At 40.6% G+C, this 215889-nt stretch overlaps 11 protein-coding genes across 23 annotated transcripts; 5 read left to right on the top strand and 6 right to left on the bottom strand.

Moving 5' to 3' along the window:
* Positions 1-3369: 3369 nt before the first annotated feature.
* On the bottom strand, positions 3370-8542 carry LDAF1 (lipid droplet assembly factor 1). 3 transcript variants are annotated; one of them, XM_005522940.3, is made up of 5 exons: positions 8354-8542; positions 6963-7097; positions 5903-6071; positions 5371-5509; positions 3370-4217 (listed from the first exon to the last, which is right to left on the bottom strand). In XM_005522940.3, exons 2-5 carry the CDS (start codon positions 7032-7034, stop codon positions 4127-4129), a joined length of 471 nt encoding a protein of 156 aa, XP_005522997.2. In that variant the 5' UTR covers positions 7035-7097; positions 8354-8542; the 3' UTR covers positions 3370-4126. The 3 variants fall into 3 exon arrangements, with proteins under 3 accessions (XP_005522997.2, XP_005522996.2, XP_014107972.2); XM_005522939.2 differs by lacking the exon at positions 8354-8542 and adding an exon at positions 8081-8175; XM_014252497.2 differs by lacking the exon at positions 8354-8542 and adding an exon at positions 7887-8011.
* A 4352-nt stretch (positions 8543-12894) lies between these two features.
* DNAH3 (dynein axonemal heavy chain 3) lies at positions 12895-61945 on the top strand. Its single transcript, XM_005522938.3, has 60 exons — positions 12895-12996; positions 13789-13993; positions 14361-14394; positions 14863-15043; positions 15561-15750; positions 16228-16423; positions 17365-17490; positions 18186-18381; positions 19637-19816; positions 20200-20336; positions 20492-20597; positions 21124-21302; positions 21584-21768; positions 23067-23190; positions 23790-23946; positions 25683-25827; positions 26102-26313; positions 26573-26664; positions 27089-27203; positions 27703-27819; positions 27993-28172; positions 29264-29400; positions 30062-30263; positions 30848-30940; positions 31247-31357; positions 32036-32150; positions 32540-32738; positions 33733-33841; positions 34173-34286; positions 35400-35576; positions 36614-36705; positions 37117-37336; positions 38160-38294; positions 38638-38749; positions 39306-39547; positions 40137-40237; positions 40316-40421; positions 41458-41587; positions 41791-42027; positions 42413-42516; positions 43500-43794; positions 44244-44423; positions 45445-45568; positions 45660-45816; positions 46262-46405; positions 46930-47596; positions 47707-47872; positions 48201-48417; positions 49366-49548; positions 50471-50669; positions 51615-53756; positions 54700-54925; positions 55287-55531; positions 56859-56975; positions 57755-57909; positions 58563-58730; positions 59079-59221; positions 59788-59992; positions 61255-61392; positions 61577-61945. The coding sequence occupies exons 1-60, from the start codon at positions 12895-12897 to the stop codon at positions 61928-61930; spliced, it is 12120 nt and encodes a 4039-aa protein (XP_005522995.2). The 3' UTR covers positions 61931-61945.
* A 5803-nt stretch (positions 61946-67748) lies between these two features.
* LYRM1 (LYR motif containing 1) lies at positions 67749-78933 on the bottom strand. Of its 4 annotated transcripts, none has more exons than XR_015774077.1 (5): positions 78817-78933; positions 71789-71947; positions 70706-70798; positions 68843-69111; positions 67749-68701 (listed from the first exon to the last, which is right to left on the bottom strand). XR_015774077.1 is itself a non-coding variant. In XM_088063935.1 (5 exons), the coding sequence occupies exons 3-5, from the start codon at positions 71945-71947 to the stop codon at positions 68995-68997; spliced, it is 369 nt and encodes a 122-aa protein (XP_087920061.1). In that variant the 5' UTR covers positions 77226-77348; positions 78817-78918; the 3' UTR covers positions 67749-68994. The 4 variants fall into 4 exon arrangements, 3 of the variants coding, with proteins under 3 accessions (XP_087920061.1, XP_005522994.1, XP_087920062.1); XM_088063935.1 differs by adding an exon at positions 77226-77348 and having other exon boundaries at positions 67749-69111; positions 78817-78918; XM_005522937.2 differs by having other exon boundaries at positions 67749-69111.
* On the top strand, positions 78907-104612 carry DCUN1D3 (defective in cullin neddylation 1 domain containing 3). 2 transcript variants are annotated; one of them, XM_005522936.3, is made up of 4 exons: positions 78907-79051; positions 89537-89612; positions 94310-94841; positions 96748-104612. In XM_005522936.3, the coding sequence occupies exons 3-4, from the start codon at positions 94411-94413 to the stop codon at positions 97229-97231; spliced, it is 915 nt and encodes a 304-aa protein (XP_005522993.1). In that variant the 5' UTR covers positions 78907-79051; positions 89537-89612; positions 94310-94410; the 3' UTR covers positions 97232-104612. The 2 variants fall into 2 exon arrangements, with proteins under 2 accessions (XP_005522993.1, XP_087920060.1); XM_088063934.1 differs by lacking the exon at positions 78907-79051 and adding an exon at positions 82428-82511.
* A 1498-nt stretch (positions 104613-106110) lies between these two features.
* On the bottom strand, positions 106111-120423 carry REXO5 (RNA exonuclease 5). Of its 2 annotated transcripts, none has more exons than XM_005522935.3 (19): positions 120233-120423; positions 118447-118568; positions 117436-117562; positions 116480-116564; positions 115881-116030; positions 115646-115734; positions 114727-114842; positions 113817-113955; positions 113179-113273; positions 111744-111846; positions 111022-111158; positions 110599-110707; positions 110149-110259; positions 109889-110026; positions 109357-109449; positions 108678-108897; positions 107970-108163; positions 107293-107402; positions 106111-106343 (listed from the first exon to the last, which is right to left on the bottom strand). In XM_005522935.3, exons 1-19 carry the CDS (start codon positions 120347-120349, stop codon positions 106274-106276), a joined length of 2325 nt encoding a protein of 774 aa, XP_005522992.2. In that variant the 5' UTR covers positions 120350-120423; the 3' UTR covers positions 106111-106273. The 2 variants fall into 2 exon arrangements, with proteins under 2 accessions (XP_005522992.2, XP_087920476.1); XM_088064350.1 differs by having other exon boundaries at positions 118447-118584; positions 120233-120388.
* Positions 120348-125878, top strand: ERI2 (ERI1 exoribonuclease family member 2). The gene is made up of 7 exons (XM_014252406.2): positions 120348-120813; positions 121155-121282; positions 121434-121587; positions 122103-122203; positions 122962-123043; positions 123731-123819; positions 124030-125878. The coding sequence occupies exons 1-7, from the start codon at positions 120348-120350 to the stop codon at positions 125362-125364; spliced, it is 2355 nt and encodes a 784-aa protein (XP_014107881.2). The 3' UTR covers positions 125365-125878.
* A 941-nt stretch (positions 125879-126819) lies between these two features.
* On the top strand, positions 126820-130486 carry THUMPD1 (THUMP domain 1 NAT10 acetyltransferase adaptor). Its single transcript, XM_005522932.2, has 4 exons — positions 126820-127035; positions 127415-127595; positions 127937-128185; positions 128783-130486. Exons 1-4 carry the CDS (start codon positions 126820-126822, stop codon positions 129109-129111), a joined length of 975 nt encoding a protein of 324 aa, XP_005522989.2. The 3' UTR covers positions 129112-130486.
* Positions 130487-132403: 1917 nt separating this feature from the next.
* LOC102106930 (acyl-coenzyme A synthetase ACSM4, mitochondrial-like) lies at positions 132404-145280 on the bottom strand. Of its 3 annotated transcripts, XR_015774079.1 has the most exons (15): positions 145122-145279; positions 144327-144592; positions 143658-143868; positions 143053-143260; positions 142794-142937; positions 142377-142533; positions 141675-141754; positions 140864-140987; positions 140266-140346; positions 140049-140150; positions 139569-139696; positions 138816-138915; positions 137852-137971; positions 136828-137028; positions 132404-132525 (listed from the first exon to the last, which is right to left on the bottom strand). XR_015774079.1 is itself a non-coding variant. In XM_005522933.3 (14 exons), exons 2-14 carry the CDS (start codon positions 144525-144527, stop codon positions 136942-136944), a joined length of 1743 nt encoding a protein of 580 aa, XP_005522990.1. In that variant the 5' UTR covers positions 144528-144549; positions 145122-145280; the 3' UTR covers positions 135415-136941. The 3 variants fall into 3 exon arrangements, 2 of the variants coding, with proteins under 2 accessions (XP_005522990.1, XP_087920075.1); XM_005522933.3 differs by lacking the exon at positions 132404-132525 and having other exon boundaries at positions 135415-137028; positions 144327-144549; positions 145122-145280; XM_088063949.1 differs by lacking the exon at positions 132404-132525 and having other exon boundaries at positions 135415-137028.
* A 279-nt stretch (positions 145281-145559) lies between these two features.
* LOC102103002 (acyl-coenzyme A synthetase ACSM3, mitochondrial-like) lies at positions 145560-156979 on the bottom strand. The gene is made up of 15 exons (XM_088064387.1): positions 156848-156979; positions 156309-156507; positions 153235-153499; positions 152245-152455; positions 151593-151800; positions 151035-151178; positions 150477-150633; positions 149929-150008; positions 149137-149260; positions 148335-148415; positions 148098-148199; positions 147095-147222; positions 146899-146998; positions 146163-146282; positions 145560-145746 (listed from the first exon to the last, which is right to left on the bottom strand). Exons 3-15 carry the CDS (start codon positions 153433-153435, stop codon positions 145645-145647), a joined length of 1758 nt encoding a protein of 585 aa, XP_087920513.1. The 5' UTR covers positions 153436-153499; positions 156309-156507; positions 156848-156979; the 3' UTR covers positions 145560-145644.
* LOC102106553 (acyl-coenzyme A synthetase ACSM4, mitochondrial-like) lies at positions 156717-178204 on the bottom strand. Of its 4 annotated transcripts, XM_014252662.2 has the most exons (16): positions 172274-172718; positions 169110-169263; positions 168770-168837; positions 165868-166132; positions 164896-165106; positions 164241-164448; positions 163277-163420; positions 162579-162735; positions 161940-162019; positions 160885-161008; positions 160505-160585; positions 160266-160367; positions 158738-158865; positions 158542-158641; positions 157787-157906; positions 156717-157134 (listed from the first exon to the last, which is right to left on the bottom strand). In XM_014252662.2, the coding sequence occupies exons 4-16, from the start codon at positions 166066-166068 to the stop codon at positions 157048-157050; spliced, it is 1743 nt and encodes a 580-aa protein (XP_014108137.2). In that variant the 5' UTR covers positions 166069-166132; positions 168770-168837; positions 169110-169263; positions 172274-172718; the 3' UTR covers positions 156717-157047. The 4 variants fall into 4 exon arrangements, with proteins under 4 accessions (XP_014108137.2, XP_014108138.2, XP_005522988.2 ...); XM_014252663.2 differs by lacking the exons at positions 169110-169263; positions 172274-172718 and adding an exon at positions 178175-178204; XM_005522931.3 differs by lacking the exon at positions 169110-169263.
* Positions 169101-192630, top strand: PDILT (protein disulfide isomerase like, testis expressed). Its single transcript, XM_005523172.3, has 12 exons — positions 169101-169132; positions 169261-169482; positions 177153-177359; positions 180228-180361; positions 182142-182279; positions 182995-183105; positions 184071-184196; positions 185129-185326; positions 186620-186740; positions 188102-188283; positions 190710-190799; positions 192485-192630. The coding sequence occupies exons 2-12, from the start codon at positions 169284-169286 to the stop codon at positions 192551-192553; spliced, it is 1575 nt and encodes a 524-aa protein (XP_005523229.1). The 5' UTR covers positions 169101-169132; positions 169261-169283; the 3' UTR covers positions 192554-192630.
* The last annotated feature ends 23259 nt before the right edge of the window (positions 192631-215889 follow it).

The raw sequence follows: 215889 nt of genomic DNA, 5'->3' as shown, positions 1-215889 counted from the left end.
GCAGTATGAGTAGCTCTTTCAGCTGCTCTTGTAAACATGAGCCCTACACCCTACCTGGAAATTGAAACTTGGTTTTATTGAAATTGTTTAGCAAAACAATATTTGTGTTAAAACTTGACAGTAAAAAAGTCCTTATGATAAGCAGATCATTACAAAAGGCCTCTGAAGGAGATACACAGTGATGCCTCCCTTTTCTGTGTATAGCAGGCTAGAAGGACACTAGAAAAACCAAAGTGGAATAGACTTCCTGGTGCCAGAGCTGATCTTCTGATGGCTGGAAGTTCCACTGGGTACTTAGAGGGGCCAGCAGGAGTTTGTAACTTGGGGTCTCAAACTGGAGGAGGAAGAAAAGGTGTGAGTACAGCTAAAGCTGTCTTGTCTGCAATACTGACAGCACTGTCTGTAGGTGTAACACTGCTCACCTGGGTTGAGGCAGTTTTTCATGCAGTTCTTATTCTGTACACCTTGCATAGTGAAGGAAATGAGACATATAAAATATAACTGCCTGTGACACAGTGAAAGTGCTTTGTTGTAGTGTAGGAGTGTAATAGCATTAGGTTAAATATTGTCTGGCAACCCTGTGTGAGCAGGGAGAGTGATCATCACAAGTCCAGCTCTGTGGTCTCTGCAGGGTTTTGGATCAAGTCAGTGGCCAGACCCTGATGTTTGTCAAACATGCTGTGTGTAAACAGTACAGGCTCTGGGCTTGTCTGCCACAGCCCCTACTTCACTTAGGCATTATTAATGAACTATTATTAATGCAATTTCAGGCTGCATTTTCTAAGTATTAATATGTATTTCATGCAAGGAGAGCATGGAGCAGAGACCATGACTAACATGATCATTAGGCCTTATACTATTACTTAATCAAAATTACAACAATATAAACACAGTGAAACTGAGTCTCACACAGGAGCCACTTAATTACAAGTCAGTTACTGTCATTGGCCTGAGGGACCTTATGATTGGAAGGATTACTTAAGCTATTGTCCAGCAAACAACCTGCTGTACTTAAGTCTTGTTGACTTAGCACTTGGCTGGAATATGAAGTATTTCTGAAAAAGCCAGGTAAGTGGTCCTTGATGAAGAGGGTTTATGTACTTGACAGTGTGCTGTACTTAACTGTATGGGCTGTTTAGCTCTTCTGACCCAAATAAAGCTAATCTTAATATTCCTTCTCTCCATCCTTTTTGTTCTGAAGTGTGGGGAAAAGATCTTTGTGCATGTTCAGGTACAGAAGTTCCTCGTTTCTCATTGATGGAGTTTTAACCTTTGCTCTAGGATGGCTGGAGTTTGCTAAACAATGTTTAAGCGACATGTAAACATGCTAGTTAACATCCCCATAAGCTAAAACATTTCTCATGTATCTTGCATACATGGATCTGCAGACTTGTGCTAGTTGAAGGTATTTGAAATAACTTGGATACTTTCAGTATGGGAAGCAGTGAGAGCTTTACTTTTGCTCTTTGACTTCTATCTTTTGTACTATTTTTACTGCCTGAGGAGGTGAGACAAAGAGCTTGCACATCCATCTAGGTCAAAGAAAAGGTTGTTCTCGCCTAGTTTCTGCCCTGGCTGATGATGTCTGTCTAGGGAAAGACTTCAGATGTGGCATGTCAGGAAATCTGTCCCTGGTTTTTGGGAGGGTTAACTATATATATAAAAAACTATATATATAACTACACAATGCAGGGGCGATTTGAATGAAGACTCATGTAATTAATTTAAATCAAAGAAAACAGGATTGTGTTTCTTATTTTGTACATCATTTACTCTAGAGCCCAGCCACATCTATTCCTTTCCTCTTTCTCTATGTGTGCTGCTGCCTCTCTGTCCCCATGTTAAAGTGTGTTATCTGGGAAGTTTAAGATCATTTTACAAGTAAAAAAGATTCCTTTCCTGCATTCAGGCAGAGATCCCTCTCTTCTGACAGAAGGTGAGGTGGGGATAATGGTGCTGCAAGAAAAGGCAGAGGAATTAGTCAGGGAACCTGCTGCAGGTGGAGGCAGCATTGGTCCTGCAGCTTGAGCTTAAGCAGCTGCTTCAGGAACTATACTACAGCTGGTTGCTCCAAATCTCCTTAAACATGGGATGTTTGGGGTCCCCTAGGATGTAGGGCCATGAGTGTGGCTGTCTATTAAGGTATGTCTATGCCGAAAGGGGCAGTGAACCAGATCTGTGAGAGCTGAGTAGGCTGAGGAGCTGGTTGGGAATGGTGCCATGGAGTGGGCATCTCCTGCCAGTTTCTTGTGGGGTTGGTGCTGTTCTGCAGAAAGCTGAGAGAGCAGCTGAGAAAAAGGGGACTTGGCAGCATCTCCCCAGCCTGTCTTGTAGAGGACTTTTTAGCTCTACTGCAGTCTTTAATAATTCAAAGACAAAAACAACCTCTGCCCTCCTTTTAAGGGATGCCTTACTGTCTCCAGTAGAACACCTACTCTATGCTGACCTAGTTTTTTTTCAGCATCTCTGAACTGAAACCCTTCCTCTAGTGATGGCACTGCACAAAAAGCAGCTTCTGGTGAAAGGACATAGTGAGAAGCCTTGCAATGACAGGCTGATAACCATGCAAAGGTCAGGGCAGCAGGAAAGAAACTTCCAAGTTTACTTGCAGGTAACTGAGAATTCACAGTTTTAGCTCCTGCTAAGTGCTGATGACAGAATGGATTATATAATGAAAAATTGATTTTAAAATGCAGAAGGAAATGGTTCATGTTGGGTCAGACTCTGAGTGGGACTGGATTAACTTATTTTAGTGTCTGCTGATTTTGTTAAGCAATGCCTCTTCAGCAGATGAAGGCATAAGGGAAACTGAGGGAAAAGATTCAGCCATGTGCTCATGGATGAGCTGTGCTATAAAGATATTAAGAGTTGTAACTTTAGGCAGGTCTAAGGGCTTTATTGCCCTCTCTTTGGAGGTGCCTCCTGGAAAGCTCTTGCAGGCACCTTGCCTGAGGGTAGGCTGGTTATGTGGCTTTGTAATGTTTGCTGAATTAATGTACCATTAAAATGAAGGTCTCCTAAATCTTCTGGAGATTATTTTACAGCTGAAGTGTGGGGCCAGCTTAGCCTAAGGGCTGAAACTATTACCACCACTACTGTGTGAAGCACATTACAGCTCAGGTAGGCTCTGTGTCCATGTTTTAGGTAAGCAGCAGGTTCGTTCATTTAAAGCTAAATAAAACTAATTTAGATATCTGCATTTCCTTTACAGGCATTGGAAAGGGAGTAATCTGCAGTCTGTGGCTCAGCAGTGTTGGCCATATAAAATACTTTATTCTAGGAGAAAAACTCAGCTCTAAATGTAGCCTTCCTAAAATGAGATGTGAAAAAAATATTTTTACTGCAGAATAGAACAGACTAAGAAGACAATCTAGTTAAACAAACAGCACTTTATTAAACTAATATACTTAGATACTTTCTTAATGCTTAAAAATATAATAGCATTTGCAAAAATAAGAAGTTTAACACACACAAAGTTACAACTGAGAAGTAAACCGGGAAATTTAAATACCTAAACAAGACCTAAGCCTAGCCCTGATATGATGAGGCAATGACAAGAAGGAAAATATCACTTTGGAATAACACAATATCTAAAGGGAGATAAAAGCTTAGATCATGCCATATGACAAACCCACTTTCCCCTGTATAATGAACATAATGCATTGGTGTGGTGTACTCATACTATTCTAACAAAGGTTGTTAAGGCTTACAAATATTTTTCCACATTCAAAACATGTTTCTACTGTTCTGAACTTTGATACTTCTGTATGAAAATGACCACTGCTGTGTACTGGAGAGAATACATTCAGAACTCCAATATCTGAGAAGTCAAATAGCTCCCTCCCCCTTCAGTCTACCTACTTGCTATTGATTTAACACAGTACAAACTATTATTACATCCCCTTACCAGAGTCTGTGGAACATTCCATCATGCACATACACTTAATACTGCACTGCTGCTTCTCAGTTACTCTAAAGATGCCTTTTATAGTGCCAGTGTAAGATGTATATTGATTTTTCTCAGTTTCCAGGAGTACACAGTGGTTGAATGCTTGATGAGTAGACAATTACACAGCAAAGGCTGGACTTGTACAGCTAAGTGCCTATGAAGTGGGGAGAAACCTACTTATTCACTCTTTCCAGTATTGGCAGAAAGATCCAAGACAGGCTGCTTCTGTGGTAAACTTCCATTAACATCTTGCTTCCTTATCTGACCCCTGTGTATATGAGAAAAGAATGGTTTTATTGTCTGTTCTTCCCTAAGACTGTCTTAACTTTTTGCTCAGAAAAGCTGAGCAAAGTGAGATGTCCCGGACAGGTTTACATCTGCTGCTGGTCTACCTAAGCTTCTCTCAAGAGATAGGGGAACATAAAAATAGATGTTTTTATCTGTTTTAACATCAAAGCTGTAGCTCAACAGGGCTGGTGGCTAGGTTGGATTGTGCATTTGGATATGCTATGGAAAATGGAAGTCTTCTGGAACTGGTGGGTGGTGTTGTGGACCTGGCAGCATGCCCTGGAGCTGGGCTTTGCACCATGCTTTTGTCACTCCGTTGCCATCCCAGGCAGCTTTGTGTGTCCTCAAGAGCTGTGCAAACACAGCTGTGCTGAAGGAGCAAACTGAGGGAGCCTAGAAGAGAGCAGCTGTGATTTTTCTTGATCTTCCCTATGCCTCAGTGCTTACTGTGGTTCTTTCCCTGGCAGGTATTTCAGGGGGCCACAGGTGGCACTCCAGCACAGCCTGCTGCTGCCTCCTGCTCTCAGCTGCCTGGTTGAGGCAATACTGACTGAAATAGGCTTCCAGCCCAGAGTCCTGAGAGGCACAACTGCCAACTTGCATGGTGCAGCATCCTACAAAACTTGTTATTTCTATTTTGACCACACTGTCCTTTTTAAGTAGTCCTCTGACTATCCCAAATCTACAACCAATTTTGCTCCCCTACTGTACCAATGCAGGTAAGTAGACACAGCTGGGTCATTATGCAGGAAAAACTGCAAAGGGTTAATCTTCTACACAAATTCTACTTGGCAGTGGATTTTAATGACATTTAAAGTGACACATTGGAGTGAGACTATTTTACTGCCTGCTATCTTGTTAGCACGTTCACATTTAAAGACCATTTGTATTTCCTCTGTCCCAAATAGGATAAAGGGCATGACTTAACACTCATTAGAATACATACTGATGACCAGACATGTGTATTCTGTTTTAAGCCATGAGGGTAGCCCGAGATTCAAAGCATTCAAGAAATATTGTTAAATTAAGTAACAGTAGCTTCTTTAGGGAAAAAAAAAAAAATGGAATAATGAATGCAATAGCACAGTTGCAGAGCTTGAAATCCAAGCATGGCTCAAGACATCCATACTCACCTTGATGCACACCAATAGTTGACCAGAGTTGAAAGTGCAACATAAGAAACACTCAGCACTCCAGAAACTCCCACGGACAGGGCTCCCAGGCCACACAGCACACACAGAAGGGCTATGCCACCTATGGCTATGACAACACCTAATAAAACATCACTTTGTTATTTAAACAAGTCTATGTGCAAATACAAGAGCTGACATTCTACCATAAACCCAATTTCAAACAATTTGGGAAAACCACCTTCCTCCCTCATCTGGCTAGCATCTGTAAAAGCTTTGCATGCTCAAGATAACTGGTTTAGGCATATCCTGCTGTCTGAGATTAGAAAGGAAAATAGGATTTCCCCTGTATAGACTGCACTTAATTAGATTACTATTCTTGTATTAAGAGTTTTACTACTGCTAAGACCTGAGCACTACACACAGAAATCTTCAATTGGTAGGACACAGACTTTCAGAAGGAAGAATTAAAAAGGAAAAAGATAACATGCCTTAAAAGGGAATAGGTAAGTATACCCATGAATTCATACAGTACCTTCCATGACTATCACACCAATACAGGCCATTACAGCTGTTGTAACAATAAAAACCAGGAAAAATCCAACAGGAACAGCTGACACTGCAATAAACATCAGGAGTGATAAGGCAACAAAAGGATGGTCATCTAAATATTGGCCAACACGAGAATTCATAAAGGCAACGACCTGCAGATGAAAGAAAAATATTTTACATTTTTTAAATCTCTTGTCACAGATACCTTTCACAGATCACTGCTACTGTAGTGAACTACAGGTCTGATAGATCTTTCATTAGTCTGCAGCTGGAATAGGGAGCACCTCTTGCCTTGCTGTTTAAAAAGCATGGGGACTTGTTGCAACTTTAGATAATTTCAGAGCAAACATAATTCTACCAACAACAGACATGTTTTTCTTGGACTTCCCAGTTCTATTCTTGCACAAATTATAAAAACAACAAACCTACAAAAAAAGCAACCAACCTTGAAAGCAAGTAAAAAAACAAATCAGTCTAGCCTGCAGCTTTCACTGGGGTCTCAGCAACCATTATTTTGAACTAGACACCTCTATTGGTTAATTTAAAAAACCTGCAACATTTTAAAATGCTCAACTTTTCTTTTATCCATGGCTTAGTAATATCTGGAACCCGCTAATTTATTTGACCTAAGTACAGTGCAGGCATGTATATATCAAAATGTTCTTAAGAATTTAATAATATTACTAGTTGAAATATTTTTAAAGAGGAAGTCATAGCTATACACTAGAATTTTATTGCAGTACTTTCCCTTCTCTTAAGGGAAATATATTGTAGTTTTACAATACATTACATTTTTACAATACAACCATTTCACTAAAATGTCACTCTATCTCAAAGGGTTATGCCATTAAAACACAAAAATGCAGAACAGACTTTGTTTGAACTCTTTCTTGACTGAAGGTGTGGGAGGACAGGCCTTCCCATAGGCCTCACAGTGTTCACTTAAAAAATAAGAAGTGCATTTAAATAAATCAGGGTGTGATATCCTGATAGTTACAAAAGGATTAGCTTTATAGATATATAGAATTACAATTCAGACCCACATTTGCGTTGCTGTGGATGGTCTGCATGATGGAGTGCCAATGCTTCTGTAGTTCCTGCATTTCTTTAGACATGTTATCAATCCTCAGCCACAACGTCTTCTGAACAGCCAGTTCTCACTCAGCCATCCAATTTCCCTTAAAATCAAGGTACAATTAGTAACAGGCTCATACAGATGCTTTTTGAAAACAAAATATTTCTTTTGTATAAAGAGAGAATGCAGGTTTCAGATAAACTGCTACACAGTCTAAAACATTACTTTCACAGAAGCACATCTAATGTAGAGGGCTTGTCTCTGCAAGCTCTTCTGAAATTCCCAGAGCCAAGTAGCAAGATACAGGCAACTCTCACCTTCTTCCATTATAACATTAGTCCAGTGCTTACCCATCAGGGTATTCACTTACCAGTAAAAACATCACTTCTAACCACCTGCATGGACAATTTGTTGCTATGGGTGCTGGGAACCGATAATACACTGATGAGACTTATTTCTGCGTGTCCTTTTGCTCAGCATCGAGAGCATACCCCACACAGCTTCAAAACTCGGCATACTAAGGCAAAATGCTTCCAGATGCTCTGAACATATTTAACTGTGGCAGTATCACGGAAACCTCAGCTCAGCAGTCTCCCAGAAAATTTCCAGCTGTTGTTGCAAGGGGACCCTTAAAAGGGGCAGGTTAGAGGATACATTTTCCTGTTTGCAGCCGCCAGGAGCCAGGGCGCCTATGTCCCTGCTGTGCCCCCTGCCCACACTGTGCGGGCCCTGCTGGGCCCTCGGCATGGTCACACACAGCGGGTGAGCCCTCGCTGCCGGCAGCGCTGGGCAGGGGCCGCCCGCGGGGCGCGCCCGAGCCCGGGCGTTACCTCTGCCACCGCCCGCGGCCTGCACCCGGCACCCAGAACCGCGGCCAGGGCACAGAAATCACCTCCTAATCCCCGCTGCAGCCACTCCCACGAATCAGCGCCGCGGGCGGACAGCCAGTCCCCAGCGTGTGTCCCCCGGAGGTAAGGGGGGGACACGGCCCCGCTCCGCTGGGCTGCCGGGCCGCGGCCCTCCCGCCGAGCCGAGCGGTGCCGGGGCCCCGGCTGGCGGAGCCGGCCCCGGGAATGTCCCGCTCACCTGCGGCTGCCGCCCGCCGGGCCGCGGCCCCGCTCGGCCGCTCGCCCCCGGCTGCCGGGCCTGCCGGGGCTGGGGGAGCGCCGCCGCCCTCCCGCCGCCGCCTCCTCCCCGTGGGGGCCGGGCAGGGCCCGCCTGTGGCGGCGCAGCGCTGCCGTGGGCGTGCAGCGCCCGGGCCGGGCTTCAGAGGCCGCCGGGGCTTGGCGGCCGTGGCTGATGCTCCTCGGGTGTCCTTTCGCGTCCCCCTCGCTGTCCTGCCCTTCACCCCGGCCCTACCTCAGCCGCTCGGTCCGGGCACCCTCATGAGTGTCCTAGAGGTTTGTGTTGTTTGAGGACATGCAGCCTGGAGCTTTTTGGAATGGAGGACGGGAAATGAGGGTATCTGCGCTCCGTGCCGCTGTGGAGGCGTGCAGAGGCTCGTTCGGCACCGCTGCGGTGCCAGCAGTCGCTCCGTGGGTGTCTGTAATGCCACCGTCCCCAGGCTGGCTGGGAGTGTTCAGTCACGCCGAGAGGAGCGGTGGAACAGCCGCTGTGGAACACCTCACCTGGCTCAACCACCTTCCCCCGGCCGGGTTTTTGTTTCCACACGTTCCCACCTTGTCCTGCTGCCTCCAGGTGTTTTGATGCCCACGTGGCAAACCTGTTCGGGGAGACGTGCCCTGTGCGGAGTGATTGCTTTAAGAGTTTAGCTGGGTTTTCGGCAAAAGCAATGCTCCTACAGTGTCTCAGCATGTGCCTGGGACTGTTCTCAGCAGCGATGCTCGGTGAGGTGTGTCGCACCATGGTTTGGCCTGGCTGCTCTCCAGAGACATCACGATGGTGTAAACATGCAAGCGTGAGGCTTCAGTAAATTCCCAGCTTCTGCTACACGGAATTTTTCATGCTGGAAATTGCAATAAAAAATGAATTAAATATTAATCTTTCTCGTGACTGCTTTAATTGGTGCCACCTATGAGAATATTACAAAACTGAATGTTAATGGTTTCGTGATTATTTTTTAAAAGGTAACAAAATAAATATTTAATTTGGAAATGCAAAAAGAGGTTTTATGAAGTATGCGGGGTTAGGCTTATCAGACTGTTGGAGCTCTGTGTCCTTGAGGTGCTGATTTCAATGATCTCTGCAGATATCAGGATTTGTGTAGACAGACAGAGTAAGATTTGCATATTAACACATATTTGGACTGTGGGTTCTAAAAGTGTAGCATGAGATACCTGCAAGAAGAGGATGGTCAGGGCAAGTGTATTTTTCTTGAACTCTTAATGTGTTAATTTCATATTATATAAGTGCATAGTGGATTGATATTCCTGGTACACTAGAGTATAGCATAATAAATTTGTTAGTTTGTGAACTTTTAAAAAAAAGTGAGCATAGGGAAAACTAACTGGCAAAATTGGAGTCTGACATAACTCAGTGATAATGGCACTATAAATAAAGTTTAATGGAGCTGAGTTTAAAGTATACTGGAGATTTTAAATTTCTGGCTGTTTTCAAGCATGCCATTGCTGCAGTTTTGAAGATAGTCTTATACTTCTTAGTAAATTATTTTCTTGTTATGCATAATTATCTCTTCTGCTAAAAATTCATATATAATCTTCCTCTATACAAAACAACTGGTTTTAATGTTTTTCAAGCAGCAGAGATAAGTTATTCAACTTTGAAGGGCATGCATATATAAGCATCCGAGTTGATGTGCACAGAGGAACAGTAGTTACTCTTAACTACTGCTTAATTGAGCTTGTCTTCATGCCAGTGTCAGCTCCAATTAGCAGGAAAATACTCATGTTGCAAACCAGCACTGAAATATTTGGAGGGTTATGGCACACATTAGCCAAGCACCAGCAGTGCTGGTTCTGTACCCTGCACTGCTGGCCTGTGTTTAAAGAACAATGGCCAACAACAGTGTTCCACTTGTAGGTGATGTAAGAGCAAGACCTAAGGAAAACTGCTGTTAACTGAGGGATATCAGCCATTCCCACAGCTCACAGAAAACTGGATGAAAAATGGCAAAGGTGATGGGAAAGGGTTTAAAATTGAACTCGTGCTGGCAAAACATGTACAAGGCCCTCTTGAGGGTAGCTATTAAGAGACTATGCTAGATTTCTTGTGGGATGGTTGTAATTCCCATTTGTGGAGGAATGTGATGGAAGATTCAGAATGTAGTGATGACTGAGTGGGAGGCAAATGCATACAGACTTAGATGAACTGAGACTATCCCACCTGCTGCGTTCAGATCTCCAGGGAGTTTGACTCTGAATGGTGGAAAAGTGTTAGAGGTGTTTGGATTCAAGATTTTGAATCTTGAATTTATTTATTTTTTCAATTATTCTTAAGAAAATTTGGGTTTATAGAGCCTTTACTGCTCTGGGAGCTCTGTGCAGTGCTTTCACGCAAAAGTTAGAATATCTCAGGTATTTCAGGACTACATTTTTCATAACTTTCAGAGGTAAAAGGAGCCTGTACAGTTCCTTATTGGTTCCACAACTGAATCTCCCTGACCACAGCTTGGCACAGCACTGAAAGGGGCTGTTGCCTCTCTGCTGGGGGAGGAGAGGGAGGAGGGAATTCTGTCTCCAAGCACCAGCTATGCTGTAACTGGGGCAACCAAGCTGAGGACGAAAGGCAGAGTGTCAGAGAAGTTCACCAAGCTGTGACAGGCAGAGGGACTGGTAACAAGGCACCTGCAGGTAGTACCTGCCCTTACCCTGCTTACCTGTTCATCCTGTGGACATGTGAGGCAAGCAGGGTGTCTTTCTCTTTCCCTTTTGACATGGGCTTACTCTTTTTGGAAATTGTTGTGTGGTTCTGCTGTAAACCACAGCTGGAGGGGCCCAGAGTCCCTGGGACATAAATCAGAAGAAAAGAGGCAGTGGGGAGGAAATGGGTGTTGGAGAAATTGGAAAGGGCAGGGTTTGAGAAAGTCTTGCTTGAAGGATATCTGGGGGGAGTTAGAAACATTAAGGTGAAAACTGAGCTTGAGAGGAATGGTGAAAAAAAGAGCATGGAGGTTTGGAGGAAGAGAGAGCTTACTGTTGTAAACAAGGAATGTGAGAGCTGATTTTTCTTCTTCCTGTCAGCTGAGATAGAAGCTGATTGACACCTTGTGTAGTACCTGAAACGAATCTCTCATTCTTTTTCAGTGCGTGTAACAACAAGGATGTTCACACTGAGGGGGAAGACCAAAAAATTCTAAGCAAACAAAAAAGCCCAAGCAAAATAAAGCCAACACAGAGCCCGAGTTTCCTGAGGGTAAGTTCCTTCTGTGAAAGTGACTGTGAAAGATCGATAACTGTCAAAACTTCAGATGAAATTGGCCTTTACTGGTGGTTAGTGATTTCATATTGGAAGAACACTTATTAAAGGACACATGTTCTTGTTAAATATTCTTTGGACTTAATCCTTTATAATGTACCTTTTATTAAAGATTTCTTTGCTCAAATATTAGGTGTTTGAAAGGTTAGTTGGCATATAAGTCAAGAGTTGTTTTAGGATGAATGATGGCTTTTTTAATGACTCTTGTACCTTTAAGAATGAATGAATGGATGTCCTAATAAACTGTATCATTTATTAATTTTTAAAGTACCCTAAGGCCCAATCCTTTAGTCATTAATCAAGAGGAATTAATGCTCTCTTTAATGAGTTATGTCTGGCAGTGAAAAAGTCTTTATTTCTGTGTGTGGGCAGGCATGCTGGGGAACACAAAAGAGGTAAATCAAATCAGCCCTTTCTCAAATTTTATTTTATTTTTAAATGGGCTCTACTTTGATAAGTGAGGAGGGCACAATTTTGTCTGCTAGAAAACTGGGTTCCAGCAGCCTTGATTTTCAGTGATACATCAGAAAGCAAAACCCATGTGCTAAAAGTGTGTTAAATTATGTAAAAAAAAGAGTATATCTTATTCAAACATAATTGTACTGGGTAATAACTTCCTCTTTCACAGTGATTTAAATCACTGGTGTTCAGATACAGCACACTTCCACCTCCTTTTCCTCATAGTGTCACTATATATTCAGGAAATTGTTCCTTGTGAATGTCCTAAACAAGTTTGATTTAGGAAACTCAGAACAGACTATGGGTAAGGTTTCGGCCTTTACTAAGGAAGGCTGCTGTTCAAAAGCATTTTAAAACACTGTGAGGCTTAGTAATTCTGAAAAAATATCTCAAGAGAGCTTTGTATGGAGTCCTGGAAGGCCATCTCAAAGTATTGTCACCTTGAGGAGGTGAAACATAATCCTAAAACATATCAGATATCTTGACATTTGTAGTACAACACTTTGCAGTGTACTTGTGAATAATTTGTTCTTCCAGCAGCATCCTGGTAATAGCTTCTTCTATAATTGGCTCCTTCTAGACATGAAAAAAATCTAGAGAATTTTTTTTCCCTCCCCAGTAATACAGGTTAAGTTCACACAACTTGGACTGTTTCACTGTCAATTTTGCAATATGGTAGGATGTAATATTGTAATATCCAGAGTTTATACCATTACAAACTCCATGTGGAATTTTTAGTATAACTTAAAATATTTAACTAATTTTAAGTAGTCTTTGGGAAAATAAAAATAATTATTTTTTTAACCGGCATTTACTGATGTTTAGAAGTTTTATAAAATGACTGCAAAAAACATGTTTTGCTGAAGAATCCACTACAAAGAATTGCTCTTTCCTTAAAATTTGGAAAGTTTCAATATGTAATTTTTGATTAAAACTGAAGGACTCTGTTCCTTCTTCATGAATCTTTTTTGAAACAGAGTCTTTCATAAATATCTTTGAAGTTGCTTTTCATTTCTGTCTAGTCATAAAACAATTCCATGTGCAGTATGAGTCGTCCAAAACAGTCACCGGAACGTAAATTCCTACGTACACCTGCACGTGCACCTCCTGCTGCTCCTGCTTCAGATGCACCTTCAGACTTGTATGAGGTATGTGCTGTCTCCCTGCTGTCAGGGTGTGCACACATTCCATGTGCTGGCAAATTCCCATCCTTTGCAATGGGGTTTAGTGGGGTGGTACTAGATCAAAGGTTGAACTTGATGGCCTTGGAGGTCTTTTCCAGCCTTAATGATCCAATGAATCCAAGAATAATCATGATTGTGTCTTATGTACTTGTATCTCTGAGGGTGTTTTTGAGACATGCATCTCATGTGCCTGTGAGCTACCTCAGTAAAGTTTAGACATCAGGACTGATGAAAAGTCCATCAATAGATACCAAGTCACCTGAGAAAACATGAAATGAACAGACAGAAGAAATCTATTGCAAATGCTTACTGATGTGAGAGAAAGACAAGAGCTGAATTGGTTAACCTGTACTATTCTTCAACTATTACAAAGACTGAGTGTTAAAAGTAGACAGGTCATTAATGAAGGCCCGAGGAAAAGGAATTTTCTAAATCTAAGCAAATATAAGGAGAAGAAAAGAAGTAAGACAGAGATGTGGAGGAGTAGAAAGAACTAGATAATGTACTGTCTTATTTATAAAAAGAATTCCTTGATTATGCAAAAAAAAAGCCTGAGTACAACTGAAGTGTTCTGTAAAATTATCCTTATGCATGTGGAGAGCATAGTGATCTAAAAATAGATCAGTGATCAAATGTATGTCTGAGCTATGTATTTGCTTTTCATACTAATGGATGTTTAATCCCGTTCTATCTCTAAGAAAACTTTTTAAATTACTGTGCTCTGTAAAACTTTTTCTTTTGTTTTTCCAATTGCAGCTTCTCCTTCAGAAAACCCGTTATCCTCCTTTGATGCAGGAATCATCATGGACTTTGGCAGCTCCATTCAAAGAACAGCATCACTACCGAAACCCCAGTGACTCCATAGCTAATAACTACACTCTTACTGCACGGGATTTAAAATTGAAAAATATTAAAAAATTGAAGTCCTTTTCAATGATAGAGATATCACAGTCTTCACTGTGTATCCATATTTGAATATGTATATAAGTTTGCTTGTTCTATGCACTGTTATCTTTAATTATTTATCTGCTAAAGCATCATCCCTGGAAAACATCATGTATCCCTAAAAAACAGAGGCTTATCACTTCAGAGTCAGTATAGACAAATTTGCCAATGCTTGCATAACTTCAATAAATGAAAGGCCAGTTTCAGATTTACTAGTTAGGTTCATCCCCCCAAATAATCACATGCAGTGCTTCTCTGTGTCATTGTATTTTTTTCTTATTTCATTTCATGATTAATTATCTTAGCTCTGTTTTTCACCAATATGAAATAATATCTTATTTGAAAAACATATGTATGTGATTTTTCTTAACTGATGTTTAAAGCTGCAAGGAAAAAGCGGCGGTGGAGTTCTGACAGGTAATGTACTGCAATGTTATATTATTACAGTAAGTCTGGTTTGAGTTGTGATTTAATATTTTTTTTTTTTACTGAATGCTGTGTTAAGCATCCAAGCATGAAATGCTAAGACCTTACAAATATGTGCATCCAGACTGGCTTTTGTGTCACAAGATTTTAGTAAGATAATCACATGAAAATACATGGAGATCTTGGGCAACTTAAATAACTGTCCTAGTAGGTCTGACTCTGATAGAACTGCTCATAAAATACTGTCTGAGTGACCCCAGGCAGTTGTAAGGTTTGCATGATTGCATCCTTTATGTTAAAAGTAGAATATTGTATTTTGCAATTTTAATGAGAGTTTCCATAGATCATACTTGTCCTCAGTGTAGCACAAGTGGTTTATATAATCCTTGTCATCTGTCCTCAAACATTACTGCTTCTTGATTTGCTAAACTTGTATTCTTTTTTTTTTTTTTACAAAAGTAATTTGTTAAAGAGTTTGAATCGCATTTCACTGAGTGTACCTGCTCATACACCAGAACTGCATGTCATAAATTATACAGACAATCAGCCACTGACCCCAGAAGAACAATTTGCTCTCATGGATTTACATGAGAAGGAGATAAGTAAGCGAGAAAAGCCACCTTCAAGTGATGATCTACAGGTATTTATATAATTTCTTTTTAAGGTGAAAGTAGCAGCATTAATCATCTGCAAGATATCTGGAAACTGTTTACTAAAAGGTAGCTGAGAAAAGCAGGCAGTACATGAGGATTAGGAGATGTAAATACTCAATATAGCAAACTGCTGTCAAATAATTGTCAGCTCCTTTTTCATTTGTTTGTAGCTACTCTGATTTTTGTTGTAAAGGATTTGCAAGTTAAGTATCTTCCCAAATTCTTAATGTCTCATGTTGTTCTCTAATACTTTTTTGATCTGTAATTTAATATGCTGAACTGAGTTCTAGTGGTCTATGTGCTTGCATCAACATGGGTGGAAGTCTTGTAAAGATGTCAGTGCTTCAGAAGGAACATAGATAGATACCCAAAATCCATTATATTCAAACACCTTTAAATTACAGAAAAGGCTCATGTGATAGAAAAGCTACAAATACTTAGTAGTAATTAATCATCTGTCACAAAATTCATACAATAAGTGTAATTTTTTTAAACATTTTTTAGCGGTACTATCACTACATATATAATGGAGTGCGAGAAGACATGCTGACACCTCAGGATAAAGAAGTGGTGAATAAAATTTTAAAACATATTCCAACTGACATTCTTCCTAGCCTAGAGCTGGAGAAATTCCTGGCACGTTTAAGAGAGGAGATTAAGACAGACTATTGTGTCGGCCTCATGAAATCCATTGGTAAGACTCAAAATCTCTGAGCAGTTCCAACTATGTAGACATTTACTGCAGTTTGGAAGCAAATACCCTATTCTTAGCATCTGTGGAGAATTCCTTTGGGGTCAGTTGAGCTACAGTAGATCTCTGAGAGAAAATAACCTGTGATCATGCTATATAGCATTGAAATATTTCAACAAATATCTATGAAACGTTACATCCCATCAGGTGGAGAGATGGAATGAAAAATTGTTTCTTCTGCCTCCCATTTTTAGAGTCAGGACCAATTTTCTCTCTTTTTTTTCCCCTTAAATAATTTTAGAATCAAATTTGTAATTTTGTTATTGTGTTGTATTTTAAGCTAAAAACATACAACTAACTATATGACTATATTAGTTTTAAATGTGCAGAATTCTACTGCTTCCTGAATTATGAAGTGGTTTTGAATGTAGGTTTTGTCTATCCATGCAGTCTAACCATGATATATATAATTTATTGTAGTTGATTATGTCTTGTTGGATCCAGCTGAGAGGAAGAGACTGTCTATTGGAAGCACCCCACGCCCCTTTCCCCGGAGAGTTGTCTGTGCACCAGTCCCATGGCACAGCTCTTATAAAGAAACAAAAAATTGGAATGAAAACAATCTGTTCATAGTGAATTCACTGATGCCCACTTTGCAAGAGCTCTGGCTTTCTCAGTAAGATGGCTTGGTCATAGGATCTTAATAAAATTTAGCATGCTTTTATTTAATGATTTGGTTAGAGAGTGCATCTTCTGACTTCTCTACGTATGCTACAGAGATCCTGGGTGAGCTACTAGAAAGTGGCAAAACATGTCTGTTTTCTAAATAATTATTTTTTCTGAGCCTCTAAGAATTTCAGCATAAAATGATTGTTTCCTGCAATCGCTGAATGAACATGTGTTACATGCTGTGAAAAGATCATCCCCTTTGTTAAAAAGTGCTATGCCTAAATTAAGATTCAGTGCTCCAGTAAATGGTGATTTGGAATTCTCATCCTGGTTGCTGAAATGAACAAAATTAACACTTAAAACTGAATAACTTTCAAATGTTTGTAGTTGAAATTTGCCCTGGGGACATTTGAAAATGGAGACGTGTAATCTTAGGAGGTTAAATATGGTAATTAGTAATTCTGAGAGCTGCTTTTGCATTTAAGAAGCGTTTGCAGAAATTTAAGTTAAGTTGTATGTGATATATGCTATGCTGCTGAAATTTTTTTTTTTCCCCCCACAGAGTAGTCAGGTTAGCTACTTATTAATATGGAATAGAAGCAGTAGGTGTCATTCTATATGTTCTTTAATGACTGGATACACTAATGAATCTAGGAAAAAGACAAGGCAATTTTAGCAAAGAATTAAGAGTTTTAAATACAGCAAGTACAACTAAAAGTTGTGAAACCCTTTATCTTTGTAGACAGAAAAACCCAATCAGAAATGCACTTGCTGAACAGCTTAACGATGGAGTAATATTTATAAATGAAATTATATTTTTAGTGTTTAGAATATATATATATATTTAAGTGTTTAGAATACACTTGAGCCCTTCCTGACTATATTTCATGGATGTTTTTTTTTAAGCTGTATTCCATAAAGGATCTCCTCTGTCTTTCCCTTCCCTAGGTTCAGCCATCTCCGGTTTGTTCGCACCGCAGAGGTGCTTGGTGGGGATCTGCCACTGCTGCCTGCAGAGTTCGAGGACATCATTCAAAGGCACTGTTTGGAAGCTCGAGATATCCTTCAGAACAAGTCAGTGCCAGCTGTGGTAGCTGTAGATAAATAGAGTATCTCAGGGTCTGACTTACAAAGACCTGTTTTTAGATCTTAGACTGAGATGACACCAGTCCCAGCCACAAGGCTGCCAAAAAAAGAGGTGAATAGCCCTCAGAGGAATAAACATCAGGATACTGTCAGAGCCTAAGGAAGTGCAAGAGTGCTTGTACAAGAATAAATGGTAATAAACTATGAATAAATGGAGGCTGGAATTCTGAAGGTTTCTAACCATGAGAGGAGTGGAGTCTATATCTGTAAAAATGCTGATGGAATTTTTTATTTTATTACGGAAATCAGTCAATTTAGGAAAGAATATGTGAGGCACATGATAGAAACTGTTTGCAATCTGCTGCCTGAGATTCTTCCAAACTTGTCTCTCATTTACTGCTAATAATTGAATATTGTTCCATAATCAATAAAACAATACAATTTACTATTGCTTTGTCTACTACTATTAATTTAAACTAATCATAGTGGTCCATTTTAACAAGCATTCTTAGCTTTAAAACAAAGGTTTCCTCTAAGTCCTGGAAGATATATGTATCAATTCTCTTATAGCCCTTTGGATTTTACTCTTTCTTGGGTTATTTCTGAGTTGACACTTCATTGCAAGGAGCAAAGTAAGACTAACAAGCCTTTAAAAACTTTGTCTCCATATTATTTCATTGTAGATGGATCCCAGCTTGTGCATCTGTTTTCATTGATCAGAGAAATATGTGGCTTCATTTTGCTCCTGAAAGGGACACTGATTCCTCTGAGAAAGTTGAAAGCTATTTTAGTTCCGTGGCAGCTCTAATGTCATTACAATTACGTGAGATGGTTATTAACTCCTTAGAAGATCTTCTTGCATTTTTTATGATCCACAAGGTATGTGCTGTCAGGTATATGTACAGTTTTTTGTCTTACATGGAGATAATTCATATAGCCATAAAACTGAATGCTCTTTGAAGGCTAAAATGTCCCAAATGACTCTTGCCTCCATAAAAAATGGCTGTATCCTTCAAAGATTTATGTATACTCAGTGGATTTTTTTGCGTGGTCAAGAACCTCTGACTTGAATGATCACTTGGCAGGTCTGGGGTGACAAGTAACAGTTTATAGCAGATTTCAGCTAAGTCTTGAGTGAGTGTGCATTTATTGTAGTTTAGTTTAGTTTATTTTTAGTTTAATTTTTCTTGGTCTTAACCAGTTACTGTATTTCTCTGAAAGCAGAGAAATAATCTCCTTTGAAGACAAAAGTGTGCACAGTCACGTGTAATCTTTTGTAGATGTGGTTTATGTATGTGGTGTCCCTGTCTATACCCAATGAGTGCCCTGTATTATTTCAAGTAATGCACAGAATTATAACAATAACCATTTAACCACTGTTTTAGATACCATAAAGTTGCTTCTTTGATGAAATGAGTTTTTTAAATCTAGGATCCCAGGACCTACCATCATAAGACAAAATGAATAAATGTGGTGGGTTAAATAATGCATTGCAGAGGATCAATTGAATCAATCATTTGATACAATTTATTATCAGACCTCCTACTAAGCCTTGCCACTAAGCTTTGCATCTGGATGATGATTTTATGGCTGATGGTTGGGTTTTAATTTTTTTTTTTTTTCAGTATTGTCTTGTAGATTGGTTGGGTGGGCTTTCTTATTTGTTTGATTCGTTGCTTGTTTTGTTCTTTTTTTACTTATTATAACACTTACATTACAAATCTAGCCATGGATTAGGACTCCATTATTGTAAAGGCAATTTGGGGGTAGTGCAGTTCGTACTGACCACACAATTAAAGGCAATTAAAACTAGATTCTGGAATTTATTTCTGATAGATATTATAGATTACTTTTAGAAATTTTGTTTCTATGATAATTAGTGCTTTATTTCTGTTACTTAAGAGAAAAAGCAATTAGGCTTAAACCCAGTTTCTTAATTCTAGCTTTTATAGATTCATTAAGTAGTCAGCACCATAAGATCTTGTTTGAAACATCAGGTTCTGTATAAATATCAGGGAAGATGATTGCATTGGTGTTGTGTAGTAAGGATATTTGGGGAGTTTGAGCAGTTTAAAAATTCTTATTCCTATAGCTCACTTCCTTGTTCTGTATTTTTTTCCTTCTTTCCTGTAAGAATGGAAATGATTTTAAAGAACCGTATCGAGGAATTCAGTTCTTCCTATCTCAGATACTCATAGTCAAACTCCGTGTGAAAGAGCCTGATATTGTCTTTGAGCCACCTTTGGGAGCATGTTGGGATTTAATCAGTCATTGCTTCCGGAAGATCCTGCAGAGTGCCGAGGAACTCCCAAAGGTACTGGATAAGTTATAGCCACATACTAAATACAATATTAATGAAAGCTCTCTATAAGGTAAAAAGTTACGAATGAGGCTCAAGACTGACAAATAGAAGATAAAGATGAGGATTGTGAACCATGAGCTGTGCAAAATTTTTGATTATAGAAGATATTTTTCAGATTCAAGTTATATTGAAGCACTTGCTTGATTTTCATATAGTTTTCACAAGCAAACTATGTGAGTAACCAAGTGTTAATTATGGATCAGAGCCTTTATGCATTGCAATGTTTTTACCAAATAATAATTTTTTTAAAACATGGTAGGTGAATGGGTAATAGAATACCTTTTTTTTTTCCCACTATTCTGTGTTGTTACAGTATTTGTAATGGTTTCCTTTAGGTAGAGAAACTCCTATTTCCGGAATTACGAAGAGGTGATCTCACTCTTAAAACAGTCAAACCACATGAGTCATTGTTTTTAGAGTATATAAACAAACTTGAAAAGATCTTTGAAAGCAACATACTTGGTCCAAAGAAGTAAGTTTTGGCTGGTAACTCCATTGCCCTTCCAAACCCTCCGTTTCATAACACTCCATTTGACTTAATAGACAGTTTGAGTGTATTTGTTTCTTTCTGTAGAGAAAATTTGCATGAGAAACTTATGTTTGTTTTTGTGATCTTCTGTGTTTAAGGTATTTAAATGTGTATGTGAAATACAGCAATCTTTTGAACAACAATTCACGGCAAGATGTGGCAAAATTTTTGGATAAAGGTCCTTCTTTAGATGCTTTAACTGAGGTAATGTGTTCCTGACAGCTGCTGAAACATCACACATGACTTCCTAATTTATGCCTAAAAGCAAATCACTTCTTTTTACCTTTGGGAATACTAGGGAATACTCAATTTACATATCCCCTTACTGTAGGGCTGCTGTGCAAATGTAGGAGGAGGTTTCTTTATGACCTTCTTCTGTGAGTTGTTCTTACTTAGCAGAAGGGCTGCCTAGAGTATTTGGTCAATCTGCAGCTTGCTTGTCTTTTGACTATCTTGTCCTCAGTCAGACCTGTCTACTCTTCTCTTTGCATCTTGGGTCAGCATATGGCTAAATGCTTCCTTAGCTTGGAGTCTTCCCTACTATGGCAAATTGCTGTGCAAAGCTTTCAGCCCTGGAATCTGTGGATAAGAGCAGGTCTCAGGAATGAATTTTCTTTCTTCTGTTTGGAATAAATGATCAAGTTTGTTGGATGGAAACTATTAGTTCTGTCAGATTTTTCAGCTATAGACTTTTAGGAAAAATAACAGATGTATTATATGCTGTTTTTAGAAGATTGACAGCTTCACAGACTTGAAAAGAGAGATTGCTTCTATGGATGTCACCATTCCTCTGGCCATGTTCTGTCTCGATGCTTTACAACTGCATGAGGAACTCTGCAGTCGGACCCAAAATCTCAAAGACACATTGATGGAATTTGAAGTGATGGAAAACAGACGGTTAAATCAAAGGTACCTGTTGTTTGCATGGATGATTCTTGCTGACTGCTTGGATTGATGCTGTATATATGTGGATGAGATACCTTTATTCATCTGCTGGGTATTTTAGTGCTGACCAGACAAATGCAAGATGGGCAGCCAGGCTGAACAGGGAGCTTTGGCTAGAACCCACAGAGAAAAAAAAAATCCATTTATGAAGAAATTTAATGTTTTTGTTTCAAGGACAAAATCATTTTACCAGATCTCTCTTTATTTACAATCCCAGTGACATGTCTATTATCTTTTTGTTGAAGAATTTGTGAGGAGTTTAACTTTATTGCAAAGAGAATGAGTGAGGTGCCTCAGAACACTGAAGAGTTAGTGGAATATGATGCATTCTTGAAGAAATCCAGTGAAGTTACTGTTGTAAAACTGCAAAAGGACCTTGTCAAAGCAGCCAGTAGACTACAAATCCTCATGGACTATGCTGATCTCTCTGGTATGTCTAACTACAGAATATAAAATTTCCATATGAGAATATTTATATATAGATAGTGGACTCTGCATGCCTAAATGTTGCATCTTCTAGGGTGCTAATGGAAAGTTCCAAAAGAGCCAGAAAGGAAATAAAAATAATTCAATACAAAATGTACCAGTGCAGCAAGGAATGGCAGAGGAATGGCACACAGCATAGACAGGGCTTTTTAACATGTTTTAGGTGTTATCAGGTCAATGTTATGTAATCTGACCAAAGGATGTTATACCTCTATGTTATTAAATACAAATTCTTCACATAAAAGCCATCCAAAAAACTACATGCCAAAGGCTCTATGACAGAATGTAGAAAGTGTGAGAATTTGCATCTCTGTAGCTGAGGATTAGATCAGAACAGGCCTTTAGTTGTTCTGCTGCCATGGTTTGCTGTCCTCAGTTAATATAAAGGCTGTTCTCTAATACTGAAGATGCATCTATAGAAGTTACTTTTAGTTTCCATTTTTATTGAAAGCAAAAATGTAATTCACAAATGCAGTCTGTTATTTGCTGCACCTAAAAAGGAAGGGCAGTTAAAGAAAACCTATTTTAGTATGAGGATGATACTGTTTGCTTAAGCAGAATGCACTCTTGGATCAGACAGTGATAGAAATAACAAGGATATGTCATGTTTATTAGACTTCATTTACGATAAAAATTAGTATGCCTATGGAAGCCAGGACAATTTTCTGTTACTTTTTGGACTTGAGTGTTTGCAATTGCAGTATTTCATAATTACATTTTCTCTATAGCTGAGTTTATAAGCATGTATCCTACATTAGTTGTAATGACCTAAGTGCACTGAACAAACAGACAAATATGGAGATGTATCCTCATCTTGTAGTTGTGATGCTCTAGTTTTTGTGAAATTCAGCACTTACATATTGAGGACTAGAAATGTTTTAAACATTTATCCATCTTTTTTTAGGTATGATGCTCATTTAGTCAGGAGTGGTCTCTCTGTGTGTAGTTGAACTGATATTCTGGAATAACTGTTCTTACTAACTGTCTCTGCGTAGCTAACATCTTATTTAGAGAATTTCACATTCTTAACTTGATTTTACAGTTTTGCTGTTAATCAGACTTCTTTTAGGGAAGAGTTTGTTTTGCAGTAAAGATAATCCAGCCACCAGTTTCATTGCTTATTCCTAAACAAAGTTCAACTATTTAGCTTGTCAGTAGCAATTGCATTATATAATAACCATTCTATTAAATCATTGACTAAAAGGTATTTTCTTAAAGGTGACTATATTTTTTTAATTTTAGATGATGACATAAACCTGAACAGCACAGTTTTCCATTGGCCTGATGAGATTAAGAAAATATTTAATAGCAGTAAAGATGTGTTGACTAACATGAGGATTCAGGTGGAGAGGGCATTGATGGAAAGGTATGGTGTCAAATAATTTTTTTTCACTGGGTATTTTTAAAGAAAAGAAACATCTCAGTATGTGTAGAAGGGAGATAATATCGAAGAAGGAAAACTTAGAAGGAACCTGAGAAAATAAGGAATAAATCTAGCTTGTAGCATTATGGAGATTTAAAAAAATACTATTGATGAGGATGGATTTGAGTATTGGTATACTTAAATAGATCTGAAAGGAGCAATGGAGGATTGGTCCACAATATTAATAATTTTATTTTGTTATATTATTTAGTACAGCAGTACACATAGTTTTGTTGCATTGTTTTCACTCTTCCTTTATTTTCTCCAAGTAGTAGAGGTAGCAAATGTAAGTAAACTAAATCAATTGTGAGGTTTGTAAATGAGCCTTGGATTCTAATCCTGTGAACTGCATAGTATTGATATGAGTATTGATATAATACTATTGATATAGTATTGATTAGCGAGCTTTCACTGGCATCTGTGTTTACACTAATCCTGAGATCAGATTTCATGTGACAGTGCCTGTTGTAATTAATAAAATAATTGAAACCTGAAAAGGAATTAAACACAACATCATATTACCTTAGCTATCTTTACCTCAGGTGTTCTAAGTTTAAGGAAACTCTTGAAGGTTATCATAAAGAAGTAGAAAGCTACAAAAAGCGGGGGGATATCGTGACCGCAGAAGAATTGAAGAAGAATGTTGAAAATTTTCAAGTGTTGAATAAGAATATAGATAATGCACTAATAGAATTTGAGGTTAGTATATATTAATTGAATATGGAATGGGTTGCAATGTGCTGGATGAGAAAAAGTTTGGTTCCTGCTCCGATTTTTTTTTCAGGGTTCTGGCCATATATTGTTAAGATGGCTTTAAAATTTTCAAATTCACAAAGATGTGGCAAATATCTTCTTGTGCCTGTGTGTTGATTTGTCACAACTACTGAGTTGAAGAGCAAATTTTGTGAAGAAAAAAAAATTCAGGGAGTTTTTAAAACTGAAATACTGATGTTTCCAAGGAGTCAGTAGTATCAAGATGCTATCCACAGAAAACAATTCTTCTGGCAGAGTTGGCAGAGGCAGAATATTAGGGAGCTGGCATTTTCCCTGAATCATGGTTTGTGCACTGGAGCTGTGTTTTCAGTCCCTCTGCTTGTTCTCTAATTAAACCCAAATGTTTTTCAACTGTTTGTATAATTTACATTTAATGCTGATTGGCATTAAATATACATTTTAACACATAACATGAATTTCAAATGCTAAGAAACAAACTGAAGTCCAAGATTTCTAGATTCTATTCAGGGCTCCCAATCCAATTTACTGTATCATCCTAAATTGAACAGTTTGTCTTAACTGTGGCTCTGCTGGGTAATAAGATCTCACAGGCATTGTGAGACTTAATTAATCTTCTAAATCATGGTGAGACGATGAGATTTCTCCATATATGGAGACATAAGGGTCAAGATTTTAATTAAGTCCCACTCAAAAGAAAATATGGAACCAATTAACTGAGTTTAGAATTTAGATGAATTGGTAGCCCTACACATCAACACTATCAATCTGATTTAAAGGCATCTAGTATATTTAATTAGTGTAAGTTAACAGCACTGATATGCTGCTATAGGTAGATCAGAACAACTGATTAAGTCCAAGTTTCTTAATACATGATCACAATGAGAGGTGTATCCACACAATTTAAAAGGCATGACAATTAGCTCAGTGAATACATGAATTTAAATATTACCTTGGAATATGGATCTTTATATTTTTTCTGCTGGCAGCTCATATTGAATGATTACAACTTTTATGAAAGGCCAGCTGGCATTATAAACCACAGACTCAGGACTCAATCTGAATTCAGTGTCTGCATTTCAGACAGCATTTCTCTACGCTTCACCTCCCTACCTGTAAAATGAAGAAGACAATACTTTTTAAAAATCTAAACCTTTACACATTGATTTTCAGTGTAAAATCTTTTTGACAGAGACAATGTCTTACCATGAATAAACACAGCAATTAACACCTGTTTTGATGGGTGCTCCCAGATAATTCTCTAAAAGAAAAAAACAACAAACTGATCACAAATTATAAAAAATCCTACAAGCCTCTCTAACTGAGGAGCTTACATTCAGATTTCACAGTTTGTGAGGCTTTTTTTTTCACTGAATTCCATGGTACATTATCTTATTCTAAAATGGATTTGTATTTTTAAATTTATTTGAGTAATAAAAAATACCCACAAATGCTGGGTTCATCATTGAACTTGATCTTGGAATGGTTTATATTGGAAAACACCTCTATGATTCCATGAAAGAACCAGGGGAATTTTCAAGAACAGCATTACATTATGCACCTAAAATCCACAAGCCTATATCAAAAGATCTGTCTGGCTTTAAGATATGTAAAATAATTGTGTTGAATATTGTCTGTTTAAAAGTTTAAACAACAACAGGAATTTTTGGTGGGAATAATATAATTTTCTTTTTCCCTAAAAGGGCATTAATTATGAAGAAGATTTGCTTGGGCAGGAGAAGACTCAATTTCCTCTCTTGCAATCTATAATTGCAACCAAAGAACCCTTTGAGCAGCTTTGGGTAACAGCATATACTTTCCATACCAAATCTGAGGAATGGATGAATGGTGAGGCTTTGATGTTCATTTGATGAAACATGTTATTTGCAGTTAGTTAAGGAGAAGCTGAGAGGGTTGATTAGTTGTGAGAAAATAATTTTAAGGAATAAGTGCTGTTAAGCAGGGTGAAATAAAATTACTGACTTGGATTTTGCGTTAAGATAATTTTTTGTAACACAATTGATTTCCAGTTAGAGGACAGTGATTAAAAATATTTAACCACCCTTGGAATCTCCTTGTGCTGATGTGCCTGCTGTGGTTTTTTTTATGCTGTTGTATTCAGGACCTCTTCAGCAGTTGAATTCTGATGAAATTAATGAAGAGGTTGGAAATATGTGGAGGACCATGTACAAGCTCAGTAAGAGCTTCCCAGATGTGCCGGTGCCCAGGCGCATGGCAGAATCCATGAAATTCAAGCTTGATAAATTTAAACAGCATCTTCCCGTCCTGTCAATTGCCTGCAATCGTGGAATGAAGGAGAGACACTGGGAGCAGGTACTTTAAACTTTGCTTTAACTGTGCAAATATTCTGCCACAGAAACTGACAGTCCAAGATCTTTTTTATCCTGTGACATGATAGATCCAGTTTTGAAATGAATGCTTCAGGCAGTGGCATTTTTAAATTAATAATTAATGGCAGAAGAGCAAATTAGGGTGTTGCACTAATACTTTATTAGAGTTTGTTGTTTGCTATTTGAAAGTATTTTACAAAAATGCATCTTGATAATAGATTTATTTCTTACTTTATTTTCAGATTAGTAAAATTGTAGGATGTGAGATCAAACCGGATGAAAGCACTAACCTTAAATACATATTGGACTGTGGACTCTCCAAATTTATTGAACAGTAAGAAATTTGATCTAGTCTCATTTTTTGGAGATCATATTTCATAGCTCAGATACCAAATTTTAGTTCTTTTGGGGTTTTGTGTGCTGTTAGAACATGCTGTAAAATCAGCTATATTTATCAAGGTGTGAACTCTGAGTTGTTCCTGTAGCACAGAGGTATAAAAATCCACTTATATTCCTAAATCACTTAATTTGCTCATTCAGAATTTTCTGTTTGTATTTGTCTTCCAATTAATATCAATATCTCTAACTTGGTGAGGCTGAAAGTGGAAAAATATTCATTGAAGAAAGAGTCTGTGATATTATTAACAAATTATTGTGCAAGGTAGTCTGATATGCAACTCTACCTACAACTGCTTTTTCTTTTTTCTCTTCAGTTATGTTACAAAATCATTTCAAAGATATATTTCATTTCAATTTAGAATAGAACCTGTTGGAGCAGCTGCAAGTAAGGAGTATTCCTTAGAGAAATCAATAGAGAAAATGAAATTGGAGTGGGTCAATGTGCACTTTGGTTTGGCGAAATACAGGGATACTGTAAGTAAACACCAAATCAATATATATATCTGAAAATAATTACTTTGGTTCTGAATACCAATTGAGAAATATTAGAGGGATATTGCTGCTGATTCATTGTGGTGCAATTGAAAGTTGTATCTTAGCCCACAGCTGGGCAAATGTCTCCATTATTATAACTCTTTTTACGTGGACTTTAGTATCTGGACAGCTTGTGATCTCACATACTCATCCTAACAAATCTGTAAACCTGAGGACTTCCCCATGATTGTATGGAAAGCTGGGCAGTAGCGAAATTTTAACTTGCCCAGAAGGAACAAAAATCACAGTGCAAAAGATTGAGTCAGAAGGCACCAGCTCCCCATCACAAAACAATCAGTCTCTGGACCTGAAATGGAAGTTTACAGAGGAGATTCCGTTTGGTATCTTCACATCATAGAGAAGGGGGATACAGGAAACTGAATGAGTGGTGAAATAAAGTGACTGCCATTTGACTTACCGAAGTGTCATGTGTTTATAGGACACCAGCATCCTGTCAGCAGTGGATGACATCCAGCTATTGCTGGATGATCACATTGTAAAGACTCAGACAGTGTGTGGCTCTCCCTTCATCAAACCAATAGAAGCTGAATGTGTGGTAAGGAAAAGCCAGATCATGGCATGTCACATAATATGCTTTCCCCAAGTGCTTCAAGGTGTTTTGACATGATAAGATACTAGAGAATGGTTAACTAAGAACACATATTCATATTTTTTTATTTTTTTGCTTAACTGCTTATTTTGGTTAACTGCTAAATGTTTTTATTGCAGGCTTGGAGAGATAAGTTGTGTTTAATGCAAGATATTATAGATAGCTGGTTAAAATGTCAGGCAACATGGTTGTATTTGGAACCAATTTTTAGTTCAGAAGATATTATAGCTCAAATGCCTGAAGAGGGCAGAAAGTTTAAGATTGTGGATTCATACTGGAAAAACATTATGACAGAAGTGGTAAGTACTAACATTTCATAAATTGTGCATTTTTATGCACATCTGGTAACATGAATATTAATATCATGCACATACACTGTTCTGCAGTTGGGTATTTGTATCTATGAAGTGGAAAATCCTTTACTAAAGTCCAATAAATCCTAGTCTTGCAGTGAATTTGTAGATTGCATCATTATTGTATTGAGATTTCTGTCAAGGCTGGGTGTTGAAAAGTGAATTATAGCTTAAGGAACATGAATTCTAAATGTTCTAGCTTTCTTATAGCTAAATGGTCAGAATTAGGTAGAAAGATGAATGATTTGTGCTTTCAGGATCTGCTTACGACTTCACTGACAAGGTACAAAGCCTTGTCTGGATACAGTGAGAGTTAGACTTCGAGGGTGTACACACTTTTGGAGCAACTGAGTGGATTTTTTATTCATGTGATTGTTCTCTAATATGTGTGGGCATAGCTATTCAAAAATCTAGTGAATATGGACTGTCAATGGTAGTGTGTCACATTAAGATAATGGGGATAGGAAGTGCAATTTGGTAACCTGTTCAATTCCCTGTAAGTAGGAAGTTGAGTAAGAGGCCAGACAGTGGTGGTGTGAACTGAGATGTTTGTCAAAAATGCTGTGAGTGTGTGGTTGTGTGATGAAGATGTTGAAATAATCAATGTAACTAAATAGGAGTTGAGACCTGTCCCACTGTCTGTGAATGATGAGGCCTGTACTGAAATAGAACCCTCTGAAGAGGAGTATTATTAGAAAGAAATAACAGGGAATAATTGTCATGTGCTGTGTTTCTGATAGAACTTATTTGTGAGTGGAAAACAATGTAGCATAGTCAAGAAATGGGAGCAAGTGCCAAAGATCTTACTTGTTGATATTTCCTTCATTAATGTCTATAAAGTTCAAGTTGGTAAAATTGACAGTCTGAAGAGCAAAGCTATCAAATAATGCAAACATATTTAATACCATAAAAGCACACTACAGAAAAGAATTACAGCTTTTTAGTCTCCTGCGATATATGTGATTGATGCTAACAACTTTAATGTAAAACTTACTGCAATTTTTAGCAGTTTCTGCTATGTGTTTGTTTTTACAAAGGTGAAAGACACAAAGGTACTTGTAGCAACTGAACAACCCAAGATGTTAGACAGACTTCAGGAAGCAAATACTCTCTTAGAGGACATTCAAAAGGGGCTGAATACTTACTTGGAGTCAAAAAGATTATTTTTCCCAAGGTAAATTAATTAAACAGGCCTAAGTTAGAAACAAGAAGCCATAAGCTCTTGCAGACCATTTCTACTGAACTTAAAAATCTCATTTTATAAACATATGTGGGACATAGTCACATGCAGCAAAAAATGAAAAGCTGTTCTCATCTCCAGACATATCTTGTTTTCCTCAGTTGTGAAATGCCAGAACAGGTGGAGATGGGGAGGCACAATCTGTCTGTCACAATGTAAACTTTGACTGGGAAAGGCATTATTACTTGCAGGGTATTTTTGAAGGAGCTTTCTACTTTCCCAGGGCTGATATGCAATTATGTCCCTGCCCCACCCTCTTCAGAGGTGTGTGGTCTGTGGAAGTTTTACATGATCATGAGGAGCAGGATTCAGGGTTTTCACAGAGTATTTAATGGCTGGCTGGAGCCGTCTGGTCTTTCCTGCCTGAATCTGAGAACCCTTGTTCTTCCTTTGTATAAAAAGGTGGTCACATTGAAATTCTGAAAAAAGAGATGCAATGGGTTTTATAATGTTAAAAATTGCTTAAGGAAAGGGATTTGAGATGATAATTTCCTCTCTGATACACTAGTATCTTAAGAAAAAATAAAACCAATTGTATGAGGAGATTTTTAATGGCAATTTTCATGATTGGAAAATAATTGTATTTTTCTGGCAGATTCTTTTTCCTGTCTAATGACGAGCTGCTTGAAATACTGTCTGAAACAAAGGATCCACTTCGAGTACAACCACATTTAAAGAAGTGTTTTGAAGGAATTGCTAAACTGGAGTTCACGGAAGATCTGGAGATCATAGGCATGATCAGTTCAGAGAAAGAAATAGTTCCTTTCATAGATAAAATCTATCCAATGAAAGCAAATGTAATTTTTTAATATTTTACTATATTAAATTAGATTAATATATAACACATTGCATAAAGTGCATGCTTTTGAAGGAATTAGGTTTAAACCATTTAGGATCACATCATGAAAGGAGTTTAGAGAAGTGAGAGTGCAGACTGATATTCTAGAATAAAAAGGATTTCCTATAAAAGGAGTAAGACATACTGATTTTGCAGTAAATTCCTCTGAAAGGTGGGGCATGTTGTGAGTTAGATATTCTTTTCCCTTAATTCTACAGAAACAAAGCATGCCCTGAGTTAAAATGAGCAGGCTTAGCTGACCATGCAATCTGTGTTTTTTGTTTATACTTATATGAAACATATCCAGCTGTTTCTTTAGTTGGGTTGTCCTTAGAGTGAGTTTAATATACCTGCCTTCAGACAGCGTAGAATACAGTATTACCAGTCAGATTTTGGGTAATTTCTACTGTTATTCCTTTTATATACAACACCTAGATCCAAAGAAAGCATATTTAAGTCTAACACATTTCAAATAATTTGTCATTGAAGAAGAATACAATCAAGAAATGTGCACTGACTCTTAACTGTTTTCCTTTCTTGAAGGGCATGGTAGAAAAATGGCTTCTACAAGTAGAAGAAATGATGTTGGCCAGTGTAAAACAAGTTCTTCAAGGTGGCATAAAAGGATATAGCCAGGTAGTTATTCCTGAACTATGGTATAAGTTAGATTTCACAAACAAATATACATTAATATGTTGCTCAAATTCTTAACAAGGAAAACACAGTTTGAAGCTAAGTGGAATCCAGCTTTTCTTGTTCAATAGTACTAATCTAAAGTTTTAATTCTGAAGTTTCATGAAGAAAAAGTATCAAAGCTTTAGATGGTGATTCTCATTTATTTGCAGCATGAGACAAAAGACAGTTGAGGAAAGTAATTGTTATCAGCACCATAATCTAATGTGTTTATATGACTTGTGTTTGAAATTGATCTTTTGGTTTAAGGTTCCTCGAAAAGAATGGGTACTTCAATGGCCTGGACAGGCAGTTATTTGTGTTTCATCCATTTACTGGACAGAAGAAGTATCTGAGGCTATAAGGAAAAAAGCTTTACAAGTAAGATTTTCTTCTAACTTTCTATTTCTAGGCACTGACCTCTGATTAATTAATAAAAAGCTTCTTCACAAAGAAGATCCTCAATCAACAACATATTGCAATTTACTCATGCAGTGCTTTAGTTTGTTTTTCCTTTTGCATTGGGTCTCAGCAGAGGTTTGTTTCCATTTACTTTGGTGTGTATCAGGAGAAATCCTACTGAAGGAAATTTTATTACTTCATTTATGAGTGATACTGGTGTAAAGTACCAAACTAAAAGTGGCAGACCATTGCTAAACACTATGTATTTTTTTATTTCTAATTCCTGTCTCTACATGGAAAGCCTCAGAGAAAAGTGCAGGCATAAATCTCTCTGTACAGTGCAGTAATCACAGAATCAATGAGGTTGGAAAAGACCTCTGAGTCCAACCCAAGACCCAACACCACCTTGTCAACCAGACCCTGGCACTGAGTGCCATATCCAGTCTCCTTAAACACCTCCAGGGACAGTGACTCCACCACCTCCCTGGGAAGCCCCTTCCTATGTTTAATCACTCTTTCTATGCAGAAATTCTTCCTAATATTCAATGTAAACTTCCCTGGTGCAGCTTAAGACCATGTGCCCTTGTACTGTCACTTATTACCTGGGAACTGCTGGCTACAGCATCACACTAATGCTTGTGTTTGTTTCTGTGACAGGATTTCTTGGAGAAGAGCAACCTACAGATCAAGGACATAGTTGAGTTAGTGAGAGGAAAGCTGTCCAGTGGAGCCCGGCTGACCCTCGGAGCACTCATTGTCATCGATGTGCACGGTACTGTGCAGCTCCTGCTGTCCCTGTGCCATCTGGGGCAGTGCTGCTGTCATTAGCTGCGTGGACTATTGGAGAGAGGCACCTAAAATGTTTTCTCTAACTTGAATCAACCTTTACAGAGTTATTGCTCAGTTCTTTGGGCAAATGAGGATTGCTCAGTTCTGCACAAGGGTCTCCCATCTATTTAGAACAGAAACTGTAATCTAGTTACAATTCAGCTGATTCCCTATGCAAAACAATTGCAAACTCCTCTCTAACATGAAAACCAGCCTCTAAACATTGAATTGCTTTTACATAGCTCTAAGTAAATTTTACTTTAAAGTGGTATTAAGTAAACTACCACAGTAGAAGAGTAGATTTTTTTAAACAATCTGTGTCTTACTCTGCAGCTCGTGATGTGGTCTCAAAATTGGTTGAAGACAAAGTCACAGATCTGAATGACTTCCAGTGGATTTCTCAGCTGAGATACTACTGGACAGAGAATGATGTGATAGTGAGAATGATCACAACAGAAATGAAATATGGTTATGAGTATCTGGGCAATTCGCAACGTCTGGTTATAACCCCACTGACAGATCGATGTTATAGGTAAAGACATATTGTCTGTGAATAATGTTTTCTTTTTTTGGATTGATCTGTACTTACTTTCATTTGTTCTAGTTAATAATAGGAGGAACCTCAGCAGCTAACATTTTCCTGTAGATTTTTTGCAAATATGGTAAAAATATTTACAATATATATAGGCTTCTACACCAGGAGGGTAATTGCTTCTACTTTATCCAAGAAGGTGCTTCTGAAAGGAGGTGGCAGCAAATGGTATTGGTACTGCAAAGAATTCTACAGTAGCACTGGTCAATTAATTTATCTTAAGTATGACATACAGTTTGGGTATGCCTGCCTGTAAGATAAATGAGGTAATTATAGAGCCCTAGACAGATACAGTTAGCTTCCTGTTCCTCTTGCTTGCAAGAGGTTGTAATAGAAATACTTCAGTCCTCAAGGTTGAAATATTCAAAGGCATTTGGTATTTCAATTCTGGCGAGCCCTCAAGACAGGAGTGAAAGCCTTTCAATGAGGATTTTGTAAAATAATCAGATCACTCCAGTGTTAACAGGGATCTCATTTTAGTAAGATGTGCACTTGAAAAGCAATGTGATCCCCAGGTTTTTGTAACAACCTTTATGCTTTCTCATCAATTTCTAAAGATTGGCTGAATTTATAAAGCCAGCTTCAAGCTCTTGCCATTTCAAGTGCCACTTGAGGGAAATGTGTGCTTTTGCAGACTCTACCATCTTGCTCATGGCACTGTTCATTTTCTTGTGTGATTGAGGGTATACAAGGTGGATGCATGTAATAAAAGCCTTGATATTCCTTTTAGACCAAGTGACCAAATGTGACCTTCCACAGTTAGGAATCACTTATGAGACAATACTGGGTTTTTAGGGCAAGCTGCAAAATCAGTAGATTGTAGTAGTAAATTGTTTTCAGGAGAGCCTGTATAGGAAAATGCTTATCAATCCATTCAGAAACAATCTGACGTTAAAGATTGCTATTTCTAATGCCTGTGTTCTTGATAATGTAGGACATTAATGGGTGCCTTGAAATTAAATCTTGGTGGTGCTCCAGAAGGGCCTGCTGGAACTGGCAAAACAGAAACAACTAAAGATCTAGCAAAAGCAATAGCTAAACAGGTACCAACCCCCCCCCCCCTTTTTTTTTTTACTTTTCACTGTTTATGTTTGGATATGTAGATATTTCTTAAAATGCAATTCTTAAGCAAGTGCTGCTTGTTTTGTAGCTATTCATTTACAGTTGCTCAAAGGTCTTTCCCAGCCTAATGATTCTGTTCTTTATTCAAGGGAATAGTTGACAACAAGCTCACATTTAAGACTGTGTCTATATGGCACCCTGGTTTTCTAATCCAAAACTAGCAACAGTAATCTCTTCCCATTTTAGATGCTAAGAATTTTATAGTGGACTTTATGGTAATACTGAGACATGTTCTCTGTGTTTTTGTTGTAGTGTGTTGTCTTTAATTGCTCCGATGGCCTCGATTACAAGGCGATGGGCAAGTTCTTTAAGGGGCTGGCACAAGCTGGGGCGTGGGCCTGCTTTGACGAGTTCAATAGAATTGAGGTAATGTTTTAACTCAGACAAATAAAATGAGAAAGCTTTAATTTAAGACACAAGAAGTTTTAGATTTAGACATGACAGCATTATTGCCAATTTTCTGCTTTTACTAGTGGTGAAACCTCTTTGTTTTGACAGTGACACAGACATAGGCACTCAGCTGCCTTCTCTAGAAGTACGTGCCTTCCTGTGCTGTGTTGAGGACGTGTTGTGTTCTGGGTCAATTTAGCTGCAAAAAAAATGTTCCTTTACAGTTTTTTTTCTTGTGTCACTCATTTGTTGGGAAAGAAATGTTCTTGTATTCTCCTTGAGAAATCAATCTACAGCTGTGGAGTTGCATGTGTCTATGTTCAGCACAGGACAGACAAATGCCAGTGGAAGGATTTGTGTAATGACTAGAGCTGAGTGTCACTAACTGAGTGACCTGATTATCAAGCTGTGTAAACAGACACATCTAATTCTCCCCTTGATCTTACTCTGGTCTTTTTGGTTTTGTTTAATTTGGTCACTAATGACTTTGGATAAGTTTCATTGTTACTTTGATAAAATTTTATTTCAGTACATACTAGTAAATGTGGAAATTTAATGAAATTCTATTTTGTATGTATTAGTATCTTTAACTCCTTATTTTTTCCATTTTTCTGCTGTAGCTTGTTTTCTTGTGAATACAAACATTAGCATTTCTTTTCCAATATTCTGTTTATACTTTAAAACAATCAATAGGTAAACAATACCTATTGTTTACCCTCAATTTTGGCCATTGAGTGAATCAGTTTTTCTGGAGAGCCTAAACTCTTTCTGTGTCTGAGTTGAAGGGAAAGTGCTTTTAGAGGCCTCCAGAGGGAGTTCCTGTCCAACTAACTTAGATGTCTACGTTCAGACACACGGTATTTCCCTGAGGAGGCTTTTAGAAGCCTCTGTTGATCAGTCTCTGTTGGCTGAGTAAAGAACACTGGCACTGACTTTCAGGGGATCTTTTCAATAGGCAGCTAATGCAAAGGCTCAGGGTGATTTTTCCCTAGAGGAACACAAATACAGCCATCAAAACATGTAAACAAAACCATTTTATATTGGTTCTCCAAGTGTCTTATGTTTTCCAATCTGTTCTGTCTGTATTAGGTTGAGGTATTATCTGTAGTTGCCCAGCAAATACTCAGCATCCAGCAAGCTATAATTCGCAAACTCAAAACATTCATCTTTGAAGGGACGGAGATCTCTCTTAATCCCACATGTGCTGTATTTATTACTATGAATCCTGGCTATGCTGGAAGGGCAGAGTTGCCTGATAATCTGAAGGTAAGTCTGAAATCCTGCTTTCTTGGAAAAATTAACCTGAATTTGCAGGTTCTAGTCTATAGTAATAAAAAAGTCATCAGTGAAATAATAAACTGATATGTAATGGTTGCTTAAGGGAGAAAAACGCAATCACTCTGAACATTCCCTCTCTTGCTTCTTCTGCTGACCATGACCCCATATGCTCTGGAATATCCCTGGGTCAGCTGTCCTGGCTGTGTCCCCTCCCAGCTCCTTGTGTACCTATTCTCCTGGCTGGTGTGTGGGGTGAGGAGCAGAAAAGTCCTTGACTCTGTGTGAACCCTGCTCAGCAATAACTAAAACATCCCTGAATTATCAACACTTCCAGCACAAATCCAAAACACAGCTCAGGCCAGCTCCTGTGAAACAATTTAAGTCTACCCCAGCCAAAACCAGCACAACTGATAATCTATTCAAGTGTATCCTGCTGTGCTTTTCGTGAAGCTTTAGTAAATAGTTAAGGTTGTACAAAATGCACAGAAGAAAGGTCTCAGTCTAATCATATTGATAGCAGTTTACAGCATTAACTGTGCTCTGTCTAATTGAAAATTCTCTGGGTTTACAATGGCTTGGTGATCCAAATCCCAATTTAAGTTTATTATAACTTTGAGACACTTCTGTAACTTCAGTAGAAGTTACAGAAGACTGATAAGGTCCTGGTTCTTTTTCTAACATTGCCACAATTCTTTGCATGATCTTTTACAAGGCATTAGCCACACCATGTGCTAGTTTGTCTGTTATGAAAATCAGATGAATGTCACTTCCCCTTTTCTCTATTCATAGTTCTTTAGAATTGACTCTTTCTAAGCATTTGTTACTGCAGTGCTTAGCACAGACCTCTTGAACCTCTTGATTAAATGAAAATAGAATAGAATTCTAAAGAAGTCTCATAGATTTCAGATGATTCATGAATTCTTTGCGTTCGTGAATTTATGGAGAGGTGCTACTCTTACAAAATAGGTACAATTTACTACAATATTCCCTAGTCAAATGCTGGCATCTTACTTTTTTCCTTACAGGCACTGTTCAGAACAGTTGCCATGATGGTCCCAGATTATGCCTTGATTGGGGAAATTTCACTTTATTCAATGGGATTTCTGGACTCTAAGAGGTAAGACATGCTGAATTTTTTACCTTTGTCGAGTGTGATATACCTCATTCCTCTATAAGGCATATATGTGTGTGTGAGGTATATATGGACAGCTGTCTGTGTTTTGTTTCTCTAGAAAGTACTTTTTCCTGCTTTCTTATCAATCCTCACTTACCACCCCATGTTGCCAGATGTGCACTTCTACACAGAATCATTTAGAAAATGTACCAAAATATCAAACAGAATTCCTAGATGATGCACACATTCTCTAGTACGGCATAATCTACAGTCTTGCTTCCCAGGTGTCTTGGGCCATCTTGTCAGCTGCTGTGTCTTAGAATCACTGCAGATACTTTGTATATACAGGAAAGTAAATTATTTTCCTTGCATGCTGAGATATTTTCACTATACATAATATTTTACTATCCACAGTCTTGCCCAGAAAATTGTTGCCACTTACCGTTTGTGCTCAGAGCAGTTGTCATCTCAGCACCACTATGATTACGGAATGCGTGCGGTGAAATCTGTCCTGACAGCAGCAGGGAACCTAAAACTGAAGTACCCAACTGAAAATGAAAGCGTGTTGTTGCTTCGGGCTTTGCTGGATGTTAATTTGGCCAAGTTCTTGTCCCAGGATGTGCCACTGTTTCAGGTAAGGTATCAGACCAGTGTGTTTGAGGTTTTCTGACGATGAGATCCATTGTAAGAACTCAGAGAAACAGGTCATTATCTTAATTTAGAACAGTTTGATCTAGATGATGCCACAGTGTACAGTTATTTCAGTCCATGGATCTGGAGGAACTCTTTGGCTCCGTTAGGATTATTTTGAAAAGCAAACTTTCAGTGGTGCTTTGAAGTTATTCTACAAAACGTTTTAGACGGTATCTTGTGAAAAATCATCTTGTGCTGTTTCATTAGTGGAAATCATTCTTTGAAGTTTGTATTCTGGCTTTGTGCTCCAAAAGAGATGTGGATAATTAAGTTAAGGTCAATTAGAAATTTGAGTTCAGAATAAAAATGGCAAAGTTTTTTGTTTTTCTGTTTGCATGCTGCTTTAATAGAAAATAAAGACCATGTTAAGCTACAAAGCAATCAATATTGAAGACTAAAAGCTAGGATACAAGCACAGCCAGAGTCACTGTTCTGAAATTTTGGAACACATACCCTTCTATTTAATCACTGAAATTCTTTCAACTCCTTTCACATCATTTTGTGTAATCCTGATGGGGGCAAATTTGCAAAGGTTAAGCTTCTTTTTAAAATAGCAGTGTGTTTATGAGAACTGCAGGCACAGATTTCTATTTCATGTATATAGAATACTTCCATGGCTATGGTTTGCCTAAAAGTTAGTTTTGTCCAGCTGAGGACATTTGGTTTTAAGCTCCTGTTATCTGTGTGAATATTGTTTTACTTGGGAATTTTCTCTTCTTGTAGCCTCTGTTTAAATAGTGTTCTATTCTGTCTTTCCTTAACAGGGTATCATATCTGACCTGTTTCCTGGAGTGGTTCTTCCTACACCAGACTATGACCTATTTATCAAGGCACTAACTGAAAATATTGAAAAATTGAATCTTCAACCAGTGCCATGGTTCATTGGAAAAATTATTCAGGTTTATTTTCACATACTTCTGGGGAAGAAAAGCACAAGAGCAGAAACACTCTTCATTTACTGTCTGTGTCATGATGAATAGCTAGTAGTGTCCTTACCAATTAATGGACTATTAAAAATGTCATGATTTTAATGAGTAAAAATCATGGAATAAAAGCCTGCTTTGGTCATAGTGATTTTGTAATTCAGACAGTCTGTGAAGGAGCTAATGTGTGTAGCCAGCAGAGAGCAGAGATTTGGTTGTGTCACATCTGAATGCAGGAGAGTGACTGCTATTTTCATTCACATAACATGTAACACTTGCTTTTGTGCCATGTTAAGGAGTGGCTCTCCTTCACTGGCAGGTGTACGAGATGATGCTGGTGCGCCATGGTTTCATGATTGTGGGAGATCCTATGAGTGGGAAGACCAGTTCATACAAAGTGCTGGCTGGAGCCCTGGCTGATTTGTGTGCAGGTAACATTGTTCAGCCACAAGCTTCTCATTAAATGAAATCAATTCTATGACTGTTATTTTTCCTTTGCTGAGATATGCCCAGGTTGTTAATTGTCTTTATATTCTTCTTTCTTGACTGTAGAATTTCTATTAATTGAGTTGTTTTTGTCTGGTATGTTTGTCTGATAGTATTTTTGTCTACATCTACTGGAACAGGAAGCCATGCTAATAGCTATGTTTATGCTTTTCTGAATTTTGTTAGGCATTTTATTTGTGTATAATACTCTTGAAACAATTAGCTCTGATAGGATATTGTAAGTAGCTTCCATAAATACATGAAATCTATGCTGCTCTGCTTTTTCTTTTTTTCATTGTTTTTTTACAGCAGACTTCTTCCTTGCCTTGTACAAGTAAGGGAATTTCTTATTTATTGCTACCTAGATGCCAAATATTTGGGGTTTTTTTGCTTTGAGCTAGAGTAGCTCAAGATCAGGATCCTCAGGCATCATCTTGTTCAGCTGTTGAATAAAACTAACCTATAAAATTCTCAAACTCATGTATTTGCCTTTTTACTCAGCGAATGCCATGGATGAATTTGCTGTTGAATACAAAGTTATTAATCCCAAAGCCATTACTATGGGGCAGTTGTATGGCAGTTTTGATCCTGTAAGTCATGAGTGGTCTGATGGAATTCTTGCGAAGGCCTTCAGGGAACAAGCATCTTCTACCACAGACGATCGCAAGTGGATTATTTTTGATGGCCCTGTGGATGCAGTTTGGATAGAGAACATGAACACTGTGCTGGATGATAATAAAAAGGTAGCCTAATATTTGCCTGTAGCCTTGTCCTTGAATAAACATACTTAATTTTAGTTGTAGCAATATTGTTACTACATTAGTCAAAGGAGGTGTGAAATTCAGGAAAGGCTGATGTGCCTAAAAGCACTGTTTTATTTCCCCAGTTGTATGAGTGGGTTTAGATGGTATTAGATAATATTAACCCATTACTTCTCCCTAGAAGCCTTGTGTTGCTCCTTCTTTTTTGAAATGATGTTGAACATTGAGACTTTTTTATTGACCCTTTTAGGAAGATGAAATGCATGGACTCAGTTCTGTGACTGAAAACTGAACTTGCTTAAAATATTGAGAATAAATAAATTTTAAAAAAGCTGAAGGTCATAACTCCTTTTTCTTGCAGAGTTATTTAAATTTCTGTGTCTCTGCAAGCTTTACAGTAAGACAGGGAAAAGTTGAGACAAGGTCATAAAGTATCATGTATTGGAAGGATACAAATGAATTAGGAGTGACACTTAGTGAAATGTTCAGTGATTTTATGACAGACATTGCTTTGACTGTATGATCAGCACTGACATGACTAGACCATGTTTATGTGATGCTCTTCTTCCAGTTATGCTTAATGAGTGGTGAAATAATTCAGATGAGCTCAAAAATGAGTTTAATCTTTGAGCCGGCGGACTTAGAGCAGGCATCTCCAGCAACTGTCAGCAGGTAATGTGAGAGCATTCAAGCTTGAACTGCCCCACCTTGCACATGTATTCCTCTACCATAGGTGTTTGATCTTCCCAGGTGTGGTATGATCTATATGGACCCACAACAATTAGGCTGGAAGCCACTGAAGGATTCCTACATAAAAACTCTGCCTCCAAACCTGCAGGAAGAACACGTAGAGCTGGTACGAGACTTCATTTTTGCACATGTCTAATTTAAGATTAATTTAAGTTAATCTAAGGTTAACTACAAGGTGACATTCACAGTTTGCCCACTTGAAGGCAGGCATGCAGAATCAAAACTTTTTTATTATTACCATTACAGTTTAGTCTTCAAAGTCTTTTTCACCTCATTGCTTGTGTGTGCTGTGTATTGTACTGTTTTCTGTAGATGCAAATAAAAATAGGTGTTGATGAGAATCAGCTTTTAATGAAAATTTAAAATCCCTATTATTGGGCATTAAAATCTAGTAACATAATTGGAATGATATTAAGATTGGAGCTGTAGAAAACTTACACGATTTGAGAAGACTCCCTTTGAGTTTTTGCAGGAAATTAGAATCAAATTCCAAAGAAGTACCAAGACTAGAAGAGCTCTTTCTTTATAGTTTTCTTAGTTCATCAGAGTAAAGCAATTATTCCTTAACCAACAGATAGCCTGACCTTTTAATGCATCTCCTTGAGTACTAGTCCCTGGGAAGAGGGTAGGTCATGTTTCGGTCCTGTTGTCCAGTTTGAGATGCCACCAGCCATGGTGAGTATTTACCCACATGCTGTGGCACTCCTGCAGGTACCAGTCAGCCCCAGCATGCTGGAATTCCTGCTGGGGCGCAGTATCTGGGCTGGGCCCTCTGTAGGGACCCTCTTTTTAAGTGAGGATGAAACCCTTACCTTTGTTTCTGTTGGAATAATTTTGTTGTTGCCTAAGCAAGATAGGAGTCTTTCTAGGCTGAGCTTCTCTGCTCTGCTGTCTGGATTAGTAACTGGGTAACAGAATTCCCACTGAAAACTTCTCTGTGCTAAAAGCAACTTGTTTTCACCATCAGAGAGTGATGGTGTGACTGTAAACATTTCAGTACTGCCTCACGGGCCCTTTCCTGATCCCTCTGCCAAGCTGGACAGTTTCTGATGCCTTACGTTTGACTGAGGGTAAATTGAGGAACAGTGGGGAATGTGGAGAGTCCTGCATTGTCACATAGCTGTTTCCTTTTCTCCTGGTAGGTCAATAACTTATTTATGTGGCTAGTTGAGCCCTGTTTGGATTTTATTGACCATCATTGCAAAGTCATTGTAAAAACATCCTCTATTCACCTGAGTTACAGCTTGATGAAACTCTATTCTTCTCTCCTTGGTAAGTACCCTAAGCTGCCTGGTTTTTATTTCAGTTTTTCTTTTTTTTTCCTGCCATGTCCCAGGACAAAATGTAGGTTATAAGATGCAAGGAAAAACCAAAGGAATTCCTTAATGTTGAGAATACTTTTGCAAAAACACATTTTGAATTGGGATTTATGGTTGTTACTGGCATTTAACTAAAATTCAAAATATGTGTTTTAGACGAAATAAAGGAATCCAATGAAGAGGACAGTGAAACCATGTCTCCTCATCAAATCACCTCATGGCTGCAGGCCCTTTTCCTTTTTGCTTTGGTGTGGACAATTGGAGGGATCATCGATGCAGACAGCAGAAGAAAATTTGATTCATTTTATCGCAACTTGCTCAATGGAATGAATGAGGAAAACCCACGCCCTAAAAATGTGAAGCTTAACAAAAACAATATCTTCCCAGAAAAAGGTGCTTCTTCATAACTGTGCCTGCTTGGCTCTTTATAAAGCAGTAAGAAAGCTTGGCACTTAGTGTGCCTGGCAGATGTTGAGTCTGCAGCAGAGCCACCATCTGCCAAGCCTTGGGCTGCACAGTTGGGTGCCCTTTCCTGGCTCTTTTAACCAGGAGTAGCATATGCCTCCTGTTGTACTCAAACACTGTGGCTGAATCTGACCTAAAATAATATGGTGATGATAATGGCAGTGGGGGGTGTGCCTGGGGGGTGGGGGTGTATTTTGTGTACTAGAAAGCTTCCATTATTTCACAGTTTTGGAAATCTCACACTGAAATTGCTGAAGTTTATTTTTATCATTTAATCAGTGGGTTTTCCTGTGTTGTGTTTTTCAATTAACAGGGAGTGTTTATGACTTCTATTTTAACAAGCATGGCCATGGGCAGTGGAACACGTGGACAGACTACATCACAAAGGAAGAGCAAGTTATCGCCCCAGGGGCTAAGGTGCACACTGGTATCTTTATTATGGAAAATAATTATTTGACTAAATAATTAGGAGGTATAAATAACTATATTAGGCTGTTTGATGACTGCTTTGCAACATTTCATTAGTCCCTGTGAGCTCACTTTCATGCTTTTGTCTCAATTCTAGTACCACTAGCTCTCAAGTTCAGCACTGCAGGTGCACATGGAGCCCTGAGGTTGCCTGGTGGTTAAAATTTGGGTTCTGCTTTGTTCTCTAACAGCATTTGATATTGGGAAAACCATGGTGGGAAAAAGCCGAAGCCTGAATTTCCGTACCTTCATTTCTGCTTTCAGGGGTTGATCACTTGATATTGGAGTATGAATTAGAGAAAGCAAGCAAAAAGACTTACTTTGGGATGTGGGGAGCAGTACTGAGAGTGCTGGATCCCTTCCATTGCCAAATAACAGCACTCAGATTTTGATGGCAGCTGTGAACTGAATGGAAGAGAAGCGCAAGAGATCTGCAGACGAAATTTCAATATAACTTAAAGTTTTTCAACTTTTTATTCCACTGTAGTTGCAATTGTCTTGTCTATTAAGTACATGAGAGATGTAAGATTACATTTCATTCTGCTGCTGAAAATATCTCGATATCAAATCCACAGCTGCTAACTAAAGTAAAAAATGAGGAAGAGAAAAAAATTTCCTTACCAGTGTTCCTTTCTCTTTGCCCAGTAACAGAGCTTGGCCATACTGATCTCTGTAGTCCTCCAGACTTTATATAATGTCTGTGAACCATAATACAGGTAATACTGGTTGTGCTATTGACTGTTTAAGCCCTGAACAAGAAGTGGAGCCATAGTATTTACTAGAACCTTGTTATAGCTTAGGTTTTCAGACAATAGAAATCTTTTTAAATGCATTTGTGCTACAGGATTCCTGTAGTTGCTTGCAAATATTCATGTTGATTAAGGTATTAGATGTTTGATTTTCATGCTTTATTTTACTTTCCTGTGTAACAGGTATCTGAGCTGATCATTCCAACAATGGAAACTGCCAGACAAATGTTTTTTCTTAAAACGTATGTGGAGCATAATGTCCCTTTGCTTTTTGTGGGTCCCACTGGCACTGGAAAAACAGCTATAACAAACAACTTTCTACTAAAACTTCCAAAGGAAAAATACATCCCAAGTTTCATCAACTTCTCTGCAAGAACCTCTGCTAACCAGACCCAGGATATTATTATGTCTAAGCTGGACAGAAGAAGAAAAGGATTATTTGGACCTCCAGCAGGGAAAGAAGCTATAATTTTTGTGGGTAAGACATATTTTTTTAATTTTTTAAAAATAATTTCTGTTCTGGCTTTAGGCAAAGAGACTAGTAAATTTGGATTGCCTCAGAGCTTTTTTCAGGCATTCAGAGAATTCTAGAATCTCCTGAGTTGGAAGGAACCCACAGGGATCACCAAAGGATTAGCATTGCTCTTGTAGAGAGATCTAAGTGGTGGTTGTCTTCAAAATAGTTCTTAGAGTTGCAATGGGACATGGCATGAAATAAAACAAAATCACCAGCCACACTAAGTTAATCCATCACCCCTAATTATGCCTGTGAGGTGTAATGGTATTTGATTTTGGTTAGTTCAATGGGAAGCAGGAATAACAACACATAGTCTTTTTCTACCTCTAGTTCAGTTATTTTTCCTTCTTAGAAGAAAACTGAATTCCTAAACACTGAGGATTTTTATTCAATGTTTGTGTTCTCCACAGATGACCTAAATATGCCTGAAAAGGAAGTGTATGGAGCTCAGCCAGCTATTGAGCTTCTCAGGCAATGGATTGATCATGGGCACTGGTATGACAGGAAAGATGCATCCCACATCAGTATCATAGATGTCCTGCTTGTCACAGCTATGGGTCCCCCTGGGGGAGGCAGGAATGACATTACAGGTAGGAAATACATTACTGTGGCAGGTGGTTATCTAGCTGACTGAAGTTAAGGGGTGGGTTCAGGTTTGCTGATGGCAAATTCTACATTTATCTGTGACTGGTGTATCTACAGGTGCATTCACTGAGTGGGTCATTCCAAGTACAGGTCTGTTATGTTCAAGTTCAGATCTATACCTTTACCAGAGGCAGTTTAATCAATATCAGAAAATGTGTTTAGTGTTGATTAAATTGTGTCAAAATTTATTCTAAAATTAGCAATGGAGTATATTTCAGTTTTCTGTTCTTGGAAAAGGGAGGGAATACATCTGCTTGCCATGTCTCTGGCAAGTCTTTTCTGAAGTTGTATCTCCTGCTGCTAAGGTAGGCTGCCTGCATTTATTTACAAGAATGTTACCTGCAAGTCCATGATTCCTGTCACAGCACCATAAAGGAGGCTGTATTTTCTAATGAAAAAATTATGTAACTAAAAGCCCTAATGTAGCTGCAGCTACATTATTATAGACTATATACAGCTGCATTGTTATAAGGCACTTCATGCTGCTTTGCTTCTTATAAACACTGTGATACAGAAATGACTGTATGTGTTCTGAAGAGGCTTTATGAAAATAACCCTTCTGATATAGCTAAATTTCTAAAATATACTCATGTATAGACTGATTCTTTTTTCAGTGAAAGCAAATAATAAGATACTTGACTTTGTAAAGTTTTTACTGTGTCATATAATCAAGAAGGCTGAGGTGAGCTGAAATTTTAAATTGGGTAATAGTGGCCTTTTAATGGAGATTCATGTTTTACATATTCAAAACAGTTGTTTTAAGTTAAATACTGATAGAAAATGTAAAACAGTTTATATTTCTTTTGCTTCACTGCTTGGGAAAAAATTTGCCAGAAACAAAATAATGAAGCTGGTGCCAGCTTCAAATGTTCTTTTAGTGACAGGCAAATGTAGAAGATGCTAGCTGAAAGGTGGAAAAATATTTGAAGATTCAAATCTCTCTGCATCATTCCCTGTGTCTTATAGGACGCTTCATACGGCACTTGAATATTGTCTCTATCTGTTCTTTCAATGATGACATTTTAAGCAAGATTTTTACTGCAGTTACTGACTGGCACTTTGGCAAAGGCTTTGATGCTTCATTTTTGAGGTAATGGGATCTATTTCCTGTAGCACCTTTGTTGTCTTTTCCCTGTGATTTATCTGCAGAAGTTAAAATTGTGTTTCATTTCCTTCTTAAGGCTGGGTAAGATGATGGTCCAAGCGACATCGGTGCTTTATAAATTGGCAGTGGATAATTTTCTTCCAACTCCTTCAAAATCCCACTATGTCTTTAATCTGCGGGATTTTTCCAGGGTTATTAAAGGAGTTCTGCTCTGTCCACACACTCATTTGCAAGTAAGTTGTAGTTTAATTATGTTGATGTAGGAGAGAGCAGTGAAAAAATTAAATTATTTTTATAATACATGAACTGTGATTTCAATAGATTTACAGGGTTTAAGATCAGAATAGTCCCTGAATTCCTTGTTATGTGTTTTCTGTCTGTCTCTGAGGGAGAGAGCTGTCATTTTGTTAATACAATTTGATTTGATATAGTAGAGAAAAATGCTTTGACACGAGAGTCCCAGTTTGTGCTGGCAGGAAGGACAAGATGGTAACTAGGTGAGGAATCCAGTTAAGTTAGCAGATGCTGGGCCATGTGCTGAATGGCTTGGGATCGAAAGATTCCCACTGAGTTTAGTACAAGGTATAGCAGGGTCCAGATGGACATTTCTAACCTTTTCTTTTTGAATAAATTGTGCCTGAGCTATATTTACCTATTTTTTTGTATTTACATTTTCAGGATGGAGATAAACTGATCAGACTTTGGGTTCATGAGGTTTACAGAGTTTTCTATGATCGCTTGGTTGATGAGGATGACAAGAATGTTTTCTTTCAGATGGTACAAGAGACAACATTAAATAGCTTCAAACAGAACTTTAATAAGGTATTTTTGGGTAATGTGCTGGGACCAAGGTGATGCATTTTCAGAAATACTTAAACATCGAGATTAAGTCATTATTGGAGACATTTTGCAATATTTTGACCAGTGAATTTAAAAAATATGGATAATCTTCTGTTCAGCATTGAGTATTCATATCAGAATGATTCAGAACTTCTGAGGGATTCTGTATTGATACAAAGGACCAACTGGAATGGAATAAATGTCTTGCACAGCATTTATCTGTACTTTTACCCAAGATAATTATTTGGATGATCCAATGAGTGTAGTGGGTACCTTTCTGAGAAGCCTTTTTAGAACTAGTCCTATATTTGACAGCAGTATCTCTCTGTGAGGTGTGCATATGTAGAAACCTGCAGTATTATTTTCCAGACCAAGGCTGAAACCAGAACAGTGAAAAACAGTGCTTTCTGCAGTACTAATGCTATGTAGATAAGGATTATTACGATGTTAAGGAAAATAATCCTCTAATAGCTAGAATTATCTGTTGATTCTTGTCTTTTTCCTAGGTACTGAGTCATCTTTCACCTACTGGAATAGTCACTGATGATAGTATTCGTGGCCTGTTCTTTGGAGACTATTTAAAGCCAAGCAGTTCTGTCAAAATTTATGATGAAATCACAGACTTAAAGCAGCTGACAAGTGTGATGGAATTCTATCTTGAGGAATACAACAATATCAGCAAGGCCCCCATGTCCCTGGTCATGTTCCAGTTTGCTATTGAGCACATCTCAAGGATATGCAGGGTACTGAAACAGGATAATGGACACCTGCTGTTGGTGGGCGTTGGTGGGAGCGGCCGGCAAAGCGCGACCAAGCTTGCCACCTTCATGAATTCCTTTGAGCTCTTCCAGATAGAAATTACCAAGTCCTATGGCATCAGTGAATGGAAAGATGATATTAAACAAGTCATGCTGAAAACAGGTGTTGGTAACAACAATATGTCCTTTTTGTTCTGCGATAATCAAATAAAGGATGAATCATTTGTAGAAGATATCAACATGCTTTTAAATACTGGGGATGTGCCTAATATCTTTGCAGCAGATGAGAAAGCTGAAATTGTTGAGAAAATGCAAAGTGCAGCAAGGATGGAGAACAGGAAGATTGAAGCCACGCCCCTTGCTATGTACAGTTATTTTATTGAAAGGGTGAAGAAAAATTTGCATATTGTCTTAGGTCTGTATACAATGCATTATTTCTTAGAATGTTTTTATTTAGATTTATTTGTTTTTCTGCTTCCTAACTGCAAAGAAACTTGGCTAACGATCATGTTTTTATTTTTGTAGCCATGAGTCCTATTGGAGATGCATTTCGGAATCGATTACGGATGTTCCCTTCACTGATAAACTGCTGCACCATTGATTGGTTCCAAACCTGGCCTACAGATGCTTTGGAAATGGTTGCTCACAAGTTTTTAGAGGATATTGAGCTCAAAGATGACATTAGAAAAGAGTATGAATTTATCTCTTAAGAAACATATGAAGCAAAAGTTTGTTCCCCTGCCCCTCGTGCACCCAGTGTATTTGATCTGTCCTTATACATGGACAAAGCTAAGCCAACTCTGGGATTTCAGTGCAAGTCAAAGATACCAAGACATATGTATCTGATGTTTCTGAAAATCAGACCACTCTTTGAGAGGAGTCCAAAATATTCCTAATGGGAAAATACATTTCTGCCTTCCCTAACACTAATACGACTTTATAAGCTTAAGAGTGATTTTTTGAGAGTAGCAAAAAAGACAGACTGTATTTTCAAAGTAACGTGGAAAATTTTTCCCTAGGGTTGTGTCAGTCTGCCAATATTTCCAAGAAAGTGTGAGAGAACTCTCTGTTGGCTACTACGCTACGCTGCGCAGACACAACTACGTGACACCAACTTCCTACGTGGAACTGATTCTCACCTTCAAGACCCTGCTGAGCAGAAAAAGGGAAGAAGTCGACATGATGAGGACTCGTTATCTTGTGGGACTTGAAAAGCTTGAATTTGCATCTTCACAAGTAAGTTTCAGATGAAAATGCTGAATATGTGCCAAATGCATACTTCAGTGTGGGGTCTGTATGGTTGAAACTTATAAAAATAAAACTTACCAATTTGTTCTTTACTATATTCATGATGCTATTGATGGTTTTCTATAGGAAGCCAGCAGGAGAAGTTAGATTTCTGCTTAGTGAGTTGAAGAAACTGTGATCTCTATGTTTGGATTATAACTCTTAATAGAAAACAAAGTTAAAATGAAGGTACTCATTAAATGTTGAAGGAGTAAACATTATAAATTTCATTATTTTATCAAAACCTTAGATGGACAATCCACCTCAGCATTCTAGAACCTATTACCCTTTCCAAAATAGGGGAGAAATTGAAAAACATTGCAAGACAATACTAAACATTAATTCCTGAGTAGATTCCAAGTAGAAAATTGATCAGGTTCCAGATAAATAATTCCTTTTTCAACCCATGTGATCCAGGGATTGATACTTCCAAGATACAAACTAAAGGGGCTTTGAGATACTTGCTGGATGAAGAAGATCCAGTTTGCAGCTGTTGCTGTCACTAATTCTGTGTTCCATTCCAGGTTTCTTTTGGATTTTGTTTTCCACCTGTGCACTAAAGGATTATTTGGATTTTCATTATCTGAAATTGACTGAAGAAAAAAATAGAATTAATCAATATATTTCTCATTATTGACATTAATGAATCTTAAAAACACAAGTATATTGCATAGATGATGATAAATATACCTTTAAAATCTAATCAGTTAAATGAAACATCTTTTAGTAAAAATAAACTAGAGAACTATTAATTCTTTAGGTTAAATGTTCTTTTTTTTGGTGTATTACTATAGGGTCTTCCAATCTTTATTCCTAAGACATCAAGATATGAAATGAATGCAGTGTTTGACTTCTCTTGATGCAGACTTTTTCTTGATTTCCTGTTGTATTCATCAGGTTGCAGACATGCAGAAGGAACTGACTGACCTTCAGCCTGAGCTGATTAAAACGTCTGCAGAAACAGATAAAATGATGGTCAAGATTGAAAAGGAAACAGTTGAAGTAGATGCAAAAAAGGCAATAGTGTCAGCAGATGAAAAAGAGGCCAATGATGCAGCTGCTGTTGCTCAGGGTATTAAGGTAGAGCACAAGGGCTTGAGCCTGGAGCACGATGGGTTCCAAGTAAATGGGAGCTGTGATGATGTGATGATGTGTTAATGGGGGTGAGCCAAGCTCTTAAAGTAATGAAATTGCAGATGATGAATGACATACTCCTAATATAAACACAGTAAATTTAGGCTGTTTGGACTCTGACTGCATCTCACCATCCTGCATAACTTCCCTTCTAGTTCATGTTCCAAAAATTGCATAGCTTTTATTTCTCTACTAATATATTCTCATTTTCAACAGATTGAATAATGAGTTTATACTGCTTCCAGGCCCAAAGACAGCTAATGTAGAGTTAGCTGAGGTAATTTGGCATATGCTGCATGTAGTCCTATTAGGCATAACTTTAGAGTTAGTGCCATAGCCAGACGTCTGTAACACAGAATTTCCTGTGGGAAGACTCAAGATTCCACAATACTTTTTCTGTAACTAGCTGGAAATGTCAGTGATATTTAATACGGATAATTGCTGAGATCAGAGTATATGATAAAGAATTTAAGCTGCACAGTATCCATTTTTCATCTGATCAGCACTGTAAGATTTAACTGTGCTAATTTACTGTAAGATTTAACTGTAAGAACAACTGTATCTAATCTTTATTTTAATTCTCATTGCTAAACCAGAGAGACTTTGATCTTGAAAGCTTGTCTGACTTTTTCAATTATCACTTCAGCTTACGGAAGTTACTAATTTATCTACAAACCTTCCCTCTTTAAACTGTACAGTCAAATTGTGAAATTAGTTTTCTCTCTTAGAAACACAATGTTGTGAAGAGTCTATTTAATGGCTACTGAAGAAGAGAGAAGGTTCTGTGAGGCTGTGCTGTAGTGGGGTGGTCAGGCTGCAGCCTGGTATTGCAAGAAGGTTTATAGCTTTCTGCCCCATGTCTTAACAGGATGAATGTGAAGCAGACCTTGCAGAGGCTCTGCCAGCTCTGGCTGCAGCAGAGGCAGCTCTTAACACCCTGAATCCTTCCGACATCACTCTTGTGAAATCCATGCAGAATCCACCTGGTCCTGTCAAACTCGTCATGGAGAGTATCTGTATCATGAGGTCAATTAAACCAGAGAGGAAACCTGACCCCAGTGGCAGCGGTAATGGCACAGCTTTTGTTTTCCCTGCCCCAGGAATGTGTGGGTGCTGCTGTGGTGTGTTGGTGAGGTGCTTCTGGCATGAATGCAGCTGTGTGCACTGGGGGTGCATTTTGCTGGCAGTGACAGGTACACTGAGTAGTGAAGAGCTGCTTTTACCATGCTAACATACTGCCCTTGCCTGACACTGTTGTACAAGATTTGTAAATATGATCCCGGTCACCAGCACAGGCTTCTCTTCAACTTGCTTTGACCCAGCCTTGAGATTTGCATTGCCTTGAGGAACTCAGGGTTCTGGAGGTGTGCTGTGCACCATCTACCTGTGTTTCCCCTTCTAATCCCTGCTTCCAAACTATCAGTTATGCAGGGGGAGGGAATTCTGGTTATACCTCTGCCATAGATTATTCTAGCAAGATTTTTCTTGTTAATTACAAGAATAATCTAATGTAGATAATAATCTACATTAACTGTTAATGTTGTTATTGTGGGATTGCACAGGATTTACAAGGTAGGAAAGAGACCTTTTTCTTTCACTTTTTTCCTACCTTATACCTATACAGTTCAGCCCTTCATAATTAAAAATAAGAATTATATAAATGCCTTTCATCCAAAATGGTCTTATCTAGATTAAGACAGAATACTTCCACAGTTATTAATTTATCTAATAGACGATGTTAAGAAAGACTGTATAGTAATTTGTTTCCCTGAATGTGCTTGGTTGATTTTGAATTAACATGCAGTTAATAAATATGATATTTGTTAGTGATACTGAATATCCTGTATGAATACATTTAGGTAATGATTTTCCCAAACTATTTAATAGTCTTTGCATAGTAAAATTCCATTGCAATATCATTGATATTAATTCTCCATACTGTGTTTCAAATTATTATTTTCAGTTTGAACATGCATGTATTGAACCTGATTTTAGTCCTATTTGCAATATAGGGAAAATGATCGAAGACTTCTGGGGGCCAGCTAAAAAACTGCTTTCAGATATTAAGTTCCTTGACAGATTAAAGTCATTTGACAAGGATAAAATTCCTCCTGCTATAATGAAGAAAATTAGAGAGAAGTTTATGAATCATCCAGATTTTCAGCCAGAGGTCGTAAAGAATGTCTCATCTGCCTGTGAAGGCCTTTGCAAGTGGGTGCGAGCCATGGAGGTCTATGACCGTGTTCAGAAAGTGGTTGCCCCAAAGCGCGAGCGTTTGCAAGAGGCTGAAGCAATACTGGATGTTCAAATGCAGAAGCTGCAAGTGAAGCAAGCAGAACTTAAGGAGGTTGTTGATCGCCTTCAAGCTTTGCAAGATGAGTTTGACGAAATGAATAACCGGAAGAAAGACTTAGAGAATAATATTGAACGTTGTTCACAAAAGCTGGTGAGAGCTGAACAGCTGATCAGTGGCCTGGGTGGAGAGAAGGAGAGGTGGACAGAAGCTGCACGGTTATTAGGAATTCAGTACATAGACCTAGTAGGGGATGTGTTGTTGTCATCAGGAACTGTGGCTTATTTGGGAGCCTTTACTGTCGATTATCGCCTAAAATGTCAAAAGCAGTGGCAGGATCTGTGCATTGAAAAGAACATTCCATGCTCCAGTGATTTTAGCTTAAGTAATACATTAGGGGATCCAGTCAAAATCCGTGCATGGCAGATTGCTGGATTGCCAGTTGATTCTTTTTCCATTGACAATGGTGTAATTGTTTCTAACTCAAGAAGATGGGCTTTAATGATAGATCCTCAAAGGCAAGCTAACAAGTGGATAAAAAACATGGAGAAAACTAACAAGCTGGCAGTTATAAAATTATCTGACACACATTATGTGAGGACATTAGAAACTGCTCTTCAGCTTGGAACACCAGTCTTGCTAGAAAATATTGGTGAAGAATTAGATGCTTTCTTAGAACCTATTTTATTAAAGCAAACATTCAAACAACAAGGAGTAGAATACATGAAATTAGGGGAAAATATAATTGAATATTCAAGAGATTTTAGGTTTTACATGACAACCCATTTAAGAAATCCTCATTATTATCCTGAAGTGGCTGTGAAAGTTTGTCTACTCAATTTCATGATTACACCTTTGGGTCTTCAGGACCAGCTTCTTGGAATTGTAGCTGCAAAGGAAAAGCCTGAGCTAGAAGAAAAGAAAAACCAACTCATTGTAGAAAGTGCAGCCAATAAGAAACAACTAAAGGAAATAGAAGATAAAATCCTGGAGGTCCTTTCTCATTCAGAAGGCAACATCTTGGAGGATGAAACAGCAATTAATATTTTGTCTTCATCCAAAGAGTTATCTGCAGAAATCTCTGAAAAGCAAAAAATTGCCTCTGTAACTGAGAAGGAAATAGATTCTACTCGAATGGGGTATAAGCCAGTTGCTGTTCATTCAGCTGTTGTCTTCTTCTGCATCTCTGATCTGGCCAACATTGAACCTATGTACCAGTATTCACTGATTTGGTTCATTAACTTGTATGTTCAATCTATTGCTAAAAGCAGAAAGAGTGGACGTCTATACGAGAGAATTAAAAGTATAACTGACCATTTCACAGTAAGCATCTATAATAATGTCTGTCGTTCACTGTTTGAAAAGGACAAGCTGTTATTCTCCTTCCTTCTAACAGTAGGCATTATGAAGGGAAAAGGCAAGATAGATGATGCGGTTTGGCGTTTCCTACTGACAGGAGGTGTTGCTCTTGATAATCCTCACCCCAATCCAGCTCCAGACTGGCTGTCTAACAAATCATGGGCTGAGCTCGTGCGTGCATCTTGCCTGACAAATCTCCAGGGACTAATGGAACACGTAAGAGACAATTCTTCTGAGTGGAAGCCAATCTATGACTCTGTCAGGCCCCATGAAGAGGCCTTCCCAGACACCTGGAGCTCACTGACGGGGTTAGATCGCATGGTTATTCTCAGGTGTCTGCGACCTGACAAAATTATCCCAGCAGTGCAGATCTTCATTGTGGAAAACATGGGAAGAACGTTTATTGAACCACCTACATTTGATCTTGGAAGAAGCTACACTGATTCAAATTGTTGTGCCCCTTTGATTTTTATATTATCACCTGGTGCTGATCCTATGGCAGGTGAGATTGGTATTAAAAAATCTTTTTTCATCTGGTTAAATGTCACTGAGTCTGACTGAACCGTTAATAGTGTAGGCCCCCTCATTTATCTTTAAAATGTCTGTAAAGCACAGTACAGCAATGATGGAATATCAAACATTGGCATCTGCCCATATGCAAACAGTGATAGTAAAATTGTTAGAGGGTGGAATAAAAGCAGTGTTGATGAAATGTCTTGGTCTCTGAGCAGCAATTTGGGGATCTAACAGATTGTAGCATCCAGACCAGTTTATAATTTGTACTTGCATTACAATTCTTTCAGTGGGTGTTGGAGGCTTGCCCCAGTCTTTATTGCAACCGCTCCTCCAGTAAGTTTCCTCCCTCTCAGTTATTAATTAAATGGCTTATAGGCCACACTTAAAAACACATTTGTTAAATGTCCTTTAAAGTATAACCACAGAGATTATTTTTAAATCTGGTTTTCTGCCAATGGAATTGTGACATGGAGCCATACCACAAGGATGTATTTCCAGAAAGTACTGATTTTGATAGCAAAGCTGGCTATTTTTAGCCAGATCTAAAGATCAAATTTGAAGTTCAACCCCCATAAACAATTGTACCTATGCAATAAAGGCTGCTGTGCAGCCTTGAACTGAACACTTGGGGCCAAAGAAGAGGTCAGCCATTTAACCTGGATAGTTTTGGGGTTGGGTTCTTTTAAAATTAATATCTTATATCCCTAAATTTTAGTATATGCCTCAGAGACACAGTGACTGACACAGCATATGATATCACTTCTGGGTTGTTGAGGTGGTTTTTTTGTTGTTGTTTTTTTTTTTTTTAATTGAGTAAAATATTTGTTGAATTTTCTCCTTTAATTACATTATAAAAATGATGAATATAACATATTCTACTTTCTAATAGACTTTGTCTTTGTTTGCATGTATAAAACTTGCCATCATAGGTTTGCTAAAATTTGCTGATGATGTTAGCATGGGAAGTTCAAGCATTCAAACGGTTTCACTTGGCCAGGGCCAGGGCCCAATAGCAGAAAAAATGATTTACCAGGCTATTACTGATGGAACCTGGGTAGTGTTACAAAACTGCCATCTTGCAACCAGCTGGATGCCTGCCTTGGAAAAAATCTGTGAGGAAGTCATAGTGCCTGAGAATACCAATGATAAGTTCAGGTAGGGTTTTAGTATTTTGCAGTTTTCAATGTATTTCCTGTTTGCTGAAGACACTACTAAAAAGAAATTAAAATAACTTCTGTACGAATGCCTAAGTATGATATTCATATAATTTATGTGCAGTGATAAAATAAAGATCCATAATTAAGAGGTCATCTTTTCTACCTGCCCAATATGATCTACTTTATGCCTGCATTTTAGACCAAATTTAGATGTTAGCTTAATAGTTAAGCAAGTAGTAAAATTTAGTCTTCTAAAGATCAAGATGCAGGATTATATTATTGATTTTATTATTATTATTACTACTACTTCTCTTCCTAATATGAATTTTTAATAATGTGGTTTTCAAACTTCTTTTTAGGTTGTGGTTAACTAGTTATCCATCAGAAAAGTTTCCTGTTAGTATCCTTCAGAATGGCATCAAAATGACAAATGAGCCTCCTAAAGGCGTTAGAGTGAACCTCCTTCGCTCATACCTGAATGATCCCATCTCTGACCCTGTGTTTTTTAAAAGCTGCCAAAAGCCAAAAATGTGGCAAAAACTGCTTTTTGGCCTTTGCTTTTTCCATGCTGTTGTGCAGGAAAGGAGAAACTTTGGCCCACTTGGTAAGTTTTTGAATATTTTGCCTCATTTAGAAAAAAATTTGTGCTTTCAAAATGCATTGCTGGAGTCTCTGTTAAAAGGCAGCACTGTTAACAGTATTACAAGAGTGCATTCTGCTTTGCACAGAACATCATAAAGTCTAAAAGCTGTTATTTGCCAGGATTCTTATTCAGCCAAAGTTATTTTTGAAGCTACTGAAAGTGTTACCCTGGGGAAGACTAGAAAATACTATTTTTCCTAATAAATATATTATACAGTAGTTACATGAAATTATAGCTGACTAAATTATTCCTTATTACTGTAGTTCTTGCTAACAATCAAGTTCAGATCTGTTTTAAATTCTTGTAATTAAAAATATGCCTTCTTCTATTCTGATTTTGTTACTTATGTGCATACTTTGTTTCATCAAACCTAGTGCATGTATTTACTTGGTGTGAAACAAATCTGTGGAGCTGCAGTGTGTTGTTTGTAGCATAGCAATGAAAAGATATGTATTCATAAGTTTTCTTCTTCAGCTTTTTCTGTAATCTTCAAATACGTAGAAAACCATATAGAATTTCTGTATAGCATAGAAATGTATGGACTTAGAGATTCCATTTTTATAGCTATATAAAGTTTATGTTCTGCACTTGTGTAAATGAAGTTCTTAGTCTTCCATTCCAGCTGAGTCTATCTTCCTCGTAACAGGTTGCTGTTAGGAAATGTTATATTTTGACTGAAATCCACTGTCATTGATAGTCAGCTGTTTAAATAAGCACTAAACTTCCAGTATGAAAACACTCATTTATTGCTTTAGAGTGAAAACTGAATTTTCTAGAGACCATTTTCTAACATGTCTACTGCTAACATGGCCACTTGTCTGGGTGAAGAAGGATAGTTGTATCAATAGCCTTATTTTTGATTTGCACTAGGGATTTAGGCTTTCTGAAAGATTCTTTTATGTGGAGTATGTTCCCATTTGTTTGTCTGCTTGCTTGCTTTCTTGTTTTGTTTTACTGTTACTGTGAATGTCATCTGCAAACAGTGTTAATAGGTGGGCAGATTAGAAATTGTAATCAATAAATTAATTAAAACTCCTGTTCTCATTGTGTCCAGATAGCAACAGATTAGCTTAAAGTACAAGCAGGTAAAATAAAATTTTCAGGATATTATGATGCCAAAGTTCCTATGCTAAATAAACAGCCTGTTATATTCCAGGCTTCTTTTAGATTATCTGGCAGTTGTATCTTCAGCTCTGTAGCAGCAGTGTAGTACCAACACCACCATTTCCTGAGCCCAGCTGTCAGTACATTGCACCACTGCCCTGTGTATCTTTTCTATATTGAACAGGTTGGAATATTCCATACGAATTCAATGAGTCTGACCTCAGAATCAGTATGCAACAGATCCAGATGTTTCTGAACGAGTATGAAGAAATCCCATTTGAAGCTCTGACCTATCTAACAGGTACTGACATTACATCCCCTCACGTGTGTTCATTGACATTGCTGGGCACTTTCAGCTGATAAATTGGTGAGTTCTTGACAAATTGAGTGGATTCCACACCGGTTTGTTTTACTGGCCTTCCACATCCACTGTGGATGTTATTGGATGGATGTTGGAGCTGGACTGTAATTGGAGTTGGATCCCAAATCCTCAGATGTCATTCTTGTTTTGACTTGTATATGGCTACAATTACTGATGGTCCAGCAAACCTCCTGGTCTTTGCTTCATAACATCAGATAAAACCATTGATGGCCTCTGGTTCACCTTCACTGATCAATGTGAGCCTGACAGAGGAAGCTTTGGCACTTCACCAGAGGATGTGATAATACTCAGGGGTTTAAAGCAGGAGGTGTTGGTGTGTGTAAATAACTCAGCTGCTGTGGCTATTCTGTTCTCTTTCTTCGGGGAGATAAGCTGCTTTTTTGTCAGCCTTGTCATTCTTGATTTTTGTTAATGTTATGATTAGCTCTATGAAAAAGAATTCTGGGACATGAGTAGCAGTTACTCAGACCAGCTCATAGTGCTCCTTAAACCTCCCATATTAAGACACATACATTTGGCCCATAGATGTTCAAGTGTCTAATTTATATTGGATCAATTGAAGTATAAAACCTAAAAACTTTGGAAGATCTGGAGCTTTGGATCTCCAGATTACTAGAGTTTCACATTATTGGAAAACAATTTTTATTTGTTCATTAACTTTCAGGTTTTTTGTCCTGGTTTTCTTTGTCTTTTTCCAGGGGAGTGTAACTATGGAGGCAGAGTGACAGATGATAAAGACAGGCGTCTTCTCCTGTCCCTTCTTTCCACAGTCTACAACAAGGACATAGAACAGGAGAAGTACATGCTTTCAGCTGGAAGTGACTACTACATACCACCACATGGCCCATATGAGGTGAGGAGACAACAAGTGTAAATTCTTCTGACTTATTGGGGAAGAACTTATCTACACTGTGCTTGTCTTATGCTGAATAAGCAAACAGAAAATACACCCCATAAGATCATAAAGCCATGCCAGAATGTATCTTGTGTATGAAAGATGAATCTGGCACTATGAATCCCAGTGGGGGTGTAGAGATGATCCAATACTCGTGCATTTGTTGATGCAGAGAGCCGCCCTTGAAAGCAGCAATCAGGAGGAAGAGGTGGAATGTCAGGTGTATACTCAATTTCCATCTTCTTTTTACTTCCTAACAGCTGCATAGAGATAATGAACGTGCTCAAATCCCACCTATTTGTGTAGCCCACAGTTACACGTCCAGCATCCTACCCCTTCTGTGATTCCTACCAATACTCCTTGGATATTTCTAATGTACTTTCCTTTCTCTTGCCACTTACACAAGGGTGATAATAACTCCTCTGTGAGTTTTTGAATCACTCAGAACTTTCATATTTACCTCTATGGAGAGTTAGTCAATTCCTGGATGTGTTTAACAGGGAACTACCAACTTGAATTGTAAATGGGAAGGTTCTGTCCCATTTGGATTTACTGACCATCTATAAATATCACTTTGCATGATGTCTGACATCTGAATGCTTGTTTTACAGTCTTACATTGAATACATACGAAGTTTGCCAATTACAACACACCCTGAAGTGTTTGGACTTCATGAAAATGCAGACATCACCAAGGATAATCAGGAGACCAACCAGCTTTTCCATGCAGTGCTCCTGACTTTGCCTAGAGAAGCAGGGGGAGCTGGCAAGTCCCCTCAGGTAACTGGGGAAGAAAGATCAATTTGCACTCCAGAAAGGTGCCCTTTCCTAGATCTCAGAGTAATCCAAAACCTCTCATCTCATGACTGTAGCATTGAGAGTAGATGTGAATGTCCCTGTAGAGAAGCAGATGGATTTGGCATGGCATCTTTAAAGATGGAAGATACCTTCATGACTTTGCATTCAAACAGATTAATACCACATGTCCTGGCAGCTCAGGTTACTCAGGCCAAATCCATGCCCCTTTGAGATACAGATAAACAACCTTTCAAGTCTCTCAGATTTGACATCCTATATTTTATACTCGAGTGGAATATTTTGTTACTCACTACAAACTTGTGACTTCAGGAAGTTGTTGAAGATTTGGCACAGGACATCCTATCCAAACTACCAAGCAGCTTTGATATGGAAGAAGTGATGAAGGCATACCCAGTACTGTATGAAGAGTCCATGAATACTGTTCTTAGGCAAGAGCTAATTAGATTTAACAGGTATGGCTCAGTGTTTTGTGTAGTACTTCTTGAACTGAAATATACTTGTGTTCATTGGTGCTAGCTGCTCACAAGCCTTAAACAAGCCTTTTACAATGCATTTTTCTTAACATGTTAGATTCTGCTTTGGATGAATCTTTTAAAAAGACTTGAAAGCTGCAGCTGAGTACCTGAATATTGCAATAGTACCCGTATTCTTGGATTATGAATCAGATTTGAGTTCTGTTGAGGTAGAACAGCCTACTTTAGTCTTTGTTAGTGATACCCAGGCCCCAATATTCACAGCACACCATGACAATGAGTGCTACAAGCTTTAAAGCTCTTGTCACTTGATTTCCCTTGTCTAGAAGGAAAATTTTCACTACCTTTTATTCTCTGTGTGTGTTTTTAATTTGTTTGCTTTTCTAAAGTTAAGTAAAGAGTTTTGATAACTACAGGTGAGATAAGGAATTTTGACAGGATGTTTACCACCTCTGTCAACTCTTCATTCAAGTTGGACTGAGGGATATTTAGCCAGGTAGTAAGAAGTAAATAATGACAATTCCTTTGCTTTGTTTTATCTGAAGGCTTACAGAAGTTGTTCGGAAGAGCCTCATTAATATAGGCAAAGCCATTAAAGGCCAAGTGTTGATGTCTTCTGAGCTTGAAGATGTTTTTAACAGCATGCTAATGGGAAAAGTGCCATCGATGTGGGCTGCCAAATCCTATCCATCACTGAAGCCTCTGGGAAGCTATGTGTCCGATCTCCTCTGCCGTTTGGAGTTCTTCCAGGTCTGCTAAACTGAGACTGAAGGGTCTGGGGAGTTGTAGTTGAAAGCTGGATGGAGAGAGTGTGTCAGTGCTGTCCATGCTCAGCAGTCCCTGGGTAGCTCCAGACTGTGAGCTTCTCACACACACTCATGGCCAAATACGCTCTGCATTAGCAGCACTGCAGTTAGCTGGGCAATTGCTCAGGGTGAGCTGGGAGCAAGATCCCTTGGTGCTAATCCAGTGCTGCTTTTGGTAGTTTCCATCTTTCTATTTCTGCAAGATTCATTTTAGTTTGAATTGATGTCTTAATGACTTCCTTGCTGAAAGGACACTGAGCTGGGTGTGAGAATGCTTTAGAACCATTGCATAACAGGCACTATGGAATTCTATATACATGTCTGTAAATAGCTTTCAGGTTTCATAAAATGTGACACCACTTTCACATGCTTTTTGAACAGGCTATTTTATTTTTAACTTACCATTCCATTATTTCCATTGCACTTTTAGCACTCTTAAAACTACTTAAAATTTTGGGTGTACCTTAAATAGTGAGCTACTGAGATGTAGTGAAATCCCATAGAAGTCAGGAGAGGAGAAAGCTAGGAAGAAGTGTCTGAGATTTATGTAAATGGCAGAATTTCCTGTTTGCTGGATCAAAGCATTATATGGGCTTCTTTTGACTCTAATAACTTAGTATTGTAGTGTGAAGACATTCTGCTCTTGTTTTGCTTTTTCCTACTGCATTGTGTGGACAAGGCCTAAGATCTCCTTGTCTGGCATCTTTGTACAGGAATGATTTCCTCTACTAAGATCTGATGTGTGGGTGGCAGTGAGTGTTCTCACAGTGAAGAGACATTGATCAGTGAAGAATATAAAAGAATTTGGCCTTTTTTTTTTTTTGTTTGGAGATTGGTGTTTAAAAGACTGTAAAAGAAAGTATTTTGATAAAACTGTCAAAATTCAATCACTTCTCTTGTTTTTGGAGGCCATTGTCTAACTTAACAAAAATGTGCTTATGCTATTTTATGAAATTTTTCTCAGTAGCACTGAATTCTGGTTGTTTCAGAATGAGTGATTATTTTTGTTGTCATCCTAAACTGTGATTTGTTGTCTCTGAAAAACAGAAAATTGATGGAAAGATGCAGATGGTCCCATCAAGGCTTAGATCTCTTTGTGCTGTTTGAGATTACCTGAAAAGACATCCCTTTTCTGGTGAATTGGCACAGTGAAGCCACAAATATATTGGATTGTTTTTTACATTTGTTTTCTCTCTCCTTATTCAGGATTGGGTTGACAAGGGGCCACCCACAGTCTTTTGGCTCTCAGGATTCTTCTTCACTCAGTCTTTTTTGACTGGTGTTTTACAAAACTTTGCCAGAAAATACACCATCCCAATTGACCACATCGGATTTGAGTTTGAGGTAAGAAAATTGCAGAAGAATTTTATTTTTCTTGAACAGCTTGAAACATGTTCTGGGGCAGCAAGAAAAATAGAGTTTTCAGATGAAATGTATTTTATTTAAAGGAGCAATTTCAGACTGTCACTTAGAGGATTTATTATACTCCAGATAAAAATAAAATCAAGCAATGGTTTAATCATTCTAGGTGATGAAACAGGAGCACACAATGGAGAAAATGCCAGAAGATGGGGCTTACGTGAGAGGCCTTTTTTTGGAAGGTGCACGATGGGATAGAGAATCCTTGGTAATTGGAGAGTCACTACCAAAAATCCTTTACGATCCTCTGCCCATAATATGGCTGAAACCTGGAGAAACTTCCAAGTTTCTTCATCTGAACATCTATTCATGCCCTGTATACAAGACAAGTGAAAGAAGAGGTGTCTTATCCACCACTGGGCACTCAACCAACTATGTTCTGTCGATTGATCTCCCTTCAGACAAGCCCCAGAAACACTGGATAAATCGAGGTGTGGCAGCCCTGTGCCAGCTGGACGACTGAGAAGGTGCAATATTGAGATTGTAAAGATCTGCTTTACTCCTCAATGGCTGCATGGCTGTTTTTTTTAAATGAAATTGGGCCTAAAGGGTTTTGATGCTGATTTTACTGGGAATCTACTTCACAATTCTTACAAAAAGATTTTGGATTTGCCTACCATTTCTGTGTCCCAGGAGTATGTAGGACAAGGAGGGAGGAGATAAGAATATTTTGTTGTCAACATATGAAACCAATCCTCCAATCCTCAGATAGAATGAACTACCAAAGCTGTATTATAAAACTGTAGTAATTCCTTGATTTCCCTCAGAATTTCCAGGGAAAACTTCTCAACAGCACATGTATTGGGAGCTGCCATTTCTCAGAACAGTATGCTTGTGCCATATAACTCTTTTTTTCAATATTGAATATTGAATATTCAGTATTCAATATTCAATATTTACCTACAGATTCCAGGTACCTGATACATGGAGCAGTTTTCTTTCTCTATAGTCTCACTTCCTGCCAACAGCCCAGTCCCACACACAGCCACTCATTCACCCCCCCCACTATCTCATGGGGTGAGATAAAGACAGTTTAACAGGGAAAGCAAAAGCCATGCACACAAATAAAGCAAAACAATTAATTCCCTGCTTCCCATGGGCAGGCAGGTGTTCAGCCATTCCCAGGAGAGCAGGGGCCCATCACATGTAATGGTGGCTGGGGAAGACAAACACCATCACTCCAAATATCCCCCTCTTCCTCCTCCTTTCCCCCACTGTACACACTGATCATGATGTCACATGGTCTGCAACATCCCTTTGCTCATTTGGGGTCACCTGTCCTGGTTGTGTCTCCTCCTACCCTCCCACACACCCCGACTTCCTCCCCAGCCTGGCAGTATGAAGAGCAGAAAAGGCCTTGGCTCTGTGCAATCCCTGCTCTGCAATAACAAAAACATCTCTGTGTTATCAACCCTGTGTCCAGCACAATCCCAAACACAGCCAGTGTGAGGAAAATTGACTCTACCCCAACTAAATCCAGCACACTTCCTCATCTTGCTCTCTTGGACTAATAACTGCCTAAAATTTTGTACTTGTTTAAGCCCTTTCATCAGAGAAGCTCAAAGTAGCTTGCAAACATTAATTAAAAATAAAATAGCCTGAACATCTTCAAAGAGCTGTGCAGTCATTAACTAATCCCCACAGCATGCCAAGAAGGTACTAAAGATGCATCATTAGTCTTCTTGTGTACACAGTACAAGAGAAGCACAAAGATCAAGGCAAACATTTAAAAAAACATGCACTACACAGACATTCACTAATTTGAGGTCTTGTATTTTTTTTCATTGCCCAAAATGCAGCATTTTAATGACTTGCTGGAGGCCTCATGGAGTCAGAGATTCAGCCATCATTTGGCAATTCCCAGTGTCCTGCTCAGAGCATTACGGGAGGCTGTTCCAACTCCTTAAAAGACACAGTTCTTGTCATAGGAATTTGTTGTGTTGTGTTGTGCTTAGGTGAAAACAGTTCATTATTGTTTTATTAACAACTGGTTTGTTTTATGCAGATATTCATAAAATAGTAACTGTTAAGAATGGTACTGCAAGGTCAGGCAGAAGTGTTGGGGGTGTGTTGTGCAGTGCTGCTCTGCAGGAAGATGCCCAGGTAAACAGCAGCTTCATTTACCACACCTGACACCTCATTAACAGTCCAGCACGCAGGCATTTGGTGCATCATTGCTACGTGGTGAGTAGAGCAAAGATGTCAGACCAGGACACCCAAAGGATGTTTGTTTTAATAAAAGGGACAGAGATGTGCAGGTGTTTCAAATTACTGAGAGGAAGAAACTACTCTTAATAAATTAGACTAAATGCTATTTGGCACCTATACCAAAATAAAACTTGTTTATGAATGTTACAGCACACTCATCCAAACAGACAACAGTTTTTAAGAAGAGAATCATGTTTCAGCAGATCTGTAAATAAATTAAAATTGGTCCTTGACAAAATTATTTTCTTAGACTTCCATAAGAGAGATACTTTGTAGTTTTCATATAATTAAAATTAACAGAAACTTACTATACATTAAAAAAAAATTGTGGTGATTACTGTATTTTTGAATGTCTGCATCTAATTGTTGTTTAATTGCATCAACAATTCAGATCACTAATTAGATCACTGTGGCATCAGAGATAACAAACCAGTCATGAGCCTCCTGGTATGGAAGCTGTGTGTGCAGGCTGAAGGGGCAGGAACTGGCTGTTAAATCCTTATCAATGGATTCATCAGCTCAGTCACTGCTCTCAGAAGGATCTTTCTGCTTGGACATAGCTTCTGTATCAAAGCACTGGTGACACCTCACCTGCTGAAAGGGAGGCTGGGCCAACAACAATTAACACTAAAATGAATTAACACTAAAATTTGTCAATCCTCTTACAGATAATTCTGGTCTTGCAAGCAGTCTTGTAAATTAAACCATTTTTAAAAAGTCAAATTCACTACCTAAATTATATTTTATGGAGATCAATAACTTTTAAAGTGTTAGAAATCTGTGTAATAGCTTGCCATGTTTTGTTAATCCCTTTTTGTGAACAAACAGTAACTGATAGTTTATTCAATTACATAATTGTGGTTTTTGTGAATTGTATATTGTGAATATACAATGACTTTGCTACAACATGTGTGCAATGTCCTGGTTACTGTGTTGATTTTCTAAATGCTTCCTATGTGCTGATGTTTAGATTTGATATGAAGGCATCTCCTGGAATGTAATTAAAGATGTATTTTAAGCTTTTGTAGACATGATAAAAATATAAATTGATAAGAGAGAAGTCTGTAAGAGAGGGTTTGTGCATCCCCTTCACCAGGGATCAGGCATGGCTGACTTGCTTTAGCTGATTACTGCAGTACATGATTTCCTAGGCTGCCCTCCCTAGTACAGCAAAAGTAATAGAATTTATTGTCAAGGGATATCTGTCTTAGAGACATTTTTCTATGGTTCTTTGAAATGAGCTTCCCAACCTTATTTCCTTAACATTGTCTAGACCTTCCTGGAGAATGATAAACTGGCTAAACATTAGAATTCACAACCTTTCTTGGCTGAGCTGCATTTAGAAAAAAGAAAAAGGCAACTCAGCTGCTAGTTGGACATGATAGAAATGTGAAAAAATTTTGGACAAACTAAGTACCTTGTAATAGTAGTATTAGAATCCTTGGATTGACAGGTTTAGAATTTTCATTTCTTAATTAGAAGCACTCATTAAATAAGCCACAAAACCCACTTGTAATTACTTCAAATTGCAGATTTACAGCATTGGTAATAACTCAAGGCAGATGGAAAATGTGCATTATGGAGCAAGAGGTATTTTTCCCTTAGCAGAGAAAGATTTCCAGCTAGGGATCCTATAAGACAGACAGGGTTTGTACATATTCTTAGGAGTCTGAAACCTTCCTCTTATCTGTACAAAATTTATTTTTAGAAAGGATTGGATTTTAACACTGTTGGGCTGTTAAAGGGAAAATTACACAGTGAAAAAGCAGAAGACGATACAAAGACCCCAAATTCTTCCACTTATAGCTAGAACATTGTGCCTAATAGGATTAGAGTTACTAGTGAAAGTTGCAGGTCTCTGCTCTAATTAGCATTCTTGAAAATGAATGTATAGGTATGATCAAATAAGTGACCTTTCTGTCTGTGGATAAAAGATGGATGTTGCTGGTACCATTTCTGAAGGATGCATAGGAGGGCCCAGGAATGTCCAGCTTGCCTTATTTTCTTCACATCTGAAAGGTATTACAAGAAGCAGCTTGTTTTAGTAGGGAGATGGATCAGGTAACCTAATCTTATCTTAACCTGTTTTGGTGCTGTGATGCTGCCCTGGGAATTGATTGGGGCACTGCTGCAGCAAAAGGAGCATTTCCTCACCCCCAGACAACATGAGGGGGACATTCAGTAAGGAATGGTGCCACGTCCATCTTGTGTGCTTGCTAATGTTAGTCATTAGTGCACAGCTTCATAAATTACAACCTTAGTAATGACGGATTTAGGGACAGAAATCCCAGAAAGGAGGTGTTTTACTTAGGTATTCAAGGCTAGATATTTGTGTCAACAAATTCTTACTGCCTTGCCTACCAGTTGGCTTGCAGGAGAGTCCATGCAACTGACTCAGGACTTTTATTTCTGAAGAATATAAAGTTAATGTCACCATTTTCTTCTAAATTACCTCAATCTCCTGACTAGGGTGATAAATTGGAAAATGACAGTATTTACTAGAAGGGGAAGGTTCAGCAAGTACAGGACAGAGTGTACACTGACTGGGTGAATCCAGTGCATTACAAATTCTGCAGAAAGCAGAGGCATTTTAGGACAACCTGTTTTTGCAAGTAAAATTAATGTGTAGGAATGATATATTGTGTAATCATTGGGCTACTTCTTGACAGAAGTTATAAGGGCCTTGGCATCTAATACAAGAGTACCAGTTGAGATGTCTGCCTACCTGCTGGACTGAACTACAGATGAATTTTTTAATGAAACTCCCTCAAAATGGTAGTTTGCCAGTTTGACCTCCAAAGACAAAGGGCTCTAGTTAGATTCTCCTTTCCATACTGACTTAAACTATGAAAGAAAGGGTTTGCTCTCTAGACTTGAAAAAAGCTGATCAAATCCTTCCTTTAGCTGAACAGCCTGAAGTTTTAACAAATTTCAGTCTTTGCCTTCTGGTGATGGAGAGTAATGAGGATAAAGCATCAGTTAATAATTTTTCAAACACTTTGAAGAATTATTAGACTGTCTAGCATTTTAGACATCTCAAATAATGTGATGCTGTTACTTGCTGCTTCTCAGTTAAGCAAGTGGATTCTCATTTGAGTTACTTGAGAATATTTGAATCTTTTTAAAATTGCTTCTTTGTATTTTATTTCAGAAGTAAACTCCTGTTATTTCAGTTTGGTGTAAATCTTCTGTTATTCTAGGGCTGTCCTTTTGAAATAATCTACATCTTACAGTATGTGCTTAGGAAAGAGTTGTGACTATAACACAGACAGAAAATTTAGACTGCTCATTTCCATGGCTGTTCATTCACCTGATGCGTCAGAGCATCAGTGCCTTCATTAGTCACATAAACTTCAGCAATTCGAAAGATTCAAATGATAGTTTAATGACAAAGAGTGAGCTTAAGCTTCCATTCAAACCCCTTGCCTCTGCACATTTTGGTTGGGCTCAGTTGACACATCCCTACACTGGTGTATCAGAATTAGGATAGGAAGCCTGTATTTAGACTTCTTTCAATGAAGAATTAAGCAGTATGTGCAATCATGTTAAATTTTTGGTTTTTTTTGTTGGTTTTTTTTGTTTGTTTGTTTGGTTTTTTTTTTCTTTTTTCTTTTTTAATGCAACCCCCCTTTTCCTAGGCTAAAGGAGTTTTGTTTTGTGTCTTCCTGGCAGCAGTAAATTTGCAAAGCTTCCATGGACAAAACAATGGCATTTACTCCCCACATGAGGCATTCCCAGGAAATAATTATATGGCAATAGAGACCTTTGTGGACTGGAGCCATAAAGGGTAGTGAGAAATTGGGCCAGCCAGTACCTGTCATGCTGATTCACTCTTCTTATTGTTTTCTTCTACTTTCTATTCTTGTATTTTTTTTCACTCTTAAAAGTGCATTATTGGCAGAGGGACTGTCAGTCTGTTCTGCACAGGACCAGTTCTAACTTACTTTTCAGGTAGACAGCAGTATTTCTTCGTCATTGTTTATTAGAGCTTGGGGAGTTTTGAATGACTTGGTGAGCTCAGAAATGAGATTCCATTGATTTCTCCCACTTTAAAAGGAAATCATACACACATGCACGTTTCAAATTTGATTTTATTTTTTTTGCCACTATTAATGTCCTTGGAGTGCTGTGGACTGTGCTTAGGTAGTGTCCAGTACAGTGTGGCTCTTGTCCAAGCTTGGTCTCACTGGTATTTCCAGCCTAAAGGATGGAAGACACTCCTGTCTTCCCTGAAGAGAACAGTCAACAGCCTGGTAAAGTCAGATGACTGCAAAGGAGCCAAAACAATTGGTAGCCCATAAAACAAAAATTAATTTAATTTTACTTCTATTCATGAGGCACCTGGGAAACAGAAATACCCCTCAAACTTGGAGGGGACTTGTAGATACTATCTTTTATTAAAGATGGGGTCTATAACATAAGAGTTAAAACCTAACACTAAATTAAAATAATTGTTGAAAAAGCCAGTGTGCTGATTATGCTGAAAAGCTGACCATGCAAAAACATAGTGAGGACACCAAAGCATCCTAAGCTTGTTCCCATAGTGACAGCCTGAAGGCAGAGTTTTCAGCCAGTCCATACATGGGAACCTGAGGAACCCAACACTGGAATGTTTTACTCAGAGTTGTGTAATAGCATTCCAAACTTTGCATTTCACATCCACACCCTCTCCAAAGGAAGGAAGAAAAAGCTGACATAGAGACTCTAGGCCACTCCTCTGCAGTTTGCAAAAAGGAAAAGGAGTAGTAGCACTTCTGCCACTTTTCTGTCTCTTTCCTACTGTCCAGAAACAAAACATCCCCATAAGGGCACTATGAAACTGGAACTCTCTCCAGGGACAGCAGAGAGCAGAGAGAAAGGACAGCAGGTACTTGGTGCAGTGACTGTATTCCCACTGGCAGGCAGAAGCTCTGGAGGATCTGTGTCTGCTTGACTGTCCCAGACTTCCTTGACTTTGGGTGACTTTACACAAGGCACTGTCTTGAGTCAAAACTGAACACAGAGAACCTCAAACCACCGGAGAGCCCTGTTGCAGATAAACAGAGTTTGAAATCCTACTGCATTTTGTCCTGATGTCAAAGTAAACTTTATATCACACTTCACTTCTTAAAAAGTGTTACTTTTATTGACAAGTCAGTGGTTGAAATGTAATAAATACTAAACCAACCTTATCCATCATACACAATGGATCAATTGGCTTTTTTGCCTCAGGAAATGTGTGAGCAAGTGACCACACCATCACAGTTGTGCACACAAATCGCCTGGATTGCAGTTCACAGTTTAAAGGACGTGATTACACATCACAGCTTAAATGGTGGCTTATGAAACTTCATCATGGGATTTCAGATATATTGGCTTAGAAATCTTCCTTAACTTTTCCTGGTGTCGCAATGTACGGCCTTGTTTATGGGCAAGGCCCATAGGAGGCAGATGGATCTGAAAAAGAAAATCCCACCAGTTAGGTGCATATTGGGAAGAAAAATACAAAGTTCACTCGGTTTTAAGTCATTTCTTCATACATTGGAGAGGGTAACTATTGTCTCAAGCCAGGGTATTAGATTTCTAGGAGGAGGACTCTCTGAGGAGTGATTAGTGGTATAACTTTCAGGTCCTAATTGTTCTGTTTATTTAAATAATATATATTTTAGACCTTAATAAAATCCTATATATGCTAGGCCTTAGTACCTTTGTTTTGCGGTTTGGTATCAGGCTGCAGTGATACTTGATGGAATAGGATTGCTGACAGTGTTCCAGAACATTGTAAGAAGTAGAAACCCTAAAAATTCTTGAGTAGATGTCTTGAATCACTGTGTGATTTATTCATACCTACTTAACAAGTCATAAAATAACCCCAAACTGTATGTATTGAAAGCCTGCCTTCTTACTGTCATGATTATATATATGGCACATTAAAATGCACAATCAATGTCATTGACTCTATAAGCAGAAGGAGCAATAGGTGACAGACTCTTCCTTTGATTGACAAAGTCTTTATATTTCATAAGACTGTTAGTGGGAATCGTGCAGCTGTAACCCCCCTAAATGACTGAAAAATGTAGGTGGTAGCAGTCAGGTGTTACTGTTGCTGAGGCTGTCATCCTGTAAGATGGGTGTTTAGGTGCAAATAGTAGTAAAAGCACTGACTAAAGCAGCAGTAGAGATTTCTAGAAACTGAAAAATAATAATCATCCAGTTTGTCTGAGAGAGCAGATCTTTTGGGATTTTGAAACCACTGCAGAGAACACATTTTAGGCCCATTTCTAGGAACATTGTTTGCCAGCTGTGCATTGTTATTGTGTATACTGAAACAGATGGTAACAGTAACCATAGTCTAGGCAAGCATCTGATAAAAATACAATTTCATTTTGACCATGACTGCCTTGATAAGGGAACTATAGATATGAAATTATAAACTCATCAAACAGGAGTTGAGAGGATGTCTCTGTGGGAGGCAGCATAAAGTATTACTGGCAGAAGTGACTGGGCAATGATCAAAATTTATTGAATGGTGCATTAGAAGACTTTGCTGCAACTTCCAGCATTTCAGTAACCTTGGACATGTTCTTCTGTAGGAAGAAGGGAAAAGAAGCAACAACATAGACAGGTATTTCATAAGGCCTGATTTGTGACCAGGAGAATGGTTAACAGTAATGTAGGCTATAAAAATTATTGTTCCTATGGCAGATGTAATTCATATTATTATTCTCTCATTCTCTTCTATTATTTTATTCCATTACCATGTTTTTCTATATTCTTTGGTTGGCTAAATATTCAGAGGCCTTGGGAATTCAGTTCATATAACTCCATTTAGGCTTTGACTCCTTATTTTGAGAAGAAATCCTCCAATTTACAGTAAAAAAAAAATAGAAAAATAGATAACATCTCAATGTACATTTGGCTCTGCTTTAGCACACATTTAAATGCCAGCTCATCTAAAAATGCAGTGCAATGAGAGTGATGGAAACTGATGGTTTTGTTGTATGGAGAAAGCTCAGTGGGTATCAGTGAAGACTTTGTCATTGGTACTTACAGGTCTGGGGTAGGGGATGTTATAGTGAAGTCCAATTTCTATTCTTGCCTCACATTCTTCTATGCACTGCTTAATCAGCTTGGGATCTGTTACCTATGATGATCAGACAAACAAGGGTTTTTATATGAGTACCGTAATTAGCAGTTGGAAGCTCAAGTGTAAACGATGAACAGCACGTGGCTTTCCTTAGCTTATTTTGGCAAACCCAAGGACACAATGATTGTGTTTTTCACATCCATAAATGGTAACATTGGTATTTTCCTCAGCTCAACAGTTCTGGGCTTGATGGTGCTGAATGTTCAGGCATAGAGGCTGTCAGGACTGAGGCTACAGAAGGAGTTTTTTACCCAAACATGCTATTTTCTCTGTAAAAAGACAATAAACATATAAACTACTACTACATCTATGAAAAAAACACACTCATCTGTTCCTCACTCTGCAAGGTCACCAGTGGATAAAGGAAAGACACTGCTTGGTGTACATTCTGTTATCATCCTATCCAGAAACTCTCTTTGAAGTCAGAAATGTGGTGTGAATTATGACTTAAATTCATTTTTTTAATTCATTACTTCAGTTTTGTCCCAGATCAATATGGGATATAAATAAGTGTTGTGATCTTGAATTACAAGAAGGGCCTTTGATTACCACGGTTTGAAATTTCTTCCTTAAGAAAAAAATTAAAGTGCTTCTTTTAAAAGAAGTGCCAATGATTGCTGCTTTGAAAAGAAAAAAAGAAGCTGCTGAGCTCTGTTTGCCATTACATGGTAATGATACACTTAGCTAACTTTGTAAAGATCAAAAGCTGCTTCAATTACACAAGCAGTATCTTTGGAATTTAATTTTTTCTTGGCTCTTTTTTTACTGAAAAAAGACCTTTTAGACTTCTACAGTAACTAATGAAGAACTGAAATTGTTTGAGTTTTCTCAGGGATGATATTTAAACTGTAACTCAAATACACCCGCATTTAAGGTGAATGAAATTTTGGGAACTCAACCCTTATATTCCTATATTAGCATCCAACCACAGAGTGCAAAGAGCAAGAGAAGAGTAATTCAGATATTCAATACTGTGAGGACACTTACATTTTTGTTTTTTCGGAATAACGTTCTGGCTTCATTTCTAATGTACTCTTTCTCTCTCATGGTCTCCTCTATCTGTCCTGATGCCGACTGCCAGTTTTTGGCTATTTGCAAAACCTTGCGATAAAGGCCAAGAACTTCTTGTCGAGTTGATGGTGTCATCTATAAAGACAAGACAAACTCCCAACATATGCATGAACATTTGAGTTGCCAAAAGGCCAGCAAGCAGGACATTTTTTCACACCATTCAATTAGTTTAAAAATATTTCCGCCATCCAAAGATATGCTGAGCTATATGAAAAAAACCCTGAAATAGCTGTAAACAGTAATTAGCTGTTGGAAGCTGAAGACTCAGTCCAGCAAAGTATTTATACAGATATTTAAATCTATCTCCATTCAAACAGCTTGAGCTCTTGCTCAAAGTTAAGCACTTGGTTTAGTGCTTTGCTGAATCAAGCCTGGTACAAGAATGCCTTGGGTTCTGTTTCAGTTATGTTTTGCAACAGACATTGGGCAAGTCACCGAAACTCTAAGCATCCCCCTTCCTGAGACATTGTTGTACCAATGCTGACCCTATCTTTGCAAATCTGTGAATGAAATACATGATAAATATTGCTTGTATAGGCTGCAGGGGCTGACAGGCTTATTCGTGATACCATGACAGTAGGCAGTAATGATTCAGCTGGAGTTTGATGTGATGAAAAGGTGATGAAAGCTATTTTATCTAAGCACTCAGGAGAGGCAGACTAACTGTGGATTTAGGAAAGTCCTGAATGTCTTGATTTTCAGAGAGCTGTGTACCTGCTGAACCCACTGAATCAACCTTCAGGTGTGATAAGTCTATTTGTCAGTAGAAAGAATGAAATCTTATTCTCGCTTTATGTAAATGAGTATTTTATCATATAAGTGGTTACACAATTTCATTACAGACCACAAATTTCCCTGAGACAAATCCACTTCTGGATAACAACATTTCTGCCACGGATTAAATTAACAGAAAAAAATGACTTCTGCTTAACGGGCACTGCAGCTGTCAAAGGCATCTCACTGTCCCAAAGGAAGGTGCAGCAGCACTGCCAAGTAAGTACATGGGTGCAATGAGGAACAAGTGTCAGGGACAGGATATTATCTGACTATCAGAATCCATTCACCAGCCTGAAGCTCTAATTACTGTGGGTGAATCTACCCTGAAATCAAACCTGTGTGCTGGGAATGGACAGTTTGGAGCAGAGTAATTGAGACAGCCTGACTTTCCCTCTGGAGGGAGTGCTCTCTTGGCCATGAGGAAAAGCTGCTTCCTAATGTAGCACCCAAACTACTGTGGGAAGCTTGGCAGTGTGCTATGGCTCAGATGCCTGCAGTCTGTGGCAGTTCCTGCGATTCTGGGTTGCAGAAGAGGGGCTTGAGCAAAAGGCTTCTCAGGCTACAATGTTCTTGATCTGCCGCCTCCAGCACAGTGGCTGACCAGAACCAGCCTCCTGTGACTCCAGACACTCACACCCTCTTTCCTTCACCAAAGCTGCAATTACAGATGCTAACCTGAACACAGGATTTGGCTCATGGTTCTTTTTCATAAGAAATCCTGAACTATAAATTCCTAGACTTAACTGCTGTTATCTAAAGACCTTCTGTGGTTTCAAGAACTGTTTTTCTCTGATTCTTAAAAGCGAACATTTTTGTTTTGCTATTTGTATTTTAATGTGTTTAACCAATCATATCTTCTTCCCCCAGATTGAAAATTATTCTTCCTACACTGCACAAAGTACTTCTAGTAAATGTTTATGGTATTTCTAGGAAATAAATTCCAAAATAATATAACTAGGTAGTCCCAGCTCATCAAACACTTTGGAGTAAGTGCTTCACTTCATTCACTCAGGCAGTGAAATCAGTCAGACATGAAGTCACAGATGTCCATGTATCTGAAAAATCACTGTTTCCCTCTGCTAGGTGGACATTTGGTACAGAAAAGAGACAGTTCAATTACAAGGGTTAACCTAGCACAAGCAGAGTCCCAAATTCTGGCCTCACCTAGGGCCTCTCCTGACTTCCCCCCTCTGTTGTTATCTGAAGGTGTTGCCTCTGAGAAGTTGATAACAGCTTAAGTTTTCATGTAATCCATAAAGAAAACAAAAGGAACAATGCTGGGAATAAAAATATTTAAAATACAGGTTTCAATTCTGATCTATGCATCAGACAATTTCCAAGGTGACAGCTTGGGACAGAACATGCCCTGTGTTCAGAGCTGACTATACCTGCTGCACTTGGATTTTAAACATACCAAGAATCTGTTTATAAAGATTTTCTTGAAAAGTCTAGAACTAACAATTATTTTCCCCACTAGTTGCTTCCACTCCCCCACCTACAACTCACTCTTTTGTTCTTTAGCTTGTCTGTGCTGGAATTGCTACAGAACAGTGTAGCCCCTCATCTAGGCATGGGCTGCACTTCTGCATTCTTGCTCTCCTTCCCACATATGCTGGATGATGTAAAAGACATTAAGCAGCTATTCATGTATGCTCAGCAACCAGCTGCTCCCAGGGCTCATTTAGTTAGCAATTCTTAACATTACAGACCTGCTCATAAGCTATTTCTGCAAAGATACATAAATGAAGGTGTGAGTAGCCCTTTACAGATCGAGGACTTCTGTCTATGACAGGAAAGGATGAGAGCAAATAATACGAAATTCAAAGCCTGGGTCAGATTCTGATCTGAGTGGGAGTATAAATAGGGAGTAATTCCACTGAGAGCAAAATTACTTCCAACTTAAAATGTTGTAAATGAGATTGGAATTTTTCCTTTAGTATAAACAGAGCCCACACTGACAGAAATGTAAGTGATGGTACAAGTCATGTATCAGGAGTAATTTCATCAAGTGACACTACTTGTATTAGTTTTGTGGGTGTGCAAAATGATTCTGAGTGGGATAGAAAGGAAGATAAGGGAGGCTTTCATGTCCTTGTAGTTACTCATCTTGCAACTTACATCTTTGGCATTTAAATCATAATTACATTTCACATCTCTGGAATGCTAAGTGGATGTTACACCACTTTCCCACTAACACCCATCTTGTGGTAGTCACACCCATTGTTTAACTTCTACCACCCTTCATTTTACTGCAGCATGCAGCCCACAGAGGTTAACCACAGACCTTTCTGTCAAAAAGTATAGGGCTATTGTATTAGCCGAGCAAATTTCGGGTGTTTACTGCCACAAGGCAAAGCAGGAGAGGTCAGAGGTAGGTGTGTCTGCACGGCTGTGTCAGTGGGGAAAAGCAGGGGGTCGCAGTTTGGAGCCCACTGTCAGAGCCCAGGCTTTGGAGGGAAGCCAGGCATTGCCTCCCAAACAAGCCCTGCTGGGTGCTGGGGCAGAGCTCGACAGCGCAGGGCTGTAACGCTCCCCTGGTCTCTGTGCAACCCCTCTTATCAAATCACACATCACATACCTGAAACATCCCACTGTATCCAAACTCCAAAGGAGATCTGAGCAGTTAATGACTTACTGCATGGTGAACATGCAAACATTTTTCACTGTTAATTAAAACAAATAGTCCCTTAGACTATAAAATGCAGTAGGTTTTTCTTTCCGGAAACAAATACACATTCCCTTGGATTGTTAGATGATTGACCCAAAAGTTCAATAATCTGAATAATCCATGAAACACCAGTCTTATTTTGCTATTTGCAGGTTTGTCTAGAATTTAAACTAAAAGTTCATATAAAAACAATAAAAGGAATCTGCCAACTGCACTATACAATGTCCCCAACAGGACAGTGTCAGCTAGGACAGAAGACAGACCGCACCAAGACTGACTACAGATGCAGGAGCAGCTAAACCATAGGTGCTTCCCAGCAGGGGATACTTGGCTGGGAACACGTGTCCAGCACATGCCTCCTCTGCACAACTCCTCTGGTGAAGTTGTAAGTCTATTTTATTTCATCCTTTCTTCTAAAGTCAAGCCTTAGCTATTCACTTTAAGCATAAATTCTGCCAGCAGTGAGTACATTGAGAATTTTAGAAAACAGAGGGTGAAAAGAAGAGCCCATGGGGAAAAAAAGGCTATTTTAAAGCAACTGATCTCTTCTTTCACATCCCAGCTAACTGGGGCATGCATTAGTAACACACACCTAGTGCTCGTGCTGAAACTGGATTTGCTCAGGGGAGGTGGGGAACAAAACCCTGCATGAAATAATTTGAAAAGGCAGCTTTGAATTTCTCAGACGTAAAATGTTTTATTTAGGAGCAATACAACTTCTATTTAACAGCTGGTTTGCTACTGGCAAGGAGTCTGAAGACATAGTGACAAACTGCTGGGCTGACTGCCTTCCAAATTAAGCTGCAATCACATCTCTGTTACTGAAGTAAATGATGTCATTCAAGACCACAGAGTATCAACACTGCAGTAGGGAACACCACTGTGTTCCATACTACATGCCCATAAAGTAATCCAGCCTGTATGCTGTATGTATAGCTCCTACTTTCAAATGCACTCTGGCTAATGTTTATTTAAAGAGATGCAGAAAAAAATCATATACCTGTTTGGTTTTTCTTTAAGGAGCTAAACAATGCAACTTAGGTAAAAAATGACCTGCAGTCTCTCTCCTGCTGCTAATGCAGCAGATAATCAATCATTCCTTTCGGAGCTCTCCACAGCAATGAGAGGTCAGTAATCCATATTCATCTTTCATGAAACTCTGCCAAAATGAGTCTGTGGTTCCTAATGCAGCAGTGGATTTGGACTGTCATTTCTTTGAGGGACAACAACTGAGACAATGAGTTCCTGTGGCACAGGGGGCAGAGAAGGGGTCACAGATTCCTGTGATAGCTGGGTAGGTCACATGCCTTCCAGCAATATTAAGTTTCAAAATCTAGCTTCCACAAAAGTAATTCTGTCCTCTTTTACTCAAATCAATGACTCAGTGGCCTGTGACAGTACCCTGCAAATACCAACCACACGTGGCTGCAGTATCTACTGGCAAAGTGAAAACTTTGTTTGATTTTCATTCTTGAATGAACATTCATAACCTTTTTTAAGATTCAGACAAAACCAGATCCTAGCGAAACCTCCATCACAGTTAAAGTATTCCATCTTCACATGGTGAAAAATAAATAGAATGAAAGATCATGTTCTTCCATGATGGTGTTACATCCTCATTTCTACCAGTGACACAAGCCTGTATATTTCTAGACATTCTCATCAATTTGATTCAAAGATTTATTTCTCACTCTTTCCATTGACAAGCTGAAATCATAAATGCATGCAGATTTGGTGAAAAAGAATGAAGTTACTGAACCAAGATATTCCATAATGGTATCTAAAAGCAGGGTGACTTTCACAGGGTTTAGGATTTTGTCATGCTGGTGTCTTTCTGCAGGCAAACTGAAATGATCTGAAACCTCAATCAACACCTCTGAACCAGACTCCCTAAATCATTGTACTCACACTGTTCAGCAGCTGGGATGGAAACTCTGCTGTTCTATCTGTGCCTCAGATTTCTGACTGAACTTGGATCTCTTTTAAGCTTGCTCTTGCATATGGAGCAGTCTTTTGATCAGGAAAAGCAAACTGCATGCAAAGAGAATATAATTAAATAGTAAAACAAGGACATGGATTTATCGCCGTTTCCTATGCCAGTTCAAATAAGCCAATTCACACAAAATTATGGTTCTACAACATTCTTTTCACTTGAATAAATGAAAGTGGAAACCCTTTTTGATCACTGGGTTTTCATTCTCTTAGTCTGAGGTGGTCGAGGCATTATCTGGTTTTAGCAGGACATACAGACTTGCCCTGGAAGTTTATGTTTGTGTATTCCTGTGCTTGCAGGAGCCCCAGGAAGAACAGAAATGCTGACTTAGATTGTGGGAAGGGGGAAGGGAAACAAAAAAAAAATTGTTTTACTTATTTCGTAGCTTTCTCATGAAAATCACAGAGTGGCCAGGTAAACTGTAAAGCAATATGAACTTGTCTCTAGTCTTGTCCAGCTCTGTTGTTCACACTTCCATACCATTTTCTCCTCCCGTGTCTTTAGTTTCCTATTACTTACAAGCAGAGAAAGATTTTAATGCAGAGTGAGAAATTTAGCAGAGAAAATGAATTCTCAGCTATCCTTGGATGGCCTTGCTTATATAATATAAAAGCATACAGAAATATAACAACATGGACACAAGCTCCAGTATAGATTTATGCACCTCATTCATACCTTGGCTTCTAGCCAAATGCAGCTGAATGCATGAATAGAAATATTTCCCAGCATTGGAAAAGCTCCCAAGCTCAAGAACAGGTATAAATATTAATGCTAGCAGAGACAAAATCCTCTCTGACTCTCTTCTTACTTTATTCTGCGGGTCTTTCAATGACAGACATGATTTTTAGTTGCTATTTGAGAGCCATAGCAGGGTTGTGGGCAGGGAGGGCTGTGGGACACAGGTGATTTAGGAAAGACCTCTGAACCCATCGAGTCCAGTCTGTGACCAAACACCCCCTTGTCAACCAGACCACGTCGTCTTTCCTTAACATCTCCAGGGTTGGTGACTCCAGCACCAAACAGGGCAGCCCATTCCCATGTCTGATCATCTCTTCTGTGATGTTCTTCCTCATGTCCAACTTAAACCTCCCTTGGTGCAGCTTCAGATGCTGCCTTCTGCTCCTATGGGCACTGAGAGCTGTGGGCACTGAGCATTGTGGGCTTGGGGTGCTGTGTGTCAATGACCCCTGTGTGTCAATGACCGCTGTGGGTCACACACCGCTGTGGGTGAATGAGCGCTGCCCATACCGGGCCCCCACGGTCGCTGCCACTGTCAAGATGGCGCTGCGGCCCCCCCTTGACCTGGAGCCGCGCGGCCACTAGGGGGCGCTGCCGGCGGGGGCGTGCTTGCGCCCCCTGGTGGCCGGGGCGCCCTTGCCCCCGCAGCCGGGCGGAACCAACGCGCGAAGCAGAGTGGGGGGGTCAGCCCACCGCACGCGCCTCCGGCGTCTTCCCTCCCTCGCCCTCCCTGAGTGTACGCCCGCCTTCCCCCCCTCCCCGCTTTACCTTGGTGCAGTCGTGCCGCGGCCCCGCCCGCCGGGTGCCCCCGCTCCGGTGGGCGCGGGAGGCGCGAGCCGCCGTCCTCCCTGCCCTCACCGTGCGCGCGGCGTCGCGCGCACCGCCCCTCGCACGCCACGCCACGGCACGTCACGGCACGTCACGGTCCGTCACGGCGCGTCCGCCAGCTGAGCGCTCGCCCGGAAGTGATGCGGTGGAGGCAGAGCCGCTCGGCGCCGCGGAGGTGAGTGAATTGGACCGAAGCTCTTCCCGTCCGCCCGGGCTGCGGCGGGAGCGGCGGCGGGGGCGGCGCGGGGCTCGGCGCGGCTCGGCACGGCCCGGGCGACGGTGCGGGCGGTGGGGTTCGTCCGTGGCCGCCGCGCTGCTCCTCAGCCCCGCCAGGGCCGGTTATGCTCGGGGGGCCCCGCGCCGCCGCCTCCCCCTCACGTCAGGGCCCCCCGAGCCGCAGCCCTGCAGCCCCGGGACAGCCCGCCGCGAGCGGCCGGACAGCCGCTGCCGGACAGGCGGTGCCCCGGGCGGTCCCGGACGGGCGCTGCTCCGGGCGGTGCCAGTGGGGTCCGGTGCCGTCGGGCCGTGTCCACTCACACTCATCCCTGTGCCCCGAGCGGCGGTGCTGCCTCTCCCCGGGGTTTGGTTCTGCTGTTATTTTCCGTTCCGCTGTGTGCCGTCTGCGGGCTCCTAAAACGTCCCTTACGGTGGTCGCTGCGGGCGGCCCCGCAGCCCCCCAGGGCCGGGGAGAGCGGCTGCTTTGTTCGGGTGCGCTTCGTGCCCAGCCTTCTCACGTGTCACGCTTGAACGGGAACGTTCGTAGTGTTTTCAGGAGAAAGAGAAATAAACTGTAAAGTGATTTATTTCCAAGGTAGTTTTCGCTATCTGAACATACCCCCTTTGCACAGCCAGTATTTTTTCCTGCTTCAGCTCTCCCTCCTTCCCCTGAGCATGTTTACCCTTCCTGTGCAAGCTGCAATCTGCATTAATCACTCTCTGGGGCTGTGGTGGTGCTAATAAGCTACTCATAACAACTTAAATTATAACTTGCATAATCAGTGTTTCGAGCAAATATTGGTTGGAAGAATATGCCTATCCTATCAGTGCTGTGGTTACTGGAAAGAATAATTGATTATCTTTTAAATAGTTAACACTGCTGATATGCTGCCCTTCAAAATGTTACATTGATAACTGGACAGGCTGATGCCAAGTGTCAGAATACAGCATTGATCCACAGCTGGTAACTTTTTTTTAAATGGTAGTGTCTGACACATAATTTAAAGGGGTAATGAGTCAAATGCTCTGAAAAAAAGGGGCATAGCTGTACAAACAAAAAGCATAGAACTGTCTGACCTTTTTGAAAATTACAGGCCTCACTGGCATGGTCTGTATTTTTTTGAGAGAACAGTTGACCAAAAGACATTATCTAAACAAATTCTTACACGTTTAAAAACCTCTTTGTTAAACAGGTAGTGTGTAGCTACAGTATTAGTGTTTTATTTGGGTTACAGCAATGGGAAGGGAGAGCGTCTGAGTACTTGTATCCCTTGACTGCATCTGAACACTGCTGCATGTTGCCCTGGTGAAAGGTAATCCTCAGAAAAGGAAACACAAGTCCCTTAGTTAAGATTGCATGTGAAAGTAAAGAGATCTGACCTCATGTTCTTGTCAGTTCTGTAGTTTGTCTTCAAAGTCTCCCCTACACAGGTATGTTGTGGTGATCTGTGGAAAACATTCACTTTTACATGACAGGCAGCTCACAGTCTGAAGCAAAGGTTTTCTGCACATCAGCAGAAAAAGGAGAGCTTGTGATCTGTATTGAATTAGTTCAGATTTGCAGAGTGCAACTGACTTTACAAACTTACTGCAAGAACTAGCTCTTGTAATGATTTCTAAAACTCTGATTATTTCCTAATAGCAAGTTGTATGTAGGCATGAATACTGTAATTCTTAAAAAAAAAAAGTAATACAACTAATAACAGGGGAACTTACAGCTTTGGTACTACTTGGCTGCTTTCTTTGTGAGACTGACAGCCTGCAGTATGAGTTGTAATCAGCTCATTTAATCAGGATCTTCAAGGCTGTGTTAAGTGCCTTTTCTGCCCAGATTCTTGCTTTATTTTAAAGTTGAATGTTGTTGTGTTCATAGCAAATTCTCAATGATTTGTGTCAGTAGTTCTTATCATTTGTTCATCTTGGAAATTCATGAATAATTACCTCTTGCTTCCATTTAGCATGAACTGTGTTGAAAAAAGACAATCAGATCAAGGAGTGTCTTTGAGAGAAAACTAAGAACAGCTCTTTTGGAAGATTCTCATTGAAATTAATTGAAGAAGTATATATTGAGCAAGGAGGACTGCCAGACAGTTTGACAGACTTCTAAGATGTGTTCTGATAAATTTGTGAGTGGATAAGTTAGGGTCTTGGTTCTGCTGCTTGCTTTGGTTCAGCTTAAGAAACAGGAAGAAATCCTCTGTGTTTGGTATGTACCTAGGGGCAGTGGAGTATAAAGTAGATGGAAAGGGGATGGAAGGAGGGGACAGACACAGCTTCTATACTTGCATTTCCTCATGGCAGAAAGGAATGCATGGACGGCTTGGATACAGAGATGCATGGCTGCAGGTTTGAAGGAGTGAGAGTGCCCCAGCACTGCTCAGATCTGTCCCACACTGAAGCACTTGATTTTCTTAATTGGTTCCAGGGAAATGTTGGTAAATTTAATTTAGAGCCTTGGAACACTATAAAATACATCCTGATGGGGTTTTGTCAGTTTGTAAGAACTTGCAAATTGCAGAAACAGTATTGTTCCATTAGGCACATGGGTCTGTATGTGAATGTAACAGGAAAACTCTGCTCTGAGTAAGACGAGACTATAAAAATAGAAGCATAGGATGTTAGAAAAACAGTCCTTTCTTTCATTCTCAAAAATACAGAAGGAGCTGAATATTGGTAGCCAGAATTCTTGGAAGGCTGAAAGAACAATCTGTAAACACTTGAGGGACTTGGTAGTCACAGAAAGATAAGGGGGAACCCCCTTAACAGTTTCATCAGAATTCCCTGGCTGGGCTCCTTCTCTTTGGCTGCTTCTCCCTTGGGGTCTGCATCTTATCTTGCTGGCTTCCTTTCCTCTATTTGCCTCTGACTAATAGGCTTTGTCTTCTGGTTACTGGAAGTCTAATAAGTTCTTTTGTCTCTTACCCCTTCCTCCTTTTTAAAACTACTAGATTAATGGCTGTAATGTTTTGCAGACTATGTGCATTGGTGACATGGATTAATTGTGTACTTGACTCTTAAGTTACCCAGCAGTAATGACATAGTAACTTGACTTGAAACAATGGTAATTTCGTGGCAAATGTTCAAGGCAAATGTTGCCTTCTGGTAAAGTGCCAACTTCAATTTACCCCCTGTAAACATGTGACACAGGTAAACTGTCTGTGCCGATTTACTCCGTGTCTTCTGTACTGTAAGTCGCCTCGAGTGTGTCTTTTGAAACAGTCAGTGATTTTTCTCCTCCCCCCTTTTCTTTTGACTCTCGCTTGAGTCAGGTAATTACAGATCTGGGTCGAAACCTTCCCAGGGAGTGATCAGGAAATCCAAGACTTGCAGACGTGCTCCCATTGCTCACTGGCACCTTGGCTTCCCCCTTCCCTGTGGATGGTTTGTGGATCTACTCAGCTCTTGGTGATGAGATGTGGGTGAGCAAATGGGAGAGCCCCAGGCAGGTGGGGGTTGGCAAACCAAGGGGAGCTCTGATTTCTCCTGCACAAATGCCAGTGTTCTTTGTGGTCACATGAGGAGGTTCTTTCTTCTTGTCACATGTGGCTTTGGTGTGATAATGTGGTGATGCTTTTACATTCTGATCTCAGTGCTGACCATAACAAAGCAAATAGGGAACCAAAGCCTCTTGCCTAAAATGTAATCTGAGAATTGACCCATTTATGTCCCCATTTTATCCATGTGTCATGGGGGGCAGCTCTCCAGTCCAATGATCTGCATATTAAAGGAAGAAGAAAATCTGGATTTTAGTTAAAGGTTATTAATTGCAATGTTTTGCTGCTAGAAGAATGACAGTTAGGGGACTACTTAGATGTAAGTATTAAAGAACTGTTTTACAGAAGTAGGAAAACTGTAGAGAAACCAACAAAAGCATAGGTGGTGAGACAGGATTCCAGTAAGGAGAGTAAGCTAGTATAATCTTCTGGTGTCTCAGAAAGAATGGTTATAAATGCTGTTCTGTCTACAGCATCTGTTTTGTGAAAGACAAAACTTACTTTGCAAAATGTGAGAATGCTGTTCCTGACCTCCTGTCACAGTTTGTTATTCCCACAAAGTCAGACTGCCAGAGACAGTCATAGTTGTTTGTTGTCTCACTTTTCCTGTTTAGTGAACATAAGTGGGTTTTTTTGAACCAAAAGGATTATGTACTCCTAAAATATACCAGTCTTATTTTTGCATCCATGTAGTAGCAGAAAGTGACAGTTCTTAGTTCTTTCTTTGAATTTTTTTGGTGTGATGCTTTTCCCCTGCAACTTTGGAACTTGTGATGCAGTCAGTCTTACTCTTTTGTTTTAAAATGGAAAAGAAGGGAGAAAATCATCTTAGCGCCTGTGATTATGGGAGGCATGTGTAGCTTAGTAATAGACTCACAAACACAAATGTCCTAGCTCTTGGTTTTGGTCATATGCTGACTGTTCAATATTTTCATTGCCAACAAGTCTGTACAGAAAGCCTTGAGTATTCTGGATCAGCATATAAATGGGTGGCCTGGAGTGCCCAAGGTCTGATCTATTCCAGCTTCTAGCAGTTACCTGTGCTTGGAGTTAGTGATTATGTCTCATGAAGCACAGGATAGATACCTACACACCTGGTCTCTTGTGGGGCACAGGATGTCAAGAGAAATCAAGATTATGTGAAAATTTATGAAAAAAAAAATGTGCGTTGGTTGAAGCTGCCAGCAGATTCCTCAGGGAGAGGTGAGAGTCTGTTACAACTGATGACCAAGTTCAAGTATTCAAAGGAGCTCTTTTGAAGCTACTGATACAGTTAGCATCAAAATACTGCAGTATCCTTTGTACAGTGGGAAATGTTGTATTTCAGTGTTGTTCACTGAAATAGGGAAGTTGCAAATCAAATCAGGGGAGAGAATCAGGGCTTCTGCAGGTGGCTGTGTGTATTTTCTGCTTTAGAAACTGCAGTCAGTTTAAAAATCCAAGTATATACTCTTAAGGCACTTTCATATGTCAGTGCTTTCACTTAGTACAATTTGTTGTACATAACTTAGATATGATTCTGGTATTTATGTCGTCAGCTGGTACTGAGGGTCCTACACAACTGTGTGCAATGGATGATTGTTTTGGCTGGCAGCCTGTAAACTGTGTTACACTCATGGAGATGGCCAGTGAGCCTTCTGTAAACTATTTATGAGCATCTGCTGCCAACAGGGATCTTGTGAGGTCATCTGGCTCTTGTCTTTAAACTTGTCCCTTCAGTGTTAGGTGCTGTGTGGGTCACTGTTCTTGCAGCTGCTTTCTGCTGGAGAAGGGAGACTGTTAGCCAGAGCTGCTGGAAGGACTTCTTTTTTTTTGTTTGACTGCTGTCTTTTCTTCATTGCTGAGAACAGTAAGAAATATGACGTTACTCACTTAGCACAATTAGTTTAAAGCATATCTTATTATTACAGGAGTCACTTGATATATACCTGAATTATATTCTGCTGAATGTAGTTGTTGAAGGCACCTCAGGCACTTCCAAGGTGAAGTCTGATAGCTGAACTCACTGTAGAAGAAAATCTATACACACTTAGCTCAGTTTAAAAGTAAATGTTTTTCTTTCCGTTGCCAAGTAGATTGTAGACTGAGGTGGTTTTTCAAAGTTATTCTGGTTTGGCTGCAGAGAATTGCAATTTTCCATACGTTAATTTGCAGGATGAATTGAGCTAGGGTAAGGTAAATATTTGCAGCACAGCTACTTTCAGATGCTTTCAGTGGAATGCATCTCTGTCAGGTACCCAGGGGCCATGATTTCTTTTGGTCCCATAATCTGCAGTTTCGCTGTAGAGATGTGAACTGGTTGTGTCAGCATAGGGTAGCTCTTCCCCTGGCATGAGCTGCTTTAATTATTCATAATACATACTGAGGTGTTAAAGGTCTGTCACACTGTGCAAAAGTTACAGTGTACCTTGGAAAAATACTGAAGGATTATACTTTTACAGCCCTTTGCACATGAAGAAGGAAATAAAACAAACTCTCATTAGAAGATTATTTGCTTTTTTGTATGTGCTGGACCTTGTATGGCCTTTGACAAGGATCTTGAGGGAGAAGAGGAATATTGGTAGTTTTTAAATGTATGGAGATAAATTCCTCAGTGACTGAACCTTTGTTTTTTGAAGGTGGTTGAATTATGTGCAGCAAAATAAATGAGTTTTTTCATATCTGCGTATGTATGAGGTAGGGAATTGGATGGAATCTGATTTGGGTTCTGGTTTCAGCTTTACTAAAAACTGATGGCATGATCTTGAGCAGCCCTGTTGTTTGGCTGTCTTGATTTCCCCTCTGCCTATTGTCTTGCTCATAGCTTAAATAGACTTCTCAAAACAAGTACTGCTGCTGCATGAATTAGTTCATTAATTTATTTACATTACAAAAGCACCTGAAGGCACCCTTCTAAAATTATATTCTGTTTAGCTAACCGGACTTGGGTTTGTTCTTTGAAAATACAATAATCCTAACAAATCATTCCACCCACCTAATAAAAGTAAGATGAAGCACATAATAGGAAACAATTGAAAACTTTTTAATGGGGCCAAATGGAAAAACAATGAGAAGTAATCACTAAGTAAGGTATTGCGTGGTTAGAGAATGTAAAGGGAAGGGAGGAATTCAAGGATGATGCATTTGTACCTGCTGAAAAAGCTACTTAAGGAATGTATCTTCCATAAGAAAAACTAGTAAGGTGCTTTAGTCTTCCTCTGCCAATCATTTTTCACATTATTACTCATTTTTCCTTAAGCTATCCTTACACAATTAGCTGCACACAGTGAACTACAGATCTGAAACATCTGTTCCACTTTTTCTTGAGACTACTTGTTGAACTTTGAACGTGAAATGTGGTGTCAGGCTCTGTGAGTGCATGCAGAGTCGGGTGCTCTTCAAGAGTGCAGAAAGCAGGTTTCTTCTGCCCAGTCTTGAATGGAAAAATCTCCTTTGATGAGTAAGGTGTGCACTTGGTGTGACAGCACACTAGGTCAAGGCTCAGGTGTTGTAAAGAGACTTTTGCCTGCATCCTGGTGATTGGTGGGGAGTGTTCCTCTAGGAAGAGATTTGGTGATAGTTCTGATTCTTGGCCCTGAGACTTGGCCCAGCATTATGGACTGTAAATATGGTGAAGTTATTCTTGATTTTTTTTTTTTAATTTTTGTATCTGGCTTTCCCTCCCAAAGTAAAGCTTTCCCAGTATGACCTTTGTCAGAGAAGTCCACTTCTCATTTGAGAAAGTATTCAGGCTTTCAATGTAGCTGTTGCCTGGCTTGGTTTTCCCCTAGACTGCCATGTAGCCTTCTGCCGAGCGGCAGCCAGAGCTCTGCGTGGTGCCTTTTCAGGTGTCTGTATAACTAGCTTCTACTCTATGCAGGCATGTTCTGCAGAGACAAATATTACCCAGTTTGATCACATTTCTAAAGCTGTTTTGTTTCCAAAGCTCAAAGGTAATCAGAAATAGTTTTATCTTGGTTTGGAACAGATTGGTAAAGTTCTCATGTATCTGCTCACAAAACCATTACAGTCTGTAATTCATTGAAAGGTTCTCCAACTGCAGGAAGCCTCACAAACTAATAATTCATTTTAACTAATTGCTGCATAACTTTCCTGCTTTTAGACTTCCTCTTGAGTAACTTTGCATAAACGTATTTGTACAGCAGTGGTGTGGAGCAGATCAGCGTGACAGACAGGTGCTAGCACAGAGCTTGGTTGGGGATGTGGTGAGGTGTGATCTGGGCTCCTGAGAGCCCATAATGTGCCATTGTGCTGCACTCAGAGGGCTTCTGCTGAGAAAGTTTCATTGCAGATTCAGACTTGAAATAAGGAGTTTCCATAACATGCTGGCTTTGACTGAGGTTTGGTTTATGCTGTAACATTTGTGCACCAATTGCTTGGTGCTGTAGTGTAGAACTCTGAAGTGCACAGTGAAAGCTTCCAGGTGTAGAGCTGATCCTCTCAATTTCTGCCTGCTGAAGAGGGAAACAAGACCATCGATCCTTCACTGGTTCCCCACAGGGAATCTTACCTCTTGCTTGCTCTTACCTCTCGGAAAGCTGCTGCAGGTATGGAGGGCCTGCAGTGATCCTCCTGCCCAGTGCTTGGGAGAGCGAAGTCCCAGGGGCTTAGACACAGGTACAAAAAGAGGCAGGTGAGCAAAACAAAGGCCTCCATCATCCCAAGGGTCCATGCTATTTAGTTAGTTATTTCCCCGTGGGTTGCTGAGGGGTTGCTAATGAGCAGTGCAGGGTGTTGTCTGAGTTACTGTCCTGTAACAGCACCACAGGGTGAAGGGTGTTGGTGACCACAGCCTGCAGCTACACCTTGCAGTTCTGGCCCAGGGACTGAACCAAAACCTCTGCCACCAACGTTCTGATGCTTCTCTCAACCCCTGCTGCACTCACTGTACACGAATTAGGATTAAGTCAGTGCATTTCTGTGCTATGACAGCCTTTAAATAGAGCCTTGAAGAGCTTGATCTGTTAACTGCTAACTCATACTAACTTTTTGTTCCATATCCTGTAATTGTGTTGTCGAAGGTTGCACATGCTACTACATTAAAATTTTTAAAAAGGTTAAATGGACAACTTGGAAGAACAGAAATATAAAGGAAGGGGAAGAATTGTAGCTGTAGGTTCTAACATGTTCAAATTTCTGGCTCCAGTCAGTGTGCATGTGTGTATAGGTCAGCCAACATGGAAATTACTTCAAACAACCTGAAAATGTGGCTTTTGCTGGGTAGGGCTGATTTCCATCAGATTCAGCTTCTTTTGAACTTGAAGTAAGTATTTGCTTCCAGTACATGCAGTAAGCCAACTGGAAATGTAGATTTGGTGGATCATGGGATCATAGATCTTTTCCAAAGAAATACAGATATGTTTGAAAAGTAGATTATTGCAAAAAGTTGCCATGACAATGATTTTTCAAAATGTGAACTGTAAGATGTTTTAACAGGTTCCTGGGTTCCTAACCCTAACCAGCACCCTGTATTCTTCCCTTATGATTTATAAAAGGAATTATTTAGATGCAGGAGGCCAAGACAAATTAACATAGATGTGCCAGATGTTACTTTGTCTTAAATTCCTGAAATTCATGGGATGCTATGGTCAGATAGGAAGAAATTCAAGCTAGTACTTGCACCATGAGGGAGTCAGACACTTGTCTGCTCCCCTGCACGTTAAGCTGCCTGGTGGCTGTGCACCCACTGGAGTGTCTGCTAAAAGAGCTGTGAAGCCATGGAGGAGGGAAAAAGGGTGGTTAGTTGTGTGGAAGATGAGGTTTGGGAGCAGAGTATATAAACCCAGTGTGAAGTAGACTTTTTGGTCTCCATCTCAACAGTGAATGCCTAAAAATGATTCAGTGTATATTTTTGCTCTGTGTCTGTATATGAGTGAAAGTATCACTCCAGAGTTTCCAGGCATTTTGAAATGTTTGGGGCTTTTAAGCTCTATCTACAGCTTTGGTCTGAACTAGGTTTTATGTCAGACAAATTTTCCTAATCCACATATAGGATTCAGGTTTGGGACGAACTCATGTGAAGATTGGCATGTGTGACAAGACCTTATTTCATGGTTGTCTCTCTACATTCACCCCCCTCTTTCTGCTGAAGGAAGCTCTGAACAAGCTAATGCTCCTGCTTGTTTCCTAGGAAGTAAATCTCATGTAAAAGGTAAATATGCAGCAAGGCAGCTTTTGATCACCTGTCTGCTTCCTAGATGCACTAAGAGCTGTAAAAACGAGATGTTTTAGTGTTTCTGTTAGTATGGTAGAGCAGGAGAGCCTTGCCAGAGATTTCTTGTTTGTTGTGTTTTTCTACTAGATCAGATACACAGGTGTGTTGACTAGGGTATGCAGTTGCAGCTCTTGCTATACAAACCAAACATACCTTCATCTGTCTTCTCTTCAGAGGTTCCTAGTCATACAGCAGAGCTGTGAATTTAAGAGAAGCAAAGTTGAGCCAGCTCGACTGAACATGGGAAAACAAACATGGAAAAGAATGTGCTGGAGAATGAAAAAAGAGAATTACTCTCCAGACCCAAATTATGCTTTGCTAGGTAGCAGCTGTCTGGCATTCACAGATTAAACAGTGCTCAGCTAACATGCAGTGACAGTGATAGCATGTCCTCTGCTTTGCTTTGAGTGCATGAAATGAGGAATTAACTCTCCCATGCTGAAAGCCATGAAAGTATCCGGAAGTGTGTATTTACTCCTAACAAACATTTGAATTTGTCTGTTGTTTTCAGTACCTGTTCTTAGGTTTATATGACAATGCAGAGTTAATGGTGTTAATGCTACTCTGTAAGTAAAAAAAGTGAAGTAGTTTTTTATAAAATGACTCTTTGAACAAATGGAGTTTGGCTCTAAAGGGTTTTATTAAATACACAGTTGATTTTCAATGATTTGGTGCCCTGCATGGTTTTCATAGCCTCTTCTAAATGTAAAGATTTGTGTGGTCTTTTGTCTTCCAGCATTCTATGTGGAACCCAGGGAGTTTAAAGGAAGCTGTGAAGCTACTGGAATGATTCCCTGTGTAGCTGAAACTATGTAAGTATTAGATGTTTACTTACAAGATCACTTGTCCAGCACAATTGTTAGAGCAGCAATTGTTTCTGCTTCAGCAGTGGCAGTGATCCTCTCCTGCCCCCGCAATGGGAAGCTCTGTGTATCTGTTCAGTTGGAAGCAGGCAGGGCATCCATGATACTGTTCCCTACTCTCAGCTATTTTTAAGGTCATGTATCCCATGTCCATTAAAAGGTAGATAATGCGTAGTGAAATTCTGTAAAATTCTTAGCCTATGCTCAAGTGTTCGTGAAAAGCTGAGGCTGGGTTGAGGCTTAGTTAAGCTCTAGTTACGTTGTCTTTGCCTTAGCTGGTGAAGTGGTACTTGAAAAGGGATTTAATGCCTGGCTGAGCTGCCTCCCCTTTTGTTATGAGATTTCCTAAATTTGTCTTTGAGATCTTCTTGAATGTATGGAAAGTTTTTTCCTCTACTCTCTTGATACTTTCTGTGTTTTGAAACTCATTATAAATACCTTCTGATGCAACACTTTATTAAACAGCATAATGCTTGTTTTGCTTGTTAGTCTCCGGACATATCCAGTAATTTCTATTACTACAATAACATCAGTCATTATAGAAAAATACAGGGTTACTTAAATATCTCCTTTGCATCTTCTCTCTTCCTGCCAGCTCCCCCCCGCCCCCATTTCATTGCTGCTCTTTTCAATTGTGCCACGGTGTGCTTGTATGATTGAGAGTTACTACTGAGTCACTTTGTTTTGTTCCCTTCAAATTTTGGGTTATGTGTGATCTGGTCACTTGAAAATGGAGGAAGAATGCTGCAAATTCCTTACAGCACTTTGAAAAAAGTCCTGCACAAAACCCTCACCAAATCGAAAAGCCCCATCAAGCATTAGCCAAGGCCTTTGTAATCTTCTCTAGGTTTTCATTTAATGTGTGGGGCCATATGGCTCTGCACATCCTTTGTTCTTAGAGGGTGACTTTCCTTTAGCTGGTTGTATTCACCAGCACTCATCTTCCTGTGTTCCCAGCTGCTGACTCCTTTCTAGAAAGGTGCAGAAAATGTCATTGTGAATCTCTGCTTTGCAAGAGGAAGATGGCCTCATGGGCATCTTGGTGATTCATATGTACTGGAGATCATTGCTCAATACTTTTCTGAGTAATAGACTTCTTTGGGAGCACTGCATCCTGCAGCGCTGAGCACATTCCAACCTTAGCCCTGAATTTTGATCCTTTTTAGTAGAATGGCAAAAGTAGTGGTCACTGCTGCCTTTTATGTCTTGCTTTTATGCTGTACAAGCCTCTTAGTAATTTTGCTCTTGGGAACTGATCCTTTTGGGAATTGATGCTTTGCCACTAATCCAGCGTAACCTTTGGGTACACGAGAACTTTCTACTCGTAGTTCTTGATCCAGCTGGGAGAAATCTCTCTGCAGGTCCTTGTGCTCTGGGATACTGGCTTTGGTCTGCAGCCAGATGCACAGCTCTGTTGACCTTCCTGAGGGTGCTCTCTCCCAGTCCTTGAGCTCTAGCTTCACTGCAGCTCCTGATGCTGCAATTAGATCCTCTCTCCAGCCTTCCTTAACAAAAGGGCCAGCTTCTCCCACTTGTTTCTATCTCCTTCCAAGGCTCTTGTTCCTTTCATGCCTTGAAACCTGAGTCACGTAGGAAGTGGAGGTGACTAGTTAGTGAAGTGGATCCAGCTCAGCGAAGGCAATTTACAAAAGGGTAACTGATGGAGTGCCAAAAGACTTCTCTCTTACAAAACCAGATACATGCACAAGCTGCCAGCGGATGCAGTCTGGATTTTTTTTTTTCCAAGCTGGTTTTGCTATTTTTGGGGTAGAATGCTTCTAAGGATCTGGCACATGGCATCAAGTTTCATGTAGAAGAAAAGTGAGGAATTGCAGCAACTGTACACCAGTATCTTCTAGTGTTTGTTCATAAGGAGTAGGATTGTGCTCTGAAAAGCTCCTTGGCAGGGAGGAGGAAAGAAGAACTCTGTTACTGCAGGGAAGAGCAGTGCCCATGCAGTGTTCAGGAGCAGCATTCAGCTCTTTGTAAGGCAAGTAGGAGTACAGAAAATGTGTTTGTTAGAGGGGTACGATGTGAGGGAGGTGGGTAACTTGCCCTCTAGGGCTTGATGCTACTGGGCTTGGTTTTTTTTGGAAACTGCTGGTGAGACACCTCCTTACATACAGGTGCCTAATAATGCTGGCAGATCTTCCCTCTGTGTATTATAGTGCTCTTTTTGTGACAGCAAATGACTTTAAAACCCATCAGTTTCATCACATTGGTGATGTCACTTTGGAAACCTGAACATTAGATTGTTATCATCATTAATACAAGCTGTTGCTTAGGAAGCATGACAGCATGAGTCACTTTTATTAGGAAGATTATGGACACAGTATGTCAGTCTTGCAAATTTCCTTTTTTTAAAAAAAAACTTCAAATTGGGATTCCTCAAGTGAATTGTATTAATATGTCAATTACGATGTGTGTGATTAGACTAGTTTAGAGGAAAGTACTATTCACTAACTGGCAGCTGTTCTTAAGCTTCCTCCACAGGGAAAAGATGTTCCAAATCATCAATAGCTAATAACTGCTGTTACATCTTTGAGCAGAAAGTTTTCTATACTACCTAAACTCTGCTTTAAACTCTAATACTGGTCAGTACTCAGGATTTTTTATTCTGTTCTTTTAGCTTCATTCTTTTCTCCCTTAAGAAAAATTTGTCCAGTCTAGTGCTAGCTGCCTCTGAGAAACTGATGGAAGGACAAGAATTAGTGTAGATTAACCATTTGAATTTGGATTAATTTAAAGATGAGGGGGAGAAAGGAAAGCTGGTATGTGGGAGTTAATCATGAAGCTTTTACACTGCCTACTAATATCCTGTTTGTTTTGGTGTAATGAAATAATGACTGGTGTACACTGGAGAGGATGATGTTGCTCAGGCACCTGGCAGCACAGAAATCAGTTCCAGGCTGTGCTTCGCAACTCACAGAGCTGTGAAGTACTAAGGACCAGTGAAATTGTCTCATGGATCATTTATATTGACAAGCATATTTTTATAAATCCTTTCTAATACAAATTGTTGAGAATTTCTTGAATACATTAAATCAAACTTTGCTTGCCTATAAAAATGATGCTACAAAGTTAATCTTTAAAGCATTGTGATGAAAGAATATATAATACCTTTGTTCCTTTGGCTGCTTAAAAAATAGGTATTTGCTAGTTTCATGTGTGGGTTATGTGCTTAAGAAAAAGGACTGGGGAGGGAAAGGGAAGCCAGGTAGTCAAAACCAGCATATCTTGACTGTTGTAGTTCCACTGGCAAAATATTTTGCTCATGAAGCTGCACACGTGCTGTTTTGTCCAAACAGTTATAATGGCTGAGAGAAGATTTATTTTTGTAATCCTAATATCTGAGAATTCATCTGTTCTTGTTGCTGCTGTTGGTTTACAGCTTAAAAGAGGCCTTCAGTCTCAGTAAAGCTTTGCCTAAGAAAGAATACAGTAAAACTGACATGAGAGCTGTTGAATTTCTTAATTTTAAATTTTTTATCTCTCTTCTTGCTTGTTCTAATTCTAAACTGGAAGCTGTACACAAAGTCAAGGCAGACACAATTTTTATGTCTGAAGCTTTTGCCTAACTGACAACAGAGGTGAAATGCAAACAAGTGGGTAAAGGAGGACTATGATAAGCAATTGCTTTCTTGGAGCTGACATTTCTGAGAAACAGACTGTCCTTGGTGTGGCTGATAGGGCAGTGTCAGAGTGTTAGCTTGGTTCTAACAGTGAAAATTGGAGAACCCTTTCCTGTGGGTAGAATATGTTTTCCAAATATGCAGGGCTTTGTGATTTATAAAAAGAGAGTATGATGAAATAATTTTGGCATTTTAATTTTTATTTAAAAAAAACAACTCTGAACTGGAATTACTACTTCTTATCTGCATGTGTGTCTGTCTGAAGAAGTTTCATTAAGAAGGCCCCCTCCCCTGTCTGTCTCCTTACCTAAAGGGAGGAGCCCACTTGAAACAATGAACAATTTCTGAATACCCTCTTGCATAAGAAGCGTTGCCTCCTTTCTGTAAACACAGTCTGTGTATGTTTCAAGTACAAAATCTAGATTCCAAACTGTTTAAAAACAAATACACAACTTTCACTCTTTCCTCCTCCCCAAAACCAGCCTCCTTCCCAAACCCAGCCCCTTCCTCCCCTCCTCCCTGAGAAGCCGCTTTGCTGATTTGCTGAAGGTACAGTCTAGATCCAATGCTTAGGTCTCTGCCAGGCTGTGCCATCAGTGTCCCTGTCCTCCTTTCCCTGCTTTGTTCCAGTGTCTATTATATATATGTGGGTATGCTTTTAAAAACCATTTCCCTTAAGATATTTCTGGGTTAGAGTAGTCTGTCATGATGAAGCCTGTACATGAATCAACCTCTTTGTAACCTATGCTGCAGTAAGAATTTTAGGAATTTCCTTTATTAGGACCCGTTAGTATAGTGTAGCCACTGAGTGAGCTGCACTGATTTCTAGGTAAAACAGCCTGAAATTGCCTGAAATTTATGGCATTTTCCAGCCTTGTGTACACTGCTCCTTTTCAGTATGCAAAGCTTAAATATCCTGGAGTCGGTTACTTAATGGCAAATGTTATCCCACATTTAATACTTCAAATATTCTTTATAGAGAGACAGCAGTTTGACTATAAAACTGTTTTTCAGGTTAGCTGAGTGCTGCTAATGGCATGGTGAGATGTGTTGAAGAGCAGCTGCGAGGGTGTCCAAGGGCAGGGGGACCACGCTAGGAACTGGGCTTGAACATCATGGGCCAGTGTGTCACCAAGTGCAAGAACCCTTCTTCTACGCTTGGCAGCAAAAATGGGGAAAGAGAATCTGGCAGCAAGTCCCACAGCAAGAGAAGTGCAGTCCACAAAGATGACCATGGTTCTGCTTGCGGGAAGACTTCAGGAGACATTCTTGTGAATGGGACAAAGAAAACAGATGCTGCTGTAGAGTCCAGTCAGCCTCCGACATTTTCTGGAGATACAAAGAAAGACTCTGTTTGCAGTGCAGAGGAATCTTCTCTTCAAAGGATTGGGGAGTTATTCAGGAGGTATAAGGACGAGCGGGAAGATGCCATACTGGAAGAAGGAATGGAACGATTTTGCAATGACCTCTGTGTTGATCCCACTGAATTTAAAGTACTAGTTTTGGCTTGGAAATTCCAGGCTGCTACCATGTGCAAATTTACAAGGTTAGTTCTTGTAGAACTTGTAATTATTTTCATATGTTAAAGTATATCCTGTCAGCAGTATGTTGGAGAGACAGCCTCATTAGCTTCACTTACTTATTTCTTCTAACACTTGCATTTTGATCAAATTAATTCCTACCACTGCAGAAGGTAAGCTTTGTATTGTCTTCTTTTCCCCTTCCCCTCATGCTGGATTTCAGAAGATGTGGTTTTGGCCATTATGCTGCTAGTGATGAACAATGTAGTGAGATTCTGTAGATACTAATTTATTCTTGATTTACTAAAAGCAATTTACTGTACCCAGCATTATCTTGGTGATGAGGTTGGACAGTGAAATTAATTTTTCCTTTAAAATAGTGTGAGGTTCTTCAGTAATTGCTACTAACTTTGTTAACAGTCTGTGAAAGAATGAAAGAATTGTTCCTGTCCAATCAGTGTTACAGTTAATGTCTTTTTCCAAGAGTAATCCTGTTAAAGCATAGAGAGGGAAGGAAATGTGTGGCTTTTGACACCGGTAGCTGTTTTCATACTAGCTGACAAATGATTGCTATTCAACGTGCTGTGTGCCCTTCTGGACAAGGGGCTCAGTCAGCAGGCTGACAGCATGTGTGATGCTACAGGAAACAAAGGATTGGCTAAAACTCCCCCTACAAAGCCAACATGCAAGCCCAAACTGCAGCAGCCTACTCCAGCTTGATTAGCAATGTCCAGGTAAGAGCAAGTGAAGACTGCCTACAAGGACTTGCAGGAAGAGAAGGAATTTTTTATTTTTTAGGTCTATCTAGATTGGTTTGAGTAATGCTGCCTATTTTTACTGAGCTTATAACTTTCAAAATTACTTTGGTGTTCAGAGCCTTGACCCAAGCCTCTGCTGTGCACTGAACAGCACCTTCAGAGTCTTTGTGGCTGTGGGTGTGTGTCAAAAGGATGAGTTACTCTGGAATGCAAATGTGGATTTACTGGAGGCTGATGGCACAGGTATTTGCTAAGATGGTAAAGGAGTTGTAAGTAGTGTCTGTGATTGTGCACAACTACCATAAGTATTATTAACATGGTTTTAATTTCCTTGGAGAGGACAAATCTAGTGGTGAGAGGTTATATTTGTTGACGGGCATGCTCCAGGGTACAGGTGCTGATGGACTTCTTCCATCATGGTCTGTTCTCCGGAGTGCTGCTCCATCTCTTGTCTTCCCTCCAGCCCATCTTGTGTCAGCCTGCTGGCTCTCCTGGCTGGCTGTAACACCTGCTCCCAAGCATCAGAGAAACTGGAGCTCAAGGTGTCCCACTTGGCCGCTTGGTATAGGGCTGGTTCTTGGAGCAGTGTCCATACATTGTGCTGCAGTGCCTGGGATGCTGTGCTCCTTTCCATGCTTTCATCAGGTGCCTTGCTGACTGACACCAGTGGCTCCCCTTTGCTTTTGCAGGCTGGAAGAGCAACCAAAAACCATAGCAAAAGCAGAACTGAACTGCTCTGTCCCTTGCAAACAGCTCACCTAGAGCATGGGCATTCAGACGTGGGAAATATTGAATCAAGTTGGGGTAAATATGTTAGTTTCAAACATTCTGAATTTCTTCTGTGGTAAATCAGATTCAATTTTTAATGTGAAAGGCATTCCAGGATGTGGAGGTGTCCAGAAAAGCCAGAGAGCAGAATCTTCAAATGCTAGCAGTGCCCCAGCAGACCTGGGGGTTGTGTGTGGTTCCCAAGGCCTTAAGGAATGCCTTGGAACTGTCTTTGCAGTAGCTTTTGTTGCCAAAATCTTCATGCTGCTGGTGCTGAGTGAGGGTATACCTTGTTTTGTCCAGATGATCCTCTTCGGTTCGATGTAGCTGAACGGAGACGGGACGCGTTTGGCGCGCAGGGTCGGTGGGAAGGGCTCACTTTAATTTCTCTTCTCTTGCTTGACAGGAAGGAGTTTTTTGAAGGCTGCAAGGCAATAAACGCAGACAGCATTGATGGCATTTGTGCAAGGTTCCCCAGCCTCCTAAACGAAGCCAAGCAGGAGGATAAATTCAAGGATCTCTATCGTTTCACTTTCCAGTTTGGCCTGGACTCTGAAGAAGGACAGAGGTCGCTACATCGGGAAATAGCCATTGCCCTTTGGAAATTAGTCTTCACCCAAAACAAGCCCCCTATTTTGGACCAGTGGTTACACTTCCTAATCAAGAACCCCTCAGGAATCAAGGGAATCTCCCGGGACACATGGAACATGTTTCTAAATTTTACTCAGGTGATTGGACCGGACCTTAGCAACTACAGCGAGGACGAGGCCTGGCCGAGTCTCTTTGATACCTTTGTGGAGTGGGAAATGGAGCGAAGGAAAAAGGAAGAGGAAACCAAATGTATTCTGTCTTCGGACACAGAGGGCCTGTGTGTGGACGAACAGACTTAGCGGTGGTGAAGCAGCAGTGACAAAAGCAACTTGTTGCCCTTCACGAAATGTAAACTCTGGATGTTTCTGGAAATTACCGAGGCTCCAGATTTTTCTACTTTACACCTTTTTCTGCCTTGTCTTTGAAAGGGCTCTAAAATGCTGTATCATGTTTTAGGCACTTTCTTAATTTTGGTTATTCCTTTTACTCTTGCCCTGAAATATTTGGCCCTGGCTACAAGTTAAGCTTTTCTTTTTTTTTTTCCTTTTTTTTTTCTTTTTTAAGACTTCAGATTAGTATAAATAAGTCTGATACTTCTTGCACAATGTAGATCTTTTTAGTTAGGTTAAATTAACATTGCTAAATTATACAGTGCCAGATTAAGTTTTTCATACTACATCTGTCAGGGCAGGTCTGTACTGTGTGTAGTGCTGTTTACATTGTTGAAATTTTAGGCTGTAATAATTTTAAACCAAGTTTAAATAGTTTTATACCAAGATGAACAGCAGTGTTAACTATAAATGCATTAATCCTGGATAATAAGGCTCTAAAAACCAACATAAGCAACAGCTTTTTGTAATACGGCTAATTCCCATTTTGAGCTAACTCCTAGTGAATGAGTCCAGATCATTCCTTTTTTGGACTTTCAGATGTTGGGATTGTTTTATAAAATTACTGTACCTGTCAGTCAACTGAGTGGTAGATGACGATTTGTATCTAAATCTCTTTACACATTCACATAATAAAAGAGCAGTACTACCTCAGTTTTATTGAAAGTGGACTTGTTGATGGACTTCCATTTTCTCTGGAAGTTGTATTTTTGTGGTTACATGAGAATATTTTTACTTGACTAAAAGAACCAAAGGTTCTGCTTCTTAAGTTTGTTAAACATTGACAGAAGCAACACACAAATCCTAAGTCTTCAAGGAAAACTGTGGTATAATTCTGCTTTAATTTGTTTGATTTATACCTAAAGTATTACCTTACTTGTCTGGCAAGCACAGTACTTCTATGTAAGGAACTATCTTTTGCATTAATATTGACGAACCAATTTTTTAAAGCATATGTTTAATTGCTAAATTGCAGTTAATACTCCACACTTTCGGGAGCAACAATATTGGCATCTGATGACAAAGTGAATTCTTAATGTGTTCTTAATGACAACAGTGTAGATGAGTCATTTTTAGACTGATTTGATAATATTTGGATAGAAGTCAATTTATTATTTTACAATGCCTGTATTGGGACTATTTGCCTGTTGAAATTGTTGTGACTTAAAGGGAGTTTTATTAACACTGGTTGAAACTTTTTTGGTTATTGATGCTACCTTTTTTAATTTTAGTATGTCAACTTTTTTACACCTTTTGGTAAAAGGATTGATTGCCAAGGCTTTCTGTGTAGCCAAGTGCTGGCTTAATGAATTTGATATACTTCTGTTACACACCTTTTATTTTCAGAGATGCATTTCAGGATCATAAACCAACTTCAGCTGGAAAACAAAACAAAACAAAAGCCTGGACAGTCATCCATAGCATCTAATGGTTTTTGTGATATAAGGGTTTTAAAGCTAAAGGGAAACAGGTTTTAAGTGGTGAGCTTGTCACTAGGTCCAGGGTGTCATGCTTTGCACGTCTGCTGTGTCCCACAGCGCTTAGGAGAGAGAGGAGTAGGATCTGCCTGAATTCTGGGACTGGCTTTGCTGGTGTGCAGCCCTGCAATAGCTTGACTTGGAGGTCATAAATCACTAACGAAATGTGGGTAATACAAACTGTTTAAAAACAAACCCACAAGCCACAGATAGCATCTCTTTCATCTCATAAAAAGAGAATTTGGTCCATGCTGCTCTTGCTGGAATACAAGCTGTGGAAAACAAATGTGGTTTTTTTAGACAGAGCTGAATCTGTCCCTTTGCAGGAAAGCCCTGAAGTTGCTGTTTCATGGGTAAATACACCCAAAGCTTTGTCCTTGCTTCACTAACTTTCTGTGGCACAAAAGTGTTTGGCAGCAAAACCTTACTCTGATTTTATGAGCAAAGCAGGCCAAAGCACTCGTGCTAGAATTGTTGAATTTATGGTGAGACTTTTGCTGATGCTGTTATTTTTAAAAGACTAAAATAAATTCCCCAACAGAGGCTGCTTTGGTAGGAAGAGTTCCAAATGGAGACTGATTTGATAGTAAATGAAGACTGTATTTGTAAGCTTGAGACTCTACATTCATTCAGCTATTAAATGCTTTGTTCATCACTTATTTTTTAATCCCCTAAAGGAAATTAGAAATGTCCAGAGTGTGAAGAGTAACTGTTCAAATGGGTAGCCAGTGCATAACCAGCTCATGGCAGCTTCTGATTTACACTGTAGCATGCAGCAGCTGCAAACGATGAGGGAGAGAGCTCTTTAAGGAAGGTGTTTATCTTGTGGTTGGAATGTGGACAGCAGTGAGGAAATCAACCTGTAGTGCATCAGGCTCAGCCATTTTAATGTATCAGATGTAATGTAGCTTCTTTTTAAAGGCAGAGGTGATCACACAGGAAGGGAAGATCTGGTTTCCTGTTGGGGGAAGGACATACCATCACCAGTGGCTGAGGTCCCACGTGTTCAGTTTGGGGGACAGCCCTGCTCTTGTTCTGCCACTTCCAGCCAGACAGGAGCAACTCCTCCCACTGGGTTGGGTACTTGCAAAAGCTGCCAAATTATCTATCTAGCAAAGTAACACTTACTTTTAGCCGAATTTAATTACCATTTACAGAATGCAAACCAGACCTGTGTCAGTTTTAAAGTCCTGAAGCAGGAGCTGAAGGTTCAGCTGTTCAGTAGTGCTGGCAGTGAGCAGGGCTGTCAGACCTTCTCTTGGATTGCCTGGTGATTTTGTGGTCCCAAACGAGACTGTCCAGGCTCTGTAATGCTGGGGTGAGGGAGCAGGGTTTGTGTGTGTCTCTGACAAGCCTTTAATAATATTGGAGCCTCTGAAAATATGCTTGTTTAATGGTTAAACTGTGAATATCTGTGGAACAGGCCAAATACATTCACTCTTCATTTTTATATAATTTAATTCTTCATTGTGCGGGGCACAGGACTGTAAGTGAGCAATGATGCTGATGAAATCCTTGAAACCATTGCAACTGTTTATTTTTAAAAAAAAAAATTAGATTATGCATTAGGAAACTTTATGCATGTAGTCAATCTGCTGCAACTTGGGATAAATAACTATAGATAACTATATAGATAGTTGGAGTAATATACTGGAAAACTGGTCTGAATCCACAGTCTATGGCATTTTACTGCCTTCTCTTATATGCAAAGAAATACAACTCCTGTAAGCTTTAGCCCCTAGTAATAAAACACTGACAACCTACACCATATTATAGCTTGCAACACCTTTAAGATTTGGCTTCCAGATCATCTGGAGGCTTAATTGTGCTAATTTTTACTTGTGTGGGTGCATTTCTGTGGTCAAAGCCTATCTATTGATTCAAGTAAGGATTTGAAAGATCCTGCCCAGAGCTGGCCATAAACATGACCGAGGCAATGAGTTGGAATCGAACACCAAATCGTGAGTTTATTTGCTGCTGGTGCTATTCTACATGGAGAATTACAGATTTTTAGTACTGTGCAATCCTAGTAAAAGGACCACAGGTCTGGCAGGTGGCCCAGAAGCAGCTGCAGCTGTGGTAGTTGGGACTGTGAGAGCTGCTCCCCCGGGCTGGCCCGGCACATCTCCTGGATCAGCTCTGAACCAGGACAGTTCTCAGCCAAGCACAGTTCAGAGCATGAAGTGAGCTCAGGCTGCTCTGCTGAGGACAGAGAGGCTTGGGTTGGTGGCAGAGGGTGCAGCCCCTCCTCTGGTGGACAGTGCTGGGGGGCAGCAGCAGCATTACTGGGTGACTTTTATTTGGCTCTCTGTGTGTCCATCAGAGCCTGAAGAACCCGTGGATCCAAGGCTAGCCTGTGACCCGTGGTTCCCAGGCCTATGCACTGACCAGTGACCTTAGACTTTTTGTGACACTGTCAACATAAGCCTTGTTTCCAAAAATAGCCCAACAAAGTTAAAGAAACAGCATGTAGTTAATAGCCACCTCAGTTGTGATACAGTTTGTTGGCTGAGGTTACATCATTCCCATTCTTTGGTAAATAATAGTCATTGTGAGTTTCTGGGCCTTGCAGCCTTGAGTTCTGCAGTGTGATCCTTTTTTAGAAGGTCCTCAGTAAATTGGGCACCCAGTTCTTCCCTTGAGCCCACTCTGCTCAAAGTGTGTGCATGTAAATTTAGCCTTTCATATTAAAAAGGAAGATGCTTAACCTGAAACTCAAAATTCTTCAGGGTAGTGCTTCAATATGGAGAAAAACATTTTTTCAACTAAGTATTAAAGCAAAGTGTCTGCTTAAATTTTGTTGTGCAAACAAACCCACCAGTGTTAACATTTTCTCTCTGGACTATTGAAGATCGAACCTTTGGTTTTATTGTGTGAAAATTTGGTTTTATTGAAGTGAAATTAATGAGACTGTAGGACAAAGAAGGCTGTAACTCCTTCACCATGAAGTACGTAGGTATCTCTACCTCTTGTTCTTAGACTTGAATAGTTTAAGGCTACCATCCTTTGGTCCCAGGATTTTATGCCTGGATGAGTAATCTATTTTTTTTAATTGACCCAAGTTAAGTATTATTTGCCATAGTTTTTGGTATCCTGTGTTTAACCTGTATGCAAAGGACCCTTTGGAAGGGGGCCGGGTCAAGCTGCAAACCAGAGTTGGTCCTCCTGGGTGCTACTTTTGGAGTGCAATAGAGCGACCGAGCAGAGCTACATGGCCTGTGGCTCAGGGCTTCTGCCACCACACATCCTCCTCCCTGGTCAGGCTGCCTGTACTGATAGTGAGTTGAAGATGGAGCAGCTGCTCCCCAAGAGGGAGCCATCAGCCTTTTCATTTGCCCTTGAAAAGCTTTAGGAACCCACCTGATGCAGTGCCATGAGTGTATTTTTCTTTTAATCAGAAATACTGTGTTTTGTTCCATGTTGGACTGGACTTGCAACCACCCAGCAAAGATGGGACCTGCAATAGTGCAAAGGCTACACGCATCCTTTTTGTCCCTGAGGTCAGAATCCTGCTTGGGATAAAACTCTTGTGCTTGAGTAAAGCTGGAGTTCTCAAGAGAACTGGAGATGCCAGAGTGGCTTTGGTGCTCAGCCGTGTTCATTAATGCATTGGGGGACGTTCTAGCAACACTTCTGTGTCCTTCCTTTCCTCCCCCAAAGCAAACTGCAACACAGCTGTCACAGCAAATCCCCCATGGTGTGATGTGGCAGCAGTTGCTGCTGCTGCAGGATTCTTCCAGTGTGAGGGCTGGTTTTGGGGTGTGACCTCTTGCACTATCAGGACAGGCACGTATCTCAAGAGAACAGGGGGATGTGAGACAATAGGTAAAAAGAGCATGTACGTTCTTGTCCTAACAGCTTGCCTTAAATCACTGACATTGCAGCGGTTCCTTGCTACTATTGCAGTCCTCAGTCTTTGAAAATCCAACAAGTTCTGTAGGTAATACTGTTTTTTGTTTTATTTTTAATAAGTTTCTATCTTTGCATAATTGCACTCTTCAGATAAGCCCTTTTTGGATATTGTGTCATTTCTCACACAGGAAAAAAAAGTCCATCTCCAGTGTTTGTGCTGTAAAGTGTTTCTTTTTCCCCTCCTGTAAATTATACCTGGACTAAAGGTTGCCTACTGTTGAAGCAGTGTGTTTACTTGAATGTTGCCATTTTATGCAGTTAGAACTGCTGACCCTTGCTCTTCTCTGGGCCTGTGAGAGTGAAGATTGTGTGACCAGAGGTGGCAAACCTGCACAGAGGATCGGTGGAGCTGAAGGCTGGCTGCTACTCCCATGTGTGTTACACATTAGAGGACTTCACAGATTAGTGCTCCATATTTGGAAGTTGTGACTTTTTAAGTCATGCTAAACAAAGTTATTTAAAAATACACTTGCTTTCTTATCTGTAACTTTGAAATAGTCTTTAAAAAATAGATGGGCTGGCAGGAGGGTTAGCAGGAGGGCCTCATGCTGTAAGTTGTTGAGTAACTCAAGTGCCAGGAGCCGTGGATGGGACTGGCAGGATTCTGTCCTGAGCCAGCGCTGTTGGGGTTTGCACTGGCTGGTCTTGAGGGCATGAAGCAACCACAAGGCCTTGATGAGCTGTGGGGAGAAGGGTCAGCCTGGGAGTGCTGGTTGGTGCAGCCTTGTTTCTTTCCTGTGGATCTTGAGGCCCCAGTTCAGCCTCAAGTCCCTCTCTGTGGAAGGAATGCATGTGGTAGTGCTTGCTCCCAGAGAGGTACCACGGTGTAGGAAGCAACGGGATTACGGCTTTGGTGAGCACAGCTCCCTGATAGGCCTCTCGGCTCCTCAGTAAACCAGCACGGGTGGGCAGGGTCACATCTGCTGTTCTTTGTGCCCAGGGGTGTTTTGCCTTTTCAGACTTACCCAGGAGATAACCCTGTATGAGCCAGTTTGCTCACTCTGGGAAATGATGAATGTGCTGCATGTCACGGAGCAGCCCCGTGGTTCCTTTTTGGGACAGCAGTATCAGAAGTGCTGTGTAAATGTAATGCTTGAAAACAGCTGGAGTAAATTCTGTTTCATGTAGGATCTTTATTTCAAGGAGATGCAGCCAAATTTGAAACCTGATCTAGAGGAAAATTGGGAAAATTTCAGGGCAATGCATCTACTGAATCCCAATCTACTGAATTGGTTTGTAGTTTTACAGTTACTTTTCTTACATCACATTTTTTCACCATTGATGTCTGGAACAGAATGGAAACAGCATCTTATGGAATGTGCAATCTAAGGCACAATGCAAGTAGGGATTGAAAAGAAGGTTGTCTTTACTTGATAGCAATCCTGAGTGCAATGTTTTTGTTGTATCCCTTTTGGAAGAAGAGCATTAAGTACAGTCTGAGGTTTTTCTTTTCTTATAAGCAAAGCATTGGTTTGTCCATTACTGACTTCTTGTGAATTTTGTGCCAGATGTATATTAAATATTTTGGTGCTTTTTCTAAACCAAGCTGCCATTCATTTACCTGTGAGATTATTGTACTTCTGTATATTTAAACGAGCAACCCCTTAAAGAAAAAACAAAACTAAAAAAATCCTTTAGTCACAATGTATGCTGACTACTGTAGCTTGTAAATGTTCCAAAGCTTCTGGGTTTCCTGTATTCCAGTAAGGTCTGAGGGGAGGGGAACAGCTACAGAAATCTCACCCACTGGAAAGGGAGCTCGCACGCTGTTCTGTGCGTAACTGAACAAATGAGTAACATTTGTGGTGTTTACATAACGACACATTGGTGTTCACTTTTTTGTGCTCAAGCTTTGTACAAAATGTCTTATTTAAAGCTGAAGTCCTTTTTACATTTTTCAATTAAAAAGGGACAAATTACTTATTTTTCCATGCCTATGAATAGGACTCTTGCTAGTTTTATTTGTCATGTGAGTTTCTCAAGCAGGACGCCTGGATGCTCACTAAATCCCATCTAGTCCTGGTAGGGAGGTGACCACATCATTTTTAAGTGTGTGGAAGGAAAACTAGCTGGTTTTTTTCAGCTTTGCAGTGCTAGTGTCTGCCACAAGGAGATGCTGGATGTGAACAACCTGAGCTGGAGGGAATCTTAAGAGAGGGATGAGTGCTGGGGTCAGTCTGCCCTTCACTCCCTGAGCTTCCAGTGTCTGCTGGACTGGCTCAGCAGCAGGGACTGGCTCCCTTTCACTTTCTGTAGTAGCACTGATGTTATTGCTTATGCCAGCTTGCAACAGCTGCAGCCAAGGAATGCCAAGCTCACTTGGAGTGGCCAAAGTACCTTTGTGTGAGAAAAACGGCCGTATTCATCTTGCTGAATAATAGATTTAATTTTCAGGTGGCTTTCAGTAGTCATTAATGACACTGACATGAGCATCTCCTGCCTGCTCGCTGCTGCTTCTGGGCTTGTGCTGAACTTTCCTTTCTTCTGCTTTCCTGTATTTGTGCCTGCTCCTCCATACAGCCACTCCCAAATCCCAACACAAGGACACAGCCCAGCCAGCCCAGTGAACTTGGGGTTGGAAAGTAGGAGGGTGTAAATATTCCATCAGCTGTATTTATTAATTTCTAGAATGATAACTATTTCAACTTTATCTCGGCCTATTCCAACTCCACATGAAAAAAACCCTCATCTTATGGTCAAACCTTTTAACAAACATTTCCTTTTAATGTCTCAAATTATTTTTCTGAGTGCCTAAAACGCTCCTAAGCATCTTTGTGCTTGGAAATTCTGTATGTTAACAGGAGATGCTCAAGCAGCCTCTATTTCAAGTGGCAATGGCTGCAGAGGACAGGTCTGGAGCTGTCAGGTTGCAAATCACCTCATCCAGCTTCCAGCTCCCTTTTGACAGCGATGCTGTGCAAAGTCCACACAGCCATGTGCTTTCCTTAAAACATCCCTTGCCCCTCCCACAGCTGCATGGAAACTTTTTGCGTGTGAGGGGAGGGTGGGGGTGGTCAGGGAAGGAGGAGAAAGCCGAGATTGTCCAAGAGGTATGAATCACTGATTCCTCCTTTCCGTGGACTGAGTACAGCGCTTTCCCGGAAAGGAGGCAGTGACTCCAGTTCAGGAGTTGGTGCTGCAGTTCCAGAAATCCACACAATCCCTGGGGTAGCTGTTAACTGCTGAGCAGCTGCTGCAGGTTCTGCACCGACCTGGCTGGCTGGTTCATGGCCTGGGATGGTCCAGGGGAGATGCCCCAGCCGGTACCTTGGTCTCCAGCAAGGAATGACATCCACAGGCCAATCCTGCCCAACTCCTGTGGAGCACTGCTCCGGTTTGCCCTGCCTAAGCACCTGCCTGGCTCAACCTTCCCACAGAAAGAAGGGTTAATGGAAAAAGTTTTGTGTTTTAAGACACTTTGAATGGCTTTTATTTTTAGACGTTGTAGAAGATACAGAGTGAAAGCCTATTGTTCTTCTGGTAAGAGATCTTTACAAAGACATCAATATTTAAAGTAATTAAAAATATCTTAACAAAAGACTTTGCTTAAAAACTTGGCAGTTTAACAAGCACTCCTCCCTTCATCATCTTTTATTCCCATCAGACCAAGGCCGGATTGTGATCCATTTGTGCTGCAACACAAACAAGAGGTGTGTTAGTTCTGCTCAGTTCAGCCTTTGTGCACATAACTCTGCTGGGCTGGCAGTAAGAAGCCTGTAACCCCATGGGTCAGCATTCTTTTTCCACCCCACAATTATTTGGCATCCTTTTTAATCAAGAAGTCTCCTCTGAGCTGTTGGTCCTCAGGGAAACAGTAATACAAGAACCTCACACTTGGCAAGAAATCTCTTCCCAGCCCGAGATGGAGCTCCCTCTCCTTTGCTTAGGAAAGATTGAACCTCTCTGGTTAATAATTAAACAGTAAGATTGTGACAGTTCAGGCCCAGGGGCTGAAATGCAGGAAGCCCACTCCAGCTGGAAGTATCCCTGATAGAAGTACTGCAGCCCAACTCAAATGCATGACTTGCTCCCTCTTATAAAAGCTGAAGGACTCAGTGAACAAATTTGGGTTTTCTCATTTTTGTCCATCACATGAGAATAAGGCCATGAACCACCTCTTTGATCAGCTGTGGCTGAAGCACATTGTGGGGTACCACAACACAACTACTGGTAGGTGAGGCCTTGGCTGCAGTAATCGGGTGGTTTTAGAAACCAAATCCCAGCAAAAATCCTGCCTGCTGTAGAAACTCTGCTTGATTCTCTCATGGCCACATAAAATTTCTCTCATTGTCAATGGGGATGAAATGTCCTCTGAGGGAGGTGGCTGAACTGATAATATCTGTACAATTAATGAACACTGTGGACCCTCAGATACATGAGGTGTGACTCAGGCCTGCTTTTTGTGCAGAACTTATGGCTGAGGTTTTATTGGCCCAACATGAAAGATTAAGCTCAACAGCTTCTTCAGCCTCTCTCTTGGGCTTTCTCTTCCTTGTGCAGGGCTTTAATTTTTAGTAGATCGAGATAAAAATACTTGGCTCTGTTTTTCTTTGGTTCTTTGCAACATAGGTAGGAAGTTACCTGTTCACTCCAGGAAAGAGAACAACACACAGGGTGTTACTTTGCAGGCTTCTATAAAGCTTTTTGATATGGTTGTCTAACTTCTTCACCTTTTTCCTTAGATCCTGCTCCTGCATAAGAGAACAGAAGCATTCAAATCCTCCATTCATCAGCAATTATACTTCTAAGTGTGTGGGGAGGCTGACCTGTGGGATGGCCCAGGTGAAAGCAGCAGTGATGCTGCTCCTGCCTGGCACTTGGCAGTGCAGTGGCCCAGCTGCAGAACCACAGGCCCTGCTCAAATGGCACCACAGTAAAAATGAGAGCTGCATCTCCATCCCTCAACTAGAGCTTTTCTTTCCTGTGCAGCCCCACAGCCACTCACCTCTCCCTGTGACTCTTGTCAGCTCTCCAGTGCCAGGCCTCAGCTCCTGGGCAGCACCACCCACTGCCCTGTGCAGCTAAATGGTTTGAACATTATGTAGTGCCCTGCAAACATCCCCTTATCTCGTGTGGAATTACCTCTCAAAGTGCTCTATGGAAACTGATCCTTGGCAGCTCCTTTGTTCCAGCACAAGGAGACCCTTCTGTCACAAGCAGCTCTGCACCTCAGTCAGCTCAAAGTTACCACTGCAGGTTCCCAAGGCAGTCCCTGGACTCACTAATTGCAACAAACATCAGCAGAGCCTCACACTCACAGAGTCAGACAGCTGCTCCATTTTCTCATAGAAGATGTGTTTTCCTTGTTTCCCATTGCTGTGATTCATTTGCCAAATCCATCTCCAGAGGTGACCTGGAGCAAGGGCATTCCTACTTCTTAGCTTGCTACCCTTCATGGTCCATCCATTTATAGCTTCAAGGGCATCCACAGCACTCTGGGTTTTCTGGAATTCTGAAATGCATAGAGAAGGGAACATGCTTTGGCAATGCTGTTCCTGCCCTCCTTGGCACCTACAAGACAGAGCTAAAGGTGTGGAGCTGGAGGGAGAGGAGAAACAAATCACTGCAGCAAGCAGATCCTCATCTTGCTACAGATAAACATCAGACTAGAAATGCCAGTTGGCTGCAGCAGCACTCACCGAGCTGTTCTCACCTTTCAGAGGTGATTACTGGTCTGGGTGAAGCTGCACAGTAGCCACCCCTCCCTCACATGGAAGTACCGGAGCCCAATAGCTACCCTAACATTTTCAAAGTAAACGTTTGGAGTTTTTTTAAGCAGGTATTTTTTCCTCTTAAATATTTAGCTGTAAAGTGCTCCTCTAAACACTATGTGCTTTCACTGGAGCATTTTAAATACCATCCCTACCTATGTTTCAGTAGCTCTTGCTGTGCCTGTGCAAAGTCCCAAGGGCTGCTGAATGAGCTTATTTGAAGGAAATATGCAGGCTGTGTGTGAAGCTACTTACTGAGGAAACAGCAGTTCCTGTGCTTTCCACTCTGAAGATCCTTTGGCAGGAACAGTGTTTCCAAGTCTTTCAACTGGCTGAATTCTTCTTGCAAGTCTGTCTCTGTTAATGACTTCTTTAGACCAGCCACATAAATCACACCTTCATTTTCTACATCCAGTTCTAATTCCTTAATCAGAACATTGCAGTCCAGCATTGCTGCAGTGACTGGTCTCTGGACCTGGGGTGGATGCAGCAGGAATAAAAAGCATGTGAGCCCACACTGCTCTGTGCTCTGAGCTTCTATTTTAAAGTGTTTTTCTCCCATTACCAAAAGTAGGCAGGTTATTTTCCATCACTTGAAATAAATACGACTAATGAAGGCCAACTTAATTAGTCATGATAAAGGGACACTATAAAACTACAATGCCATACTCTGTATAGCCCTGTTACTTGGATCTGCCTTTTCAAGATGCAGCTGGAGGTCAGAATATTTTCTAACTCCCTTCTGCTGACAGGCAGAAAGGAAAAAAAGAGGGATCCAGCCTTTTCCCTTCTGCCAGTGGCCCTAAATTGTGCAGGGACAGGGAGATTGTAACAGCACAAGCAGCCAGCATTTGCCCAGACACACTGCTGTGATGTTACAGATGCATTGGAGGCTGTGCCTGGGCTGAACATAACTTTTGCTGTTTGTTTTTACCTTAATGCAGGATCCTGCTACCTCAGCTCCATTCAGGCTTTCCACAGCAAGCTGGGCAGCTTCCAGCACTTCATACTGGATACAGACGTATGGCTTGAAATAGAAGAGCAAGACACTTCAGGTTTACCAATGACACACATTAGCCCTCCCTTTTTAAAAAGTCAGGGGGTAAATATGTAACACTCCACCATACTCTAGCTGTTTAAAACCCCCTTCAATTAACTCTACAATTAATACTACCCTTTCTTTTTCTCCTTTGGCTGTTAAAGGCCTTAACATATCGGTTCTCTTTAGAAGGACAAAAACCACCTCAGCTTCCCCAGTGTTTCAAGTCCTCTGAGCAGCACATGAGCTGCACTTGTTACTGTGTGGGGCAGCTTTTTAGGCACCCTGAATGATCGTAGTTGATGACTTCAACTACCACAAAAAAACTCCAAACAGAATAACTGGTATTTCTTTGGTTCTAATCCATACCTTCCAAGACTTTACTCAGACCTTCCAGGTCTGTCAGCAACCTTTGAGTGCTCCTCACCTGGAATGTTTCAGTTACCACTGTAAGGGACTGGATTGGTCCACACCTCCCAAATTCCTTCTTCACAGACTTCATGCAAAAGTTTTCGTCAAAAGGACCTGCGTAAATTGTCAGCATGTCAGTCAGCTTGCTTCTCACCTGTTGGAACACAGATTAGAGAAGGCACTTCACAAAGCAAAGGAACTAACTAGTCAGTGCCTCTGATAAATCACATCTCTACAAGCTCAGCATGAAAACTATTCTCGAACAAAAAATAATACCTTTTCATAAAGTCCAGCATGAAGGTGAGATGCAAGATACTCTGGACCCAAACTGAACCCAATGATACTGAATTTGGATAGGGGAACATCTTCCAAGGCTCTCTGAAGAATCTGGAGGGACAAGAGCACACAAGGCTCAAAGAGGTACAAGACAATTGTACTGCAGAGGATGAGAAGCAAGGGTATTGAATTTAACTCTCAACTTTAATTTTCATTATTATCCAAGAAAGCCCTCAGGCAGAAATTCTTCTGGGGTGAGTCAGGAGAGGATGCAGAGGATCAAAGCTCATTTCTGAAATGCTCAAATGGATTTAGCTAACCTGGTATTAACACTATTGCTAACAGTACTGTCAGTCAGCTTTTAAAATAGGACTCATCTACCCACTCCCAGAACAAGAACAACTTTGAACTATTTTGATGCTTAGACCAACCCACTCTAAGTCCATTCACCTGTTTGTTTGAAGTGCTCAGGTTACTCTGACACAGGCCAGAAGAGTCTAATCCCTGTCTGCCCAAAAGGAGGGGTTTTTGGCCAGTCTCCTGCAGACAATCTAAAAAACTGTCAGAGAGAAGTACACTGTGAATCACAATACTTTTCAATATGGGGAATAAAAACTTTCAAGGAATGCTTGTCAGATAATTACAATTCATGTAAGAAATTTGAAAGAATATTCTTGTCCACAACATCAAAAGAAGCCTAGGAAATACTCTGTGAAATTTAAGATGAAACTGCTTAAAGTTTTTCAGCACTATGCTGCAATTATTTGTGTCTGTCTGAAGATCCTGATGGCTTCTGAAAAACATAAGGCACTTGTTTGATTTTACTGAGGATTCAATTGAAGGAAAAACATACATATTTGAGAATCTTATTACCATGGTTTGGATAATGGTAGAGGCTCATTCAGCTGTTTCTGGAACCCACATCCTTGTGGCTGTAGAGCAGCTTTGTTCTGTGATACCTCAGCCAGTTTTTCAGCTGTCAGAAGCATCTCCAAGTTTAGTTCTGCTACCTTGGGAAAGGAAGAAGATTATTAGCTGGCTTTCATCTCATCAGCTAATTGTAACTGACCAAAAAGCCTGTGCTTTCCCTGTGAGTCACATAGGCACACTCCAGCAGTGGAGAAACATGGGCATTAATTTCTTGCCTTATTATTTTCTGTTGTCATTTTCGAGCATGCAGCGCTCACAGCATCAACAGGCAATCATCTCCAAGAAAGTTCTCTCCGAAATCAACAACACAAGGGACTCATAAAACCAGCTGAATCACTACCATAACACACAAGGTCTCTCCTTTCATCTAAAAAAATTACAGCCATTCCTGCAGGCTGGAAGTGTCTCCATCCTTCTTTACTCAGTGCCCTCTTCAGGATCAGCAGCAATGCTGGCTGATGTGAGTACTGAACACTGGTAGTGCCCAGGATATTCAGGTACCTGGGTATAGGCTGGAAATAACAAGCTGTCAAAACTGGGGCCTCTATCATAGCTCCATTTTCTCTTTGAAAACAACAGGAGGATGGGCAGGAGTGAAGTTTTGTTCTTTGAAAACACATTATGTTCCATATTTTAGGACAGAAATCTTAATTAGATATAAATACCTTTGTTGGTCCTTGCTCAATGAAGAATTGAGCTAATTCCAATGCAGCTCTAGCATCTTCTGTAGGATCATGCCCAAGTTTCTGTTCACACTGGATTTCCTTCCTAGGGCATCAAAATTAGGTGTACAGGCAGGTTATCTTGTTTTTCCACACTGACAAATATCCTGTCTTTTCTAAACTGGGTCCTTTTCGGGTAAAAGAGCTTTCCCCTCTCCAAAAAGGATTTATGTTATGTGCAGCAGCATTCTTGTGAAATATTCCCAAAAGATACTGCAAGAAATGTTTTTGCAATGGTTTATGGAATTTACACAATCACAGAATCACCAGGTTGAAAGAGACCTTCAAGATCATTGAACACCTTAACTAAACCATGGCACTGAGTACCACATCCAGCCTTTTTTTAAACACATCCAGGGATGGTGACTCCACCACCTCTCCAGGCAGACCATTGCAATACTTTATCACTCTTTCTGCAAAAAACTTCTTCCTAATATCCAACCTATACTTCCCTTGGCACAGCTTTGTCTCCTCTTGTTCTGTCAGCTGCTGCCTGGAGAAAGAGACCGACTCCCACCTGCCCACAAACACCTCTCAGTTAGCTGCAGAGAGTGATGAGGTCACCTCTGAGTCTCCTTTTCTCCAGGCTAAACAACCCCAGCTCCCTCAGGCATTCCTCACAGGGTTTGTGTTCCCAGCCCCTCACCAGCCTCGTTGCCTCCTCTGGATGTGCTCAAGTGTCTCAAGGTCCTTCCCAAACTGAGGGGCCCAGAACTGGACACAGCCCTTGAGGTGTGGCCTCACCAGTGCCAAGTACAGGGGAAATTTGACAGAAGCTGTGCTAATACTTGCTATTCTGATGCACGACTACTTTTAAATTTTACTTCTTTCTTGACCAATGGCTCAACTCACAATTTGCACACAGAGAGGAAGGCAACCTCCAGTTCAGTGAAGTTTGGCACTGCAGAGCATTGCCATTCACTGTGAGTATGGGGAGAACTATCTCACTAAGATACTATCCAGTGGTAGCTGATGCACTGAGAAATATGATTTAAGTCAGAAGGTCAGACTTTCATGCATTAACCTTTCTTTCTTGCCAACTGAAACAGCTCTAATCTGTGTGAGCCAAAGTGCCTCTGTTGTTCTACAATTCAATACACCTCTACAGCCCTGCAGGAAGGCGAGTTTTGCTGGGACTCAAATCTGGTTGGGTCACAACATTCCTGCTTGCTCAAAGACAAGCCCATTTATAATGCTCCCTGATGTTTCAAGCAGCCACTAAATTCCTTTTTACCATGTCTTACTCGCACAACCTGCTCCTTTCCTTTGAATCTTAGTAACAAAATAATAATTCTGATACTATTAGTGGCACAGTAAGACCCTATGACCCACCATGACAGTTTCTAATCTTTCCCATGACAGTACATAATAATCTTACCCTAAAACAGCTTTGGCTAGAAATTTCAGCTTAAATCTTCGACCTTCACTTCTGGCAAAAAGCAGTGAAGTATCAATAACACTGGGGTGGATCATCTGGAGGAGAAAAATCATTCCCTGTTTAGTTTAAGAGCAGCAGACATACAGAACTGGACAGTAACTCCACAATTTTTTGTGCCTCTGCCTTTTAATTTCAGCTGCCAGTGTCTCTCTGACAGATACCTCATCCACAAGACAGCAAAATGAATAATGAAACAAGTCCAACTCTCCCTTCTACTTCCCACTCTAGTGGGAAGATCTAGATTGGGTTAGAAAGATTAATTATGATTCAAGCATTTTAGATTGGTTAAATTACCCACAGAAAGGACTTCAGTTCTCCCCATGACAGAGCTACCAGAAGCATCTGGCTGAAGCAGAGTGGTAAAGCTGCAGTTGCAACAATATCTGTGTCTGGACAGACTTTTGGTTCTGTACAGCCCCTTGCAAATTTTAGAACTGTAATGAGAGTTCTTGACCTTTAAATCCTTACAGATAAGGTTATTCATAATAAAAAACAATTAACAAGTGTTTGCTAATAAAAAGAGCAATTGTTAAAGAGTGTCCAGGTGTGAAATGTGTAACTCTTAAAAACATACTCACTTCCAAAGCCTGAAGATCAGAATTTAAAGAATGACCCACCAACACTGCATCATGGGGAAGCATTTTTTTTAGCCTGGTTTGGATGTCTGACAGTCTTGTCTTCACTGGAAGAAGCATTTTCTTTGTGATTCCAGAGAATCTTCAAAACAAAAGTTGAGTGAGTTAAAAGCAACACATTAGCAACACTGTGTGCTGGAAAATATTACAAGCAGGTCCTATAAAATATGAACTCGGTGTAGCAAATCACACAACGCTATTTACTGTTTTCTGTTCCAACATCAGAGGATATATTGCAGCTAAACTGCTAAGAGTGCTACCACATCTGCTTCAAAAGTTTATTTCTCCCAGGTATTCTTAAGTGATGCAGTTGGCATCAGACAGCACAGGTAAGGAACTACTGGAAGTCTGATGGTGAAGGGAGGTGCTTCCAAGTAACCCGAGGGGACTGGGACATCACATCCTCGATAAAGCCAGGTGAAGTTTTGAAGAAGACAAGCCTTGAGTTTTGCCTGCTTTTGTTATAATCCTGAGCCTCACCCTAAAGGTGTGTACAAGCTCTCTGCATTTTTTACATATGAGTAAATTTAGCTATGGACTCCATCTTATTTTATAACCAGTAGTGAAGAGTAACTTGTACCATGTATCATTAATTTGTAACAGAACTTTCCCATGGACACTGCAGAAGGGCAGTGGTTCTGCCTGGTAGCCCCATGGGCACTGTGCAGCAGATTGTACACATAATGTTGGTCACTTTAGTCACACAGCAAGAACTGTATTCTTAACACTGAAGGAAATGCAGCAGGCGTCTGTGCAAACCAAGGGGTTTCTGAAAGGTTCTGTGTAACAGGCTGAATTTGAAAGGGCAGCAGCTCAGAAAGACAAAGAGATAAGAAAGGTTTGTGCAAGTGACCTGGTGCGGTAGTTCACCACTGTGCTCTCAGGTTTGACCAGCTCATTCAGGAGGCACTGACCCTGTGCATCCACCAAAGACACACGGATGACTTCATTCCCTTTTGCAGTCAGGCACTGTCAGGAAGAAGCAGAGCCAGTTGTTGAATCAGCAAGATGCTGCCACTCAAAAACCTTAGCTAACATCAGCTTTGGCTGCAGCAGCATCACTGCGAAGGAGTTCCCTGACTTAGAGATGTACCACTCACAGCTGGTGGGTTTATACTCTCCTGTGCTTCATTTCAATTGTTAAATGTGCACTGTAAGCACAGCAAACACCCAGGCAAGCATGGCACAGAAAAACCTTGTAAAGAAGTGCTGATTTCACAGAATCAGTCTGTGCTCTGCACTGCACAAGTGCCACTGACAGCACCAGCCCCAGAGACATTGTACAATTTAAAGGTAGAGCCCAGGCTGTATCAATAGTTAATGCTGGTGCCAAACAGGTATCTCTGCAAGGAAAAACTGCCCTAAAGGAGGACTCTTCACCACAGCAGCTGCCAGAGGAACTGTGACGGCTAAAGGAAAGATGTGTGACAGGGAAGTATCTTTCCTTTCCCAAACCTTGGAGGTTTGGAATTTCTGAGGAGGAATTTCACAGGAGTCTCATGGGTTATTGCAGCATTGCTGACAGGCCTGGCAGATCCAGCTGCTGCTCTGGGACTCCACAGAACTGAGCTCTCGGCTGAGGATATTATTTCTGTCTTGTTGCCAGAACCACTGCCGCATGAGCACTGGTACCACCAAGGAAGGGACTGGCAGCAGATATCAAGATATCAGAAGTGGTTTCACAAATACAGAGTGCTTGGCTCACTTGGGAGCAGCTGGTAGGAGCTGGATGCCTGACTCTGTTTTGTAAGGCAACACACACTGAGTTTTACCATTTCACAATCCAGACCGAAGAGAGGGCTGCTGTCTGTCCTCTGCTGATCACACTCTGTGGAGATGTAGCCTTTGCATCCAGGGGAACCTGGAGGGAAAACATACCCAGGAATAAGAAAAATAACTTTCTCCTACAACTCATCTTATATGACAAACTGTATCACTAAACTGTCAAAATTAAAAACAACCCCCAACACAACAAAACAACTAAACAGCCCTCACTCAAAAACTGACCTTCTATGGGATAATCATTTTTTTTCTGCTCTTCTAAAGTTAGAGTATAGCTTGTAAGGCCTTTTTTTTTTTCTCCGTATCTCTGAATGATGGGATCACATTGCAAGTCTGAGCTTTTAACAATGCATTCACTGCTGGTGGAAGTCAAACCTGTAAAATACAGAAGCATCTGTCAAGCTCAGTTTCTGCACCAGATCAACACTTAAAGGCTGCACCATTCCAAATTACTACCTGGCACAACAGACTAGGAGAGGGTCAGAGAAAAAGACACAGTCTTCTCAGCTCAAACCTAATTTATATCTCTGTCTCTTTGATTAGATACATCTTAGAATAAAATAATCACAAAATGGGTAGTAAAGCAGCAGGGATTTGGATTAAATATGTTAAAACCTTTTCATTTTACATTCACTTTGACAATCGGCCCAACCTGAGTTACTGCACTAGTCAGGGTAAGAAATCTCATGGTTTAAGCCATTGTATGTGTTCCAAACAAGTTTACCATGGCAGAACGCTGGGATTGCAGAGGATGCAAAATCATAAATTTCTGTTCAAAGTGAGTCACTCTCTTGAAAGATACAATGCAAACCCAAACAAAATACCTTGTGGAGTGTTTTGAGATTTCAGGTTTGTTCTTTCTCCATACAAGCTGACTGGGAAGTTAGCGGAAGGTGCTAGTGTGAATCTCTGAAAAAAGAAAATGTGAAAACATGTTAGTTACTTTGAACAACAGACAGAAATAACAAGCAAATGAGGGGTTTATTGATCCCCAAACCAGCCAAATTCAAAGGAAGATGGATAAAGAAATAGTGGAAATACATTTGGTGTTTTATCAAGTAGAAAAACCCAACACAAACCAAACCTGTTCCAACGAGGGATGATAAAAGATTCTTTGTACTACAGGACAGATTTGCCTTGCCTGATACAATCAAGAAGGCAAATCTCAAGACCTTCTTTGATAGAAACTAAAGCCAGTTCCAGTCTTTCCAGTTAAGTTGTGATTTACATTTGCTGCAGTTCAGAAAGGACTCTCTAGAAGCTTGAATTCAAGTCCTTTCTTTCTATCTTCCTTCAAAAATGTTCCTTGTAAGTCAGAAGATTAAAAAAATTATTTAAATATTCTTTTTGGGAAATGGGAGAAACTTGACAAAGTGCAAATAATAAAAGTGGTATTTTTCAACCAGTGGGACTAGCATAACTCTATTGAAACCCTCCTCACTCAGAGTAAATTCCAAATTATTGAAATTAGTCCTTGATATTTATAATCTAATTGGCATCCTGTAGGTACAGGATATGTAACAGTCAGAGGACTGAAACATCAATGAACATTTCACCTGGTAAGGCTTCAAAGACACATGTCTTGAAATCCTGCTCCTAATATCAAAGTCCCGCTCCTTTGTTCTGAGCTGACAACTGCTGCAAACAGATCCTTCCACTTGCTGTCAGGGATGGCCACATCCTTGGGAATGGCAGTAATTCCACTGCAGCCATTATCCCTGGGATGTGGTTTCAGGACTGAAAGAAGTTTAGAAGACACCGATGCAGTCTGGGGACTTACGTGCCGGAACACTTTCCTGAGGTGCTTGAACTGTAAATAGAATCTGTAGAAATGGAGTTGGCTCATTTCATGTAGAACAACAACCACAACCCCAGCCAGGTGGCTTTGGTGATAAATACGGCACCAGCTGCAGTTAAAAAAGAGCAATAATTAAAAAAAAACAAACCCAAAACATAAAAATCAAAGCAAAACAATTATCTATCAAACACTCTTAAAAAAAAGTTGGAACCAGCCCAGCTTTTAAGTCAGTAAATGGCAAAGTGCCAAATTACTTCAATAAGAAGAGGCTTTATAGCTTATCTCAAACAGCCACATATTCCTGGAAGTAACAGAATACAGCAGACAGAGAAAGAGTTATTGCAAATTTCTGCACCATACCATTTCAAGACACGTATACCTCATTCATGTGCATCAGAATGTGAATATACCAGCAACTTCAACTGTATTGATGCAGTCTGGTGAATTAATGCATCAAAATAAGTTTCACAAAATAATTTTCTACTCACTATTAAAATCTAAAGTGGGATATTTTCTGCTTTGAGTTTCATTTGAAGATTCGTTTTTGCCATTCAAGGTTATAAGCCCTCCTCAACCTTTCCCTTCCAGTACTGAGAAGTGGCCCAGTGAAAGGAAAAAGTGACTAAAATATGTTTTTTCTAAAATGCTCTAGAGCATTCTGTTTCAATTATATCTAACATGAAATGCATTAATATTTGTATTAATATTTTAACAGGGTATTTTGTTTCTCAGTGTGTGGAGCTTCTTCAGTTCCAAAGCAGTCATTTAGTTTTTCAAAACTGCATGAAACAAAACTATGGAATGGTAGGATTTCAGCCAGAAGAGGAATTCTGCTTTCTGGCCAAGTCTAAGAACAACTGTATCTGCACAATCCAGGCTGCTGGTTATGGCAACTCCACGGCAAGCATTCCAAAGCATGGCCAATATTCCTTTAGGAATGTCTGCACACCAGGGGAGAACACGAGACCAGGCTGATTGCAGCTGTGGATGTACCTGGGCTGTGCTGCACTGTGGCATTTCCCCAGAGCTGCATATTTCAGCAGCTCATACAGGTGGTCCTGGCTGATTTCGGAGTCCTCGCCAAGCAGAGCTGCTGACAAATGACACGACTTTTCCTGTGAAAGGGAAAAGCTGGTAAAGAGAGCTTTCATGTAATCACACCAGTCCATGAAAAAAGAAGGAAAAAGAAACTATTTGGATACATCCAGCTACATTTAAAGTAACTCTTCCATTCTTTATGAACACAAGTTTCATTTCAGATCCCATTTCAGTATTACATTTAATCAAGATTTCAGTAACCCAGGTACTCTAACTTCAGAGAGTCATTTAATAAAAATTAACATAAGATGTATGCAGTAAGGAGACAACTGACATGTAACACAATATCCTGGTCTCTCAACCCTGTCCCCCACTTGCTCCTGTAGAGCTTTAAACATTTTACAAGTGTTATATACAGCCACTCACACCATGTGAGGTTTTCTCTATCTACAGTGTGGGATCTGCTCTGCCAGAAGGGTTTGCTGACCCCTGCAGGGAAAAATGCTTCAGTAAAATCCAAGGAAGCTGCAGAAAACAAGCACTGAGGAGATGAGGTGGGGACTGTGCCACACAGTTCTACACAGAAGTTCTTTAAGCCTAGATGCACAAATTCTTCTAAAGGCTAATTAGCAAGTAAATGTGGCATTTTGGTGACCTCCACTGACCAGACGTTCTGTTCCAAAGAACTCCTGTAAAAATTTTAAACATACTCTTTTTATAGGTGATAAAAAGACATCAAGGCATACAGAGGGAAAAACACCACACACTAGAGAATGTAAAACCTCACAGCATGAATAACCACTGGAAGTTCTTTTCCCCTGCACACTAACAAGCCGTGTGCTCAGTAGTTTGGACAGAGCCTGCCCACATGGGACTGAGCTGGTGTGCTCTTCAAGACATTTGTCAGTGGGTAAGGAAGCTAAAGAGAGGTTCCAGTGTTTAAGAATCATCTGGCAATAATAGCACAGGCTGGTGTAATTGCTAGTGCCTCATCTCTCATGCTGAGACAAGTAATGACACCGTTGTTTTCACTACGGCCTAATTAAAGCTTTGCAGAAAAACCCACACAAAAAGCAGAGGTTTTGATTCACCAAGGAGGGGGTACTGCCAACCACGGGAATTTGTGTCTAACCGGGTACAAACAGGCCTGATCTCACAGGCTGGACACACCAACTCCTGTGCCATGGGCACTGACTCAGTGTGCCCTGGGTGAGGTGGGGCTGCTCTGCATCCTCCAGGGGTGCATGTGCTGAGCACACACAACACTCCTTTCAAGATCTGCTTTGTTTACAAGATTATATTGGAGAATGTATCTATTTTTTAAACAAAAATTCTTAAATGTAATGCGGAGCACTCCAAATGAGTTATTTTCCACATCTCTTGCAGCACAATCCAGGCCATCAACAGGCTCCCCAGGGCAGCGGTCAAGGCTCCAAACCTGCGAAGGTTCGAGAAGCGTTTGGACAATGCTCTCAGGCACACGGTGTGTGTGTGTCTGCGCTGGGGTGTCCTGTGCAGGGCCAAGAGTTGGACTCGAGGAGCCCTGTGGATCAACTCAGGACATTCTATGATGCTACCTGCAGGCACTGGCTGTACCCTACCCTCCCGGTACACTGCCGGTGTACACGGCTTTGCTGAGCTCCCAGCACCCCAACGCGGGACACAGCAACACCGCCGACAAGCGGCTGCAAGGGAAGCACGGCCCGCACCGCGCTCCTCACACCGGGCGCTCGGCTCTCACCTCGCGGCCCAGGCCCGGGCCGCCGCCATCTGCCTTCCGCCTCTTCCGCGCCGCCCGCGGCCCCTCCGCGGCTTCGCCGGGCCGCTTGCGCCCGTTGAGGCACAGCCCCTTCGCCATGGCCCGCACGGGAGCGGCGGGGCCAGGCGGCGCCTCACGGCCCGGCGCAGCCCTGCGCTCCGGGGGCTCTCGGATCGCGCTGGGCGGCGCCGGGGCCGCGGCCGGAGCAGCCGAGCGCCGAGAGCGCGATGGGGGCGGGCCCGCGGGAGCTTTGAAATGGCGGCCGCCCCCTGAGGCGGCGGAGAGCGGCCATGGCCACCAGGCGCCTGGCCAGGTGCGGGATCGGGGCGCTATGACGGCGTTCGGGCAGCCGAGGGGCCGCGGCGGTGTCCGGGCGCCGAGGGGCCGCAGCGGTGGCAGGCGGCCCCTGAGCGCGGTCCGTGTCCGCAGGCAGCTGGGGCTGGCGCGGAGCAGCGCGCGGAGCGGGGCGCGGGCGGCCGCGGGGCAGCGCTTCCCCTTCCTCATCGTCCTGGACTTCGAGGCCACGTGCTGGGAGGACCGCGGGCGGCGCGGGCCCGAGATCAGTGAGTGCACCGGGCTGGCGTTGAACCTTGTGTCGTCATTACGTGTCATATATATATACGTATATATCACAGAATATTCTGAACTGGAAGAGACCGACAAGGACTGAGTCCAGCTCTTAAGCAAATCACAGGAATGAAACCCACCTTGACCTTGCCAGCATCATGCTTGAAATCTAAACTATATGTTTTAATGTATATATGTAGAATAGAATAATGGAATATGCTGAGTTGGCAGGGACCCATTTTAAAATGGTGCCATTCCTGAGAACAGTTTTAACCTTCCTGGCTTTGTATTTTGTTTCTGTTTTGTTTGGTTTCTTCTTCTTCTGTGTTTGTTGCAGTTGAATTTCCAGCAGTCCTGTTAAACACCTCAACAGGAGCTATTGAATCTGAATTCCACATGTATGTCCAGCCCCAAGAGCATCCTATTCTCTCTGAATTCTGTACAGAACTAACTGGCATAACACAGGTATAATTGTGACTTAACATTGTTTTACAATTGTACAATTGCTGTTGACTGTTTTATTTAAAGAGTCCTTTAAAGGGCTAAAAAGAAACAAGCCTCAAATGAATTTCAGTGCATTCTAACACATGCATGCTTCTTGTTCTGTTCCTTGAAGAAACAAGTTGATGAAGGGGTGCCTCTCAACATTTGCTTATCTCAGTTTTTGAAATGGGTTCAAATGATACAAAAGGAGAAGAAAATTATATTCAGTACAGATAGTCAGAGTAATTCTTCAGACGCAAAAGCGTGTGCCTTTGTTACTTGGACAGGTAAGTAACATTTTCATTTGCTCTTTCTGCACAGTAATAACATTAGGTGGCGCTAGTGAAATTGTCTTCGCTTCTAGGCAGCCAAAATCCTGTTATTAGATATTAAAAATATGGAATATTGGGATAGGATTGAAAATATGAAATCCATGGAATCCTGACATGTTCACTGCATCTTTGACTCCATGGTCTGACACTTATATTTTTCGGCTTTAGTGAACTGTATGACTATTCTTAGTGTGTCTAAATGTATTAATGATGTCTTTGGGATCTTTAACTGCATTAAGTTATTCACTAAAACAGAGATTTGCTTCTTCTGGTGTCCCATTGCAGCAACCCTAGGGTTTCCCGTGGACAATCACTTCACAGCCTGTGCCTGCTATCCAGCAGCACAGGATGCTGATACTGTGTTGATGTTGTGTCCCTTTATGTAGACTTTTAGGCCACATAAAGGGACACATATGTGGATTTTAGGCCAGTTCTGTAGTAGTGGATTGACTGTGGTTTTCTCTGCACAGACTGGGACCTGGGCGTGTGTTTGCACTACGAGTGTAAAAGGAAGCAGCTGCGCAAACCTGACATTCTGAATTCCTGGATTGATCTCAAAGCAACGTATAGGGTGAGAAGACTGACAGACTGAAACATTTCTACCCACCCTCACCTCAAAGGCTAACTGTAGCTGAGCTTACAAGGCAGGGTTGTATGTCCCGCTGACCACAGTAACCTGGCTTTATTTTGTGTTTATGAGCTGCTCTTCCTTTCCTGACATGTTCTGCTCTCCTTGCTTCCTATCTTTTTTTGTCTTGTGTGCCTTATATTGGTGTGAAGGAAGTCTTCGTTATAGTCTACTTAGAGGTACCTTACAGGTAGGCAGCAGAATTAGGTCTCTAAAGATAAACACCAGGAATATTCCCCCTTTCTAGTGATCAAATCAGATACTCATATCAGGAGCAAGTAGTAGTACTCACTTTTTTCACTTACAAAAATATCCCTACCTATGCCAAATATTTTCATGCCCATGCCTTTGATTGCATCTTAAGGTATTATTTATAGTTGTTTATTTATAGCATTATTCAATGCTAGTCTGTTAAGATTTTCATCAGTGTAAGCCATAGAGTGCAGACAAATGACTTTCAGAGCTCAGACAGAATGGATTTGCTTAAGACTGAGAGAAGGGATTCATGGTTCTTTCCATTCTGATTTCTAACAGGGTAAGTCACTTATGGTCTTATCCTCACTGTAAAATGCAGATACCCAACTTGCTTAATTGCCTTGTGAGATTTATTATTCGTAAGGGGATATTCCCAAAATGGCTTTGCTTCACTAGGGAAAGGTTTTGAAATGCTTCATGTTAAGCACCTGCATTTCTTTCCTTAGGCCTTCTATAACAGAAAGCCTAAAGGGCTAAATGGAGCTTTGCAGGATTTGGGGATAGCTTTTGAAGGACGGGAACATTCTGGTAAGCATGATGATCCTCATTTTAATATATATATATAAATATATGTCTTATAAAGCTAAACAGTACTATTTAGCTTTAGTTAGCTAACTTAACCTAAAGCAGCTAGTTAATAGTCATTACTCTGATTACAGTAATTACTGTTTCAGGTTGTACCATGTTCTGTCCAACAGACCAGATCATCAAAACAAGAAAGGCAAAGTGCTCTGAGATCAGTTTGTTATTTCTAACCTCATAATTAATTTCTGAAATCTCTGCTACTGAGTGCATGTTCACAGGATCAATTTATGAATTGCTAAGATGCAAAAGAAAAGAGGTGAAGATAAAGAAACTTGATTTTACCTGATAGCTCTAGGTATCATGTTAATGTGAGACAATTCCAGCACAATATGGTGGTTAGTTTGTTGTTTTTTTTTTTAACTTGATTAATGAAAAGAGCAGGGATATTTAAAATTGTGAACAGATATTCAGCTCTATGGATAATCCTTCAGATGTTTCAGCACAGAGAATTATTTGGAATTTTCTACTTCCGCTTCCCTTTTTTGAACTAGATGACTAAGTGTCACAGTTATGTGACTCCTTGTCATTCATGTAAGGCTTACCTAGATTACATTTTTCCTGCAATAAGAACTATCCCCAGTAGCAGTTAAAAAAAAAAAAAAAGACATTAATATAACCATACTTTGGAAGGGTTGGATGATTCCCGGAATACTGCTCGTCTTGCTTGGAGGCTGATTTGTGACGGATGTGTGCTGAAAGTTACTAAATCTTTGGATAAGGTTAGTCACTACTTTGTATCTTCCTGTCTACTTGCTTTGTAGCCTGCAATACAGAAGAAAGGTGAGCTATTCAAATAATAAACCCAGCATCTTAACTATGATTTGGAAAGAACATCCTTAGGCTGATACGCTTATTAATTTTGTACATTTATTCCCAAAATGTCTGGGTATTCACTTTCCAGAATCTGCTTTTGTTTATGGACTCCCTAGGCACAGCAGAAGAGTAATTCAATTTCCAGAACACTGACTGTAAACATCACTGACAAGACTCCACTGGGAAGTAAGAGCAGACCTGAAACATCTAGAGATGGAACTTGTGAAATAAAATCTGTGGCTGAGAACAAACACAACAATATTGCTGGAAACAGGATAAATTCTAATGCACAGACTGGGCAACAGCAGATCACTTGCACTGATCCCTCTGCAGCTGTCCACGTTGTACCCCGCAGCAGCTCAAGGACTGAGTTCCATGCTCACTCCCAAAGCTCTTCAGCAGCTTCTTCTGACAGATTTCCTGTTCCTCTGGCTCTGGCACAGCCATGTCCCAGTCCTGCATCAACAGGCATCCAGCAGGGATTGAGCATTGGGCAGCCTCTGAGAACAGCCAGGCCCAGCCTCCCCGTACAGGGATCAAGGCTGGTGCTTGTCTCCACTACCATCCCCTCAGTTACTCTCTCCAGTGGGGACATCAGCACCAGTTCTGAGTGCTTGTCTCTGCTGACAGACTGGGAAGATATTGCTTTGATACCACAATCTCAGTATGAACAAAATTCAGACTCTGTTCAGCTCAAAGATGACTCAAGTACAGATAATCTAACAGTGCTTGAAGAAGAAACTATTTCAAAACAATTGGCTGTGACAAGTTCAGATAATCAGAGTCTGGAGGAAAGTGTAGCACCCATGGAACCTCTGAGGTCTGTTTACAAAAGTCCTGATACTACAGTCTATAATATAGGTACAGTACAAAGGCAGACTTCACAATGTTCAGCTTTTAAGTTACCATCTGCAAAGGGAAATGCTGTTTCAGCACAATCAGCATTAATTAGAAATTACTCTACTCCTTTACAGGCTCCTAAAAGAAAGCCAACTAGTCCAAAAACATGCCCACCAGCAAAAAAACAGTCTTTTCGTATATATCAAGAGAGAACTTCCTCTTTTGCTCACTCCTTACCTTTGAGAAGTTCAAATTTGCCCAAAGTATCTCCTGCTGTTTTGAACTCCACAGTCAATTTCAATGAGTCTGTAAGAGCTGTGAAAAATGGAAAATCAACTCCCCCTCTGTGTAACTGCGGCCGAAGAGCCAAAAAGCTCTCTGTGTCAAATGCTGGCCCAAATCACGGCAGAGCATTTTTTTGTTGTCCTGTTGGCAAGCAAGGAGGTAATAAGAAAAGTTGTGGATACTTCAAGTGGGAATATGCACTTCTGAAAGAGAAATCTAACAGTCTCACCTTTAATGCTTTGACCTCTCTTGGAACTGTTTCTAGTAATACAGAAAATTCCTCCTACAAAAAGTATTTGTGTCTTAGACCCTCTATGAGAACTTGAAAAAAGATAAAATTTTTTATCTGAATCCTAAACTCTAATGCCTAATGTAATCAGGACAGTCAAATTATGTCAGATACATATTCTCAGAATGGGACAAAAAGGACTGTTCTTGGTTAACATTGATAGAAAGGAAAGTTGCTCAAACACACAAAAATATCATCAGATCATAAAGTAACTCCTTAATGAAGTGTGAGAGAACAGATAAAACTATTAATTGCTAAAATTAGAGTATGAGCAGCAGCTGCCACAATTCTTAAATTTCTGTTCTGTCATATATTTTACTTTACCAGTCCAGTCCTTAAAGATTTCAATGACACAGATTTTATTTACATTTTTTCTCTAAATGTAATGCCTGCAACTTTTAATTTTTGAAACTTTTGAAACGTTTAAAAATCTCTTTAGATGATGTCACACATCAAAAGTGATTCTTGAAGCAATAGTATTCTATTAAACTCTTACAGAGTTTTTTATCCTTTAAGTAACAATAAAGATATGATACTGACATTTCATTAAATACTTTGTTTTACATACATTACTGTTGTGCTCTTGCCTCCCCGAGTTTCCCATTTCATTTGTATCAGTGTCTGCTTTAGCTTGTAGTGTAGCCCCTGGGACAGAGAGATGATGGGAATCAGATAAGAATGTATTCAAACCTAAACTAAGAAGGATATAGTGTAATGTCTACTACTGTGTAAATCTGCAATGTCTTACCTTGTAAAAGATCCTGCAAAAGAGCAGCAAGTACTTTAATTTTTTACTTCTAGTGCAGTTTGCTTCCAATGGTGGTTTTCTTATATTGAATTTGGAGCAGCTGCCTTGGTCAGTTTTTTCCGCAGATCAGAACCTGTTACAATTCTTACCGAAGAAGCTTAAAAGTTACAGCAGGGAGAGGCGACTCTTACGGACCGGGATGCACACAGACACTTTCCTTTAGGATCCACACGATGGGTCACGACTCATCTGTCAGCACATGTTCGCTAACCGTGGCACCTTCGGGAGTCGGGCAGGCAGGGAAGCAGGGGAGCATCTCTCTCCGTGGAGCGCACGGGTGGGTGTCGGACGCAGAGCTGGACCGAGGGTCGCTCGCTCCCCTCTAGCAAGCGTCCGCCTGCTCCTCTGACCCCAGTTCCGGAGTTATAACACAGACTTCAACTCTGGAGCTCGAGGGAAGCGAAAGCATCAAGAGCTACGAGACTGGCTGCGCCCGCCACCAGAGTGCTGGCCAGCCCGGCTCCGCGACCCGCGCTCCGGAGGCTCGGTCTCAGCGATTCGGTCCCGGCGGGTCGCTCCCCGTGGGTCGGTCCCGGCGAGCCGCTCCCCGTGGGTCGGTCCCGGCGGGTCGCTCCCCGCTGCCGCGGCCGCCGCTCCAGGTGCGGCGCTGTGCCGGGCGGGCGCGGGGCGGGCGTGGCGCTGACGCCATCGCGGCGGTGCTGCCCGAGCTGCCCGAGCTGCCCGATGGCCGCGGCCGAGCCGGCGGCGCGGGAGCGGCGGCCCAAGGGGCACTTCGCGGCGGGGGCCGGCCGGGCCAAGCGGCCCCGCGGCGCCGGGCGGCAGCTGGAGGCCGGCATGCGCGGCATCCTCATCACCTGCAACATGAACGAGCGCAAGTGCGTGGGGGAGGCCTACAGCCTGCTGGGCGAGTACGGCGACCTGCTCTACGGGCCCGAGCAGGTGCGTGCGGCGGGGCCGGCGGGCGCTCGGGGCGGGCTTGCGGGGGAGCGGCACCCCGAGGCCTCGGCTCCAGCCCTGTGTGTGGAACAAACCGCGTGTGTGTGGAACAAACCGCGTGTGTGTGGAACAAACCGCGTGTGTGTGGAACAAACCGCGTGTGTGTGGAACAAACCGCGTGTGTGGAACAAACCGCGTGTGTGGAACAAACCGCGTGTGCGCCACGGCCCTGAATGTCCCAGATTGTGCGGGCGAGCCCCCTGGCAGCCCCGCTGCCGGCCGGACCGAAGGCCCGGTCCGTGCCCCGTGTCCCGGGCCCTGCGCGAGCTGTCAGCTGGGCGCTGCTGCTCCGTGCTCACCAGCAAATGGTACTTGTGTGAAGTTTTCAGATCACGAGGAGAGGCTGTCTGGAAGCGACAGGGAGGAGGATGAGGATGATGTGGAGGCAGCTCTGAAGAAGGAGGTTGGCCAGATCCGTGCCTCGACGGAGCAGAAGCTGCGGCGGTTCCAGTCGGTGGAGAGTGGTGCCAACAACGTGGTCTTCATCAGAACCCAGGGCATAGGTGGGACTTCAGCTGATACTGAGTAATGCAAACTGCCCTCAGCACTGTTAGTAAAATGCCACAGAGTGTGGCTTCCAAGTAACACCCATATATTAAACAAATACCCTTTCCTTTGGCTGTGTCACTGATTATTGTTGTTAGTGAAGAAGCTAAAAGTAGAGGAAAATGCTTTGACAAAACAATCTTTGATTCTCTAGTTTTGGTATAGTAAAACAACACTTTACATAAAAGGATTTGAGGCTGACAGCAGTGCAGCAAAGTTCTCAGCTTATTATTTAGAAGGGGAAGAGGGGAGATAATGCCTTCAATTTGTTGCTCATACCCAACTGTTTTTCTTGTAGAACCCGAGAACCTGGTACACCATATCCTAAAGGATATGCACACCACTAAAAAGAAGAAAACGAGAGTCATTCTGCGCATGCTGCCCATTTCTGGAACTTGCAAGGCTTTTATGGAAGATATGAAAAAATACACAGAAACGTTTTTTGAGCCTTGGTTTAAAGCCCCTAACAAGGGTACTTTTCAAATAGTTTACAAAGCTCGTAATAACAGCCATATGAGTAGGGAAGAAGTAATTAAGGAACTGGCAGGTATGTATGGATTTCACACGAAACAAAACAAGTTTACATGCACAAGTATTTTGCATGCACAGCATGGGTCAGACTATTAAAAGAAGTTATAATGGACATACACATTTGTTGCTTAAAACCTGTATGTTGAATTCTAAAAGCTTTTGTGAGACTTAAAAAAAGCTTGACATCAGTTTTCCTTGATGGTGTTGATGTCTTGAGAGACTATAAGCAGAAGAGAGAGCAGTGTTGAATACCATTTGCAGCATCAGTTGTACATGCTTTGAAATGACTGCTGTTAGGGTTTCTTTCTGGAGGCTGTATGGAAATGGTACCATTATTATGTTTGTTCAATATGTGGCTCATAAAATAGCTCTATCTTTTTGGAGTATCTTATTGAATGGATAAAAATTAAGAGAGAGGAGGCAAGATTCCCCTCAGTTATAGCCAATTATTTTTGTAATTGCTTAAAATAGCAGAACAGAGCAGGAGTCACAGTATGTACCACCAGTAGAACTGAAGTAACAGAAAAATTATCTCACTGCAATTACGAGAAACAAGACATACTTATGCTCTTCAACAGTTTTCCCAGCTTTTAAATTGCATCTTCTTTTACAGGAATTGTGAGTAGCCTCAATCCAGAAAACAAGGTTGATCTTAATAATCCACAATACACAGTTGTGGTGGAAATAATAAAAACCGTCTGTTGCTTAAGTGTGGTGAGGGACTATGTTCTGTTCAGAAAATACAATCTACAGGAGGTGGTGAAGAGCAACAAAGAAGATGCACAGCAAAACCCATCAAGTGTGACAGAAGAACAGAATTCAGAGGTAGTTAAAGCAGAAACTGAGGAGGAGGTGAAGAGCTCTAAAGAAGTAAAAGAAGAGAACAAGAATCAAAGTGAAATAGAATCTGAGCCCAAGGGGAATGATGCTCTGACAGTGTAGAAAATGTTATATAAGGGAAAGGTAAACATAATCCAAACATATAAAACAAGTTGCCCTAGAGTTCTGAAAGGGTGTTGGAATGAGGAAGAGGGGGTTTTGTTTTGAAGTCCTGGTTTTAAAATCCACATGTATAAGAATTTTAATGCTTGTTGCAGGTGGAACTGACATTTCAGCAGATGTAAGGGTGCTCAAGAGTGCATCACCTCTCTGGTGAAGCTTGCTGTCCTCCTGCAGCTTTGTTTTGCATTTCCTGTCCCTGGCACACAAAGCAGGGGTCTGTGCATGTATATGTAGATGTGGCCACCCTGACATGTATGAACTCTGTTATATCTGGAGGCTACAGAAGCCAAAAGGCAGCACAGAAGCAGCTCTGAGCAATTATTGTCAGGAGTGAGTGATCTGGAAAAGAGGGTTTTGGGAAGGAAGTGAGCTGACAGCTGCAGAAACTTAGTAACATTTTTCTGTGTGAACAACAGAATGAGGTAAATCTGATAGTCTGATGGAGAGTTTTATACATATATTTATATATACACAAGGATATGCTGTCTTGACGTGAATGGAAAGAACTGTTATGATATATATATAAATACTTGAATATTATGAGATGATTTAGAATAAAAGATTGGACTGTTTTAGAACAGTAGAAGCACAGTGCAGGCATTGCAGATGGTTTTATCAAAAGCTACATGTCTGTTTACATTAGCTGTGTATGCAGCACTTACTGGTTTATAGTAAATGCTGTAGTCACTGAATAGAATCCTTTTGAGTAATCTCCTGCAAATAGCCTTTTGCTGCTCTTTCCAAAGACTCAATCCTTGGGGGATTTTATAGAGTGTTCCTGGAGTTATTTTTTTTCTCAAGTCTCAAAGTTTGAATTAAAATACTGCTTGGAAACTTCTTATTAAGAAGCTCTCCATTATACTATACTAGATAAGGGGAAAAAATTTTAATTTTTGGTACAGTTTTAGTTTTATGGTATTAATTTTGTTTCAGAATGAAAGTAATGCTAGTGAGTGTTTCTGTTGTCTTTGTGTTACAGTGGGTTGTCCCCGTGACTCCTAAGAACCAACCAAAACCAGTGCAGCTATAACTTGCTTTCCAACAGGGTTTTTAGTATGCTTCCTGTAGAATTTTGTAGCTTTAGTTTTTAATTTCTAGGATAAAAGCCTGTATGTTGCTAATGGGAAAAGACTTACCTTGAAGAACACAATTTGTTACTGGTCTTGATTTAATGAAAAGGACATGTTCAAATCTCTGTCATAATTTATATTTTCCTCTTCTTTCAAAATTGTTTTAGAAGTTGGAAAATGAAAATTACTTTTTTTCCCTAGTCCTGTCTCCCTTGCAACCAATTTATTAAAACTCTGCTTTCTTACCTCCCGTGGTGTTTTCTTTAAATTGTTGAAGATTTTTGTGTGTGGATTAAAACCATCAATGTCTGAGTCACACAAAGGAAAGAGCCATCTGAGACCAGACACAGAGGCTGACTGTGAATGTTTATTGGTGGCTGATGTTGGTGATCGTGATTCATGACAGCCTGCTTATTTTCTAAGGACAAAGACTAAGGGGAGTTAGTGGGATTTTTTTTTTGTTTTCTTTCCTCCTCTCACTGACCTGTCTGCCTACAGGGCTTACAGTTTACTTCTGATTTTTCATGATTTGCACTTACTGAACAGTCATTGTTTAGACATTAATTCCCTGGTTTTTTTGCTGTGCCATCACTTTTGGGTTCAGTGGTTTCCTCATGGTCGGATGGTGCTTCAGTGTTTTGAATTCAAACCTTTATGGACAAACTATAAGACATTATTATGATCTTACTTACATGAAAAGCCAAATAATTGCTGTCACTGTCAGTGCTGAGGAAAGATGTTACAGTGCCCAAGCATCAGCTGAAGAGGTGATACACTGATGGTGGAATGCGGTGTCTTTAATCTGTCCTAATGCTGACTTGAAACTCAAGGGTCATCCCTTGGTATGAAACCAAGGCCCTGACATTCACTCTTCCCCTTGTGCTAGGTTAAAACTCAGATTGGCTTGAGAAACTTGAAAATAATTTCTCTTAAGAACAAGCCAGTCTCACCTTGTTTTTTTCCAGTACTGACTGGCCTTTCTTGAGGGTCACAGCTGTGTAATTAAAATATGAGTTTACACGTAATTCAGTTCATTTATCGTTTCAGTAGTGAAATTCAGTAGGGGAGGGCTTTAAGTAACTCCTACTGATTGAAAGCAGCTGATAATATCCTGTGCCCAAAAGAATCATGCTGCAAAATCCTTCCTGTGTTATATTCCTATTCAAAGAGCAATCACCTTGTGGTTATGCCATCTTAAAACAGCTAAGCCTGTAAATCTAAGAAGCTTAGTTTTGTGGGCTGCCCGGAAAACAACATGAAATATGAGTAACTGTTCATTGTGGACATGGTGTTCTTACATTTAAGATTGATCTTGGATCAAACTGTGGCGTGGCATGTACAAAAATGGATGAAAAATGCTCTGCCAGGGCTGATGTTTGTTGGCTTGGCATGCAAACACTGCCCATTCCTGCAAAGTTATGTGTGGGCAGTCTGCCTCCCCAGCCCAGCTGTGTCCTGGTGCTGGCTGGTGGCTCCAGCTGCCCAGGAGCTCCCACTCCAGAGCCCCAGAGCCTCCTGGCCAGCTCAGCACTCAGCTGAGGCAGCCAAGGACACAGGCAGCAGGGAAGTTGGGGCAGTTGTCCTGCCAGGTAGGCAGACTGCCAGTGATTGTATAGAGGATTCCTAAAGACATTAAGTTCATTTTACAGTACCCTCTTAGCCTTTGATAGTGAAAAGCTATTCACATTAGACTTATTATCATAAAGTTTAGGAGTATGGAATAATTTGTATAGAATATTTATCTTTTAGAAAGTAAATAGGCCACAGCTGTCAATAAAAGTAATTCCTGCCTACTTTTCTGTGTTGTTTTATGTTCATATATAACAAATCTAGACATCATAAAGCTACTTGTTCATATATAACAAATCTAGACATCATAAAGCTACTTGTTTTATAATTAGCAGTTTGGCTATTCCTTGATATTGCTTGTCTATATAAAAAAGAGACTAAATTGTCTCTTCTCCTACCCCCTTCGAGGTATCTCATTCATTAATGAGATACAAGTGTACAAGACTGTTCAAACATGAGGAAATTTCCACTGGAGATAAATCTAACAGGGTTTAAGTAGAAGGCACTTACTTGAGCAAATGGCTGAAGTTCAGCCACTCAGCCCTGCTGCTTTCAGACACAATTAGCTTTATTTTCAGAGACTGGCACTTGGATGTAACCAAGTCCACCACCAGAGTAAGATCATTTATTATAATAACACACCTGGCCTTCGAAGCCAGCAATCAATAGCAAATGTCTGGTGCTGTCGGTTGTGTTCTCCCTGGGATGATAACACCTGAAAACACAATAAAATTGGAAATGTATTAGGTATTTTTCCCTTTCAGTCCTGATCACTTCACAGCTTTTCCTGATGATTACCAGCATCATTCAATCCAGAAACGAGAAGGTAGTAAAACAAGTCTCACACATCTGAACTTGAATAGAGATGTGCAGACTTGGAGTACAAAATAGCTTCTGTTTCTGTGAGGTCCTTTACTATAGACACAGTGAAAGTATAATGCATAACTTTGAGGCAGAAAACACTGGAAGCTTTGAGTCTGTCACAGTCAAACTGATTTAACACAAGCCACAGAAAATGAAAGAAAAATGATGAAGGTAGTTACATCAGCTGTTGTAGAGACTACCCCAGTCACCCCTTTGATTGTCAAATGCTCGAGGAAGGAAGCCAGATAAGAAATAGAACTGTTAAATGAATTGTTAACATAGAAGGTAATAATCTACAGAGCGCTAGGAATTATACAATTCACCTGCTTGAGTACAAGCCATGCTCAGCTGCCTCCTATCACTCTGGGATGCAAGGTAGAATCACTAAAACTTGGTCTCTTTGCAGACTGCATGGCCCAGAGAGCACATTGACCACTTTTTGGGACATGAAACACAGCTCTTCAAAGCTCTATTTAGTTTCATCTCCTTTTCCATTTCTGCTCCTAAAGAAATAAATTCTCAACTATCCTCTGGTTTCAGTAGTGCAAGTTCAGATCCATTTAGATTAATGTGATGGACACAGCATTTTGTGCATTTGTTTTCTATTTTCGACTTCAGACAATAATGGGTTTTGTAGGTGGAAAGCAAAGGAATATCCATTTTAGAGCTTAAGGGTGTGAAGGAGGCAAGATCCACCTGCAGAACCCTCCTGGCACATCCTCACCTGGGACTTGTGTTTATTAGCCAGTTGATAACAATTTTCCTGAAAGGTCATCAGCAGTTTTACTATCCAGCAGATCTGCTGTTTTCCCAAGCTCCTGCTACTAGCAGATATGTTGGATATGTTTACGGGTAGTGCATAGTGGGTTTACAGCAGAACAAGGAAAATCTGAGAAAAATAACCCTGTGCTTTTTTTTTGCCTTTTTTTTTTTTTTCTTTTCTTTTTTTTTTTTTTCTGATTCACTGGTGTTTTTGTGCTCAATGCAGCCTTGGTCATAGAGTTCAGCTACTACTCATATCTTCTGAATGAAGTGCTGTAGCAGCATGGTGTGAAGTGCAAGGGCTACAGAGAGGTAACAAGAAATGTGAGATGTGACCTAGCAGGGATGAGCTAAACCTCTGCTGTGCCCATAACCTTGGAATGGCTTGGCTGTTATGGAAATATCTCACAGTCTGGACTGACACCTCAGCCCAGGAAATCCTTGACTGCATTTAATCCTGAAACTCTATGCAACCCGGTAGTGGCTAGACCTGGGGTCACCAACAATGGTATATGTGTGGCTTTCAGTAACAGCACTGCAGATAAGGACCAGTCCATTTTCCCTCTTCTATCACTATTTTCAAAACCCTTTTCTGCCATGTACATTTAAAGTTATAGAGAATATATTGCTTTAGAAATATTTCAAAGCAGCAGAACAGCAATGTGTATCTCCCACTCTTATTCAGAAGGTTGTCCTCTTAAGACTGATAGGAAACAGGATGCTAGAACACACAAAAGTTCAGGATGAGCATGTTCTGGTGAGGAGCTCAGCAGCAAAGAGCCCCACTCTGTGTTTCTCGGTTTCTTCCTCTGAATGTTCCCAGAGATCATCTTTGATAGTTATTGAACAAACCCCAACTTCTCTGTACAGAGAAATAACAACATCACTTGGCAGTTTCATTCCAAACTGTGTTCCTTTTCTGTGGCAAGCATGCCAATTTAAAAGCTTTAGGCTCTTAGGATTTAGCTGACAGGTAGGACATCACTCCCAGTGCCCAACAAAAAGAGTAAATTCTGTTTTAGAAAAACAAGGGATATCAGTTGGTTGACTCAGAAATTCCTCAAGTCAGTAGTGCAGGACAAACATACACCACTGAAACTGAGCACAACCTTGTGAACAACTGAGGGGTTTTGTGTGGTTGCTTGAAACCCTGGGCAATGTGACAGAGCAAAGGCTCCTGCCCACACATCAAACAGAAATGTTTGATTCGCCAGTTTGTTTCTTCCTTTTTTCCTGCTCAGGTTCAGGTATTGTATCATTGTAAAACTGAAAGAACATGTTGGGAAGTGTGTCTGACCCAAAGTGCAGACTGAGCAGGCTGTCCTGCAGCAGAGAGAAAACCTCCTGAGCAAACCCTCCCCTGCTGGAATGAGCAATTTTTGTCACTACCAAGGCTCAGGAAAAGGTCCAGCCAGGTCTGTTTAAAGCCCAGCACAGACTGATGCCAAAAACGTAGGAACATGTTGCAGGATTATACTTTTAAATTTGCTTTAAAATCAATTACTTTCAAAGTTCATAATTAGATTATATTTTAAATTTTATTACTTACATGGAATAAATGGATTACTTTAAAAATCTGATCACTTCAAAGTGGATTACTTTTCCAAAATGTAATCACATTTGAAATCTGAATGCCCTTAAAAAGAGCCAGTTGCTGAAATTGTGACCAGATTACATTCTTCAACTTTTTTTTTTGATTGCACTTAAAGATCTAATTGAATTTTTTGTTATTCTGTCCAAAAATGGCATTACATTTAAAATTTCCAACATGTTTTCCCCTCTGTTCTGACTGAATGAAGGAAAAATTAATCTCAGAACAAAGCTGTAACACAGGAGAAGGGAAGTTTAGAGCCCTGCAGCAGCCAGGTTTGAGCAGAACCTTATTTTGTTCACTTTTCTTCTGGTAGAATCACATTAAACATACTGCTTGCTCTCATGGGGGATTTAATTTTCTACATTGAGTAGAAGCCTGTGAGACTGTGTTTGAAGATAACTTTATTTTGGATTTTAAGGACTGTAAAGGAACCCACTAACAAATTAGCAGCTGCTGAGCTCTGTTGCTCTGCCACAGCTGATGGAAGCTCAGACACTGATGGTGACTTCTGGTCTGAATCTTAAATCTAACACTTCAGTGTGATGGCCAAACTTGGAAAATTACCCCTTCTCTTACTGATCTTTTCAATAACAAACCCTTTTCAAACAGATAAGCTTACATACATTACATTTATAAATTGTGTTCATTTTTCATTCTTACAGGATGACTATTTAGACCCAGATCAAGTATTAGCAGAAAAGTTGGTTTTATATCAACAATCTGCAATCCTTTTGAATAACTAAACCCAAACTCATCTAAAGGCTGCTCTGTTTTTCATTAAAGCTTAATTCCAACTTTTGGTCTTGTGGGAAAGGAGATGAAGTTGTAGATCACTTATAAAATGCTCCTGCTCAATGGACTGGCTAAAATAACTTACTCAAAGTCACAAAAATCACAGTCCAGAAAATCTGCAGGACCAAGTTCCAAACCCATTCTGGAAATGTATTAAGCATTTCAAGACATAACTAAATATTAACTTTCTTACTAATGCAAGCAGAGCAATTTTATGTGCCAAATGCATACACAAAACATATATTTATACACACCATATATATGCATATGCACAGCATTAAGCACATACTGTGAATTTCCACAACTTACTAATTTCTCATTATGCATGACAGCATCGCCTAGTAAAGGATTATTTTTCACATACTGAACATAATCTCAATTCTCATTTCATTAATCTCAGAGGGGTTTTTAAAGCAAAACATGGGATCTTATGTTCATATCTATTTCAGAGTACATCCAAACCTTGCATTGAGAATTCCACTCCTGGCTAGCACTTGGAGGAGACAAGATGCTTTCAAAAAAAGGGACATCTACACATAGTTCCCATCCTATCACCAAAAATGTGGATTTTGAGCCTATCCAATAAAACTGATAATCCCCCATCTGTAACAATTCATTCTTAGGACTTTTACTGCCACTATCCAGTGGCACCAGAAAAATGTTCTTTTGCAACCGCTTCATAATGTTGCATATTTGGAACCCACATAGTGACCACACCAGTCACCATGTCCTTTCCATAAGCTTTGGCTGTCAGGGTAAACTCTCTGGAAACAGTGAATCAAAATATATTTGACATAAAATACCTTTTCAAATGTGGGCATTATCTTTTTTACTGTCTCTCAAGAATAACATCAAATAGAAGCTGGGCTTTAAGAGGGATGGTGAGTGGGTCTCAAAGGGAAAGGCTATTGAAAATTTTATTTTTCACCCAGAATAATACAATTCAGTCAGCTACTGACACTGGAAACTCTGCAAGCAGGCACAAATATCACATCTTGATGTTACCTGTAGTTTTTGATGCTCAGGCACTTAAAAAAAAGAGATCAGAATGATGGCAGTTAAGTAGTGAAATGCATATAGTGCTAATGGAATTAAAGTTTTGTTTCATTCCAGACAACGCTATAGCCGTCCCCACTCTTTGTCTCTTAATTCATTCCTCTTGATCTTCCCAGTGACTGTCTTTGGCAGCTCTTTGACAAATTCCACCTAAGTAAAATAAAGAGAGAAAGCAATGCAGCATGTTCTACAGAGCTGGTTTTCCAAGACTCTCCAAGCACATGTGGAAAACTTAGAGGACTCCCATCAGTAAGAGCTGCCTGCCTCAAATCCAAGCCAAACCAAAGCATCACATTCTGCCACTTGTGAAACCTTCTCTTTGGCTGCCTAGATAGCCAAACATCAGCACAGCTGCCTCTCAGCTGACCAAACTGAGTACAGTAATTCACAGCAGAAGGGCAAATGCCTGAGTGGTATCAGAGGCCAGAGATAAATGAAAAAAGAAGAAAAAAAGGAATGTTAGAGCCCTGAAGTCTTTAATGGTTTTTAGTTCTGTGGTGTTTAGTTCAAGTTAACTAAAGCACTGCAGTAGCTCTTTTCCTGTGGTGCTGGGATTACTAAGAATCACCAAGTGTATCCTCTTGGGCTTGTATCTATTTAGCACTTGTGATGATAGTAGGCAAAATCTTATTCAGATTCAGTCATGTGCTACCCTTAAGGTACTGGCAAGTGCTTGTTTAAAAGTTAAACACAGAATGGAGAATTATGATTGTGATTCTGACTTAGCACATAGAGATCTAACTGGGATACAAAAAAACCTAGAAAATTCTGAGAAGCTTGAACAAGTACTTTATGCAAATCCATGAAAAACAATGTAAATTAATATTATTTAGGAAAGGTCTTCTGGAGCCAGTGGTCTAGATGAATCTTTACTGCTGTCTCTTTCAAGTGAATCATGAAAATCTAAATGATAATTCTCTGGAGGTTTGGGGAAAGATGTCCTGTTTTAAAGTTTCTCCTCAGAAATATTTACCTTTCTAGGGTATTTATATGGAGCAGTAGTTTTCTTGACATGGTCTTGCAAGTCACGAATTAAGCTTGTCGGGTCAGTGGATAAAAAGGTTGGGGACAGAACCACAAATGCTTTCACGACCTGTAAGGTAAAATTATCAAAAGTGATCTGACACCATCTGTTTTTAGGGTTGATGTGCAGGTTACCAGTGAGCAGTGCTGCTCAGAGTCACAGCAGTCACGAGGAACAGAGAAACCAGCACATGACAAAAAATTATTGTGTCCAGCTTCAGCATGTGTATGTGCAGAAGGGAAAGTTTAAAGGACAGTTTTTGTGCCCTCATTACAAATAAGAACCTTTGCCCTTTCTTCTCAGCAGCAGCCGAGAGGAAGGAGCAATAAAAGGTGTCTCTGTGGAGTTCTTCCTGAAGCTAAGGGACATTTTGTTTCTCTCTGAAGTTCACACTGAGGACAGTAAGCACTGTTATCCTGGCACAGGATTGTGCTTTCACCACATCTGCAGCCCATGTCTAATGCTTGGGCAGTTCCAGTAGAACTTTGCCTACACCAAGAGTTATAAATGACAATTTCAGTGTATAGACAAATGCTTAAGAACAATGGCAAAGTGAACATCATGGTAGTGTCCTTCACAGAGAAGATCTTGAGATGAGAAGAAACTCAGAAGAGCAAAGGCATGTAAGTGGGAAGCGATTTTGCTTTTCAGCAGTCGCATTAGGATTATCCATGATGAAAGGTGATCCATGATATGGTGCTTAGGGACATGGTTTATTTGTGGACCTGACAGTGCTGGGTTCACGCTTAGACTCAGTGATCTCAGAGGTGTTTTCCGACCTGAACAATTTCATGATTCTAAGGTGACATTATTGCTTAGAGCTGTACGTTATTCAGTAAAGTAGAAATTCCTTGATATTGTTGTATGTTTGGACAAATGCATTGCTTCCCCTGCCTCTATTCAGCATCATTACCTCTCCTCTCAGGGGGTCTGGGCTGCTGACAACAGCTGTTTCTACCACAGCTGGGTGCTCTATCAGGGCACTCTCTACTTCAAACGGCCCGATGCGATACCTAGATAAGGAAAAATAAAAATGACATTTGGCTCTTATTTTTTATCTGGAAAAAAAGAGTACCAAATGTTTTTTAATTTTCGTGTTGAAATGAAAAAAAAAGCCAGAACAAATTAACAACCACTACAGGAGCTTTAGGCAAAACGGGAAAGCTGACAAAGTTAGAAGTAGGAGCATTTCATAGTGGCCTTGTGGCAGAGGCATGGGGCTGTGGATACTTCTCCATCTGTGCTCTCTCCTTGGGGCTCATAGGCTGGAGCTCCATCCCACCCTGCAGCTGGGTCTGCAGCAGCAGCCTGTGCCACGTTATGGTATCACACCATGCATTATCAAATTCTTGCCTTTCAACATGTTAAAAATAAGTTGTTTCAAAAGCTCTTTGAATCCAATAGAGATGCCTTCCATTTTAGTCCAAAAATAAACTAGATAAACATCCCTCCTTTGCCAGTTGAAGCCTTCATTCTTTGTTAAAACACATGAGATGTTGCAGGGGATGGTACTGCAGGTCTGTGAAAAGCTAATAATAACAGCAAGTATTCCAAAGTCAAGAGGTTAATACATTCCTGTCACAGGATTATGATGTCAGAACCTCACCAGGACACAACATGTAAGAATATACAATGGCAGATATAGAATGGGTATGTGCAGACTAACCCTGAAGAAATGATGATGTCATCATCTCTGCCAATAAACTGGAAATATCCTTCTTCATCCATAGTCGCTTTGTCTCCAGTGACATAAAAATCCCCACGTTCACTTTCTGCAGTTTTCTTAGGGTTATCCTTAGAGTGGTTTACAAGCAGTAGTTTAGATTTTGAGCATGCATTAGCTATACATTATGGTATAACACACGTAACATCAAATGCACTGAAACTTAATTTTTCAGTCAAGGATGTACTGATATTGCTATAAAATACAATAGAATAGGTCTAAAATAATTTCTATTCTTTAAGAAAAAATTTAACTTGATCCTAAATTATTTTCTTTCCTTTTCTAACGCCCACCAATCAAAATACACAAATTACTCTGTAATAAATAAATGATGAAAAATGTCCAGCCTTTAGGACCACTATGCAATTGGAGAGCTTTTGAGGAGATTGGTAGTGGTGGTGAGGAATAAAATAAAGTTCTTACTAAATATTCAGAGAAAAAACCAAGTGGCCTTATAGGTTTGCTTCTGACAGCAATTTCCCCCTGTTGTCCTGGAGGCAGGATATTGGCATTTTTGTCTACAATCTAGAATGAAAAAAACCAATTTCTTATTTTAGTCCAATGGAAAAACAAACTCCAAACACAAATCCAACCAACCAAAAAATCCCCCATGACAGAATCTAAAGAGCAGTCAACAAACCTGAACATCATAAAGGGGAGCTGCTTTCCCCATTGATCCAGGTTTAATCTTCATTCCTTTAAAAACAGAGCAGATTATTCCCTGTAAAAACCAAAATCAAACCAAAGTTTTGCAATTGAAAATTGCGACATTCACACTCAATTCATTAAATGTAATTTCTAGACTAATTCCAAAGTAAGGAATTAAGATTCATAGTATCCTATATGGCAGTGCTGTATGGTACAGATAAGCAAAATCATAAAACTCCCTGAAAGAATCCTGTTTCATTCTCTGTGAAAAACTCTTGTCCTCAACAATTGAACCAGTTTTCTTCCCTTAGATTCAAACTCTGCCCTCTTGACTGTCACTGTTACTTGGAATTAGCTTAAGGACATTAGTGGAAATATTACAGTACATTCCCCCCCCAAATCCCATGTTTCTGGCAGGTTCTGTGAAGAGAGCCATAAGAGGGAGTTCTTTCAGAGATTACTAGGGAAGGGAATTACTGAATCATTCACAGAAATGTGAAGGAGGAAACAGACTGTGTTCTTACAAAATAAACATTACAGCAAAAAGAAATTCCAAAGATTTAATATTTAATACATCCCTACAGATGTACCACTTCAGTCTGGCCATATACTTCATGGATGTCCAGCCCAGTCTGGCTCTTCCACTTCTCCATGACTTCTGGGTTGAGCGGTTCCCCTCCACTCATGCAGTATTTCAGGTTCATGAATTTGTATCTTCACAGGGAGTTAAAAACAAGGAAGGCAATACTTAAATGTAGAGGGTGAGACCAGGAGCACACAAGGGTAAACACCATGGGAGAGCTGTTTACTGGGAGAGTTAGTGCCACAAAGTGGGGAAATCAGATACTTCTGCTCCTGATACAAGGATATCACTCTGCTCAACACTACATAAGTAGCAGTCAGAGTTAAACATGTGAAAAATAAATTTTTTGCTGAAGTCAGCTGGGATTATAAATAACCAAATACTGATCTGCTGAGCCAGGGTCCTGATTGCTGACCCTCTGCAACAGTGAGAAAGTTCAATAGGGAAGGAAGGAACAATGACAGGCAACTGCCACAACAAATAATTCCCTCACAGTTATGCTGACATGCACTTTCTATGATGAAGTCCTTCCCAAAGTGTGGACAATTAATATGGTAAACAAAAATTATGACAAAGTATTTAACGGACTCTCAGTTTCATACTCACAAGTACAGTAGCATAAATCTCAAATTTCTGAGGGAAAACGTCAAGTATTTCTGATTAAAAAACTCAGCAAAATTCAAACTTTGCATGAGGGTCTTCTTGTGAAGGATATTTTAAACTAAATTATTACTATTTTGGGTCAAACAGTTAGATATAGCAGATGACTAAGTTTAGTTAGGGTAAATCAAACATTAGTAAATAATTTTTTGACGTACTTGGAGAGATCATTTTGCACCAGCATGCGGAACAATGTTGGAGCACCGACCAGGGCGTCAACTGGGAATCTGCAGAGAGTCTAGAGGGTTAAGCAACAAGAAGGACATGTGAAACTCAGACAAAAAAACAGCCTTGGGTATGTACAGTAAACAGGTGACAGAGAAAAGAGAAGTACATTTGCCCCCTTTCTAAAAGCAGCACACCCTCTGTTGGGTGAGGAACTCTCCTGCAGTTGGTGCAATATGCAGAGATTGTATATTTGATTACAAAAATCCCATGCTAACACATCTACCTGATACCAGGACCCCACAGCTTGGAGCATGGACAGAATAGTTCCTCCTCTGTCTACATCACAGGGAGGTGTTCACTTTAATCTTGGCCGGTGTGGGCAGAAAACACTTCATTTCTGCATTAATACCCACTGATATTATTTCCACAGTCACTAGAATGGATGGTAGGCATTTAATGCTGTTTTTGGATGATTTCCTTCATGTGCTCACCAGCTATGTGCAAAATGTATGAATGGATTGCATGTTTGCCCCCTTCTGTACACGTTAAAAATGAAAGTGGCTTTACACAACAAATACAATATCTCAAACACTACTATAAACACAACCCTCATGAAATCTGTGGATGCTGTGAAGAATTGTTTTGGGTATGCTTTTTGCAGAGGAATACATTTCCATGAGTTTTCCCCTTACATTTAGGATGACTGCTGAGTCAGTCTGTGGTAGGTTATGTATAAAGATGCATGATCCGAAAACCCAGGGATCAAAAAAAGATGCTATTGAAGTTAGTATCCATCCTGTGTCTGCTGTGTTCCATATCATGCCAGAGGGAGTCAAATCCAACCAGTACCTGATAGAACAGAAAAAAAAAAAAAAAAAAAAAAAAAGACAATGAAAAATACCCAGAAAGAGGGTAAGAGTTATTAACTGCAAGATTGAGACACCAGGGCAATCCTAGTCCTTAGCAATTTTATGGGGTTTTTTACTCTGATTTTAAAGGGAGAATGGCTGGGATGTACACGGGTATTTCTTCTTCAGGAATTTTTTTACAATAGCTCTACTATGCAGCTTCAATTATCTTATGTTCAACCAGGCTTAACTCTTTCATACCTTTCACTTAAAAGGGGTCTGAAACCAAGACTGCCCTGGGAATGTTGAGTCATCTTTGGAGAACCTGTAGTTCCACTGGTAAAGAAGATAATCATTGGGTCTTGAATCCTTGTTTTGATACAGGAATGGTCAGCAGATTGCTTTCTGTAAAAAGGAGAATGTAATTATAACTTCAGTGTTTGTAGTTGATGTAAATGAGCGCTTGTGGGAACAGGTCTGCTTTGATCCCATGTCTGCAGTGGCATTAAGTCATACGCACTGGTACAGCTCCGTGAAGTTCAGCCACCCCTCCCTGCTGCCTTTGGACACGATTAGCTTGGTTTTCAGGAACTGGCACTGGGACACCACCGAGTCCACTGCAGGTGCCAGTTTGTCAGTGGTAATGATGCACGTGGCCTTCGATGCCTGGAGTCGGTACAGTATGTCTTTGGCTGATAATTGGGATGTTCCAGGGATTATGACAATTCCTGGAAGAGAGATAAAGTTAGTTTGTGTTGGTTTTTTTCCTACATCTGATTATTTTTTAAGAACCTAAGCTATTAACTATTCCCAAACTGATCTCCGATATGGATTTGCCCTGGTGTTCCCCAGCCAAACAGTTAGATTAGATTAATGCAGATGCCTCTGCTCTCCTGTCAGGAATGAAATGTGGACCTGTCTGGTGACTTCCATGGCTCTTCCCTGCCTTTTGGCATATTCTTGCCCACTGCCTGAGCTACCTCTCCTATGGCCCCTTGTGAAAACCCTTCAGGACTGCCTGGGAGCTGGTCCACTCATTGGATTATTACACTATTTTTCCTTGATAAATCATATCCATTCTTGATCCTCTTAACCAATTTGCAATGACCATTTTACATCACTGACCTGCTCGCATACAAGCCACCTTGACCAACCACCATTCTGGAATTCGTGGTAGGATGAGGATCAGCCTGTCTCCCTTCTGCAGTCCGCATTCTTTGGTCAGCACATTGGCCACTTTCCGAGACAGGAACCCCAGCTCCTCAAAGCTCCACTTCACTTCTTCTCCTTTGCCATTTATCCACCAGAAAGCAGGGTTTGATGGTCTCTTTCCAGCCTACAAAACATATGAATTCAAACATAAAAGATTTTCTTCTGAAAGACCATGAAATAGTAATGCACAGACATCTGTGATTAATGGAAGATCTGAGTATTTGACAGCTGGCTATACATAAGCTATTTTTTTTCTTGTCCTTAAAGGACTGAGATTTACTATTCATCAAGCTCAGGTATTCCTAATAGATTCTCCTTTTTTGAACTTGAAATGTTCACCAGCCTAATTGTCTCCAGACACAAGTCCTAATCTGGATCCTATTTCAGTTCAAGTCTTATACTGTGCATTAATGCTCCTACAAAATAACAATAAATAAAGCAAGGAACAATGAACTTTTGTATAATTTCCTAATACAAATTTTGTTTGGCAACTGATTGTTTTTATAAAGAAAAAAATCCCAGTTTATTCCAAATGAAATCTAAAATTAAAGTGTTTCATTGGCACAACAGAAGATCCCCTACCTTTTCAATCTCAGACCATTTATCCAGTACATCACTTGCAAAGTTAAAGTACTTTGGTATCTCCTGTTTGCCTTGTCTGATGGACTCATATTGGGAATATACATCAGAGGAAAGCAGCCTGGGATGTCCATGGAAAGTCCTATTAGGAAGCTTCAGAGTCCACAAGAGTTTTAGCCTCTGTAATTTGAACAGCAACTTCATGGCAGAAGATTGTGTCTAGATGCTGTAGACCATATAAGAAAATTGTAGAATTGTTGCTATGAATCCTGCAACAACAAACAAAAACCAAAGCAACAAAAAAAGAAATATAATATTGAGATTATCCAAAGATAATCCAATTATGAATTAACGAGTTCTTCATTTAAGTCACTTAGGCTACTCAGAGTGAAACTGATGACTTTAACATGCTAATTCAATGTTAATTTCCCTATCCTGCTTTCTCATATTTTTAATTTTTAAATTAATTGCCCACAACTCTCCATAGTAAAACACAACATTAGATATTATTGTGTATATCAGAAGACTGTTTCTGCTTCATACATTCAGTACCTGATTCTCTATTCCTTTCTCTTTTCTGTGTGTTTCCAAACTACTTCCATCAAGAATCTCACTGCTTTAGCCTCAGCAGTTTCTGATTGATTCATCCATTCACCACATCAATCCCAAGAACCTTCACTTTGTAATGTAGCCCCTAAGTTTGACAGAGACTTTTCTACTCATTTTCCTGACCTGTCTGCTGTGGACAGGAGAGATCAGAAGTTGTTAGGAGAGAACCTCTTCATTCATTTCACTCACCTGTTAGGACATGTTTCCCATATGAGGCACTGTAAAGATCAGCTGCTCCCTGGAGATGTGAAGCCTGAGCACTCCTTCTTAAAGGTTTTGGAGTGAAACCCGTCTGACTTTCTTACTCACTTCTTCTGGAGTAACGAGAACAGAACGTGGCATAAAACAGACCAAGCAGCAAAGCTCTTTCTGTGGAGTAACTTTTTTCTTGTAATCATTTACACTACTGTTAATTATGCATAATTTGCACCTTAACCTAGAGCATTTTGGGTTTTCTTTTACCTCAACTTTAACCATTTAAGTAGATGACAAATTCGTCATGATGAAGAGAAACATTAAAAAGAAACGATTTTTTCTTTCCACTCTGAAAGAATTTGAAAATGTTACAGTGATACTTATTGACAAGAATATATCAATGTGCTGCTGATACCCACCACAGGACAAAGATTTTTTTTATTAATTTCTCTTTTATTTATTTATATGTATCTAAGAGTTGTAGTTACACTTTGGTTTTGGTTTTGGGTTTTTTTTTTCATTTTTGCTCTTGTCGTACTCTTGCCCACTCTTTGCTCCTTAGAACATTTCTCTGAGTTTTCCCAGTAATTGTCTTTGGCAGATCCTGAACAAACTCCACCTGAAAGGCAAAAATATGTCCTGGTTAAGTTCCCAGCTGAAGGAAAGACATTCATTATGCCTGGGGATAAAAGGATGGGAAGCTGCACACCCAGTGCTGAGATGATTATATGCTGACTGAATGCCTTGCCCATTTGAGCTACTGTGAAAACTCCAGGATTCCAGGATGAAAGAAAGACTGGCCCCCCATGAAGACAATTTCATGACCATTGCCTCCCTCTGGTCCTTCATAGCACACACTGCCAACCAAGGCTACAGCTGCAACAAACCCTGTCATCTGCTTTTACTTCATTCAACTCTGGTTGGAGTGTTTGTCAGAATGCTGTTGAAAAACAGCTGAGGCAGGACAAAAAAATGCTCAGTTTCTGGTACAATGAGAGAACCTGTCCTTTTTTGTCTTTTTTGGGCTGTACTTACCTTCCTTGGATACTTGTAAGGAGCAGTCACCTTCTTGACATGTTGTTGAAGCTCATGAATTAATTTTTCTGGATCATGTGATTTAAAAGCAGGAGCTAAAACAATGAAGGCTTTGACCACCTGTGCCACAAAAAGTAAGGGATTCTGTTAACTTCCAGAGGTGGCAATAAGGGGATACATCTGTTGCCAAAAGCAAATGTCAAATTTCAGAATGCCAAAATGTGGCATTCTGGCATTAATTTCCCTTTTCATTAGCCATTTATAACAAAATTCTGTGCTATGAAGGACCCATTTCAGAGCAGAGGATTTTTTCTGTATTTCCAGCTTTTTTCCCCCTTAACGTTATATGGTATTAAAGCTGAAAATCTCACCCCATTTGCTCAAAGAAGTGTTGCAAAGTTGGAAAATATAAAACAAAAATTAAACAGTCTGGATGTCATTGCTACAGTGTACTAAGTGACAAAACAATAAATAAACAAATTTTCTTTGCTTAGATAAAAACATGCCATTATTAGTCTGAAAAGCCAAACTATTTTTCCACATCAAAACCTTTGCAAGGAAAGAAATAATTCTGATATTCTAAGACTTATTAATAAATGGCTTTAGAAAAATTTAGCCCCTTTAGTTTCAAAACTCTGCAACATATTGAATTCCAAAGAACCCTAGTACATATAGGGATATTGATGTTTAGAATAAAAGGCATTTCTTTCTATATTTCTTTTCTATTTTGTTTTACCTCCCCTCTCTCTGGGTCAGGACTGCTGACAACAGCCACGTCTGAGACTGCTGGGTGCTCTATCAATGCACTCTCCACTTCAAATGGGCCAATGCGATACCTAGGGGAGCACAGAAACAGCTCAGCCCCAGCAGCATGGGCCAGTCCACTGGTCTTTCCAGGCTGCATTTTGTGGGGCAAAAACGAAATGCCTTACCCAGCAGAATTAATGATATCATCAGCTCTTCCAACAAACCAGACATATCCCTCTTCATCCATAACGCCTCTGTCCCCAGTGAGGTAAAAATCTCCACGCACAGAGGCAGCAGTTTTCTCTGGATTATCCTGGCAACAATCAAACATTTCCAAAAAGTATCTTGCTGTTACTGAATTGTAATGCATTTACTTTGCAGTGATGCTAAAAATGATAAAAATACTTTTCAAGTTGTTCTCAAAATGAGTGTGCCCAATACTGTTTTATATTTTCAACCAAAAAACCCTGAGCCATGTTAATTAGAAGTTTGATGCCTGAAGTATGTGACAGGTGGAAAAGAGCTCTACACTAAAGAGTGTATGTAGAGATTTGCTCTATAGAGAAAAGGCTGTGCTCTATTGAAATGCCCATCTATCACAGCAAATGTGTAACCCACAAAAACGTAACCCATTCTATCCAGGGAATTGATTTATCATTGCAGGGGGTTGCCACAATAACCTCCCATCAAAATAAACTTTTTACCCTTAACCTTCATTATTTGCATTGACCTGTAGGACTTCTACATCCAGTGAAACCTCTTGGTTACACAGGAAAACACTTTGTCAACAGAAAACATAGTGAGAACCAGAAGTTATAGAATTGAACTTAAAGAAGTTTCTTATCCCACAGTGAGCAATATATTTTACAGGTTGTTGTTTGAGGATGATAAAAATATGTAAAAATTATGGGGGTTCAGAAGAGGATTAAAAACACAGATAGGTCCCCCAAAGCTTATTCATTATGATAGCTCAATTGCAGGGGACAAAAATTTTAAGTTTGCCTGATTCTACCGTTTTCTTAAAAATGACCTGCACCTCAGCACCGCCACCACTGTCAGGTTCAAAGTTCTCAAGTAACCCAGTGAGAACTTCTGAGGATTCTGCATGGAATTCTGCTCCTGGCAGAACTTTGCCCTGGGCTTCTCCTGAGGCTCTCAGCAGACACAGACACAGCCAGTCAGGCTCACCAAGTACTCGGAGAACAGACAGAAGGGTCGTGTGGGTTTCACTCGGATACCAATGGTGCCCTCTTCTCCTGCAGGCACAACAGCCCCATGGTCATCTACGATCTGCAGAAAGGACACACAGCAGGAGTGCTTTGATCAGCTCAGAGGAACATCTGCTCCAGCTCAGTGCAGGGCACAGAAGGGACACAGCCAGCACTGCCTTACTGTTCTACCCACAACTGCCACACGTCCACGTACCTGCACATCATAAGGGGGAAGAGCTTTTCCCAAAGAGCCAGGTTTAATTTTCATTCCTTTCATATTGGCACAGATTCCCACCTGAAGAATAGATTTTTAAAAATTGTTGCAACATCTTGTAAATCTTATTATTGTTTGTGTTAGACAGGGCTCCTCTTTGTGACTTTATTGTGACAAGGGCTGAATCAGGACCACAGCTCTGTGGTTCTTGAGAACATCAGAGAGGCATTGAGAGGCATTTCAGGTCAGACCTGAGTGAGCTTGATTTTGTTGAGTCTGAGCCAGTGGGTTGTCCTGCAAACACTTGACTTCGCAGGACAGCAGATGTGAAATTATTACAGATCTTATTTCAATAATGGGACAATTAATTTGGGACCATTTCAAGGGCAAAATAAGAGAAGGCCTGAGATCTGAATCTTAATAGCTTTGTTAATGTTCACTTACAGAGAAGTCTGGGAAATGAGCTGGTTTAGCATTTGCCATTAAAACCTCAGACAGGCAAAATTGATAGATGGAGCACATTATTTTTCAGGTTTTTTTTTTAAGTAAAGATGACAAAGGGATCTCCTGCAACTTATTTGATCTGAAGTGTCACTGGCATGTTTATTGCAAGGATCCAAACCATTAAAATATGCAGCTTGCTGATTCTAGAACTATATAATCACAATTATACAAAGCTGGTTGGTTTTTTTTTTCAATCATGTAAGTGCTTCTTACCTTTTTCGTTGATTTATCAAGGACATCATGGCTCTGGTAGTGTTACCTTTGAATGGGTATACTGCAAGAATTAATGCAAACGTACTGTTTCACTCTGGCCATAACCTTCATGGATATCCAGCCCTGTCTGGATTTTCCACTTTGCATACACTTCAGGATTGAGTGCTTCCCCTCCAGTTACACAGTGTTTCAGACTCGGGAACTTGTAGCTTGAGAGGAAGAGCAAATGAAATGATTCTCTTAACTCCTAAGAGCAGTGGGCAACCTTAACTGATAAGACTTCCTTGACTTTCCAAGGTCACCTAAAACTGAAGGAAAGACTGAATAGGAAGACAGAGCCTGAGCTCTCTCCCTGGCTTGGCTTTTGTCAGGATGAAAGACCTATGTGACAAGAATAAGTACCTTACCAAAGACGTGAAAACTCCTTACAAACCCATTCTCACAATCTGGGTATTTTACAGAATAACAAACTGGTGGGAACAGCTACCAAATAACTCTCAGCATGTGAAACTCCTCTAACTGCTCCCTTCATTCTCAAGCATGCAAGAACAACTCCACCGTACTCCTGATCCAATGCTGCCTAAAACATTGACTTAAATAGAACTGTGTTCCCTAAGTTCAGAGGAAGTGACAACTTAAAAAAACCCTCCATTGTTTCCTCTGTGCTGCCTTTTCAAGGACCCAGTCCTGACACCCAAGTAGCACACTGTGTGACTAATTATTCTCACATTTCAAAACTGACAGCCTTCTTTACTGAGAGCAAGCTGTGCTAGTTAGGTTTCCTTTAACTGAAAAAGAGAATTCAGGAAGCTAAGGAAGAAAGCATCCAGAGCTGTCCCAGCATTACAGCCCAGCCTCCCTCCCCTCCCTGCTGTACCTGCTCACATCATGTTGGACCAGCATGCGGAAGGCGGTGGGAGCCGTGCAGAAGGCGGTGATGGGGTATCTTGAGAGTGTCTAGAAAAATAGGAAGTTATTTATTTGAAAAGAAAGTGTAATGCTGGGTCTGACCTTGTGAATGTGCAGGTGATGAACACAATTTACATGCTCAAATGTCTGCAAGATGAAAACCATAAAAATGCTGTAGCAGGCAGTCCAACTCCTGTAGAAAATATGTAACTTTCTGTCAAAAAAAAGTCACTCATGTAAGTGAAGGACTGGTGAGACCAGTAGTTCCTATTAAGGTTTTTTTGGGTTTTTTCAAGATGTCTGTGTCCCAGGCTCAAGCCTAATTAGTGATAGGGAACTAAACCAGAGCTTTAAAACTAAACTAAACCAGTATTCTTGGGAAAATGAAGGTTTCTGTCCTGCACAAGAGGCCAGTGTTGAGGAGAATCGTCCAATTGAGTGGTTTTGAAAAATAGCTGGGAAGAAGAATAGGCATTCTGGTACCTTTGGATTGCCTGGGATGTGGGGATTACTCACCTCTGCAATAACTTCTGGTTTAAACTGTGGCATATTGTGTACAAAGACACAGGATCCACAGATCCAAGGTGAAAAAACACTGCCATAGGATGATTTTGCCCAGCCAGTATCAGAGGTATTCCACATTATATCTGAAGGAGTCAAGTTCAACCAATACCTGATGAAAAAGCAGAGGTGGAAAAAACTTTCAGGGAAAGTAAATCAGTACCAAGCCCCAGATTTAACCTGAAGTGTAACTTTTAAGGTATAATGACACATCCTGAGGTTGCTTTGGTTCTCAGGGAAGGTTCACTTGACTTCCTCCAGTGTGGCTGTAGGGACAATTTCCTTATTGCTCCTCTGCTTTCAGCCCTGCAAGTGATACAACTCTGCACATGATGAGTTCCACTGGACCTCCTTTTAATAACAAGGGTTTTACAATAAGAGGGGAAAGATGAGGAAGATGCAAATCCTTCAGTCATGAAATGCCTACATTTACTGGAATTTTATGGTCACACGTTCAGTTTAATGGTGATCAGTCACTTAATCAGGACCCTGGGAGGAATTGCAAGGTCAAACCTGCCAGTGGCTGCAAATCCGATGCCGTAACTGCTGTGGGAATGCACCACCATTTTTGGGAAGCCTGTAGTTCCACTGGTAAAATACGCTATCATTGGGTCTTGACTCCTCGACTTGACACACTGATGGTCAGCAGATGCAACCCTTTGGAAGAAATGGCATATTCCAGTCACTACATGAAGTTTTCCACCAGGAAATCAGTGTTTTTAATGTTTAGGAATACAACAGGAAAATTGCCCCAAATTATATGATCTTACTAAAAAAATAGTTGCATAATATATCACAGGGAAAAATTAGAAAACACATTTTGCCTGTCACAAGTACACTCTGAATCACAAGGCTGAGGAGCAAGAAGAAGGTGAAGGACCTGAACGTGGCTCCCAAAACCTGGGTGGCATGAATCTCTACTTAATGCAGTGTAATCTCAATGCTGTGCGTTGAGAGAGAAATGTAACTCATTTGTATTTTGAAAATTACCTCCACAACTCAGCAATGCCACCTGACTGGTACAGCTCCCTTCACCTCACAGGCGTGATGGGGAAAGAGCTGGATACTCACGCAAGGAGTTCTTTGAGGTTCAGCCACCCATCCCTGCTCCCTTGGCCTACAATGAGTTTACTTTTCAGGAACTGGCTGCCAGGCAGGACAGATTCCACTGCAGGTGCCAGTGTGTCGTTGGTAATGATGCACTTGGCCTTGGAAGCTTGGAGTCGGTATGAGATATCTTTGGCTGTTAATTGGGATGTTCCTGGAATAAAGACAATTCCTGGAAAAAAGCAAGAAGTAATTGAGAAAACTCAGCATTTCCCAAAGCTACTTGATTATGTCTCTCTGTTGATGCTGATTTTATCCATCCTGGATGTTTAGCAGTTTAAAAGCAGAGCAAAATAGATATGTTGAATTATTAATGATTCTAATCATATACATTCTTCCATTATGAATTCAGCTGCCTTACAATGTTTGTGGTCAAGTCTGGCCTTAGGTTGCAGCTGTTCAACCCTCACTGGCTTCACCTGAGGATGAGTTTGACTGGACCATGTCTGGCCCTGTGGTTGCTGCGTGGGTGTTGCCAATTCTCCTAGGCTACAGATCAGTTGTAGAGGTCACAGCAGAATATTCCCATTTGCATTTTCTTCACCCTGATCTAATCCATGGCTTGCACCCTCTATTTGCTTTCTCTCTGCACCCAAGAAGTCAGTGAGTCCCTCACCTGCTCGCATGCAGGCCACATTCAGGAGCCACCACTCAGGAACACGAGGCAGAATTGCTGTAACTCTGTCTCCTCTCTGCAAACCACAGGCCTCAGAAAGTACATTGGCTGCCTTCCTGGACAGAGAGCCCAGCTCCTGAAAGCTCCACTTCACCTCCTCTCCCTCGTCATTGACCCACCAAAAAGCAGGATTTGCTGGTTTTCTTCCATCCTACAACACGTGAGAAGATATTTTAATAAGACAAACCTCATAAGGTTTCTCTTCAATATAAAATAACTCCTAACTAAACAAATAATTCTTGGCAATCACTCTCTTACAGCGACACTTGTATTTCTGATAAACAAAATAAAAGGTTGCTTTCCACTCTGTAGTTAATACTGTCCAGTACCCATGAGGAAAACCAATTTGTATCATCTGAGATTTGTTCCACTGTGTCCTTGTTTTGGCTGGAATAGAGTCAATTTTCTTACTAAGTCCTGGTAAAGTGCTGTGATTTATGAATTTAGGATGAGTGTAGTGTTGAAAACACACTGATGTTTTAGTTGTTGCTAAGCAGTGCTTACTGTAAGTCAAGGATTTTCCAGTTTCCCACACTCTGCCAACAAAGAGGTGCGTGAGAAGTTGGGAGGTTTCCTAGACAGGACAGCTGACCTGAACTGTCCAAAGGGATATTCCACACCACAGGAGGTCCTGCTCAGTTTATAACCTTGGGGGAAGTTTGATGGGAGGTGTTTAGGGATGGGCTGGGCATCAATCAGTGGGCAGTGAGCTACTACTACTGCTACTAATATGATCATGATTATTATTATATCTCAATTCTTAAACTGTTCTTTCCTCAACCCATGGGTTTTACCTTTATTTTCTCCTGATCCTCCTCCCCATCCCACTGGGGAGTGTCTGTGTGTGTGATCCAAGGGCTCTGTGGTTCTTAGCTGACAGCTGGGTTTAAACTACAACTCAGAGTCTATAAAATAAAAGACAAATACTACCTTTTCCAGTTGTGCCCACTCGTCTAAGACATCACTTGCAAAGTTGAAGTATTCTGGCAGTTCCTTTTTATTCTGGATTATAGATACATAGTAGGAAACAATCTGAGATGTAAGAAGTCTGTTGTTTCCATGGAATGATCTGCAAGGTGACCTGAGAATCCACAAACACTGAGGAATCCAGGATTTAATAAATGTTCTCATGATAAATGATGTTTTATCAGACAGTGAGGGGGAGAATCAGGTGCACACCTAAAGAATCAGTCACCTGGAAAGAAAGAAAATACATTTAAACCGATCCAGTTATTGGATGCTGTCGCATGTATGATGTTGGATGAATTAATGCAAACCAGTTTGAATAAAAAGTTGTTACACACCTCCTCATTTGATGCCATGTTACCTGTATTTTTGTGAGTATTTAACATTACAGTATGCAGAAGGAATAAGCACAGTCATCTTGAGGTTAATAAAATTGATAGCGATGTTGCTATGAATCCAATAACAACAAGAAGAACCAACAAAACAAACAAATCTTGAGATTATCCAGACAATCCACTTAGGAGCTGATGGGTTATTCATTGAAGCTACTCAGGCCTGTGGGAACTGAACCAGCTGGGACAGATAGTGGCTTATCTCAGGTGACTTGTACATAAGGCATAAACTTGAGACCTGGGAGGTGGGATACTGAAAGGATGGAAATTAGGATGCTACTGGGATCATTCCATAATAAGCCATGTCCCTGGTTCATGTTCATGATTGGCCCCCCGTCCCCAGGTATCCCTAAATATTGTGAAGTTCGCCACACCCCCTGGTCTTTGTATGCAACCCCTCAGACCATACAGCCCCTGTGATCATTAAAATTTATCTTTGGGCATTCCATTGTACCCATCCCAATTTATTCTGCCACGCACAACCCGGCCAAACTGGATGAGAGGTCACAGAACCCCACTGCAATATGTGGCGCCTGAACAGGGACTCTCATATTGAGACCTCTAAGGGGCTCAGTTTTGCTGGGTCTTAGCAAACCGATAGGACTCTGTGCTGGAATACATCACCAGGCCTGATGGAGAAGCAAGAGACCTTTGGAGAGGACCAGTTGCCTCGGACAGCCCTGCATGGAATGCAAGTGAGCAGAGAAAGGGGACCTTCTCATCACACCTACCACCAACTGGGAGGACACATCCCACACAATCCCAGCTTAGCAGGATGGGACTAAGGTTGTCCAGTTTAGAATAATGGGATGTATATGGATGATTTAAGGAACTTTTAGCAGACCATTGGAAGGAGGTTAAAAAATGAGAGCTGAAAATTCTATTGAAATGGGTCTTGCAAAATTCTCTGGCTGCTTTAAACCCAAGAGGAACCACTTCACCACCCCAGGACCTGGTCCAGACTGTGGTACCTTTTCCTCAGGATTTTGGGAACTCGTTGGGGTAAGACTGCATGACTTAACAACGAGGAGGGACCCTCAAGCCCTTCGCTCGAAAAGCCCAAGAAAAGCAGTGCAGACTCCAGTCTAAAACCACTTTCCCAAGAAACCTGAGGGCACCCCTGCCCCACTGTAACCCTAACCCTAACCAGACCCGAGTCTGCTTCTAATCCCTCTAACCCTGGGTTAAGAACCCGAGAGCGGAACCCATCGCTGACACAGGAGCCTGGGCAGGCTTTTAGCAGCATTAGCTACTCCTGCCCTTTCGTGTTCTCGTCCTTCTCACTCCTCTGTTCCCCTAGAATGGTATACAAAGTAGAGAAAGCGAGACTGTTCGAGTTACTCTGCTGCTTTGTATTCTCTTCTGCCTACTACACCAAGAGTCCAAGATGGCGGCGACAGCTCCCTTCCCACTCCTCTCTCCCGGCATGTCTGATGACCCATCACCCCCATTCTCTCAAAACAAAGCCGGCTAACACCTCTGCTCCTGTCCCGCAGCACACCCGAGCCATGTTTCCCATGTTCCCTCACCCAGCCCCACCTCGGTCTCCCTCTTCTCGCCCCGGGTCCCGCCTCCGCTCCGCCCCTCAGGGCAGGGCTCGCCCCGCCCCTCAGGGCAGGGCTCGCTCCGCCCCCTCGGCCTCGGGCCCCGCCCCTCCCCGGAGCCACGCCCACGCCCTTCTGAATCAAATCCCTTTTCCCGGGAAATTTTTGTGACCTGAGTGAAGTTGCAAAGTTTTGCCCTTTGCCCCAGGATTTTAAAGCTCATTTTTCAGTCTTTTACCCCTTCTCCCATGTCTTCAATCCTAACTCTTTATTCTCACATCTTTGGTGCACAGATCTCAGCACTGATCACATTTTATTCCTCAAGAAAAAGTTACTTATTTACCATTGGAACTACTGCCTTATTCCTTAGCAGAACTTTATATAGTAAAATTTAATCTGCCTGTCATGCAAATTAGTTCAATTACCCAGAGTTTAACACAACTTAATCTTTTCAGTGATATCTGCCAACATAAACAATCTGGATGCAGACTTTTCCCCCAGAACACATATTTTGTCAAAAGCAACAGAAATTTGTGGTGCTTTCCACACTCCTTGGGCATTGTGGCAGAGAAACATTGACCAGTTGTAAACAATATTTAATCACTCAGGAAGATATTTCTCCTTTCTCAGTCTGCTCTAGTTCTGTGATTTAGCTTTAACTTGCATATTTCAGAGCATTACAATGACAAAATCTACACAAAGCTTATGAGAGAAAGAGGAGGAACATAATATTTATAAATATTTAGGTAAATAATACTCAAGACTGACAAGATGAAACATTTGAAGTTTAGGATTCCCAAGTGCTCTACAAAAACATCTGCCAATAAGACTGTGAGAGCCTTCGAGTTTTTAGCACTTTCTCACCTGCTAATATGGAGGTGAAAATGAAGACAGAAAACCGAGGAAAAGACCGAGTAATGGCAAAGTTCTAAGAATGAGTAGTGAGAATCAGAAATTGTTATTCCTGATTTAATACCATTTGCTTTGCTCAGTGATCATCAACACGAGGAGTTCAGATAAGTAACATTTTCCTGACCTGTCTGCTGTGGACAGGAGAGATCAGAAGTTGTTAGGAGAGAACCTCTTCATTCATTTCACTCACCTGTTAGGACATGTTTCCCATATGAGGCACTGTAAATATCAGCTGCTCCCTGGAGATGTGAAGCCTGAGCACTCCTTCTCAAAGGTTTTGGAGTGAAACCTGTCTGACTTTCTTACTCACTTCTTCTGGAGTAACGAGAACAGAACGTGGCACAAAACAGACCAAGCAGCAAAGCTCTTTCTGTGGAGTAACTTTTTTCCTGTAATCATTTACACTACTGTTAATTATGCATAATTTGCACCTTAACCTAGAGCACTTTTTCCTCAACTTTAACCATTTAAGTAGATGACAAATTCGTCATGATGAAGAGAAACATTAAAAAGAAATGATTTTTTCTTTCCACTCTGAAAGAATTTGAGAATGTCACAGTGGTAGGTTTTGGATGCTAATTAATTGCTGATACCCACCTCAGGACAAACATATATTTTTATTAATTTCTCATTCATTTGTAATTTTCAAAGCCTTGTAGTTTAACCCATTTTTCTAAAGGAAGCTGTTTATACAAATTGCTGTAAAAAAAATTAGACCTCTGTATGCACCTGAGTCTGTCTATCTCTCTCCCATTCCACACTTTGAATTATTTGAACTTCCTTCCTTTTGAAAATTTGTAGGTCAGTGGCAAAAATGGTTCCAGTGCCACATATCCTCAAGAATGTTTTCTCCTTTTTCTTCCACAGTTTGTTTTTCCTGGTGTTGTCATTCTGCTTTTTCTCCTCATTTTCCAAATCTGTTGCTGTTGTCATGCTCTTCCCCACTCTTTGTTCTTTAGAACATTTCTCTGGATTTTCCCAGTAGTTGTCTTTGGCAGATCCTGAACAAACTCCACCTGAAAGGCAAAAATGCTCCCTGTAGCCAAATAACTTGTGGTTAAATTCCCATGTACAACAAAAGATGTGACAACACCTTTAACACGGGGTGGCTGGTGATAAACAGATGGGAAGCTGCACAGCCAGGGCTGGAATGGTGAAATTCCTGACTACACATTGTAGCTACTGCACAGACAGCACTTGCAGCAGGCGTACCACGATCTCTGGGAGTGCTTCAGCTTTCAGGACAGGGGGTTACTGGTGTCTTTCCTAGGGAGAAGAGATGGATTCCAACCCACTGATGGCAGCAGGAATTTCTGTTTTGATTTGGCAGTGTGTCAGAGGAGAGCTCAAGGTAGAGCTGATTAGAATGGAATGCCTTGCCCATTTGAGCTACTGTGAAAACTCCAGGATTCCAGGATGAAAGAAAGACTGGCCCCCCATGAAGTAAAATTTCATGACCATTGCCTCCCTCTGGTCCTTCATAGCACACACTGCCAACCAAGGCTACAGCTGCAACAAACCCTGTCATCTGCTTTTACTTCATTCAACTCTGGTTGGAGTGTTTGTCAGAATGCTGTTGAAAAACAGCTGAGGCAGGACAAAAAAATGCTCAGTTTCTGGTACAATGAGAGAACCTGTCCTTTTTTGTCTTTTTTGGGCTGTACTTACCTTCCTTGGATACTTGTAAGGAGCAGTCACCTTCTTGACATGTTGTTGAAGCTCATGAATTAATTTTTCTGGATCATGTGATTTAAAAGCAGGAGCTAAAACAATGAAGGCTTTGACCACCTGTGCCACAAAAAGTAAGGGATTCTGTTAACTTCCAGAGGTGGCAATAAGGGGATACATCTGTTGCCAAAAGCAAATGTCAAATTTCAGAATGCCAAAATGTGATCTTTTTCTTTAATTTCCCTTTTCATTAGCTGTTTGTTATCAATTGCTGTGCTATGAAGGACCCATTCTGCAGCAGGAAAATTTGCTGTTTTCCACTTTTTTTCTTATCTTTATACATTATTAAGCTTTCAAAAAAATTCTAGTACAGAAAATAAAGAGGAATTAAAATCTCACCCCATTTGCTCAAAGAAGTGTTGCAAAGTTGGAAAATATAAAACAAAAACTAAACACTCTGAATGTCATTGCTACCATATGCTCAGTGGTGAGCAAAAAATAATCAAAATTTCATTACTTAGACAAAAAGATCACATGATTAGCCTGAAAAACCAATTTTTTCCCCACATATAACCCTGCAAAGAAATAATTCTGAAATGGTAAGATCTGTCAAAGACACGGAATTTTAAAATGTTAGCCCACCTAATTTCAAAAGCCTGCAACAGTGAATTCCAAGGAAGCCTAGTACATAAAATGAAGTAGATATTTAGAATAAAAGGCATTTCTTTCTACATTTCTTTTCTATTTTGTTTTACCTCCCCCCTCTCTGGGTCAGGACTGCTGACAACAGCCACGTCTGAGACTGCTGGGTGCTCTATCAATGCACTCTCCACTTCAAATGGGCCAATGCGATACCTAGGGGAGCACAGAAACAGCTCAGCCCCAGCAGCATGGGCCAGTCCATTGGTCTTTCCAGGCTGCATTTTGTGGGGCAAAAACGAAATGCCTTACCCAGCAGAATTAATGATATCATCAGCTCTTCCAACAAACCAGACATATCCCTCTTCATCCATAACGCCTCTGTCCCCAGTGAGGTAAAAATCTCCACGCACAGAGGCAGCAGTTTTCTCTGGATTATCCTGGCAACAATCAAACATTTCCAAAAAGTATCTTATTGTTAGTGACTTGTAATGTATTTACTTTGCAGTGATGCTAAAAATGAACAATAAAATTGAACTCAAAATGAGTGTCCTCAATACTGTTTTATATTTTCAACTAAATAAACAGAGCCACATTAGCACCTTTGTTGTGGAAACATATGATACATCGACAAAAGCACTTTTTATGTAGAGATTTCTGTTCTATAGAGAAAAGACCATGGTCTATCAAAATACCCATCCACCACAGCAAATGTGTAACCCACAAAAATGTTTAACCCACTCTGTTCAGGGAAATTATTTTTCATTGCCGGGGGTTGCCAAAATAACTTCCAGACAAAGGAAACATTTTTCTCTTAAATGTCAGGACCAAAACACAAATGAGGTGACATGCAGAAAAAACATTATCTGACCTTCAGGACCTATATATCCAATGTAACCTCTTGGTTACACAGGAAAAACTCTCTGACAAGAGAAGACATTGTGAAAACCTGAAATTACAGTATTGAACTTAAGAAGATTTTTATGATATAGTGAAAAATGACTTGGTGCAGGTTGTTGTATGAGAGTGCTACAAGCATATACAAATATTATGGGGGTTCAGAAGAGGATTAAAAACATAAGTAGGTTCCCCAAAGCCTATTGAATATGGCAGTTCCAATACAGGGGAGAATATCTTTGGGTTTGCCTGATACTTCTGTTTTCTTAAGAATGTCCTGCACCTCAGCAGCACCACAGATGAACAGTTGCTTAGATGGACCTTTGACCTGAACCAAAATGTCCCATCTTCTGGTGGGTTTTCTTAGCCTGGTTTTGCTTTCAGTGGGTAGAGCATCTCCACTTGAACAGTGGTGTTTGATTACATGTGTCGCTACCTCAGAGCCCTGTGATCATCTGCATGTGAGGGGTTTGTGCTGTTGATCTTGTGCACGTTGTGTGTGACAGGCACTTGTACACAGGTTTCTCTGACTGCAGTGCCTGCTGGAATGTGGGTACCTCTGACAGTGGTATGAGGGAATAAAATACCTGAGCCTTGGAAAGCCTCCCTGAGTTCCTGATGTATAAGAGTAGAATTTATGGGCTTTCTTCAACAATGTTTAACCAAAGATAGGAATGGAAAAGAGGGAAAAGAGTGATACTCTGAACATGAAGTGCATGGCAACTGCCTGGTAGATATCTGGAACAAGGTTCATGTTGCATTTTGAAGCTACACTTTGTCAGTCAGTCTGTTCCCGGAACTATGCACTGATCAGGTTCAAAGTCCTCAAGTAACCCAGTGAGACTTCCTGAGGATTCTGCATGGAATTCTGCTCCTGGCAGAACTTTGCCCTGGGCTTCTCCTGAGGCTCTCAGCAGACACAGACACAGCCAGTCAGGCTCACCAAGTACTCGGAGAACAGACAGAAGGGTCGTGTGGGTTTCACTCGGATACCAATGGTGCCCTCTTCTCCTGCAGGCACAACAGCCCCATGGTCATCTACGATCTGCAGAAAGGACACACACAGCAGGAGTGCTTTGATCAGCTCAGAGGAACATCTGCTCCAGCTCAGTGCAGGGCACAGAAGGGACACAGCCAGCACTGCCTTACTGTTCTACCCACAACTGCCACACGTCCACGTACCTGCACATCATAAGGGGGAAGAGCTTTTCCCAAAGAGCCAGGTTTAATTTTCATTCCTTTAGTATTGGCACAGATTGTCACCTGAAGAATAGATTTTTAAAAGACTTTTTAAAATTATTGCAACATCTTGTAAATTTTATTATTGTTTATGTTAGACAGGGCTCCTCTTTGTGACTTTATTGTGACAAGGGCTGAATCAGGATCACAGCACTGTGGTTCTTGAGAACATCAGAGAATCTGGGATGTGAGCTGCTTTAATATTGTTCATTAGACCTCAGGACAAATTGATACCCAGAGCAAATAATCTATTTTAGTTTTGCTTTTGAAGTAAAGATGGTGAAGGGTTTTACTACTAGTAATTACATTTATTGCAAACGTACTGTTTCGCTCTGGCCATAACCTTCATGGATATCCAGCCCTGTCTGGATTTTCCACTTCGCCAACACTTCAGGATTGAGTGCTTCCCCTCCAGTTACACAGTGTTTCAGACTCGGGAACTTGTAGCTTGAGAGGAAGAGCAAATGAAATAATTTTCTTAACTCTTGACAATAGCAGTAAATAGACTTAACAAAACAGCCTCCCTCAGCTTTCCAAGAAAGTACACCTAAAACTTCACAAGCTCTTTTGGAAACGACAATCATCCTCTTATGCACACCTGGGATAGACTCCTAGATTGCTTGAGTTGCCACTGAAGATGATGTGATTTATCTCAGTGTCACTAGAAGGAGGTTTTTCTGCTGGAAAACTCATGAGCAAAGTGTTTCCTTGGGAGAATTGAAATGAAAGGAGAAATCTGAATAAGCACATCAGATGTGTGTGGAAGGCTGAGTTATGTGCAAACATCCAAGATCAGATATAAGAGAGAATTTTCTAGAGCAGAAGGAAGGACTGAATAGGTACATGGAGGCTGAACTCTGCTAAACTTGGGTTGGCTTTTGTCAGGACCTGTGTGACAAGAATACCTTATCAAAGATGTCAAACCTCCTTGCAAATCACTCCTCACAATCTGGATATTTTACAGAATAACAAACTGGTGGGAACAGCTGCCAAATAACTCTCAGCATGTGAAACTCCTCTAACTGCTCCCTTCATTCTCAAGCATGTGAGAACAACTCCACCGTACTCCTGATCCAATGCTGCCTAAAACATTGACTTAAATAGAACTGTGTACCCTAAGTTCAGAGGAAGTGACAACTTAAAAAAACCCTCCATTGTTTCCTCTGTGCTGCCTTTTCAAGGACCCAGTCCTGACACCCAAGTAGCACACTGTGACTAATTATTCTCACATTTCAAAACTGACAGCCTTCTTTACTGAGAGCAAGCTGTGCTAGTTAGGTTTCCTTTAACTGAAAAAGAGAATTCAGGAAGCTAAGGAAGAAAGCATCCAGAGCTGTCCCAGCATCACAGCCCAGCCTCCCTCCCCTCCCTGCTGTACCTGCTCACATCATGTTGGACCAGCATGCGGAAGGCGGTGGGAGCCGTGCAGAAGGCAGTGATGGGGTATCTTGAGAGTGTCTAGAAAAATAGGAAGTTATTTATTTGAAAAGAAAGTGTAATGCTGGGTCTGACCTTGTGAATGTGCAGGTGACTAACAAAAGAGGCCAGCTTTGAGGGGAATCAATCAGTTGATTGGTTTAAAGTGCCTTAGGAGAGGAACAGGCACACTGGAAATTCTGCAAAACAGAGCCTTAATTCATGTTCATATCATACTCTGATTACTGGCCCGTACTCAGCCTGACCCCAAGGCAGCTGGAAGTCCATACCTGTAGTGAGGTTTAGGTTCAATATTGGACAACATAGCAGTTGTTGTCCAATATCTTAACCAAGATCTTCATATCCTGCATCTTTCTGCAATTGTCCTCTACACTCGAGCCATGACACATGGCCTAACCAGGAGGGAAAGCTCTTGCTCCTTGAGCTTAATGGGGACCAAATGGAGGGATGATTCCTTGGGCTGCGGGAAGTGCTATCCCTGCTGCTGCTGAGCAGTGGCACTCATGGCCTGGAGCCCAGTTTGTTTCCTTCATTTATGTAAAATGGAAATAAACATCACAGTATAAAATATTAAGCTTACCTTTGCAATAACTTCTGGTTTAAACTGTGGCATATTGTGTACAAAGACACAGGATCCACAGATCCATGGTGCAAAAAGACTGCCCCAAGCTGCTTTTACCCAACCAGTATCAGAGGTATTCCACATTATATCTGAAGGAGTCAAGTTCATCCAATACCTGATGAAAAAGCAGAGATGAAAGAAATGCTGCAGAGAATGTGAGAGACTCAGGCCCAGGTCACAGCAGGAGGCTTCCATTAGAAGATGTGGTGTCAGCAAGTGGGGCTCTGTAGAAAGTTTGAGAGAGCTGAAGAGTCTTAAATATTCTCTGATTTCCCTTTATTCTCTCCTGCTTAATATTTCGAGCATTTATTTTTCTCGGGAGCAGTGCAAAACATTTTTGTCTTGAGTTGCAGAATCTAGAGGCCACACAGATCATTTGGAATAGGCTTTCCCCACCTGGTGCAGTTGAGACATCAGCTAAGTCACAGCTCATTTCTCCAGGAAACTAAACAAGTTGCTTCTCTGGACCCCTGACTGTCAGCTTCCAACTCAGAATGCTTTGGGAAAGTTATCCTTTAACTTTCAAGATGAGGACGATACAAGATCCTACAGTCATGAAATGCCTCTACATTTACTGGAATTTTATGGTCACACATTCAATCTAATGGTGATCACGTCACTTAATCAGGACCCTGGGAGGAATTGCAATGTCAAACCTGCCAGTGGTTGCAAACCCGATGCCGTAACTGCTGTGGGACTGCACTGCCATTTTTGGGAAGCCTGTAGTTCCACTGGTAAAATAGATCAGCATTGGGTCTTGACTCCTCGACTTGACACACTGATGGTCAGCAGATGCAACCCTTTGGAAGAAATGGCATATTCCAGTCACTACATGAAGTTTTCCACCAGGGCAACAGCATTTTTATTGTTGAGGAGTTCAACAGGGAAATTGCCCCAAACAGAGTTATCTCACTAAATAAGAGGTAACACAGGTAAGAACAGTCAGAGAACATTTTGCTTGTAACAAGTGTGCCCTGTATGCCATAACATTTAAGATATGAGCAACTACAGAATATTTCAGTGACTTTGCCACTGTTTTAGCAAGGGCACTCTAGGTGCTGATTATGGAACAGCAGCCAGAAATCAGTGTCTGCCTCACACAATCAAAAACCAGCCCCCAACTTGAAATCAATAACTAAGATTATTATGCCAAGTACATTGGTCTTATTGCTAATAATATATAATTTATGTTCAAGAGACTGATGAACAATTCAGATCCTCTGAGTTACCAGGAGAGTAAAGGGAAGAAAGAACTGAGCACCAAGAGCTGGCAATGTATATTTTCCCATTTAATCAAAAGCAATTAGAATGGGCTCTAGCAGACAAACTCAGAACAATTGTTTAGAACTCTGTGTGCTTGTCTGATGATCACAATAGAAGCAGAGAGCTTCTAAAAGCTGGCATGCTGCGAAGTGAAACTGAAGGACATAAAACTGATTCCCAAAACCTGGATTGGACAAATCTCTACCAGTGTTATCACAAAACAGGAATCTGACTGAGGGCTGCAAAAACGTAATTCATATGTATTTTGAAAATTACCTCCACAACTCAGCAATGCCACCTGACTGGTACAGCTCCCTTCACCTCACAGGTGTGATGGTGAAAGAGCTGGATACTCACGCAAGGAGTTCTTTGAGGTTCAGCCACCCATCCCTGCTCCCTTGGCCTACAATGAGTTTACTTTTCAGGAACTGGCTGCCAAGCAGGACAGATTCCACTGCAGGTGCCAGTGTGTCGTTGGTAATGATGCACTTGGCCTTGGAAGCTTGGAGTCGGTATGAGATATCTTTGGCTGTTAATTGGGATGTTCCTGGAATAAGGACAATTCCTGGAAAAAAGCAAGAAGTAATTGAGAAAACTCAGCATTTCCCAAAGCTACTTGATTATGTCTCTCTGTTGATGCTGATTTTATCCATCCTGGATGTTTAGCAGTTTAAAAGCAGAGCAAAATAGATATGTTGAATTATTAATGATTCTAATCATATACATTCTTCCATTATGAATTCAGCTGCCTTACAATGTTTGTGGTCAAGTCTGGCCTTAGGTTGCAGCTGTTCAACCCTCACTGGCTTCACCTGAGGATGAGTTTGACTGGACCATGTCTGGCCCTGTGGTTGCTGTGTGGGTGTTGCCAATTCTCCTTCTAGGCTACAGATCAGTTGTAGAGGTCACAGCAGAATATTCCCGTTTGCATTTTCTTCACCCTGATCTAATCCATGGCTTGCACCCTCTATTTGCTTTCTCTCTGCACCCAAGAAGTCAGTGAGTCCCTCACCTGCTCGCATGCAGGCCACATTCAGGAGCCACCACTCAGGAACACGAGGCAGAATTGCTGTAACTCTGTCTCCTCTCTGCAAACCACAGGCCTCAGAAAGTACATTGGCTGCCTTCCTGGACAGAGAGCCCAGCTCCTGAAAGCTCCACTTCACCTCCTCTCCCTCATCATTGACCCACCAAAAAGCAGGATTTGCTGGTTTTCTTCCATCCTACAGCACGTGAGAAGATATTTTAATAAGACAAACCTCATAAGGTTTCTCTTCGATATAAATCATCCTTGGCAACTAGTCTCTTGTAGAGATACCCATCTTTCTGATAAACAAAATAAAAGGTTGTCAATACAATTCAGTAGCCATTAATAAAACTGTATCATCTGAGATTTGTTCCACTGTGTCCTGGTTTTGATGGGATAAAGTAAGCACTGCTTAGGAACAACTAAGTCAAGGACTTTCCAGTTTCCCACACTCTGCCAACAAAGAGGTGCATGAGAAGCTGGGAGGTTTCCTAGACAGGACAGCTGACCTGAACTGTCCAAAGGGATATTCCACAGCACAGGAGGTCCTGCTCACTTTATACCCTGGTGGGAAGTTTTTTGGTAAGTGCCAATCACTGTTTGGGGACAGGCTGGGTGTTAATCAATGGGCAGTGGCCAATTGTGTTGTGCATCATTCATCTCTTCTGGCTTTTCTTTGTTGCCCTCTCTTTTTGTTATCTCCCATTTTGTCATTACTATTTCTAGTAATACTTCTACAATAGTGATAATTAATATTAATCTTCTTCTTCTTATATTTTATTTCAATTTTTAAACTTCTTTCCTCAACCCATGGGTTTTACCTTTATTTTCTCCTGATCCTCCTCCCCATCCCACTGGGGAGTGTCTGTGTGTGTGATCCAGGGGCTCTGTGGTTCTTAGCTGACAGCTGGGTTTAAACTACATCTCAGAGTCTATAAAATAAAAGACAAATACTACCTTTTCCAGTTGTGCCCACTCGTCTAAGACATCACTTGCAAAGTTGAAATATTCTGGCAGTTCCTTTTTTTTCTGGATTATAGATTCATAATGGGAAATAATCTGAGATGTAAGAAGTCTGTTGTTTCCATGGAATGATCTGCAAGGTGACCTGAGAATCCACAAACACTGAGGAATCCAGGATTTAATAAATGTTCTCATGATAAATGATGTTTTATCAGACAGTGAGGGGGAGAATCAGGTGCACACCTAAAGAATCAGTCACCTGGAAAGAAAGAAAATACATTTAAACCGATCCAGTTATTGGATGCTGTCGCATGTATGATGTTGGATGAATTAATGCAAAGCAGCTTGAATAAATAGGTTGTTTGAACATATCCATGTTTTCTCTATCATTTTATGTTCCTCCTTTTCTTGTAAAGGGATTGCGCACTGCTTTTCATTAGAATATTTGTCCTCTACTTTGATGAATGACTTTCATATCTCATCTCTAAAATTTCACTTGCCAGTCCTTTTCTCAATATCTATGTCTGGATTCCTATAAATTTTATGTTACTTTGCCTGCTTACAGAAATAAAATGCCACTACTTTTAAAGTGTTTTTTGAGACTATCACCTTGACTTAAAACTGTCTCTGTAATTATGTTATGCCTTAAACCTGCACTAGATGGCGAGTCACACTGAATTTATGCACCAATAAAACGGATGAATTTCTGATTTATTTTCTTATGAGTTCTATTTTCTTTGAGGGCATGGAATAAACACAAAATAGACAGTAAATGAGCAAAGGTGAAGTGCCAAAACTTCCATTTGCTTTGCACTTCAGCTGAAGTGTGCAGCTTGGGAAAAGATACATGTAAAATAAACTTGCAAAGAAAATGCCAACATTTCCAGTTTCTCCTGGTCTTTCCAACATAACATATAGGTACATATAGAAGAGACAGAATGGATAATGCCACATGTTTTTAAAACCCTGAAAACCAAGAAAACTGGATTTTCACTCACAGTTGAATCATCAGATAAACTTGTTTTGAGTGTAATGAGGTCTTTAAGGCTGTACCCATATATCTGAGGGAATTTTTCCCCAATTCAATGAAATCGGCTTTGCTTTTAAACTTTTTTGTGCCATGATGTTGTCCTTATCTAATAGCCAGCAGTCCATAACTATCTCCCAGGGATTCTATGTAGTTACTTTCACCTTTGCATTATTTATTGCAAGTGTAGATGTAGTGAGAGCTTCCAGTGTTCAGTGCCAATAAATAACAGCAACTGGCATCACTCTGAAATCACTGTCTTTGTGAGGCAAACCAGAGAAATTGAGACAGAAGGTGCACATGTGAGGCATGTCTCAATGGTTCTTGATCACATTAGAGTATTATTTATCCTGAATCCAGTGTTTCCTGCTGACTGGACTGTGACTTCTCCAGAGGGCAGCTTTTCCACAACTCTCAAACTACAAAGCACAAAAAGAAAGCCAAAGCTAGCTAGCACTGACAAAGAAATGCACAGAACGTGACCTTATCTGCTTTATGTCTAAAATAAAATATTGTTCTCCACCAGTTCAGTTCCACTAAATCTCACTCCTTTTCTCATTGCAAATCTGTCCTGGCAGGATGGACTGTGGTATGATCCTCCTTTTTCTGCAGTTTCCTTTCAGGACATGGAGGTTAGAAGCCCTTTCCATGATGGAGCCTATTTCCTGGTAGGAGGTTTCCAGGAGGGATTTCAGTTGATGGCTATTTGTTTTAGTGGCAGACAGGGGAAAACCAGCTCTCTCAGCAAATGGTTTTGTCATCCTACCTTTGTTCTGCGAGCCTTAGGCTGTGTTCTGAGCTTAAACATTGCCTGCTCAGCTCAAACAGGCCTTGTTAGTTTTAACCTGCAATTCTGACAGATGCTTTTTAACCTTACTAGTATGTTGCTTGAAAGACATCTTTGTTATGAAGAGAGAGACCACAAAGTCAAATGGGAGACTCTTATCTTTCTGTTTCTTTTTCTCCTTTAGTACCTGATTGCTGAATCTGTATTTATGTGTGATCTTATCTTGCAGGCAGCCTGAATACACAGCTCCTGATTTCATTAGGCACACTCTACAAGTACTAATAGAACACATCTCAAGGTGCATTACAACGCAAAGCTTTTGAGATTGATAGAAAAGAGTTCGCTGGAAACCCAGCCCCACTCACAACAGGCATGAAAACAGATTAAATTGCACCAATATACCCCCCAAGATCCTGTATCAACAGAAAATGGAGGCTTCCAAATCAACCCCCATGATGAACATTCATTCTTTTTAGCGGTGCCCTCCTGAATAGAAAGTCTCCTAAAGGCACGAGGTGGAAAGCATCACTCCCTATTCCTCAAGAAGAAGAAAGAGTCTTTATTGAAGGAATTTGTTCTTGGTTCTACTAATCCAGACCCACCTGTTGTCAAGTCATGTCTGTCCTCCATGCCACTGAAACAACCACTAGAATACCTGGTTTCCTCTATCAGCTACAGCTTTGGGGGTAAGGTTCACAAATTTCAGCAGAGTTTAAGGGTCAAAGATGTTTCTGCTACAACTACAGACTGGCAGGCATTTACAGAAATAATAATTCCTTGGTAAACTGAAGGAATTCCAAAATCTCAGTATTTCTGTAAGATATTTTTTAGAGGTTCTGAAAAGACTGTCTAGGGAGGCCTCATAGTTCACATGCATAGCTGATAGACATCGTAAGGATGAATTGCTACATTTAATCCCTTCAGTTTATTGCACAGAAAATTGTGTTACCACTGAAAACCAATGGTAAAATCTTCTGGTTTAACCCACAAAGTAGAATCTTACTTGAGCTACAACTTGGCACTTATGTACAGAGGGGAGCCCCACAGACAAGACATCAAAAAATTACAGACATTAAAATTACCTGTGTAAAGAAATGAAAGTTTTCCCCTGACTTCAGCAAACTCTCAGTCAAATCCACAATTAGTAGATCTGTAAGTGCAGGAGACAAACAAATATTAAATGGAGGAGCAGCCCTCAAATACTGTCCCAGGTGCCTGACCTGCTTTGTCTGCAGCCCTGACAAGAGAAGGGTGTCTAATTACACCAGCACACTGAATCCACTCGTGCTTCTGTAGGCAAATGTTTCCTCCTGTGCTCTTTCACCTTCCCTGTGGGTTGTTTATTTACAGAAACAGTAAACCCAAATTCTCTATAAATATTTCCCCCCCACAACCACTACTAAAGATGGGGAAGTACTTAACTAATTTAATCTTCCCATGGAAAGGTGCAGTTGCCTCCACTGGTGGTAGACTGTTATCAACCTTATCAGCCTCTTGTTTTGGCTGATAGAGCTGCAGACATTTCAGCAGCAAACCCTACTGCTTAATGCTCCTTTGCTTCTTTCTTTTTCAGTATCTGCATAAAGGCAGGACAAGATGAACACACATACATTTTTCCTTCTTCTACTGTTGTTTCTCAAAGGCTTTCTACCAGCAGACAGCATAAGCCCAAATGAAGCAAAGCTAAAGAAAACCAAGCTCCCCAAAATAAAAAAGGAGAACCACGTCCTCTTGCTGAAAACAAGCAACTTTGACAGAGCATTGAAGGAGACCAAATACCTCCTGGTGAAGTTCTGTGAGTATCAATTTCCACTCCCTTACCCTGGTGGCTCTGCAGAGAATGGCTGATGTTGGGGCACTCACAAATGCTTGTTTTACCATTGTTTTGTCCCCTAGTAGTCCTTGTTTGTTTTGGTTTCCTCCATGTATCTATTTCTGATTGTAACTACAGTAATTTATTCTTTTTCGGGGTAGTTAAATACCAGTCTGCTCCATAAGACAGTGCTGAGTTGGCATACTTTGCTTCCACTGCCTAATTTTGCAAGTATGTGTTTCACAGCAGTGATGGGTAAAACATATTTAAAAACACCCAACCAAACAAAAGTTAATCAGAGAGTGCTTTTCTCCCCCTTACATTTTCATCAGCACTTTGTATAAGGTTTTTGAATGGCATCTCCCCTCTGTGAGCGTTTAGGCTTCAGGGATTGTCTTTTTACAATATTTTTATGTCTGTAGTTGCATTATATTCTTCTTTTTCCCTGAAAGGAGTGCTTGATTAGGTAGAGGCATGTTTGCAGTCCTTCTTTAAGGTTCATGTTCGTTCCTCCTGGGGAGAAAACTGGTGGGGTTTTCGAGTAACTAACTTTGTTATAAGGTCTGGCTATCAAGTACATCACAAAGGCAAAAGCCAAGAAGCGGATTCTTGTGATGTTACCCATCTAAAAGTTCAGATGCTGCATAATTTTCCATGCCACAAACAGGGATCTGCACTGGCCAGCAGCTTGCTGGTAGCAGAAACCCTTTGATCTTCATGAGGCAGCAAAATCTTTGTCTCTGTTGCTTGGGCTTGACCTTGCTCTGCTGAGCCAAATTCCCTGAGCTCAGTGCACATGTCCCCTTAACCTTAAATTACACAAACTGGTGCAAACCAGCCCCTCTTTGGAAGCAAGTGGCAGATACAGGCATAAGCTGAACCCCCAAACTGTTCCATATTTAGAAGGGATATTTGAAATTAGAGCAATATCCTAATTTTGCAGATGTGTATCTAATTTGTTCTTTTGCATTACTACCAAATGTGGATTACTGCTGATAATATAATTAATAAAATTAATATAATATAACATAACACATTATATACAATAAAATATTTAATATTTATATATAGTAATATATAATATATTATATATACATATAATAATATGTACAATATAATAGTTTAGCAATAAACAATAAAACTTAATATAACAAAGAACATAATTAAGACAATTAAGACAATAAAGATAATAATATAGATAATAATAATTATGATAATGATAATAATGATAATAATAACGATGATGATGATGATGATGATGATAATGATAATAATAATGATAATAATAATAATAATAATAATAATAATAATATAGTGTAGCTCAACCTGAAATGAAAACATTTGTATTTCCAACACAAAACCTAAAGTGTAATAACAGACTCAGGAAACTATAAATATATTTGCATCATACCAAGCATTTCATTAATCCTGAGAAACGGTTACAAAACTTCAAGTGTTTTTAAACTTTCAGAATAATCACATTAGAAAATTATTTAAAACATAATATCTAAAAATTTTATATAATTCTGAAAGTGTTGAAATTTAGGAAGATTTTGTTTACTAATTGTGGAGGATTTAAAGCTATTTGCCGAATTCAATCTGCAGTTGTGAATTGTTTTATTTTTCTGGAGATGCACACTTTTGGTGGGAAAATGACTTACCAGAAAAACCTTAGTCTTTCTGTGTTCTCTTCTTTGTTTCAAAGCACAGGACAGAAATGGCCAGGTCAGAGTAGAGTTTGTTGACAAACTTTATTAGTACTGGCAAAGATTAGTAACAGTGAGATATTGCAACACACTTCTGCATTGCAACCAAGTCTGAGTGGAAAACAGACTTGAAAAAATTCATAAAGAGACAGGAGATGGAGAAAGAATTGTTCAGAATAAAGTAGCACGAGGACTTGGGCACTCAAAGGATGTGGGGATCTAAATCAAGCTTCCTTGGCCCTTCTTCAGAGCAGAGTTTTGGACCTCTCTGATTTCCCACCACCCTCACACCTTCCTCCAGCGATCTTCATCACTTTCTGCTTTGGATCAAAGGCCAACATGTCTATCTAAGGGCTTAGTGAAAACTCATGGATTTCCCCCACAAACCATAAAGGCATCTACAGTCTCTGGAAAGAATTATGGAATCACTCCCAAGAGTGATGAGCTCCACAGCACAGATCCATTATCTAGAAATCACCGGCCTCAGTCTCTATAGCTCCCTTTGGAGACAAGCCACTAAACAGCCTCTGGGGCAGTGAAAAACTATCCTGCAGCCAGGCACTGCCCTGTAGGAAACCTGACCCCACAATGCTGAATGAGCTGATTCATTTGCTGGAATTATTTCATTGCCACAGCCCAAGGAGACTAAAATGGGACCTGCACAGAAAAGCCATAAAGCCCTAATCTTTTATATCCTACTTCTTAAAAGTCTATCTAAACAAACAATCAGTATTAACAAGGAACTATTAAGGAAACTTAGATAATGTTAAAGAAAACAATATTGCCCAGATGACCCAGGAAATCTGTGAGGCTGCCAGGAATCAGCTCAAGAAATCCAGAACGAATGCGAGACCTGAGATCTTTTTCTTCCTGACTCATCAGTGATCACAGAGACATAAAGAGTGGGAAGGAATCCCAGGCTTCCCAGAAGAAGGGATTTCTTCTGGTGCTATACCAACACCAGAAAAGTTTGAGCACAAACTTTGATTCAAGACTGTGCCTTAGACCACCTATCAATTATAAGAAAACCCCAAAGCTTTCCCTGTTGCATAATGTTGTTTACTTACCAGTCTCACTGTACTTGTCAGGTGAGGTCTGCTTTGACGTTTTCTGCCCAGTGACCCCCAAGACTTCTGAACAGCTGTCAGTTCCACCCCCACAGTGCCCCAGGTCTGCCTTCCTTCAGGAAGGGTTACTATAAATACATGCTGACTTTCGGACAGGCAGTGTACGGATCCCTCTGGGGTTGGGCAAAGTTCACTTTGTGAAAGCAAAGCATTGATCCAGAAACCCGGCACTCTTCCTCTCTCATCCCAGCTGTTTTGTGCAAGAAGAAATGTCTGAAAACAATGCATCACCCAGCAATGTGTGAGTCCTGCTCAGCACCTAATCTCAACACTCAATTCAAAGGGCTCTTCTGCTGCAGGCTGTGGCATCTCCCAATCCATGTTAAACTGATCTGAATTCCACACAGATGCTTACGAGCACAGAGAATTCAGAGCACTTGTCACCAGCAGAAGGGAGACCTTTGATCAGTGCTGCCTGCACTGGAGAGTTTCACTGTTTACACTACACACTGCCTGAATGTAAGTCCCTCTGCTGACTTTCACTGCAGAGAAAAGCAAATAACCACCGTAAGAAGTCTCAGTCACTCTAACAAATAAGCCTATCACAGAGAGAATGAACTTTGGGCACTTAAAAACACAAACACTAAAAGCACTGCTTTCAGAGCACATGCTAACAGCATTTCCTCCAACTTATCAGAAGAATTCATGAAAAGATTCAGACACTAGCTTGGTTCTACAGGTTTCTCAGAGTGCCTAATGCTGTTCTTTCCAGTGAAAATTTTCAGATCCTAGATAAACATGGGGAGAACCTAAGGACAAGCACACAAGTGGTGCAGACATTGTGCTGCTGCTTTGTGTGCTAAGCACACTCTCATTTATGAAAAGGTGATGTTTACCTTTTCTAGCAGGACATTTGTACATCTAGTGAGGTACTGGGTCAGCCACAGTATTCCTGCAACCTCTGAAAACCAGGAGACTGACAGCCTGAGCTGAGATAATGACATTTAATAGGCAAAAGAGGGTTACTCTTGAAGACAAGCAGCTCCTTTTTAAGGCACAAAAGCTGAAAGTGAAGTTATTAAGAAGAAATTGCAGTTACCTGCAAGAAAATTATTTACTAGCATAGGTCCCTCATGTAAGTGTCCCTCACACATGCTTATTTTAGTGAATGCTTACAATAATCCAAATTAGAATAAACTCTGATGTTTACATAGAAGAAAATCTCAAATGAACTGCAAACCTCAGTTAAAAAGCAGAGAGTTCAGCACAGGAGGTTATGGCTGTGTCTCACTCTATAAGAGGAGAATTCAAGGTCACACAAGCAAACTTGCAACTGCAGTAAGATTAACATCCTTCCAGTCTGATATGTTAAACATGAATCTATCCTTCATCTCAAGACTTTTCTACAGAGAAATTTATATATCTGTGGTGCAACTGTAAAAGCAGCCTGCACAGATGAGAAATGGGACTGCTGAAATGGTTTTGTGATCATGTCAGAAACTAACAACCAGGAAATCAGTATCTGGCAGGACAACAGGCACATTCACAATGACTGCAGCAATCCCTAAACCATCAATTCAGACAGAATAATGAGATTGGAGGCCACCAGCAATTAGCTAAAGGAAAATTAACTCATTGTGCTTCTGTGTATACCCACTTCAAGAATTCTTTAGGGTCATTAAACACATTCATGTGTCAGCAAAAGATTTATCTGTCCACATTTCAATATATTTTAACTCAGTAAACTGCACCATGAAAAAGAATTAGCAGCTTACTTAGGTTGTCGATGCACTGAAGAGGTAAGAGTCAAAATACAGGATTTCTGGTTCTCTTCCCACTTTTAATTTTCAAACCCTTAATTTATCCTTGTTTTATTTAAAACACAGCTAAAACTACTGATAATAGAAACATTCTCCCATGTTAATATGATGCTGTTCTTGAGCTGGTTTACACTGGTTTTTGTCCTGCCCACACATGCCTTCCCTGGTGGCCTTGTCACTAGCTCTGTTGCCTCTTATCCGTGTCTGCTCTTGCTCCCTGCTGATGCTCCTCGAGTTTGGAGCCTGTGATGCCACATTAGCCCCAGCAGCTGCTTCCTCATCCCACTGCCTGAAGTGATCGGTGTCAATAAAAATCTAAACCAGAGGAAGCGAAACAAAACTCAAGAAAAGACTCTAGATAAAAGGAGTGATAATTTCCTGCAACACTCAAACGACTTCAAAAATAAAGCACCTGGGAGGCAACCAGAGAATGAGTGGAATGAAAAGGAATTGATGGAGAGCTGAAGAGGAGTCTAATCACTCAGGAAAGCAGGGGAAAGGTACATGATGGGTGTTTCCACATGATTTCTGGGTAGTCAAGGAAACAGTTTTTTATCTGTCTGTTTGCTCACTGAACTTGTGTCTCATAGTTAGCAGGTTAAAGGTACTTAAAGTTCTCCTGGTCTCTGACTTCAGGAGTCATGCACTTCTCCCAGCTGCAGCATGGAGCTACTAACTCTACCAACTCCCATTATCTAAGCATGCTCCTTACATTCCTAGTTAGCTGCAACTCTGACTACTCAGGTCATTCAGTGATAAGAGATCCTAAATAATCTGTTTGGAATGAAAATATTTCAGAGAAAAATGGATCTAACGCGCTCTTCCTCCCAACTACCTAAATGTCTAATGTCTAAGATTAATATTTCTTTTATATTTGTGAAGCTTCAGCTTCTGTGTCTGGACTTCACCAACAGTTTCTTCTGCCCCTTCTTATTTCATTGTGCAAAAAGCATTTAAGCTTCCACTTTTGCAGTTTCAGTAAAAGAGCTGTGCAAACGTAGGTTATTAGGAAAAAAATCCTTATACTGAAATTGCCTCTGGTGTAAAACACTGACCTAGAATTAGCTGAAAGCTGCTGAATCCTGGTTTGCTCTGGGGTTTCCTGACCCTTACTCCAACTGCACTGTGTCCAGAGCCACACACCCTTCCTCTTGGAAAGGCCAATAACTGTTCTGGGCTAGCCCTGCCACCTGCAGTCACTGGGCATCAGCACTCTCAAACTGCATAGCAAGAACTCCATGTGTTATTGAGTAGTCCACCTTTGCAATCATTTTCAGCAAAAATATTCCATAAAGGCTTAACACACAGTGTTCCTAGAAGCAGCAGTATTTTTATAGAGTAGACATGCAATTTCTTACATTGACAAGTCAGAATTGTAGGTTTTCTGCAGTTGCCTCTAGAGCATATTGAGGTATAACTGGAGATACTTTTTTTTTACCTTTTTTTTTGGTGCTAGGAGATAACACATTTCAATCCTGTTGAGGGAAAAGTTCATAAGACCATTTTTATCAATTGGAAATAGGAAATTAAAGTTTGGGTAAAATTTCTTTGAAAAATCATAATAAATTTATTTGATGAAACACTAATTTTACAGGCAATTAGAACAAAATTTGGGTTTGGACTGTTGTCTTAAGGCTCATTGACTTTATTTAGAGAAGCAGCTTCTCTTCATCACACATCTGAGTATCCCCTGAGCAGACACTAAGTTTTGTTCTGCTAACAGGAACCCTTTGGCACATTAAAAGCTGGAGCAGCTGTTCCAGTGCAGGGGTTCTGTGAGCCTCTGCTGAGATGGGGCTATATGTGACTGGATGTGGAAGGGCCTATCACTATCACTTTAATATTTTGAGAAAATAGCATTATTTTATGCTCATCTGCACACTTGCTGCAACAGTAAGGTGGAAGAAAATGATTGATGGCTGGGATTCAGAGCAAGGATAATGATGAATGATGCAAGGAATGTAACTCAGCACTGAGTTAGATTATGGATTTATCTTTCAGGTATTAGAACTCTTACAGAAATGTCCATTTACTTTTTGTTTATAACCACATTGGGCAGTGCCTTCACCAGGGGAAGACAGCCTCTGGGGAAGTTCATCTGCCATTTTGTGAAAGAACAAAAGATAGTTGTTGTGTTACATTCATGCTTTTCTGCATTTCTATGTGCACTTGTGCAGTTATACATCTGAATGTGTGCATACACAAAAACACTTGTATATACACAAAAGAAGAAACACAATTTTATGAAACCAAATTTAATATGTTTTTCATCTGTTTCTATTTGCAAAATATATTGAAGAAACAAAAAATTTTTATGTGCACAATATGAAGAAAAACATTTTGTTCTTTATAATAAAAGAAATTTAACAAGATGGAGTATCTCAATTTCAATCAAAATTTGGGGTTTTTTCAACGCAAGTTGCAAAAATATAAAGCTCCAGGACTTTATCTCTTTCTTGTCTTTGAATGTTTGTGTGCCTAGTTTCCTTCTCTAGTCCTTTATTCATGTTAATATAACTTTACAGCTCCAGGGCCCAGCCTAGGATGGCCCCTCTCCTTCCACCCACCTGCCATGGGAGCTGGAGAAGGGCTGGACACAGGACAGCACAGGACTGCCAGCCTTTAAAACACCACACGCTGCTCCTCTCTTTCCCTCCTCCATGTCTCATCTGGAAAAGTACTTTCTGCTTTACAAAAGTGAAATGCTTACAGAAATGGGATCATAGAGTCCTAATGTGAGCAATGTTTAACTCTATCCTTCACCCCTCCTAAACTCATGTCCAGCACAGTCAGTCAAACTACTTTTCAGTTGCTCATCATATTTTCCCAACAGAAGAATACTGAAATGTTGCTGGATGTTCATCGTGATTGGTTCAAGGACCTATGGAGTGGTGAAAAACCAGCATCAATATAAAGAGGCAAATATAATCATCATTTGTTTCTGAGTCATAGCAGACCTTATTCAAACCCTCCAGCTACCACTTGACACAACAACCTCCACTAGAAAGCTTCATGCTGTGGCTTATGTAACCCATTTGCTTTTGATTGGCCTTTTCCAGATGTTACTTTATCTCAATCATCTCAGAATTTGTCTGAAGAATTTGCTGAGGCTGCACGACAGCTTAAAAAAGAAGCTCCAACAATCCAGTTTGGCAAAATGGATGTGACCCACCAACACGACTTGAGAAAAGAATTTAATATTCAAGCCTTTCCTACTGTGAAGTTCTTTGTGAATGGCAGCAGGGAAGATCCCATAGACTGCAAAGGTAATCTGTCTCATGCACTGATAAGACAATGATATGTAATGACAGGATGTACCCATCTATTACACTGCTGAGAAGAAAAATATAGATGCTCAGATAAAAAATACACAAGGTGGAATGCTGTTTTTGCCCATGGTTTTAAATATGCAATGGCCTCTGTACCAATACAGGAACTTGAATCTGAATTCATTGTCCAGTGGCATATCTTGAATATCTTCTCTATATTAAGTTCACACAGCTAAATTAATTACTGGTGTTATTCCACCGAGTGCAGTCACCCCAACAAGACAACTTACTCCCAATTATTACAATAAACATTAACAAGTTGTGCCAAACAAGAACTGGGCCCCAAAAGTGCTCCATTACTCTTCTGGTTGACTGCAATTCCCATGGGCAGTGTGCCTACAGCAGCAGGCTGGAGCAGCACTGCCTCTAACAATGAATTGGGAATTCACAGGTCCTTAACGTGCAGATATGCTTTCTAAGCTAAGGAAAATAATTTTGCCATTCAGCCATCAGAGGGAGCTCATATGTGGCTTAGAATAAAACATGGAATAATTGGAAGTATTTTACAGAAAGTTATTAAGCAAAGACAACAACAGACTTGAGCAATCCCAGAAATCCAGGTCTTATTAAACATTTTTGTTCACTTACAGTATATACAAGAAAGGGCTGATTTTCTTTTCATAAAATGATGAACTTTTACAGAGGTGATAAAAATTGCATGACTTGGCCAAGCATCTGTTAGTTTACTCTGAGCACACACAGGTGAGTCACAAGTTTAATACACTGAACAAAAAAAGGAACCCAAAGTTTACCTCTTGAACCTGTACACAATCCAGTGCTAAGATACCTTTAACTGCTGAGCCCCCTGTGGCTCCTGCTGAAACCTGATCTTCAATATTTTTAGCAACTTGCTCCTCCTTGCTATTGAATTTCTTACCAAGTTCCTACCATCCAGACTTGTGCAAACAGCAGCCTCTGCACAAATGCCACTGAAAGCGTGATGTGCCATACTGAACTTTTATTAGAGGTGCTGAAAGCAAAAGCCCCTACTCTCAGTCTCTGATTAAATCTACAGCATTGACAAGAAAACCTCTCTTAAACTGGTAAACCTGACAGATTTTCTGGTGTGAGCCAGTGAGTACAGAGAATTTTAACAACACACACACAGTTGCCCTGCAGCAGAAAGCTCTTATTTTAGGCACTTTCTAGCAAGATGCAAGAATTAGGAAACTGGTTGCTGCTCTGTGCTTTGTACAAGGCAGAGAGCACTAATTGTTTGGAGGACATGTGCACCAGCAATGGCTTAAATTACATTTTGTTCACTGGTAAATGTTTATGTGCAACCCTTGAGTAAAACCTCACATTTGACTTTTAAACCAATGAGCATTGGCAATTGGAAATGGGCACTGGCCACTCAGTGACTTCTCATACAGGACTTGGTACATACTTCATACCACAAAAGCAACTGCAGACCTTGCTTAAATTAATAAATTAATTAAACTCTTTATAGAAGATGAAATTTTTGAATGGCGTCCTTGGCAATGGACTTAACATGAAGGCCAAATTCTAGGCTTCATAAAATCAACATTTATGACTGCAAAGTCAGAATTTGGCCAGAACACAGGCTGATTAAAGGAACTCAACAGAAAGGGTAACCACGCAGAAAATAGGCTTAGGGGCTTTAGCACTGACATAAGTGACAAGACCTCAATTCTGCCTTTAGACAGCACAAGTCAAGCACTATGTGGCCACTAGATACTGCTCTGTGCTTTCTTCTGCAGCTTATACACTCCAGAGCAGATGACTGCCTGCTACACTTAAAAAAAAAAAAAGTATTTTAAAATAGTTGCAGTGCTGTCTGCTGCAAAATTGATGGCAGTAAAATGGTCTCAGTGGACTCAGTTTTGATCTTGTCATACTGCTAAAATGCACAGTACCAGGACTTGCATCTCTGATAATCCACTTGTACTGTACATCTTGACTCTAGCACTTAACTTTTCCTTTTTCATGTATGATTTTAATTAACCCTTACTCTGGTCCAACAAGTGTGTCTGTCATACAGAGATGAAAAGGCTAAGATTTTAATCGCCTGAGCCTCAATTTGTTCCTCTGAAAACGTGATAGTTTAAAAATGTGATTTTTCAAGAGACTCAACATTTAAAACTTCTGAAAGCTTAGGAGAATCTACCAAATAAACAGACTGACTATAATCTCAGTAAAAGTGGTAGTAGTAATTTGGAAGCCAAAAGATGGAACAATCCAGAACTAAATAACAACTTTGACACTTCAGCTTTGTTTCTTATGTCTAAACTGAAATGATGCTATGGCCCCACAGAGGAATTTTAACATGTATCTGTGCCTATCAGATCTCTCCTGCAGCATCAAAGGAACAATTTTGACACCTAATGTAATTGAACAAACAGTTCAATAAAATCTGCAATTGGTTTGAAGTCATTCTGGATTAAACCTTAGGTCGATAGCACTTTATAGCTTACTGTGATTTTGGGACACATGAAATCTTGCAGGACAGGTTTTCTACCTGTCTGAGTTTCTTCATCTCTATTCTCCATGTGTGATTAATCATTTAACTGGACATAAAACCATTTGCAGAGGTCTCAGAAAAAGCTGTGCTGATCTTGAGACTGCTGGTCTTCTACAGTCACAACCGTTTAAATGGTGACTAGAACCTGAGGTTGAATTTGGATACCTCAAGCTCCCTCTCAATCAGCTTTGACCTCAGTCCTAAGGAGCCCAAGTCCATTTATATTTAGCATCCCTCTGCACCTCCACTGCCTCTGTCCTGAGTGCACAGAAATTTCTGTCATTCATTTTGAGTTTCATTTTAACTCTCTTTTCCTCCCACAGGAGTCAGAAAAGCCTCAACCTTTATTACATGGGTGAAAAGAAGAACAGGACCTAGCACTGCTTTAATCAACTCTACTGATCAGGCTGAAGCCATCATAAAAGCTGATGATTTAGCAGTGATTGGCTTCTTTAGGGTAATTATTTGGAAAGCTCAAAAGGCTGGGTTTTGTTCCAGCTTTGGGTTATACTGCTTGCTATCACCACCAAATCCCATACATCCAAAAGACCTAGAACTCACCAGAAAAACCTAGGTCCTCAGTTTTCTCTACCTTTGAAAAAAAAATTATCTATTTTTTCACACTTCTAGACAAGCAGCCCAGGCAGAAATAAGAAAATCTTACCCCACAGCACATTTCCTTAATCAGTACCTGGGCACAGAGACCCTGAGAACTGCTCCTGAGAGCAGGATGCTCCAGCAGGGTTTGCACAGCTCTGGTCACAGCAGAGTTTCCTGCATCCTCAGAGAAAGGGCGTCTGCCAAGCCCTCCCAGATTTGGCTGGTGTGAAGAAGGCCAAATCTTCATGGATAGGAAGTCATAAAATATTACCACTGTGTATGACCCAACACATGTGCTTTCTCAAGGAAATTCTACCAGTTTCCAAAGTTGAATAAAGTTCTTAGGATTTGGGCTGAATGCTAGTGAACTATAGTCAATAGGTATGCTGTCAGAGTGAGTAAAATAGGAATAGCTTTTTCCTGCTTTTTCAGTGTGTCCTTGAAATCTTAAATATCTGGAAATTTGATCAAGGATATTCTCTAACTAAAGAGACTTTTATTCTGATATCTCTCTGCCCAGTTAGAGGCACAATGTCTGGACTCATACCTGAACTGATAATGTCCCAAATGTGCTGGCTACAGTAGATAGTCCAAGTTTTGTGAATATGGAAAACAGGATTCATTACCAAAATGCCCCATAGTAACGAAGCTGGTGAGCACATAGAACATAAGAGGACAAACTGAAAATGCTCAGTGCCCAGATTTTTGCTTTGCAGCAATCTGCTTGCAGCCATTTAGGAAGGAAGGCAGTTTTCCAGTGCTGGGGGAAATTGAGAAGCTCTATCACAGTGATGCCAGAGAGTTCCCTGAACCACACTGATAGCAGATATTGCCTGCAGATGTGTTTGACTGGACACTGGTTTCACTCGGGTGATGAAAAGATAATAGATGAGCATGACCTAGGGCACGTCAGAAATTTAATGGGTGGAAGCCAACAAAACAGTGTCCAAGCAAAGAAAGAGCCATATTTGGCCTTCTATTACTCACAGATTGCTCACAAATATGAGTGCCAGGATGTGTTGGAAGGTCTCAGCACATAAATTACTATTCATCTAGCATGAAATAATTGTCTGATTAAATCAAATCTGGAAGTGCTGTTGCCTTTCATCCTGCTTATTTACTATTAGTTTGAGGGTGGACAGCAGAGTGACTATTTGACAGATGCAGGACTCAAGGTCCCTGCCTTGAAGAGCACTCAGTCAAAAGCCCCAGATGTGCCAGCCAGCTCCTCTTGAGAGCAGAGAGCCCTGCTCTGTAACCCCTCATCTCCTGCCGGCTGTGCAGGGGCAGCAGCTGCTGGCACGATCCCTCCCCGTCTGCAGAAGGCTTTGCAGAGGGTGGGAGTGCCAGGGGAGAGCAGGGAGGATTAGATCAGTGCAGGGAGGACAGAGGAGACCCCACAGCATCCCTGCTGGCCCAGGACAGCCAACACAAGCGGTAAAGGGGGACACTTGATGTGTCACAGCACTGCTCAGATCTCCCCTTGGAGGGAACCCTGGCAAGTGTTACCCACTCTACAATTATACTCTGCTCTTTACATCACAAGCCTTTAGGGGCCTGCTTCACCTGGAGCTCTAACTCTTACACATCTTAGCAGGATGTAGGGCAGTCTTAATAAATACTCTCTCCTGGACTAGGAACTTCACAATGACAGTGTGGAAGTTTTCTGTGAGACAGCAAAAGACGTGCCAGAGATGCCTTTTGGGATGACAGCCAGTGAGAACGTCTGTGCTAGCTACGGCATCCAAAGGAACTCTCTTGTTGTGTTTAAGAAGGTAGGAGTACAAAAGTCTAGCAGGTAAGGTGTTGTGACAGCTGTGGGCTATAGAAAGGCAGTTTGGGAATTTTTCAGGTTAAATAATTTCCTAGTCGTAATTCAAACAGCTTAACACAAAAAAATAATGCATTTGCAGACAAGAGAGACAAGTAGGAGGCAAAACCAGCAACCTTTAGACAAGTGGTACTTTCAATCTGTCTGCCCACATCCAGGTTCCTAATTTATGCTTAAGCATCTGGGTATAATAACTTTACTTTCAACCTTTCAAATGTTCTAATCAACATTTGCTGCCAAATTCAGTGAGATTTGCCAACATTAACCTCTTTTCTTGTGTGTTGCTTTTGACCAGGAATCTTCTTCCAGTCCACAGCAGAAGTGGCCAACAACACAACCGAAACAACACAGAGTAGCAGCAATATTTAGACTAGGAAGCAGTCAGACCAATGACTTCCTGAGTGAGCAAATCTCACAGATAATGTGTATAGATGTAGGAAAGATCTTTCAGTATGTCAACATTACTGAACAAATTAAAACTGTCAGCTGTACCTTGAATTTTAGCTGTAATCTTGTTCTGCAATCTAGCTGTGACATTCATTTTACAAGCTATGGAATTTCAGTTGCTCAGGATCATAAAACTCTCACTTTTAAAGCCTGTCATTTTGCTCCTGTAGTTGATAAGGCCACCAAGCTCACAAACTTCACTATTTGTCCAGGGAAAACCTGTGCATACTGAAGTGCTTGAAGACGGTAGACAGGACAAACTGGGCCTGACAAGGCTAATCAAAACCTTTGCCTTGGATTTGGTCACTGAATATAATATTGAGGTATGTGCATTTCGCTGTATTAGCAAAAACTACAGAAGGATGGAAATCCATGCAGAAAGAAACCTAGGGAAATATTCTGCACCTTAGGGACTGAGAATTTTCTTTGCTTGTTTGACAAGGTCACTCTTAAACAGAGCTAGGAATGCCAGCAGAACCCAGCACGCAGCTCTAACCCAGGCCAGGTGATGCTTCCCTCTGGCAAGATGTTGTTTCCTTGAGGAGATGAGGAGTGGCTGGTGAACAGTGAGCTCTGAGCATGCAGACACCTCCCTCCTGTAGAGCCAACACCAAGGTCTAGGCTGCTTCTGCAGCAGCTAAGTGTGGTGGGAGGTTGGAATTTCAGTCCCTAACCCTGGCTCCAAACATTCCAACACAGCAACAGGGAGCTCTGGGCCAAGGCAAGAGGGAAAGGAACCAGCAGTAATTGTTGCTAGTGCAGGTAGGAAAGGAAAGATGGAATGACCTGCTTTCCTGGGGGACACCCCACTGCCTCTGATTATAGGGTGGCACGAGGAAAAGGGTAGTCCTGTACAGGGAAGGGGATACAAGCTGCTGATGCCACCTAGAAGGGGAGGAAGTGCCCAGCCAGGTCTTGCCCCCACAGCTGCTGCAGCTGGGCCTCCCTGGGTAACACCACCTTTTACTTTCAGCATTAATTCTTCTCTGTGTGTTATTTAGGAGGTCAGATTAGAAGATCACAGTCCCTTCTGACTGTAAAAATCTATGCATTACTATGAGTTTTCTCCTAGAACAGAAAAAAACCCACTCAGCAGCTGCTGATTCTTCCTACTTTATCTGCTTTAAAACAATGAAACAAAAGCCAATGGTTATGGAAATGACTGGGAATTGAGTTTTAAAAAGTGAAATTTGCAATAGCAGAACCTAGGGATACTGATATGCTGAGCCTCTGATTCACTGTTCTACCTACAAAGAGTGGAGCAGATGTTGAGTCTTTTGTTTCCCAGACATCTGTGAAGATTTTTGATGTCCCTGTTGAAAATCACATCCTGCTGTTCACCCCAACGAACTCGGAGACTTTCAGTGAGATTTATGAAAACTACCAGTCTGCTGCCGCAGAATTCAGAGGAAAGGTTTGTAACACTCAATCCAGACTTGCAAATAGGAATGCCAAAAGATCAGTGGAAAATCACTCACCAACACTATTGGTAAAAATACACTGGTGTCAGTCCATCTTCTAACTCTACCAAACCATTTAAAAATAGTTTCAGTAACTATTACTTGAATTTGTTAAAGACAAGCTGAAAGATAAACTTCAGTTGGAAATGATTCTTTAAGACACAAAGACCACAAAGAGGAGCACTAATTCCAGCTGTTACAAATGAACCTGTTTCTGATTTTACAAATACAATTTTCTGGGAGCAGCTTCCAGCTAAAGGTAGTTTTTGCAAAATTCTGGCAATTTCTGGCTCTACCAGGAAATGCCACGAGGATCTCAGAATATTGGCTGAAGAAAAGGCTGGAGCCAGCTACAAAACCTGAGGAATATTGCAAGCAATGTGCAGCCATGGGTTTGCATGTGTAGAGACAGTTACAGGCAGTCATACACACAAATATTTTGGTTTTCAGTGGTGCTACTTCTGCTCCAGGTACAAGAGACACTGAAGAACAGTAAGTCATCTTGTAGTAAGATATCACATGTTGGTAAATACATATGGATTACAGGTGTTTCAGCTCTTCAGTCCCATTAGTATTTATGAGGAGGAGTAATAAGCACTTTGGGGGGTAATTTAAAAGTGTGAAATTGAAAGATGTGATAGAAAGCACTGTGAAAGGACAGAGGGAAAAGCTGCACTACTTTTGGCTGCTTTAGCATTTGTTATTAACTAGGATCAAGATGAAATGAAGTCCACAGAGCTGCTGGGTTTTGGTCTGAGACCAAAAATGATTTTGCACAGTTCCTTGAATCCTACCCTGCTTGCAAGTTCCACAGTCCATTTCTCCAGACTAGCTAAACCAAACCTGGAAGGTCCAACCAGATGCATGACTCTCTCTTTATCATCAGATATTGTTTGTTTTGGTGGATACTGATGAAGCAAGGAATGGACGGATTTTTGAGTATTTTCGCATCAGGGACATCGATGTTCCTGCCGTGAGAATCCTAAATCTGACCAGCGATGCCAAGTACAAAATGCCTGCGGATGAGGTGACTGTGGAGAACCTAAAAGAATTTTGCCAGAACTACCTAAATGGAAAAGCAAAGGTATGTCCATTACTAGTGAGACAGCTCTCTAGTACACCAGCTAAAATATAACAGCTTGGCAGAGCACCCCCTTTTTAAATTAGAACAATGTCCTGTTGTGATCACTGCTTTATTAATCTATTGTCACACTAATGCATTCATCTACAGTTGTTGACAGAGCATTCCTCTGTATCTAAAAACTAAGGTGGACTACAAAGTTTTCCAGTCCTCCAATGTAAATACTGAACTGATCATCTATGGCCCAATATTTTAACTGATATTTTATTTTAGTGGTTTGAAAACTCCCTCTATCTCAATCCTTCCAATACTATAATGGAGGTATTTCCCTCCCTTTGTTGGGGAGAGGTGGAAACAATCATTGAAACAGATTTTAAGGTTACAGAAAAATCCAGTAAATAGAAAACTGACATTTTCAGAGGGGATTAACATTTGGTATTTATTTTAAGCAATTTTAGCAAAGTGAATTTTCCCAGGGGGATCATTCCCAATGGTAAACACAGCATCTGTTGCCAAAATGAGGCATCATCACACTCATGTGAAAAATACATTAAAACATTTTGCTTATTCAGTGCTCCTCAGGGTGATTTACAGGGAGAAAAGATAAAGCAGTCAGTCTGAGAGAAGGCAGAATTTAAGAAACGTGGGTAGGTAGATCCTGTATTCGGTGTTGGAAGTGAGCAGAAGAATGGAAGTGGAGGGGATGTGGCCTCTTTCTCACCAAGATCTGCTTGAAGGGCACAGTCCCACCAAGGACAGCTGCCATGGGGCACATGTGCCTTTCTACTACTGTGCTGTGGTGTCAAAAAGAGAAATTCCCAGTTACTGCACTGTAAATTGTAGAAGTCATGTGGGAACCATGACTGGTGGTGAAGGCAGAGATTTAAGCAGCAATGCACACTTTCTGGTGTGTTTTACATCACTTTTGAAAGCCCACAACATGTAAACTTTTCAGTAGTCCACCTTCTGAACATTGGGCAACAAGAATTCAGGACAAGGAATACAACTATGTTCCAAAGGATCATTTTCAGACAGTCTGCTACAGAGCCTGTATTCAAGAGAGAGACAAGTAGTTCTGAGTATCAACTACCCAGGGGTGTGAGATCCCAGCTCCTGCTGAAGGGAGAGAAGGTGGAACCATGTGATGGCTGAACTGGATGTAATGATATAAAAGAGTTATCAGACAGTAACAGAGTACATTAGGTAATGTCCCATCAGTCTCCCATTAACTTGAGCTGGAGTACAGTTTCTCAATGTTCCCTGCACTTTCACAGCAATGTTTCTGTTTCTGCTTAGCAACATCTCTCTAGTGAGGAAATTCCACAAGACTGGGACAAGATGCCCGTCAAAGTGCTTGTTGGGAAGAATTTCAACAGTATCATCTTCAATAAGACCATGACTGTGTTTGTTATGTTTTGTAAGTGTTGTTGCTGAATTCAGATTTTAAGCTGCTTTAACATGATCAATTGGAAGGAAAAAATGAAAGCTCATGCTTATATACCAAACTGATCTTTGCACTTTACAGAATCAGAGCTCAATGAATTATTATTGTTTGTGGAAAGAATTGAAGAAAAATTTGTGTATATCTATGGAAACGCTTTGCTGACTTAGTGTTGCACTGAGTAGTACTGGATCTCTTGAGTAAATATTTGTCAAGGCCATATCAAGTCTGTGTTGAAAACCAGCATGACACTGAAACGCCAAGGTATATGATGGAAGTGTGTTGCACAGCATGAGTCAGGCTGTCTTACAAGGGCAGAGGGAGAGTTAAGTGAGATTGTCTTGTTATAATGCTCTAGGATTAAATCCCAGATAGGAATTGTGGTTTAGGAAATTGTAACTCTTTTTTCCTCCTCTGTCTGCAAGGGATGTGGATTCCTTACATGACTCTTTCCAGCAAGACACCTCTGCCCTATCTTTGTACCAGCCAGCAGGGATTAGTTTGTGCCTTAGTTACTTCAGTAAAGCAAAGATGCAGCATTATCAGAAGTATAGACACCTAGCTGTACTATCCTGAATTCCAGAAATTCCTTAAGGTTGTATATTCCTGCCACCCTCCTTGCTGGCTGCAGCTGTGTCACTCACACAAGTAATTTTTACATTTCAGTATCATGAACAAACTGAATGACCTAAGCAAGAATTGAACCAAGTCCTCTGGAAATGAAAGGCTGGTAAAGGGAATGTATTGTATTCAGTCAAGTGCACCTGAAACTTTAATTCTGTGTAAACCAAGTGTGAGCATTGTTATCCCAAATGAAGGACTGCAACTGTGTTGTGAGCTTTTTAAAGGGATACTGGGCTCTCAGCAGTTTGCCTTTCTGGTGGCCTGAATCGGTGCAGTGCTCAGAGTCAGAACAGTATCATAACTCAAACTCCTCTTTCTAGAGTCAACGTAGCATGGTTTTTGAACACAGTTAATTTTAGTATGAAGGAAGTATTTTGTAGTTCTGACAAGTATTTCAACATGGGAATGATGCAAGCCTTATGTGGGTTGCACTGATTATCTGGCACAACTCTCCAGCAACGTAATCCAAGTTTTGTGTTTGTTACTAAAAGGCTAAAGAGAGCTAAAGCAGCAGTGCTATCAGAAATGTGTTAGTGAATAACTAGTTATCATTACATGGAAAAGTGAAATTCATGAAGGGCAAATGGTTTCAAGCAGATGCTGACCACAACTGGAAGCCCAAACCCTGTTGACCTGAAGGGCTAGATAGGTCCCTGTGATTGTACCACCACATGCACTTCTGTGTCCTTCTAATTTTATTTTTAAATGTGCAGATGCCCCTTGGTCCCACAAGTGCAGGAAACTCCTGCTGATCTGGGATAAGCTGGGAGAGCAATATGAAAGCCGCAAAGACATAATGATTGCAAAGATTGATGTCACAGCAAACGACATCCTGTCCGTGGCGTTGGATCGCTATCCGTTCTTCACGCTCTTTCCTGCTGGGCCAGATTTCCAGGTGAGAAGCTGCTGGGGAAGATTGTGCAGGCACAGGTACATGCCAGGGCAGGGGGCTGTGCTTGCACCTGTGTCACAGGGAGAAAGGAGTTCTTTCACTAAGAAAGCTTTGTTCCTTTTCTGCTCAGCACTGCCTTCTGAGTAGACGTTGCTGCCAAGAACCGGAATTAGCAGAGAAACCCTTCTATTGTCTTATCCTAGATATGTGACAAGGGCTCAAGTATCATTTACTCACTTGGACTACAAGTCCTTAGGGCCTCACATCCTGCTATTTAACAATTTCCAATCAGCCTGTTGGGTTCTAGCAACAGTCTCAGCTTGGAGTGAATTTACCTATGCCTCCTAATGACTGCAGTGCCTTTTTACTTGAAACCATGACAAGAGATGTCCTGTCAAAGAATTACTTGTGCTAGTTGTTTCCAGAGCATTCATGAAAATTGTCTCTAAAATGTTGGTACTGCTCCTTTTCCTCTACATTTTCACAAAACCCAAATAAAAAACTTTCTTCTCTACATTAAATACAATAATTTTACTGCATTCTGGTATCCCAGCTTCCTTTGGGAATGAATACTTGTTGTCAAGACCAATGATTTTTGCAATATGCTACCTAATAAATCAGCTATGTTACACAATAATTAGAAAATGCTGCTGAAAGTGAAGGCAAAGAAAAATAGTAAATAGCTACATTCTCCATCTATGTAGACTATCTAATTAAAAAGAAAATATCTCTGAAGTAAAAAAAAATTAAGATGCTGCTATAATTAAGGCATTACTAAGCTTTTCATTTTTCTTCTTAGTATTAAACTTAAATTAAATTCTAAGACATTTACCCATGTCCTCACTTAATCTTTGAGAGATTTTCCTCTTGGATGTGCATGCACAACTTCTGATTAATTGAACTGCAGTCCTGCACACTCACACAATATTTAGTCTTCTAGCAGAAAAGCAGAAACACATTAAATGCTTGTAAAAAATGTCAGTTTGCAAAAAAAAAACCCAACCAAATAAACAAACAAAAAAAATCCCAAACCAGTAAAACTTTCATCAGCTATTAAGGGATTGTTTCATAATTAAAAATAATCTGGAATTAAAGGGTATTTGAAATTTCAAGTTCTTCCTTGTGCACCATGTTTTTGTACTACTTCCCTCAAGTGCAGAAATTTTGTCTTGTACTTGACTAGCAGTGCAGGTTCCTGTAGATATCTGTTTATATGGGTTAAGTGAGAAAAATAAGTTTTACATACTCCTATGCACAGATTACTGTAATGGAAAGTGTTGACACATATCCCCAGTAACCAGCAAAGGAATCAGCTGCTTCTCTGGCTTTACAGGTCTTCAGGCTCTGAGAAACTGATGTTCCAGCCATCATCAGAGTTGATAAAAAATCAAGACTCATCTGAGAATATAAATTGCCTCTGGAGAAATAAAATAATCTTTCTCGAGATACTTAAACTTACAAACATAAAAACCATAAAAAAGTAGTTTCAAAGCTGCCACACTTTTTATTAAAATGGAATGGAAATACCAAAATTTTAGTATACAAAAATAGTACCATTTTAGTGAATTCACCGTCTGGAGGTGCTTTGTTTACAGTCCTTTGAACTCAAATCAGTGTATGAGTACCCAGTTTAAAGTAACACAACATTATTGGTCTCAGTGGGAGTGAGCTTAACCCAGCTGAGAATAGGCCTCCACCTATTTCTAAATACACTCAGATAACAGCAGACAATTCCCAGTGTCACGTACATGAACTGCTACAACATTTTGCTAAAATACTTGTTCAAAACCTTTTTATACTTCCAGAGAGCAAAGGATTTTTAGGGAGGAATCTTTAAAATACAATATGGTGCCTAGACCCACTCAGAAAATTTTAAAGCTCTGAACTGAAACTGTTTCTTTCATTAAACTTCCTCAGAAGAACATCCTCAGTAAATCCCCAATTTAAGGTGAAGTATAAGAAAATTAATGTCACTGCTCATCTTCATCCTGTTCTTTCAAGCTGTGCAACAGTATATTTCAGAGCTATTCCAAAATTTGAATTTCCATCAAAATCTTTGAACAGCTTTGAATAGCATGGCTGGACACTTAAAAGACTCTGTCCTTCAGAATATCTTTCCAATGTTTATTGTTAAGCACAAAAACCCCCACTGATGTCAGTAGTTGGTAGGATCCCAAACTGGTACTGTAAAATAATGGTTGTTTTTTATACAAATCCTTTTCTTCTTAGGAATATACATCTATTTCTTCTTTATACTCAAGATTCAGATGATGTTGGAACCAGCTGTGCCTCTGCCCTTGTTTTTCAAATGAAGCACAAAAGTCTAGGGTTTGGTCAGTCTAAAGAACCAAAATCCTCCACCTGATTTCACCATTATTTCCAAAATTTTGTGTACAGAATTACATACTTAACTTTAGATTTTTTTTCAGGAAGTGGCCTATACTGGGGAATATACATTGGAGGCATTTTCTGAATTCTTAGAAGAACAAAGCAAGACAAAAGCAGAACCAGGAGAGAAGGTAGGAATTTCATCCAGATGCTGCCTGATCTGCTGTGTAATCCAGGCATGTTCCCAGCTTGTGGAGAAATTCCTGAACTGGCTGTAGCACAGCCACTATCCTGGGCCCTGCTTGTGCCAGTGCTGGGGTGGTTCTTTCCAGTTTGTAGCTGGTTCCATCCCCACAGCAGCTGCAGTCATGTACCAGAGCCTGGCAGGCACACACCCACTCACGTCCCTGTTTTCATCACACCCTCATCCCCCTCTGCTCCTGTTATCCCTGAGTCACTACAGCAACACTGGCAGTAGGCACTGCATGGCAGAAAGGAGCCTCCACCCTCACAGGTGTGCAGCAACACTTGTTCACCATTTTAGGAAAAAAAAGAGCCCCAGCTAAGTGTCACTTGTGGCTGGAGTTGTTCAAATCTCCATTGCCCACCTCGTTCTGCTACATTCAGAGCAGCTTCTCTTCCATGTAAAACAAGGACACAGCTGAGAGCAGATGATGTCCCTTCTCTGAGTAGTCTGGTGATTATTGCCTAGTTCCTTGACCCTTTCTTCTCCACTGTAAATCAGACCAGAGAAGTGTTTGCTGTCCACAGCTTTCTGTTATTTAATCACCCTTCACTGCAAAGACGCAAGGTAAGTGAACAATGTGACCGATCTCCACAAGAGAACTACAAGCAACAGAAAAAATTCTGATGTGTAAATGAAGGCACTGTCCACCCAGTGTAACAATCCTGGGCCCTTTCTGCCCAGAAGTGAAATGGAACCACAGGGTAGCAATTGTTATTAACACTCTTTTCAGCTAGTAGGAAAACTGTCTGTGGGTGGACAAACAGTTTTGAGTTCTCAGACTTATTTCCACCAGAGGCTTTGATTTTTTTCCTGCATTCAGTGCTTCAATCTGTAGTTACTGATGGAGAGAGATGACTAAACTAGTATTGGGACACAGAGGGCTGCAGAGCAGGATCAGACACCCACCTTTGCCCAGTCACTGCACAATTCTGTTTTCCAATACCCAAAGCCCACACCTGATGTCTCCCTCTTGCATGTTCCTTAGTGCTGTGTTTCAAGCAGATCCATTGAGTTCTACACACAGTCTTTTACATGCAGGATTTGAACTCTGTACATTCTCTTGTCTCTTCATGCTTTATTTCACATAAAAGAACAGAAAATACCACTTAAATCCATATTCTGTGCAGCAAAAGGGGTAAGTAATTGGCATTTTCTCATCTCTTCACTTTTCCCATCCTTATCTGACACCCACCAAATTTCCTGGAAGATTTCAGTATTAGACCATGTGCAGTACAGGGCTACATGTGAACTCCCCTCTTGAAGTAATTCTTCATCCTCACCTCAGGGCATTCACAAACACACAAACAAGATGAATAGGGTCGTTTCTTTCGAGATTGCCAAAGAAAGACATCTTGCACCCATCAGCACACATGGTATTCTAAGTTCATATTAAATATTCACACAAAGCTTCATCTAAGCTTTGCCATAAACCAGTGAAAAGGTTTGAAAACAAAGCACATTTTAGCAACAGCTCCACTATTTCTGACCTCATTAACAAGACCTCAAGTTCCTTGGTTGAAAAGATCTGCATTTCAAATAATCTTAAAATGTTTTGGGGTTTTTTTTAAGAATTACTAGAGTAATTGTCTTTGTGAACATTTGTAATAAGCAATTTTCCTTTTTTAAAAGGATCCTTCAGAAGGAATCAAAGAGGATTTCAGGCAAAAGGAAACTGTAATAAGAGAGAAAGAACTTTAATAGTACAGAGAAAGAGAAACATTCTGAGGATTGTGGGGAATCCTTCCTGGAAGGAGCTCACTGGAAGAATGACTCATCTCAAGTGAACACAGAGCTGAATAATAATAAAAAAAAAAGTAAAGAATTCATATCCATGGCTTTCTATGTGTGACTTCTCTTCTGAATCCAATTTAACTCCTAGTTTTACTGCCATCAGTTCTCATGGGTTCTTAAAATACTGTCAATTTTGCTTAAAGAATGCTTTACTAATATTAAAACTGCTTTTCTTTAGAAAGGTGTGTGTGCCGTAGCAAACAGACCAAGATACAAAACGACACTATCTGAACAAGATCTGCAACAAGATTGCAATGGATTGCTCTCCAAAAGAGCCCTCTTGTTTTCAAAGGAGATTAACTGCTCCCAAAAAGATGGGTCTAACACTGCAAAAAGCATACCTAGAGTGATCTTCAGAAGAAGTCATTGAAGCTAGGGGCTGTGCCCAAAGGGGCAGTAAGGCACAGTTCATGATTTTTTTATTATCAAGCAGTAGAAAATGCAGAAATAGAGATATAATTTAATTCCAGATAGAAAAATACCATAGCTAACCCACAAAATCACAAATATGACTCACATTTTAGTTATGTGAGGTCCCTTAACCACCCTTTACATGTTAAAGAAGTGGGACAGGTGAAACTGCTGGACAATAGTAATTTCTTCCTGATGAAGCAGAAATAATTCTGAAAATTTGAAACCTTTTCTTACACAATTACATAAGGAAGAACACTTACCAGACTTTCATTTCAGAAACAGGTGATCATAATCTCTGTTTCCAAAATGTTAATGCTAATAATCACTTTCTTATGTAAGCAGGGGAAAAAATAGGGAAAACTTAGAAAAGGAAGGAACACCCATTTGAATGGAAAAAGGCTTCATCACTGCAGTGAAGAATACAGCACTGAGAAAAATCATGGATACCTCCTAACCCTCACCTGTCACACCAGTCAACAAGAGAGGGGCAGTTTTAAAGTGCTGGACCTCTTACATTTTATGATGGTTTGCTAAAAAGTGTGGCTCATGACAGGTGGCTTGTTTGCTATCCAGGTTGCAGCATGTAATTAAATAAGCACACTTTGAGATTTAAGGTGAATTATTAACTTCTTTACTTCAAAGTTCATGCAAATAAATAGGACTCCACGTGCAGCTCACCTCAGGAGGCTGTCAGCTGAACTTCACTGATGAGGAGGTAACAGGGAGACACAAAGTAAAACAGTTTATGTTGGTTCCCCATGGGCACAGTTTAATCTCTGCTGGGGTTGATGTTCATTGGGAATGAAATTAAATCCACTTAATGGAAGAAGATTCTTGTGTAAGCATGTTCAGTGCTAGACCACCATTCCTACATATGGTCCACCTGGGTTTTGCAGGTTTTGGACCTGGTTTTTTGAGCAGTTTACTGAGACTGCCTGAAATTGGTGAAGACCAGGGGCCAGGTGGGCTCCACACATTCATGTTTTCTGCCAGAAGCATCACCTGCATGGGGAGAAGGAGCTGAAAGCTACAAAGGAAAATTACAGCTTAACAGTCAGCATTGTAGAGGTGAGAGATGGGAACCACAGCCAAGTTAGTGCTAATGGAAGCAAAATTCTTCTTTGAAGATGCCAAGTAAAGTTTAATTTTCATGTTTTTAGTACAGAGTAAATTTTTCATAGACCTGCAATACAATATAAACCAAATCATACTGTCACTTAGTGGCATGAGGCAGAGATGGGATGGTTTAAAAGAGTTCAAGCTAAGTTTGCTGTGGGTGGGAGCTCTGGCTGGACAGTGTGGGCTGCAGTTGACAGTGTGTCTCAGCACCTTGTTAACATGACTTCATTTACTAATACCCCAGAAAAAATGAGGTGTGCTAAGGCTGCCTCTCTCACACACCCTGAGGTCAGCTCTCCTTTGGACATCAAACACAAGTTCTCTGGGACACTCCCAGCAGGACCTTGGGCAAAGTAAACCTGATCAGTGCTGGATATTGGGTTTCATCTGACTTTCATTTAACATTGGGCATTCATTAACACACAGAAGCCTTCATTTGATATCCTGGAAGATCAGATTACAAAGAGAATGAGATGACCTGAATCCCAAAGAGAGGGAAGTGTCAGTTTGCTTTCCCTTTGCTGCTTGCAACATGATGAAATTTGAATGGCAAGCAGTGCCACCAGTATATTTTGAACAACTATTAAACACAGAAGCTATAATCTTTTAATTAGTTTCTTTCCAGAAAAATAGAGCAAGCAATGTTCAGCACCAGTCTGTATCTGGCAGATGGGTTTACCATTCAAGATAATGAAAATAAAATTAATTTTCACTGCGCCTACCCACTGTATACAAGGCTCAATCCTGAAACTGCTATCTATTCTATTATGAGGTTCAAGATTACAGTTTAATGAAAACATGTGACATCTCAGCAAATGATGTTCAAATTTCTGTTCCAGCCATTCTCAGATGTAGTGTCAAGACAAGGGGCTGAGTGCAGACTCACATGCCATGCCCTGACATATGACAAGAGCTGCAAATCTACTTCACAAAACATGTGCTAAAAGCCTGCCTGAATCACATCTCTTCCTTGGTCAAAATTCTGCCTCCTTACTGACCGAGTTCCTCCAAGCCTTGACCATGGCAGAAGGAGCCCATGGTGCCAAACAAGTGGCCTGGCATGTTGCTTTATCCTCCCTCTGACCCAAATCAGCTACAGAACATATTCCTGGAACAAAAATTTAAAAGTGTCACTAGAAGATTTGAGCCCTAAGTGTGTGAAATGCAATCAGTTCCTCAAGCTTTGCTAAGTCAAACACTACTTCTGTTATTTTAGTCTAAACATGAAGTGAATCTGTTTAATTTTAAAAAGTACATCATTATAACCATGCTCAGACATTCTAAATATTACTTAAAACCATTTAAAAAAAAATTAAAAATCAATATTTATTAGCTAAACTTGTTTCTGTAAATGAATACCAATATTTTGAATGCCCCACTAACATGAATAATCTCCTCATGCACATAAATAAGCCCTATCAATTAAGACAGACAGGACTAAGTAAAGAGATATGGATGCATACCAGCAATGGAGCTGCTTTAATCTGCACTGCCAAGATGATTTGGATGATATGGAGCAGCAGAAGCAACCCTCTTAGCTAGGCATCTTATTTGTAAAAAGCATCACAAAATTTAATACAAAAAAGGGTAAAACTTGAACCACCCCCAAGAAATGTCAACTTGTGTTTTTTTATTCAATGATAGCCTATTCTGCCTTAAAACACAAGCTCTGAGCACCTTTCAGATAGAAATTCATCTCATTAAGTTCTATTCTTAAATCCTGGAGAAGAAAAATGTTGTTCAGAATTGACAATCTTTCATAGATGCTCAGATGAACAGGAAAAAAAAAATCATCAATCCTAATGAGAACTATAATCATTCTTTTCCTCTTTACAACAGATTAATCCTAACTTAATTTCCCTGGAATTACTTTCAGCTGGCATTAGCATAACAACAATACATTAAAAGGGATTAATTCAAATAAAAAACAAATGCACTGACTGTTCACAAAAATTCCCCTTCATGTGTTCCAGTGGCATTATTGGTATAAATCAAAAGGTTTGTCTTGGAGGTCAGAAACTCCTGGTGGAAATAGATGTGTGCTGTATGCTTGAAGACTGATGGGATAATCAGAGAGAGGGGTTCTAAAGCCAGTATTTCAGGCATTTCATTCAGAGAATTGCATTGTCAAACTCATTAGGAAGTTTGACACTCTTGTGTTTCCTTTCTCTCACACTCCTGATAGCAGAGAGAGGAGAGTTTGCTCCAATGCCACAATGATTTAATGCAGATAATGTTAACAAAAAGTAACAACTCACATGTTTATCAAAACGTGCTCTTGTGTTAACTCAAGTGGAATTGGGCCAGTGGAAATTACTGAGCTCAGATATTTGAAAACCATGCTTGGTATCATTGGTATAAAGGGGCAAGGAGCCTGTGTTCATTTGAAACTTTGCTGTGGGAAAAGCTTTAAAGCCATTTGTCCCCTGGGCTGTTGTAGCTGCGCATTATGAGTCTCACAGCAGCTGTCAGTCATTCACTCAAGCTTGTGTCCGACCCAGAGGGCTTCCAGGAGCATCTCTCTGCTCACGTTTCACCCCTGGTTCACCACACCTGAGCAATGACAGGACTGAAGGGCCAAGCCTAACGCAGCTGTGTCATTGCTTTTGGAGCAGGCAGCTGCTCCTCCTGGTGCAGCCCTGCACCAGTGGGATCACACACTGCCCAGCGTGTCCTCACTGTGCAGTTTCTGAGAATCACCTTGGAAATATTTGCTTTCTGTTAAACATTGACAGAGCTAAAGCTGTGCCAGCACTGCTGCCCGCTCCCCTGGCTGCTGAACAAACATGCAGTGGCTGCCTTTTCACCAGAGCCTGCCAGCTGCTCCACACCAGGTCTTGCGTGGGGAATTTACTACTCTGGGACCCTCACTATTGACACCCTGCACCTGCATCAGCACTTAAACACCACACAGTGAGCACAAACAGCTAAAGAATCGTTTTCTCCCCCTCCTCAGGAAGAAACAACATTTGAGCTCTCCTGGGAAAATGCATGTTACCAGTAACTGCAACCAGTGAATAATAAATGTTAATAAAGCATTTAATTAGAATCCTGTTAGGAAAAGCACTTTCACCAGCACAGCTGGCAAGAACCCCCTTGAATAAAGGCTGCCTTCTTGCCAAGTACAACATAGGTAGAGTCATAACTAGTCAGCAGATGCTAAGGACATATGTGAACACCATGGCTGAAGCCTGAGCTTTTCAAAGCAGGTATTTTATAGACTGGAGTAATCTGGGAATTCTGCCTAAATTTTTCTCCTCTGGCCTTGTCATTTTTGAGAAGATGCTGGTTATTTCTTAGCACCCACACCACATGCTAACAGGGTCCTGAGCTAAACCAGCACCCTGGGACAGCATTCCCTCCAGCCTCTATGTGCCAGGGCACATCACCAATGGTTGCCAGAAAAACAGTTCTTTTAGATCAGTAACAGATGAAAGGGTCAACAAAAACTAGTTAACTAGAATTTCCCTTCATTTAGTGGGTTTCTGCCTGCCTTGCCTCACTCTCCTTGCCTCCAAAGCACTGCTACTTGCTGAGTCAGGAAGAAAACCCACCCTCTCCCACATGCCCCGATCCTTTTCTTAAATTGCTCTTGTACAAAGTCTAGTAACTTCAACAAACCAAAGTATTTGCCCAGAAATCACATTTGCTTGGAAGAGTCTGAGCACACTGCAAAAATCTGCACCACTGTTTTAGCCTGGCTGCACAGCATCAGGTGCCTCTGGGAATACTTGGTTTAAGGGTGGCAATTACAGTCTTTGTAAGATCCAAGTGTGGGATGTAACAGCTTTCTAACTGGCATTAAATACATAGTCTAGTCTAAAGTATTTTTGTTCTAGTCCTTTATAATTTCCATGTAATCCTTTATTAAGACTCATAGAAAGAAGAGACTGGACACCTTTTAATGTTCACTTAATTGACAGTCTTTGCTGTAATTTTGTCTGTGTATTTTCCTACTTGAAACCCTTTGGCTAAGATGCTGCTTGGCATAAGAATTCTTAGGACAATTTCCTCAGAGAACACAGTGGTGTGGAAATTTGAAGGATGTGCTCCCTCACCAACCAGAGGACTTCAAACAAGACAAGGAAGATGTTCTTCTGTGGAACACTCATTGGTGAAAGTGAACCATAATTTGCAATAGATGAAAAGAACATCCCTGGTGATAAACTAATCTCTTGATTTTGAAATTTTGCAACCCAAAATCTTCTAATCAAGAGCCACTGGGGTTTTTTTGAACCAAACTAATTCTCATTTATATTGAGAACATGCAAAATACTTCCCCAAACATGTTTATTCTTCTATAGCCTTCTTCCTACTAATTTATCCGAACCTGGTACCACAACATGTTTCACTCACATGGCCAAAGATGTGCAATAAGGCGGTGTGACTTAGGAAAATCACGCTGAGTGGTGAGCACCAGGAGCTTTGGGAATCATTCCGTCCAGGACTGGGAGTGTCGGAAGAGCCCGGGCGCAGCCTTTGGGTGTCCAGCGGCTTCCCGGGAGCCGCACCCTGATTCCAGCGGAATTCCCACGGCTCCACCGCCACCTGCCGGGATGTCCGGGCATCCCGCCCCGGCTGGGGACCCTGCGACAGCACCTGCAGCGCCAAAGGACGGAGCTCTGGGAGAGAGAACAGCCTGGAGCCCGCAGGGAGGAAGATGAATGAAGATCTGCCAGATCCTTTGTGCCTGTAACACACAGCCCGAGCTCTGGGGCGGCCAGAGAGACCAGCAGAGCACCTGGAGTGCCAGGGCAGTTTCAGACAATGCAATTAACCAGGGACTTCCAGTTAATTAACGCTGACATCAAGCTACTCAAGACGGGTGTAACTTTGGCCAGTTGGCACTGGTCTGACAGATCTGAAACCAAGAAAAATGTTCAACCTGGAAAGTAAAACGGAAAATATCTTGACCTTGGTCCAAAGCCATACTGTGCCCAAGTTAAAAGGAAATGTCAATGCATAAAATCACAGCAATGTCTTTTTCAAGAGCATAAAAATATTTTGCCCCATTCTACAGATTTGAAACAACTGACCAGAACTACATCAAAATGTGTTATATGGGATATGCCAGATGATTGGGACATTAGTCACATTGAATTCCTCACATGAAAACACATCCCTACAATGTTAATAATGCATGGAGAAGCTGCAAACACCGCAAACAAGCTATGTTTATCATGAGAACAGGCTGCAGTTTAAAGAATTACTCTCTGGTGTTTGCAGAAAAGGCAGAGTTCAGCCATCTTTACTGAACTATGGTCCTGACAAAAAAAATACACAGCAAGGGTGATAACCCTTGACAGCTTCTGATCCTACTAAAGCAGCTGTTTGGTCTAGATTTTTGCTCTTTTTAATGTCCCACTGGCTTGTTCCTCCAAGATGTTCCTATTTTGGATGACTTCCAAGATCTGCCCAGTTTTTCTTTATTGTATTTTCATTACCATTATTTCCTTCAATACTTCTTTAGTATCCTGGCTCTAGCATCCTGTCCCCTCTTCCTGGGGCTAAACCTGGCTATGCACTTGTGCTTACAGAAAGGTTGATCTCCAGAGACAGTCATGTACTGACACCAGTAGAGAGTATGTTACAGGTGAGCAAGGTTCACTTCTCTACTAATGAATACTTTGTAGGTGGAGGAAAATTCAAATGCAGGCAGCAAAGTTACAGCTGATTTTGCTCTCTCTGCATTTTTCAAAGCTAAGTTGAAAATGAGAGAATTTGTTCCCAAACAATTAACTGACTGACAGAGTTGAAACACCATCTGCATTCAGTGCCAGGCTGGGAGCTTCCCGTCAGCACCACTGTAACATCACACTGAAATGAATTTCTTAATTCACACATTTCTTAAGGACACTGACACACTGCCATTATGCCACACTCAGAACTCAGCAAGCATTTGAATTAACACGCGGTTGAACTGATTACAAATAAAACATTTACAAGTTTACATAAACACTATTAAGCCTGTTGTTGACTGTTATTTTCCTAAGAATAATAGAATATACTCTGTTGGAAAGAACCCCCAAGGATGATCAGTTCAGCTCCTGTCTCTGCACAGGACAGCCCCAAGGATCCCACCCTGTGACCTCCTCCCTGGGGAGCCTGGTCCTGTGCCCAGCCACCCTGACTTGCACTGTGGAACTGTCTCATTCACTTCACTTTCTGCTCACCACAGCTGCTGCACCGAGACAGTGGAACTGCAGAGAATTCTCCTCCTGAGCCAGTTCCAGAAAGAAATTTAAAATATGGAAAAGTTGGTTCATGGTCTTGAATGTTGTGAGATCTGAATTTTGAGCTTAAAGGTTTTAAGCATTAACTTCAAAATACCTTAAAATACAGTCAAATTTAAATTGACATGACCACCTTACTTTAATAGAGTCAGAATTCTCATCTGGCCCCACTGAGCTTTAGGTCCTGGGACAGGTTTAGCTTCAAAGATAAATAGGTAGGTGCAAAAAGCTGAGGTCCAGTTTGTGCCAGAGCTGCAGTTTTATTTATGTATGGGAAACTTCTCCAGACTTTGGAAGTTTTCAGGAGTAGCAGGAGGTCTTGCTGTTGCTCCTTTTTCTTCTTATTGGTATGTTGATTTTAATTTTCTGTTGTAGAATTTGATTACAACAGCAGCAGGATCAGACACATGCTCTTCAAATCATCAAGCTAAGTCGATGGATACACATTGAGGATCAAAAAATTATTTAAACTTAATTTGATTGATATTGTCCTAATTCTAGTTTTCATTTGCTCATGAACATCATGACCACTAAACACACTTAATTAAAAGTTGTTAAAGCTGCTGTGTTGGATCAACCCTTCCAGTTTCTCTGACTACAGTTTTGATTAAAAAAGCCATTTTTTTCTGCTTTCCCCGCTCTCTGAGGAGGCAAGAGGGGAAAAGGGTATGTTACAGCTTTCCACTCACTCCCTCTCATGGAAATGAGGGAGGCAGAGTTTGTGTTTCCCTGCACAAACCAGCTTTGTACACAAACACCACTAATTACCTTCCCTTCATGTCTGAATATCAGAAAAATTATCTATATTTAGCAGACTCAATATAACATTAGGAGTAGGATGAGGCTTTGGAGCAAAACACAATGAATGTCTCATTCAAGAGAATTCAGCATTTCTCGAAGCTTAATGGTGACAATCCATTTGCTTATAGAGAAAAGAGAATGAAATTGATTAAAATTTCTGCTATCCTTTCAATCTTATGGGTTCTCAGTGGGGATCTTTTAGAGGACAACACAAAAGCCTTATGCTCTGTGCATGTTATTCCTTTTGTGGATCACACTTCTCTACACACACTACACCATGCTCAAGAAGATAACAAATGACAGGCACAATCTCTTATCTTCATCGTGTTGTAACCCTTCTTCCCTCTCGTGTTCTTCCAGTGTCACAATAGATACAGAGGGAAGGGCAGAGAGTAGGAAAGGCAAGGAATATTTGTGGAATGAAGAGATGCCATAGGTCTGGTGAGAGACCAAGCCACTGACTAAATATGGGACTCCCACGGGAAGGAGACTTACAAGAGACTTACAAGGACGTGAGAGGAGACACGTATAAGTATGAAGAACTGAAGGAGAAAAGAAAGAAATGGTTTCATAAGAGGGGAGAAGCTCAGCTGCTGGCTACTTCTGCATCCAGTCCCAAATACAGCTCTTTTGTACCTCAGACATCTCACATGTACCAGACCAACTATCAATGCCAGCCTCCCTCGACACTGCTGAGAAGAGCCTCTGCATTCCACTATGGAATTATGTTGGCTTGATTTAGAAAGCCTCTACTTTGGGGAGACAGTTTTAGTGCAGTTTTATTGAACCCCAGAAAAGTGACAGACAGTGGAGAACATTTCAGCTAAACCTGAAGTGAAAACTGTCAATAGGATATAAAAACAGTTCCATGAATTTTTTCCAATTGTGAAGTTTCCATTAAAATTGTGCAGTATGCACTGTGGAAATGTTACACCAGGCTGTGCTTGCAGTAGAAATTAAGAAACAAAGATTGCACTTATTTCCCAAGTACAATCAAGTACAGCATTGTCATGTTGTCAGGATAAACACCGAGTACAGCTGAGAGCTTATGACATCCCATGATGGCACTATCCTTGACTCAAGCCATGAGAGGGAAAATGTTCATCTCAGGAATGGGAGAACAGCCCTCATTCTCATTCCAGAAGACACCGACAAGTGGGTTTTAGTTAGAAGTACTGTAATTATCCACTTTGCAACAGATAATGTTCAGTGTTTCTAATTAAAGGTAGGTAACCGTACAGAACTTTGTAATTACGTGGGATAATCTTTGCATCAAAATAAGACATAGCCCACACTTCATTTGCATGGGCCACGAGCATGCCAAAAACATTTCACTTTTAGCCAGCTACACCGAAAGCAGAGGTACAGAAGATCCTACCCCTGTAAAATTCATTTCACTTAGGGAACTAGCATGCACACACTAATTTGGGCAGCATAAATAGTACCTACAAGGAAAGTTTGCCAGGCAGATCACCAGATAAAAACTGAAGCTTCAACCATACAGGTCCATAATTTCAGTTCAATTGAATTATTTGGCATCACTTTAAGGAATAGAGCCTCTGGGAAGTGGCATTTCATCTTATCCCCCTCTCCACAATGGTTTCTGCAGTCTTGAGCCAAGCTGCTTCCTGTCACAAACCTTTTAGCTTGGCCAGGTGCTCAACCATAACCCAGGCAGAGAAATCCCATGCAATCACTTTCCTAAACAACCCCAAATTTCAGGGACATGAGTAGGAGCAGCTTTGCCCCAGAATGATCTGTAGACCTTCAACATATAAGTTATGCAATGTATTACTTGATGAGAATCAGAGCTGCAATTTCAAACCAACAATTTGTTCTTCATTTTCTGGCTATCCTGTCCTCGGGGCTAATCACTTTGATGGTTTTGTGTCCAGAATGAACGTGCCTCTGTGTGTGTATGGCTGCTCCTTCACTTTCTACATATTTTTCCTCCTTGCTTCAGCACAGGGATAGGAAAAGACAACGATTGCTTCGAGACAGTGGTAGAGCAAGGTAATAGGGAGCAGTGATGAAGGAATGTGGATGGAGGTGTTACCATGGCAACAGGGGGACAGAGCATTTTCCAGCTTTGGGAAAGCGAGCACATTTCTCATCACTGTTTCTACTCTGAGTTCTGAGCAGCCCTTTTGACCTTTAGGGTGAGGACAAAAGTGCAATTGGCCCCAGGGAGCTGTTCCATCATCATTGCAAAAGTTAAAGAGCAGCTGAGAAAGCCACACAGAAATTTAAACTGGTGTTCAGGTCAACACCTTCAGCATAAACTTACGTTACTGAATTATGTAGTAGATCCATAAATCCATTATTTTTCAGAATAACTTGTAAAAATATAATTCCTGTGCTCTGAAACAAAATGTTTATTATCACATTCCCAAACACTGGCTATATCTGCCATATATGTCATGTAGGCACTGTACAGTCAGCACTTCCCTGCCAAAATTGAGTCCAAGAAGAAAGAGACGACAACAGTAGGGAAATAATCCCATTACAAGCAAGGAATATGACAGGAATATAACAGAAATAAAGCATCTATTGATAGCCCTTTATCAGTAGTAGCTTTGCCCCTTTTGGATGGTAGAGGTTTTGCAGATGAGCACGAGGGGGTGCACAGAAAGCCACACATGGCTGTGGCATAGTTTGAGTACAACATTCCCTCTTTAGCAGCCATAAGAGTGAAGGTACAGATTACACACACCAGCTATCACTTACATTAGCTGCTGTTCCTAATGAGCCCAGCAGAAGGAAGGCCAAAACCAGAACTCTTTTCCCCCCCAAAAAGTTATCAGAAGATCACATGGCTGATCACCTAATGCAGCTGTGCTTTAGCAGGGAGCACCAAGTTTCATTTAAATGTATAAAAAAAAAATAGCAAGAAGGCTGCAATGCTTTTCTGAGATAAAAAAACTCAATGCAAGGGTGTGTCTTTATGCATTCTTAAATATAAAGAAGCTGTTAAAGGATGAACCACAAAATAAAAAGGCCTAAAGGAAGAACCACATGAACTCTGCAAGTTGGCAGAAGATTTACAGAGATGCAAAGCTGCTAATTTTCAGAAAACACCTCCTGGAGCAAGCAGTCTACAGCTTATAATTTCTGAAAGAGTCTGTGGGAATGCTATTAAAGGGAAGTGCCATTTGGGGTAAAGAAACAAAATGCAAGAAATTGGATTTGAATATGTAGGTCTACAAATGGTAAATGTTTCTACTGGTCAATCCAAATACATTTTTAGGAAATAATGGTAGTTCTAATGTCAAAGTAAATATAAGGTTAATAAAGATAATATCAGTGAGAAGATGCAAACCTTTCACCTTCTTAGGGGCATGATACAGCTGACAGTGATACATGATAGAATCTCTCCACCTGCTTAGGGAAGCTGAGCACGACAGATAATCTCACACCGTTTATTTTGGAGGAGGAGATAAATTTACCTGGAGAGCCATGAAGACCCTTGTTGAGGTCACAGCAGTTTTTGCAGGATGCCACATCATTTACACTTTCCAATTTGTTTCTGACTGTTCCCAATCAGACCTCAGCAGCACACTGAACACAGTCCAGAAAGCTTTTAAAATTTGAAACAGCAGCCTAGGAGCAGGAGGCTCATGGTATTAACACCATCAGTAGTGCCTGGTGAGGCATTCAGGCTGCTCGTCACAGTAAACTGAAAGCCTACAGATACTTTGCCTTCCTCTGGCTGACAGCTCACCTAGGGCAGGAGAAAGCAAATCCTTCCAAACCTGTAGCCTACTACTTTGCATTTGTGGGATGGGAGCATTAAAAGGCTGAATTGATTCCTTCACTCATTGACACTGAACACAGTTGTGACCTCCAGGTTTTCTAGGGCCAAAGGATGCTCAACTGCTGTGCTGCTGTTGGCCAGGGTAGAGTTAATTTTCTTCACAGTAGTTGTATATCTTGGATTTTGCTGCAGAGTTGATAGTGCAGAGGTGTTCTCATCATTGCTGAGCACAGCAATTAATTTACACAGAATTAAGACCTTTTGTGTTCCTCACCCCATCTCACCAGCAGAGGCTGGGAGTGCAGAAGGAGCACCCCAACTGACCCAAGGGATATTCCAGACAATGTGGTGTCATGCTCAGTGTATGAAGCTGGGGAAAGAAGAAGGAAGGGGAGAATGTTTGAATTGATGGTGTTTGTCTTCCTAAGTTGTCATTACATGTGACAGAGCTCTGCTTCCCTGGGATGGCTGAACACCTCTCTGCCCTAGGGCAGGGACGAATGAACTCCTTGTGTTGGTGTGCTTGAGTGTGTGACTTTTGCTTTACCTATTAAGCTGAGCTGTCTCTATCTCAAGCCATGATTTTTCTCACTTTTTCTGATTCTCTCCCCAGTCCCACCGGCAGGAATGAGAAGCTGTGTGGGGATGAGTTTCTGTCTAGGGTTGAGCTGCTCTCAGCTGTGCAAAGCCTGTGCTGAAATCTCTGCAGGCCTTTGGAACAAACTCTATGGATACAACTACCACATAATATCCCACACTCAGGGAACCTCTGTTATCAAAAACACACAATGCACTCCCAGACACCTCACATTTCCCACATCTGGTCTTTGATAGACTACATTTGCTGGTAAATGTGAAGTACCAGCCACTGTCAGCTTCAGTCAAATACTCAGGAAAAAAAAAGCCTCATATTTTCTGAGAGCACCCAACATCATCCACTGATCTAAGGTGGAGGAAAATCTGGAATAACAAATTTGTCCCAGTCAGACAATACAGAAACAGTTCTGTGCAAGCCTAGATGTGCCTCTGGGAATATGAGAGGTCAGGTAGTAGCTGTAGGAAAACAGATATGGTCTTTGTACCTCCCACAGAACTGTTCTCTGGCTGTTTATTAACCCTCAGGAAAATTGAAGTTACGTGGTTTCAATTGTTACAAGCAACCTTATCAGAAATAACTGCCCTCATGCCTGAAATGATGGCTTAGTCAAGCAGAGTACTCCTGTCCCCTTCCTGTATCACCTCAAATGGTAATCCTACAATTTAACAGATGATAGTGCTTGCAGAAACAGCTTTTTTCACTTATAAAATGGTCCCTGACAGTTCCTGCCCCCTCACAAAGATGATGTTTATATTCACCATGGGGTAGGCACCTTCTAAATTGGCAGGTTAATACACTATCAGACTTTTAAAATCTAAATAAAGAATTCAGTTTTTCCTTATTCAAACCTCATTCCCCAAAGGGATTTTCTGATACCAACCTGCTACAGTGGTCTGGATGAAAATAATGTGGTGACTGCAGCCAGCTGGTCCAGCAGGAGCATTTTAATCAGCATCCCCAGAGGTTTCTGTAGAGTGAGGACTTCACTTACAAAAGCAATCACAGGCAGGAATGACACTGTGCTGTCTAAATGTATGCATTTTGGGTGGGAAAAGTTCATCAGCTCTAGTCTTGAACCTGAACTCCATTCCTAACTCACACACACGAGGCAATAGTGAATTCTGGCTACAAGGCACCAGGAGACTTTATCTTCCAGGCAGAACCTGACCAAGTCATTGCCCAGGGTAGGTTGTAGGTCTGAAAAACTTAGATCTGAACAAACAGATGGTCCCCAGGTGCTTCAATACCTCTCCACCTGGGATGAAAAAGAAAGAGCTGTTTCTCACTTTGCCAGCCTACCACCAAGCCACGTTTCCATGTAAAATGGGTGATGTTGGATTCATTTCTGTAATGCCATACCAGGTGCTCCTGTGTTACCACAACAGCAAATTAAAGTCAGATATAAGCTATGGTTGCCCAACTCTTTCATGCAACTGTCTTCTTCTAACCTTCTGTCTTGCAACAGGAAAAAAAAAAAAAAGAAACAAATGTTTTCATTTCTCTTGAGGAAAAAGAGAAAAGCAAAAGGAACCAAACAGAACAGATACAAGCAAACTCTGCCACACATTCTTCAAGACTTTTGAAGCTTAACAAGGCAGAAATACTGAAAGCAGAAGCTTCAAATTTTTGCATTTGCTTCCTATTTCTGTTAAAATTCCTGTCAATCACACCTCAGCAGATAAACACACTGCTAGCACTTTCACCTTACCATCATCTCATCTTCAGCCAGCAGACGTGAACAGGTTTTCTTTTGCACTGCTTTGGAAAATCCCGTAGATCTACTTGGAAAGGGAAATTCCCAGCTCAGGAGTCCCTCAAGCCATAAGCCAGCAGAAAAGCCTCAGCAGAAGGGGGTCACTGCTTGCATCAAGTGCTGCAGCAACATTTTCAGGGCCGCAGGACAGAGCTGTGGGCCAAGCACCTGAAATGCCCTGTGGTCCAGACTCCAGCTGGTTCCCTCAATGCAGCACCTGGCCCTCGTGAAGAATATATTTAAAAAGCACTATAGCTTGGGAGGGAAAAAATCCTCCAGAAGCATGAAAGTATTTTCCAGTTGCTCCTGCCTTTCCTGCTTTATTCCCAAGGCACACACCAGCCCAGCTGGCCATTCTTCCCTCTTCCAGCACTAAATAAGCCCCCAGGTAAGGAGACACAGCTCAACACAGCAGCACGTTGTCAGAATTGATTCCTCCCAGCTTCCAAGCTGACTTCTTGACTTTGCTTTATTCAGTTAGTGCCTCTGACCACGACAGCACAGCTCCCATGTCTATCCTCTTTTGATCTAAACTTCTTTGCATAATGGTGACTTTAGGCACACAGGGGAAGAAAAAAGAACAGCAGCAAATAATTTTGTTCTTGCAGAACGATCTATTTCCAGGAGAAAAGAGATGGTAAATTGCTGCCATTTTACTGTCTTGTTTAAATAATTTTCTGTAGGAGAATTTTAAATGTCTTGTGTATCAGGAAGGGGCAGCTGCTCCGTTTTCCATATGGGTATTATGGTATGAGGCACTGATGCAATTTGGAAGATGGACTATTGACTGTTGTGAAATGAGGCTGAAAATGATGCAATCAATTTAATTCTCTAATGGCCTAAGCAAAGGAGGGGAAACTTTCTGGGCATTGTTTGACCTGTCTTATGAGAGACTGAAAATTCTGTTCTGAGTAATCAGAAGATGGATCTCATTTTATACAACTTTTTTTTGATTCAGTAGTTGAAGGAAGAAAAACTGTATCTCAATTTATAATTCTAGTTCCTTCCACTATTACTCAAAATGAATAAAGATGACAGTTTTCATTCCAAAACCCAGAGTGCTTCAAACCTTTAGATGACCTTCAAGAGAACAGCAAGACAATCTGACTACAGCCATCAAAAGATTTCTGGTTTAATTAGATCCTGTAGAAGTGTACTCTTTTATTAAATACTTTGTGGCAATTAATTGGTTTCAGGTTTTCTTTCTTAAAAAATAAATACAGAGTGAGCTGGCTGTATCATAGGATGAAGGGAGGCACCACATTTGTTGCCTGTTCTGACCAAACCAGGGATACCTGGGATGAAAAATGACCTAAGTTTGTGAACCCCTGTGTGTGAGTTAGATGGCAAGTGAGAGAGCACATGCATCTTGGTGTCCAAGAGAAAAATGGACTTCCATTCTGAAAACACAAATTATGGCAATTCTACATTCACATGAGAAAAAAAAGGGTTCATACTGCTCCACATCAGAATTAACACGTATTTCAAAACATGAAAACTGGATGAAAGTAGAATTGCTGCCTTTTCATCAATAAAATACTAACATCAAAAAAGAGGGAAACTGTCACATCCTCTAGATCAATACAGGTTGCTTCAGGGAGAGTGTGTACCACAGAAACCATAATTTCTGTTCCATCATTGGGTACAGGGATCAGGTTACCATGTTTCTCTCTCTCTCTCTTTTTTTTTTTTTTTAATGAAGACTTTATTTAAACGAGCAGGAAAACTACAAAAGCTAGTTTTACCTCACACCTGGTGAATTGAGATTCCCTGGGTACGTTCAAAATATGTATAATTTAAATAAATCAGCCCTAAGTTCAGAGCATTATGTGCTGTTCTACATCTGAAGAGCTCCTGTGCATCTGCAAGGTTTCTCCTGAATATTCCCTGAGCTTTGCTATAGGGACAGCTCTGGTATTTCATGTAATTATCATGATAATTCATGATACAATAAACAGAGAGAGATTCTCTCTGTTTATTGTATCATAAATTATCACTTTGTAATGTTCTTCTGACCCTAAACACATTAATCTGAGCTGCTCTCAATCACACCAAGGCCCAAGGAGAAATGCTAATCCAAGGTTTGTGTGTCGGCATTGGCTTGGTGCTGTCTCTAAAGGAGACATGGATTCATGAGTTCTGTTTTTAATTCTCAGTTCCACTACAAGTTTCCTGAGCAGGGCATTTAATTTCATTACAGCTGTCACCTATTTCAAGCATACTTTTACTGCCTAAACTGTGAATTACCCAAGACAGGGCTGTAACAGCTGGCAGAGAGCAGAGTCACAGCTGGACTCCAGTGAAGTACTGCACCAGAAACACAAAGCAAGCTCCTCTCACACATTGCACCCCAGCTGGGCATTTCTCCCACTCCTTCACAGGTGTCCTCAGGCTGAACATCCAGTGAGATGCTCTGAACAAAAAGTCAGGCTCCCAGCTTTTTGCATGAGGATGTGCAAGGAAAGTGTCCAGGACCTTGCTGGTTTAGCTTGCCTGCGCTGTATCCACCACATATTCCCTTTATAATGAGTCTTCAGGATAAACAATGCCTGAACATTTTTGATTAAATGTTTTTCAAGCTCTTAAAGTCCCTAGCAAGTGAGTTGGTTTGCTCTGTGATATTGCATTATACAAGAATGATTGATTGAAACAAACCTTTTCCCCTCTCACTCCATAGCTATTTCCACAAGTATTTTGAATCTGGCAAGAAGTATGACATTATTGATTTACTCTGTGCTGCTTGTTCTGGAGCCTCATCTGCAAACACATTGTTCTTTATTGCTTCAATAATTTCCCATAGTGCACAGAACTCCACTGTATTTTTTTTAACTTAGCATGTAGTGATTCTTTAAATTTTTTATGTGCTCTGAAGCAGAGTATCAGCCATTTGCAGAAATGCACTGGAAGGCAACCAGAAATTCAGATGTTTCCATAGACAAGTGACTACTACTTTTGCTGATCCAAAGGTCCCCACAGAGGTTTTGCTTGGTCTGGGACACTGAGAGCACACTGCATTTAGGCAAGGCTTGAAGTGATGAGGACTGGGCAGAGAAGAAAAACTGATTCTGAACTCAGGACAGAAACCATTTTTGTGCTCAAATGGCTCCTGGGTAGTAGAAGTAAAAGCAGTGTTTGCTGCCTCAGCCAGGTCCTCAGAAAACCCCAGAAATGGGTCTCAAAGCACCTCCACTTTAACCCTTTTCCTTTCCAAAGCCCTCTGCTCATGGTGCTGAATGCACAGCACAGTCTTAAATGGCATTAAATGCACAGTCTTAAAATCCCTGCATGACTTGAACACCTGTTCCTTGAGAGGTGAACTATAACCCCAAAGGGACTGGAAAATCAGTGCTGGGAGAAGGAGAATCTACAAAGTCAGGCATTCATCCTAGAAGCCATTTCTGTATGGAAGGGATAGCAGACTGGCTCTGGGGTCAGAAACGTGCTGGAAACTCCGAGGAAGGGCAGCTTGTAGTCCACTCAAACTAAGGGAAGCCCAAGAACACACAAATGCAGGCCGGTGTGACATGAAAGAGGTTTGGTCCAGTGGTTTTGTGATGGGCCAAACCTATCAGAACCACTGAGTGCTGCTTATTTTCTGAGGCTGCTTCCTTGTGTTTCAGCCACCTGATGTAACCCAGCTTGCAGGCTGAGGACCAAAACAATTACTGTAAGACATAAAACCTCCCACTCTCATTAGAGATGTGAATGAGCTGTGATCTTCACAATTAGAAGCATTTTAAAGTTTCCAGGATACTGGAACACACAGAGTTACTTAGCAGCCTGGAAAGGTCACATCTACTCTGCCTCCCACCACTGTTTACAGAGCACAGTAGGCATCAAAAACAATAGATCGTGTATTTTCATGCTATAGGTTCGGGGGGAACAGAAATTAGAAAAAAGAACGTGTTTGCAAAATGACAAAACTGTGAATGGGGCAAGCAGACAGTAAACACATCTTATGTCATGGAAGTCACTTTTTGCTGGTTTTAAGAGGAACACTGAACATTTTCTACATTTGAGGAATCAGATTCAAGCCTTGAATAATGAGCCAAGAATAAATCCACAGACTAAGATTTCATTATACACAACATCTGGCCACAAGCCATTTTACACCTCAGTCTTTGCTTTATGACCAAAGAAATTAACAGCTTCATGTGAGGTGTTGGGCAGTGAGTTCATAAAACAAAAACCCCAAAGCTTGTCTTTGTCAAGCTGCTAACTTGCCTTTGAGTAGCAAAGGGTGTTCCAAAATAAAGAACAATCTTACACCCCAAGATATTGCAGGATGACACTTTAAAGATGCATGGTCTTATAACAGATTGTGTGGTAATCTTCCCATGTAGAAGATATATATCTTTAGAGGGTATGTTTAGAGGAAGGAGAATGCTATAAATTGTGAAATGCTGCAAGCATATACTGAAACTCAATATCTAAAACCTTCTCACATGTTTTTCCTCTCTCGGAGCAGCTGGGGGATGTGATGCAACACAGCTGACTCACTCCCATTGCCATTAACCCCAGACAGCTTTTCCTTGCAGGGTGGAGGCAGAACATCATCCCAATAACCAACCTTTCTTCTAGAAGTGCTTCACTAACCATCTCCTTCCCTACATGAAAAAATAAAAGATCTCTTTTCAGCATAGTGGAAATCATACCCAAATCCTCACATAAACAGCTGTGAAAGCACAGAACCTGATGTTGAATACACAGAGCCTGGACTGCCCCTGTAACTGGCCCTGCAGCACGGCTCTGTTGCATTACTTGCTGCAGGCACACACACAGAGGTGCTGCTCAGAGGGTCAGAGCAAGGCTGCTGTTGTACAAGTGAAAACTGGGTCAGGTCCATTGCAATCAGTAGAATGCTGCCTCTACATCAGTGAGGAATCAGGATCAAAACTGATTTTATCGTGTTTTTAAAGACTGTCTCAGTGGTTTTAAACCTGTTTCTTTGGTTGGTTTTTTACCTTATTTAAGAGATTTTTCAGCAGTTCTAATCTGCACATCTGTTCAATGCAACAACAGGGCAATTACAAAGGCAATTTCAAAAGATACTTGTAGTATTTAGGACTGACAGATTCTTGCAGGTGACAGCTGTTTTGCCACACTGCCAAGTTCACAGCAAGCTTTGTATCACACCCAGAGCAGCTCCAGGAAAACTATACCCAGGCCATGAGCCTCTGTGGTGACGTGAAGACTTTGTCAATGGATAAAACATCACACGGTCCTGCCAGGGCATGGGGGAGGCTGGGCTCACCTCAGCTCACCTCCAGCACCTCTCTGCTTTCTGGACACAGAAACATCCTCCTTCTTCCAGACACCCTTAGGAGAAACTGAAATGGGGGGCTAAGGGGAGAGGACATTATTTTTGTCTTGTTTGTACCTTTACAGATTTAGGCTAAGCCTTCAAAAACAAGGGGTACATGTCTGCTGATTTCAGGGAAATTTGGAGCAGTTTAAAACCTCTTGACCTTTTTTGTTCCCCCTTTAAATTAACACCTACATTTCTTTTTCCACATTTAATGCAAGCATTGCCAATAACAGTTAGATATTAATTACCGTCCTGGGTCATCAGCCAGCATCAAGCTCAGTGGAGGAGAAAGGCACTGACTGCACAGCTGCAGTATCTGCTGCTGATCAGATCACACCAAGAAATTGGGATGTGCTCTTGATCACAGCTGCTCTTCAATGGTCCATTAATATCTGCTCTGCTTTAAACCTTCTCTTCTGATTTTAATTCTGAGGGCAGTCAATGTCATTAGAGTAACTGTCTTCCTTGTCCCCATCTCTACTTGCATTGTATTGAATTATGTACTTTAAGAACATCTTCCCAACTGACTGATCAAACCTATCTTTGCTGGGTGAGCTCAGCCTTTAATATTGTGTCAGAAACATGTTGAGTCCTTAGCTTGTTGGGAATAAACTAAGTTTGCTGAAATATTGTAAGAGACTCCTCTCTAAGAAGTCATGAGAGCAAATCACTTTCTCTGTAAGTAAACAGATATACCTCCTGTGAAATACTAAACATTTCCTGCTTTCATTACTTCAGTATGAAAATTGTGTTTTTCTTTTTCTAATCCAACAGGTCAGTTTGAAGGTCTAAATGAAGCTCAGATGTTGTAATGTCCCCACATCTAATTTAATATTTACCTCTACTGCAAATGTTCACTGTTATTTTGATTTTGGATTTGTGAGTCAAAGGACTTTACCTGCTCATTGTTTGCAAATTCCTCCGCAGAAATGGTACCTAATATATTTAATGAAGACTGGGATAAAGAAATTGAAGTTAGGTGGGAATTTTGCTCCCTCCTTGTTGCCACTTTCTTAATGGCATTCCCTGCTTCCCATCCTAAATAGCACCAGCTGCAGATAGCTACATGTCAGGCACATTTCTAGAGGCCTCACAGCTGCCAATTACAGAAATCTGACTTCATCTCTTGACTGTGAAATGCTGTAACAAAGAACAACTCCATGGCCAACAGCAGCATCTCTTCAATATATGACTCTTAATACAAGAGATTAAAAAGCTGTTGCCTGACTTATTTAAAAAAATCACACATGGTTCAGAATATACACCTTTTTTGCTATTTCAAAGTGCTTTTAAAATGAAGAAAGAAGGTAAATTAATTACTAGTACGGAATTATATAGGGATCTATATAAGAGAGACACAGAAAATCACTGCAGAGCACTAGAGAATAACACAGTCACTCTCCTCTCTCACAGCAGCCAGTCAGTTGACTGAAATCACCATTTATTATTCTATTTGCATCATCTGAAATGAAGCAGTGTGTTAATGTGCTTTGTCAAATAAGGAATGCTGGAGATCTATTCAGCATTTCAACAAAAATACGGTGCAGGAGCTGATTCCTGAGTTCAGTGTGTTGGTAGCACTCAGTACTTGCCCCTGCTCTGCACCAGGAGGGCAGACTGGGGACTTTCCTCTCTATCCCTTGCCAAAAATCTTCTCTGGTAGTTGTTAGTTTCTCATAGAAGCTCATTACCTTTCACAAGACAGGAAAACATCATCAGACTGCAGTAAGAGGACTCACCACTCTTTTAGCCACTCTGTTTTCCCCACAGCCTGTTCTCTGGATGTTTTTTCCTCAGTAAAGAGCAGAAAATCAAGAGTATAAGAAAAACTGCAACACTTGGATTTATATTTTTTTTTTGGATGCTTGGATGACTTTTTGAGAGGGTCTGCTTTGACAAGTTGAGTTCATGCCCACCAGACTTGTGCTTTCATTCACAAGTATACCAAAATCTCCTAGTCTGCATTTTATCTGCCTCCATGCATCATTTAGTCAGAACAAGGTGCCAAGTGTTACATTTTCCTTGGATAAACATTTTATAAAGTATATATTTCACCTACCCAGGACACACTGATCAACCCAAAATAAAACCTCCTGCTTTTGAATGGTCTCTGTCAAGCAAACAGGAACAGGAGACCCCAGATCTGTGCTCATAAAGCACTGAGCACTCTGACTGCAGAGAGCTCTGGGGGCTTGGAGAGCCTTCTGCTCTGCTTGGACTTCAAATTAAGTAAGGACAACTGCAGCCTTGATCAAAGCTCTTCACAGACATTTACACTGAGCTGATCCCAGAGGATAACAGCCAGGACACAGCCATGCTGGATGGCAGAACCTGGCCCCACAAATACAGAGAGATATTCCAGGATGTTTCCTGTATTAATTTTCTCCAATAAATTTGTCCAATGATTTGAAGGGATTGAGGTGTTTTTTTAAAAAAATCTGAGGTCAAAAGAGAAGATGAACAAGTTTTCTGTCAGTGGTTTATGTGTATTTACTGCCAATCTATTTACTGGATTTAGGTAGTGATATACCCAGTCTGACTTTCTGTCAAGATTTGTGAAGGAACATAAATCTGGAGAATGACTGCAGATCCTTTTTTCTTGAAAAATCTAATTTTATTTTCAGCTTAGTGCTGATTCATATAATAACTGATTTTTAAAAAGAACATTTCCAGATATTTTGATCTTACAAGTGTTTTTAAATTCAAGAGCTTCATCCACATTGGAAAACCACTCAGAGAATACATAGAGAAAATTAATTAGAGTTCAGTTCCTGACAGAAGCTGAGCATCTGCTGAGTACACAGATCCCATTTCCAGTGGGAAATAAATAAATAAAAAATCAAACCCCAAATTAAATCAATTTGTATTACAGGCACTCAGAAGCATTCAGAACCGGGCATTTGTGATCTAACTTTAACATAAAGATGTTCAGAGCTAGCTGGTGTAAGCAGCTTTTTCACACCAGTCCTGACATCAGTGTACCATTAGCACTAAGGAGTTTGGGACTACTTCAGAGCAAGCAGGAGCTGCCTGTTAGCAGTGACCTGGATCATGCTCAGTTTTGATTAAAGACTCAAGTATTTCATCACATATCATGACAGATGAAAGTAAGATAATTACTATTAAATGCAGCTGGTTTTATAACGGAATTTAGCTCCTTGTCAAGAAACAATTAAACCCTTGGGATAAGATTTTAGTGCAATTCTCAGTGATTTAGCTCTGTGATTCATTAGAAGTCACTTTTCTTAGAGCCTTCTGTGTTG

Source organism: Pseudopodoces humilis, chromosome 18, assembly GCF_049639895.1.
Source record: "Pseudopodoces humilis isolate 2021_Gansu_Grassland_sample_001 chromosome 18, ASM4963989v1, whole genome shotgun sequence".
In the NCBI taxonomy this organism is placed as follows: domain Eukaryota; kingdom Metazoa; phylum Chordata; class Aves; order Passeriformes; family Paridae; genus Pseudopodoces; species Pseudopodoces humilis.
This window is presented reverse-complemented; position numbering and strand designations above follow the sequence as displayed.

Coding starts and splice junctions, on each gene's coding strand:
- LOC102103002 (XM_088064387.1), bottom strand. CDS start 153,435: ATGAGAACATTTATTAAATCCTGGATTCCTCAGTGTTTGTGGATTCTC. Junction 148,200..148,334: donor TTCCCCCTTATGATGTGCAG/GTACGTGGACGT, acceptor TCCTTTCTGCAG/ATCGTAGATGACCATGGGGC. Junction 147,223..148,097: donor GTCTGTTCTCCGAGTACTTG/GTGAGCCTGACT, acceptor GATTGTTGCCAG/GATAATCCAGAGAAAACTGC.
- DCUN1D3 (XM_005522936.3), top strand. CDS start 94,411: ATGGGCCAGTGTGTCACCAAGTGCAAGAACCCTTCTTCTACGCTTGGC. Junction 94,842..96,747: donor ACCATGTGCAAATTTACAAG/GTTAGTTCTTGT, acceptor CTTGCTTGACAG/GAAGGAGTTTTTTGAAGGCT.
- LOC102106553 (XM_014252663.2), bottom strand. CDS start 166,068: ATGAGAACATTTATTAAATCCTGGATTCCTCAGTGTTTGTGGATTCTC. Junction 163,421..164,240: donor AACCTCAAAGAACTCCTTGC/GTGAGTATCCAG, acceptor TTTCTTCCAAAG/GGTTGCATCTGCTGACCATC. Junction 161,009..161,939: donor GTCCAACATGATGTGAGCAG/GTACAGCAGGGA, acceptor CTTCCTCTCAAG/CTACAAGTTCCCGAGTCTGA.
- DNAH3 (XM_005522938.3), top strand. CDS start 12,895: ATGAGTCGTCCAAAACAGTCACCGGAACGTAAATTCCTACGTACACCT. Junction 29,401..30,061: donor AAAAGATTATTTTTCCCAAG/GTAAATTAATTA, acceptor TTTTTCTGGCAG/ATTCTTTTTCCTGTCTAATG. Junction 45,817..46,261: donor GTCCACACACTCATTTGCAA/GTAAGTTGTAGT, acceptor TTACATTTTCAG/GATGGAGATAAACTGATCAG.
- ERI2 (XM_014252406.2), top strand. CDS start 120,348: ATGGCCCGCACGGGAGCGGCGGGGCCAGGCGGCGCCTCACGGCCCGGC. Junction 121,588..122,102: donor TGCCTTTGTTACTTGGACAG/GTAAGTAACATT, acceptor TTCTCTGCACAG/ACTGGGACCTGGGCGTGTGT. Junction 123,820..124,029: donor TTACTAAATCTTTGGATAAG/GTTAGTCACTAC, acceptor TGGACTCCCTAG/GCACAGCAGAAGAGTAATTC.
- PDILT (XM_005523172.3), top strand. CDS start 169,284: ATGAACACACATACATTTTTCCTTCTTCTACTGTTGTTTCTCAAAGGC. Junction 180,362..182,141: donor CAGTGATTGGCTTCTTTAGG/GTAATTATTTGG, acceptor CTCCTGGACTAG/GAACTTCACAATGACAGTGT. Junction 186,741..188,101: donor GACTGTGTTTGTTATGTTTT/GTAAGTGTTGTT, acceptor TTAAATGTGCAG/ATGCCCCTTGGTCCCACAAG.
- REXO5 (XM_005522935.3), bottom strand. CDS start 120,349: ATGGCGAAGGGGCTGTGCCTCAACGGGCGCAAGCGGCCCGGCGAAGCC. Junction 113,956..114,726: donor GTGGTGAACTACCGCACCAG/GTCACTTGCACA, acceptor TTTGTTTTGAAG/ATTCTCTGGAATCACAAAGA. Junction 109,450..109,888: donor TGGTAACTGAAACATTCCAG/GTGAGGAGCACT, acceptor TTCTATTTCAAG/CCATACGTCTGTATCCAGTA.
- LOC102106930 (XM_005522933.3), bottom strand. CDS start 144,527: ATGAAGTTGCTGTTCAAATTACAGAGGCTAAAACTCTTGTGGACTCTG. Junction 139,697..140,048: donor GTTTTTTCTCTGAATATTTA/GTAAGAACTTTA, acceptor AACCACTCTAAG/GATAACCCTAAGAAAACTGC. Junction 137,029..137,851: donor CATATAAATACCCTAGAAAG/GTAAATATTTCT, acceptor TATTTTACTTAG/GTGGAATTTGTCAAAGAGCT.
- THUMPD1 (XM_005522932.2), top strand. CDS start 126,820: ATGGCCGCGGCCGAGCCGGCGGCGCGGGAGCGGCGGCCCAAGGGGCAC. Junction 127,036..127,414: donor TGCTCTACGGGCCCGAGCAG/GTGCGTGCGGCG, acceptor ACTTGTGTGAAG/TTTTCAGATCACGAGGAGAG. Junction 128,186..128,782: donor AGTAATTAAGGAACTGGCAG/GTATGTATGGAT, acceptor CTTCTTTTACAG/GAATTGTGAGTAGCCTCAAT.
- LDAF1 (XM_005522940.3), bottom strand. CDS start 7,034: ATGTCTAAAGAAATGCAGGAACTACAGAAGCATTGGCACTCCATCATG. Junction 6,072..6,962: donor CCATCCACAGCAACGCAAAT/GTGGGTCTGAAT, acceptor TTTCATCTGCAG/GTCGTTGCCTTTATGAATTC. Junction 5,510..5,902: donor TGGTGTGATAGTCATGGAAG/GTACTGTATGAA, acceptor ATGTTTTATTAG/GTGTTGTCATAGCCATAGGT.
- LYRM1 (XM_005522937.2), bottom strand. CDS start 71,947: ATGACACCATCAACTCGACAAGAAGTTCTTGGCCTTTATCGCAAGGTT. Junction 70,799..71,788: donor TATTCCGAAAAAACAAAAAT/GTAAGTGTCCTC, acceptor TGATCATCATAG/GTAACAGATCCCAAGCTGAT. Junction 69,112..70,705: donor ACATCCCCTACCCCAGACCT/GTAAGTACCAAT, acceptor TTTCTTTTTCAG/ATCCATCTGCCTCCTATGGG.